Source organism: Schistocerca cancellata, chromosome 2 (assembly GCF_023864275.1).
Source record: "Schistocerca cancellata isolate TAMUIC-IGC-003103 chromosome 2, iqSchCanc2.1, whole genome shotgun sequence".
NCBI lineage: Eukaryota > Metazoa > Arthropoda > Insecta > Orthoptera > Acrididae > Schistocerca > Schistocerca cancellata.
This window is the reverse complement of record NC_064627.1, coordinates 330830620-331118977: the sequence shown is the minus strand read 5'-3', so window position 1 is coordinate 331118977 and position 288358 is coordinate 330830620. Positions and strand designations below refer to the sequence as shown.

General features: G+C 40.1%; 2 protein-coding genes across 6 annotated transcripts; both read right to left on the bottom strand.

Annotated features, from left to right (window-relative positions):
- Window positions 1-10894: 10894 nt before the first annotated feature.
- LOC126153778 (peptidyl-prolyl cis-trans isomerase 1-like) lies at window positions 10895-11743 on the bottom strand. The gene is made up of 3 exons (XM_049916093.1): window positions 11635-11743; window positions 11327-11421; window positions 10895-11095 (listed from the first exon to the last, which is right to left on the bottom strand). Exons 1-3 carry the CDS (start codon window positions 11741-11743, stop codon window positions 10895-10897), a joined length of 405 nt encoding a protein of 134 aa, XP_049772050.1.
- Window positions 11744-72052: 60309 nt separating this feature from the next.
- Window positions 72053-208159, bottom strand: LOC126161707 (zinc finger protein 346-like). Of its 5 annotated transcripts, XM_049917732.1 has the most exons (10): window positions 208037-208141; window positions 200348-200390; window positions 189121-189231; window positions 184829-184914; window positions 152919-153084; window positions 115959-116048; window positions 101379-101517; window positions 99847-99975; window positions 89208-89341; window positions 72053-77868 (listed from the first exon to the last, which is right to left on the bottom strand). In XM_049917732.1, the coding sequence occupies exons 3-10, from the start codon at window positions 189190-189192 to the stop codon at window positions 77674-77676; spliced, it is 1011 nt and encodes a 336-aa protein (XP_049773689.1). In that variant the 5' UTR covers window positions 189193-189231; window positions 200348-200390; window positions 208037-208141; the 3' UTR covers window positions 72053-77673. The 5 variants fall into 5 exon arrangements, with proteins under 5 accessions (XP_049773689.1, XP_049773690.1, XP_049773692.1 ...); XM_049917733.1 differs by lacking the exon at window positions 184829-184914; XM_049917735.1 differs by lacking the exons at window positions 184829-184914; window positions 189121-189231 and having other exon boundaries at window positions 208037-208159.
- Between the last annotated feature and the right edge of the window lie 80199 nt (window positions 208160-288358).

The following is a 288358-nucleotide window of genomic DNA, read 5'->3' as shown; positions in this document are numbered from 1 at the left end:
TTTTCGATCTATCATTTCCTCCATCTGTTCCTCCAAACCACTTACATTTATGATGTTGGAGTTCGCTAATTTCTCTTTGAATTTCCTTTCCACATTGTCTACTCATGTATTAACACCTGTAATTTGTGATTGGGTTATTGGCATTAACTTGTGTTGCTTATCGACACCCTCTTTCAGAGTACTTAATCCTTGCTTTACGGCATTAAATTTAACATTACACACGTTCTCAAATGATCCTAACTTTTCATTGATCTCTGATTCTACACTATTACATTTATCCTCAATATTCAATTCTAATCTTTTTGTCAAATCATCCTGAAAATTATCATTCTGTTTCTGATTGAAGTCAGTAAACATTTGATTTACATGAATGGTCAGGGAATTAGTCAATTCATTCCTTAAATCTAATTTCAAATTCTCTACTTTACTATTTAAGGTGTCAAATTCAGAAATTCAGTCTTTAAAGCATTCATGCCTTCACATAGATTACTAAATTCTCTGCTCCGTGAGTCTACTTTAGCAACTACCCTAGATTTGTTGTCTGGCCATTTAATTGGGAATTTAATTGGGAATGTACTGAGTCTAGTTTTTCACTTTAAGTTGTATTTAGCTCCTTATTTAGAGCAGCATTTTGAGCATTTGAAGCTTCACTCTGGGCATCTAATTAAGAATTTACTGAGCCTATTTCTTTACTTAGAGTCACATTTAAAGCTGCATTCTGGGCATTTAATTGAGCACTTAATTCTTTCCTTAAAGCCTCATTCTGAGCATATGACTGCAGACTTTGAGCTTTGATTAGACCAGTCAGGTGCTTCTTTGGTAACTTTCATAGCCATGGCTGGTTCTGAAGTTTCCCCAACTTGCTGTACGTTATCCATACTTTTACAAACTTTAGACCTCGTGAGCATTTAAAGATTAACTTTAAATATAATAACTACACTATTAAAGTTCACTCAACAGTTTGTACTACTTTGTACTAAAACAATGAAGTTCTGTTATATGCTTACCCACTGTAGAATTTGTGATGCGTCAGTGAGCGGATGTGGAGGCAGGTCAGCACCGGTGATCAGCAACCGCTGCCGGCGACGTCGGATGTTGATTTCCGCATCTCCATCCCCATAATGTGTGCAATAACTATCCACTCCCTACACCAGATCTTCTTAATCAAAATGATCTAGGCATATTTCTTCTTAGAGAAACAGATTCTTCTCTATTTCTCAATTCAAAAATTTTTTTTTTGCATACTCTAGTATGTTCCGATGTCGCAGAGTAAATTCTTTGTCATGTTTCATTTAGTTGCTACGGGGCAACTTAATCTTCTTTTCTCATTTTTTGGTCTTAAAATTCCTGTTTTTCCAGTCCTGTTTCACTGATCACCACATTCTAATGGTTAAGATGACTTAAAGTGTTGAAATATATAAAGTGTAGTGAAGTATATAAAGTGTTGAAGTATATAAGCAGTATATAAGCAAAGTTCCACTTCTTTTCCGAGATGACTTACTTGAGATGCTCAGCCAACCTTCCTCGCTGGTTAGCCTGCTGCTGCAAACTCTCTTTCACTTCTTCTCCGAAGTATGCTGCTAGGTACAGGAATTTCTTAAAACTCTTTCTACTTATAAAAATAAGTAGACACATCAAGTTTCATTTGCTTCAATTAACAACATATATTTTAACTTCAGACATTTTACAATACTGTTTCATAAGCCTCTTGTGTCTCCAAGCATTAGACACAAAATAAGTTACATGTGGGAGAAAGTTGGCTTAAAAACCATGTCCATTCTCAGTACGAGATCAGAATATATGTCTTCCCTTCACCAAAGCTAAGACAAAAGTTTTTAATGGTTCTTTTACAACTGTTCACATTGCTATGACAATGGACAAAACACAAGTAGAACAGAGTACCATAAACACTCCATGGTCTTCTGTCCACTTTCACTAAACTTCCACGGATCGACTGACAAGTACTTATTGGTGCAGTTCGACTGCCGCGTCTACATTCTGCTCACGACTCATTTCCAACCTGCACACACAAACATGTGACATGCTGTAGGTAGGATTCCACTCTCTCGCACTCTTATCTAAAATATCATGTGTTCGAGTTGGTAGACGGCCGAGTGGTTCTAGAATTTACGCAGAAATTCTCGAATTATTACATATCCCTACCCCCCTCAGGTCAAACACACAATATTTTATACATAACCATTATGTACATAATATCACACATGACAACATTTTACAGTTTACATTTTAGCAGTATACATTTCTTACATAGGTTTATATATACATGTTACACTTCAATAATGACCCTGTGATTTCTCTAGAACAATCTTTAGCTGAGTGTTTCTTTATTTTATTCTCACTTTACTTTGATATCAAGACGTGAGTATTCATTCATGGTTTAGTAAGCTTGACTAGTATCCTCATTCCAATTGTAAACTTCAGGTGTTCATGACACTTGAATATTCTATTTTCTGTTCTCATTCTTTGTATTAGTTTGTAGCTTGTAGTTTTGAGGAACTCTGGGTGAAATGAAAGTGTTCTTTTGACATTTATTGATTTATATGGAACATAATAATGCTAGTTGTGCATAGAATTCAAACTTTCCAGAATATTCCCTATAAAATTTTGTAACTTTTGTCATGATACTGTCCCCTTTTCCTAGGATCAGTACCTATACCTTGCTTGTCGGTTGACCTTATGAAAGCACTTCTTCTTTCCATTTTGGTAGGTATGCCCCTTTATAAAACATTCCTATTTTTTAGGCCACAGGTCGTCCTATCTCCATGTAGGTATGCCTGTCCTTTATTTAGTAAATGCCGGGTGCGCCCCCCTTAGCCTTTCTGAGTAGGCCTCATGGTTCATTACCCCAGTATATGTTCCCATGAATACTATATTTAAGTATTCCCTGGTAAAGCTACAAATCTATTCTACACTTGCATTTACTTTTTAATACACCTTTTACTCCCTAGAGCCCACCTATACTTCTCAAATTCTATACTCTCCATAGATAATATGTCTATATACACTATTTAAGTCCCACTATCCTACAATCCATCAATTCCTCAGAGTATTAATTACACTGACTTTTCTTAAATGACTATCACTATTAATTCCACTCTAGCTTATGTTCTCTTTCTTTGCTCATGCCTCTTCCTTGTCTATCCCCTGCTGACTACTGCTTTATAGTTATTCCACTAACTCACATGCTTTTGTCTCTCTTTGTGCATGAGTTGATCGCCTCTATTCTCTCTTTATATAAACTCCTTCATATATATAGGGTAAGGTGGGGTAAATCCAACCTATTAATTTCTTGTGCTATAAAACGCTTATCCAAGGTCAGATCTTAACGTTATATACATTAAATTATAGGTAATATACAGGAGGGACTTTTCGCAATATATTTTTGTTATATCATCAATATTTTTTGAGACATCTGTATTTTAAGAAATGGACATTTTTGCCATTTGCAAAAATGGTGGGGTAAATCTGACCCCTATTTGTTTGGCTGATTTTGCACAGAAATATTTCTATATGAACGTTTTTTTGGGAAATAATTATAAGCAATTATGTTTCTTACATAAATGAACAAAATTTATTAAAAAAAAATAACAATGTTAGGGAACTAAATGTACTGAAAGGTAAATGAATGTAAATTTTATCTGAAAAAAGATGATTTCATTGAAAGAGAAGAATTAATTGATTAATCTGAGTCTGATTGGCTATCGAAATAACTTATTTGTAAACATTTGGTTCAATTTGAATGTCTGGTTGGCTGTGGCATTGATGGTTGTTCAGTATTTGTTTGATTATTGGACTTTTTTTCGGTAACCTTTTTTGCCTTATTGGCTTTATTGCTGGCCTTCTTTGTTTGCTTTGCTAACCAGTTTTGCTCAGCTTCTGCCAATTCAGAAATGGTTTCATCTGAGGTAAGGACGGATGTTCAGCCAGGCTTATGGCCACATTTTGTTCCTCAGTGAGGTGGTGTGCACAGAAACGGATGAACCGATTGCAACATTTCGTTTGAACTGGATGTTGATGTTGTTGGTGTTGAAGCAGCAAGTGGTGGCTTCAATGGAATGTCATCCTCTTGTTAATGATCATCACCATCATCAACATCCAGAGTGACTTTTACCAGCGGCCGATCAATTGTTTCACTCGGCACAACATCGATGTCCTGGAAAATTTGTGGGTCGATTGGCCAAATGCCACTTGCACAGAATCCAGCTTTAATGTTAGTTTCCATGGCAACAATTTCCAGTGCTCAAAGATTTGGATCGTCTGGCCAGGATGCATCTGAACAAAGTTGAGACATTGCTGGTTCATCGATGTTTTGAATGGTCCAAATACTGCAACACCAAGCTGTTGCAATCGATGCGAGCAATGAGGCAGAAACAACACCGCATGAATCGCATTTGTTTGGCAGTATTGCAACACTGCTAATGACCTGTGGCTTTCATGGTTATCCATGAATAGCAACACCAGCTCGTCTGGCGAGCAATGCATGAAGGCATTGAAATGCTTTAAAAAGTCCAGAAATAGTTCATTCGTGATCCATCCTGATGGATGTGTCCCGCCAACGCAACCTGTTGGGCCACCATTCAAAAAATGTGGTTGGAAGTGGGCTCATGGAAACACAAAATATGGTGGCATCCACATTCTGATATTCTGATGTCTGAGACAGGCAAAAGCGCTGTCACCACTTTCCCCTTCTCGGCTGAAGTGATTTGCCCACATGTCGGTTGTTGCCATGATGAGTAATCACTCGGACAGACCAATGCACCATTGTGATGCCAGTTTCATTGACATTCCAAATATTGTGTGGATCAAATGGCTGTGTGTTCATCACAGGTCGATAGTTTTTAAAAAAAATTGGCCACATTATGTTGATTGAACACATTTGCTCTTGCCAAACTGTTTGCTTCTGGCTTTCACAACAAAAGTGCCATTGCATAAATCTGCAGAACCAATCTTGTCCCACTTTTGATTCCATTTTCCATTAATCATAGACATTGGCTTTTAGATGTATGGTGAATTTGAATTTAATGATCTGGGCTGGTTGCTCATCAAACCAAGGAAAACATCAGAAGCATGCTTCAAATAGTCTTCTAAAGCATTTTCTTGTCCTGCAGTGAGCACCTATGAAAAAAGAAGTCGAAAAAGTAAAGAGAAATGTAATAAAATAGGTAAAAAATTTGCTTTGTATAATAAAACCAACAAGATGAAAGTCAAAAACATTTGCAATCTTACTGTGCTACGGCCTGCAGAAGCAACAACAATATCATTCAAATTGACTTCTTTACATTGCATATTCACTTCATTAGCATGGCGGTGCAACAGCAATGCCTATCGCGGAATGTTAAAATCATGAGCAACAGCTCAAAACGACATTCCCATCTGCACTACAGCAATTGCTTGGCGAATATCGTTTTGATTGCCTTTTGTTGTTTTTCGTTTGTAATTTCATACCATTTTCCTAAAAATAAACAAAAATTCACTTTGTTTACATAAATAAATAATTCCATACACATAAACAACAACAAAAAATGCGGTCGGATTTACCCACCATTTAGCGATCGGATTTACCTCACCATGCCATTTTTCATTTAACACACATAGAAACAATTTACATGAAATTTCCAACAAAACTGATGCATACACTGAATAGGTCACTAAATACACTACACAAATCACTTACAGTTTATTTTGTGATCATTTTATTTAATAAGGTAAATCTAATGATGCAATTTGCACTAAATTGAAACAATAGAAAACACATTTGTTGTCTTTTGATTGGATAAATGTCAAATGCGGCAAAGCTGTCAATGTGACAGTTTTGTTATTTTGAATGGTCTATATGGTAACACTAATGTGAAATTGATCTGCTTTGCCATTTCTCACAAATAGGGGGCAGTCGGGTTTACCCACCTGGTCAGATTTACTCCACCTTACCCTACCTACAAAAAATAAAAAAAGCAGTGTAGAACTGACATAGTGTGTGTGTCTATATATATATATAATAGAGGGAAACATTCCACATGGGAAAAATATATCTAAAAACAAAGATGATGTGACTTACCAAATGAAAGCGCTGGCAGGTCGATAGACACACAAACAAACACAAACATACACACAAAATTCAAGCTTTCGCAACCAATGGTTGCTTCATCAGGAAAGAGGGAAGGAGAGGGAAAGACGAAAGGATGTGGGTTTTAAGGGAGAGGGTAAAGAGTCATTCCAATCCCGGGAGCGGAAAGACTTACCTTAGGGGGAAAAAAAGGACAGGTATACACTCGCACACACACACATATCCATTTTACATTTTACAAATGTCTGCTTGTGTCTGTGTATGTGCGGTTGGATATGGGTGTGTGTGTGCAAGTGTATACCTGTCCTTTTTTCCCCCCTAAGGTAAGTCTTTCCGCTCCCAGGATTGGAATGACTCCTTACCCTCTCCCTTAAAACCCACATCCTTTCGTCTTTCCCTCTTCTTCTGTTGGTTGCGAAAGCTTGAATTTTGTGTGTATTTGTGTTTGTTTGTGTGTCTATTGACCTGCCAGTGCTTTCGTTTGGTAAGTCACATCATCTTTGTTTTTAGATATAAAACAAAGATGCTGTGACTTACCAAACGGGAAAGCGCTGGTAGATAGACACAATAAAAACACACAAAGATGAAAGGATGTGGGTTTTAAGGGAGAGGGTAAGGAGTCATTCCAAGCCCGGGAGCGGGAAGACTTACCTTAGGGGGAAAAAGGACAGGTATACACTTGCACACACACACATATACATCCGCAGACATACAGACACAGACAGACATATGTAAATGCAAAGAGGTTGGGCAGGGATGTCAGTTGAGGTGGAAGTACAGTGGCAAAGATGTTGTTGAATGACAGGTGAGGTACAAGCGGTGGAAACTTGAAATTAGTGAAGGTTGAGGCCTGGTGGGTAACAGGAAGAGAGAATATATTGAAGGGCAAGTTCCCAGGAATTTCTCACTTCCAGCCTTGCCTCTCAATCCTTCTTGAAAAACCTTAATCCTACTCCCAAAATCACCACAGCTGAAGACCGGGCTATCCATGATCTGAAGGCTGACCGATCCATCATCATTTTTCCGGCTGACAAGGGTTCCATGACCGTGGTACTTGATCGTTGGGAGTATGTGGCTGAGGGACTGCGTCAGCTTTCAGACAACACTACATACAAAGTTTGCCAAGGTAATCCCATTCCTGACGTCCAGGCGGAGCTTCAAGGAATCCTCAGAACCTTAGGCCCCCTACAAAACCTTTCACCTGACTCCATCAACCTCCTAATCCCACCGACACCCCGCACCCCTACCTTCTACCTACTTCCTAAAATTCACAAACCCAATCATCCCGGCTGCCCCATTGAAGCTGGCTACCAAGCCCCCACAGAATGTATCTCTGCCTACATGGATCAATACCTTCAACACATTGCATGCAGTCTCCCATCCATCACCAAAGACACCAACCACTTTCTCGAACGCCTGGAATCCTTACCCAATCTGTTACCCCCAGAAACCATCCTTGTAACCATTGATGCCACTTCCTTATGCACAAATATCCCACACATCCAGGGCCTTGCTGCGATGGAGCACTTCCTTTCACGCCAATCACCTGCCACTCTACCTAAAACCTCTTTCCTCATTACCTTAGCCAGCTTCATCCTAACCCACAACTTCTTCACCTTTGAAGGCCAGACATACCAACAATTAAATGGAACAGTCATGGGTACCAGGATGGCCCCCTCGTATGCCAACCTATTTATGGGTCACTTAGAGGAAGCCTTCTTGGTTACTCAAGCCTGCCAACCCAAAGTTTGGTACAGATTTATTGATGACATCTTCATGATCTGGACTCAAAGTGAAGAAGAACTCCAGAATTTCCTCTCCAACCTAAACTCCTTTGGTTCCATCAGATTCACCTGGTCCTACTCCAAATCCCATGCCACTTTCCTTGACATTGACCTCCATCTGTCCAATGGCCAGCTTCACACATCCGTCCACATCAAACCCACCAACAAGCAACAGTACCTCCATTTTGACAGCTGCCACCCTTTCCATATCAAACAGTCACTTCCCTACAGCTTAGGTCTTCGTGGCAAATGAATCTGCTCCAGTCCTGAATCCCTGAACCATTAGACCAATAACCTGAAAACAGCTTTCTCATCCCACAATTACCCTCCTGACCTGGTACAGAAGCAAATAGCTAGAGCCACCTCCTCATCTCCTCAAACCCAGAACCTCCCACAGAAGAACCCCAAAAGTGCCCCACTTGTGACAGGATACTTTCTGGGACTTGGTCAGACGCTGAATGTGGCTCTCCAGCAGGGATACGACTTCCTCAAATACTGCCCTGAAATGAGATCCATCCTTCATGAAATCCTCACCACTCCACCAAGAGTGTCTTTCCGCCATCCACCTAACCTTCGTAACCTCTTGGTTCATCCCTATGAAATCCCCAAACCACCTTCCTTACCCTCTGGCTCCTACCCTTGTAACCACCCCCGGTATAAGACCTGTCCCATGAACCCTCCCACCACCACATACTCCAGTCCTGTAACCCGGAAGGTGTACACGATCAAAGGCATAGCCACGTGTGAAAGCACCCACGTGATTTACCAACTGAAATGCCTACACTGTGAAGCGTTCTATGTGGGAATGACCAGCAACAAACTGTCCATTCACATGAACGGACACAGGCAGACAGTGTTTGTTGGTACTGAGGATCACCCTGTGGCTAAACATGCCTTGGTGCATAGCCAGCACATCTTGGCACAGTGTTACACTGTCCAGGTTATCTGGATACTTCCCACTGACACTAACCTATCTGAACTCTGGAGATGGGAACTTGCCCTTCAATATATTCTCTCTTCCCCTTACCCACCAGGCCTCAACCTCCGCTAATTTCAAGTTGCCACCGCTCGTACCTAAAACCACAAAAAAAAAAAAAAAAAAAAAAAAAAAAAAAAAAAAAAAAAAAAAAAAAAAAAATAAAAAAAAATAAAAAAAAAATAAAAAAAACTCTGCCCACCCTCTTTGCATTTACATATGTCTGCCTGTGTCTGCATATGTGCGGATGGATATGTGTATGTATGCGCGAGTGTATACCTGTCCTTTTTTCCCCTAAGGTAAGTCTTTCCGCTCCCAGGATTGGAATGACTCCTTACCCTCTCCCTTAAAACCCACATCCCTTCATCTTTCACTCTCCTTCCCTCTTTCCTGATGAAGCAACCTTGGGTTGCAAAAGCTTGAAATTTGTTGTCCCCCCCCCCTCCCCCCCCCCCATATACACACATTCTTTCCCCAACAACACCTGGTGGTTCTCACATCGCAACAGGTAATTTCAATGTTTGTGTATAAGGGTATTCTTGTGTGTATGTGGATGTGTGTTTGTGTAGTCTGATTCTTCAGCCTTCTTATCTAAAGATAAGATGTAGGTTATGAGAAACCACAGAAACCAGTAAGGACTTGAGCAACAGAATTTAGTGAATATGGAAAGAGGGAAAAAAATAGACAAGTCCTCAAATGAGAAGTAAGAAAGGAAAAAAATAGACGTGGTTGCTAAGATCGAAGAGACTGGGTGGGAGCTTACAAGTCACTTTACAGACTTTAGCTTCTTTCCAAGGACACTTGGGGCAGTATTTTGCAGTTAATAGCTGACTTTGTGCTGAGTTCGTACCAACACAGGTCCACAGTTATGCATCAGTCAGTAGTTTGTGTAATGTTTATTTAAACAAACTTTCAGTTTGGTCACAAATAGTGTGTCTCAGCTGTAGTGATTTTTAGTAGCTCACCACATCATCATCTTCACAGTTAGTTATTCTGCATGTAGGGAACTGGATGCTGACACTGAGGAATGCAACCACGCTCAAAACAATTGAGATCTAAGATCAGTAATTGTGATAGCATGTTTAATTCAAATAACAATGGTAGGGTCTTACTCCACATAAGTTTAAATTCTTTAACCATCGAACTATTCTTTTGATAATCCAGATGTGAGCATTTTGGAAATTTATAAAATTTGCTGCAGTAATTGTCAAATGCAACCTAAGAAAGTGCATGTTTTTTGCAGAAAATTATAAATATTTAGCTAATATCCCTTTTGGAAAGTCCTTACAACACATCAGGCTGCCACAGAAAAACTACCAAAATTCAAAAATTAGAAAGAAGTCCTATGAGAGACAAAGTATATTATTATTCAAAATTCATAGTCCATGTCACAGATACTAGTTATCTAGTTAATGGCCTGTAAAAACAGGCATTATTATAATAGGATAAGGGGTTATGAAGGGATTATATCCAGGTAACTCGGTAAACAGTAAAATTATCAATAAATATGAGTTGTGACTCAAGGGAAATGGTTCACTGGGAAACTGAGATTCTCTGTTTGGCAAGCTGCACACCCACCCCACCCCCGCACCCCCTTTACTGAGCCATCTTTACAGAAATAGGGATGCTACAGCTTGTGGCAGTACCTGTTGTTATTCAAGGTAGCAACATGTCCCACATCCTTTCTACCGGGCCAATGAAAGATGGTCATGTAGAAACCTTAATTTATGGTAGTAATGACAGAGGACAGACCACATAATGTGCATAAATAAATTTTTTTATTTATGTGCAGATACAAAACACAAATGTAAGCACAGTAGAACCACAAGGTGCAACAAAAACACATTTGCTTAAAATGTGACATGACCGCATGCCTCAACAGAGAAGTCAGTGTATGTATGTGGACATCACAATACAACACATAATGCCATGCATCCTTGAATCTTGTTGATTTTTTAAGTGTCTTATAACACCCAATGCCTAGACATTAAATAATTTATATCTCTATTATGAGTAGGAAGCTATTGCAAAATAACTTTTTCAGTTACATTATTCAGTTATTAGACAAAAATCAATACACAACAACACTATGTACAGCTTACCACCTCCTTGAAGCCAACCCATCTTGACAACTCTGTGAATGAGTGTATTCTTATAGTGTAAAAGTATACCTTCGTCATTTCCACCCTTCTCACCAGTGCACAAGCACTTGAAATTCTCACAAGTCACTGGTAGCAGATCAGAATACAACTGAAATTAATATTTGAATTACGAATTTTTAACAATAAAAAGTCATAATTTAATTCTAGTTACACAGTAAATTACATAACACACAGCGTAATTACCTAATCGAGATTGCTAATAACAATTGCATTAAATGTTGTAATGGTTAGTATAGTGTGATGGAAAGAATCATCACCACCAGGTTCCAGATGGCAAGAAAAGGAAAGGTGGTGTCTTTCATTCCAGTCAACAGATTACGAAACAGTTTGCTGCATTAATATCCTGATCTCCCCGTGGAATGGGGTCGTAAAATGATACTGATTCTTGTCTTAAATAGGGTGTGATGTTATAAGCTTAAGGAGAAAATTTCTCAAACTAATGTAATGCTGCATTATGTAGGACCTAAATTCAGTTCTTTTTCATTATTAGACAGGCAAAATGTATTCTTTCTTTTAGTTTAACAAAAATGGGTCAGCAGCACTTAATACTTTCTATAGTTGCAAACATGATGGTAGACATTTTGTGAAATTCTGTCAGTCATGAATCCCATCATTGACCCATTCTACCAGAACGATTTTTCCAGTCAGTGCAAACACTCAACTTTTGTGAATACATTGGTACAATATAATTGTTATCAAAATGGAGCATGGCAAAACTCAACTCCTGTGAATACATTCTCAAAATTGAACTGATATCAAACCAATGTGCTGGAATTTAAAATTCTTATTCATTATATTGTAAGGTTTTAATATCAAAAATATGGCTGATCATGGTATCAACTGCTCAACAATTTTATTTGATGGAGTTGATGATAGTCATCTGTTGTGAATAGTAAATATTATTTACAGTTTTGAATATGTATTTCCATTTGTAAATGGTGTTACTGTTTAATAGTTACTGAAGTAGGATAACTACCCATAATTGGACCTGACTCAGTTGTTGACTCAAAAATATTCTGGACGAATTACAGTAGGTGAGCAAAAAGTTTGCCGGTCACATCAAGGACAACACTGGATGCATGGGCAGATAGATTTGTCACTGTGGAGTGTGGGGAATTGATAGGGGGAATTTTTTCTTGTCTGGCTTCTGGTACTAATAACTGTGAAATGCGTTTTATTCACCCCATAACATAAAGAATTTCAGATCATAAGTCTTATGTACAGGAGACATGCCAAGGTTATAATTTACTTATTTAAAATTTTGTCAAGCTTACAATGTTACGTGCTGAATATTTTATACAAAGTTCTTTCAATCACAATTTCAGAATTTTGCATCCATTATAACTAGCATTAGTTTTTATTTCTTTTTCAGGATCCAGCTCAAAGTATCACTTCATCCTTCATGAAATCTTCCACAGAATAGTAGCACCTTTAAACTACAAAATTGCATAAGTTGCTTTTTACAATATTTAGAGCTATGTTATTGTGCTACACCCTTTTATTTTGTTGTGAATATTCATGGCAATATATTGAGGAGTCTGAGTATACAATTTTAAGTGATGTGAAATGAGCATAAAGTTTTTTTTATGTTGTGTGAGTCTCATACCATTAAGCCACTGTGGTATAAATTTCAAACAGAAGTAACAAGGATTCATGAACATGCATTATAGAGACACTCATCCTCAAATGCAGTACGCATTTGTAGCAAGGAACATGACATTAAACTAATGCTGTTGTAGTACAATGCAGTGAGTACAAGAAAAATGACATTCACAACATTTAGTAACCATTTATGATTGTGTCTCATATTGCATAATGCATTTAAATATATGTACAATTACTGTTATTAATCAATTAATCATCCACTTGCAGAGACAACACAACAGCACTTCATCAAGCAATAACAGTATCATAACTATGGGGGCTGCGGGAGGCAGCAATTTGAAGCAGAATGGTGCTAACTTTCAATGGTCAGTACTTAAGAGGCCAGTGGCCAAGTTGTCACGATCTCACTATAGCTAGTCTACTGACTGCTCCTCATAAGATACTGATTTAAAAAGGTTACCAGTTGATGATAAAATCAGTATATTTTTCTGACTGAGGTGTCGTCCTACAGTCTCATTATTCGGTCCCGAGCAAAAAAGTTTGCGGCCTCTGTCAAATAATGCATTTTTACACAAAGTAATTATAACATAACATTTTCCTCAGTCACCTGAAAATCATACACTTTTAGATTACATGTACATACTGCCTACTGATAATTTAAGTGACAGAAAGAAAGAAAACATAATACTTCTGTTGGGAAGAATAGCTGAGCAAGGTCAGTTATTCCACCTTGTGATGTTTCATGGTGTATGCATATTAGGATTGATTATAACAACAGTGTCAATAGTTTGAGAGATTGGTTCAATTTGTTTTATATTCAATGGAACACCATTCCTCTATATTAGGATGCATGAACTTTGTTTCACCAAAAAGATTTTATACTGTGACAGTGTTTGGCAGGTACTAACCCAGATATTGTACTACAGGTAAAAAGAAATCATATACACAGATGATAGTACTCTCTAACTGTCATCACTATACAACCATTTGCAGACGAATTTGATTGAATAACTTAATTTAACAGTCATAACTACATCTGTCCAGTCAGTTTTAAATATGCTAATATACAATTCATAATTGTCAGTGGGTGGATGTAATTATTTTCATGAAGGCCTTGCAATGCATCCATTGTTACTGTTTCCAAATGTCATCAGTTAATCTAAAAAAGAAAATTTAGTGACTTGTACATAAGAAATAAACTGCACTCTCGTGAAACACAAATGGAAAAAGGCGGAAGTAAATGGATAGTATAAAAGTTATTAAAAAACTTACCTGGAATATTATGGTTCCAGCAGGATGTTTGCCAATTGTAAAGTTCATGTAAACATGTGTCCTCTGGAACAAAAAATACAGAAACTGATGGAATGTATAACATGTCTGCAGATAATAACTTATTCCAAACATAGCAAATTTGTCAAAAATATTGGAACAATGACTGCATCATGATTTCAGATGCCACATGAAATTTTATTAACAGAGGATACAACAGTATGAGTTAAACAAAACCACAAAAACAGGAAATTCTGCATGAAACTTGCCTTTGTTTTAGTCAAAGTGTCCACATAGTCAAGCAACATGGGCCTGTAGTAATCTGCAGTTTCAACCAAGAGTTGGATACCACAAAATGTGGCTATTTCATTTAAGAACTTGTCACATCCCCGGATGTAGCCACTGTCAGTCGTAATTATCACCGGTTCCTTTATTGCCCATAGTTCATGACCATACTCCTGAAATAAAGTATCCATTCTGAAATATTTTGAACTCTTTTCCGAAAATAACAATATTTTAATATATCTAAAAAGAAAGATGATGAGACTTACCAAACAAAAGCGCTGGCAGGTCGATAGACACACAAACAAACACAAACATACACACAAAATTCAAGCTTTCGCAACCAACGGTTGCCTCATCAGGAAAGAGGGAAGGAGAGGGAAAGATGAAAGGATTTGGGTTTTAAGGGAGAGGGTAAGGAGTCATTCCAATCCTGGGAGTGGAAAGACTTACCTTAGGGGGAAAAAAGAACAGGTATACACTCGCACACACACACATATCCATCTGCATATACACAGACACAAGCAGTCATTTGTAAAGGCAAAGAGTTTGGGCAGAGATGTTAGTCGACTTCCTCAAATCCTGCCCTGAAATGAGATCCATCCTTCATGAAATCCTCCCCACTCCACCTAGAGTGTCTTTCCGCCATCCACCTAACCTTCGTAACCTCTTAGTTCATCCCTATGAAATCCCCAAACCACCTTCCCTACCCTCTGGCTCCTACCCTTGTAACCACCCCCGGTGTAAAACCTGTCCCATGCACCCTCCCACCACCACTTGTTCCAGTCCTGTAACCCAGAAGGTGTACACGATCAAAGGCAGAGCCATGTGTGAAAGCACCCACGTGATTTACCAACTGACCTGCCTACACTGTGAAGCATTCTATGTGGGAATGACCAGCAACAAACTGTCCATTCGCATGAATGGACACAGGCAGACAGTGTTTGTTGGTAATGAGGATCACCCTGTGGCTAAACATGCCTTGGTGCATGGCCAGCACATCTTGGCACAGTGTTACACCGTCCGGGTTATCTGGATACTTCCCACTAACACCAACCTGTCAGAACTCCGGAGATGGGAACTTGCCCTTCAGCATATCCTCTCTTCTCGCTATCCGCCAGGCCTCAATCTCCGCTAATTTCTAATTTCAATTTGCCGCCGCTCATACCTCACCCGTCTTTCAACAACATCTTTGCCTCTGTACTTCCGCCTCGACTGACATCTCTGCCCAAACTCTTTGCCTTTACAAATGTCTGCTTGTGTCTGTGTATATGCGGATGGATATGTGTGTGTGTGCGAGTGTATACCTGTCCTTTTTTCTCCCTAAGGTAAGTCTTTCCGCTCCCGGGATTGGAATGACTCCTTACCCTCTCCCTTAAAACCCAAATCCTTTCGTCTTTCCCTCTCCTTCCCTCTTTCCTGATGAGGCAACTGTTGGTTGCGAAAGCTTGAATTTTGTGTGTATGTTTGTGTTTGTTTGTGTGTCTATCGACCTGCCAGCGCTTTTGTTTGGTAAGTCTCATCATCTTTCTTTTTAGATATATTTTTCCCACGCGGAATGTTTCCCTCTATTATATTCATAACAATATTTTAAAGTTAACAATAAGACATCTATCAAACAATGGAATATTCAGGACAGGATGTAACAATATTATGAGAAATAAAGTTGCCACTCACCATATAGTGGAGATGCTGAGTCACAGATAGGCACAACAAAAAGACTGTCACAAATTAGCTTTTGGCCAGTATGGCCTTCGTCAAAAATAGACAACAGACTCACACACACACACACATACACACACACTCACACAACCGCAATTCACACACACACACACACACGACGGGCAGTCATGTATGTGCGAGTTGAATTTACGTGAGTGTGTGTGAGAGAGAGCGAGTATGTCATCTATTTTTTATGAAGGCCAAACTAGCCGAAAGCTAGTTTGTGACAGTCTTTTTTTTATTGTGCCTATCTGTGACTCAGCATCTCTGCAATATGGCGAGTGGCATTTTCCTTTTCATAAGAATGAAGCATCTATGAGAAAATTGCTAACATTGTTCCACTGGCCCCAATGAAACTTAACTAGAAGCAAGACTTCCTGTTCTGATGTGGCTATGGATTTCTTAATTTGATGTTTGTTTCTTTTTAAAGAATAATGAGTATCGCGTGCCTGATGGATGCTCATACTTTCTGTATGGAACTAAGGTACCAAATTCTAACTTCTCAGCGGTACTTTTGAAGTAAACATGAATTCAGCACATGTCTCCTTACTCTTTGCTGTGGTGTTATCTGGCAAAGCAATGTTAAGCCCCTGTGACACCTACCTTGGTCATTGGCTCCCAGTACTGGACAAATAGAGTCCAACATCTCTTCTGCATCCAAATTTACAGACAGGAAAGCACCATGTAGTGTACCACCTCAACGCGAAAGAAACACAACTGCTCACATTATTAAGGAACTATTTTATATGATGTGTTACTGAATTAGTGCATGACAAGTTTTTTTTTTCCATCAACCTTGAAGTGCGTCACTACACTGTAACAAGATTCGTCAAAACCATTCAATGCTGAGACAGTGGAACAGCAGTTTACCATATACATGTTCATGCCCAGCACCATAAAATGTTGTACTTACAAAATATGTTCAGTTATTGATGGTTGACATCAGAGTAGGATTCATTTGAATCCACAAATATCTGCAATTATGCATTACACTGCTCAAAACATATCTGTAAATGTATTCTGTGATGTGTCAAAACAATGAAAAAAAGCACTCTAATATACTACCATTGATAATTCTTTTACAACACAAGCAGCCTTGTTTCTTTGGCATCAAATGGTACATTTTAGTGAATTAAAATATGAGATGTTCCTCGGTTTCATTTTTAAATGAAACTTCAGCAAGCATAGTTAATTGACCTCAACAAATTTTATGTAAACACTATGACAGTAAAATATTTTCAAATTCTCTCTGGTACCTTGTTATGAGAACTGCGTAAGCGTCTATTCTCAACAATGACAACCCCTGCCTTCTTTGCAGTTTCTGTTGACATAAAACTGATTTTTGTAACTATGCTGAAATATGGTTCTACATGGCTGGTTTTAATTAAATGGAAACTTAGGCTCCATACAAAAATAAATACTCTCCCTTATTAATATTCCACTTCTCTTCCCAACCATTCAAATGTAAAAATGGGTAGACTGATGATGATATAATACTCTACATCTACATCTACATACATACTTCACAAGCCATTGTACAGTTTGTGGCTGATGGTACCTTGTACCTTCTAGTGATTTCCTTTCCTGTTCCACTCACAGACAGAGTGAGGGTAAAATGACTCTCTATATGCCTCCATATGAGCCATAATTTCTCTTACCTTATCTTCATGGAACTTACAAAAAATTTATGTTGGTGGCAGTAGGATTGTTCTGCAGTCAGTTCAAATACCGATTCTCTAAATTTTCTCAACAATGTTCCTCAAAAAGTATGTCACCTTCCCTCCAGGGATTCCAATTTGATTTTCCAAAGCATTTCCATAACACATATTGCTCGAAACTACTAATAACAAATCTAGCAGCCTGGCTCTGAATTGGTTCAATGTCTTGCCTTAATTCAACCAGGCCACACTAGTGTCCTGCTCATATACATGGTCTCCTTTACAGGTGAACCACACTTCCAATAAACCAAAGTTGACCATTCACCTTTTTTGCCACAATCCTCACATGCTCATTCCATCTCATATCACTTTGCAACATTACACTCAGATATTTAAATGACATGAGTCCAAAAGGAAAGCCAAAAGAAAAAGAGGTTAAAATACATTTTTTGAATGTTTTAAATTTTAAGTATTAGTATGAAGCACATGGTGATGCTGCACTGTGTAGGGTGAAGTTATTGATGATGTGACAGTTCTCAATGGGTGATGGGTGTGGTGTTGTAATAGTCATACCATTCTATATTTGAGGAAAGTGTGATAAAGCATTTGAACTAGGACCAGGATGAAGTAAGACAACAAACACAGGGACAAGGGACATAGTATGTTGATTTAGGATGTGAGATTGCAGAATGTAAGGCATTAAGCTACAGATGGGAGGGAACTGTATGAGTGTGGTTGCATGGTGAGGAAACAAGGAATCAAGAATTTGTTACAAAATGGAGCTGGAAGAAGTTTCTAGAAAACAAAAATGTTATTCAGCACTCATCTGAGGAAGGGGAAGAGTGACTGTTTACAAGTGGCAATACATATAAACTAGAACAAGAGCTTAGAGACAGGAAAATCACTGCATAAAGGCAAAATGAAGCAAACTGCCAAGAACAAGTAAATGTCTTTTTCATCTTATCAGACATTGCCAGAAAAACCATTGCATAATACGTCAGTGTGTCTACAGTGTGTACAATAGGAATGACATATAATTACCAAACTATATCAAATTAAATAACCATTTGTAAAGCTGATGTTTTTTACTCTCTAAAGCAGACTGTTGCTGCTCGAGTGCCCACACAGGGTGCAGCCAAGTGACTGTAAGCAGATGTGAGAAGGGGTAGGCAAACAGCTCTTGCAGAGGCAGTTAAGTATCCAAGCTGTACGCTACTCAGTCACATGCCTCAGCCAGACGACTGCAGGCAGGGGTTGACAATAGGCTTGAACATGTAACAAGACAAGCTGTAGATGTGGTGCAGTAGGTCCACCTGGGAGGTAGAATGTACTACTTCGGTCCGCCCAGTGGTCTACTTGTGGATGCCCATGCGCCATGAGGCATTAGAACAACCGGCTCTAAACTGTTTGTTGCAATCAGTTGTAAGCTTGCTCCACTACTCTCTTGTTCATATCTTCTACAAATGTATTTTTTCCCTTTATCAGTACTGGTATACTTTTTACATCTACAAACATCACAATTTTTTTGGCTAGATCTAGACTGTGTTTTATATACCATTTATAAAAGTAAAGAACAAGAGTTGTCCAAGTACTGAACATTGCAAGACACTACATTTAATGTTTCTCTGTGCTGGGTTTAATTTTATTCTTGTGATATTATTTGTTAATGTGACCCTCTGTTTTCTACTCTTAAGCTATGGGAAGGTGAAAAATGGTATACGCTAAACTAGATATATCAACAAGACACACAACTGGTAATCTGATGCAAGTATTTGGTTTTATATAATTAAAGACTGTAAAAAACTTAGCAACATGATTTAATAGAATCTTAGCATGTGTTTTCTGTGTTTTCTTTGTTACAAAGATACATGAGACCTGGTGACATTGTATAATGACTGCCAACGTACTCTCTCTCAATCTCAGTAGTCTGGCACACAGTGATTAAAATCACTTCATACATATCACGACATCCTTTTCACATTTCAGATAGATGCTACAGAAGATTATCAGAAGAAAAGCCACAAGTATTCAGTCAATTAGATCATATGAAGGAACAGTGCTGACAGAAGAATAAGAGCCAAGGATTTCCACCAAGATGATTTCACATGTCCGTACCACATAGTACATGACCAGGCATAACAAGTAATTGGACTATGTTATTATACCTTACATATGACTGACATATAGTCTACATAATGCCATCACTGAGTAAGTAAAGTAAATTTTATCTCTTTTTGAGAAACACCATCAACCAGAACATGAGCCCACCTACAACCACTAACATTGCTTGGGGGACTTATATTGAAAAAACATACCATCCATTCTGTCCACTGCAGAAGCTCAAAGTGTCTAACTTCTATTTTTTTTAAATAAGATGTGTTTGCACAGTTATTCATTGAGTCCTGCAAAAAAAGTCTTGATTGAATAGCTCCCCCCATGGAAGTGCATCACAGAACGTAGGAGGGTGGTTGTGATTGCTAAAGATTGAAGATGGGTCTTATGCTCCTCATCATTGCAAAAAAAAATACTGCCAAGCCAACAGATGCAACACCTCAGTGCACCACCACAATAATGTATCATCACTGGATTCCATGAAGTATAACAAATGTTTGTTAGTGAAGAAGAACTCTGTTTAAACACTGTGATACATTTTTTGCTTTTTACCATAGTAATGAACCTGAAATTGAATGAAACAAGTTTACTGAGTGTGTTCAGTTTAGACCAAGCAAATTTCTTTATAAATATGTAACTCTTTCAACCCTTGTGATTATTATTCATCAAGCAATATTGATCTCTAACTTAAATAATTCAAATATCAGCCATTGGCATCCATAAAAAAAAGTTGTGTTTCACTTTGAACAACAAATTATTTTGCATGTCTTTCTTCAATTTGGTAACTTTCCTCCTTATTAAACAAAGTAAAGTAATTTACACAGTCATCTGCAACAACAGTCTGAAATAGCATTTTTTAATGTTAAATGAATTCACATTTTCCAAACCTAAGACTGAATTTTTGTTTATGCACAGGATTTTTTAATCTTGTGAATTTGAACTTGTTGCTACCACTTACCAATCAAAGTTTGTTGAAATACAGTGCAATTTTTGTTGTGTTTTCCTGTTTACTGTAAACTGTATTTTTATCCAAGTCTGAAGTTCTTGTTTTGTGCTTTTAATGTATTAAACATTTTAATGTTTTTGCCCCCCCCCCCTCCCTCCTCCATTAACCACAGACCACGCCATTGGTGAGGACTGTGCGCCTCAGTGATACAGATAGCCGTACCATAGGTGCAACAACAACGGAGGGGTATTTGTTGAGAGGCCAGACAAATGTGTGGTTCCTGAAGAGAGGCAGCAGCTTTTTCAGTAGTTGCAGGGGCAACAGTCTGGATGATTGACTGATCTGGCCTTGTAACATTAACCTGTGCTGGTACTGCAAATAGCTGAAAGCAAGGGGAAACTACAGCTGTAATTTTCCCCGAGGGCATGCAGCTTTACTATATGGTTAAATGATGATGGCGTCCACTTGGGTGAAATATTCCAGAGGTAAAACAGTCCCCCATTCAGATCTCCAGGTGGGCACTTCTCAGGAGGATGTCATTATCAGGAGAAAGAAAACTGGCATTCTACTTATCGGAGCATGGAGTGTCAGATCCTTTAATCGGGCAGGTAGGTTGGAAAATTTAAAAAGGGAAATGGATAGGCTCAAGTTAGATTTAGTGAAAATTAGTGAAGTTCAGTGGCAGGAGAAACAAGACTTCTAGTCAGGTGAATACAGGATTATAAATAAAAAATCAAATAGGGGTACTGCAGGAGTAGGTATAATAATGAATAAAAAATAGGAGAGCAGGTAAGCTACTAAAAACAGTATAGTGGATGCATTATTGTAGAAACGGTAGACACTAAGCCGATGCCTACCACAGTAGTACAAGTTTATATGCCAACCAGCTCTGCAGATGACGAAGAGATTGATGAAATGTATGATGAGATAAAAGAAATTATTCAGATAGAGAAGGGAGATGAAAATTTATTAGTCATGGGTAACTGGAATTTGATAGTAGGAAAAAGAAGAGAAGGAAACACAGTAGGTGAATGTGAAATGGGGGTAAGGAATGAAATAGGATGTCACCTGGTAGAATTTTGCACAGAGCATAATTTAATCATAGCTAACACTTGGTTCAAGAATAATGAAAGAAGGTTGTATACATGGAAGAGGCCTGGAGATATTAGAAGGTTTAGAAGGTTTCAGATAGATTATATAATGGCAAGACAGGTTTTAAATTGTAAGACATTTCCAGGGGCAGATGTGAACTATGACCATGATCTATTGGTTATGAACTGTAGATTAAAACTGAAGAAACTGCAAAAAGGTGGGAATTTCAGGTGATGGGAGCTGGATAAAGTGAAAGAACCAGAGGTTGTAGAGAGTTTGAGAGAGAGCATTAGGGAACAATTGAAAGAATGGGGGAAAGAAATACAGTAGAAGAAGAATGGGTAGCTTTGAGAGATGAAATAGTCAAGGCAGCAGAGAATCAAGTAGGTAAAAAGATGAGGGCTAGTAGAAATCCTTGGGTAACAGAAGAAATATTGAATTTAATTGATGAAAGGAGAAAATACAAAAACACAGTAAATGAAACAGGCAAAAAGGAATACAAACATTTCAAAAATGAAATTGACAGGAAGTGCAAAGTGGCTAAGCTGGGATGGCTAGAGGACAAATGTAAGGATGTAGAGGCATATATCACTAAGAGTAAGATAGATACTGCCTACAGGAAAATTAAAGAAACCTTTGGAGAAAAGAGAACCACTTGTATGAATATCAAGAGCTCAGATGGAAACACAGTTCTAAGCAAAGAAGGGAAAGCAGAAAGGTGGAAGGTGGAAGGATCACAAGGGTGATGTACTTGAGAACAATATTATGGGAATGGGAGAGGACATAGATGAAGATGAAATGGGAGATATGAAGAGATAGATAATGATGCTTCACAACTGTAAGTGGAACAATGAACTAAATGATAAACAATTAAGAATAAAGATATTTATATAAGAATGAGATCATAAAATAAAACCAGAGAAAATCGCAGTGGGCCCAGAGAGCATCCCAGAGTGCCCCGGAGAGCCTCCCAGAGTGCCCCTGAGAGCTAAAACACCAAGAAGAATCGCTTCTCGGCTTTTGACAAGATCAATGTGTAGTATTTTGTTGTAAATCATAAAAGAAGGCAACAAGAGTTTGACAGAGTACTAAAAGACCTAAGTTGAAACAAGGCCCCGGGAGTAGACAACATTCCATTAGCCTTGGGAATGCCAGCCCTGACAAAACTGTACCATCTGGTGAGCAAGATGTACCAGACAGGCAAAATACCCTGAGACTTCAAGAAGAATATAACAATTCCATTTCTAAAGAAAGCAGGTGTTGATAGATGTGAAAATTACCGAACAACCAGTTTAATAAGTCACGGCTGCAAAATACTAACACGAATTCTTTACAGACGAATGGAAATTCTGGTAGAAGCTGACCTCGGAGAAGAACACATGAGGCAATACTGACCCTACAACTTATCTTTTGACAATGTTGACTGAAATACACTCTTTCAAATTCTGAAGGAGGCAGGGGTCAAATACAGGGAGTGAAAGGCTATTTACAGTTTGTACAGAAACCAGATGGCAGTCATAAGATTCAAGGGGCATGAAAGGGAAGCAGTGGTTGGGAAGGGAGTGAGACAGGGTTGTAGTCTATCCCCAATGTTATTCAATCTGCATATTGAGCAAGCAGTAAAGGAAACAAAAGAAAAATTTGGAGTAGGAATTAAAATCCATGGAGAAGAAATAAAAACTTTGAGGATTGCCCATGGTACTGTAACTCTGTCAGAGACAGAAAAGGACCTGGATTAACAGCTGAATGGAATGAACATTGTCTTGAAAGGAGGATATAAGATGAACATCAACAAAAGCAAAACGAGGATAATGGGATGTAGTCAAATTAAATCGGGTGATGCTGAGGGAATTAGATTAGGAAATGAGAAACTTACAGTAGTAGATGAGTTTTGCTATTTGGATAGCAAAATAACTGATGATGGTCAGAGTAGATAGGATATGAAATGTAGACTGGCAATGACAAGGAAAGTATTTCTGAAGAAAAGAAATGAGTTAACATCGAGTATAGATTTAAGTGTCAGGAAGTCATTTCTGAAAGTATTTGTATGGAGTGTAGCCATGTATGGAAGGGAAACATGGACATTAAATAGTTTGGACAAGAAGAGAATAGAAGCTTTCAAAATGTGGTGCTACAGAAGAATGCTGATGATCAGATGGGTAGATCACATAAGTAATGAGGAGGTACTGAATAGAATTGGGGAGAGGAGAAATTTGTGGCACAACTTGACTAGTAGAAGGGATCGGTTCGTAGGACATATTCTGAGGCATCAAGGGATCACCAATTTAGTACTGGAGGGCAGCGTGGAAAGTAAAAATGATAGAGGGAGACCAAGCGATGAATACACTAAGCAGGTTCAGAAGGATGTAGGTTGCAGTAGGTACTGGGAGATGAAGAAGCTTGCACAGGTAGCATGGAGAGCTGCATCAAACCAGTCTCTGGACTGAAGACCACAACAATAACAACAACAATGTCTTTTGCATTCTGCTCTGAGTCTCAACTGTTTCATCTTTCAGGTCAGAATACTCACTCTACCTGTCATGCCTGCAATCACACACTGTTTGTGTATTATCACCCAAATCCTTCATAGGTACATCCACTATGTCCTCCAAGGACTTTCGAGTACAAACAGAAAAGCTTATTAACACATCAAACATAAAAAAATTAGTTATTCCCAGACACTACAGATGAAATGGAAGAAACTACTTACAGTGTGAAGTGTTTCAATATTTCTGTTTGAGGAGGCACATTTTACACCATTTATGATTTCACTGGAAAAGAATATCATGTTGATTTTTTTGGTCCTTACTTAAGTGTACGTGGCTCTATTTATAAGACCATCATTTTTTGTTCAAGTGTACACTGACACAATTAAGCAGGAAGGAAGCAAATTGGTGTCCAGTAATCAATCACTGATTATGTCCAACCCCAAGTTCACAGCAAATTTGTGTTGATGCTTCTCCACAGTAGTGGCTTGAATATTCTCAACAGTCCATACTTGATTGATTTGCTGAAGCAACTATTAGTTCAAGATATGAGAAGTGAAGTGAGTTCTGTAAAGGGGTGCAGTTGCTATAATCATATTATTTTTCCACAGTACTGTGCATAACACCCATTTTATGTGGCACTGCTTGAAGTTGATTCTACAGAGTGAGTAACGTAAGATGTAACAGCCCTTTCAATCCGTGAATGGTTACACATATTGAAATGCACTTTTTGGCAAATGTTAGAGTTTCAAGGGGCATGTATGTTTTTGTTTGGTTTAAGTTTTTAGTGCTGGTATCAATGGAGACATTGAAGCAAGAACATTTTTTTAAAGGGAACGATTTACTTTTTATAGCTGCATTTTATAGTTCTTGAGGAGACATTACAGTGATATAGTGTTTGTCAATGTTGACACTGAAATCTGTCGTAAAAAGTTTCAAGAAACGTTCATGAATGTGACAGCATCATGGCTGGTAATGGCATTTGCAATGCAAACACTACCAAGCAGGCATCTCAGACCAGGCTGCATAGTTTTATACCATAAGGTAGGCCTGCACTATGAGAATAAAACTTTATTACCGCTTTAACAATCTTACAATCTAGATGCAGGTACACCTGGAAATATGACATAGGCCAGAATCCAATGTATCACAGTGGGGTTCAGAAAACTATTTCACATTTCTCTTTCCACCCAAATTTATGTGAGCTGAAAACAAAAACCTAACTGTTTGTTCTTCAAAAATAAAGAGATCTTATACACCTCAAAAAGCAGCTACAGTATTACATATCTAAATTTTAGAAGGAAGCTTTGACCTATCTTTTACTGTAATAATAATAATAATAATAATAATAATTTTATTGTCATTCGGCTGATTACAGCAACAGACAAAGTCAAGAGCATATATTTCTACATTAACTACTATATTGATGTAAATTGGTTTACATAAAATAGGTACATGTGAGAATACAGTATTTTCATCTTAAAAAATTCATCATTGGTGTAAAACGGATTGTTCACTAGTAGCTTGTATAATTTAGCTTTAAAAATATCTACAGGCAGTTCTTTAAAGTCAGCACTTAGTCTATTAAACATCCATAGTCCAAAAACTAGGTAGGAGTTCTGCAATTTTGATAATCTAAGATATGGCACGTCTACAGATGTTCTGTTTCTAGTCTTGTGGCTATGAATATCACTTCTCAACACAAAATTAGAGACATTGTTTCTACCGTACAATAAAACATTGTAGATGAATAAGTTTACTACTGTAAGACACTGTAATTTAATAAACAGAGTTTTACAATGTTCTGTTATTATTCCGTTATTATTCTTATTACTTTCTTCTGTAAAAGTAAAATGTCATTTACTTGACAGCTACTACCCCCACAGTAAGATAAGAGATGATGCTTTGGAAGAAGGCAAAATATGCTGATCTCACATACTCATTGGGAACATGTCTTTTTAAATTTCTAATTAGATAAATAACTCTTGAAAGCCTAGCCAATATATTTTTAATGTGTGGTTCCCATGTCAATTTATTGTCAATAGTAACACCTTAGAAATTTACAGTTTCTAATTCTTGGTAGTTAGGAATCTCTTTGAGGCTAAAGTAAAGTGTCTGGGTTTTTGTTTTCAGTGCATGGCTGTGTGCTTCTCAGAGGTAAAATACTTGCTGTCAGACAACTGTCTCTACCTATACTGATCTAAATTATATCATACGTGGTACATTTGTTGAACTAAACAATTTATTAGAAACAATTTGGTGACCACTTGGACATCACAAAATAAATATTCTTCTTAACAAAATGTCATCTCATGCTGAATGTTAGCACTAAATGACAGTGTTACCAACTATGCACAATACACGCTGTCAACTTATTTGACATTGCAACGCAAGTTCATACTGATGTAAATGAAATAAACAATTTACTAACAATGATTTGGTAACCACCCAAACCATGTAACATAAATTTTGTCTTCCAAAACAATAACTTTATCCTTTATTTAATCATGTGTTCAAACTGTTGACCATGGACTGAAAGGCGCAATTGCAAGTGCCATTCAAAAGAACAATGAGCAGATGTAATTACAGTGGATGACATGGTAGAGCACACACTGGAAATATATCGTCTCATGTAGTTGGGGCTTCATCATAGACTGCATCTTTGAGTGTTCCCCAAATAAAGAAATCAAGAGGAATCAAATCATGGGAACTTCCAGGCCATTTAACAACAGAATTTCATCCTATCAAACACCCAGGAAAATTCTCATGCAGTTTTTGCATTGCTACATGGGACAAGTGAGCTGGACAACCATTCTGTCGCAGCCACATACATGGTCAAATATCCCAGAGGACGTTTCTAGAAGAAGCAGCAGAATATTCATCAGAAAGTGTGTGTATGATTTAGAAAGCCTGAGATGAAGTAAGGTCCCACAATGACAGCACACCATACATTTACACTCCATGGCCATTGACGTTGCACCTGACAAAGCCAGTGAGGATTTTTAGCTGCTCACTAGTGCATGTCATGAAAATTTACATTAGCATGGTTAATAAATGTTACTCGATCAGTAAAGAGCAAACACTGGAAAAACATAGGGCCATCTCTCAGTTGCTGAAGGGAAAACCAACAAAGTTTTGTACAACATTCAAAGTGATGGTTGTTTAGTGTCTGATGTGTTGACAAATGACAGGGATGGAAATACTGCCGATGCAGGATACATATGACACTCATCTGGCTGATTCCACATTCCTTGGCAATATGTCTTGGACCACAATGCTGATTCCTTAGCATTGTAGCCAGAACAGCTTCTTCTTGTTCTCTGTCAGTTGCAGTCTTCTTTGTTGTCCTATTTCTGATGTTCAAGCAGCCTGTCTGCACTAGCACCTTAATAATTTGTGCAGCTGCCTAGCGTGTCAGACACTGGTGATCTGGACAGATAGCTCTATGTCACAGTACTGTTTTTATGGCATTTCTTTTACATTCACCATATAAAATTAGTATATCCAACTTCTCCTCATTGTTGTACATGTCTGCGAGCAACAAATGTTGAGGCAAAAATGACTAGCCTGCAGTGTAGACAAGTAAACAGGCAAATGAGTTGACAATCTGACACAGGGTAGTACAAGAGCTCTGCTTGGCTAATTGTGACTCCAACCACCATGCTCTCAAATTTCAGGACATTTCTTGAATCTTTTTACGACATGTTTCAATGTCAACACCAACAAATGCTATATCACTGTAATTGTTTTCTCAAGAGCTTATAAATCTAGTTATAAAAAGTATATGGTTTAATTTAAAAAAACTTACTTACTTCAATATCTCCATTGACACCAGGACTAAAAATGTTAACCAGACAAAAAAATATGTGCTCCTCGATGCCCTAATATTTGCCAAAAACTGTGTTTCAATATGTGTAACCGTTCATGGAATAAAAGGGGTGTTATGCATTATGTGCGTTACCCCATATGTTCCTGCAAGCAAGAATGTATTTTCCAGGTCAGAAGTGTGTGCAGTTTATTATTCTCCTCGATCATTGCACTGTGGAAACATTTGTAATGTTTCCCCTTGAACATTCAAACAATGCTACACTAAAAACTTTCCATTTACTTTTATAAATACAAAAGACATGTCAGATTATTCAGTAATCAGGTACAATTTAACAGGCACAAACAGGCTGCTGTCTTACAGTTCTTTACCCCACAAGTGACCAATTCAGTGCACACTTTACGTCATCAACAATCCGTTGATCTACATCTACATCTACATCCATACTCCGCAAGCCACCTGACGGTGTGTGGCGGAGGGTACTTTGAGTACCTCTATTGGTTTTCCCTTCTATTCCAGTCTTGTATTGTTCGCGGAAAGAAAGATTGTCGGTATCTCTCTGTGTGGGCTCTAATCTCTCTGATTTTATCCTCATGGTCTTTTCACGAGACATATGTAGGAGGGAACAATATACTGCTTGACTTCTCAGTGAAGGTATGTTCTTGAAACTTCAACAAAAGCCCATACCGAGCTACTGAGCGTCTCTCTTGCAGAGTCTTCCACTGGAGTTTATCTATCATCTTCGTAAGGCTTTCGCATTTACTAAAATGATCCTGTAATGAAGCACGCTGCTCTCCATTGGATCTTCTCTTCTCTTCTATCAACCCTGTCTGGTATGGATCCCACACCGGTGAGCAGTATTCAAGCAGTGGGCAAACAAGTGTACTGTAACCTACTTTGTTTGTTTTCAGATTGCATTTGATGGGGTTTCATGACCCCATTCCTTATGAGCTATGGCTATATATTGGTTTACTTTGACTTACCTACAATATTAGTAAGCATGAACCAATAAGTAACAAATAAGTTTGGTATATCATGCAAACAACTATTTGAAAGTTCTGTTATTCTATTGTTTTTGTTTTTGTTGTTGTTGTTGTTGTTGTTGTGGTCTTCAGTCCAGAGACTGGTTTGATGCAACTCTCCATTCTACTCTATCCTGTGCAAGGTTCTTCATCTCCCAGTACCTACTGCAACCTACATCTTTCTGAATCTGTTTAGTGTAGTCATCTCTTGGTCTCCCTCTATGATTTTTACCCTCCAAGCTGCCCTCCAATACTAAACTGGTGATCCCTTGATGCCTCAGAATATGCCCTACCAACCAATCCCTTCTTCTAGTCAAGTCGTGCCACAAATTCCTCTTCTCTCCAATTCTATTTAATACCTCCTCATTAATTATGTGATCTACCCATCTGATCTTCAGCATCTTCTGTAGCACCACATTTTGAAAGCTTCTATTCTATTCTCATCTTAACTATTTATCATCCACGTTTCACCTCCATACATGGCCACACTCCATACAAATACTTTCAAAAATTTCTCCTCTTCGGAAATGCTTTCCTTGCCATTGCCAGTCTGTATTTTATATCCTCTCTACTTCGACCATCATCAGTAATTTTGCTCCCCAAATAGCAAACCTCATTTACTACTTTAAGCGTCTCATTTCCTAATCTAATTCCTGCAGCATCACCCGATTTAATTCGACTACATTCCATTATCCTCATTTTGTTTTTGTTGATGTTCATCTTATATCCTCCTTTCAAGACACTGTCTATTCCATTCAGCTGCTCTTCCAGGTCCTTTGCTGTCTCTGACAGAATTACAATGTCATCGGTGAATCTCAAAGTTTTAATATCTTCTCCATGGATTTTAATTCCTACTCCAAATTTTTCTTTTGTTTCCTTTACTGCTTGCTCAATATACAGATTGAATAACATTGGGGATAGGCTACAACCCTGTCTCACTCCCTTCCCAACCACTGCTTCCCTTTCATGTCCCTCAACTCTTATAACTGCCATCTGGTTTCTGTACAAATTGTAAATAGCCTTTTGCTCCCTTCCACCTTCAGAATTTGAAAGAGAGTATTCCAGTCAACATTGTCAAAAGCTTTCTCTACGTCTACAAACACTAGATACGTAGCTTTGCCTTTCCTTAATGTATTTTCTAAGATAAGTCATAGGGTCAGTATTGCCTCACGTGTTCCAACATTTCTACGGAATCCAAACTGATCTTCCCTGAGGTCAGCTTCTAGCAATTTTTCCATTTGTCTGTAAAGAATTCGTGTTAGTATTTTGCAGCCGTGGCTTATTAAACTGATAGTTTGGTAATTTTCATATGTGTCAACACCTGCTTTCTTTGGGATTGGAATGTATCTTCTTGAAATCTGAGGGTATTTCACCTTCCTCTTGCTCACTGGATGGTAGAGTTTTGTTAGGCCTGGCTCTCCCATGGCTGTCAGTTGTTCTAATGGAATGATGTCAACTCCCACAGCCTTGTTTTGACTTAGGTCTTTCATTGCTCTGTCAAACTCTTCATGCAGTATCATATCTCCTATTTCATCTTCATCTACATTCTCTTCCATTTCTATAATATTGTCCTCAAGAATATCGCCCTTGTATAGACCATCTATAAACTCCTTCCACCTTTCTGCTTTCCCTTCTTTGCTTAGAAAAGGGTTTCCATCTGAGCTCTTGATATTCATGCAAGTGGTTCTCTTTTCTCCAAAGGTCTCTTTAATTTTCCTGTAGGCAATATCTATCTTACCCCTAGCAATATGCACCTCTACATTCTTACATCTTTCGTCTAGCCATCCCTGCTTAGCCATTTTGCACTTCCTGCCGATCTCATTTTTGAGACGTTTGTATTCCTTTTTGTCTGCTTCATTTACTGCATTTTTATTTTTCCTCCTCTCATCAATTAAATTCAATATCTCTTCTGTTACCCAAGGATTTCTATTAGCCCTCGTCTTATTACCTACTTGATCCTTTGCTACCTTCACTATTTCATTCCACAAAGCTACCATTCTTGTTAATCGTTCCCTAATACTCTCCCTGAATCTCGCTACAACCTCTGGTTCTTTCAGTTTATCCAGGTCCCATCTCCTCAAATTCCCACCTTTTTGCAGTTTCTTCAGTTTTGATCTACAGTTTATAACCAATAGATTGTGGTCAGAGTTCACATCTGATCCTTGAAATGTCTTATAGTTTCAAATCTGGTTCCTAAATCTCTGTCTTACCATTACATAATCTATCTGAAACTTTTTAGTATCTATAGGCCTCTTCCATGTATACAACCTTCTTTCATGATTCTTGAACCAAGTGTTAGCTATGATTAAGTTATGCTCTGTGCAAAATTCTACCAGGCGGCTTCCTCTTTCATTCCTTACTCCCATTCCATATCCACCTACTACGTTTCCTTCCCTCCCTTTTCTTACTATTGAGTTGCAGTCACCCATGACTATTAAATTTTTGTCTCCCTTCACTATCTGAATAATTTCTTTTATCTCGTCATACATTTCATCAATCTCTTCGTCATCTGCAAAGATAGTTGGCATACAAACTTGTACTAATGTGGTAGGCATGAGCTTCGTATCTATCTTGGCCACAATAATATGTTCACTATGCTGTTTGTAGTAACTATTTTCCTATTCATTACTAAACCTACTCCTTCATTACCCCTATTTGATTTTGTATTTATAACCCTGTATTCACCTGACCAGAAGTCTTGTTCCTCCTGCCACCGAACTTCACTAATTCCCACTATATCTAATTTTAACCTATCCATTTTCCTTTTTAAATTTTCTAACCTACCTGCCCGGTTAAGGGATCTGACATTCCACGCTCTGAGCCATAGAACGCCAGTTTTCTTTCTCCTGATAACAACGTCCTCCCGAGTGATACAGATCCAAATGGGGGACTATTTTACCTCAGGAATATTTTACCCAAGAGAACGCCATCATCATTTAACCATACCATAAAAGCTCCATGCCCTCAGGAAAAATTACGGCTGTAGTTTCCCCTTGCTTTCAACCGTTCGCAGTATCAGCACAGCAAGGCCGTTTTGGTTAGTGTTACAAGGCCAGATCAGTCAATTATCCAGACTGTTGCCCCTGCAACTACTGAAAAGGCTGCTGCTCCTCTTCAGGAACCACACATTTGTCTGGCCTCTCAACAGATACCCCTTCATTGTGGTTGCACCTATGGTACAGCTATCTGTATCACTGAGGCAAGCAAGCCCCCCACCAACAGCAAGGTCCATGGTTCATTGGGGTGTTATTCTAATGGTAGAGTTATACCCAACATATCTGGCTTCATAACTTTAATTGCAGTTGATTCTGGATCAGGGATCCTTATCTTCAACTGATACATTTGCCCTTCATTTTTATCCTCTACAACAAAGTATTCCAGCTCTACTACCCACCTACAGGCAGCCGAGTGCCAGTGGGGAGCAACGAGCAGGGTGGGCAGTCAGTCAGTTGGGTGAGCTGATAGGCATCACAGGCAAGCTGATAGATGCCCATGCCCCCTGGAAAAGTGTTGGAACATCATGCTCTAAGGCCTGTATCATAACCATATAAACACTCTGCAGACCAGATTGACACAACAATAGTCGTGTATGGCAGTGTGATCAGCATTGCTGGTGCTGGAGTTGGGTAATTTCATGACAATTCAATGAACCACTCAACCTGACCAACTCAGATTTCTTTCAAGCATGTCGCATTCAATGACCTAGATAACAGATGAAAAACTACTAATTTGCAGAGTTGTATTGCACTCACGAGGAAAGTTTAGAAATTGTGTGAGACTTAAATGAGTCTGTCTCAACATAAATGACTATAATTATGTCTTTAATCCAGATACAGCAATGAAACATATATTATTGTAAAATTAATGAGTAGAGCTTTATGTTAATATGCAACATCGTGGGTTTCTAAGAATTTTCACATGAAAGGTTATTGACCTTGATCTTGAATATCTCAAAACACCCCACCTTCATTTCCTTGAAAAATGTGTGTTGTATTGCTCCAGTATGTTACTATAAAGATGGTAAACATGAAGATGGCACACCAATGGTCTCATCCTCAAAATTTTATTTTGTCAGCGTCACTACATTATCAGAGTGCAGTAAGCAGCTATGTATCCAGTTTCTTCCAGAACAGCAGACAATAGCAGTCAATTTTGTTCGGACTAATTGTTGAAGTGAACAGCCAGTCAGAGAGACTTTTGTTTCAATTAATCATCATTATCTCGATTCATGGGTGTGGCTTGTTTACTCAGACAGTAGTGGTAAATGGATTTCAAGTAAAAATTGTACTGCTGCAATCCATTTAAGGAAGGAGGTCTTGAAAGAATACAGAGAACTCAAGGAATGTTTAGGAGCAGATGTTAAACAAGTGTCCTAATGTATTATTAGGTGAAAAAATTTGCAGCAAATGCTGAAAGCAAATATCACAAAACCCATCAAGCTCTGCAGGTGTTGCCTCAGCTGAGCTAGGTACTTCAAGAGATAATATAAGTGAACATGAAATAGCATAAGATCTTGCATTGGATTCTTTAAATATTAGCCATCAGTATTTTGGCAAATCTCCTGTGAAGAAAAAAATGGCTTCACACTGAGAAAGAGTACCCAAAGCAAAAATTGAAAAAAAATTGTCTCAATGTTGGAGCATGCTTATGTAGCATAAATGAAAAAAGAAGATTGTGAAAAAAGGCTGGAGGAAGAAAAATCATAGCCCAGCAATAAGACAATTTTCACAATTCAGATGGTATGTGTGACAAAATAGAAATTTTGACTGTAGTTTGAAAAAGCTGCAGTATAAGGAAGACCATGAAAGAATTTTCTGCTTCAGAATCATCTTATGGAGAGAGAAACAGTTAGCAGTGGAACATTGTATAATAATGACACCAAATTCAAAGGTAAGTAAGACATTGTGTGAGAAAACCATTCAACATGTACATGACTTTTACTATGATCACAATGTGAACCAAGTGTTGCTGGGAAGAAAATGGAATTAGAGTACATAAGTAGAAGCAACTAGTGTTGACAGTCTTAAGGACATGTAAGCATATAAGATACACACCCAGATGTAAATACTGGATTCTCAAAATTTTGTGAGTTAGGCTGAAGCTACTGTGTTCTTGCCAATGCCAGTGGGACCAATGTTTGCATGTGTGTCTCACAGCAGCATTTTAAGTTAAATACTGGTTGAAGGGTGTAAAATGAAAGAACTAACAAAGCATGAGGAACACACATTACTGTCATGCAAGCACTTTGCAGAATTTGTTACATGCAAACCTACACTACCAGTGTGTTTCTTAAGTGCATGTCCCTATTGTCAAAGTGTGACAAGATCAACTGATTATTTGTTTGAACTGTCTGTTATGAACTGCATTGTTGAAACTACATATAAGTGTTGATTAACTACAGGCAGGGTAGCTCTTGAGACTATAACAAAATCAACAAAAGATTTCAAGGAGGTATTTGTATCGAGTTTACAACAGTTACTGTCACACTCATTTATGCAGCACCAGTCTATAGTTTTTCAAAATCACTAAACAAGAACTCAGTATAAATGAATATTTTGTTGTTGGTGGTTGTGCAGAGAATTGTCCCTTCACCATTCAAAATGAAGTATAAGGATTCTACTAGAATAATTCACAGGTTACAGCTAAACCATTTGTAGCTTGCTACATATATGCAAACATTAAAGAAATACATCATGTGTTGTAAGTGGAATTATCTGGATGCCTTCAGAATGATATGGAGTGTGTGTGTATTCTTACCAGGGCAATTTCTTCAGTTTCTTTAAAATGTTATTTACCAACTGCAAAGCACATTTATTACTTGCTGCCCAATACAAAAAACAGAAAGAATGTCATGAAGCTGTTCTACCATCAAGAAAAATTTAATGTTACAAGAGAATGGCATAGGGTTGCAGGGATTGGTGAAGAGATTAGCCATACTTCACAGCTTTAAGGGAACTCATGAAAACCAGATTTTGACCCCATGAAAATTAGTTCAATTATTCAATGAAAATATTCATGCCTGTTTTTTCCACTATACATATGCATCCAATCATGACGAAGATATTGCCAAGCTGAAGCAATGTTTGAAGAATACACGCATGATTCTAGGTACCCATAAGTTTCATTGCGTAAAGATATAAATAAAGACATATTCCACTTCTTTGGTGAGCAGAGAAGAGTCAGTGACTTCTATGGCAAATGAAATGCTGTTAACTGATATGTATGGATTTGTTGTCTGTGTGTATGAAAGTCATTGGTGGATTGCACATGGCTTACAAACTTATGAAGAAATGGATGAAGCTAGAGTTCTTGCTACCACATGGACTATCCCCATCATTCATGTTTCCTACCAAAGCAGAAACTTGTGTTCTCAGAACATGTGACATTCCCAAAAACTGGATACAATGACACCAACTGAAGGATATAGACTCTCCCTGCATCAGATCTGGTGAACATTAACAATTTAACTGGAGAATTGTGAGACAAGTTGTAACTAGACTTTTTTACATGTTCACTGAATCTGCACTGTAAATGGTTCATAATACCACTACAATGATGTGAACTATATTTTCATGCTACATTAGTTACAGACTGTACTTTTTAATAATTTGTGTTTCATATTTATGTGTTACTGTACCTTCTGCATTTCGATAATGTTCTTAAGCGACATATTTTTGTGTATGATGCCTTTGTTGTGCCATCTTGATATTTACCATGTTTCTAATAACAGACATTGGCAATACAGTAATTTTTTTTTTAAATTGATGGTTGGGTGTTCTGAGATAGTTAAGGTCAGTGACCTTCATTGTGAAAATTCTTAGACACCTGCCATGTTGCAATGGTGCACACAAATGTAAAGTTCTAGTCGCCAGCTTTCCAATGATTTATGTTTCATTGCTGTATCTGGATTAGAATCAGAAATACAGTCATTTATGTTGAGACAAACACATTTAAATTTCACACAATTTCCAAAATTTGCACACCTGTAACTTTCTTCACAGTTGTCATACACCTTTGCAAACTGGTAGTTTTCCATCTCTTACTTGGATCACTAGATGCACCAAATTTGAAAGAAATCTGAGATAATCTTGTTGAAAAAAATGTTACTTTCCTGGATCGAATGGATAAGCCATTACACAGTTAGCAAAGAACATCGTGTAGACGAAAGACTTACAGGTTAAATTTCACATGTACACTCATGATGATCCGAGCTTTCCTTATTAACAACTTGCCTTAGTGTCACTGACTACCTAGACACAGTGATTTAGCAATATGTTCATACACTGAAAATGTGACTGCATTGCAATTCATTCACTTAATACCTACCAATCTAAAAGAAAAGTAATTAAGAAAGGTGTTCCACAAAATTCTATTTTCTTCCCAGTGTTGTTCCTGACTTTTATCAATGACCTAGAGTCATCCAGCCAACTCCCAAAAAATATATAACATTTGCAGATGACACAAATGTATTGATAAAAGGCTAAACTGCTGCAGAAGTACAAGATGAAATACAAAATTGTACCTCACAGATTGCAGAATGGTTCACCACTAACAACGTTGTCAACACAGAAAATTATTGTAGTGAACCTTCATACCACACAAAAACAAAAATCCATTAAACTCCACTAGAAATCTCTTCAATAAACAATCAAAAATTGGAAACTCAACAAGTGTGAAGTGGGACACACACATCAATTACTTTGAGTCATCAGTCTTCTGACTGATTTGATGTGGCCCACCACCAATTACACCAGCAAGAAGCAAAGATTAGTATGGTATGGTGTGAAACCCTTGCTAGGTGTAAAACAAAATAAATATTTTTAAACAATTTGTATTATGCCCAAGCAGAATCACTACTGGGATGCAGGAATACTTTTTTGGGGCAACTCGCCAATTAGCAAAAGCTGTTTCATAACACAAACAACGATCAATCGTAGAAGCAACTGAAAATATTGCACGAAGAAACTCTTGCAAGCCACTTTCTAAATCACTCCAGACACTACCACTGCTATGCCTGTACATTTTGGAGTTAATTACTTACACAAAGAAAATTTGAGGGGCTAAAAAAATTTAGTTCTTACAGTTCAAGCTGTCTGCACATATAACACCAGGCAAAAATTCAGTGGCAGCTGGTTATCATATACTAATTTACTACAGCACACTGTACATACTACACTAAACTTAAGCCATTCACTTCAAGTGTGAGCCAGAAATTGCAGTAAAATTACAACATTTCTCTTCGAAAGTGAGCCAAAAATCACACTAAAATAAAGCCATTTCTCTTCAAATGCATGATGGTATGCAAATAAAAAAAAACAGACAAAAACATGTTTTGTAGCACTCTCTACATTGTAACTAGAAATCAGTGTTGAGTGCTGAAATGACTGTCAGCAACACTATGATCAGCTGAGAGAAGCATTGTAGCTATCTGTTTCTACTGTGCATGCTCTGATGCGAAGTCATTCCTTCCGGCACTATGAATGCTGAGTTGCTCACAGCACCAGATTAATATATTTTTTTGAAACTGCATGTAGCACATTGTGCAAGCGTAGAGCTGAGACATTTTTAAAGCTTCACTGTCAAAATTCCACCGTGCCAAGTGTTGCCATCATGGTAGCTCAGCATGTTTGGTCAGAGGGCTGGCTGTGATCTGTAATAAAAAAATCTGAGTGAAGTATTCAAAGATGAACTTCAAGGAGTGATGTCCGCCCACTCCAAATGCCAAGAACAATTACGAAAACAAAAACTGAAAAAAAGTAGCCCAGTAATAGACTGGTAATCCTTGGACCTGTAGCACATCTTGGGATAGCAGTTTTTTATATTTTTTCCTGCTTGCGATGTCAAACTATTAAATATGAAGTTTAAACATATTTAAGAAGTTCAATTTATACACATAAAATTAATATATTCAATTTAGATCTGATTTCTAGTATTGTAAGACGAAGTGTTATAGTCTATCACATTGTAGCACGATGGTATAACTTTGTATGAGCCATCACTACGAAAATTGGACCTTCACAGTAAGTATGCAAACACAGCTCTCACAAGGAACCCCACTGAGTGAAGGCCCCTAAAGGCCAATGACATATACAGCCTTTGATGTCCCACATATTGTCTACCATGTAACTGCAATATTGGCTCACATTCAAAGAGACATGGCAACACATTATACACCCATGGTCTAGGGGTAGCGTCTTTTATTAGTAATCAAAATGTCCTCAGTCCCAAGTTCAAACTATGCCACCACTTAAAGTTTTAATAAAAATCATCAGTAATGGAGGTCAAAGACTTTCAGCATAAGAAGTCACCCTCATTCAGCCAATAACATTGTCAATGAGAGTAGAGGAGCAGTCAGAGGTTCAGGCCACTCTCTTGCCCTCAGGGTGGGAAACAGCCTATAAGGGCAGAAGAATCAGCAGGAAACAGCCCATAAAGGTAGAAGGATCAGCAATGATCAACAGGATGAGGATGCAGAAGGTAATGGAAACCACTGCACTAAAGATACATAATGTGTATCCACAGGAAATGTGCCCTGTAATTGAAAAGGTGTCATGATGATCTCTCCATTGGCAAAAGATTCTAGACTAGTGCCCCGTTCAGATCTCCAGGAGTGGGCTGCCAAGGAGGTGGTGATCATGACAAAAAGACTGAATGAATGAAGGGAAGTCAGGACCAGTTCAATCATCAGTGAATCACCTGCTTATATTAAAGGCAAGGCATGTGGAAGGTTATACTCAGTATGAAGGACCAAAAGAAGGGGACATTCTGCCAATAAATGGGATACTGTCAGTCTTGTTCCACAACCACATTGTGGTGGTGGCTCATTACACAAGAGAAAACAATAGGTGCGCTTCATACGACTGATCTGTAGACAACATAAGACAGTGGACTCCTTCCAACAGAAGCAGAAGGAAGAGTGCCAAACTGTGGTAGTCTCCTTGATTGTGCAGAGTTTATTACTGATAGCAGTAGTACATTGGATGTCATTCCACTTTTGGGCAAAAATAAATTTTATGTGAATCTGCATTTGTGCACCTGGGATCATGAAAGGGACTGGTGGTATGTATCTGCCTCTCTAGCCAAATGGCCAGCCAGTTCATTCACTGGGATGCCCGCATGTTTTGGGACCCAGAGAAAGATAACAGCATGCGGCACAGCCAAGGGCAGAGAGGAGGTCGTGGACAGCAGAGACCAAAGGGATATGAGAGTAACATTGATCTATTGCCTGCAAGCAGCTCATTAGTCAGTACATATTAAAACACTGTAGAGGGAGGCCTGAGTAAGAAACTGGAGAGCCTCTTAATAGCTAGCAGTTCTACTGTGAACATGCTACATAATTCCGGAAGTAAATGATGCTCCATCCCAGAAGGAAATTAAAAGCGTATTCTGCCTTATCTATAAATTTTAGAACCATCAGTGTAGAAGATGGCAGCCCCTGAAACTCTTCCAAGGATGGAACATACAAGATGCCAGAATGCCATAGGTTGAAAGAGACCTTAGGATTTAGGAATAGATCAGTCCTAATCTGTAGTTGAGGCACCATATGGGGGCTTGGGGGGGGGGGGGGGGGTAGGAGGGAAGAAATACATGGGGCACTTTCCAGTGAGTGGAGGTGCAGATCCAGACAGAGGGAAGTGAGACACACTCCAACAGGTAATCCTGCCCTCTAGTGAGAGACATCCCTCATTTCCAAAGAGGGTGGGGTACACGGGATGGTCAGGGAATCATCTAATGGTGATTGTGTAAGAAACCAGGAGCTGGATCCATCATACTTGTAGAGGGAGAAATCCCTGCTTCTGTGAGGAAACTGTTGACAGGACCAGTGCAAAAGGCACTGATAGCCAGATGTGCCCCTTAATGACAAACAGAGTCACGTAGTTTCAAAGTGGGAGGAGCCACTGAGCCAAAAACTTGACAATCATAGTCTAGTCTGGACAAAACCAGAGCACGGTAAAGATGGTGAAGAGTAGTATGGTCTGCACCTCAAGATGTGTGAGCCAGGAGACAGAGAACATTGAGCTTCTGCATGCATGTAGTCCTTAGGTGGCACATCTGGAACATCAATGTCAACTTTTTATCAAAAAGAATGTCCACGAAACAGGATTATGCCACAACATCTAGGCGCTTGTCACCTAAATAAAGTTCTGGATAAGGTGTACTATGGACTGATGGTAAAAATGCATAACCCATCTTTTGGAGGGAGAAAACTGAAAGCCGTGGAAAAGTGGCCATGCAGATGTCCGTCGGATCGCACCATGAAGCTGGCGTTCAGCAGATGCTAATGAGTTGGGAGCTGCACCTGATGTGAAAATCGTCAACATACTATGCTGGGGTAACCAGAGGATCAACAGAGGTTATTGATGATGATGAGAAAGAGTGTGACACTTAACACAGACCACTGTGGGATACCATTCTCCTGGATTTGAGGGCTGCTGAGTGAAGTGCCAACTCGAAGGCGGTAGAGCTGGTGGGATAAAAACTCATGGATAAAAATTGGAAGAGGGCCATGAAACCCCAGTCATGGAGGATAACTAAAATATGGCGGTGCCAAGATGTGTCATATACCTTATGTAGGTCAAAGAAGGTCGTGGCATGGTGTCTTTGGTTAGTAAAACCGTGTCGGATTGCTGTCTCCAATCTGAGTAAATGGTCAGTTGTAGATCGTCCTTCCTGGAAGCCACACTGATATTGGGACAAAAGGCCCAACATTATCAGAAGCTAAATATCATCTCAAGCAGTTTAGAAAATATGTTTGTTAGGCTAATCAATTGGTAGCTGTTGAGAGATGTTGAGTTCTCCACAGGCTTAATGAAGGGAATAACTATGCTGCCTTGCCATTGTGAGGGGAAGGCACCTGTGAGCTAAATGCTGTTGAAGAATATAAGTAGATGTTGCCTCAGGGTAACATCCAAATGTTGGCTCATCTGGTTGTGGATGGAGTTCGAGCCTGAGGTCATGTCTTGTGAAGAGGTAAGAGCCTGAAAGAATTCCCATTCAGTGAAGGGTTCATTATAGGATTCAGCTTGGTGGGGGTTGAAACAGAGGTAGGTTTCTTCAACTCATTGTTTCTGCAGGAGAAAGGTAGCAGTATAGGAAGAGGATGCCGATGCTGTCACAAAGTGTGTCCAAGGTGTTCTGCAAGGACTGATGAATCAGTACACAGAGCACCCTGTAGGATAACACCCTGGACAATTAATTGTCACTGGCGGCCCAGAAGGTTATGGAACTTGGAACAAACCTGCAATGGAGAGGCATACATCCCCAGGGAGGAAACACAGCACTCCCAGCATTCCTCTTTGCCCCACTTAATAAGGTAACAAGCCTTAGCATGGAGATGCTTAAAAGCGATAAGGGTTGTCTGCGAAGGGTGTCTTTTAAATCATTGCAGTGCCTGTCAATGGTCCTGGATAGTGACTCCTATATCCTTGGTTCAGCACAGTACTGGTCAATGATGAGGGGGCCTGTTGATAGGAGGATAGCAGTGCCAGCGGCATGAAGAATAGGGGCAGAGGCGCCTTCCACAACCGCATTAGTGCAGTCCGAGAGAGAGGAGTTGAAGTTCACAACAGACTATATAAAGCCCAATTGGCCCTGCAGAATGTCCAACGTGAAGGCATGTCTGCCTGGCAGTGGCAGAGCAACAATAGAATCGCCAGGAAGTCATCACTATCACAAAAATAATCATGGAGTGACCAATGTAGGGAAGCCAAAAGATCTGGGGATGAGAACATGAGATTGACAGCAGAAAATGTGCCATGAATGGCACTGAAGTGATGGGGAAATCATCACTGAGGAGACACAAATTGAAGTCTGTAATAAGTTGGTCAATTAGAAGACGCCTAGCCGTCAAAGTGGTGTTCACCCTCAGGGAATGGTGTGCATTGAAGACCCCGAGGAGGGGATATGAGGATGGGAGTTGCTGTATTAAGGGGCAGTTCAACATAAGGAAGTGGCATACCTGGAGGGAGGTAGACATTGCAAAAGATGATTGGTGGGGTCAATTAGACTCATACTGCTAGTGCTTCCAGTTTGGTAGGAAGGAGGACCCAGTCACCAAAGACATCGGTGCGAAACACAAAGTGCAGATCCCTCCAGCGGCTATCCCAGGGTCAGCACATTTTCGACAGAATTCCCAATAACCATGAAATATTGGATATTAGTCATCATGGAAGTGCATTTCTTGAAGAGCAAGACAGGATGCAGAATAAGAGGAAACAAGTTGTTGTATTTCCAGCAGGTGACACTAATATCCATCGCAATTCTACTGCTTTATCATGTGGTGAGAATCCAGGTTAGACATAAAGAAGCTGAGGGAAGATCTTGTGACCAGGATGAGGATGGGCTGACATCCATAAATAAGATGTCAGACTCAGGTTGCGAGGGGGGAGAAGGCACCTATGGGGACACGGGGGGGGGGGGGGGGGGGGGGGGGGGGAGGCTTGTCTGGGACTTATGTTTCTTCTTCTTCTTCTTCTCCTCCTCCTCCTCTTTTGGAGGAGGCACCCAGACAGTGCATCCCATGGCTGAGTTGCGATAGCAGGCTTCCAGCCTGAGAGACGCTGGAGGAGGGGGGCGGGGGTCCCAGGGGGAGGAGCACCATCACTGCAGTGCACCAAAGAAGGGGGGCCACTACTTCAGCCTAGGAAGGGTAGTGGCACACACAAGGGAGGACATGGGAACCGCTGGTAGGGGGGGAGGGGAGGATGACGGAGGGGGGCTGGGGTAAGGAAGAGATAGGAGAGCGAAAGGATGTAACAGGAGCAAAAGTAGAAGAAATCAATAAGGGTGAGGTCGTCCATATTTCTGGTGAGCCTTAGCATAAGATAGACGATCCAGGGGCTTGTACTCTTGGATCTTATTTTCTCTCTTGTAAGCTGGGCAATCTGGTGTGCATGCAGTGTGGCAGTCATGACTATTTACACACAGGTGGCGAAATGCAAGGGCTTACCTCACGGAGCGGGTGACCACAGCCACCACACAGAGGGTCCTCTGTACAGCAGGAAGACGTATGCCCAAAACGCAAGCACTGAAAGCGCCTCATGGGTGGTGGGGCGTCACATTCAGGTCACATCAGTAACACATAACCTTTATCGTCTCTGGGAGGGTATCTCCCTCAAAAGCCAGAATAAATGTGGAGGTATCAGTGCAGTTGTCTTTATGACCCTTCTGCACATGTGCAACAAAATGAACCCCGCATCACTCCAGATTAGCCTGGAGTTTCTCATCAAATTGTAGGATGGGGCCCCTATTGAAAATCACTCCCTAGACCACATTCAGAGACTGGTGAGGGGTAATAGACACCAGGACATTACCATGATGATCACAAGTGCAAAGAGCTGCAGATTGGGTGGCAGAAGAAGCTCTCAGCAACAGGGAGCCCAACTGAATCTTACTGAGAGACCCCACTTTGCCAAACTTGTCCTCGATATTCTCCACAAAAAACAATGACTTTGTAGGAGTGAGTGTGTCCCCATCCATCCTAGTACAGACCAGGCAGGGTAGTGGGTAAAGTGTTCCATCCCAAGACAGTGAACCTGGCCCTCCTGCCAGAGTGCAGCCAGGGAAGGGAAGTCTATAGGGCCATATGAAGTAGCATTCAATGAACCTTCACCACTCAAAGGGGCGGCCCTTTGAGAACACTTCATGCACCAAGCATCTGACCTGAGACCACCTATTCTGATCAGGCTCTCTCCATGGGTGCCACCCAGCCACAGAAAGGGCTGTCCGGCACGGCAGCAGTTGCTGGGAGTTCTGATGCTCCAGGATGACAAGCAACCACTCCTCAGTGTACATGAGGAAGCAACAGCTCAGGTATCAGAAGTGTGATCCCTGTGTTGTCAGGAGGCTCAGCCAGATGGGTACATAACAGCCCCACCACATGGACTGGCTATACATGCTAGTGGCCTAGCGAGGCAGAGGGAGGCTGTGGTGGGAAAGGAAGAGGGGAAGGCAGAGTGGAGTGGAATCCACACTGTAGACACTGGGGAGGGAGTTTTTCCCCAAATGGCTCACACTAAAGACAGAGAATTTAGAAGTGGAGGTCAAACCCCAAGGGGGTACCAAAATGCCAGAGAGGATGAAAGAGAACAGGCAAGAGGAACATAACTGCAAGGAATACAGCAAACGAGACAGATAGCCAGGTTGACATAAATTACAACACCGAGAGGGGGGAAGGATGGGGAAGCATGGAAAGAGCAAGGATGGGGGGAGGGACACGGACAAGGAAATGCAGCCTGGGAATGAAGAATAGGCTGCAATAGCTAGGGCCCCTGTATGCCACGCATGACCTCACATAAAAACCGTGTGGCCCCTGAGGGGTCGATGAAAGAAGGAAGCACAAAAATATTCAGGGATTCAGAAATGTAAGTCACCTAGGAATGAAATAAATAGGAAGTGCAGAGAAGCTAAGGTGAAATGGCTGCATGAAAAATGTGAAGAAATTAAGAAGAAATTACTTTCGAAAGGGCTCACTCAGCATGTACAGAAGTCAAAAGAACCTTTGGTGAAATTAAAAGCAAGGGTAGAACATTAAGAGTATGATTGGAGTTTCAATGTTAAATACAGAGGAGAGAGTGGATAGATGGAAAGAGTACAATGAAGCTCTACAAGGGCGAAGACTTGTCTGATAATGTGAGAGAAGAAGAAACAGGAAACAATATGGAAGAGATAGGGGGATGCAGTAATAGATATGAGTTTCAAAGAGCTTTGAAAGACTTAAGATCAAATAAGGCAGAAGGGATAGACAACATTCCATCAGAATTTTTAAAATCATTAGTGGAAGTGGCAACAAAATGACTATTCCAGTTGGTGTGTAGAGTGCATGAATCTAGTCATATACCATAAGACTTTCAGAAAACTATCATTCACACAATTTTGAAGTCTGCAAGAGCCAAAAAGTGCAAGAATTATCACACAGCCAGCTTAACGGCAAAAGAAAATTAAGGATGGTTCAAATGGCTCTGAGCACTATGGGACTCAACTGCTGTGGTCATAAGTCCCCTAGAACTTAGAACTACTTAAACCTAACTAACCTAAGGACAGCACACAACACCCAGCCATCACGAGGCAGAGAAAATCCCTGACCCCGCTGGGAATCGAACCCGGGGACCCGGGCGTGGGAAGCGAGAACGCTACCGCACGACCACGAGATGCGGGCAAATTAAGGATGAATTAGATGGCAATCAGTTTGGCTTTAGGAATGGTAAAGGCATCAGAGAGGCAGTTCTGATGTTGTGGTTGATAAAGGAAGTGAGACTAAAGAAAAATCAAGACACGTTCACAGGATCTGTCAGCCTGGAAAAAGCGTTCAATGATGTCAAATGGTGCAAGATGATCAAAATCCTGAGAAAAATAGGAGTCAGCTATAGTGAAAGATGGGTAACATACAATGTGTACAAGAGCCAAGAGGGAATAGTAAGAAATGAAGACTGTGGATGAAGTGCTCAGATTAAAAAGGGTGTAAAACAGACATTGCCCTATTGTCAATGAAAGAGATAAAGAATTACAGGATCTGCTGACTGGAATGAACAGTCTAATGAGAACATAATATGGACTGAGAATAAACTGAAGAAAGGCAAATGTAATGAGAAGTAGCAGAAATGAGAATAGTGAGACACTTAACATCAGGGTTGGTGATCACAAAGTAGATGAAGTTAAGGAATCCTGCTACCTAGACAGCAAAATTACCCACAATGGATGGAGCAAGGAGGACATAAAAAGTAGGCTACCACTAACAAAAAGGGAATTCCTGGACAATAGCAGCCTATAGACCCTAATTTGAGGAAGAAGTTTCTGAGAATGTATGCTCTGAGCACAGCATTGTACGGCAGTGAGACATGGACTGTGGAAAAATCAGAAAAAAGAGAATTGAGGCATTTGAAATGTGGTGCTATAGAAGAAAGTTGAAAATTAGGTGGATTGATAAAATAAGGATCATGGAGGTTCCCCAGAGAATGGCAAGAGAGGAATATATGGGGAAAAAAATGACACAAAGAAGGGACAGGACTATAGGACATTATGGAATAACTTCCATGGTACTAGAGGGAGCTGCAGAGTGTAAAAATTATAGAGGAAGACTGAAATTGGAATACAACCAGCAACTAATTGAGAATGTAGGCTGCAAGTACTACTCTGAGATGAAGAGATTGGCAAAGGAGAGAAATTCGTGATGGGATGCGTCAATAGTCCTACAGGGGTGGTATTGATACAAAGCAGAGCAATGGCATCATCAATAAACACAGCAAACATTGCATTACATCTACAACAACAGTTACTGGAAGTGATGTTTTGTCAGAAAGGAACCCAAAGAATTTCACAGAGTGAGACAGAATTGGCAGATGAAATATTAGCATTTCTGCAAGATGAGTCAGTGAAATGTTTCGTGTCATATGCACTTGACTGTGTAGGCAATGCAGATGAGGAGTGCGGACTTAACAAGTGAAAGTGATACTGAAACAGGTGCCAAGTCTTGTAGTTCATCATCCACACTGGACAAGGAGCCACAAATTCCATCTCCAGTGAAATGTAGTAAAGAACAACCATTGTCCAAGGGGCAACTACTTAACATAACTATGTACATAGCAGATCATTTGCAGCACTGTAAAAAAAACAATTATGGACAGATTTCAAAGAATTCAGCAGCAATATGACCATGTAGTGCATATGAAAAACTACTGATATTCAAGGGAGGAAAAGGCGCACTTGTTACAAAATTGGTGTTTGCAATTTTCAAGTATTCTTGACACAATTTACAGGATGTGCTTGATAGTGTCCCACTATGTTATGCACATCCAATTGCATGCAACATAGATTAGAGTGATTTCAAGGGAAGCAGTGGATGGTTGCAAAACTTCAGACAATGTTACAAAATTGGAAGATGTACGATAATGCAACTTCAGTCTACTTGATGCACAGCAAACTGTGGTATCGGCCTGAAAAACTTCACATGAGATAAACAAACTTATCTCATCATTCTGTATGGAATTTGTTTTCATCTCTGACCAGTTGGGATTTGATGAGAAAATGCATATGAAAGGAACTCTGGAAATTAAAGGTACTAAGAGAGAGCTATATCAAGATCAACCAACATCGATCACTTAAGAAACTTTACAATAAATAATACTGTAAAAGAAATACAATAATTCACAGTGGTTCTAGAAAGACATTTGTAAGACAGGTGTTATTACACTGTAAGTGAATATCTGTTGACATACATTTAAACCGAGCGAGGTGTGCAGTGGTTAGCACACTGGACTCGCATTCGGGAGGCCGATGTTTCAGACCCAGGCCTTCCATCCCAATTTAGATTTTCTGTGGTTTCCCTAAATTCTTTCAGGTAAATGTCGTGATGGTTCCTGTGAAAGGGCATGGCCAACTTCCTTCTCCATCCTTCCCTAATCTGATGAGACCGATGACCTCACCGTTTGGTTGCCTCTCCTGAATCAACCAACCAACGTAAATTTAAATTGTTTCCTTATTTTAATTATATAACTAAAATTGCTTTTGTTATCTATTGTACTTTATACTAGATTTTACTATTATTTTATTGTATTGTATTTCAGTGCTTTACTGGACAGTATGATGTACTTAAAATTACTTATGTTGTTTAATCAATTGTATTGTTATTTGCCATGTATTTAAAATTGTGTATTAATGTACAATACATGCTACATCATATACCAAAGATTTGATGAATGAGTGCTTAATAAATAAGTAAAAAAGTCCATGCTGTCTAATATGGGCCCCATGTGCAATGAACTTGTGATGTCAAACTTGCCTTGCCAAATATACATCATGAATGCTCAGCTATGTCTGGTACTAGGTGGGAAATCAGTATGTGAATGAAAAGGTACCCACTGAAGTCCATAACTTTGTTTTTTGTGTTCTCAAGAGCTTGACTGAGTTTAAATATGCAGCTACGAAGTATTAAATAGGTGTGAAATACTAATACGCTTCCCGCCACAAACGGTTGCCGGGACTGGTTAAGACCGATAGAGTCATGTGCTGTGATGCACAGCACAGGAACCTGCAGATCTCATTGGCCCCAGTTGTCTACAGTTGGAGCCACAAACAATGGTGGTCAAGTTTAGGCTTGTTCTGTGCACCTTCTTCACGCATTTTCCAATAGCCAACGAATGTTCAGTAGTGTTCTGCGCACTCAGCTGTGAATGTAGTAGCCAATGTCAGCATTAAACACGATCATAATGACTAACTTAGTAAATTTTTACTCCAATTACTGTGAGTTGTCGTCACTGATAGTGGAGGTAACAGACAAATTCTACATAAGAAAGCGAGAGACATAATTTACTGGATACATGCGTTCTTCAAGCGCAAAGCACCTGTATGTGTGTACCGCAATAGTCGCTTGGAACCAGCAACAACACAATCCACGTCCAAGTCTCGACATGTGTGAACCGCCATCGTACATGAATCTGACTTCAGTATTCAATGACACACGCTATGTGCTAGTGATAAATGGATTCTGCAGAGACATTGTTGCATTTTACTTTTTTACTTAAAATACAGATGGCAATCGTAAAGAGTCACTTAGTTAATTTTTACTCCATTTGTTATGAGTTGTCATCACTGATAGTGGAGGTAAGAGAAAAATTCTATGTCAGCAAGCGAGAGACTTAATTTACTGGATACGTCCATTCCTCAAGTACAAAGCACGCATAAGCGCTTACCACAACTGTCACTTGGAACCGGCAACAATGCACGCCCTGTTCATGCCTCAAAATGCACGAACCGCCATCGTTCGTGTTGGGGCTATAGCAACTTGACAAATACACGGACATACGCTACAAGAAGCCGTTATGACACGAAACATGAGTTAAATTGGCCGCTCTTTGTTAGGTCTTAAGGAGCCATTCCTTTGAAATAAGCAATGTTTAAAATGTTTTCTAATAAGTTATAAAGAAAATAAAACATTAGGGATTTCTTTTTTCCAATAGACTTTTACTTTTGAAGGCAGGGGCGGCTCCTGTATAGGTCTGCAGGTTTGCGCTACCCCCAAGGAATAATTTTGTTCAACTGTGTTTGCCCTCTGAGCGTTCTACACTGGTGGAGAAGTAGTGCGCCGTTTACCTCTTTTGAATGGCCTGGGCTCCAAACGCTGAAAGCAGTGGAGTTGGACAGAATGTGCCGACGGTGACCGCGGGTTGCACTGTGGCTGCAAACGCTTGGACTTGGGTGTCTCAGAGGGGGTGCGGGGGCAACGCATGACAACACGGTACTCGTATGCGGGCCTTGTGTGTATAAACACCACCCTGCCAGCCGCAGGAAGAGCGCCCAAACTCTTCCGAAGGGAAACGGAATTATCGGACCTTCGAACAAAGTGGGATTCTCGCGCCACCTTGCCTTTTCCGGTGTAGCTGCGAGCGAACTATGTCCTGTGCATTGTGTTAGTTATTTTAGCGTGGGCTACAGTGAATTTTTAGGCTCAAGTGACAAGTGAATACGTGAAATAATGAATCAGGTAATTTCATTGCTCTCAACCCTTCAGTTCATGGAAGTTTAAAGAAAAATTAGAAATGAAGAGGTTAGCCAGGCCGACTCCTGCTTTAACAATTTCGCAGACCGTTAAAAAGAAAAGTCGTCAATTCAATAGGAAATTTAACTCTGAATTGTACAACAAGCATGAATGGCTTTGTGGTTGTGACATGAAAAATGCCTTATTTTGTTTTCCTTGTTTATTATTTGGAGGAGATCTTTCATGGTCTAAACACAGAGTCTGTGACATTCAACACTTCCATGACAAAATTAGAAAATACGAACTTTCTTCAGTCCGTACAAATAACGTTTTGAATATGGCAAGTCTAGGCAATGTTAATATAACTACCCAATTAGACAGTGGGTACAGAGGGTCCGTGGCATTACACAATCAAAAATTTACCGATAATAGATACATAATTAATCTAATTGTTAACTGTATTCGTTTCTGTGGTGTGTTGGAACTTGCCCTTAGAGGACATAACGAGACTGAATCATCTTCCAGTCCTGGTGTTTTTCGTTCCTTGATTAATTTTAGTGCAGAATTAGACTCTGTATTAAAATCGCATTTAAAGAAAGCTACAGTTTTCAAAGGAACCTCAAAAACCACCCTGAATGAACTCCTCCAGGGCATGCTTCAAGTCTGCCAAGAGGAAACTAGAAAGGAAATTATGGGTGCTGAGTTTTTGGCCGTAATAGCTGACGAAAGCAGTGACGTAGCCTGTATTTTCCAGATGGTTATAGTATATAGGTACATCATTAACGGAAAACCAGTTGAAAGATTTTGGGACTTCGTAACACCAGAAAAGCATGATGCCCAGTCTTTGGTAACGTCCATCATCGAATAGATAAATAATCATTTGGGGAATTGTCCACAATAGCGCAAACATATGATGGTGCAGCAGTCATGAGTGATAGGTCACGTGGGGTGCAGGCTCTTGTTAAGGAAAAGTTTCCCAACGCTTCATAGATTAATTGTTATGCCCACCAGTTGAACCTCGTTACGCTTAAAGCCGCTTCCATTAATAAAAATGTGCGAATATTCTTCACTAAACTTCAGCGACTTTGCAGCTTCTTTTCAGCATCTCCTCAAAGAATAGCAGTTCTCGGCGAAATAGTACGAAAACGACTGACACATTCTGTGCCTACTCGGTGACATTTTCAGTCAAGGAGCGTCAATACCGTTTTCGAATATAGGGAAGATGTTGTAACGTGCATGAATAATATGAACCAGGGAGAAAAACTGTGTAATGAGAACACGATCCTGCAAGCCTGTGGCTTAGTAACAGTTTGAAGGTTGAAAAGTTCAGTTTTTGGCTTTCATTTTTTCGTAAAATCATGAGCCATGTGGATATTTTGTATAACCAGCTACAAAAAGGGATATTGACCCAACTTGCGCACAAAATCAGCTGGCAGTTTTTGAGTGTGAAATTGCGAACTTTAGGAAAGGAGTGAGTGAAAATTCAACAGGTTTACACAAGGAGAACTGAAGATGGCGCAGCGATGTGTAATCTACTGCAGGAGGCAAAAGAAGTAGGTGATGTCATAAGTTACGAGGCAAAAGAAAGATTCAAGTTCACTGGACACCTAGTTGCAGCCCCTCTCTTTCTACCAGAGAAATTCGCTACTTACTCTTCCAGTTTTCCAGAAACTTCTTTCAGAGCTGCTATTGAATGCTACTCTTTTTTGGAAGCAAAGAAACTTTTAACAGAACTCTCTGTTATTTATGGAAGAGAGGAGTTCAAAAGCATGTGTGGAGCTTTGAGCTTTCTGGATTACACAACAGACAATAATCTTTGTGATACACTGACGCGAATCTGTGAAGCTCCTCAAAGCGATAATTACAATTCCAATGACCACATCAGAAGCAGAACGTTGCTTTTCTTCGCAGAAACGCTTCAAAACCTTGTTGCGGAATAGTATGGAGCAAGAAAGACTATCAGCGCTCTCTATTGAATGAGACTTCATTGTACGAATTGGAGACTTCAATCAAAGACCGATTGAAAGATTTGCAAATATGAAGGAAAGGAGGATAGAGTTCCTGTACAAGTGATCACCACCACATCCAAATTCAGCGATAAAATCGAACGGCGTTAACATCAGTCCCCCCCCCCCAAGGAACCATGGACCTTGTCGTTGGTGGGGAGGCTTGCGTGCCTCAGCGATACAGATAGCCGTACCGTAGGTGCAGCCACAACAGAGGGGTATCGGTTGAGAGGCCGGACAAACGTGTGGTTCAGGAAGAGGGGCAGCTTGCTCTAGTTTGGAAAGTGGGAGACGAGGTACTGGCGGAAGTAAAGCTGTGAGGCCGGGGCGTGAGTCGTGCTTGGGTAGCTCAGTTGGTAGAGCACTTGCCCGCGAAAGGCAAAGGTCCCGAGTTCGAGTCTCGGTCCAGCACACAGTTTTAATCTGCCAGGAAGTTTCTACTACAGTAGAACAAGTTAATATGCCAACTAGCTCTGCAGATGATGAAGAAATTGATGAAATGTATGATGAGATAAAAGAAATTATTCAGGTAGTGAAGAGAGACGAAAATTTAATAGTCATGGGTGACTGGAATTCGATAGTAGGAAAAGGAAGAGAAGGAAACGTAGTAGGTGAATATAGATTGGGGCTAAGGAATGAAAGAGGAAGCCACCTGGTAGAATTTTGCACAGAGCATAACTTAACCATAGCTAACACTTGGTTCAAGAATCATGAAAGAAGATTGTATACATGGAAGCACCCTCGAGATACTAAAAGGTTTCAGATAGATTATATAATGGTAAGACAGAGATTTAGGAACCAGATTTTAAATTGTAAGACATTTCCAGGGGCAGATGTGGACTCTGACCACAATCTATTGGTTATGAATTGTAGATTAAAACTGAAGAAACTGCAAAAAGGTGGGAATTTAAGGAGATGGGACCTAGATAAACTGAAAGAACCAGAGGTTGTGCAGAGTTTCACGGAGAGCATAAGGGAACTATTGACTGGAATGGGGGAAAGAAATACAGTAGAAGAAGAATGGGTAGCTTTGAGGAATGAAATAGTGAAGGCAGCAGAGGGTCAAGTAGGTAAAAAGACGAGGGCTAGTAGAAATCCATGGGTAACAGAAGATATACTGAATTTAATTGATGGAAAGAGAAAATACAAAAATGCAGTAAGTGAAGCAGGCAAAAAGGAATACAAACGTCTCAAAAATGAAATCGACAGGAAGTGCAAAATGGCTAAGCAGGCATGGCTAGAGGACAAATGTAAGGATGAAGAGGCATATATCATTAGGGGTAAGATAGATACTGCCTACAGGAAAATTAAAGAGACCTTTGGAGAAAAGAGAACCACTTGCATGAATATCAAGAGCTCAGATGGAAACCCAGTTCTAAGCAAAGAAGGGAAAACAGAAAGGTGGAAGTAGTATATAGAGGGTCTATACAGGGGCGATGTTCCTGAGGACAATATTATGGAACTGGAAGAGGAGGTAGATGAAGATGAAATGGGAGATATGATACAGCGTGAAGAGTTTGACGGAGCACTGAAAGACCTGAGTCGAAACAAGGCTCCAGGAGTAGACAACATTCCATTAGACCTACTGACAGCCTTAGGAGAGCCAGTCCTGACAAAACTCTACCATCTGATGAGCAAGATGTATGAGACAGGCGAAATTCCCTCAGTCTTCAAGAAGAATATAATAATTCCAGTCCCAAAGAAAGCAGGTGTTGAGAGCCTCTCCCCGATGCTATTCAACCTGTATATTGAGCAAGCAGTATAGGAAACAAAAGAAAAGTTCGGAGTAGATATTAAAATCCATGGAGAAGAAAAAAAACTTTGAGGTTCGCCGATGACATCGTAATTCTGTCAGAGACAGCAAAGGACTTGGAAGAGCAGTTGAACGGAATGTACAGTGTCTTGAAAGGAGGGTATAAGATGAACATCAACAAAAGCAAAACAAGGATAGTGGAATGTAGTCGAATTAAGTCAGGTGATGCTGAGGGAATTAGATAAGGAAATGAGACACTTAAAGTAGTACAGGAGTTTTGCTATTTGGGGAGCAAAATAACTGATGATGGTCGAAGTAGGGAGGATATAAAAAGTAGACTGGCAATGGCAAGGAAAGCGTTTCTGAAGAAGAGAAATTTGTTAACATCGAGTATTGATTTAAGTGTCAGGAAGTCGTTTCTGAAAGTATTTGTGTGGAGTGTAGCCATATATGGAAGTGAAACTTGGACGATAAATAGTTTAGACAAGAAGAGAATAGAAGCTTTTGAAATGTGGTGCCACAGAAGAATGCTGAAGATTAGATGGGTAGATCACATAACTAATGAGGAGGTATTGAGTAGAATTGGAGAGGAGTTTGTGGCACAACTTGACTAGAAGAAGGAATCGGTTGGTAGGACATGTTCTGAGGCATCAAGGGATCACCAATTTAGTACTGGAAGTCAGCGTGGAGGGTAAAAATCGTAGAGGGAGACCAAGAGATGAATACACTAAGCAGATTCAGAAGGATGTAGGCTGCAGTAGATACTGGGATATGAAGAAGCTTGCACAGGATAGAGTAGCACGGAGAGCTGCATCAAACCAGTCTCAGGACTGAAGACCACAACAACAACAACAACTACAACAACATACACTCCTGGAAATTGAAATAAGAACACCGTGAATTCATTGTCCCAGGAAGGGGAAACTTTATTGACACATTCCTGGGGTCAGATACATCACATGATCACACTGACAGAACCACAGGCACATAGACACAGGCAACAGAGCATGCACAATGTCGGCACTAGTACAGTGTATATCCACCTTTCGCAGCAATGCAGGCTGCTATTCTCCCATGGAGACGATCGTAGAGATGCTGGATGTAGTCCTGTGGAACGGCTTGCCATGCCATTTCCACCTGGCGCCTCAGTTGGACCAGCGTTCGTGCTGGACGTGCAGACCGCGTGAGACGACGCTTCATCCAGTCCAAAACATGCTCAATGGCAGACAGATCCGGAGATCTTGCTGGCCAGGGTAGTTGACTTACACCTTCTAGAGCACGTTGGGTGGCACGGGATACATGCGGACGTGCATTGTCCTGTTGGAACAGCAAGTTCCCTTGCCGGTCTAGGAATGGTAGAACGATGGGTTCGATGACGGTTTGGATGTACCGTGCACTATTCAGTGTCCCCTCAACGATCACCAGTGGTGTACGGCCAGTGTAGGAGATCGCTCCCCACACCATGATGCCGGGTGTTGGCCCTGTGTGCCTCGGTCATATGCAGTCCTGATTGTGGCGCTCACCTGCACGGCGCCAAACACGCATACGACCATCATTGGCACCAAGGCAGAAGCGACTCTCATCGCTGAAGACGACACGTCTCCATTCGTCCCTCCATTCACGCCTGTCGCGACACCACTGGAGGCGGGCTGCACGATGTTGGGGCGTGAGCGGAAGACGGCCTAACGGTGTGCGGGACCGTAGCCCAGCTTCATGGAGATGGTTGCGAATGGTCCTCGCCGATACCCCAGGAGCAACAGTGTCCCTAATTTGCTGGGAAGTGGCGGTGCGGTCCCCTACGGCACTGCGTAGGATCCTACGGTCTTGGCGTGCATCCGTGCGTCACTGCGGTCCGGTCCCAGGTCGACGGGCACGTGCACCTTCCGCTGACCACTGGCGACAACATCGATGTACTGTGGAGACCTCACGCCCCACGTGTTGAGCAATTCGGCGGTACATCCACCCGGCCTCCCGCATACCCACTATACACCCTCGCTCAAAGTCCGTCAACTGCACATACGGTTCACGTCCACGCTGTCGCGGCATGCTACCAGTGTTAAAGACTGCGATGGAGCTCCGTATGCCACGGCAAACTGGCTGACACTGACGGCGGCGGTGCACAAATGCTGCGCAGCTAGCGCCATTCGATGGCCAACACCGCGGTTCCTGGTGTGTCCGCTGTGCCGTGCGTGTGATCATTGCTTGTACAGCCCTCTCGCAGTGTCCGGAGCAAGTATGGTGGGTCTGACACACCGGTGTCAATGTGTTCTTTTTTCCATTTCCAGAAGTGTATTTAATTGTATGTCAATCAAAACAGTCCTGCTGAAAAAGGTTAGTATGGCATGCCTACCACTTCTTGAGTACATAGAGCTGCAGTTAATTCCTTTTATTCTGCAAAAGTAATACTTTTTTCTGTGTACACCTTTTGTTTTTATTGTGAGTAGATGCAGGAGTGACATGTGCGAGCGGTCTGTTTTTATCAGACATTACAAAAACATGGGCAGTGTACTGATTTTCTCTCTTTTATTGATGTTTTCTTCGTGAGCAAAGTGCACCACCATCTTCTTTGTTCACGAGCCGCCTCTGTTGGAAGGTGTGAACGAAGTTTTTGCATCTCTTTTATCATGTATTACTCTTTGTAGCTTATTTTTACAGTTTTTTCTCGGAAACCCAAAACACGTAAGTATGGTACATTAAATGGAAAGATCGAACTACATCGACATAGAATCGGATGTTTCGAATGAATGGGGGTCCATTCTAGCGCACGATTCCACTCCTCGATTTTGCGCAATGACGTCATATCTAAGGCAGAAAGCCTACATAGAGGCGATTTTTGAAAGCAACTGATAATTTTCGTAAACAAACGAATGTACCTTACGATAAAATTACAATCACAGTTCATGTGATTAATTACTTAGCCACAAAGTATATCGACAAGAATTAAAGGTAAAGAAAATAAATAAGAACAGATGTTATATGCCCGAAATAAATTATTACCCTAATTTATGCGAGTAAGAAAAGCCGAGAACCTTTAAATACATTACAGTATAGCGCATGATGAATTCATAATACTGTGAAATAAAATTAACTTTTAATAATAATTATTAAATCTAACGAGACTAGTATATAAGAAACGAAAATTCCCAAATGTTGGGTTAGCAAACATTGGAATCGGTAGCTAGAATTGACCTATATAGGTTAATTCTAGATACCGATTCCAACCACCCCCAGTTCGTTATTTAGACCGTTTTAACGTCAAGTGTTTGCACGAAAGTGTTACAGTATTTCTACAAATGTAGGGGAGACTGGGAGAAATACACGCACCTAAGGAAAAATCGATGTGAACCATTCCTTACGTCATTAAAAGCTACGAAAATAAGTACATACCATACTATGAACATTTCTCCACATATTCCAATCGCCTGTAAATAGTTATAAACAGTACCTTAATTTTGAACATTAAAAAAAGTGCAAATGCGTGGTATTCCCCACCCCTGGGGGTAATGACAAGCAAAGTACTGGGTAATAACACGTAAAACACACAAACCATAAAAATGTACAATACTTACTATTTTTATTTTCTTATTAGTTACTACAAATAGTAAACAGTATATTTAAGGACTAAATAATATGATTCTACAAACATCTCTTATAATTTTCGTTTTTTACATTTTTATTGGTGTGAAAAGAGTTCATTTTCTCACACAGCAAATATCGCACTTGTAACCGTTTGGAGTGTTCCATCCACTACATTCTTCATGACTCCATCTGCTACAAGAAATACATCGGTACCATAGTTTTCCATCTTTCCCAAACTCTCCACAAACTAAACAGACATCTTCTGAAATCGCCAATGGATCAATATCATCCATTTCATCGTCATCACAAATCTTCTGCAAGTCCAGATTTAGGTCATCCTCGCTGCTACTTTCACTTTCTTGGTGGTGTTTCTTCTTATATAATGTCTGTTCCTTCTCCGACACATTTTTAAGTTGCAGATTTCTGCACTTATCTGCTTTGTCCTTAAGATTTCTTGTTTCCTTCGGCTTTTTGTTTCTCTATTGATAACTCCATTAGCAGTTTATTCTTGTCTGGAGTTGCTGTAAGTATCACTGACTTTCCCTTAGGCTTTCCCTTGGCTTGTTTCGTCTTAGGAAGAACTTGTTTTTTGTTTTGTAACAGGAGATATGTCAAATACACTAACGTGCTTGACACATGCACTTTTAGTTGATATTGTTGTGACCTCTTCTGGGCCTACTAGAAAAGGGCAAATCCCACATGCCTTAAACTCTGACAGCCCTTTGTCCATGGTAGCGACCTTAATATATGCCTTATTAAAAAATTCTGCTAACTCATATGGTGTAATTTTTTGATTCATCTGTGACTTCATATACATGTCACATTCACGATTGAAGGCTGATTTAATGTCACCATGACAATAGAATGTTTTTTACAAAATTCAAAAATATCAAGTGAAATGTGGCTGCTGTGACTATCTAAAATCAGCATGACAGGGTCATCAATAGTTGATTTTACATTGTTCTGAAAATGTTGGATCCATTCGTAAAATAATGACTCATTGGACCACCCATTGACGGAACAACCATATATTGCTCCAACTGGTCCACCTTTAGTCTTCCTGGGGAAGATAAACATAGGGAGGATGTAGGTACCAGCAGCACTGAAACAAAATATCACAGTCACGTTTTTCCCCCTTTCCCAAGACGTGGCCCCACCTATTTGTTTAACACCTTTAGGAGCCAAAATTCTCTCGGGCTTTTGTACAGTATTTATGTCCGTTTCATCGGCGTTGAACACTCGCCCCTCTTTAAATTTATATTTTTCAAAGATTTGTTCTAAGTTTTTAAAATATGCATTAACCGCTTCTTCATTAAATGTCTGTATTCTGTTAATGCTAGTTGCTTCAGGTTTTCTCATGCTGATACTTGGGTTTCTTTTTAAAAATAGAACTATCCAAATCCTTTCCAGCTGACCTAGATGACTTATCAAAATTGTTTGCAATGTTGTTAGACTCTGCATACTCAAATGCAATCTTTTGCAGCTGGATGCATTTAATGCTATAGAACAGCTTGGCCATTGTAATAACATGATCCCTAATCTCATTTTCCTGTTCTGTCGAAAATGTTGGGTTTCGTCCAAGTTTTGGACCTTCGGTATTTTTAACGTTCATTCTCGTTCACAGAGTAACTTCATACATCCCGAAAGCCCTTGATACTTCTCTTAAATTTTCTTCCAGATTTGATGGCATCAACAGCCTTACAAAGTTCCTCTTGTATCCAATTTGCTTTCTGGGTTTTTCTTTTACAATATCTACCCATCTGAAATTATATAAAAAAAACCTCGTTAGTATTGAAAATATAACCTGCAAGGGGGAATACCACGCACTTCAACAGCTGTGTGGCATTACCCCACTGTAAGTTCGATGACTAACCTAAGCATAACTCAGCACCTAATTCAAATAGTGGGACAAATCTACAATTAAATAAAGGTTTCATCTAGGGTTAGTAGTTGATATGCAACAATTACATTAAAGCAACTTATAGTAGCACTTACCTTGCAAAATACAGCTGTCCAAAATTACATGAGAAACGCAAAAAATAAACAATACTTCACTGTTCCAACAACGCCACTGGAAAATGGCTGGCATAAGCCGCGTAGTAGTTGTTACTCCTGCCGGCAGGGTGTATCACCAACTGGGAACAGTTTGCGCCATTCAAACAGCGTAAATCAGCCTGCGTGGGATTACCCACATGCGTGTAATTCCCCCACCTTCCCCTACTAATCTCTTCATTACTTTGGAAAGGAGAAAAATTTGGAAGCTGTACCTACAATATTAATTATCTTTTCGTAGTAGCTCTAATATCAATAAGAAATCTACATATCCTATAAAAACATAGTCCATAGATCTACTGCAAAAACGTCCAAAATTGTGAATCACCGAATAGTTGGATTCGATATCTAGAACTGACCTCCTATACAGGTCAATTCTATTTACTGATTCCAGCCATTCAGTGATGCATTAATTAGTTTTTTCAGTAGGTGTGTGCACTAAAATGTATGCTAACGGAATTTCTGCACTTGTAATTGCTCTCTGAACCACTTCAAAAAAAGTTACTATATTGGAATCGGTAACTGGAATCGACCTGTATAGAAGCTCAGTTCTAGTTACCGATTCCAGTTTTTGCTATACACCGCAGTAGTTTTAGAGAGTAATTAGAAATGCTATTACGTTTCAGTGCACACAACTCCTGTAAAAGTAATTTACATACGAATCATGGAGCGGTTGAAATCGGTAATTGGAATTTACTTACGTAGGTTCATTTTAGCTATCGATTACAATATTCGTTAGCTTTTGTAGATATTCGTTAATTGTGTATTGACTTTTCTTTTAGAATTGTGTCTCGGTTTCCCCATATTTCATCCTACTGTTTCGTATTTGATGCCATTTCATTTTCCCTGTTTTTCTGTTACATTTCAGTTTCTCCCCGCCCAAAATCCCGACTTTCCTGCCTTCTTACATTAGATTCAATAATTAATAGCAAACTTAACGCTATTTTATAACGGTATGACTTTACCATGCTCTTTGCTGTTATGCAATTTAAAGGTTCTCTCTTGTTTTCTACTAGCATAAATTACGAGAAAACTTCTTATCACACATGAAAATTTGCTTTTAATTCTTGCTCTCAATTATTTCTGTTACCTTCAATTCGTTTCGATATAATTCATGACTAAGTAAATAACTGCGTGAACTGTGATTGCTTATCGTATGCTTCATTCATTTACATGTACGATCCATTGCTTTTATAAACTGCTATTCGTTGCGTCTTTGCCTTAGGTGTGACGCCATCGCTCATAGCCGACGAGTAGAATAGGACACTAGACTTTATCCGAAATAGCGGTATGGTACTACCAAATTTATTAAGCACAACCTTGTAATTCCGTCTCTAAACATTATGTAGTAATTTTATGTTACCAAATAATTCAAAAAATATAGCTCTTATGTTCGTTTTTACTTACGCGCCTCTGCTTCATGATGAATTCCTCCCAGTCAAACTCGAGCATACCACGAATAACAGGTTTTGAGAAGAGGTAAGGAAGATGGCGATGTAGACGCTAAAGAAACAGAAGTTATTAAATAAAACAATTTTGAATTGCGCAATAATGTTACTGTATGCTACCAACTATTTTCCATGTTCTAAGCACTATAGTATACAGTCTTTTGAACAGATGAGCTACAAACATTTGCATGGAAGCATGTAGCTCTGTCTCTTTCACTGTGTTAGCTTATAAAAAGTAATAGGAGTCCATGATTAGCCACCATCTGACCAAAAATCACGAGGACTGGTAGGGTTATTCTCCTCGACAGATATCGGTATGTGCTGGGACGGCTTACTTCTTGGGACAAAAAAGTGTCCTCGTGCCAGTGGAGTATTGATCGAACTATTTTGTCACGAACTTCAACTACACAATGTCTCACTGATAGCACAGATCCCAAAATAAAGTTAACCAAAACGTAAGTGCACGTTATTAACCCCGATAAACCTATAAATGCATCTTTAAAGAGTGATGGCAGAAGCGTGACAGGCTTAATTTAATCGAAATCAAATATTCGTCAGACAGTAATATTGCCCATAGTCTCACGCGCTTTTCGAAGTTATGTGCCACTGGCATACACCACTATATATAATGTATAGTAACTCGCATTCCTGGTGAACTTTGCCCTTTCTTACGCCGTTTGGATTGGAACAGGGTGCTACACGGTCTGCTCAGGGATTAAATTACCGCGACTGATATCACTAATTCAAAAACTAAGCACACTTTTTTTTACTTATTTGTTTGGAAATGTGGTCGTTAATATTAAATGTTGCTTGTAAACTAAACATATAAGCGACTATATTGAAGAACATGACAACAAAGGATCAAGAGCCTGACAGACAGCTTTTAACATTTTCAGATTTCGCAAACTTTATATACTTACCTCGACACATAATTTGGCTTTCTGATATTCCACCGAAGTGATTAGACCAATAACATTTATCTGTACGGCAGAATTGTCTTCTGACTCCATGGCAAGCACTGTACACTACTTCTGTTCTTCCTCTTCTCGTACCAGGTTAAACAAACAAAAACAAATGATTTCGGAGAAGACAAAAAAACCAATGGAAATTTATTGTTAGACCCCCCCCCCCCCCAGAAAAATCAAATATTTGTGCGTTCTGGGTTGATTTATTCAGGTTTATCTCAGGTGCATTCTGATTATTTTATTTATTTTTTTTGTTTTTCTGTCTCGGTCGGTTGAACCCAGAGAACAAAGAACCTCGTTCTTCCCTCTTTCCTCAAATCGAATTAGAAATATAAATTTTATAATAGTAGGGAATTTAGGGTTGTCACCTATCCCGATTTCGCAGGGCACTTTGCTACTTTACTACAAATGCACACTGTCCCTGCATGAATATGACGGGATTCCCTCGAGTCCCGATGTTTTTGGTTTACTTTTACAGTTTTACTTTTTATGTAATATTGTTATTCTTGTTAGCCAAAGCCAATATGTGTAAAATACACGAAAGAGCAACAAAACAGTAGATTTAAATGCCAGTTCTTCCGCAGCCACGTATTCATAACAAGAAGTGGTTTTATTTACTGTTGTTCAGTGTCTGCAGTTTAGTTTTGGTGTGAGGATAAAAACTGACGAACATTAGTAAGAATGGCCTGCTTAATACATTAAGTGCTACCTTTTGTTTGAATTTTCCTACTTTTGACTAGCAATCCTAGTTGGAATATTTGCTCCATCGATGCCGCCACAGTCGAGTGGTTATTTACCAAGAAACTTCGAACACGTCATGAACTTCTGCTATGGAAAAATAACTGCTAATCTTTTCTTGAAACCAACAGCTGTGTTCATGCACTCAATTCTAGAAATAAGAATAACTTTCACAAAGATTTATCACTTACTTTGGTTCAGAAAGATGTCTAGTATTCAGCAATACATATTTTCAATAACATACCAGCAGCCATAAAAAGTTTACGTAATAATAAAGTTTAGTTTGAGAAGAATTTAAAGGATTTATTGGTGGCCAACACTTGTCTTCCACTGATGAATTTCTTAGCAGAACAAATTGATGCGTGTATGTTAATAACATCACAGAACGTGGATATTGCGTACAATCTGACTTCTGTACAAATTTTGCGCAGTAATGTGTTCATTGTAAATACGTACTGAAAAAAGTTCTTTTTGTACGTGGCTACAAATAGCCTGAGAATTATCAAAAATGAACCTAAGTGTATTGAATATTATTTTAAATGTAAATACGCTTAAGTTGGAAAGATTCCACATCCACAATGAGAATTTCATTAGGGATCTGTGAAAGACATTAGCATACCTGTTCTAATTTTGTTGGTTGGTTGACTGATTTGGGGGAGGGGACCAAACAGCGATGTCATCAGTCTCATCGGATTAGGGATTGTTTTCTAACTTGTTCCACATCCTAGAGGATCTTCTTACCATATATCAGTTGGAAGTAAAAGTACATCTAATAAAATCTACCACAGTAGCAGCTGATCAGCGTATGTCGCCAAAAATCGTAAAAAAAAATTAAAAGTTACGGGTGTCAAATTTATTAAATTTGTTCTGCGACACTTTTCTTTGGGGATTGTAAGCTACCATTAATTAACAGAACACACTACATTTCTCTTCAGGACCAAGTATACTGCGTACATCACATCTTAAATTCCATGATTTAATTTTCAAAAGTTTTTCAGGTCCGGTAACGTCAAATATTTAAACTGTGGCTTTGTAATCTCGGATGTGTTTCAAATTGTTATCAATAACAAAAGTGCAACTCCAACAACTTCTGTTGTAAATTTACTACGTTACATGACACGGCGAGGGACTTTTTGGACAAGTTGTTCTGGAAACGACACATTCCAAACAATAAGATTTAAACTACCACTTTGTAGTATTAAAAAGTACTTCATTCTGTTAAAAAGCTCAATAAAGCGTCAAGTTGTTTCACGGAAATGAAATGAGGGTACGGCATTTTTGGCATTTCAGTCGACGCCACATGGGGCGACTTGCGTGCCGATGATGAGGATGAAATGATGATGAGGACAACAAAACATCATTCCGCGAACTAAGAAAATCTCCAATCCGGCCGGAAATCGAATCCGGGCCCGCTTGCATGGGAGACGAGCCCGTTACAACCCAGCTAAGCAGGCGGACGCCTTTTCACGCTTACAGTTCCATTCAACTTGACACACCGGAAAGGGCGGAATGGAACGTTAAAACATTCAACAATACATTTCAGTTGGTGGCATTCACAAGTATCAATGGAACGGAACGGGATATAAAATTCAAAACTTTCTCGGAATCAAAGTTTTTTCGTGACACATAACAAATGTCCCACGACAACTTGGGTATTTTTCACACTGAGTATTCTTCCAGTAAAAGAGGTGAGATAATATGATTTAGGTTTTAGAATAATTTAAAAGAGCTGATAACCATACTATGTATACGGAAGAACATAAGTTGGCGAACCGATTGTCATTAAATAACTTTTTTTTTTTTTAAGTGAAAAGTAATCTCTATTGGAGGAGAAAAACACGGCTGATTCTGACATTGTTTGCTACGTAGGGGGCAAAAAAACCACAAGTGATAATCAGGCTGTATTTATTCCCTTATAAATATTGTCTGATGTGTTAGTATGTGGGTCTTTTACTGAGGTGACAAACGTCATGGGATACTTCTTTAATAATATCATGCCGGGCCTCCTTCAGACCAGCATAGTGCAGGAAATCGATTTGGCATGGACTCAACAAGCTGTTGGAAGTCCCCTACATAAATGTTAAGCCATGCTGCCTCTGTAGCTCTCCATGACTGCGAAAGTGTTGCCAGCGCAGGTTTTTTTGCTGAAACTAACCCCCTGATTATATCCCACAAATGTTCGATGGTATTCATGCCACGTGACCTGGATGGCCAAATGATTCGCTAAAATAGTTCAGAATGTTCTTCAAATCAATTGCGAACAATTGTGGCCTGGTGACATGGTGCATTGTCATACATAAAAATTCCATCGTCGTTTGGGAACATGACGTCCATAAATGGCTGCAAATGGTCTCCAAATAGCCAAACATAACTATTTCCAGATAATGACCGGTTCAGCTGGACCAGAGGAACCAGTCTGTTCCATGTAAACACTGCCCACACCATTAAGGAGCCACCATCAGCTAGCAAGTTGCCTTGTTGACAACTTGGGTCCATGGTATCATAGGGTCAGCGACGCACTCGAACTCTACCATCAGCTCTTACCAACTGAAATCAGGACTCATCTGATCAGGCCACAGTTTTCCAGTTGTCTAGGGTCCAACCAATATGGTCGTCAGCTCAGGAGAGGTGCTGCACATCATGTCGTGCTGTTAGGAAAAACACTCGTGTCAGTCATCTTTTGCCACAGCCCATTAACGCCAAATTTCGCAGCATTGTCCTAATAGATATATTTTTTGTACATCTCACATTAATTTCAATGGATATTTTACTCAGTGTTGCTTGTTTGTTAGCACTGACAACTCTACAAAAATGCTGTTGCTATCAGTCATTAACAGAAGGCCTTTGGCCACTGTATTGTCCATGATGAGAAGTAATGGCTGAAATTTGGTATTCTCGGCACACTCTTAACACTATGGATCTTGGAATACTGAATTCCCTAACAATTTCCGAAATGGAATGTTGTTCGCGTCCAGCTTCATTTACCATTCCACATTCAAAGTCTGTTAATTCCCATCGTGCGGCCATAATCATGTTGGACGTCTTTTCACATGGAGCACTTGAGTAAAAATGACAGCTCTGCCAATGCACTGTTCTTTTACATCTTGTGTACGAAATACTACCGCCATCTGCATGTCGATATCCTATGACTTCTTTTAGCCCCTTGTATAGAGGGTGTCCATAGTTAAAGGTTCCCGTTTTAAAATGCTGTAGAAAGAGAACAACTGCTCAGAATGACGCCAAATTTGAACAGCATATTATTGATGGAGGGAGAAACGTCATGGAAGAAAAGAAAATTAACGAAAATTTGACCAATAGATGGTGCTGTAAGCATGAGCATATACATTCCAACAGACACGGGACACACAGCAGTCCCTAAGTTTGTGTTTTGAGACACCCAACATGACTGTATCCATGAAGCACCACGTGCTGCTGGTAAAGCTCTTTTACAATAACGGTGAATGTGTGCCTGCGTAACTTCCAGACACAGAAGGGTATGAAAAAATGCATTCCACGTCTACATCTACAAAGATACTTCGCAAGCCAATGTATGACAGTGGGTCGCTCATACCACTATGAGTCATTTCCTTTCCTGTTGCACATGGAATAGATTTGAGGCAAAAACGACTGTCTATGTGCCTCCATATGAGCCCTAATTTCTCATATCTTCATGGTCCTTATGCACAATGTACAGTATGTTGCCAGGAGTAGAATCAGTCGGGAGTCACCTTCTCAATAGTGCTCCTCGAAAAGAGCATCATCTTCCCTCCGTGGATTCCCATTTGAATTCCTGAAGCATCTCCAAAATAATGACAGGTTGTTCGAAACTACTGGTAACAAATCTAGCAGCCCACCTCTGAATTGTTTCGATGTCTTCCTTTAATCCAACCTCATATGGATCCCAAACACTCTAGCAGTACTCAAGAATAGGTCACATTAGAGTCCTGCATGTGGCCTCCTTTACAGATGAAACACACTTTCCTCAAATTTTGCCAGTAACCTTAAATCAACCATCTACCTTTCCTACCACAGTCTTCACTGGCTCAGTCCATTTCATACCACATTGCAACATTACGCCCAAATATTTAAATGACACAAGTCTGTCAGACAGGACACTACTAATGCTGTATCCTAACATTACAGGTTTGTTTTTCCTACTCAATCACATTATCTTACAATTTTGCATATATACAACTAGCTGCCATTCACACCAACTACAAATTTTGTCTGTGTCATCTCGTATCCTCCTACAGTTATTCAGCTTCGATACCTTACTGTACACTACAGCATCATCAGCAAACAACCACTGATTACCGCTCACCCTGTCTGCCAAATCATTCATGTGTGTAGAGAACAGCAGCAGTCCTATCATACTTCCTTGGGGCATTTCTAATGATACCCTTGTCTCCGTTTAATCCCTTTGATCTACAAACAAACCAATGAATCTTGTCTCTGATGAACACTCCCTGTTGATGACAACATACTAGGTTCTATAACTTAAAAACTCTTTGAGCCACTCACACACCAGTGAACCTTTTCCATATGGTTGTACCTTCATTAACAGCCTGCAATGGGACACCATGTCAAATGCTTACAGGAAATCTAGAAATATGGAATCTGCCTGTTGCCCTTCATCCACAGGGCAAAATGAGTTTTACACAAGTGATGCTTTCTAAAACCATACTGATTCTTGGACTTAGCTTCTCAGTCTCAGGAAAATTTATTATATTCAATCCTAGAAGAATTTTCTAGGATTCTGCAGCAGACTGAAGTTAGGAACATTGGTCTGTAATTTTGCAAGTCCGTTCACCCTTCCTATATACAGAAGCCACCTGCACTTTTTTCCAGTTGCTTGGGACTTTGCGTTGGGCAAGAGACTCATGATAAATACAAGCTAAGTAAGGAGCCAATGCTGTAAAGTACTCTATGTAAAACCAAACTGATGATGTATTTGCTTTCAGATCTTTCACTTGTTTCTTCGCGCCATGATTGCTTATTACTATGTCGTCCATATGGTGTCCAATGGTCAAATTACAGTATGTTTGCATGATTCTCCAACGTGAATGATTTCTTGAACACAAATTTTAAAACTTCAGCTTTCATTTTGCTATCTTGTTATGGAGTGTTGTGGATGGGGTAAATCTGAAACAGTAAAGGTAAAAGGCATACAACCTCTTACTGAGAAGATAGTAAAGTTGTAGTTTTGGAGAACAGTAGCCTACCTCTGTTATTGTTCATGAAAAGTGCAGAAAATCTTATTACAAGGATAATTATGCTAGAACAGCAACAGTGGAAAATGAGACCCGCATTTACCTTTACAGAAACTATTTTGTGGAGAAAATGTATCAGAGGATTACATGAAAAAATAGGTGTAAGAACTACTTTAAAAAAATTAAGTTCATTACTTTGTAAAAAGTTCTTCAAAATCAGTAATGGAGAAGGTGACAAAACGAAGTTGTTAATGAAGGTACATACCGGTACCATGATATGTGCAGAAAGGTTTTTCAAATATTATGGTGCAATTTGCAGAAGCGTTGGACAATCAAAAGACGATTAGGTATCTGCCTGGGTGAAAATAATTGAGAGCACTGGGAAGCAAATGAAAATGAATTACAAAAACAGCTGTTGTAAGAGTTCTATGAAGATCTGTTATTCACTGGAAAAATAAATCAGCTAAAAAAACAAATACACTTTCAAAACACAGTCTATTCCAGCTTATCTAATACATGGTATGAGACCAGTAGCAAACACCAACAAGAGGAATGCATCTGAATTGTTGAAGCTACTGCCATAATCTGGAGGACATTAGATGACAAGTTTATGAAATAGACACATATCTCCTGCCAGACACATTCTTGGCTAGAATTGAAAGCGACATCCAGTCACTGAAATTACTTATCAGAATGTTAATTTGTCCAAAAATAAAAAAGAAAGAAGACCGTTCAGAGCTAAAGATGATAATCAACTGACTTCCACATTCTGTTATTTCAGCTGCAGGATCGAGATCCTCCTTTTCTACTACACATCTAGGGCTCGAGAAAGTGGTATAAAAATCTTGTAGATGTGCTATCAGCTTTTGAATTATGATGATATGAGGCAATTTGAAGTAACCAGTACACAAAAAGCAGTATAAATCTGTCAAACACAATTTTTTCATCAAGTTTGCATTCAATGGTGTGGAAGTCCATAATGACACAATAATAAAAGTAACTAATATCCATGTAAGCAAACTTTTTGTCCTTTAGTTCATATTATTTGTAAATTTTAGTGTCTCCTAATATCTTAATGCATGCGATTTTTATTAAAATGATAAATGACATTATCTCCTTACCAGCCCCTAGGTTTTCATCAATTTCTTAGACTATTTGAAAACCCATTTGGTGTGCTACAACTTACCTCTTATACAGATTTGCATCAAACTGCTCAATCCTCAGATATTGCATGTATCATATAAATGTAGAAAAATAAAATAAAAAACAGATTACCATGTTGCGCACACTGGGCATTCCTCTCCCTTGCTTAACATTATTTGTAAGAAACATTAAGAAAAATACTTACTAGGATAACAATAACGATTTATGTAGTTTCCAGGAAGCATGATGATGATAGTTCTAGCCTGCTGCCGTGTGAACAAATGTCTTCTCGCTGCACCTGGCCTCAGCAACTGGGACAATTAATGCAGCTCTCACACAAGACCATGCTGCCTGGACTTTTCCAGGGCTACAGACAAACCACATTCCTTTGAGGCTCGGACCACACACTGGACACAATATTGTCACCTACGTTGGGTCATCACTGCCATATTCACTTTGAGCACTATGCCAAACTGACAATAGTCTCGGTTTGAGAATGTGATCATTTTTAAATAAAGATAACTTTGCAGTCGATTCTAATACAACTTTTCGCTTTTTATTTTAGCTTTGTCAACATTCGGGGGGGGGGGGGGGGTGTAGGGGTGTTCAATCCCAAAAACCTCCCACTGGCTACACCCATGGAATGTATAATAATCACATAGAGATTTGTTAATGAACAGCTAGCAATTAACCAACACTGTTTTGTCAGGACCAAGTCTTGTGACTTCATCCCTGCATCCATTCCAACTAGCAATTCTAGAAAATTTTGGGCTTTTCCAATGGATCCACTGAAGGTTAGGTATAGATGAATTACAGTGTCAGTTGATGAGTGTTTCACAGAGAACTAAGATCTTACTTAGTGACAAAACTGTAGCATTTCTTCTCTCAAATGAAGTTATAAAACTCCCAGTATTTTCTGCTAAAGTTATCCATTAATTCTTCTTACACTTATCCTAATGCTATCAATTTGCCTTTCACATTCACTTATCCCTTGTCATTTTTCCCCCTTTTCCTGTCACACTCCCCAGGTACTTCAAAAATTCCACCATTTTCAGCATCCAGTCAACTTTCCTATGATGTGCCCATTTTTCTTGTTGGGAACACCAGCTCATTCCTATCTGCATAAAATTTTATGTCTTGTTATCGTGCACAATTTCTACCCTCACATCTAATTGCTTCTGTGTTATCTACTGTTTCAGCACAACAATCAATAAACAGTATCACTGTCATCCTGTTTCTTATCTTTCTTATTACACATGTCATTATACCACTCATTATCATATGAAGAATTATGGAGACAGTGCACATTCTTGTTTTAAGACCATTTCACTGCTACAGCCATTTTGTTTTCTCCTTTCTCGCTCACACACAACTTACACTTTCCCAGTACAATTATTCTATCCTCAATATAGTCTGCTTCTCTATTCCTCTCCTCCTTACTACCTCCAAACCTTTCTTCCGTGTACAGTTGTATACATTATCTAACTCAGGAAGACCACCCATGGGTGTCTTTCTTACTCCCAGTGGTGTTCCTTAGCTGTCTCACTGTAAATATGAGATCTACTGTAGATCGTAACTGGCCATAAGTCATGGTGTTCCTTCTTTCAACAGCTTTTCTACCATTCTTGGAATTCGTTGTCTCCAGTATCTTCTCGAAAAGTTTAGCACTGTGCCATGTATGGGTAACATCCCTATAGTTTTTAAAAATCCTGTCAGCTTCCCTTCTTGGAGACAGGTACCATTATTCCTGTCTTTCAGCCATCTGCTGTTTTCACTACTACTGCTTGTCCAGTGATTTTCACATTTAGTTTGTTCAAAGCCAGTGCCTTTCATGTCCTTCAGTGTGTTCTCCACGCCTATTCACATTAGATCTTCTTCCATTTACAGTTATTTCCTCCTTTCATGTTGTCCAGAGCCTTTCCATGTGTATTCACATAGATCTTTTTCCATTTCCAGTTAACCCTCTCAGAATATGATTAAAACATTTTCTCCACAGCTCGAGATCTTCTCCTCTACCTCAATCCTATCTTTAATATTACAAAAGGCTTGATTGCTACTAAATGTGTTATCTATCTTGACAGTGAGTAGCAATCTATCCTTTTCATAACATTGTTGATATTCCAGCCTAGACTTTCAATTGTTCCATTCCTCCATTCCTATCTTTCCATTACTTGATGGAGAAATAAATCAGTGGTAGAGACAGGTGACCATTCAGATTTGGCACAACTTTGGAATGTCCAAAGATCTTGATCACACAATTCTTTATTAAGTGTTGATAAGTTACAAAATTTCATCATCAAACAGAAGCTGTGGACAAAGCATACAAAGGAACTAGCTATAACAAATATACACATATTAGTCATCCATATGCAGAATTTTTAATTAGTATCATACTTACATTTAAATCGAACTTTTGTAAAACACTCACAAAAGTGAGGACATAGATGGAGCATAATTCAGTCTATGTGCTCAATTTCATGAGCTTTTACTAAAGTTTGATTTAAATGTAAATATAATATTAACTGAAAAATCTGTATATGAATCACTAACATGAATATTTATGTTAGTACATAAATATTTGCTATCATTAATTCCTTTATCTTACAGCTTCTGTCTGATGGAATTTTGAAACACGTAATGGTTAATAAAGAATATTTGCTATCATTAATTCCTTTATCTTACAGCTTCTGTCTGATGGAATTCTGAAACACGTAATGGTTAATAAAGAATTGTATGATCTAGACCTTTTCATATTTCAAAGCTGTGACAGTTCTATCTTTATCACCATTTTTACATATGCTGTCATTCCATACAATATTTTCTGAGTTCCTTTCCTAACCAATAACATCATGATAGTCCATTTTTCCATCCACTTTTTGGGCCTTATTTTTCCTCATTTCATATTATTCCCTTGATTTTAGTTTGTTTTGTTGGGAAAAAAGTACTTACTCTTCTTCAAAACTTAGTTATTATTCTTCAAAACTGCTTTTTAACTTCTCATGTGGACACCAGATGGCCTCATGTACTGGATGCTGCTTGAAAGCACTTCCATGGCAGGCAAGTAGTCAGATGGAATGCTGCTGACTTAAAATCAGAAAAGAACAGGTATGTGTCTCAAGAGAAACTGCTGCTGGGTGGTTAGTAGCAGTTCAACTGAGTGCTGGATATATTATGGCACAAGTCGTTATTCTTCTAATACAGGTTTCCAATCAGCCTGGAAGCCTATCACTGTAATGCACCTGGAACTTACAGTAATACAAGACTGGCAGCACTAACAAATACACACCTCAGAGGCTCTGGGTTTGCCATAGCTCAACACAGTAAATTTTAGCCGGACTTGCCGAGTGTTCAGCACCAACCAAACAGCATGCACTGCTTAGGAATGCTACTTACATTATCTCAACTGTCTATCTTTGAGACAGGCTTTGACAAATGGCAGAAAGGAAGGTAGATTAGGTTTTAATATCCTTATTCTGGCAGTTTCTTGAAATGATTTGGAAACCACTGAAAACCTAAAGAAGGCTGGTCAGATGAGAACTTGAAACCCCCTCTTTTGAACTCATGTGCGGAATGCTACCTTCTGTGAGAACTAACTTGGTAGATAACAGAATGAGACGAAATTCTGTTTCATCATATAAAATGAAAGACATTACATCCCAAATTTAGATATTGTTTTATTTTCACTACTTACGAGTTCACAACAAAATACACAATTTTAGATCTTTAATTTTCTGAAAATTTTCTCACAATTATTGTAAAGCTATATCTGACGACCATGAAGCCTCAGTGCACAACCAATCATCAGATTCAGTAACACGTGGTGTCTTCATAAGCTGCTGTTTCTCAGTTTTTAGGCTGAATGGGAATTGAAATTACAATTTCAGAAGATTGTGATGAAATGAAGATGACACAGTACAAGGGGACAATAGACTAGAGAAGAGAGTTCATACAAATTATAAATACTTGATATGTTCTTTACATTACTAACAGTACAGTATCATTAATGAGCAACATTAGACAGCAAGATTAATTTCATCATGGAAATATATTTTGTACATTCAATAATTCCTCAGAATAAAGATAATTTTCAAAGACACAACATACATAAAACATTAGTTAATACCTTTCAATTTCAAGGGTTTTTATTGACTGCACAACTAGTGTCAGCAAACACTATGAATTGTGCTTATTAAACACATACACAGTTAATAGAGATGCTGTGCTTCTTGGAAAAATACTGATATACAATGTCTGGTTTATCTTATAATTAAAAAGTAATATTAGAATCATTTAAAATTATGTACATTTAAATATTATGTACAGTTGTTTAAATTTTACAGTAATTATGATACAAAACTGTGTGTTAAAATGATGTGTAAAAAGACGTTGGCTTTTTCCCCATCATGATGTCCTCTATGAGCCGAGTTACCTGGCATTCTTCAGGTGTTCCTTTCCCCTCAAAGAAAAATTAGTTTATTTTTGCAGATGAGGAAATGGATTCTTATTAATACAGAAGAAGGAGGAAATGGATTCTTATTAATATAGAAGAAGATATAAGAATAAAACAAGATCATTATATTAGCAATTTGCACAGAAGACTAGGAAAATAAATAAAGTAATTGATTCTACAGGAAGAGAGGTGGCTAACAGTTGTACACAAGTAAGGGACAATAACATGTAACTACTTTAACACACCTGTCATTGCTGAATCATAATTAATGGAAAAAGAGAGAATTTCTGTTAAATTTCCACAATAATGTTAAATGTCATAAGAAGAACAACATAATAGCCACAAATGCTTACATGTTTAATTAAGTTGCATTCTGTTAGTCAGGTATAATGAAGATAATTTATTATGTTTTACTCAACCACAGCTCTCAAAGCAACACCTCATAACCACTCCCACTACACCAGCAATTGCTACAAATGCATTGCCTATTACAGCTGTAACAACTAACACGATCATCAGCACAAGCTAAGTCGTGTACTCATAGAATATCTAGTGTTGTACCACAAAGATTTAGTTCTTAAAAGTTTTCCAGTTTATGTATAATGTATGTCACTAAGAGTGTTTGTTGACAATACAAAGAGTCACTAGCATCTCACACACAAATTATAATGCTATAAAATGCCCTGAAAATATTTATTGTCATGTAAAAGAACCATAAATTAATACTGTAGCAGTTACTTCACTGTGATGACAACTGTGGACTATTTTCACATCCTATTTTTCTTTGGTGCTGTTAATCAAAACAGAAAAAAAGGTTCTGAAATGAAGACTACGAAATACACTGAAAGTTATAAGAGTGAAACTACTTATCTAAAAGCTGATGTAAGCAGAGTTATAAAAGGATTTACATTACACTATCAGTTAGGTCACATTACAAAAATGGCAGAAAGAATATTTAGAAGCCTATAACCGATCTGTCTGTAATGCAACAATATAGTTCAGGGAGAAATGCATAGGACATTTAATCACAATACAAAGAAAGAAAGCACTGTTATTATTCAGATCTGTCATTTACTTTCTTTGTATCTTTAGCATACCCCAGACAATGTGTTTGAATTTAAAACTGAATAATGACCCCAGATATAAATAATCTGCAAAATAAGTTCCTTAAATTTAATCACTGCATCAGCTAGACAGTTTGAAATTGTTGCTGGTTTAACAAAAAAATACACACACGCAATGAAAAAGACATTTCCTTACAACATTTAAACTCTCCAGTTTTGTTCTTACAATGAAAAGTACAAATACACTGCAGAAATAAACGTATCACTATTCCAGATTCCAACTATTACTCCAAGATTCCAACTATTACTCCAAGTGTCCAGCTTGTTGTTCATTTTTCTAATTACTCCACAGACACTGTACTGGCTGTAAACAGCACTGCACACAAACTATCATGCCTCGTTCACTGCTTCAGTGCTCTTCAGCGTATAAATTTTTTTTAATGAAACAGGAAAAGTTAATACAGCAAACAATTTGAACAGTTTTTTTTTCTTTTTTTTTTCAACTATAAGGTGTAATACCACTACCATTTATCTGAGAACTTTGTTACACCTGAAAAAAAATATTTTGAATTATTATTTATGTGTGATCATAATTAATCACAGATCTTCAGTAACATTCAACAACTCTTCTCATTTTTTGCTAATGCTTCTAACAATCCAAAAGTCTGAAAACAGCAATAAAGAGATAACCAAGAAATGTGTCAACCAGAATGCTTCGTTCAAGATAACAACACACTGTTACAAGAAAAGTCAACCTTAGAACTTACACTAGTCTATACATTCACAGCAGAACAGATGAAAAAGTTGCAAACATACAAATGAATTTTCCCTATATAAGTTACTAGGTTTTGAACAGTTTCTTGTATTTATCACTTACATAATAAATTTGTTAAAAAGGGTTTAAGGTGGTTTCCAAATCTTATATGATATTACAAATATATTAGCTGACTTATCTTGTGTTACCTTGCAAATTTTCATGTGGTCAGTGACACATACGATTAGAATGAACACTGTATTCCTAGTTATCAATGAAGACCATTCACATTTAAGGAAAACTATAATAAACCAAATCTTAAACAATCCACAATATTTGAAGATTAAATGGTAATTAATTATCTTCTAGTCATTATGCCCTACAAATCTGAACAAATGCAAGTTGGAAATTGATTGAAATGTCTGCAAATATTAGTTTACCCATAAAATAACAGAATGTCATCTCGTACAATACTCCCTCTTCTTCAATTATTCTATATTTAATGGTGCTAAAGGAAACTGGCATTATCCACACACAAATTATTTGTTGCTATGTGTGAACTGTGTACAGTTTAACATCTAAAATTTAATTTTTTCCAGAAAACTCTCTAAAAACATTTTCACACCAGTACAACTGTGTATTAAAAATAACTAATACTGTGTAGTTCCATTAGTTTCTCCTGACTTTTCCACACTATGCTTAACACTTTATGAAGCTTACCGTAACAAACTTCATGGTCTACAAATACCTAACTACTAGTGTTATTCAGCTTTTAAATTTATTTATTCAACAGTGATAAATTTCCTTTATTAAGCTAATTTAGCTTCATAACTTGTACCCCTGAATGACTGCTTCTACGATCCTTACCAGAACAAAATAGTTCAGAGCACAAGAAACAAAGTAATAAATATAAAAAAGTTACAGTAACTGAAATACATATTTACTGCTATCAACAAAAGGAATTCCAGTTTCTCTGTCCATTAAGATGGCAAAGTTCACTACATTTTTTGGCTGGTGCACGACATCACGAATAACACACGAGGAAAAAATTAGTTTTAATAGATATCAAAACAATTTTTTTAAAATTGTGTATCAGATTATTGCTTGGAACTTGAATATACTCCACCAGAAAACAATAAGAGAGAAGTAAAACCAACACACGTAAAAGAACTGAGAAATCAAATTTCAGTTTCACTATAATATAGGAGCTTTAACCAACTAACAAATTTAGGTGGCCTAAAAACAGAAATAATAATTGCTATCCGCATAACTTCTCAAGTGTAGATGCCCCAGGGAGTTCATCAGGTTATCTTCCTTACACACACTTAATACAAGTTAAATAACAGTTTCATGAGCAGTTAGATTGGTTTATTATAGTGTTATTAGTTATCAAAGTTGACAAGCTTTTCTTTGTTTCCATTCTCTTCTCAACACCATAAAAGTTAAATAATGTGATACTGATACATCAACAATGTGTTGTTTTGAACGAAATTTGTTATAACAGTAGTTTTAATGTTCATTTTGTTGTGCTGCAACTTTTAGTTCTCATAATGTTTCACCACTTTGTAGATATATTAATATAAGCAGAAATGCATTGTACAAATGCATACTGGTTTGTACAAAAAAAAAATCATCTCATGTTTTTTCAGATACATAAATTTTAAACTTTACAATATTTCCAATTGCACACACAAGAGTAGCTTCAGAGGAAATTAGTTAGATTAACTCAAATCACAAAACACTAACAGTATCACATATTGACGAATTTGTGAGATTTTAACCATTAAAAATAGGTTATCCTCAGTACACTAACTAATCAAGTAACATCAATCATGTTAACAACAAAACTCAAATGCATGAACATTTATTGAGAGTTCCAACAGAAATGATTGTTTTTGATACAAAGTTCGAAGCATTTACATGACAAACAAGGGGAAACAACAAAATAAATAACAAAGGGAAGTGATACTTTTATAATAATTATGCAAGTAATGAAATCACTTTCAAAAAGTTTGTGTGACAACACAGACACTTCACAAGTTAGAAAAAAGCATCTCTTGCAAGCATACAAGGGAGTGATGATAAAAATAACAACAGCGTTAACACAGAGACAGACAAATGTACATGGGCAAATGACAGCTTATTTGTGTTCATGAACATGAATACCTAAGTCTAAAGGAACAAATGCACATACAGCTTGTCTTGAACATGAGTAACAAAAATTCACAAAGTATTCAAAATATAAACAATTATTTCTTAGTATAGGAGTATACCTCAGGGATGAAACACATTCATTGCTTCTAGCAATAAAAACATTCAGAATGAATTATTGGTTCTTTTAAAAAATGATGAGCAACTTACATATACTTACAGAAATTAACAGTGGCATAAAATGTGTTATTTTCAGTGAAAAATGTTGTCATACTTGTCAGCACAATAAAAACATTCTTGTTCCAGAACGGATGACTCCTACTTGCACACTAAAAACTTGAATCAATACGGAAAAATGTAAGCTTTACATGAAGAGATAGTTAGTGCTGTTTGAGGGTCATTATACATTTTATGTTGAGCAGAAGTATGACTGCAAATAGAAGACCTGGGAAACAAATAATCGAAACAGACAGTGTAGAAATAACTAAGGGAAAAAATAAAGATACATCAAAGGAAAACTCAGAACAGAAAACTGATTTATGCTTATACTACTCTCTTGAGATTTGTACAAAAAGCTGCTTGCTTATTTCAACATTAAAATTCCAAACAGTCTGAATATATTTTTTCACAGAAACAAAAGTTAAAAATCAGTCAATTCAGATTAAATACAATTTACATATCATTATGAAAAATAAAAACTATTACCTTAAAATATACATCTGCAGAATAATTATTTTTCAAATATGAAAATGACTACCTGTACATTCCAAATGATACCAGTCACACATCTTTCTTAAAGACACTATACTGACATTTTTTGAACAAGATGAGGATAAAACATGTTAAAACAGCCCTGTGGCTCTTCAGATCATTGTGGATGTTCCACTCACAATGTTACTATTAAGTGGCTGTGAATACTGCATGGGTAATTGCATTCTGTTAACTTTTGGTTTCCCTGATGGATTGAAATTCGGCCGTCCTCGTTTCCAGTATGGAGCTGATCTTGGCTTACCTTTGCCATTCACTAGTCTATCCTTGTGCTTCCTAGAGCTTAGGTGCTGTGGAAGAAAAGTGTCATATAAATTGATGAAAGAGAGACTTTAATTTTACAACTAATGTATTTAGAAGTGAGCATATAAAGGTAGAAAGAATGTAATTAGTACCTGCAACAATGAGCATTATTTTTATGACATACAATCTTAGAAGACTGATTGTCATCCCAAATCATAATACCTATTGGTGCAAATCAGCACAGCTCTCTAGACACGATTGTAATGATGATGGTATTTTGACAGTTTTCTTGGGTCTTTCAATAGGATGTTTAATGTGTGTTTGTATTGCCCAAAAACTGGTTGTACAAAGTTTCTTGTGTTCTTGTGGATATGGAAGGGTGTGGAATGAGAAAGAGGGAGGGTGACACTGGGTCCTGGAATATATCCTTTTCTTTTTTGATTCGCAATAAATATAATGTGCCCATTTGACAGATGGTTCACCATCAACAGCGTCAGTGTGATACTGTCAAAAACACTGTAGTTTAATCCAGAACATCAGTCCACAGTCTGGTGGTCAGAAAATGTATGCCATCACTTTGTTTATAAGCCAAACCTTTGCGATGAAAATCTATTCCAACATCATGATGTAAAAAGGGCAACCTTTAGATATGCGTTAGAACCATCAGCTATACGGTGTAGTGATCTACACCTCCAACAATGTGGGTGGTGCACATCTCACATAAAATCTTACCACTGAATAATTGTTAATTAAAAAAGTCAGTCCATGTTTCTTAAAGGAGCTGCTTTATGGACACCATTACAGATGACCGAATTTTGGTGCACCTCGAGGTAGATTAATGTCTGATGAGACTGAAAGACGTAAGTCATCCTTAGAAGTCCTTGGGAGAAAAATGATATAGACTTTTTCCTCTTATCTTCCCAGAGCTAATTCATTTGTGGGCTGATGGCCTGCCTCTATTAATTAGACATCACTTTCCTAGTGTGACATTTTTGTTGCAGGGTAAGAAATTTTACAGTATTGATCAGTAGCCTAAAATTTTCTGTCTTATAAGGTGTCTTCTGTGATGTCAAGTCCTCTCAAATCTCTCCTTAACTCTTCCAGCCATCCAATGGAGGTTTTTAAAATTTCGAAATGGAATTTAAAATTTTCTTGGTTAGTCTATTGTCAGTCTTTCTGTGAATATGATCATAAAACTTTACTCCTCCTTATTGTGTCTGTGCATGTTTCCATATTTCTGTACAAATATTCATATTTATCCTCTTTGTCTAGTTGAAATCTTTGTTGTTTTGCAGTCCTAATTTTTTTCTGGGTATTTTCCTTTATTTTTACCAGTTCTTCTCGTTAATCTCCTTTTTTCACAGAAAGGCACTCAGATTTGCTTCCCATTCAGTTACTGTTGGTAGTGTGTAACTTTTGCCTAGAACAATACTGATCTTTTATTATATCATTTTTGGGTGTAAAAGTGGGGTTTCACTGTAGTTCAATGCATTCATCATCTATACATACTGTCTTTCCATTCTAGCATTAATAGTCTTATTCAGGTCTTCCACGGTAAACTGATTTAAAACATGGTAGACTGTTCTTCTTTCTCCTTTTTGTTGCGTGTAATCTGATCACATAACTACACAAGTCCCTCTGAGAAAACTATTGAGATGTTTAACCAATCAAATCTCCCTGGCAGAAAAATTTGCATATCCTGTGGGAACATGATAGGAATGAAAGTATCAAAATGTCCATTAAAGAAGACTGAGAATTCAGTGCACACCAAAATCTTAATTACAAAGATAAAAACCCAACAAGCAAATTTTGCCTGGCAGACAGAACTTGATAAAATGGATGAAGTACAGGCTTTCATTACTTAAAAAAGATCCTTGATAATTGTCATAACTGATAAAACATTGTAAGAAAGACTGCTGCACTCATGTCAACTGTGCATTTTCTTTAAACCGTGGCCAAAAGATGGAATACAGCTCTAATCATGCTACTTAATATGTATATCACAGTTCTCACATTGTATGAATGAGTGAAATGAAAAAAATCTTTTTCCTTTAATTCAGTAAAAGCAAACGGCAACCAATTCTGTTCCGTAACGAGGTTTCCTTTTAAAATAAAGTCCTTGATATCTGAATATACTGCACTACTACTTTTTCAGAAGCATTTAACATCCCAAACATCATGTCACTGTAGAGGTGTATAATTTGGTTAATTCCCTTCTTACACTGAGTAAAATAGCTTTAAAATTAGATTATGCATGCACTTTTTTAATGAAAACTAAGGAAAACAAGTCCAAATGGTATGTTTGGATCTGAACCATGCTCTTCCCAAATCCAAGACAAGTGTCTTAACAACTGCACTTCTTCATTCAGTCAAAGATTTGTGACTGACTCCTTTGATCATATTTTTCCAACCTATAAAAACACAACTATTTGAAGTAACTCATATTATGTCATTAAGAAGCAGAATGAAAACACTGTAATCTATGACTAAGTTCACATAACATTGTGGCCATTTCAGCACAAGATATCTTTTGCATTTAATTTATTCATACAAGATCTTAAAAGGAGACCATCCAGCAATTGGATTTTTGTAATTTTTAAGGTTCCATATCAGTAAAATAAGAAAACTTACAGGATTACTTTATTGTCCGTCTTTTATCTGTCCATCTGACTTTTAAGAACCCTTTTTCTCAGGTATGGATGGAGTTATTAAGTTGAAATTGATGTTGTGTACTAAGGTATACAGCCCCTGATGATGTGAAAAATTTAAGCTCCTGAGTCAAAAAGATATGGCTACTACGTCACATACTTCTATACTCGCAAACTCACTTATTGAAACCTAGAGGGGTACCTACCGTTGACTAGAATCATAAAATTTGGCAAGAAGCCAGGTTTCAAAGTACAAGCAAAGGAGAAACTTGTTAATTTTTAATTAATCACAAAATAAATTTACACTTTGTTGTCTGTCTCATAAGAGCCCTTCTACTCGGAGAAGGGTACAGGTAGCAAGTTGAAATTTATGTCAATTACTAAGGTCTATGGTCCCTTGGTGGTGTAAAACATGTAAGCTTCTAAGTCAATGCAATTGAAAGATACAGCCATATAAATTGATGGGAAAAATCTTAACACTAAGAAAGAGTTGTGTGAAAAGTTGGTAGGTGTGTTTCTACATCTGAAAGACGATGTCTATTCAAATTTTCCACCAGTTGCATAAGAGTAGCGGTACTAGCACCATTATGAGCATGCCAATGAGGTTTGCTTTAAATTCATGCTGTAACAGCCTTGAGCATAAGTCACTTCTGAGATTGGACTGGTGAGTTATGTTGGCCATGAATGCCTTTCAGGTGACACAGACACCATTATCAACACCTCACCGTTTGAATGGGATCTTGTAATACGGCTACAATGAGCTGGACATTCCCTCTGTGATATTTGAGAAAGACTTGGCAGGAATGTAGCCACTTAGATGATTGCTGGCAGCGATGGTTACGAGAATATACAGTTGCAAGAAGACTGGGCTCCAGATAGTTACATGGCTCTACTGAGACGGAAGGTCATTGTGTTAAGCGTATGGCTCTGGCACATCATACTGCATCTACAGCAGTAATTTGAGCAGCGGGTGGCAACACAGTGACACAATGAACTATTACAAATCAGTTCAGAAAGCCTATGTAAATGTGAAATCTATCAAATACTTTCTAATTATTGTCAATTAAGTAGTATATCTAATCATAGTTTTTATAAATCTGCATGTCTCCTTCTTTGTTCTTAATTATCTATATTTTATAAAACATTACATACTAAATACATTTTACTATTAGTTGATGGCAGTTGCCTTTGATTATTGCCTTTATGAAGAGTTAAAGATCGTTGACCGATTTAGAAGCTGCATCTTGTGAAATCATCTCGACAGGTGCTAACAGCTTTTTCACCACAGTCAATCACAGTTAGCAGACAACAGTGTGTTCAGCGTGTCCACATATTTGTAAACAAAAGTGCTCCAATTAGTACAGCCTTGTGACACGTATTTTTACCTTAAGTAAAAAACTTCATTAAGTATCTATACAACTGATTGAAGCATCTGATAGAACAAGGATGCGAAATCAACGCTAGAGAAGACTTCATAAAAATCCATTTAACTACTCATCCCCTGCTGTCCTCTCCAGGCTTTGGTGAAACGATCAGGTATGTGTGATTTGCTTCAAAACTTGGTGCTGAAAGAGATATCTTCATGAACATGAATAAGTCTGCTTTTCAATTGATGGATTGGAGGGCCAGTGGAGGGGGGATAAGGGTGTGGTTTCAGCAGCATTAAGTGTGAGCATAAAAATGCAACATTTGTACGGTGTGCTCGATGCCATGAAAACTATTGTTTTCACAATGTTTATCACTCTGACACATGTTAGACCACAACTGTGGTATAAAATAAAGGCAAAGCTAAATATCGAGTATTTTATTTTTCATTTTTGCTTTCAGAATTTAATTTTTGATGTTTCCTTACTTTAAAAAACTTTATTAACAATGTTTTATTAAATGCCAATAATTAAGAATTTGTATTTACAATAAAAACTGGAATTTTGCAAGCTATAAATAATTTGAAACAAAAAGATGTGCATTTTCCATAAAAAATTATGAACAGATGTGTTAATTGGCATATATTTGATAAATTTTATATTTTAATGATTTAAATTATGCAGATATTTGAACTGAAAGGGAGGAGGATGACAATTAGTGAGATTCAAACCAGTAAACTGTCAATTACCTGATTACCATTCTCTAAAGCTACAAAATGAGTCATGAGACTCATGGATAAAACATTTAGTGAATTAATGTTTTTCGGAAAACTTCAAAATTCATTTTCTCAAGTCTTTTTGAGAGTTGCATCAAATTACTTGGCTAATTGCTATTTGAGTTCTGAAGTTCAAGTACTATAAATACAGGGACATTCAATAAGTACCGCAACATATTTTTTCTTTTTCTGAAAGGGGGTTGGTTTTATTCAGTATTGCAATAAATCATATTATTCCCCAATCTTTTGGCTAAACAACCCCATTTTTCAACAAAATCTCTGTTCATTGTGACAGCCTTATGCCACCTTATTGGATGGACTTGTATCCCCGTCCCCGCATGGTACCACTATACTGGTTGATATCGGAGCTAAGATCTTGCTGCATCAATAACTTCCTCACTATCCACATATTGTTTCCCGTGGAATGCAACCTTCATCAGACCAAACAGATGGAAGTCTAAAGATGTGAGATCTGGGCTGTACAGTAGACGAGGAAGGGCAGTCCACTGAAGTTCTGTGAGCTGCTTTTGGGTGCGCAGGCTTTTAATAGGCCTTGCATTGTCATGGAGAAGGAGAAGTTCATTTTATTGTGATCCATCAATTACCTCAAATGAGAGTGTTCGCATGTTACAACATTGCAAGAGTCACAGGTAAGTGGGGCTGGCCAGCGCACAGGAGTTCGGTTAGGTTTGCGTGACCTTGTTGAGATGATTACAGATGCCTCAATGAACAACTCACCACACTGCTGTTCACTGCCAGGTCTCCACAGACATTCTGCAAGTGCCTTTGAGTATCTGTGATGCTCTGGTTTTGTGCCAAAAGAAACTCAATGATACCTCTCTGCTTAGAGAGCACCTCTGCTGCAGACACCAAGCACTGCCATCTGTTTGAACTTCTTGAAGCTAAAGAAGCTAAAGCAAAATATTTGATGACGTCCCACAACAAATTCCACATTTTTTTAACTGAGAAGGTGTTGCATTACTTACTGGTAAGAAGAAGAAGAAGAAGAAGATTAGTGGTTATTCTTTAGCAAAATTCTGATGATCTACATATTGCTTGTGACTGTTAGAATGTCTAATCAAAAAGTGTGTGAGATAATCAAGTCACCATCTCTGGTTTCATCATCGACAAAACAATGTTATCAAAGCCACAGAAGTAAAGTTTACAGTATTATTTTCTATTAGCCCTATTCCAAATCTCTTTGGCCTATCATACTCCACTCCTGCTCAAAGTGTTTGTATTCTTCACAGGCTTGTCCAACTTTCATTTAACTATTTCTCTGGAAATTTTTTGTAGACAACATTTCAAATTATTTTTAATGTTATTTTCTTTGGTTTCACTTCTTATCACTACATCCAAGTGAAAAGTTGCTTAAATATAAATATGAAAAATTTATCTGCAAGTTTAAACATAATGGAAATTCCTGGATGGAACAATATGTACAATAAATCACTCACCTATAGCGGATCAGTCGAGTACAGAAACACACAAACCAAACAGCTTCAGAGTAGCTTTTGAGCACTAGCTCTTTTTCTAGTTAAAGAACACACATTCACACAGATAACTACACAGACATCTGAACTTGCACTCCCATGGCCATTGCAACAATGATTATTGAAAGCAGGTACCTAAGCTCTTGCAGGTGGAGATGGAGTAGGGAAGAATACGAGAAAAAAAAAAAAAAAAAAAAAAAAAAAAAAAAAATACAGGGTCATTTTATATTCGCAGATTAAACTATTGCCTCTGAGTTCAACATTTTTACATTGTTTAATGGATGATTATAGGGGCCATCTTACATTATTTACAGATGAAGCTTTGTCCACTGAGGTCTGGTACAAAGTTTATTTTGAAGAATTCTGAAGGGTAGAGCTTAGCAAACAATACTTGTGTTTGAATAGGCTTGACATTTCCCAATACACTGAAGCGCTCAGTACAGTACTGATCTTCCTTGAACAATCACATGACCTATGATTTGTGGCACTAGTGCATGAGATAGTCACAAAACTGTGAACTAGACACTAAAACAAGCCAATGATCTGCTTAAAAATTGACAATTTCGTGAAACACATGATGAAATAGCACTAAATTCTATCATCTTACAAACTCTTGTTGTATGTGAACAACTTTGTAATAAAAGTTCTCGTACATATATGGATACTGTGTACAAACATTAATGCTGCTTTTTAAGTAAAAGTAACATTCAAAAGCAGAGATGTTGTCCTTCAAAAAACATTACTTGATTACAAACCCAGATCAACATTTTACTTGATTATGTGAGACTGTAATGATTTACTAAGTGGTTTGCAAATGAGAAATTTGGTCACTGTTCATGTATTGGAACAGAAGGTAAAAATGATACCAGCTTTTAACCAGCTTTTGAACATAATGGTGACATTAAGATGAAACATGAGAGAAAATTAATACAGAATGAAATGTCTTAACAAACAAAATAAATCATATTAAACTGACTCTAACTGCTGTCACGAGAATAAATTACAGCATCAAGACCCGTTGTGATGTTAGTACCAACAGATGTCACCAGATCATGAGATGAGCGAATGTTTGAGAATTGGACTGAATTGTGATTGCTACCTTATAATTACATAATGGTTGCTCTTGTTACATATGACCTGCACACTAGAAGATATTGCCATCTGTGTTTCACTGTTGCTCAAGCACGGTGCTATGGAATAGTTACAGGGGAAACTAGCACCAACTAGGCTGAGAAGTGAGAACTACGACAAGTGTGGGGAGGAAGGGAGGGAGGGTGTTGTGCAGGTAGCAAATTTCTCCATGCTATCAACCATGGGAATCTACATTGTACACTTTGGCTTTTTGTGAACATCTATCACATTTAAACTGCAGTTTGCCTGAATTCAATCATACTCAGAATTGAACTGGCATTAAAATTTGATACATACGCAAAAATATCACACATTTCTACAGGAAATGGTAAAACTCTAGAGTGAAGCTAGCTGCGTAGTTAGTGTTTCATGCAGCAATGTTATCGGCACTCATTGTGAGGTATGATGGGAACTATAAGGTGTGTGTCAGCTGTTAGTTCTACAAAACCATTAAGAGAGCAGCAGGGAGACAATGTAGTTGGAACCAAGAGACATTGTGACATTCTCACATCAGTACAGAAGCGAAATCTGCTGTTTATTACAAAAAAAGGAAGAAAGAGGCAGTGTTTTCAGGTCCCATCATAACCCCAAATTTAGAAATTACAACATATTCGGAAGAAACAGCCAAACATTAGTGGCAATGAAGAAATAAGTTTCACAGCTGTCCTGTTAGGATGATGATGACTTAAAATAGTGATACCACAGACGACGAGCTAACTAGAAATGAACGAGTTTAAATAATTTATATTTGTTTATTTCTTCTTGCATTATCAAAATATAGACACTCAATAAATGGCAAAGTTTAGAATACGTGTAACGTAAACTTTTTAGGCAGATAACTAAAGTTCATAAAATTTTGTAATTTTGATTAGTCAGAATATGTTAAAAAATATATTTTTCCCGAGGAGCCTCTTAAAATAGGGGCAGTCATCTTATATTCAGGATCGTCTTATACTCAGGTAAATATGGTAGAAAACTGAACAGTAATTGCAGGATAGCTAATATATGACATGGCTACTTTCACACATGGCTCTGGCCTCTTATTGGGTAGCAAAAGCCTTGGATGGGCAGCAGAAAACTTAGTTTGGAGGATATGGGTAGGATTTTGTGTAGGATATCCCTCATTCAGGGCACAACAAAAGGTAGTCAAAGCTCTGGTGAAGAATATGGTTGGGATTTTCTAGGCCAGGATGATAATGAGTGATCAGAGGAGTGCTGGTCAGTAGATGGTTAACAGGTTTACCGGTGTCAGAAGAGAAGATGGCATGGGAGATTTATTTATTGATGGATAGGATATTGTGTGTCAGTAAAGGGTCTGGTAAGGTTATTGGTATACTTCAACAGCTTCTGCTTTCAACTAGATGCACCATCCACAGATAGTGAGGCTGTAAAGAAGAGACTTTTTGACATGGAGTGAGTGACAGCTGTTAAAGTGGAGGTACTGCTGGTGGCTGGTGCATTTGTTATGGAAAGACATATTTATGGAGCCATCAGAGAGGAAGACTGACATTTAGAAGGTGGTTCAATGAGTTGAAAAGGACCAAATGAAGCTAATGAAGCTGATTTCGGAATACATGCTGAGGTTATGGAGGAAAGAGCAAAGGTTGTCCCTGCTGTGGGACTAAACCACGAAAATGTCAATGTATCAGAACTAGATGAGAGGTTTTAGGTGTTGACTGGATAGGAAGGATTCCTGTTGATGGCCCATAAATAAGTTGGCATAGGATGGTACCATGTGAGTATGCATGCCAGTACCACAAATTTGTCTGTAGATTTGGCATTGCAAAGTGAAATAAATGTGGGTCTCACAATGTGGCTAGCTAGGACGATCAGGAAAAAGGGTGCGGGTTTAGTTTGAGGCGGAAACTGGGAAAGGTAGTGTCCCATGGTCACAAGATGTGGGGGATGTTGGTGTAGTATGGGAGATGTTGGTGTACACTGATGTCGCATCCACAGTGACCAACAAGTGTCTGGTAATAACGTGACAGGAACTGTGGAGAGGTGGTGACGAAAGATTCCAATGTCTCGAATGTAGTATGGAAGGTTATGGACAACAGTTTGGGTTGCTCAACAAAGGACCATTATATGTAGCACCAATGGAATGACCAGCAGGGAGGTGTGACGGGTTGGGCTGCTGGAGTTTGGGGAACAGGTAAGAGGTAGGTGGGGAATGGGGTGGGGGGGGGGGGGGGTTGTAGGTGTGTGGGAGCAGATGGATTCATGCTGTGCCAACATATTTACAGGCCATCTGGAGAAATCCATTCAACATCTAAAATCTCTTGCCTGGTTCAAGTTCACTGATGACACTTTCACGATCTGGACTCATGGAAAGGGCAACCTTTGCTCTTTCCTCCATAACTTAATACCTATCACCAAATCTACTTTACCTGGTTCTTCTGGACTTGTCGATACACCTTCCTAGATGTTGATCATCAACTCGTAGATGTCTCCATAAGCACATCTGTCATGTCAATTGCACCAACCACCAACATTACCTACACTTTGACAGCTGTTACCCTTTCTATGTCAAAACATCTCTTCCTTACAGCCTCACCATATGTGGACGCTGCACCTATGGTGGGAAGCAGAGCCGTCAAAATATACTGATAATGTTACCAGAGCCCTTACTGACAGACAATATCCCACCTAGCTCATCCCTAACAAATCTCCCATGTCATCTTCTCCTCTGACACTAGTAAACATGTTAACCAGCCACTGAAACAGCACTCCTCTGATCATTTGGTATCACCCTGGCCTTGAAAAACTTAACCACATCCTCCACCAGTGTTTCAACCACTTCTTGTTGTACCCTGAGATGAGGGACATTCTACATAAAGTCTTACCCAAATCCAGAAAGTAGTATTCCATAACTCTCCCAACTTACGTAATATCCTACACCGCATGGGTCATTCCCTTGCTGTCAGCCAAATTGCAACACACAACCCATACATTCACCCACCACCTCCTACAACAGTCCAGTCACAAGCATTTCCTACCCAATAAAAGGCAGGGTCACATGTGAAAGTAGTCATGCTCAGTTACTGTACAGCATTCTATGTAGGCATGACAAGTAACCAACTGTATATTCACATTAATGGCCCCCACCACACTGTCACAAACTGCAAACTTGACATCTAGTTGCTAGGCACGCTGCACACCATATAAAAAATGTCTTCAACAACTGCTTCACTAGGGGGGCCATTTTGTTACTCACTTCAAGCCCATGTCTCTCTGAACTATGCAGATGAGAATTGTCTATTCAACATATACTGCATGCTCACAATCCCCCTGACCCAAAACTCTGCTAACCTGTTCCCATTGCTTCACTCACTTTTAACCTTCTTTCTCTGCGCCTCTCGAACCCCTACACCTCAGCAACTGCTTTCAATAATCCAGTATCAATAACCAGTCTTGCTTTGGCCATGAGAGTGTACTTTTGAGTGTATGGGTGGTTGTGTATGTGAATGTGTGCATTTTAGCAAGAAAAAGTGCTACAGCTCAAAAGCTGATGTGAATGTTGTTTTCTGTTACAAGCATATTTCTGTACTTCGACACTGATCTGCTATAGAGCACTCCTTAACTGCAACTGTTATCTTAAGAGAAACATATTTCTATAGGTTACAAATGCCACTGAATTAGTCTTACATATGTTAATTATACAAAAAAGAAAATTCCCTTGAGAAAAACTATAAAATTACAAGGAGATAGAATGGTAGGCCAGTACTGACAACAGACACACATGCAGCACAAAAAATTGTCCTACCTTTTTGAACTATTAGTTCCTTCCTCATCGCAGGATAGAATTGTTTTGTACTTTACCACATATCAATCAGCAGTACAGTAATTTTGCTCCCTGAAGGTTAGTAATGTCTTGTAATTTTATAGTTCTCACTTCTGTTTGGAATTCTACCTCCCCCCCCCCCCCCCCCCCCCCCACACACACACACTTTTTTCCTTACTAATACGATACACACCTGCTCCAGCTGTATCTCGGAGTTCAAGGAGACACTACAAGTATCGCAGTAATATTTGTTCACCTTCGACCGTGTTCCATCTGGAAGTTTATGCACGCCGGGAGGAATCTTGAACTCCACATTTCGTACTGCACCTGTCAGCACCAATGATATCAATACTATCTATCTATCACATCAGGAGGTGGCTGCATAGAACAGCACTGATGGGATAATAAATCAGATTGATAGGCATAGGTACTGAATGAGTTAAAGAAAAGAAGAGAAAAAAATTGGAAGCTAAATTACTAAACCATTTACACTGAAACTACAGACAGAACAGCATTTTCCAAGAAAGACACACAACATATAAACATGGCATGACTAATATCTGCAAGAAATTTACCCAACTATTAGTTGCTTCTAGCTGTAAATTGCAGTTATGAAATTGACACAGATTTTAAATAGCAAACCATAACAAAAAGAATAAAAAATGTTATTTCTTCAAAACTGAAAATCTGTTGTGATTAAATATCCAAAAAAGTTAATTGAGAAAGAATTTGGTTTACTCTAAAAATTTATTTTTACATATGACGATATGCAAATGATGCTCTGCAAAGTGAAAATTCTGCTGCAAGTAACTCTGCTGAAATGGGCTGGTTGCTGGTATTCTTCTTCTTCCAGAATAAAAGGTGAACTGACACCAATCTGCCACCAGTTTAGGTGGATATAAGAAAAATTACTACAACTCTTACAAACATCTTTCGCATGAAAGTCAAATACACACTGGTTTTTAAATTATCTATAAAGGTCAAAAGCTGCTGGAGCTAAACAACTATCCCTTATTTCATAAAATGTTGGAACCATTGTCACTGTGTAGCTTTTGTGACTTTACAGAGTACATTTTTTAATTTACTGTTTAGAAGCATAAGGAAGAAGCAATTTTTTGATATTTTTTGAAAAGTTAGTGGGCATTTTGTATTTTACTATATAGCTGTGATTACCAAGAGGGATATTGTTGAAGAACCTAAAAACCTGCCTTTTTCAAGGCATACAGAAAGCAGGGCTTATGTATTACAGAAAATACAAGTGAAATAAATGTTTGCAAGCATTAACGTGGTACCTGAATAAAACTTCTGAAAAATACTATTATTTGGGTCACACAATCTAGTTAAATGGTATACTATCTTCTTTTATATATTTCAGTTTATTTTTATCTACATTATATATATTTTGAATACTCTAACACATATAATAATCAGAGTAGATGTTCCATTCTGAACCACCCTTCACTCAGGAAGATGGCCAATTTTTAGAGCACTATTTGTGAGGACGTGACCAAGTAAAGTGACATCGTCAGTTCTTTCTACCTCTTTTCATCTTCTCTTGAGTTACTTTAACAGTCTGTCCTATCACAAACATTGAATATCATCTCTTGTCTCTTTCCTTTCAGGAATCCAAAACTGATCCCCCCTCCCAAACATATTTCACCTTTTGCTGATTACAATCAGTGTAAAGAGGGGGTGTACCCTTTGAAAAATGTGGTGTTCAAATACTATGCCTGTTCAAAAAGTATCCAACCTTAATTCTTATTGTTGAACCAAACAATGGTATTGGGGCATTCATTCTCTCTGTGTCTGTAGGCATATTTAGTGTTCATGACTGATTACTTTTTCATGACTGTGGAAGCAACAAGTCTGTCTAACCGTTGGCAAGCAAATGCGTGAAGTGGTAGTTGTTGGATTTTGCATTGTGGGTACAATGACAGAGAAACTGGAATAACATTACTGCATCCAATTTTGTTTTAAGTTAGCAATTCTCAAGTTGAAAAAATCCACAAGTTTCAACAAGTGTTTGGGGACGAAGCAATGGGTACCACACAGGTAAAGACGTGGTACAACTGCTTCAAAGACGGAAACTCGTCAGTGAAGAGTTGAAGCATGTTCAGGTAAGGCATTCAACATTAGCAAATGCAGGTATTATTGATCATGTAAGGGCCCTTGTGATGCAAGAAGACAAATCATGATCAGAGAACTTGCAAATAAGGTTAAAATTAGTACTGGATCCATTTATTCCATTTTAATAGGATACCTGGAGCTCAGGAGGATCTCAGCAAAATTTGTGCCAAAGTTGCTAAATTTTAGCAGAGGCAACTTCATTTAGAGATCACATAGAAAATGCTGGAAACTGAACAGTAATCCCAACCTTCTTAACACAGTGATCACTGGTTACGAGTCTTGGGTTTACGAATGTCCAAATTTTCAGATAATATGAAATGTACAGCACTTTTTGAAATGCCTACTATCCCTCGCGCACTTTGTAATGCCGGAAATGCATATCCTCCTATTTCCATCTATTGTACTATAAATTTGTTTTCCTTATTTTTGTTACCTGAATATATAACATTTCTATGTCTTCGTATATTGTAATTGTTTTACTATTTGTATATATATATATATATATATATATATATATATATATATATATATATATATTTATGCATTTATGTCGATGTATAATTGGTTTGTTTCGTAAATATTATTTGTATTTTTACGCTGGGTCTTGCCTAGGGAAAACTGCTATCGAACGATTACATCGATAGGTCGTGTGAAGGATCAAAGTGTGTAGGATCTTTGGTAGTGTTAACTTGTCGCGTGGAGCGCGGGCTGAGCAGAGAGAGAGTCTGGCGGGAGTAGTGAGTGGAGCAGGTGTGTTGTGTGAGGCTCCCGCGAGTTGCCGCGCTTTCGGGGTTTGGCAGCATGTAATTGCGCTCGACTTGCGATGATAGTTTCTGACATGGTGTCGCGGACGGGAAGCATTAGCTGGCGCACATCAAGAGCCCGTTTCGTCTGGTGACCGTATCGAGAAGAAGGCGCGCCAACATCCAGCTTCTGCAACAGCAACGGCCGACAATGAGTGACTGTCGCCACCTCCTCGATCGACGGCTTCAAACCTTCAATCAACCAACAAGGAAGACTGGAAGCACGTAAAGTTATAGAACTGTATGGCAGACCTCAGCTTTTCAAACTGTTCAAATCACAGCAACGTAGCATGAACCTTTGTTGCTCATTGTCCCAATTGCATTACCAAGCAGGGTCCCTTCCTTTTCCAGAATGAACCCGAGTGTCGTTGAAATTCAAACACCAGCATTAAAATAATAATATAGCATTTCACTGCTTTAATTTCAAAGTTCAGTTAAAGTATTCATAGCTGGCTACAATATTTAGATTACACAAGCACGAATTAAGAGTACGAGTTTTGTTACCGTATTTTAGCTTACCTGTGACTGCAGCTCAGCTTGGTACGTACTAAATTTTACTATTGTTAATTGTTCAGAATCATTTAATTCAAGTTCAAAGTTAAATCTCTTCTTTCTAAATTGCGTAGATTCAAGTAGCTTTTGAAATGATTGTTGAGGTAGTCCAAGACTAACCGTGTTTTACTGAATTTCGATGTGCTTCAGAAAGAAAGCTCACTATTAACTTCAGTCACTAAATTAACTTTCGATTTTCCGGTTTTATTAATTCTTTTGCTAAATTAAGTCAGAGTGTAGCGAAATTTATTACTTCTGACAAACTTTCAGTTTTCACACTACACTTGTCAACCTTCAGTTGCCACGCTTCTAGTGGTGAATATATGTGTAATAATCTTTCTTTTTCAGTTACTGTAGTAATTGTCCTTAGGACTGGCGACCGTAATTTCCCCCTAATCTCAAATATCTAATTACCGCTAGTTGATTGTTAACGTAACGGCCGCACATTTACTTTCTTTATTAACTTTACCCCTATTTCAAAATTAATTTCCACCTGTTTCATTAGCATTTTTCCTTTCATTTAGATGTAACCCTTTCCTCCCTCTTTACCGAGAGATTAACTTCGGTGACGATTGCTTTTCCTAAATTTCCATTAGGTACACGCGGTTTAATTTTTCACTGTCATTAAGGTTGATAAGTGAGGGGGAGGTTACAACTTTCAGTCGACGATCATCCAGTACCGCTTTGTGGATTTTCTTCACCATTTCTGGAGTCGTCACCTCATTTGGTCGACCACTGCGATGCTCATCTTGGCAGCTCGTACAGCCTCGTTTAAAATCTATTACCCAATATTTCACTGTTGTCAACGAAGGAGCAGACTCTCGCAAAGTAGAATCGAGCTCAGCTTTAATATTGGTTGTGCTGAGGTCTCTCCAAAACAAAAAAATTGTAGCACATAGCGATGATCAATTTTTTATATTTTCACAAGTTCACTTATAAAGTTCACTGCTGATGGCTGCCAAACAAATACTAAACAATGTGGTGTCTTCAAACTTGAAACATATGCTTCATAGATTGTATACTTTCTAATCCAGAGATATTTTTCAACAACAACTGCCATATCTCGGTCAGGCCGGGTACTTATGGGACCACCCTCATATACCGTGCATAGCAAAATAGCACTTTCCAAAACAGTGCTGAGGTAGCTGTGGTGCACCATGGGCCACAGATGACAGGGGTGAATGATGGCTGCACAGATGTGTATGGGTGAACAGATGTGCAACTGCTGATCAACTGACCGCCTACATGAACCAAGGGGCTACCAACAGTGTCTCCTCAACGACCATTCAGCAAATATTGCTGTGTACATGTCTCTCCAGCATATGCCTGGTTTAAGTACCCATGCTGATTGTTGTTCGTCAGCAACAAAGTGTGGAGTTTTCATGCCAATACTGCAACTGGATGTCCAATGAGTGGCGACAGCTGGCATTTTCTGATTTATCATCTTTTATGCATTTTGGTAGTAGCAAGTGTCCAACCACACTGCTAACCACTGTTCACTAGGGCATAGACATCATCTAAGTATTTCCTCAGAGGAAATTATTTCGTTCAAGGATAACACAAAAAAATAATTCTGTAACAGTAGATTACATCAGTTTTTGTACAGTTCAGAATGGTAATCGTAACTATCAGTTCAGCTGTCAACACAAATTTCAAAAAAATCACAGAAACTAAGTAGATTTGAATTATTAAAAAAGAGAATACACAGTATTAATGCTCTACAATAATATTTATTTGAACCAGCTTTTGACCTATTAGGTCATCATCGAATAACTTAATTAAGTTATCTGATGATGGCCTAAGAAGCTGAAAGTCGGTTCAAATAAATATTACTGTAGAACATTAATACTGTGTATTCAAATTTTTAATGTGTCTATGTTCCTCCAAGAACAGATGGAATATTTCATAAATATCTGAATTAATTTAATTTTGATAAATGACAGGAAAAAACTGGGGTCACTGGGGAAATTGCTTATAGGAGTAGTAGTTCCTTTAGCCAAGCTGCTACATAAAATTCATAAATGAACAGGAAGCTTTTGAAAAGAAATTTAAACTCTAAAACTGCCTGCATTAACTGAAAATCTGAAATATTTTTCAAATGTTGATGGGTTCTCTCAGGTGCCCAGCTGGATATGATCGTCCGATGCCCATGATAGTTCGGTGAATAACCATTCTGCCATCATCAGGTGGTGCTAATGCAATTGTCTGTCCGCTCTCTGCTGTTAGTATTTATCCCTCGTGGATCAGGTGCAATTCTGTGTACCGACTGCGCACGGTGTATCCAGTGGTGGGGAAAGCGGAGGATACGGTATGTGGTGATGGGGGGCTGTAGTATCTCTTTGATGGACATGGTAGAAAGATCTCGTATCTGCTTGCACCGTGGCTCACTGGTAGAGCTTAGTACTGATTTCCAGGCCTTACTGAATTGGTAACCAGTGTCCCTGTTGATGAGGTTGTCTGTTACGCAAATTTCCATGGCCTCTTTGAAGATGCAGTCCTAGTAATTGTTTGTGGAGGCCAATACTTTTTTATCATCATAATTCGCTATGTGTCCAATGTTTATGCAATGTTCTGCTATGGCAGATTGGTTTGGTTGGCCAAGGCAGTGTATCATTGGTGTTCTTTGCATTGATCTTCCACTCTATGAACTGTTTGACCGATATAGGATTTACCACAGCCACATGGAATATCGTATATGCCCGCTTTCTTGAGGCCGACATCATGTTTCACCATTCCTAGTAAGGCTTGCGTCTTAGCTGGTGGTCACAAGACTGTGTTGATCTTATGTTGCCTCAACAGTCTCCCTGTTTTGGGCTACACACTGTCAGGGCTTTTTTCTCTTCTTCCGTACGTTCTTCATCTTGGTCCCTACTTGGCTTCTGTTGCCGGAAGGGCCTTTGGATTTGCTGGTTGCCAAATCCATTTTTGCGGAACACCATCTCCAGTTGTTTGAGTTTTGTCGACAGGTTCTGTTTGTCCGAGATTGTATGTGCTCTATGTACCAAGGTGTTAAGCACTCTGTTAATCAGAGCTGGATGGTGGCAGCTGGAAGAACATACATACAGGCCAGTGTGTGTGGCCTTGAGGTACACACTGATACCTAGCGAGTCATCTGACCTGCACTACATGAGGACACCAAGAAACGGTAGTTGTCCATCTATTCTCAGTTTCCCTAGTGAACTGTATGTTATTATAGATGGAACTTAGATGATGTAGAAATATTTGTAGTTGATCCTTTCCATGTGGCCAGATTACAAATGCATCGTCCACACATAGGAAGAAACATACAGGCTTCAGTATGGCGGTTTCCAGGGCTACTTCTTCAAAACTCTTCATGAATAGAGTTGGCTACCCCCTGAGAGAGAGAGCACTCCCCATGGCCATTCTGCCACTGAAGACAAAGTAGGTCGATGTTAGCACATACCTGAAAAGTTGTATCAGTACTGCCCTGAATTTCTCACTGGTTAAGTTGATAGAATCTACCAGGGGAACTTCCGTAAATAGTTACGTGACATCAAAGCTGACCATGGTGTCAGATTCTTGTAAAGTCAGCTCCTTTAGGCAGCCAATGAAGTTGGTCGTATTCTGGATTTGCCCAGGAAGGGTCGTAGCAGACCTGCCAGATGCTGCGCCAGGGGGGTAGGTCGGTGGCCCTGTGTTCCTTACAAACAGTCACACCCCACCTTTGTGCATCTTTGGAAGGCCATATATCGTCAGTGCTACCGCTGAGCATTGACAAAGTCTCTTGATGTCCTCACCTTGAAGCATGCCACTTTTCAGCAAGTCAGAGGTGCTTTGTTGTATCTTATTAGTCGTATCTGTTTTAATTTTCTGATATTCCAGATCGTCTAGTAATTGCAGCATCTTCTGTTCATAGTCATGTCTGTCAAGAATGATATTAACATTCCTCTTGGCAGCTAGGAGAACAACTATAACTGTATTTTCTCTGGGTTATGTAGTACTGTCCTTTTCACTCTGGAGATATTGCTCATGACCATTCTTGCTCTTGAAAGAATCCGGCACATTTCCCTCCTGAGTTCTTCAGCCTTGTCGTCTGGTAGCCCTCAGATGGCCTGTTCTACTGAAGATATTATTTCTATGAAGGGAGAGTTGGAGGTGTTGGCGCAAAATTGATCCTGTTTTAAAGTACGGCTATAGTTGTGTTGTCAAAAGGTTTCCCTGTGAGAGTGATCATGGTGCGTCATTTGGTCTCTGTTTCTTCTTGTGGTTTGTCAGGTAGCCATGCAAACTTAGGTGTTCTGCTTCTTCAGGGATTTTGAACACATCCAGTCTGCTTGGGCTCAAGTGACACCACCCACCCATTCCCAGGTGTATTCTTGGAGCACAAACGATAATTTTAGGTGAAGGTGCAGCAGCTCCTTGATGTTCTTGTCAAGCTGTTGTCTGGTGTAGCAGATCCTTTCCCTGACCAGAGCCACGCTGGCTCTCTGCTCGACACGATTCACTGCAGGTTTGCGTATGTGATGTACAACTTTTGTGAAAGTAGGTATGGTGTGTTTGTCCCTGCACCTTAACAAGAAGGCAAGAAAACTTAGCAAACTTCCTTTCTAGTTTCGAAGCTTATCCAGCATCTCCAACAGATGGTACATGTCTTCCCCTTAGAGGTTGGTGATCTGAGGCTTTTCTAGCTACTGTAATTATTGAGAGACAGATGAACAGAAGATGCTGCAATTACTAGAAGATCCAGCATATTGCAAAATTAAAACAGACCTGACTAAGAAGATACAACAAAGCACATCCAACGTGCTGAAAAATAGTGTGCTGGAGAATAAGAACATTAAGAGGTTTCGCCAACACTCGAAGGTAGTACTATGACATATGGCCTTCCAAAAACGCACAAAGATGGGATACAACCTACAGTCAGCAGCAGAGGGCACCAATGTACCCCCTGGCACAGCATCTGGCAGGCCAGTTACGACCCTTCCTAGACAAATGTGGGCTCCACATCAGGAATTCGACCGACTTCATTGTCCGCCTACAGGAGCTAACTTTACAAGAATTTGACGTCAGGTGTCAGCTTTGATGTCGTGTCCTGGAAGATTCTATTAACTTAATCAGTGAGAAATTGATAGTAGTACTGACAACTTTTCAGGCATGTTTTAACATTGACCTACTTTGTCTTCAACAGCCAATACTATGGGCAGACTGACAGAGTGGCCATGGGGAGCTATCTCTCTCTGGATGTAGCCACTCTATTCATGGAGAGTTTTGCAGAAGTAGCCCTTGAAATCAATGAACTGAAGCCTGTTAGTTTCTTCCAATATGTGGACGACACATCTGTAATTTGGCCTCATGGAAAGGATCAGCTGCAATCTAAATTCCATCCATAATAAAATACAGTTCACTATGGAAAACAAGAAAGATGGGCAACTATCCTTCCTTGATGCCCTGATGCGGCGCAGGTCAGATGGCTCGCTAGGAACTGTGTGCACCACAATGCCACACACACTGACCTGCACCTATATGCTTCCAGCAGTCACCATCCAGCTCAGCCAAACGGAGTGGTACACAGAGCACATATGATCTCAGACGAACAGAACCTATAAATGGAACTCGAACACCTGAAGACTGTGTTCCTCAATTATGGATATGGCAACCAGAAAATCCATAGGGCCTTCTGACAACAGAAGCCCAGTACGGTCCACGATGAAGAACAAACGGAAGAAGAGAAAAAAAGGCCTGGCATTTCTACCTTTTGCAGGCAACGTGTTGTCCAAAATAGGGAGGCTATTGAGGCAAGATAAGATCAATATATCTTCTGACCATCGGCTAAGATGCGAGCCTTACCAGGAACAGTTAAATACAATGTTGGCCTCAAGAAAGCGGGCGTATACAAAATTCTACGCGGCTGTGGGAAATCCTATATTGGCCAAACAGTTCATGCAGTGGAAGATTGATGCAAGGCAGCCAAGCCCTTCTGCAATAGCAGAACATTGCTTGAACACTGGACACACAGTAAATTATGACGAGACAAAAGTACTGGCCTCCACAAATAACTACTGGGACTGCATCTTCAAAGAGCCAATAGAAATTTGCGTGACAGACAACCTCATCAACAGGGACACTGGTTACCAAACCAGTAAGGCCTGGAAACCAATAGCAATCTCTATCAAGGAACACTGGGCAAGCAGACATGATCATTCTGCCATGGACCTCCCCCCCCCCCTTTCACCAACCGCAGCCTCAGCTTCCCCCACCACCAGATATTCCGCACGCTGTCGGCACACACAATCACACCTGGACCTGCAAGGGATAAATACTATCAGCAGATAGCGAACAGACCACTGCATGCACACCATCTGATGATGGCAGAACCGTTATTCTGCTGTAATACCATGGGCATTCGAAAATCTTATCCTGCTGGACATCCGAGAAACCTTCAAATAAAATAGTTGCCAGGAAAGCCTCAGATCACATTCTTTTCAACTGCTTGAATGATATTTTTGTTACTTTTGAAGATTCATGAAAGTAAGGGAATGATGAAAACATGATATGATTCAGAAGTTTTTTAGAAATCTATGCTGAAGAAAAGAGAGCTAGATGAAACATCAGGAAGTGAGATTTTCTCTGTCAAGGCCCACAACCAAAATACATTTTGTATTCTCTAACAGTAAAGTAAATGACCCGTTAACAAAGGAGCCATGTGATATATAGTGGGGAATTCTACAATTGTTTCATTAACCAAGTGAATAGCTTTTTCTCCACAAAATGATATGCACTGACATTGATTACTGGACTTTGTTTCTGGCAAATGTGGATGTATGTTACAATAAGTTTTTTCAATACAGTTAGTCTCCCTGATGCGTAACTTTTCTCCCACTTTTCCAAATTGCATGCCATGCTGCTAAGAGCACATCTCCAGAATTTCTCTTTGTAGTCTCATTATTAGCCCCCTTCTTTATATTATCTTTTTCATCACTGTACTTCCAGGGTTCACTGTCTATGGACTTGTTACTTCACACCTCCTGAAATCTCTCTTTTTTTAATAATTTGCATTCATTTGCTAGTAATACAGTCAGCTTTTACAAAATACTTACTTTTCTGAATGTCATATACAACGTCATATACTGCATTCTGTTCCAGCCAAGTACATTTTCAGGTAATGTGCAAGTGATGGGACCTCCTTGCACACCTTCAATTCCTTTGCTTTGTGTAACTTTAACACTCTTCTTACATTTTACAGGTACAACATTATTTTTCACCTGTAACTCATTACTCTGTAGCTTTTATTTTCTTGATTAATATTCCTCTAATTTTACACCTCAATGGAAGAGTTACGAGAAATAAAGTTCTGTACTGGTTAATATTCAAGATGCTAAACATACTAACCTTTGTTTTCTTCAGAACTAACACCACCTCCATTATTAGCTGCTGAAGATATACTAGTGTTACTTAATGTGGATGAATTTCCAGCATTTGTTATCCCTTTTTTAAGAACCTTCTGTTTATGTTTATTGCCTGAAAAATGAAAATTTGTACAACTTGGGCAACAAAAGTAATATCTCAACTGAAAGACAGTAGAATAGAAGCATGCAAAATGTGACATGCACTTATGGTCAATATGGACAACATAATTACTCAAGTACTTCCTACAATATTCTACTGTTCACTTTAACTTGCCCATGTACTAGTAAGTGCACAATGTCCCATTTGTAAACAAACCAAACAGAACTCCTATTGTAGCTACATCAAACATTAGCAATGTAAAGGCCTGTAATCATGCAATGCACCAAGTTGCATTTTACAGTTTGCACAAACAGATCTTGAGGGTCCAAATCTATAGTGTGTTGTAGGGAACGTGCTGATCAATCACAGCTGTAGCTGCCAGTACTTCCATAGTATAAACTGAGCTCTCACAGCAGTGCTGGCCTGATAAGTGCAATGGGAAATCGCAGGAGCTATATTAGTCGACGGTCACAGTGCACCAATGTCGATGGTGCACAGTCTGCCCATCAGATGGATGGCTCTGAGTTAACGAGGGTTTACCTTCTGGCTTTTCTCTACCACTGCAGAATCCCATCAACCGTGTAGAAACAACTAAGGCAAGAGATAAGTACCCACAGTTTGTTTTAATTTTGTCATAATGCTTCAGCTGACTCACCAGCTCAAGCCAGTCAAAATGAAGATAGAAATTTCAAAGTTTTGACCTGAAAATTGCAGTGAAGACACTGTAATTTTACAAGCTTAACTGATTTTAAATCAATTAAGTTTCTTAAGTACATAAAAATGATGAGTAATAATGATATGGCAACAGAGATAAATATAGTGATGTGCAGACATATAGAATATAGTCCTGACAATTATGTCTGTTCACTAAATTTCTACTGCCAGATATCAACTTACTAGTATTCCAAGGTAATGAAATAGGTACCACATTTAAAAATCATATGGGGTCAGGTTGACAAAGAGGAAATTTGAGAAAATAATGAAATATACCATCACAGAGCTGAACACTGCTGAACTTTTCAGCTTTTTAAAATTCTGTCATTGTTTTCCAGAGCTGGGAAAACTTACGCAATCTGAAATTCAAGCAACCCGCAAGTAAGTTCCATGCATTATACTCCTTGCTATTCAATTACACTTTATGGAAAATAATAAATTACATGGTATTATATGAAAAGGTTAAAGAACTTTCTTATCTTGTTTAATTTACCACTTTTTATAGATCACAGCATTCATTAATGATATGTGAACATCAAGAAATACAAGTTGTGATGGTACTAAGCAACTTAAAATATGCCCAGTTCTCAGTGGCACACAACACAATGTAGCAGTAGATGCAGTTGTCAACATACATTCACAAGTTCTGAAGTTAAAATATGAAATTTACATAGGTCATGTGCTATCTAAATTATAAATACCAGCCAAATGTGTCTGCAGCTGCTGTGAGGAATTCACAACGACATCACAGACTTCACACCTCAAAATCCTGGTCTTTTCATCACGAGTGAATGTCTGCCCACTGCTTTGCAACTGCTTCAGAATTTCTTGTGATTTTACCTAATTAACACAGAAACAGTCTATTACTGGTTTTATGCAATGAGTCTCAATGATACTATATCAACTACAGAACCATCTTCATGTACTTCTTAAAAATAAAAGCCTTCATACTCTAATGCCTAACCTACTCAATTGTCCTGCAAAGATACCCTAAAATCACCCATTCAAAATGCTACAAAGTATGCAAAACGTATATTACATAAGCGGTATTAATAATCTGAAATGGTCATCACAAATGGGGAGAGACAGTAACTTAATCTCAAATTCTACACTGAGTCTTAAAAAGGAGGTTGAGAAGTTAAAATTTCATTTTGGCTGCTTCCAGTCCTACCTCTCTCACACATGTACCCTCTAAATATGAATAACCAGTATTCAATAACGGCTCTTCTTTCTTCAGTCTTCTCCTTTTCACAACATTTATTTCTCACTCCCCCCCCCAGAATTTCCTTGAGGAAACCAGCAGCTCCAAGGTCTCAAATGCTGTGTCTCTGTTACTGTGGATCCAACTATAATTATGCCCACCAAGTGCAAGAACATTACTTATCTTCAATCTAGAGGGGGCTCTGTGACTGGGGGGGAGGGGGAGGGGGGGGGGGGAGTGATGGTGAAGGCATGAGGGTGAGAACAGAAAGGGGGAAAGGCAGGCCTGAAGTTTCTACTGAGTTCCACAGCTCCATTTCCTGTCTACATCTCATACCTAAAAGTAAAAGGTGTCAGGAGTAAAAAGCACAAATAGAGCCTTGCTGCATGTTACAATGATGAAGAAAGACTTATCCTTGAATTTCTGAGGATATAACAGTTCCCCATTTACATCTTTTCTGGATAGAATTATTAATGGCAAAGATGAAATCAAACAAAGGAAAATTCAGGATTGAAAAATGACAATATTATGAAAACGGTAGACTGTTGCTCACCATATAGAGGAGATGCTGAGTTGGACACAGGCATAGCAAGACTGCTAAACATTTGAGCTTTCAGCCAAAAGGTCTTCTAAGATACAAAACACACACACAATCACATAAGCACAACCCACATAGATATGACCACTGATTCTGGCCACTGTGGCCAGACTGAATTGTAACAGCATCTGATGGGACCAGGAGTTTAGTATGGGTGGTGGGGGTCAGAAGGAGGCTGGGCCGTGGAGGGAGAGGGATAGCAGAGTAGGGGTGAGAGAGGGTGTAGTGCTGTTTGTGGGAGCATGTAGGAACATGGTGGGCACAGTTTAGGGCTGCTAGATGCAGTAGGAAGAGTATTTTTGGATTTCAGGGGGGGGGGGTGAAAAAGGAGTGAAGTGGAGGAGGGGGAAAACACTAGTGGGTGCATTGATGGAATTGAAGGCTGTGAAATGCTGGAGTGGGAGCAGGGAAGGAGATAGGTGTGTGAAGGACAGAGACTGGCATAGGTAGTTGTGAGGGGGGAGGGAGACTGCCTGATGTCACGGCAAATAGGATATATTGCAGGGAGGCTTCCCACTTGCACAATTTAGAAACTGGTAACTGGTGTTGGTGGGAACGATTCACATGGCACAGGCTGTGAAGCAATCATTGAAGTGAAGCATGTTGGGTAGGGCAGCATTTTCAGCAACTGGGTAGACCAGCTGTCTGTCTGCCACAGTTTGTCAGGAGCCATTCAGGCAGACAGACAGCTTTCCGGCTGTCATGACCACGTAGAAAATGGCACAGTGGCTACAGTTTAATTTGTAGATCACATGATTGCTTTCGCAGGTAGCCCTGGCTTTGATGGGTTTGTGATGCCTATGACAGGACTGGAATAGGTGACAGAGGGAGGATGAATGATATAGGGCTATTGCATCTAGGTCTATTGCAGCTACATGAGATATGAGGGTTGGGAGCAGGGATGGAGTCGAGATGGACAAAGCCACTGATAGGTTTGGTAGATGGCAGAATACAGTTTGATATGGGTGGGGGTACTGATATAGCTGTCCTTGAGGTGGAGGTCAACATTGCAGAATGTGGTTTGTTAGCTTGAGGAAGAGCAGGTGAAGTGAATGGGGGCGAAAGCTCTGAGATTCTGGAGGAACGTGAACAGTGCATCCTCACCCTTTTCATCCAGATCACGAATATGTCATCAATGAATCTGAAACAGGTGAGGGTTTTGGGATCCTGGGTGGTTAGGAAGGAGTCCTCTAGGTGGCCCACGAATAGGTTAGCATAGGATGGTGCCATGTGAGTGTCCATTGCTGTACCACAGATTTGCTTGTAGATGATGCCTATAAAAGAGAAGTAACTGTGGGTGAGGATACAGTTGGTTGCAGTTGTGGCTTTCATCTTCTTTGATGTTGACCTCTACCTCAACTACTGTTATATCAATACCTCCTTCCGCATCATATCTACTAACAACCATCAAAATATCTCCACATCCATAGCTGCCACACATTCCATACCAAGATGTCCTTACCATACAGCATAACCACCTGTAGCCATCGAATATATAGTGAGAAGCAGCCCCTCTCAAAATATACAAAGGATCTCATTGAGACCTTCCCAGAGCAAAATTATTCTCTCAAATTTGTATAGAAACAGATCTTCCATCCCTTATCTCTCCAGTCACCTATCACCTCTCACATTCCCACCACCTGGTCACAAAGGAGCACTTCCCTTGTGACTCAGTACAACCCAGGATGATACCAACTGGATCACATTCTCCATCAGGGTTTCAAATACCTCTGTTATGCTCTGAAATGAAGAATATGAACTATCCTTTCCACCCCTCCCATAGTGCTAGTCCACCACCAACCGAACCTAAGCAATATCCTTGTACATCCCTACTCCACCCTTGTCCTCAACCCTCACTGCTCACATCCTTGATCTAAAGGCAAGACTTGTACCATATATCCTCCCATTGCCACCTGTTTCAGTCTGGTCGCAGACATCATCCATCCAATCAAAAGGCAGAGCTACCTGTGAAATCAATCATGTGATCTACAAACTAAACTGAAACCAATGTGCTGCTTTCTACATGAGCATGACAACCAACCAACCAACAAGCTGTCTGTCCACAGGAATGGCCACTGACAAACATGCCCAGGAGGCAGCTGGACCACCCAGATGCATAACACACTGCCCAAAAGAACCTGCTTCACTTCAATGACTGCTTCACAGATGGCACCATCTTGATCCTTCCTACCAACACTAGCTTTCTGAATTGCCCAGGAGGGAGCTCTCCCTGCAGTACATCCTGTGTTCTCCCTGGCATAAACCTTTGCTAATCTCTGTCCTTCCCCCACATATCCTTTTCCCTACACCCATTCCAGTACTACACAGCCTTCTATTCCACCAATGCTCCTACTAGTCTTTCCTTTCCTCTACCTCTGTCCTTTCCCGGGCAGCCCTCCCCCCCCCCCCCCACCTCAAACCTGCAGCTAGCAGTCCTACTCTGTCTCCATGACATCCCTTCATGCTGCCACAAGCAACGCTACACTCTCCTCCTCTCCCTGCCCAAGCCTCCTCCTTACCCCCACCACCAACAGATTCCTTCTCCCATCAGGCACAGTTGTTTCCATTCCGGCCTCAGTGATCATCTGTGTGAGAGTTGTGATTGCATGAGTTTCCTACTTGACAAGAAGACCTTTTGGCCAAAAGCCCAACTGTATACAAGTCCTTTTGTTATGTGGTGAGTAGCCATATATCCTTTTCATAATGCTGTCATTAATGGCCAAGATGACTGGATGAAATAAGAATAGATATCTTAACACCCACTTAAGGAAAAAAAAAAGTGAAAAACTAGGAAAAGAGGTAGAGGAGGAGGGGATCAACATCATAATAAAACTTACTAGGTAAAATACTGTCTGTTGTAATATTTAATACTGTAATCCGAGATCATCACTCAGTATAGACTCAACCATTATAAGCAACAAAAGGTTCTGCACAATAATCTTCCACACGCAAGGCACTTTTTCATCAATGTAAGGAAAAAACCTAAACTGAATTATCAGTAAAATCAAACAAAACAACTTACCAATCAGAAAAGAGGCAGCAGACAAAACATGGTGAAAATATTTTGACTTTCGATCTTTAACAGAGAATTCTGTGCTGCCTTTCTAATGGTAAGAAGATATGCTTCTATCTTTACATTGTTGTAACTTTCTATTTTGCTTTAAAAGTTTACAAGGTACTGGAATTGAAAACTGGTATTTTGGTCTCAGTTGCCAGAGATGGTGGTCAAGTGTGCTTGCTTGTGTGAATGAATGTGTATGTATCGCTTTCTTTCTCTGACAAAGGCTGTGGCTGAAAGCTAATGTGTAAGAGTCTTTTAATTGTGCCTCTCTGCAAAGTCACATGCCATTTTTACGTTAAGTAGCAACCTGTCTTTTCCTTACACTGTTGATATTCCAACCTGGAGCTTCCATTATTTCATTATTTGAACTGAAAATTCATAGGCAATGGAAAAATGGAAGAGAGGTATGGGTGGTGGTGGTGGTGGTGGTGGTGGTGGTGGTGGGGGGGGGGGGGGGGGGGGGGGGGAGGAAAAGAAAGAAAACAAAGAATGAACATTTGTTTTTATGTCCCTCACAACTTTTTTTCTAGTATTTATTCTGGCACCTTCAGGTGCAAAACTCAACACTATCAATTTGACTGTGGAATGTAAATGTGCACATTTGTAACAAGCAGGCATATATGCTCAGTTCAGCACTAGAAAGTAGTAGTTTTTAACAGCAGTCATATAGCTTGGCTGTTCCACTTGCATAACACAATGCAGACTTTTATGACCAGTGTTTGCATTCTTAGTGATTTTTGTTTTATGGGCATTGGGCTGTGGTCCAAGGCATCCATTTGTAACTTTTATTCCCAAAGATACCCTATGCTCAACTCTCAGCCATTGGCAACAATTATTGTCCACCAACATTTAGCTTACCAAAGAAGGTAAGGAGACAAACTCAAATTAAATATGAATGTAAAAATCAACAATGTTTAAACTACCTGCTAAGAATATATTGTAAAATGTTCCCAAAACACATCAATGTCTACTAATGTCCATGTATTAAGGTATCCCTAAGGTCAGCAAATGAATATTGAGTCACTGGCAACACTTTACGCACTATTCTATGGCATGACAATATGGAAGTAGTATGGTTTTGAATGAGTATTGTGTGTGTTTAACACATGGTATATAGTTTTAAGAAAGGCAGAATGGCATAGCACATAGTTTTTGATGACATGATGTATGGCTGATCCACTATAAAATTAGAGTACAAGCCCAATCAGCAATAGTCGAATGTCACCCATATCTTTATTGTATGGCTATGCAGAAGATTTCACAATAGAGAAACACATTCAACATCTATGTGGACAATGTAAATCATGAGCTATGGCTTGGTGCTTGGATTATTGTCTTATTTTAAATGGCCAAAGGATGTCCAACCAACACAGAAACTGCCCTGGTTAAAGACCAGATTGTAGTCTCTTTGTCTTACATCTTTCACCAGAATGTGTAACGTCAACTTCAAAATGCTGGTTTCCCATACACCAGGGTGCATTCCTATCACAAAGACATCACACGGCTCATATTGTGTGCTTTCTACCTACTGTTAGTGAACACAGAAGCAGTGTAATTCTTTTCTATTCACAGATGAGTTATAGTTAGTCCCGAAGAGTGAATCTCACAATCTGACACGTAACTTAGCCCTGCGTCACTGATCCAATGATCATTTTCAAGGGCATAAAAATCAAAATTTTCTGAAATACTGCCAGGACATGTTGTTGACGTACATGACACGGGTTGGATGGATGAGGCTGGTATGAAACTATGGATTAACAGACTGTGGGAGAGAAGTAAAGATGCTTTATTGAAGAAGAGTTCTCTTCTTGTACTAGATCAGTTTAGTAGTCATCTGAAAAATTCTGTGAAAGTGAAACTGAGACAGGGAAATTTGACCTACTTGTTATTCCAGGAGAACTTACTTCACAATTGCAACTCCCTGATGTCTTAATAAAGAAACCTTTTAAAGTGTGTACAAGAGAGGAATAGAACAAATGGGTGATGGATGAAACCCAACAATTTCACAACAAAGGGAGCTTTAAAACAACCTGCAATCAAACAAGTGTGTCAGTGGATAAAACAGTCATGGTCAAGAATGAGAGAAGGCATTATTGCTAAATCTTTCATGAAGTGCAGCATAAGTAACGCTCTTGATGGCAGTGAATATCATTTTATATATGAACAGGAAATCGATGACAATAAAGAGGAATATGAAGAAGAAGAAGAAGTTCAGATTATGATTTTTAGGGATTTTGAAGATCAGTTCTGTTTTATAACTAAGAATTTTTTAGTCTGGTTTTTGTAAAAATTTTAATTAAAAAAAAAAAAAACTGCTTGAAAATTAAGGTGCATCTTGTAGTTCGTAAAATACAGTAGGTAGAAAGAACTTAACATTGTCATGCAGTTCACTTTACTATGCACAAACTACACGCTCATCATCTACACACATTGGTGCATGACCCCATACCTCAAAAGTGTGGTCAATGCATGTAGAGCATCAATAAATTGTAGAGCTGTGCAGGCCTCTTTGGCTGGGTGCATCAGCCCCAACATCCTATATGGTGTGATACCAAGAGAATAATATCACCTTTCCTGCCATTTTTAGGCAGAGGAAAGCATCATGATTGGCCTGTACCACTCACTGCATAGCTTCAAGAACACTCATGGAGTTGAAGCTGTTGAGGAATTTATAACTCTAAAACATTTTGTGTGGTCCAGTGCCCACTAAAATACATGAACCTCTGCATCACAAGAAAATGAATTCTTTAGGTAAGCAAATGATGAAAATTCTAAGAGCAAAACATTTACCAGCTGAGACTGTCCACTTACTTAGTTCCATTAGTGTAGATATGCATATGCCGAGTGCTCATTTAAAATGATATACTATCTCAATTTGTAAATCTAACCCAGAGAGTGATACATATATCTGCAAAAGAAACTGTGCCATCAAAGACAAATGTAATAAATAGACTTGGACCAGCATTCACACACCTACGTGAAAACTGCCAGAGCCTGTAAAATAAAGCAAGTTGTTTGCTGATGACAGTAAAAGCAGCAGAGAGAAGAGAAACTAATAGTGCCTGATGAGGGCAAAAACTAGACATTCTAGCTGAAGAAGCCAAATATATGCCTTATAACTAGAGTGACTATAGGTGCATAAAAATTGTAAGGAAAATTATGGCAAAATGTAAATAATTTAGGAGTGAAGGAGACAACTCTCTGAGTAGCAGAAGCATTAAGTCATCTATTATAGCCACACACAAGAGAGAAAGAAAAATTGCTAACTTTTGGAATCTTTCTCTTTTTCACCCCCCCCCCCCCCCCACACACACACAGATGGATACCTGCATCCCTAACCCCCTACCCCTTCACTGTGCCAACTGGACACACAACATCCAGCCGGGGGGTGGGGGGCTCTGGCTCTGGCTTAACAAAGAATATATTCTGAAATCTAGCAAGTTTTCTTTTACCGTTGTGTGTGGCTGTCGACGACTCAACACTTTTCTCTTTTGTGAATGCCTGTTGATGACTCCTAAATCAAGTATTTAAAACTATTAGATAACATTAATACCGTAAAAACAATGCCTACGCTAAGCACAGAAGTAAGAAAAAGGAAAAAGACTGCAAAACCAAAAGCAACATACTGTTAACTTCTCAACAAAACAATCCTGAAAAAATGATCCATAGTTTTCTGTTGTCCATCAGAATGTCCATAGTTAATACAATTGGATCAGTTTCAGTAAGCAATTTCATCCCCATATTGGCAGGCTACAATTTCAGTACGCAATTTCAGTGTGAAACCCCAATTTGGTTAAAAAAGGAATAAGGTCAAAGTCTATAACAGTGGTTCCCAACCCTTCTTAGACCATTACCCTTGAGTGCAATGAAATGCTAGCTAGTAACCCAACTCCCCTCCTCCCCACGCCGTCCTCAACATTAGTGCTAACTAAACTTTAAAATGAAAAATAATTTTCTGTTAATACTTTTATTTTTTAAATGTTGGAAGATAATTATATTTAGTTTTCGTAAGTGTTTTAGTTTGCCCCAATCTAATGAGACATTTGGTCACCCTCACCATGCACCCCATCCAAAATCAATCAAGCTAAAAACTCTGCACTATTCTTATTATCTGTAATTCACTTGATTGTTGGGCTCTTTAGTCCTGAAATCGCAAAAATTGGAAGCTAATAATAATAATAATAATAATAATAATAATAATAATAATAATAATACTGTGTAAGCCCCACATCAGCGTAACAACCATTTCAAAGTTGCTGTTGTGCTGTGCTGTCAGTTGGTTCATTTATTGCTGCAAACTTATTAATGAACCAATTTCTGGTCTATTGCGTCAAGAGCCCACAACTTGCACAAGGCATTTTCATGAGATATTTTAAATACTGTCATAGTTACATGGTACAAAGTAGAAAGTATGTGTTGTGTGGACACATCTGTAACGTCCACCACACCATTTCATGTGCTAATGCTAATTTTGAAATAAAAAAATGTAAGTATTGGTAACTTACGCAATCTGCATTACACTCTTATGGAATACTAAAAAACTCATAATGATCCTTTTACAAACAATGTACTTTCATGACCGAAACACAACGGAGCCTTTTGTTTTTACCCCTCAGTAAGTTACATTTTACCCCCAGGTTAGGAACCACTGGTCTATAAAATAAGTTATTAAATAGAGGAAAAAATTTAGAAATATCAGCTATAACAATATCAGCATTCAGAATAACACTGTAGTATTCTTATATGGCTCTACTGACGGCAGACAAAAAACTTTCTTCAAGGCTTAAAAGACATAAAAGCAAACTGTAAAAAATAGGCAAACTTTGCTCATTTGTAACTATTTTGATATGGACCATAGCAAATCAAGCAACACAAGAACTGAGATAACGCATCTGTTAGCATCTTATAACTGATACATTCCCCAGTGTTCGATCATTAGGTGACACACTACTGTGAATGTCTAAGAAATAAAATGACTTCTGAGCGACTAATGAATGTCTCTTACAAAATCCAGCAAATTACACATTTACTCAGCGTACTGAAACTGCTTTTCTTTAGCAATTTCCAACAGCTAATATGTCAAATAACTGACTTATTTGCTGTATCTGTCTCCCCAACCATACAGACACGTACTGCTGGTTGCCGCAGCTCTGGTCAACTAGCAAACACTACCTCGAAAGATTGTATGAAAACAGTACGACAAAAAACGAACACGCTGGGTTGTTGTCTAATAAATCACCAGAGCTGCCATGGTAGCATGTGGCACCAGCCGTGCACCAGCAACACGAACATCATCGCAAACAGCACTACCATCCCAGGCAATCACTCACTCTGCGAGCCTCGTGCTTACTGAATGTTGCAACCAGTATTTTTTCACTGGGCATGTATTAAGGATGCCACTCGGCCACTCTGGACCAGTTCACATCACTAGGCAGAACAATGATCATCTCACTGCAGTGACCGAGCAGCCAAGCCATCACAGAGCACCCTCTGCTCATTGGACTTCCATCTTTAACCCACACTCAAGCTCACTCCCACACTGGAGTTTGTCTTCAACCCATCCCAAGCCAATGGCGTTGCTGGATTTCATGCTGAACCATCCTCGAGCTCATCGACTTGCTGGACTCTATCCTTGAGCAGCCAAATGCATAGCAGCAACCATTGACTCACAGATTTAGTCAATTTAAGAAAATTCCAGAACAAAATCAATGATTGACTTTCAGGCAAGAATATGCCTTGCAAAACTACTGACTAACTTTCAGTCAATAACATTCCAGTATAATGTCAGGGATTGACTTTCCAGCCTGAAACAATCACAGCATGTTTGCTTCTCAAGAAACTGTGCTACTGTGTTCTGTTCATTGGACTTAACATACAATTGTTCTTTGCTGCCTGGGCACATCTATTGTAGTGTAACATTTGCCTTGGTCATGAACACTAAAATTTTGAGAATGATATTTGGCTTAGGGATTACGTGCCAACAATGACTAAAGACCAGACTTCCAGACTTTTTGTGCTTTCTTGGTTGTCCTGAGCAGCCTTTCCATACCTATGCACTACTTAGAAATGCTCATTTTTTTGCAGCATACATCTGCTCTCAACACACACAGTTTCTTTTCAGTATGGCATTGCAACCCTCAGATGTCTTGCACAGCTCCTGCTTCCCTTACAGTGTCTATAACACAACTTTTCAGTTTCTCTTACAGAAGTTAACCTGGCTGGATGCTGATTTAACCCACGTATCGACGATGCAGCCACTGCTACTTCTGGAATTCAATGAAGAGTTGGAGCCATGGCCCATCTTCGTCAGATGGCTGGAACAGTGCTTCATAGCCCCCGCAATTCAAGATGGCACTGGTCAACAAGTTTTTCTCCTTGTTTATTCTGGTGCTTTACCCATCTCAATCATTAGTTTCTTAACTCTAGTGTAGACCTTGGTACCAAGTCCTATGTTCACTTTTACAGGATCAACTCAATGATTACAACAATCATCATGCTTCTATGCACTTCCAGTTTACTGTAAAGTATTCACCTGTTTTGATGATCTCCTGACAAATGATCAAGGTAGTATTACATTCAATCATTTTGTTTTTTTTATGCTACAGTTCCTGACATGTTCCACATCCACGAGAATCATCTCATTTTTGGGTATATGGAACGAAAACTGAATCTAATCTAAATCATTCTCCATGCCACTCTTCACGCCTCCCAGTACTGATTCCTTACGAAAACACTCACAGCCTTTGGCGCTTCTGACACCTTCCGGCTCCTTCCCACCCTCCGGGTGCAACATCCTTCCTAGTCCCCATTCATCCATGCTCTCATACTACTTCCTTAACTTTTTCATTCCTCCTTTGGTGCCATACACTGGCACTACTGCCACCAGCGCCTTTGACACCAGCCCCATTCACACTGGCCGCAGTGCCACTTGTCCTGTTGCTGATGCTCCACCCAAATCTCCGGTGACCTCGCCACTCTTCTGGGAGCCTTCCCTTCAGGTGGTGCATCACACACCATCTGGGAGTAACATGTTTGATGCTCCTCACCCCCCCCCCCCCCCCTCTGTTGCACCTTCTTTGACAGTCCTCTTCAGCCCTCCAGTCACATTCATGGCGCAAGATATGTACCTTCCCTCACTCCTTCAGTTGTCTCCAGCATTTCACAGCATAATGTCATCCTGTTCTCATATGCTATCCCCTTCCAGTTATTCCTACCTGTGACTAATTACTGTCAGTACCTTATGCACCATACTGCAGGATATCACATGCTTCTTCTATCATCTCATTATCTTTCCTCTGGGTGGGCCAACATTTTGCCAATGTAGTTTCGACTGCCGCAGAAATTTCACCTGTAAGGTCTTACATGTTCTCCACACACAGTCCTGAGCTCTCCAATGTGAGTTCCATATTTTTGGAGCTCTGAAAAAATACACCTGTGAGTGTTGATTTGCTTTGAATGAAGAGGTGCATGCTTGGGTACAATCATGGCTGCATAGGCAACTGTACACATTTTTCCGTGAAAGCAATGACTGTCTTGTCTCACAATAGGATAAATGTAGTTTCAGTTATGGTAATTACTTTTGAGACAACAAACAGTTTACTTACTTTTTTCCATCTATCTCATCTTCATTTGACTGCTCCCTATAGTAGAAGAAAAACGCAAGCAAGCAGAGAAAAGTACCATTTCTGCTGAACGTTAATTCCATCCAAATAATTATACAAACATCAAAGTCATCTTAAATGTGTAAAACAAGCAGGATAGATACATATTTATAACAGTAAATGTGATTGGGCAATAATACAGTAGACTCTACTGAAAATACTTTTAATGCACACAAGAGTTTCAATAGTCACTTCATTCCCTTTAAAACAGTTGCAGTAATGTAGAGTTCTCACTAACAACATTGTGCAAAAAGTATAAATACGAGGGCCGTTCAGAAAGTAACCTCCGGTTGATTTAAAAAAATACACCAAGTTAAATAAAAATATTTTAATATATACATCTTACAACTACATCTTTGCACTATTTTTCTACATAGTCTCCATAGCGATTGAGGCACTTATCGTATCTCTTCACAAGCTTTGAAATTCCTTCTGCATAAAAATCACCCGCTTGTGCCTGGAGCCAGCCTGTGACCGCATCTTTGAGCTCTTTGTCGTCATCAAACCGCTGTGACCCGAGCCATTTCTTCAAATGCATGAAGTGGTGATAATCACTTGGCGCCAGGTCTGGGCTGTAAGGTGGATGGTTGATAACGTCCCACTTGAAGAACTCAAGAAGGGCCGTTGTTCTGCGAGCAGAGTGAGGACGGGCGTTATCGTGCAAAAAAACGATACCAGAAGTCAGCATACCACGGCGTTTGTTCTGTATAGCCCGTCGTAACTTTTTTATTGTTTCACAGTACACGTCTTGATTAATGGTCGTACCACGTTCCATGAATTCAACCAACAACACCCCTTTGGCATCCCTAAACACCGTTGCCATCAGTTTTCTGGCAGAAAAATCTTGCGAGGCTTTTCTTGGTTTGGTAGGCGAATTTGAATGTGCCCACATCTTTGATTGTTCTTTTGTCTCAGGGTTCACGTACTTAATCCAGGTTTCGTCACCGGTCACGATTCTGTTTAACAATGGTTCTCCTTCATCCTCATAACGTGACAGAAAGTCTAATGCAGAGGCCATTCTTTGAGTTTTGTGGTGGTCGGTAAGAATTTTGGGCACCCATCGTGCACAGAACTTACGGTAACCCAATCTTGCTGTCACTATCTCGTACAAGAGAGTCTTAGAAATCTGTGGAAAACCAGTAGACAACTCCGACATTGAGAAACGTCGATTTTCACGAACTTTTGCATCAACTGTCTGAACGAGTTCGTCAGTCACCAATGATGGTCTACCACTCCTCTCTTCATCATGAACGTTTTCTCGTCCACTTTTAAATAAACGTACCCATTCACGGACAACTCCTTCACTCATAACTCTTGGTCCGTACACGGCACAAAGCTCACGATGAATAGCTGCTGCAGAATATCCTTTGGCTGTAAAAAACCTTATGACAGCACGCACTTCACATTTGGCGGGGTTTTCTATTGCAGCACACATTTCAAACTGCCACAAAAACTAAACTAGCGCAGGTACGACGTTCACTCGACCACGGCTTGATGCCGACTGACCTGTTGAGTGCGTGAACGCACAGATGGCGTCGCTACTCCCCCCACAACCCGCACTGTGACCGATCGGAGGTTACTTTCTGAACCGCCCTCGTAGAAACATACACACACACACCTATGCCAGTACCTGGAAAAGGCACGGAGAAGTGTGAGTGTGTGTGTGCTCTAGCTTGTTAAAAGGATCTGCTATCCAGTGAGTTGTCTCCTTTACTGTTAAATTATTTACAGTCTGCCAGAACTTTGCATCAGCAATGGACTACGTTATTCTTATATACCTTCAACTTACACTGTATCTGTGTATAATTTCTGCAAAATACCAAGAACACTTGATTTCATTATATGACTTATTCACTGTATTTTAGCTTACAGAGATCCTAATGGATATAGAGAAAGGGCTAATTCTCATTTGTTGGGCAACATTCATGCAATGACTGCACATCAATAGTCTGCATGCACATACAAGAAATAGTACTGGAATTGTTTGGGGTAGGTGTGAGACGTGGAGCACAAGCATAAAAGAAATGGGGACGGAGATACTGAGAAGTGAGGTATTGGTTGAAGGAGCAAAGGATGGGAAGAGGGAGAAGGAAAATAGAGAAATTGGAGGAAGGATGGAATGGCCGGTAAACAGGTAGTGAAAGTCATGAGAAAGTGTGTAAATAGGAGGTGAGATGGAGGGAAATATGTAGGATGGATAGTTGTTAACTTCCCATTATGGGACAGTATCAAAAATAAGAATGTTGCTGAAGTGTCATTGCAGGCTACTGAAATGACTTAAGGATGAGAATTTAAACAATACTCCAAGTATAACAACCCCTTGTCATAACCCTAGTTCTAGATCACTTACTTGGTGATGGTGGACAAGAGAGGAAGGGATGTAGGTGCCAGCAAGAAAGAGGGGAGGCAGTGGAATATGTGTGTATGGTGGGGGAAATACAGACAATGGAAGGGGGTTATGGGGAGCAGGGCTAATGACAGCAGAGAGGTGAGAAGGCGGGGCTAGTGGACCATTACAGATTCTGTGAATTTAGAAGCAGTAACCTACAAGCAAAAAAGGGGAGGGCACACAATGTGTCAAAGCACTCCCCCCCCCCTCCCCCCCCCGACACACAAAATGAAAATTGTTGATGTGTTAGCCATTTTTTGTAAACAAAAAAAAAAAAAAAAAAAAAAAAATTAAAAAAAAAGTTTGTTTTCTCTTTACGTGGACACAAAACAAAGTGCATACATTTGTGAAAGTCTGTTTGACAGTAGTACCTTTTTTGCATGCTTGGCTCCCGCAAGGTGCGTCTCAAGGACTACCATTCCAGAAAACTCTAAGCCACAGATCTCACATTTCAGACCAGCCTAAAAAGAAAAACAGAAGTGAAAGATATTATATAACAAAACGGTAAAAATCTACCCACCCATTTCCTGACTGACATTAGAACTTCTAAAAATTTATTAGAACGGGGATTTTCTCTAACGATACAAACTAGACTCTGGAAGCAAATGCTAGTAATACATGCAGCCTTGCAAAAATATTAACCAAATAGATTAAGATATGAAAAAAACACAAAGTATTTGTTTGCTGTAGTAGTAAGTCAAAAGCTATAAGTGTTATTTCGTGAAAGATAAATGTTATAATTCACTAAAACATGTCAACAAGTACTAGTTTCATTTTCTTCCCCCTGTGTGTAACTTGGCAGCTCTACAATAAGAATTTTCACTACAAAGCAGAATATCTGGAGGTATGACTACAGCAATACAATATTAAAACAGTTCAAAAATGTAATGTGCAGATCTCATGCATAATTGCAGCAATGCTCATAAGGGATATGAAAATTTCACCACATGATAAAGTTAAAATGGCTTTCTTTTCCTCTTATTTACTCCTCGCTTAACTTTTTCAGTACACATATTTTGGCATCTATCATCAGTTATGCTTAGAATGGTGATGAAATACAGTTCAAACACGTTTCTGTTAAAATAAGTTTGTAAAACAGAAAATGCGTTGAAGGAAAATGTGTAATAGTAAAATTTTGAATTAACAAAGTTTTGAAGTGATACGTACTGAACACTCAAGAAGAGAAGAAAATATATGTTTATTTGTAAAGGAAGTGCATGAAAATATTTTGAAGATCATAGAAATGGGGTGTCTACGGCTGTTAAAGTGAAACATTTAAGTTGAAAACATATATTCAGCAACAAGTGAGGTGCAAAGGCATACAGAATAATAATAATAATAATAATAATAATAGAAGTACTCATTTTTTTCAAAGAATAACTGGATCATTCTCTGAATGAGGCAATAGCTGTTGTCCAATAACTATGGACTATTCTGAAAGTAAGTCTACTAAGTGTCATGTCCTGTGGCAATCTGTGTCATAAAAATGGTCCAGTGTTGCTGTATTAACATATAAATTATTAGTTACTCAGTTCATTTACCACTTTCAGTGACAACAAATTTCAACTTGCTACCTGAGATACAATAATTTTCACATGGCCACTCTTCTTCATGACAACAGTCACTGATGACATCAAAAATACTGAAAGCATGGGTGACATGCATGCAGTGATCTTTATTAAACCTATTTCTCAAATATTGTTTTCAATTAAAAATAAATTGTACCATGACGGCGGATTCAGGACTGAACTTTTTTTACTTTGGAAAAATATTTAAAAACTGCCATTTTTTACTCTCTCAAATTAGCAATGAAAAATCTTGTTTTGCTACCTATAATACTGTATTGAACTTAACAGAAAAGGGATAATAACACAGGTTTCATTCAACATACATAAGCAGCATACAAGCTCATCTACGCCCCGCATCGCTTATGGTTTGGCTGCACCTGATGACTAATCCATAGACCCAAGCACATCATGCACTAAAACAAACAAAAATGTTGCTAGCATTTGGACTTTATACATTATAGGTACAAAAACATAAAATTGAGTGCACTTCAAAATAAAAATAATAAGAGATATCAGAAAGGTCAAAATGATGAAAAGTGAGAGGAACAGGTTACAAGGGGCAACAGGTCAATTTGAACTGAAAGTATTGGAATGTCATGAAACAGATGATAAAAGACAAATAAAACCAATAAAAACAATAAATCAAATAGGAAGAGTAGGAGTCTCTGATCAACGTTTAACTTTAATGTGAACTTCCAGTAACTAACCACACTGCAAAAACTAGCAGTGCCTCAAGCACGTCCTAGCCTCATAGACTATCCATGTAGAGTGATATGACATTGCTGTTAAGATTGTGCACTTTTATCTGGAAAGAATGAATTTACCGCCTCCAGTCACATCATTTTATATTTTTTTAAGTTGCATGTTGTCCACTAAAATCATTTTGGTTTACAAGCCACATCATTTTGAATAAAACACTCAAACATTTGATAGCTGTCTCGGCATTGTCATCAGCAGATGAAATCACTGACTGCCAGCAGATGAAATCACTGACTGCCAGAGCTAGCATGGAGTTCTGTTTACGTAGATGTTAACAGCAGCATCTGGAACCTTCCACAGGGGGCCAGAGTGGTGCATGTGTGGAAGGCAAGTTGGGCAGCCCCTGGCAGCTCTGTCCCGCTGTGGCACCGAGTGATGTCACTTGTTACAAGCGGCCAGCACCATGTTTGAAACTGCTGCTCTCGTGTCCCTACAAGCATCAAGGCTAAGTCTTTGCTTTTGGCCAATGTCCAGAGCCCCCCATGCTCTACTAAGTGTGCACCCTTGATCTCTGTTAAAATTGTTGCTGTTATTCCAATTTTGCCCACTTCTTTTACAATAAAATTCCAGTATGATGATGTTTTCTAGGCAATGTTCATACACGGCCGACTTTTCACATTCCCTTTGCTAGATATCTCATGTATATGATTATGAAATGTATGCAAAAGAACTCGTCCTTTCCAGAAAATATCATGATCACTATCTTTTCATCATCAGTATCCCATGAAATCAAAAAAAGTCAAGCTGTCATCTGAAAAAAATCTCCATTAATAAAAGAAACCACATAAGCATACTTCTTATATGTTTTTCAAAACCCTAGATAATAGCCCATTAAATAGAATTAACTTGCACATGCAACAATTTGCTCCAAATGAGGTGCCCTGTTGTCATCATTTGCTTGCACGCAAAAATCCATAACATGCAACTGAGCTACAGTCACATACCTATTCAAATTTGGTAGTTACCCACTATTTTTGGTTACCGCATGGACTTGTGTCCAATTTACTGGAATCCTACCAAATATTTACTTTTATTTAAAGATTTTAAGAAAGGCGTGATATGTAATGCCCCCTAATAAAACATTAGATTAGTGTCTCTGGGCAGTTTCAGTTAAGAAATCACTATCACTTCCTTTCTTGTTGCGAAAGACATGACTCAGTTTATTGGATTAGTTTACAAACCCGCCAAATCATTTACTGGATAGTCATTTAAAAGAACTGTTTTAAGTAGACTGTATTTTACTGGTCCTGTTGTCAACAAAACAGTTTATATATAAAACAATGGACAAGTCAATTTGTAGGTATAAAGGTGAAAGCAATTTCTATGCATACTTATTTAAGGTTACACTAATGCACTTCATACAGTAAGTATTTAAATAGAACACTACATAAATTCAAACACTCTTAAATTGAGTTAAAAGCAGTGATGGTGTAAATATGTTAAAAAGTTTTTCAAGCATTTTGACCTCAGTAATTGCTTTTATGGTTTCAGGAAGTTTGTTATAAAGTTTAACTCCCATTTGGAAAGTACAATTGTGGTATAAGGATGAGTTGATTTGGATTACATGTAAGTTTTTGATTGTATGGTAAAGTGATCATGAATATCAAAGTTTCTTTGCCAACCTGAAGTCCTTATCTGTTACATTTACTTTAAAGGATATAAGCGTTTTTATAACAGATTCATCAGGAAAACGTGATCTTAAGCAGAGGTTTACATGAGGCTCTAGGTTTGCAGACAAACATGATTCCAATTGCCCAGTTCGAAAGTGTTGATAGCTGCTTTAGAGTTTCCTAAGAATGTGGCCCCATGTTTAAAGTGAGAATGAAAGTAGACATGATTGTGTTCATTACTGTTTTTTCACTACAGCAGGATTTCAGTGAGCAAAGGAGGTGCCATATCTTGCTCAATTTTGCATTATGGTATTCAATGTATTTATTCTATTTTGCGTTGTTTAGCAGCCATAGCCCTACGAATTTGGTTTCGTACTGTTACCACATGATTCATCGTTGATGGAGACAAATGGGATAAATGTGTCCTTGTTTGAATCATTATGCAATTTTGGTGCGATTTTTTTGTGCTCTTTATTACAAGCTGATTATTCATTGCTCAGCTGCTAAGTTGTTCTGTGACAGTGTTTACTGACTGCTGGAATTCTCCCTTACTTTTCCCTTCTAGTAGAACTGTTGTGTCATCTGCAAATACTATATTTTATCCACATCCACATTTAAGCTTCGATCATTTATATACAGAAGGAACAAAAGGGGGTCCCATTACTGATTGTTGGGGTACACCATACCATATTTGTGCGACTATAGGCCACCTGCAAATATATGCCACACCTAAACTTTTGACATGAGATTACAGTAAAAAGTAAATCTTGAATAAGGGTAGCACTACAAATTTACAATTTACAAATTTTGCAACTGAACAGAAACTTCTAAATACTTTGAAAAGCCGGTTTGCATTTCAAGGGCAAAAATGTAAATATCCAGATGTAGAAAAAGATTTGCCTCACTTTATAATTCAAAATAGGAAATGTGATATGGCATTACAATGGTAATGATTCAAACTGGAGGTTGCAAAATAGTACACAGGAGAAACATTTCACCAGTAGAATTTAGTTTTGTATGGGCAGGCTCAGCAATTTATGCAACGAAACAATCTGTCTCTTTGTCATAGAACTACAATGGTGCAAAAACTGCCACAAACTTACAAAAACAGTTTACTATCTTTCCAGCAATATGTAATCCAGATTTGACGCAGAAATTATTTACTTCCCCGGATAGGGACTGCAGATCAAATGTCGATCTATTTTAATATAAATAACGTAGGCAAACATAGTGTGTAAATACATACATGTGGTGCAGAAAAGCATTGGTGTATAGTGACATTATGCATTACAGCTCATGGACAAAAATGGCCACCGTATGTGTTTTTTAATCAGAGAACCCTCCTCAAAGATGGAAACAGCCCACTGGTATCACTGTAAGAGCTCATGACGGTAGGTGGATGATGGGAAAACTCGTCCTAGACTGGATTTCAGCAGTTTGGAATAAGCGGCCAGGAGCTCTTCTTCACTAAAAATCAGTGCATGTGTTGGATAGTTTTTTGCAGGCACACTGGTGACTGAGTGAAACAAAATGTGAAAGAAGGAAACTGTGACAGTTATTATTTCTGGCAACATTACAAGTGCATTTCAGTATGTGGATGTTTTCTATAAATCATATTCAAAGCTAGTAGGAGACAATTCTATAGAGACTACATAATGTACAGTGCAACTTTGACGCCAGGAGGTCATATGCAACGTGTATCTGTGTCACAAATGTGCCATTGTATAATCAATATCTGAAAGACTTATCAAAAAATGGAATTTGCAGTCAGCTTGACGGAACTGAAGATGATCGTCTTTATGATAGTGACTGAGCAGTGTTTTGGATCATCTAGAGATGGTGAAGATTCAGACAGTGATGACGCTGAGAAGTGATTGTGCATGATTTCAGTGAAACTGATAGTCCGGAACAAATCGGAGCAATTGTGGAACGTTTCGCTCTGTTCAGATTTAATGTAATTTTAGTTATATACTTTTGGCAAAAGCAATAAAAATTTATTGTTACCGGTGATCTACTCAATGCTGTGTGAACTTTACCTCTATCTGACTAAACCAGACTTGATAACAATTTTTTGCTTGTGTGGCAACAGTGTTCTTAAATGCTTTATGCTTGTTGAAGGTATTTGAAATCCGTATTTGCAACTAAAAATGTGGATGCAGATGACATTTCCAGATGTGATAGAAATCAGACAAAAATGCTACAACTGATAACATTTTCAATCGATAAAATGAAATGCATAAAGTAAAACTTATGCTTCTTTAGAAATAGCAAAATGGCTTTCAAATACTTTTAATTATAAATCTAACAATACCAGAGAAGGAAAGTTGCTACTCACCATATGGTGGAGATGCTGAGTTGTGATAGGCACCGCTATATGGTGAGTAGCAACTTTCCTTCTCTGGTAATGTTACATTCCATCCTGGATTTCCATTGTTTAATTATAAATCTGATTTACACAATAACTGTTACACATTTTGTAGGCAAGTGTAGTTTCACTGAAAACATCATTAAACACACATAATATTTCTGTTATTTGTATTTCCGTGTGTTACATAGGTCTCCACCCCATGAACCATGGACCTTGCCATTGGTGAGGAGGCTTGCGTGCCTCAGCAATACAGACAGCTGTACCGTAGGTGCAACCACAACAGAGGGGTATCTGTTGAGAGGCCAGACAAACGTGTGGTTCCTGAACAGGGGCAGCAGCCTTTTCAGTAGCTGCAGGGGCAACAGTCTGGATGATTTACTGATCTGGCCTCGTAACACTAACCCGGCCTAGCTGTGCTGCTACTGCGAACGGCTGAAAGAAAGGGGAAACTACGGCCGTAATTTTTCCCGAGGGCATGCAGCTTTACTATATGGTTAAATGATGATGACGTCTCTTGGGTAAAACACTCCAGAGATAAAATAGTCCCTCATTCGGATCTCCGGGCAGGGACTACTCAGGGGGACATTGTTATCAAGAGAAAGAAAACTGGCATTCTACATACCGGAGCGTGGAATGTCAGATCCCCTAATCCGGCAGGTAGGTTACAAAATTTAAAAAGGGAAATGGATGGGTTAAAGTTAGATATAGTGGGAATTAATGATGCTCGGTGGCAGGAGGAACAAGACTTCTGGCCAGGTGAATACAGGGTTATAAATACAAAATCAGATAGAGGTAATGCAGGAGTAGGTTTAACAATGAATAAAAAAATAGGAGTGCAGGTAATCTACTACAAACAGCATATCTGCAGATGACGAAGAAATTGATGTAATGTATGATGAGATAAAAGAAATTATTCAGATAGTGAAGGGAGAAGAAAATTTAATAGTCATCGGTTACTGGAATTCCATAGTAGGAAAAGGGAGAGACGGAAACGTAGCAGGTGAAAATGGATTGGGGGTAAGAAATGAAAGAGGAAGCCGCCTGGTAGAATTTTGCACAGAGCATAATTTAATCATAGATAACACTTGGTTTAAGAATCATGAAAAAAGGTCGTATACATGGAAGAGGACTGGAGATACTAGAAGGTTTCAGATAGATTATATAATGGTAAGACAGAGATTTAGGAACCAGGTTTTAAATTGTAAGAGATATCCAGGGGCAGATGTGGACTCTGACCACCATCTATTGTTTATGAACTACAGATTAAAACTGAAGAAACTGCAAAAAGGTGGGAATTTAAGGAGATGGGACCTGGACAAGGTTGTGAAGAGTTTCAGGGAGAATGCAAGGGAACAATCGACAGGTATGGTGGAAAGAAATACAGTAGAAGAAGAATGAGTAGCTTTGAGGGATGAAGTAGTGAAGGCAGCAGAGGCTCAAGTACGTAAAAAGACTAGGGCTAGTAGAAATCCTTGGGTAACAGAAGATATATCGAATTTAATTGATGAAAAGAGAAAATACAAAAATGCAGTAAATGAAGGAGGCAAAAAGGAATACAAATGTCTCAAAAACGGGATTGACAGGAAGTGCAAAATGGCTAAGCAGGGATGGCTAGAGGAGAAATGTAAGGATGCGGAGGCTTATCTCACTAGGGGAAAGATAGATACTGCCTACAGGAAAATTAAAGAGACCTTTGGAGAAATAAGAACCACTTGCATGAATATCAAGAGCTCAGACAGAAACCCAGTTCTAAGCAAAGAAGGGAAAGCAGAAAGGTGGAAGGAGTATGTAGAGGGTCTATACAAGGGCGATGTACTTGAGGGCAATGTTATGGAAATGGAAGAGGATGTAGATGAAATGGGAGATATGATACTGCGTGAAGAGTTTGACAGAGCACTGAAGGTCCTGAGTCAAAACAAGGCCCCGGGAGTAGACAACACTCCATTAGAACTACTGATAGCCTTGGGAGAGCCAGTCCTGACAAAACTCCACCATCTGGTGAGCAAGATGTATGAGACAGGTGAAATACCCCCAGACTTCAAGAAAAATATAATAATTCCAATCCCAAAGAAAGCAGGTGTGGCACATGTGAAAATTAGCGAACTATCAGTTTAATAAGTCACAGTTGCAAAATATTAACGCGAATTCTTTACCGACGAATGAAAAAACTGGAAGAAGCCGACATGGGGGAAGATCAGTTTGGATTCCCCATAAATATTGGAACATGTGAGGCAATACTGACCCTACAAGGTACCTTAGAAGACAGATTAAGAAAAGGCAAACCTACATTTCTAGTATTTGTAGACTTACAGAAAGCTTTTAACAGTGTTGACTGGAATATTGTCTTTCAAATTCTGAAGGTGGCAGGGGTAAAATACAGGGAGCGAAAGGCTATTTACAATTTGTACAGAAACCAGATGGCAGTTATAAGAGTAGAGGGTAATGAAAGGGAAGCAGTGGTTAGGAAGGGAGTGAGACAGGGTTGTAGCTCTCCCTGATGTTATTCAATCTGTATATTAAGCAAGCAGTAAAGAAAACAAAAGAAAAATTCAGAGAAGGTATTAAAATCCGTGGAGAAGAAATAAAAACTTTGAGGTTCACCGATGACATTGTAATTATGTCAGAGACATCAAAGGACTTGGAAGAGCAGTTGAACAGAATGGACAGTGTCTTGAAAGGAGGATATAAGATGAACAACAACAACAGCAAAATGAGGATAATGGAATGTAGTCAAATTAAATCAGGTGATGCTGAGGGAATTAGATTAGGAAATGAGACACTTAAAGTAGTAAAGGAGTTTTGCTATTTGGGGAGCAAAATAACTGATGATGGTCGAAGTAGAGAGGGTATAAAATGTAGACTGGCAATGGCAAGGAAAGCGTTCCTGAAGACGAGAAATTTGTTAACATCGAGTATAGATTTAAGTGTCAGGAAGTTGTTTCTGAAAGTGTATGGAGTGTAGCCATGTATGGAAGTGAAACATGGACGATAAATAGTTTGGACAAGAAGAGAATAAAAGCTTTCGAAATGTGGTGCTACAGAAGAATGCTGAAGATTAAATGGGCAGATCACATAACTAATGAGGAGGTATTGAATAAAATTGGGAAGAAAACGAGTTTTTGGCACAAATTGACTAGAAGAAGGGATCGGTTGGTAGGACATGTTCTGAGGCATCAAGGGATCACCAATTTAGTACTGGTGCGCAGCGTGGAGGGTAAAAATCATAGAGAGAGACCAAGAGATGAATATACTAAGCAGATTCAGAAGGATGCAGTAGGTACTCGGAGATGAAGAAGCGTGCACAGGATAGAGTAGCATGGAGAGGTGCATCAAACCAGCCTCAGGGTTGAAGACCACAACAAGAACAACAACACCAACATACGTCTGCTTCCATTTATAAGCACACCTTGAATACAATGCTTTTTGTGAAGTCTGGTTGGTTATGTTGGCTGTACTGAAACAGGTGTCAGTACCAACTGAGGCCACTCAATTTACATCGGAACACTGACTCACATCAGTTGCCGCCCTGTGGCTCTTAGATGGTGAACAAGCTGTAAAAAGTAGCCGACACAGTTTTGAGAAATGAAATAGTAATCTACCCCCCCCCCCCCCTCTCCCCTCCCTTCCCTCTTTTTTTTCTCTTACAGCTATTGTATTAAGTTTTCCAACCCACAAGATACATATACATGTCATTTTGAAGTTGACAGTTTATGACAGAAGGGTGGAAAATCTTGATTATAGGTTGTACCATGATTTTTTAAAAGTGGTTTATACGCTAACAAGTGTTTAGAGAGAGTTTTTAGTTTGACATTAGTGCACTCAACGCATACTACTTGCTTACAACTGTTAAGGAAGAAAATGATACAAAATAAAATTGTCGAACACAGAATTACAAGAGAATTTCAAGTAACTTCTAGTCACAGACCATTAACATTGCTCATTAATGATGAGAACTTCACTTTATGAGACTACTTTGTCAATTACAGAAACATCTGTCATCGTCCTTCAAGGCAATGCTTCATGGTCCGCATTTTATGTAGAAATTGTTATCCCTACAAAGCTTAACTCTTATACTTTCTCTCTAGTTGGAATGCTCTTCTAAATTCTCATTTGTGCTTTAAGTGGTACATTATTCTAATTCTGTTGCTACTATGGCTATTGCTGTTGCATTTCTGTTCACACACAAATTCTGAAACATCACTGGAAATACTATGTGGGTGGTTTGAAAAGTTCTCAGAATCACCATGTGAGGTCAGTGCTAGCGCAATAAATTGTTCACATGATAATTCATTGGACTGTTGCCTGTAAACATGTGCCACGTCAGTACTCTTTAAACTGAGCTGTGGCGGTGACGTGGCTCTGCTGTTGTTCCCATGTAGTAATTTGGAGGGGGGGGGGGGGGGGGAGGTATAGATTTGAGCAGCGATTAAGTACTTCGCAAAGAAAGGTATGAAAGCAAAGGACATTCATGCCCACTTCCAGAATACACTGGGGGACGCCGCTCCTTCACTGCAAAAGTGCACAAAGTGGTCATGGAGGATTGCCGATTGAAAGTGCACAAAATTGCTCACACTTGCCAGATGTCATTTGAAAGGGTATATCACATTTAAACTGAAGAATTAGAAATGAAAAAACTATCTGCAAGATGGGTGCCACGACTCTTGATGTGCGCCCAACACGTGCCATCACCATGGCAAAAACACACAAACTAAGGTATAAATTGTTGCCACACCCGCCTTATTCACCTGATATAGCTCTCTTCACAAAAATGAAAATTTTTCTTGGTGGATGAAGATTCACTTCAGACGAAGAATTGATGGCCAGAGTTGACAACTATTTTGCAGGCCTGGAGGAAACTCATTTTCGAGATGGGATCAAGGCACTGGAACACTGTTAGACCAAGTGCATTAATCTACATGGAGTCTACATTGAAAAATAAAAAGAGTTTCATTGATATAAGAACTTTTTTTTTATTTTCCTTTCCGAGAACTTTTCAAACCACCCTTGTAAAAGAGAAGATTCTTTACAAATACTCCCCCAGTCAGCTACAATATTATGAAGTCATTAAAACATTCCATATACTCCCAAAATCAATTATTAATCATTGTTATTTATACCAAATTGTTATTTCAATCATAACAGGTACTCACCTCCCATCTGTTCATCTTTGTACATACTATTTTACATAAAAAAATGTGCGACATTCAAATGCTCACATTTTACTTGCACAGCTACTTCTAAGACTATATGGTGAGTCGGAACTTTGTAATGATACAGAAATTTATTGAGATATCTTAGAGGTTCAGTACGGGTGTCATTCTGTAGCAAACCACCTTAAGTTCCATGTGTAATTTTGTAGCAAACAAACTCAAGTTTCACATAAAAGTGTCAAGTGTCACCCTTATTGCAGCAAATCATGTGTAACTTGTGGAACAGCAGCGTAGATTTGATTTTTTATGTCAGCTATATTGCTTGGTAGGGGAGGAAATTTAGACCAACCAGTTGTTGGAGAGTTCACTTCATGAAACTGAAACACACAGAGTGATGTTCTGCACTAATGAAAGTAACTATTTTAACTGTACACTGCACTGGTGCTACTGGTGACTGAATGAGGTATTGATGCACTATGTGAATCAAACTTGAGGTTGTTTGCTACAAAATGACTCCTCTACTGATTCTGTAAGTTATCTCAATAAATTTCTATATCACTGCAAAGCTGTATTGTCATTTTTTACTCATCTTGTGTTATACAAAGCAACTTATATAAAACAGGAATTCCAGGCTGGAAACATCTAACAAAAATTATGATAGGCAACACACGCTATAAGGCTGGTTGATGTGTGGGGCATAGGCACTAAACATATCAACATGGAGATTTCACTAACGTTCTAGCGACTGCCTATAGCTCAGGCTGTTAGAAGTGGAAAGAGAGGAATGGTAACAAAATAAGAACTGCAAAGATGATGATTGCAGAACAGCAGGGCAGAGAGGGAGGGAGAGGGAGAAGGAGGGGGGAGGGGGGGGGAGAGAGGGGGAGGGAGAGAGAGAGAGAGAGAGAGAGAGAGAGAGAGAGAGAGAATTAGAGATAGATATTCTAGTAATGATGTAGAATGTGTGTGTGTGTGTGAGAGAGAGAGAGAGAGAGAGAGAGAGAGAGAGATATTCTAGCAATGATGTAGAATGTGAGAAGAAATAGAAAGTCGGGGTACAGATAGGGAAGTACGATGAGGGATAAAAGTATTTCCAAGGGCTGTTTTGTGGGCATGGGGCAGGATACCTAGAGCCCAGGTACTGAATCAGCTATTGAAATCATTGGTATGGGAAATCTGTTTCTGGACTAGCTGGGTAGGGTAAGGATTGTACCAAGGATGTGGCAATGTTATGGGAATACCTGGCTAGCTAACCCCTGCTTCTCACTGCAGATGCAGAGCACGCAGGTGCCCTACTGTAGGAGTAGGGACTTTTTAATGAGTAATGATAGCTGTCAATATGATGAAAAGAGAGAAAAGGGATCAGGCCATGAAGAAGTTCACCAGACCAGGGGTACATCAACACTTTCCATGCTGCATACAGCAGGAAACAGGAGGGGGAGAGGTAGGGGGGGGGGGGGGGCTGCCATACTGCAAACCACTGTACTAGTAGCCACAACACTTATTTCAACATTGGAACCCATTTGTTTTATTGGTTTTCTTTTTATGTTCTACCGCTGATAGATGCTGTATAACAAAACTGTGCAAGCCCCAGTTTCTCAAATCATGCATATTTGTTTGCAATTGCATACATAGCTTTTGCAAACAAATATGCATGTTTTGAGAAACTGGGGCTTGCACAGTTATGTTATACAGCATGTATTAATGGTAGGACATATGAAAGTGCATACATAGCTTTTACCTCCACTCCCCATGAGCCATGGACCTTGCCATTGTTGAGGGAGGTTCGCGTACCTCAGCGATACAGATAGCTGTACTGTAGGTGCAACCACAATGGAGGGGTACCTGTTGAGAGACCAGAGAAACCTGTGGTTCCTGAAGGGGGGTAACAGTCGGGATGATTGATCTGGTCTTGTAACATCAACTAAAACAGCTTTGCTGTGCTGGTACTGCTAACAGCTGAAATCAAGGGGAAACTACATCAGCAATTTTCCCACAGAGGTATGCAGCTCTACTGTATAATTAAATGATGATGGCGTCCTCTTGGGTAAAATATTCCGGAGGTAAAATTGTACCCCATTAGGATCTCCGGGCAGGGACTACTCAGGAGGATGCCATTATCAAGAGGAATAAAACCGGTAAAGTTAGATATAGTGGGAGTTAGTGAGGTTTGGTGGCAGGGGGAACAGGAATTCTGGTCAGGTGAATACAAGGTTATAAATACAAAATCAAATAGGGGTAATTCAAGAGTAAGTTTAATACTGAATAAAAGAAACAGGAACATGGATAAACTGTTATGAACAGCACAGTGAATGCATTATTATAGCCAAGATAGACACGAAAGCAGCATCCATCACAATAGTACACATTTATGTGCCAACTATGTCTACAAATGATGAACAGATTGAAGAAATATATTATGAGATACAAGAAGTTATTCAAGTACTTAAAGCAGATAAAATTTAATTGTGATAGATGACTGGAATTTGATATCAGGAAAAGGAAGAGAAGGAAGAGAAGGAAAAATAGTAGGTACGTATGGACTGGGGGAAAGGAATGAAAGAAGAAACCACCTGGTAGAGTTCTGCACAGAGCATAATTTAACCATCACTAGCTCATGGTTTAAGAATCATAAAAGAAGGTTGTATACTGTTTACCCGTAAGTGCTGCCTGAAGCAGAGAAAATCAGCAAGCACTACTTGAGGGATATTCATTTTCCTCCGAGTGCTGCCAACGTCAAGCTGCCCTCAGATGCAAAGTATTGCAAAAGGCTTGCATCCACTAGCAAATAACTTCTGTATGCTTTTGCTGAGGTGTTTACATTAGAACAAAAGCTAACTTAAATTTACTTCTTCAAGTCACTGCTGCAAGTTAACTTCAGGAACTCGTCACAAGTACTTGTTACAGAAGTGCAGTTATTCTCAAAAACTAGAGCAGTCGCTGCCGTTGTTGCATTATTATTAATGAATAAAAATCATGACAAAAGACAAAAATAAAAAAGGAAGATAAAATATTAGAGGATTACATATCAATGTTATGAGGAAACACTATTCAATTAATTGAAATCAGAAAACTTCACTTACATTAAAAACTCTGAGCATGTAGTATGCAAATTTTGAATATCTCTTGTCTATTGTACAATCAAGCATTCAATAACAGGAAACAAATGCAGCATGGTATCTCACCAAGAGATTGACTTTTAATTAGTCTTCGATTTTTGCAAGCAGTATATATCACTTTTATCCGAAATGTAGTAATTTACGTTTACAGTAACATTAAAAAAACAGTTAAAGTTTAACAACTTCTGTACTACCAATTTACTTTGCCTTCTGGCGAAACAAATTGATTGGTAAACTCATTTCCCAGTTTCTTGACTGATGGTGCCAATTATTTATGTTTAGGGATTCCAACGGTATACTTGTTTCGGCCCATCTGCCTTTGTGCCACTCTTGTTTTTGACAATGATACTTTCACACTGGTACTGAACACACACAACTTCTGTATGTTTGAGAAGAACTTCCACAAAAAGATGCAAGAAAGTACAACAAATTTTCTCCCTACAGTGGAGTGTGTGCTGATTTGGAACTTCCTCACAACTTAAAACTGTGTTTCAGGCTGAGACTCTAAGCTGAGAATCCATCAGGTAAACAATTTCAATTTATTAGGAAGTTTCAGCGAAGAAACTGTTTCCACTAACTTGCAAACTTCTTGAATCTGACAAAACTGGCAGACATTATGGGAAAGGGGGGGGGGCAGATATGGTTGTTTGTAATATTCCACCCACACCCACATCTGTTGTTGTACAGATAACGCACCACACCACAGCAGGAAGTTTGGCAGAATGCCTAATAAATATGATTTCGGGATTACGACTTTAAGAGTGGTTGCAAGAGGGGCAAAGAAACTGCAGTGACTCAAGAGTAAAGCTAAACTGTTACCTACAATAAAGGAAAACAAACCAGCCATGAAAGTGTACATTGTGGATAAAACCGCTGAGAGCAGGGGTCATAAAGTAGAGTGTTTACCAACCTACAACTGAGATCTAAATCCGACAGAATTTGCATAGACCAAATTAAAACACAATTTCAGGGAGAACAATGTCGTTGGCGACATGTCAAAGAAAAGATTGCAGAATCTTGTTAATGTCACTTTCCTTTCAGTTACTGCACAGAAATGGCAAGGTTACTGCAGGAATTTGCAGCAGCTGGAGTAAGAGTACTAGACATGGGATGGGAAAGGCCATTGGTGAAGTTATCATCAATACCGTGCCCTCAGTGATGATGAATATGAATATGATGATAAACACAATGTGCACACAGATTTCAAAAACCAGTTTTTTAATTTCTGTTCATAGTATCAAAAGTTGAACATTCAGTTTTCATTGTTTTTGATACATAAATAACACATGAGTTATAGATAAAAGTCTTGAGCATGAATATGTCAAGAAATTAATTGATTTCTGATCTGACAGAAGTGTCACTTAAGTGGGCAAAACTTCTGCGAGTGCCACCAGCGATTTCATCTTAAGCACAGCCATGGTTAGTGGTGCAAGCACTGTTACATGCAGCCGGTACTGCATTCCTCTCACTGCTCCTCTCCCCTCGGCAGCCATAATGCGGGGGTACAGCCATTACCGACAGCCATCATGCTAGTTGTCAACTCATCATACACTAACAGTACATCAAAGAGACCTGGAGACACAGGAAGGTTTCAGATTGATTATACAATGGTTAGACAGCTATTAAGGAATCAGATTTTAAATTGTAAGACATTTCCAGTGGCAGATGTGGATTCTGACCACAATTTATTGGTTATGAAATGTAGGTTTCAAGGTAGGAAATTAAGGAGATGGAACTTGGATAAGTTGAAAGAACCAAAGGTTGTTGTGAGTTTCAGAGGGAGCATTAGCCACAGTTGACTAGAACAGGGGAATGGAATACAGCAGATGACAAATAGGTAGCTTTGAGACACAAAATAGTGAAAGCAGCAGAGGATCAAACAGGTAAAAAATAAGGCCCAGCAGAAATCCTTAAGATATTCCAGGAGATATAGGAGATGAAAGGAGAAAATATAACAATGCAGTAAATGAAGCAGGCGAAAGGGAGTACAAACGTCTATAAAATGAGAATGACAGGAGATGCAAAATGGTTAAACAGAAATAGCTAGAGGACAAATGCACAGGTTTAGAAGCATGTTTCAATAGTGAAGAGACTGATATGGCCTACAGGAAAATTAAAGAGGCCTTTAGAGAAAAGAGAACCAGCCATATGAATACCAAGAGCTCAGATGGAAAGCCAATACTAAGCAAACAAGGGAAAACTGAAAGGTGGAAGGAGTATATAGTGGGTATGTACAATGGAGATGTACCTGAGGGCAATATTATTGAAATAGAAGAGGATGTAGATGAAAATGAGATGGGAGATATTGACACTGTGTGAAGAATTTGACTGAGCATTGAAAGAACTAAGTCTAAACAGGGCCCCGATATTAGACAAAATTCCATTAGAACTACTGATAGCCTTGGGAGCACCAGCCACGACAAAAATCTTCCATCTGGTGAGCAAGATGTATGAGACAGGTGAAATACCCTCACAATTCAAAAAGAATATAGTAATTCCAATTCCAAAGAAAGCAGGTGCTGACAGGTGTGAAAATTACTGAACTATCAGTGTAATAAGTCACAGTTTCAGAATGCTAACAGAGATTCTTAACAGAAGAATGAAAAATCTGGTAGAAGCCAATCTCGAATATAATAAGTTTGGATTCTGAGAAATGTAGGTACATGCAAGGCAATACTGATCCTACGACTTCTCACAGAAGACAGATTAAGGAAAGGAAAACCTACATTTATAGCACTTATAGACTTGAGAAAGCTTTTGACAATGTTGACTGGAAAATTCTATCTCAAATTCTAAAGGTGCCAGGGATAAAATACATGAAGCGAAAGGCTATTTACAATTTGTACAGAAACCAGATATCAGTTATAAGAGCCAAGGGGCGTGAAAGGAAAGCAGTGGTTGAGAAGCGATTGAGATGGGTTTGTGGCCTGTCCCCGATGTCATTCAGTCTGTATATTGAGCAAACTGTAAAGGAAACAAAAGAAAAGTTTGGAGTAGGAATTAAAATCCAGTGAGGAGAAACAAAAACTTTGAGGTTTGCCAATGACATTGTAATTCTGTCAGAGACAGTAAACATGGAAGAGCAGTTGAACAGAATGGACAATGTTTTGAAAGGACGGTGTATGATGAACATCAACAAAAGCAAAGTGACAATAATGGAATTTAGTTGAATTAAAGCAAGTGATGCTAAGAAAATTAGATTAGGAAATGACACACTTAAAGGAATAGATGAGTTTTGTTATTTGGGCAAAAAAATAACTGATGATGATTGAAGTTGTTGTTTTTTGTTGTGGTCTTCAGTCCAGAGACTGGTCTGATACAGATCTCCATGCTACTCTATCCTGTGCAAGCTTCTTCATTTTCCAGTACCTCCTTCTGAATCTGCTTAGTGTATTCATCTACCAATCTCCATCTACAATTTTTACCCTCCACGCTGCCCTCCAATACTAAATTGGTGATCCCTTGATGCCTAAGAACATGTCCTAGCAAACAATCCCTTCTTCCAGTCAAGTTGTGCCACAAATTTCTCTTCTTCCCAATTCTATTCAATACTTCCTCATTAGTTATGAGGTCTACCCATATAATTTTTAGCATTCTTCTGTAGCACCATGTTTCTAAAGCTTCTATTCACTCCTTTTCTAAACTATTTACTGTCCATGTTTCACTTCCATAAGTGGCTACACTCCACGCAAATACTTTCAGAAACGACTTCCTGACACTTAAATCTATACTCGATGTTAACAAATTTTTCTTCTTCAGGAACGCTTTCCTTGCCATTGCCAGTCTACATTTTATATCCTCTCTACTTCGACCATCATCAGTTATTTTGCTCCCCAAATAGCAAAACTCATCTACTACTATGTCTCATTTCCTAATCTAATTCCTTCAGCATCACCCGGTTTAATTTGACTACATTCCCTTATCCTCGTTTTGCTTTTGTTGATGTTCATCTCATATCCTCCTATCAAGACACTGTCCATTCTGTTCAACTGCTATTCCAGGTCCTTTGCTGTCTCTGACAGAATTACAATGTCATAGGCGAACCTCAAAGTTTTTATTTCTTCTCCATGGATTTTAATTCCTACTCCGAATTTTCTTTTGCTTCCTTTACTGCTTGCTAAATACACAGATTGAATTACATCAGGGATAGACTACAACCCTGTCTCACTCCCTTCCCAACCACTGCTTCCCTTTCATGCCCCTCGACTCTTGTAACTGCCATCCGGTTTCAGCACAAATTGTAAATAGCCTTTCGTTCCCTGTATTTTACCCCTGCCACCTTCAGAATTTGAAAGACAATATTCCAGTCAACACTGTTAAAAGCTTTCTCTAAGTCTACAAATACTAGAAATGTAGGTTTGCCTTACCTTAATCTATCTTCTAAGATAAGTCATAGGGTCAGTATTGCCTCATGTGTTCCAACATTTCTACGGAATCCAAACTGATCTTCCCCGAGATCTTGCAGCCATGACTTATTAAAGTGATAGTTCGGTAATTTTCACACGTATCAACGCCTACTTTCTTTGGGATTGGAATTATATTCTTCTTGAAGTCTGAGGGTATTTCACCTGTCTCATACATCTTGCTCACCAGATGGTAGAGTTTTGTCAGGACTGGCTCTCCCAAGGCTATCAGTACTTCTAATGGAATGTTGTGTACTCCCGGGGCCTTGTTTCGACTCGGGTCTTTCAGTGTTCTGTCAAACTCTTCATGCAGTATCATATCTCCCATTTCATCTACATCCTCTTCCATTTCCATAACATTGCCCTCAAGTACATCACCCTTGTATAGACCCTCTACATACTCCTTCCACCTTTCTGCTTTCCCTTCTTTGCTTAGAACTGGGTTTCCATCTGAGCTCTTGATATTCATACAAGTGGCTCTCTTTTCTCCAAAGGTCTCTTTAATTTTCCTGTAGGCAGTATCTATCTTACCCCTGGTGATATATGCATCTACATCCTTACATTTGTCCTCTAGCTATTCCTCCTTAGCCATTTTGCCGACTAGCAATGGCAAGAAAAGCATCTATGATGAAGAGAAATCTGTTAACGTCCAGTATAGATTTAAATGTCAGAAAGTCTTTGTATGAAGTGTAGCCATGTATGGATGTGAGACACGAATGATAAGTAGAGAATAGAAGCTTTTGAAATGTGGTGCCACAGAAGAATGCTGAAGATTAGATGGGTAGTTCACGTAACTAATGAAGAAGAGGTACTGAATAGAACTGGGTAGAAACGAAATTTTTGGCACAACCTGACCAGGAGAAGGGATCGGTTGGTAGGATACATTCTGAGACTCAAGGGATCACCAATTTAGTACTGGAGGGAAGTGTGTATATGTGTGTGTGTGGGGGGGGGGGGGGGGGGGGGGGTCTAAAAATCGTAGAGGGAGACGAAGACGAAGAGAAGAATACAGTAAGCAGATTTAGAAGGATGTACGATGCAGTCAATACTCAGAGATGAAGAGGCTTGCACATGATAAGATTAGCATGGAGAGGTGCATCAAGCCAGTCTTTGGACTGCAGATAACAACAACAACAACAACAACAACATAGCTTTCAATGGGCACTTCTTCAATCATGTTTACTGCTTCTAACTTTCAATCATTTATTTCTCACCATCTTTCTCTTACCAGCCCAGTAACCATAATTGTTCATTTTATCACTGCCAATTCGAAAATTTCCCTTCACCCTAGCAAGAATACCGTCAAGGGAGTCACCAGTGAAGGGCAGAGGGAGTAACTACAACACTGCTCCCTCCTACCCAGAAAAAAGTCTTTACATCCTGACTCATCACACAGTCAGAATATTAACAGAACTGGTTAGCAAAAGAATGCACTCGCAATCGAATGCACCAAATGTTAGCAACAATGAGTTCTGTACGATGCACATGTGAACTATATAAATTGCTTCTGAATTTGACTAAAAGCACATCATAAAATAATTCAAAATATGCTCTAGTGGGTTTGCACTTTCTTCCAACAGCTGCTTCAATTCTGTATAATTTTGAAGTAAGTCAGAATACATAATGGATACTGACCAGTAAGAAGGGTATCTAAGAGTCATTTGTCATCAAATCTCAAAACTATTCCATTATTCACCATGAAACTACCTTTAGTGTCACCTGCTGTTCAAGCCCTGGCTACACTCTTTAGTCTTGTTCTAAAGACTCTTCCTGAAGTACTGCCTGGCATTTTGCATCCCTCCTAAGGAACTTTGTCACCACTCTGGTCCGACATATACAGTGGGTGGCCCTTATTTTTCAACTTTCAGGAAGTTTAGCTCCCACCCCCTATTTTGTTCCAATAAATAAAAAAAATCATAATTTCATCTCAAGCAGCAATTAAAAGATAACCCTCATCGACCACGAAGTTCTGAATTTTGGCTGCGTGAGTTTTGTTATGCAGTTTCTCACTATCATTATTATCAAATAATGTCTTTTTATTATTTAATTGTAATAACCCTGCAAGATTTTTATCTAAATACTGAAACATATAATACATCTATACCATAATTTGATTACAGTACTTACAAACAGTTGTACATTGCACATCGTTCTTTATTAACACAATTATGACTCACCCGGATAAGGCATCATCTGGTTGTGTTAAAAATCAGAAATTTTCTGACAAAAAGCATCCATCAAGAAGACATAATACCAACTAAAATGTACTAAAAGACAAACTCATGGAGGCAACGACAGGCATAGCAACGCATAACATGACCTTGCGTGCAAACTATAAACACAGCTGTACACTACAACTCCAGAAACCCGTCCGTATTCACATAGTGCATATGTACGAATGATTGGAGTTATCAATACTAAAACATTAATAGTGTTAGTAGAGATGGCTCTAGTAGCCAGGCGGGAGCAAAAGTGGCATCTAGTGGTGAACACCTGAAACCAAACAGGCTACTATGGTTCTGTCAGCGAGTTTCATGGCGGTAGTTGCATGTGATCACCTGTTGTGTTTTTGTTTCTACATCTACATGGATACTCTGCAAATCACATTTAAATGTCTGGCAGAGGGTTCATCGAACCACCTTCACAATTCTCTATTATTCCAATCTCGTGTAGCGCACGGGAAGAATGAACACCTATATCTTTCCGTACGAGCTCTGATTTTCCTTATTTTATCGCGGTGATGTTCCTCCCTATCGGTGTCAACAAAATATTTTCGCATTCGGGGGAGAAAGTTGGTGATTGGAATTTCGTGAGAAGATCCTGTTGCAAAGAAAAATGCCTTTCTTTTAATGATGTCCAGCCCAAATCCTGTATCATTTCTGTGACACTATCTCCCATATTTCGCGATAACACAAAACGTGCTGCCTTTCTTTGACCTTTTTCGATGTACTCCGTCAGTCCTATCTGAAGCGTAGTGTAGGCAGTCTCCTTAGTAGGTCTGTTACATTTTCTAAGTGCCCTGCCAATAAAACACAGTCTTTAGTTAGCCTTCCCCGTAACATTTTCCTTCCAATTTAAGTTGTTCATAATTGTAACACTGAGGTATTTAGTTGAATTTATGGCTTTTAGATTAGACTGATTTATCATGTAACTGAAGTTTAAAGAGTTGCTTTTAGCACTCATGTGGATGACCTCACACTTTCGTTATTTAGGGTCAACTGTCACTTTTCACACCATTCAGATATCTTTTCTAAATCATTTTGCAGTCTGTCTTGATCTTCTGATGACTTTATTAGTCGATAAACTACAGCGTCATCTGCAAAAAACCGAAGATGGCTGCTCAGATTGTCTCCCAAATCGTTTATATAGATAAGGAATACCAAAGGGCCAATAACACTACCTTGGGGAATGCCAGAAATAACTTCTGTTTTGCTCGCTGACTTTCCATCAATTACTACGAACTGTGACCTCTCTGACAGGAAATCACAAATCCAGTCGCATAACTGAGACGATATTCCATAAGCACGCAATTTCACTACGAGCTGCTGGTGTGGTACAGTGTCAAAAGCCTTCCGGAAACCCATAAATACAGAATCGATCTGAAATCCTTTGTCAGTAGCACTCAGCACTTCACGTGAATAGAGGGCTAGTTGTGTTTCACAAGAACGATGTTTTCTAAACCCATGTTGACTGTGTGTCAATAGACCGTTTCCTTCGAGGTAATTGATAATGTTCGAACACAATATATGTTCTAAAATCCTGCTGCATATCGACGTTAACAATATGGGCCTGTAATTTAGTGGATTACTCCTACTACCTTTCTTGAATATTGGTGTGACGTGTGAAACTTTCCAGTCATTGGGTATGGATCTTTCGTCGAGCGAACAGTTGTATACGACTGTTAAGTATGGAGAAAATGCATCTGCATACTCCGAGAGGAACCTAATTGGTATACAGTCTGGACTAGAACACTTGCTTTTATTAAGTGATTTACATTGCTTCACCACTCCGAGGATATTTATTTCTACGTTACTCATGTTGGCAGCTGTTCTCAATTCGAATTCTAGAATATTTACTTCATCTTCTTTTGTGAAGGCAATGCCAAAGGCTGTGTTTAGTAACTCTGCTTTGGCAGCACTGCCTTCGATAGTATCTCCATTGCTATCATGCAGAGAAGGCATAGATTGTTTCTTGCCGCTAATATACTTCACATATGACCAGAATCTCTTTGGATTTTCTGCCAGGTTTTGTTGTGGAAACTGTTATAAACATCTCGCATTGAAATTCGCGTTAAATTTCGAGCTTCTGTAAAAGATTGCCAATCTTGGGAATTTTGTGTCTGTTTAAATTTGGCATGTTTGTTTTGTTGTTTCTGCAACAGTGTTCTAACCCGTTTTGTGTACCAAGGATGATCAACTCCATTGTTTGTTAATTTATTACGTATAAATCTCTCAATTGCTGCAGATACTATTTTTTGAATTTAAGCCACATCTGGTCTAAAATTATATTATTAATTTGGAATGAGTGGAGATTGTCTCTCAGGAATGCGTCAAGTTAATTTTTATCTGCTTTTTTGAATAGGTATATTTTCGCTTATTTTTCGAGCATTTGGGGATTACAATATTCAATCTTGCTACGACAACCCTGTGTTCACTAGTCCATGAATAGGTTTTGATGCTCGTTATTAACTCAAGATTATTTGTTGCTAAGAGGTCAAGTGTGTTTTCACAACCGTTTACTATTGCGTGAGCTCATGAACTAACTGCTTGAAATAATTTTCAGAGAACGTGTTTAGCACAATTTTGGATGATATTTTTAGCATACCTCCAGAATTGAACATATATTTTCGCCAACATATTGAGGGTAAATTAAAGTCACCACCAACTATTATTGTATGAGATGGGTAAGTGTTTGAAATCTAACTCAAGTTTTCTTTGAACCTTTCAGCAACTGTATCATCTGAATTGGGAGGTCGGTAAAGGATCCAATTATTATTTTATTCCAGTTGCTAATAATGACCTCTGCCCATACTAACTCACAGGAAGTAAATACTTCAATTTTGCGACAAGTTAAACTACTTCTGACAGCAACAAACATGTTGGCACCAACCGTGTTTAGCCTATCCTTTCGGAACACCGTTAGGTTCTTCGCAAAAATTTCGGCTGAGCTTATATCCGGCTTTAGCCAGCTTTCAGTGCCTGTAATGATTTGAGCATCAGTGCTTTCTATTAGCACTTGGAGCATTGTGTTGCACTGGGATGGAAAGTTGTTTCCAGCACTCAAAGGTGCTGAAAAGGTTGATAAATTGGCAGTATTAATAATCTTTCAAAGCAAGGAACAATTGTTGGGAGTTACTGAAATCCCAACAACTTCTGCAGACAATAAAGCCATGGCTGTCCACCACGCTTTGGGGAAGTGGGGTGTAGCTGACAAAATTAAGGCATTTTGCTGTGATGTGACAGTAAGCGATACAGGTTGAGTAAATGACAGCTCTAAATATCTAGAAAAATTGTTCAGTTGTGACCTGTTATATCTCCCTAACCATCACCACATATTTGAATTGGTGCTGAGGACCTGTTTCAACTCACTGATGGAAGCAACTTCTGGCCCAGACATAGAACTTTTCAAGAAATTTAAAGCTGCTTGGTCAAAAGTCAACAAGAATGTTTACATAACTGGTAGCAGTAAAGTACCTGATGGTCTATTATTCTCGGATTTCTAGAAAACCAAGTTTCTACACAAACGCAATCACAAGATCATCTTCCTTGGCCGCATTTTAAAGCGTGGGATATCATTTCGCATCCCATGAGCTGTAAGTTATTCTTGGTGGATGGCAAAAGCCATATATGCATTCAAGTTATGTATGTTTCAAGATCAGTTTCACTTGTCTGATTGGGAGAACAACTCATTAACAAGAATAGGAGGAGGAGGAGGAGGAGGAGGAGGAGGACACATGTCCTTTTGAGTCTGGTTTTAGTCAACAGAAGCAATTAAAGCACCTTACAACTACCAAAATATCCGGATATTGATCTAGTAATCAGTAAGGCAGCAGTCTGCCTTGATAGCTCCTCCTCCTCCCCCATCATCATCATCATCATCAATCTCATTCAATGGGGTGGTGACAGGAAGGGCATCCGGCCACCCCTTAACCATGCCAAATTCAACCGTAACCTTGCCAACCTTGCGAAAATGCTGGACCAAGGCACAAGAAAAAGAAGAAGAATCATTAAGGCAGCTGCCAAAAATGTTTCAAATCACCTTTGGTACTTAGCTGCAGAATCTGTGGCTTTAGCTTTATTTTGTGACAATGATCCAGCAGAGGTGAAGGAAAATATAGCTACAGTTTATCTTGGACTTAGAAAAATATGAAGAGGAAGAAGGGAGGGGGAAAAATCAAGTGGTAAGGTACATTATACACAAAAATTATCTTTCTTCTTTTACAAATACTGACTTTCATCTTTTGTGACACATGTTACAAAACCTTTCTTCACGAGTTTTCTATCAGTACCGATTTTCTCCACAAAGATTCTTCAGCATGGAAAGGTGACTCTCCCTACAAAAGTGCAATTCAAAAACTTGAGGAGATGGTGACTGTGAATGCTGCTGTAGAAAGAGGTGTCAATCCTAGTCAGAACTATAATATCTTTCTCACAAACTATGCTCACAAAAGACAAAACAGAGAAAAAAAAACTGTTTTGCATATTGTTGCTGGAGTGTGGGGTGCACTTGCTTGTGTGAGTGAATGATGTGTGTCTCCCTTTTACTGATGAAGGCTGTGGCCAAAAGCTATGTGTAAGTGTCTTTTAATTGTGCCTGTCAACAACTTGACATGTCTTTTTTATGTTAATTAGCGATCTGTCTTTTACTACATTATTGCATTATTGTAAGTAAGATAGTTTCTCAAATTGAAAATGTGTGCACCCGTATTGTATCTTGAATTCCTCAAGTGATCTTTCCAGTAATATGGGCTAAATGATTTTAAATTAGAGCTACGTTTATTTGAATGTGCCACATGCATTACTCTCACCAAAACCAAGTACCGTATTTACTCAAATCTAAGCCGCACTCGAATCTAAGCCGCACTTGAATCTAAGCCGCACGTGAAAAATGAGACTTGAAATCAAGGAAAAAAAAATTTCCCGAATCTACGCCGCACCTGAAATTTGAGACTTGAAATTCAAGGGGGACAGAAAAGTTTTAGGCCACACCTCGAAATCGAAACAAAGTTGGTCCATTGTAATATGAGACACAATTTAGGTCGAATGAATGACAATACACCTACAGTAGTTTGGTTCAAGTCGTAAGCTTAGCAGTTAAGCTTTACCAGGAAGGCACTGCTATGCATCTGGCGCTCCGTCCGTATTTATACGGGTACACTTCCTTTTTCACGTGCTTCGTCTGGTTTGAATTGATTGCTTATTTTTCTTTGATCTGATAAGTGTCGTTCTCTATGTTATAGGTGTTTACTTCACTCTAAGCTGAAAATGTATTATTTTACTGTGTCATGCATTGTTTGTCGCATTCTGTTAATGAGTGTTAATGGCCTGTCGCCGCTCGCGGCATGGCTTGCTGTTGTGCGCGCTACCATGGCTTAAAAGAGGAATCGTCTCATTAGCGAAACAATGGCAAGAGACTGCTATTTGTTGTTACTTACACTGCTGCTTTCTTTGATAATGATCAACAAGAACCAAATAATAGACTGCGTATGATAGAAGATGTTCTGAACTAGAGTTTAGCAAAAATGTTTCTCCGTTTGAAAATCTTTGCAGACGCCTCTTTAGGACATTACATTCTGCACAGAAATTAGAGTCATCGTAGATTTAAAAATCTAGTCAATTGCCGTGCTTCATTTCTGACTGTATCACTATAGGCATAAGAATAATACGAATATAAACATGACATGATATGTATATTCTTCCGTGTCTGCTGTTGTCTCACTCTAGTTTCGTAGTTTATTAAGCAGACACGATTTAAATGACATAGCAGCAAACACGAAAGAATACATGGCAAAATGTTTATATTCGTATTATTCTTATGGTGCAGAGAATACTGCATGTGATTCACAATTCATAAAATTCCTATTAACAACGATCTCTTCTCACAGGTTGGAAAAAATTCAGAACGTGGAGTTGGCCATATTGATAAACATCCCAGTCTTTCCAGTCGGATTTTCGTAGTACATTGAAATGCTGCTACATTCGAAGATGAACAATACGGAATTTGTATTTACTATGTTGGATAATGTATGAAAAATGCAGTGGTCGAAACTCGGGGCAGAGAAAACGCTCGTCTTCCACCTTTTTGTAAATTTATTTACTGATGCAGAGGTTTTGGTGCCAGTATTTATCTTTGTGCCTGCAAAGCATGCCTGTATAGCGCTACATATATTCGACGGCAGAAGTTTGTTGTGGTGGCACCTACCGACATTTTTCAGAACTTCCGCTTACTTTGCACTCGATTCTATGTCGCAGGCGGTTTTTTTGGATTACAAAAACCGGAAAAAAAAGTGAGGCTTAGATTCGAGTAGATACGGTACTCAGTGGAGATAAGAAAGAATACAATGTGTTTTAATGAAAACAGGTCTTGTGGATGCTATGTTCCAACTTTAAGTGTTTTAGGGTGGCCTAGAATTTCCTGGTTCAGACGAAGTTTTTCACAGTCTGTTTTTCTGTCAGCTAAAACAAAAGTGTGATAGCTAAGGGTCACACTAATGTACACATCACACACATTTACACTACAACTGACTGCCTCTGTCTTTTTGCAAAATTCTTTTACTCTGGGCCAATAGTTTCCTACATCTCATTTCTATGCTGTAAATTGTTGCTCTCCAACAGCAACTGATGAGGTTATTTCAAATACATATGTTTTGTTCTTGCCTCTATCCACAAACAAATCCATAACTTCTATAAGACACCTCTGTCAAGCTCTTATAGCCCCTTCTGACTACACATTGTTGACCGTCTTCTGTATCCCAAGAAACATTCTCCACCTCTCACAAAACACACTGCTTCTGAACACCCTCTTCAGGTTTCCAAATCTGTCATCAACTTCTCTTACAAAACTTTGACCTCTCCAGAAATCTGTGTCTTTTCAAAATGCTCACTGTCAGCCCCAAACATGGGTCTGATCCTGTTGAACTAATAAATTTCTTCACCATCCATTATACTAACCGTAGCATCCTAAAATTACATACTGAACCTGTTTCTAAATGCTCAGTCCCCTCAATCTGTATTCCACTGCCACATATGTACAGTCACCCCATGACAATCTTCCTGGAATTCTTCATTACCAGCATAACTTCATCTTTCTTCTCACAAAGAAGCCAACATAATATCTATGAACAAAAAGTCATTCATCAGTTTAAAACCAATCCAAACAATATTATCTTCCTGCAGACAAAGGTTCCACTGCCACTGTTATAATTAACAGTGATTAAGTTTCTGAGGATCTCCTCCAGCATCCATACAACTCAGCTTTTCTTACAAACCTTAGTATTTCTAACTTATCACAGGAGTCCAAGATGGCTCCTGGCAGCTCTTCAGAGTGCCAGGAACATCTCAAAACCAGTCATTTGAATTTACCTCCTTCTTCATCTCACCAATCCCACATGCACCTACTTCTACCTGCTCCTCAGGAGCCCTAGAATCAACTCCGTTAGTTTTTTTTTTTTTTTTTTTTTGGCTACTTACAATTCTCTCTCTGACAAATCCTCTACCTTCACAGCCCAACAACTTCAACCAATTACATGTAGTCTCAAATCCTACAACCAAAACATTAATTTTTCTCCATCATCTGTCCAGTGTTCCTCTCCCATTACCAACAGACAGCTTACTGATCATCATGGAAGCCACGTCACTGTGCACTCACATTGAACCTCCATAAGCACGGTCTGGTTGCCAAGGAATATAGGTTTTCCCAGGGCCCTCCTGATACACCAAACCCAAAACTTTCTTTCTAAATATTTTGATGAACCTGTTTCTGAGTTCTGGGGCTAAATCAAAGCACAACACTGTGGAAAAGCTATGAGTGTCCACATGGCATTACCCTGTGCTAATCTGTTTACTGGGCACTTAAACAAATCTTTCTCATCCACTTAACACTTAAAGCTCCCTTGTATGGCTTAGATTCATTCTCTACAAAATCATGATCTGGACGCTTTTCAGGGCAGCATCTGCTCTTTCTTTCAGTACTTCAATATCTGCTCCTGATTCTGCTTCATCTGGTCCACTCCACTGACTGAGCTAGCTTCCTAGAAGTTATTTGTACCTCTCAGATGTATTTAGAAAAATTTTAGATTATTTGGGTCCATTCAACATTAAAAATATTTGTACCCTACGGACTTTGCAACCAAGGATATTTGCCTGAGCCTTAATAGACAGAAAATATCCCAGCCAGTCAAGCAATAGATATCCCCAGTCATCTCTTCCTGCGGCACCCACGGAGGAGGAGGACAAGGAGAATAGTGTTTGACGTCCCATTGACAGTGAGGTCATTGGAGACAGAGAGCGAGCTCAGATTAGGGAAGGATGGAGAAGGAAAGCAGTCGTGTCCTTCTGATGGAACTATCCAGGCATTTGTCTTAATCGATTGAGGGAAATCATGGAAAATCGAAATCCAGATGGTCAGATGCAGGTTTAAACTGTCGTCGTCCTGAATGCACTTCCAGTGCACAAACCACTGCGCTACCCCTCTTGGCAACACCCACAAACCCACATCATTGTGACCATTTACATACAGTACGTCACAATCATCCAATACATCCTAGGCTTTCAAAAACTCATGCACATTCTTTGCCAGGGCTTCAACTACATCTCACTGTGCCTTGACAAGAGGGACATCTGTCTACAGTCCTCATCACCAAATCTAAGCAATATCCAAAGATAGTTCTATATCGATCTTGTTCCCAATTCTGCTCCACATAGATCATTTTCCTGTGGATGACCCAAGATGGAAGGCTCATCCTATATACCTGATGCAAGGCTCACCCTTTATACCCACAGACCATCTCCTACCACAGCCCAGTCATAGACATATTCTATCCTATAGAAGAAAGTGCCACATGTGAAAGAATCCACATCATATACCAGCTGTGCTGCACTAATGTGCAATGTTTTTTATGGGAATGAAACTAAAACCATAGTAACAGATAAGCAAATTCGGTGATTCCCTGGTCCCAGTCCACAGCCTGCTATTACTGATTTATCTGCGATGTCCAAGTGACAACTACTCTTGCCTTTCTTAAGAAGGGTGTTAAACGTTTCTTTTTTGTAGTTTACTATGTACACTCTATGTACATATTCCCTTCACATGTTTCCTTTTCATTACAAGGTTCAGATCTTTTAGGGTATAGTAGTACGTCTCTGTCAGCGTAGAAATTTCTTTCAAAGGAAGTTCTTAAATGATCGAACTTGTCCTCCAAGTACATAGATTCTTTTAGCCTGGTCCACAAATTTTTTGATCTCTTCCTTTTTCTATTTGGGATGGTGACTGGAATTATTCTATAGATACCTATCCACGTGAATGGGCTTTCTGCAGAGACTTTGTGCTCTAAAGTACTGTCAGTGTTGCTACATATCTGTACATCTAAAAATGAAATCTGAGCTTTCTCTTTCTTCATTGTGAACTATACAGGGTGTTTCAAAAAGGACTTTACAACTTTGAAAATTCATATAAATTAATTCTTAGTACCTACAGGGCTGCCTTCATCGAACCTGAGCATGCTAGCTGTGTTTTGGTTTGAAGAACAAAAGTCAGTGACAACAGTTTCAGTGTAATTTCCTTATCCAGTAGGCTAAAGATCCTCCTAGTAGGATCTACAGTTTATGAGTAGCATAAATTTTTTGTAGAAACAGGGTGCTCTGTAAGACGTGGGAAATCATCAGGTCATCCATCAACGGGATAGTGTACTTGGATATGTTACAAAACTTTTTGATACAGAGACCGATGAGGATGACCAAGAACAAAACGTTTACTTCATGTGAGATCATGCACCACCCTACTACCTGGCTGAGGTCCGGGATTTTCTCAGTGATCACATTCCAGGTCAATGGATTGGCCATGATGTGCCAATTGCATGGCCCCCATGTTCCCCAGACCTGACATCACTTGATTTTTTTTTATGGTGAGTCATCAAGGATATTGTGTTTGTACCTCCTGTGTGGCTTCTCTGCATGAACTTTAGAGCAAGAATTTATGCCACCACAGAGTAAGTTACACCTGCAACGCAACAGCAAGTTTGGGAAGAAATTGACTTCCGATGGGATGTGGGCAGCATAACCAACAACATACAACATCTTTAGTTTAAGGTAAAAAAACTTGATGTGTTTCCCTGCAAAATAACACTAAACCCAGCCTTGTATCTTCTTTCAATAAATTTATATGAATTTTTGAAGTTGTTAAGTCCTTTTTGAAACACCTGTATATTACATTTAATATCACATCTGATGGGCTGCTTCTTCAAACTTTTCCATATAAAAAATCAGTACATCTGCACTAAGTATGTCACCCATAGCCACACCATCTGTTGCTTCATATAATCTATCGTACCACTGAAATTAAGCTGATGAGAGACAGCGTTCAGAGAGCTCTGGGATATCCTTTGAAAAATTGCTTTCCAATTATGACATAATCTCATTAGGAGAAACCATAGCAAATAGTGATACAATACCAAAACTGGCCGTATCAACATTCAGATTCAGATTCCGCATAAAGGATTTTAATTTCTCCATAAAATGAGCAGAGTCTTTAATGTAAGTGTCAGTTCATCTTATAAACGACTGTAGAAGTGTTTGGCAATTACACATATTCGGCGGGCGATCAATAGTGCTAACAACAGGATTTAACGGAACACCAGCTTTGTGAATTTTTGGTAAACTATACAATCTTGGTGGTCACTCTTCTGATTTGATGACTCCCTCTTGACAAAGGGAGAAAATGAGGGGGATCTTATTAGCTTATTCATTACCCTAAGAATAGAAGTTGTGTGATCTCCATTAATTTCTGTACCTTCCTGATTCCAATGTGTTGTGAATTTTACTGCAGCAGTCTTCTTTTTTCATTACCACAGTACCACTGCCCATATCTGCTGGAAGAATTAGAATGTCTTTGTCAGAATTTAAATCTCAAGAAAGCTTTCATCTCACCTTTAGGTAAGTTAGTGTAATGTGGCTTGCTCCCAAGATACATCCTAGCTGTTTCCATGTATATTACATCTGCTGCTGGTTTAGGTAAAAAACTAATTCCAATTTTAATATTAGCAACAATGTCTTCCACTGGTATTTTCAAAGGTACAGCTGCATAGTTTCCTCCTTTGCACCTTCTAGAACTGGCTGTAAACAACACTAAATTGCCACTAATCACAAACTTGACAACCTAGTTGCTGAAATATTGTACATAACAAAACCATCGACTTCAATAGATGCTTCAGTGCACACAGCACTAACACACCCCCCCCCCCCCTTTCCCAAGTATTAGTGCCTCTGAAGTACATGTCCCGTTCCCACACCCTTATCTGCATCCACTCTTTACCTTTCCTGTCATTTTTCAACAATTTCCTTCATCTCCTGGACTCTCCCTTCTCCTTCCTCCTGCTCTCTCAGTTTTGAAATGATCAACTTTCAATTCCACATTTTATTATTTCTGTTGACACCCGTCTGCCCCACCCTCTAAAATGCCTTCCACTGTCTCGTCACCAACTCCTTGCCCCACAGATCTTGATACCTCTCTATTGCCTTTCCACTTAACTCACTCTAATCAACCTGAACAACCACTGATAAACACTGATTGCTGCTTGAGTGCAATGTGACTGTGTCTGGGTGGTTGTGTGTATATACAACAGAAAAAGACTAGTAGCTCAAGAACTAATTCAGTCCCTGTTCTCTTTTTTACAGAGAGGGACAGATCAGCAATAGGTGAATGGCTGCCTTTCCTCATTTTTCTTTACTATGACTACTACTCAATTAGACCTGCACCGGTGAAACATTGCACTTGACAGTTCACATTATGCGAAGTTATGCTGGCTACACTGCAATAGCGATGTTGCCACAGCAGCCTCTACACACATAGCAAACAATATTGTTTTCATTTTGATCTCATAAATGCAAGTTATTGAGCAATAACAGTATATATAAGAATTCATTTTCGGCTTGCTACCACAATAACAGCAAATAAAACAACCGCATAATAATGTATATATAATCATAACAAAGCACACACTTTTGATAATAGAGCAAAGAAATACAGAAAAGAAGTATTTGATGAAGACTGATATCTTGAAAACAATACGGTACACAGTTTACAAATAAGTAACAACCAAAATTGCAACTTTCCACTCTATGTCTCATAATGATGATGATGCAATAAATAACTAATATTCGTAGCTTTTCACACAATGGTGCAATTCCGCCCAGCTCCCCATTGTTATAGTCTGTCTGTAAACTCAAGAGCGAGCAGTGCTTTTGGTGGGGGAAGCGGCCTTTCCCAGAAGAACCCTGCCACTGGCCTACAGGGGCACCCAAAATCAGTTGCCCGTTACCTGCCTAGCGGTGTAGATCAGCGAGCAGTGATACACGTCGTTCTGTTCATGGGATCTTAATTGCCAGTGTCAGACAGTTAATTTTGTATGCTTACTGATATACTTCGGTATCCGGAAGTGATGGATAATCGCCCTGCATTGCAAGAAAATGTGCAGAATATGGAGAAGAGGAGGTATTTATGGAGTAACGAGCGTTCGATTGTCTCTAATGTTACAACATCATGTGTTAAAGAGGCGGCACAAAAGAACTGTGGGCTAATATTACCAGTCCCAATCAGAGGGCTGCAATTTATGCAAACGTCAGCCTCACCACAATAGGACGCATAAGGAAGAAACGCGAAAATAAACCGCGTGGTTTACTGGAACTGCCACGAAGGAAAACTGATAATTTTGGGAGGAAACTCTTCGTTATAGGCAGTTTCACAAAATCGGTCATTCGACAAACGATGGAGGACTTTCACATAAACCAAAAAATAATGACGACATTATGGACATTGTTTACTGCCGTCAAAAAAAGAAAAAAAAAAAAATCTGTTTTGTTTGACAGAAAGATGTTTTACATAAGACACAGCGTAAAATGGGATTTACCTGGAAATTTCTAGCTTTTAATAGAAACATAAAGTAAGAACAAGGCTTAAATTCTACAGATTGATTGCACCATACGGGGTTCGTTTTGCGAATAGCAGTAGAGGGTATATACATTCACATGAACAGGCATTCGGTTCTGTATTTGTAGCAGAATCCTGACTTCTGTTCCTACATTAATATTACTTACTCTATAATGTTGTGTTTCGGAAGAAGCTATCGTCTTTTGGATTCATTATGGTCTTAACGCATTTGTCTAAAAATAAACGTATCTGTACATGGCGTCGACAAAGATTTAAAACGCGCGCCGCGGCAGTACCGGTACTAAGTTGTGAAACAGCCTGTAGAAGCGCCTCGTGACGTAGCTGGGTAGGCAGAGTGGGGACTCGCTCGCTCGCTCTTCAGTTTACCGACAGACTATACTGTAGTCGGAATCAGCACCAAACTCAGCTTCACAATCATCATCACAAACACAAATCATGAGCCACAACAAATGTACATTTTCTAGCAGGACTTTGCATTCATCTAGCACTTTGTAATGGAAGTCTGTAATTTTCAGCACAATTTTTAGTAACTTTTTCCCGTCCCTGAAAAGTTCACTTTCTTTTAACAGCACTAGTAACTTTTCTGTTGTAGGATACTGCTGTAGTAAGCATAAATATGCCTGTGAATTGGACCAGTCTTTAAAGAGTCCAATTCGGTGATAGGGTGAGGCTGCTTTTTCTTCTTTCACTAAAAATACATTATCTGATCCAGACGGCTTCGAATTGTTAGGGCTCACACTACATTTTTTAACTTTTGCAGTAACACTCCCTCGCTTACTATGGTTCTTGCACTAACTCCAATAACTTTTGATGTCCATACCACAACTTTATTGGCAGGAACTGATGGCTGTTCATTAGTACTTGGGTATTCTTTCTCCTGCTCATAACACTCACGAGTTCTCTATAGTAACTTCAGTGCCTCGCTACAGCTTGCTGCAAAGGATAAAGGATTCACTAGGCAAATGAAGTCCCCCCCCCCCCCCCCCGAACATCAGAATTCTTTAAACAACAGCATAAAAAAGCGCAGCACAATGTAAGCACACGGTAGAAGCAATTCGCAACACACGCTGTTTATATTCGTACCAAAGAAAGCTGGTAATGTGGGAGCTTTGATGTCACAACTGGCAGCGATTATCATGCTGGGATTGGTTCACACCCCACGACTAGCGCCTTTCGTGTCTTGTTCTTCTCTTGGCAACCTGTTTTGCTGCCAACTTGAAACACATAAATCAAGTGCAAAGTTTCAGTTGCCTGGGTATAGTTCTGGCTGTTTCATCCTCCTGACTCGTACCCAATTCTAATACCTTACATGACAGTCTTCAAGTAATTTGGTGGATACTATTTCATTTAATCCAGGAACAAAATGCTCTCAGTTACAAGCTCTGTCAAAGAATTATTGGCAGAGTTTATATCATTGACTCATCATCAACATAAAGAAGTGCAACTTCAGACAACTCATACAGATATACTAATTTTATCCTCTACTAACACCCACATGCATGGACTCCTCCGATTTTGCTCATGCGAAGAAAAAAAAAAGGGAATTCTGTTTTAAGTGAAGACAGATGTAGCACAAATTAAAAACTTTGTGAGTTGAAACTTCCTGGCGACTAAAACTGTGTGTTGGTAAAATTTGCCACAGAATGAGAATCTCACTCTGGATACATCCCTCATACTGTGGTGAAGCCATGCCTCCGCAATATCCTTTCTTCCGGGAATGCTAAATTGAAAATTTTGCAGGAGAGCTTCTGTGAAGTTAGGAAGGTAGGAGACGAGGTGCCGGCGCTAGTAAAGCTGTGAGGACAGGTTATGAGTCCTGCTTGGGTAGCTCAGTCGGTAGAGCACTTGTCCGCAATAAGCAAATGTCCTGAATGGGAGTTTCAGTCCGACACACTGTTTTAATCAGCCAGGAAGTTTGGTATCAGCGCACACTCAGCTGCAGAGTGAAAATCTCACTTTGTGAGTTGTCTGAAACTACTCCTCAAGATTTAAGAGTAGTATTGTAATGTGCTCCTAAATGGCTGCATCAGCTATTTTTATTTGTTCACTCTTCAGTCAATCACACATATTCCCATCTATTACATACTTTGCCTTAATTATAATATACAGAAAACAGCCACCAAAAAGAAAAAAATATTAAAAACAAATAAATAATGATATAGTTCATACAAGGTTGTATGATTTTCGCAATCAGCAGTATTGGTACTGAAAACCCTGTTACAAGTCTTTTGGACTATATTCTCACATCTTTTTTCTTTCTCAATGACCGGCATTCCGTCAAAAACAAGTTTGTTACAGCAAGAGAGTCTGGCCATATTACAATTAAGTTTGCATAAATTCTTGGCCTTTCACTTAAACAAATGTAGTAACGAGATAATACTCTACAAAATTAGTGACTCTCCACTAACCACAATTTATGGGATGCAAAATAATCATTAAATAATATTTGTCAACATGAGGTATGTTCATTTCATTACAGAAACTTTAATAAGGGCTGAATATCTCCTAATAGAAATATTTTCAAATGCAAAAAATATAAATGTGTATCATTTGCATTTCAAAAATACAAATAAAACTTACATTTTTTTCTAAGCCCTACTAATCTATGAGACAAAAACTTTTATTATTATTATTATTATTATTATTATTATTACTGATATGTGCTTTGCAAGACGAACTGCATGACACAAAAGAACATATTGTATTATTTTGTATGCAGACAACTATGAAACAGAAAGCATTCATTACATGAACTATTTCACTGATATAAGATAACAATAAAAATTAACATATTATACATATAATTTAGAATTTATATTCTTGTTGCATTTTGTGGCAACTGTGTAAGACACACATACATAAGTTGGCATCACATGAATCCCACTCTTACAGAATATGACTGCAGCCAACACTGAGTAATTTAGAAACTGCAAACTGATTTTTGTGGCTCATGATGACAAAAAACTGAAATTATGGAAATGTATTAAAGATACTCATTTTCTGCACACAGTAACAGATCCAAGCAAGTACACTCAGACAAAAACTGTTGAACAAACAGCCAATAGTTGTTACAACTGGAAAATGCTCACCAGTAAATACAAAGTAGAGATTAATCTGAACGGTGAAAAAAGACAATTTCTTACAATGAATATCCTACTTGTCCTATCTTCTTACACACTAGTCTCTGCTTACTTGTTTTTTTGTTGGCAATTTGCCCATAATATTATCCATAACAGCTTTAGTGACAGGATCAGTGGCAGGGAAACTAGGAGCTGCAGCTTCAATAGGCTTTCTGTCCATGACAGCTGGAATAGGCATTGTCGTAACTACTGGCTGGCTTAGTGGGACAGCTGGTGCACTGCAAGGAAAAAACCCACACTCAACATATATTAGAAATGCCATTGCAAGACACAGATAAAAGGGCAAATGAGTAACAGTCAGCTGCTGCTGAAGAATACTTTTCCTTTTACAGGAATGTATGAAGCCAGCAGTTTGAAGTACTTATGACATTACTAGCAGTAACATGAATGTTATTCACAAAATATGGTCATATGTAAACAACTGCATTACTTTATCTTTTGGTAACTAAAATTCCTTCTCTCATTCCCTGTGTCCCATAATGCAAACTGACAAATACGAATTTACATTGCAGTTTCCTGTTTTAAATTTCAGCTGAACCCATTAAAGAAGTGCTAGGCTATAAACCAGATGTAAGATGATGTACACCTTAAATGTACTAAGTATTTATCCTCCATTGCTTTAAAATATTATAAAGTTTTGTTTGAGAATCCTTTATCTAAGCAACTCAGATAAAATAATTATGTTAATATGCTAACTGGCTCTCTAAATCAGCACTAGCATCGCAGGCTCGTAAGCACAATTATTACTTCTTCAAGAATTAAATAATAATAAATACCATATGTGCCCTAATGACAATCTAAGACCAAATATGTAGATTTTGGAGAAAAAATAAAAAAGGTCTTGCAATTTGTAAACTCTGTTTTCCAAATAATCTCACTTTTCACTCATAAGGGAAACTCCCCATCATACCCCCCTCAGATTTAGTGGTAAATAGCCCCGTCAAAAACTGAACACAGATCAGGCATGAATGAAAGAAACAGATGTACTGAACTGTGAGAAAAGAAGAAAAATAGAAACAGTGATCACAGGGCTGGAATGCAAAGTGGGAGATCCGTGTTCACAACTCCCTCGTACCCACCCCCCTCCCCACACAAAATTATGAACTGCCCATCCAGTCATTGACAATGTGTCTGTTCTCCTCCTGTAGTCTTGGCAATTGTCATACTAATAACTGGTTACAGAATATGAGTCATATGGTAAGAATATATTACTGTCGCAAGTAAATGTGCTGAACTGTGAGAGCAGGCAAGATGCCGCATACACCTCTCTCAGAAATGAAAGCAACAAATGAACAGATATGAATTATGTTACAACAAAGGAATTCAAGACTCAAAACCTCCAAAACAGAATGCAAGAGTCATAGTATGTGAACAAATAGGAGGTACATACGTCTGGAGGTCCCTTCCTTACACCCCACTTTGCAAATGGACATCACACCACAACAGACACAAAACTGAATACAGTAAACAGACACGTCAATGACCAGATGGACAGTTCATCATTTTATGGAAAAAAGGAAAAGAGAAAGAAAGAGGACACAAGGGAGATTTGAACAGGGGTCTCCCTCTTTGCAGTCCAAAACTGACCACATAAACACAACGCCATGGCTATTCAAATTTGCTTAATGTTGCACATCTTGAGCGTGAACTGTTCACCGTTTCTATTTAGCTTCTTTTTTCACAGTTTTTCCTGTTTTCATGCTTGATCTATATTCAGTTTTTGATGGGTTTTCCAATGGACCATCTTACCACTAAATCTGACGGGGGTGCATTTGGGAGTTTCCCTTGTCAGTAATAATAAGACCAACATTCCGTAATTATTTATGACTCTTCAAACATTCATAACAAATAAAAACATTACAGATGCTGAACTGAAGCTATACAAAAACTGAGATAAGCAGCTTGAATTAACTATTTCCAGATGCTGACAGAGAAATTAAATAATATCAATGAAAATGCCATAATTAACAAAAGCTTCTAAGGAGAAGTGTACAATGATGACAATGCAGGGTACTAATTCATCATATTTGTTATTAGTCTATGCACTACTTTGATAACAGCACTCTGAAATCCTCAGGGAAACCTCAGATCACTTAAAGCATCAACATTAACATAATATATTTTGAAAAGTTGGAAAATGTAACAATTTACACATCTTATTTGACACTAGGAGCTCATATAGTAAAATCAAATTAATATGGGGCATCATTAACAGTTAAAGAGGGAAATAAGTCATAGGAGATATCATTATTTCTATAAAACAAAATGAAAGCAATATATAAGACTTTAGACAGATTTTTAACAATTATCATTTAAATAAGTGAGAAAACTTGCTGCAAACATTTCAGAAGACAAAGCCAAGGTGTACACAGAAACAGTAATATGCAGAAAATTCTGTGCAATTAATATGGGGCTGATAATAATATTTCCCATAAGACACTAAAAAGTTATGACCTAATTATAGCTCATCTTCTATGGGACACACATTAATTCAGTATAATTTCCTGTACCGGAAAAAGAAGCCATTATTAGACCTCTTTCATATAATGGTGAGTATAAAAATTACTGAGCAGTTTCCTTCCACCATTTTCCTGAAATTTTAACCCTTTGACTGCTTTGGACATCTTAAGACACAGCTGTACTTCTATCCCATTCACCCAAAGATCTTCAAAGTTTGAGTTATTTAGTTGAAATATTTGCCGATGTTTGCTGTTTGGAGGGAAAGTATCCTGTTGATATTTTTAACTTCTCTTTACGTTTTTGGATTTTAGTCATACTGGCTTGTGGGTATTATTCTATCCGTTATGCTTATCTACAAAGGCAAAGCTAATTTCATTTTATCAAGAAAACAATACAGTTATCTATTCATTCTAGAGATAGTAGATTTGACAGTATGTCAAATTTTTCGATACTGAAAATGGTTTTGACTCTTTCCCGGAAACTCAATGCAGAAGTTCTGAACTGTATACTTCAGAAGGTGTAGCAAACCACTTATTCATCCTACAACAGATGTCACTGATTAATCATGAAAATACAAAGAATCTGAAAGAGATGGTGAAACGCTGGAGAAAGGAGCATGTTTTAGCAACACATTTCATTAAGAAAAAGTCATTTTTCTTCATTTAAGCAAGCATTTTTATGATCTCACCACCACATATAGTAGGCAGATAATAGTCATATTTTATGATATTCCTAATACTAGACCAGATGAAATCTGTAGAGGAAGAAACCAATCTATTTATCCACCTACCATGGCCAACAAGCAAGAATCACTGAATTCTTGGTTATTAAAGCTCAAAAATACAGGTTAAGTGTATCAAAGGAAAGTATACCGAGAAAATTAATAAATATGACACAGAATTACTGGCTAGTACTTAGTTAAAGGAGGTGAAATATTTAATGCTTCTAATACACACACACACAAAGATGGTATGGAGGAGGTAAAGTTTAAAGTGAAAGGCAGGATAATAGCAACCTACTTCTACAAAGGTGAAACGATCGGGGGGGGGGGGGGGGGGGGGGGCTTTTGTGCCATCACCTTTTGTTCTTTCTGTGTGTTATCTGCAATACTTGCCTGTCACATTTTTCATTTGATGCCTACCTCCTCATTTTTAGCTACTTTTGTCAGGTGTCCCCCTCTCATCCTGTAGTAACCCACATTTACTTTTTAACCCTCCTCACTCTATCCCTCCTACATCCCCTAAGAAGGAATTAATAGTTCTAAAAATTAGGACAATGTCATCACTTTTACTTTTATGTGAGTCTGTAGGCATTACTAAACATTTCACTTTCTGAAGCTGAGTACTGTAACGATACAGTATTTAAAAACAACTTATTGTTTCTTTTGTATTTTCCTTCTCATGGCTAGGGCAAAAAGTAACCATCACTGGTCAGAGTTGTATTTTTAAACCCTCCACCAGTCATGCTGTTGTATTTTGCACAAAACCAGGCAGTTTTTAATTGCCTATCACTTCTCAGAAAATTTGTGCCAACTCTTCATCATGACAGTACTCTTACATGCCGCCTGCCGCTCATCGCCACTTTATTGTGGCTCCTTTTATGCCCATAAACGATTTATTTAATATACGCCTGGCTGTTGTACAGAATACAATGTGCAATCGCTCTTTTTCTGATTGTTTTCAGTCATGTTTATTTTCCATAAAGTGGTTTTTTACAGAACATAAATACAATTCTTTTTATGTTTCTCTTATTGTTAATATTATTGAGTAGAATAGTACAAATTTTGAATGTTTTTATTATGTGGAGTCCAGTAAAACTTGGAGATATTCCTAGAATTTTGTAAAAATTAGAAGTAGAGAATGAAAAAACAGCTCAATAATAATCAACTTAAAATACTGAAGAAAGCGATTCCATCTTGATTGAGGAACAAATACCAAATGCTGGCCACGATTCTGAAACTGAAGTAGAGGGTAACAATGGAGAGGATGCAGATAAAACAAAAACTGAAGATTTTTATGTTGGGAAAAAAGTAGCTACAAAATGGAGCAAATCATGTTTACTGAAATTTTCAAAAATTATGGAAAAAATATAGGAAAAATTTTACAGTATTACCAATTGACGCATTTTTGAAAATTTTTGATGTAAACAGGACTGATGGAATTCTAAGAAACACTAATTCAAAAATTGAAAAATTATGTGCAATGTGTGAGTGGCCCTGAGATTCCTCTGATTGAACTAGAGAAGAACTATTCTTATTCATGTCAACTTGAAAAAGGGATGAATTGTTAATGTCAAAGAGTTGTGGGCGAAGAATTTGACGGGACTGACACTTTTGAGAGTGGATTTGAGTTCTCGCAGGTATCAATTAAGTTGGAGGAGTCTTCAATTTTATGTCAGCACATCCCGGCAGGAAAGAAGGAAGCTTCAGAATGAAATTTTCATTCTGCAGCAAACTGTGTGCTGATATAAAACTTCCAGGCAGATTAAAAAGGTAGAGCACTTGCCCGCCAAAGGCAAGGTCCCGAGTTCAAGCCTCGGTCAAACAAACAGTTTTAATCTTCCAGGAAGTTTCAAGAAGGAAGCTTGATAAACTTGCTGCCGTAAGACATAAAAGTATTTTTGACAGCTTTGTTCAAAAGCAAGAAAATCTTGCAGCATGAGTGTATATGTTACAGTTGATGAAATGCACCCAATTCATGGACACTGTTCACGGATTCAATATATGCCATCAAAATCTGTCAAATATGCATCAAAATGTATGCAATGGCAGATGTAAAGAAATTTTAATGTGGAAATTTGGAGGCAGGATTCCACTGCACTTATATTAATAATATCATTATTAATTATATTATCTTGGTAAACAAATACTAGGCTCATGCTATGTTTCAAATTCACCAGAATAAGTTGTAAAGCATCTTGTTGAGGAGTAGTTAATACAAACAGAAATATATCAACTGATAATTGGTGATCATGTACATTATAAAAGAAGAATTACACTTTTAGGAAATATAAGAAAAAACAAAGGCATCACTGCTCTAGAAGACAAGAGGTTAGATTCTTCAATATTTGGTTACTGAACAGACCAAACTCCTGTGTTTTATGTAACCAAGATAAGTATAGTAATTATTCTAATGTCTACAATGCATGATGGTGGAGAAATAGACCTAGAAAGTGTAAACTAGTAGCATTATTCTGGAGTGTAATAGGACCAATAATGGAGTGGACATGCTGGAAAAATTATGTGCCACATACAACAAGAGGGTGACCCTCATTAATTTGTTTTGCCTTATAAATTAGCTGGAGTGAATAGCCAGGTGACGTATGTAATGCTGAAAGAGAATGAATGACAAGTTTTACATAAATTTTTTTTTTAATATGTTGTCCCTTGAATTAATGATGGAACAATTGTCTGCCTCCCAACAGACCTCAAAGCATTTCTTCAACTCCAATATCCACAAGCCTCAAATTCGGCTTCATCGAGCCCTCCAACGACAAAAATGTGTGGGACATGCACCCTTTGTGGGAGGTCAAAAAACAGCTTTGCAACAATGACTTGTAGTATGTGTGGTCACATTGTATGTAAAACTCGCTCTTCAAATAAACTGTCTGCAATAATTGTCAATAACAACAATTTATAACTGTAAATAATTAAATTCTGTTGTAATACAAAGAGCAACAAAAGTTTCTTGATTAACAGCAAATAAACAATTTTTTCCAGCCTTCAGTTGCAAGGTAATTTTACTCATTTACCTAGGTTTCGATTCCAATAATGGAATCTTCTTCAGAACAAAAATTAAATTATTTTGTGAGCCAAACACTGGCCATGTCACAGATTAAAAATTAAAACAATAAAGACGCATAATCATAAGATTATGTCAGCCAAAATTAAAACCAACACCTAGTTTTCGAGCCGCTTACGTGTGGTCCTGATTTCTGGCCAGCGTAGCTCCGTCTACGTTCGCCTTAATGGTTTTAATTTTGACTGACATAATCTTATGATTATGCGTCTTTATTGTTTTAATTTTTAATCTGTGACATGGCCAGTGTTTGGCTCACAAAATAATTTAATTTTTTGTATAGTTTATTTGCTGTACATTTCACAGTTGCTGACATGCTGCAATATGTTAAAGATTTTCTTGATTAAAATTCTTTTTATAGCATAACAAAATTAATACAAATAGATACCAAAAAACCATTCTGCTTTTAACACAAAATGATTAACATATGTTAATTAATACATTTAATTTAAAATGAAAGCAGTACTTGAAGCTCAACAACATACTGTACTTTGTGTGGTGCGTGACCTCTCATGTGATAGATACTGGCACAACCAGTGGAAGGTTAAACAGTCCTATTTTATATGAAATTAAGTTTCATCTACATTTAGAGTTACTGTTGAGATAGCCTCACATAAGTGACAACTTTGCCAATACATGAACAGAAAGTTCATTCAAAATAAGGATCACTGTCAATAAGGATCATAAGGTGCCATGCAGTGAATCTTACCAACGTTAAAAGCTTTTCACTGACAAAAGTCTACTTTAGTTGCTATAGTGTAAACAATTTATTCGATACAAATGACATTCATCTTTCCACGACTTCACAGCCATGAAATCACTCCATGTGGTTCTATTCGCAGGACCAGATGCAACATATCAAAAACTAAACAAGAAACTGAGTTGAGGATGAGGCCAATTTATGTCCATAGATACACTGCTTGACAATCTCACAGCGGAAGAGAAAGTGCACGTCCACAACCTGCAGAGTCATACACAAACTGAGATGGAAAAGACCAGCCCCACTGTTTGCTGATTAAAACTTTATTGTAGGGCAATTTATTATACTGATAAGCTATTAAACAAAGCTGGTACATAGGACTGTGAAATGGTACAGAAAGTTCATTTTTCACATTCTGAATATGCATGTTTCAATTCCTCACACTCTCCACTGGAAGTTAAAGAGCCAAAATAACAGAGTTTCTTCTATCTCTGGTAAGAGAATTGTAGGAACTTTTGCAAACAAACAGAGATCAGATGGTGGAGAAAAATTCTCTAATCAGAAAATCTTCCACCATCTACTGGAATGCAAATTCCAAATGATTTTCTTAGGAAACATGGCAAGAAGAGTGTTGACGCATATGTGTGCAGCTTTTCAAAATCACCATCAAAACACATAACCTACCATAACATGCTTCACGCTGTTTCTTGACTTACAATGCAAAGAAAAAGTACTAATTTGTTCAACTATGCAGGAGAGACAACATAGAGGCATTTCTCAAACCATTATTTATGAAACATAAGCTAAATACAAAATCATGAGACATGATTACTCTGGCCAGCGCTTACTTTCCAAGACGTAAAATTTCCTCTTCTGAAGACAGGTTTTGGCCAATAATTCTATCTCACAATTTTAGTTCTCTTGAGTGATGCTTTCTTTTGATAAAATTAAATACAAACAGAATACAAGGTCTACCTGTCAGGAGTCAAAGCAGGAATAGCACAATGGGGTGTAGGGCTTTACATCAGGAAAGAAATGGAACCCAGCGTAGTTGCAATAAGGTATGCAAACGAACGACTGATGTGGATAGATTTGACAGTGTCTAGCAAGAAAATTAGGATTGTGTCAGTATATTCACATTGTGAAGGGACAGATCAAGATAAGATGGATAGTTTTTATGAGGCACTCAGTGATTTAGTTGTTAGAGTAAAGGACAAGGACAGTGTTCTGCTCATGGGTGATTTTAACGCCAGGATTGGAAATCGAACAGAAGGGTATGAAAAGGTTATGGGTAAATTTGGAGAGGATATGGAGGCCAACAGGAACGGGAAACAACTCTTGGATTTCTGTGCCAGTATGGGCTTAGTAATCACAAACTCCTTTTTTAAACATAAGAAGATTCACCGGTATACTTGGGAAGGCAGGGGAACCAGATCTGTCATTGACTATATAATAACAGATCAGGAATTCAGGAAGGCTGTGAGGGACACACGTGTATTCAGGGGATTCTTTGATGACACTAATCATTATTTAATCTGCAGTGAAATTGGGATTGTGAGGTGAAAGTGCAGGAGGTCAGGTCCATATGTAGGAGGATAAGAGTGGAGAAACTTCAGGATAAGGAAATCAGGCACAAGTACATAACAGCGATCTCAGAAAGGTACCAGTTAGATGAATGTAGTCATTTACAGTCATTGGAAAAGGAATGGACAAGGTACAGGGCCACAGTACTAGAAGTGGCTAAAGAATGTCTTGGAACAGTAGTGTGTAAAAGTAGGATGAAGCAAACAGCTTGGTGGAATGATACAGTCAAAGCAGCCTGTAAAAGGAAAAAGAAGGTGTATCAAAAATGGCTACATACCAGAACCCAGGTAGACAGAGAAAGTATGTTGAAGAAAGAAACAAAGCCAAACAGATAATTGCAGCATCCAAGAAGAAATCGTGGGAAGACTTTGGAAACAGGTTGGAGACTATGGGTCAAGCTGCTGGAAAACCATTCTGGAGTGTAATTAGCAGTCTTCGAAATGGAGGTAAGAAGGAAATGACAAGTATTTTGGACAGGTCAGGAAAACTGCTGGTGAATCCTGTGGATGCCTTGGGCAGATGGAGGGAATATTTTGAAGAGTTGCTCAATGTAGGTGAAAATGCGATCAGTAATGGTTCAGATTTCAAGGTAGAATGGGATAGGAATGATGATGGAAATAGGATCACATTTGAGGAAGTGGAAAAAATGGTCAATAGATTGCAGTACAATAAAGCGGCTGGGGTGGATGAAATTAAGTCGGAACTCATCAAATACAGTGGAATGTCAGGTCTTAAATGGCTGCACAGGATAATTGAAATGGCCTGGGAGTTGAATCAGCGTTGTGGGTAAAATCTTCTCAGTTATTGTTGAAAGGAAAGTGCGAGTATTAGTTGAGGACCAATTGGATGAAAATCAGTGTGGGTTTAGGCCTCTTAGAGGTTGTCAGGACCAGATCTTTAGCTTACGGCAAATAATGGAGAAGTGTTATGAGTGGAACAGGGAATTGTATCTATGCTTTATAGATCTAGAAAAAAAAGCATATGACCGGGTTCCTAGGAGGAAGTTATTGTCTGTTCTACGAGATTATGGAATAGGAGGCAAACTTTTGCAAGCAATTAAAGGTCTTTACATGGATAGTCAGGCAGCAGTTAGAGTTGATGGTAAATTGGAGTTCATGGTTCAGAGTAGTTTCAGGGGTAAGACAAGGCTGCAACCTGTCTCCACTGATGGGAACAATGGCAGGAGGGTGTACACAATGAGGAAATCAAAGAAAAACTGGGAATGAACTCTATAGATGTAGCAGTCAGGGCGAACAGGCTTAGATGGTGGGGTCATGTTACACGCATGGGAGAAGCAAGGTTACCCAAGAGACTCATGGATTCAGCAGTAGAGGGTAGGAGGAGTCAGGGCAGACCGAGGAGAAGGTACCTGGATTCGGTTAAGAATGATTTTGAAGTAATAGGTTTAACATCAGAAGAGGCACCAATGTTAGCACTGAATAGGGGATCATGGAGGAACTGTATAAGGGGGGCTATGCTCCAGACTGAATGTTGAAAGGCATAATCAGTCTTAAATGATGATGATGATGATGATGATGATGATAGTGGCTTCTAATCTTTGCAAATGCTGGTCTGAAGCCCTTATCAACTTCAAAGATGGATAATATATGAAGTGTGCATAAACAGTATTTTGACATTTAGAGTTTCTGATTTTGTACCTTCTTGGCATATAAATTACTGTGCTAATAACTTCACAGATGGGCAGTTTCAGTTGTTGTATATTTTGTACATAAAATATAAAGGAAAACAGCAAATGCAGCATACATTACACCACTTAAACAAAATGTACAAGGTGCCATCATTTCCAGTAATTGCATATCAACAAAAATTATTCACATACCTTAACTTTTTGGGTTTGGCATATTTTCTTGGATTGCCAATAACCGATCTGATGACAGATATAATAAGCACTCATTCTGCTACAGTCTAAGGAACAAATCATGCATGAAACAACCACAACTCTCGCATCAACACTGATGAAGTGAAAAAGTTATTTCAGTAGATCACAATCAATCCCAATGTGCTAGAGCATACATCACAAGCATTCTGTATATCTCATTCACTGTAAAGCTTAGAGGGTGTATTGCATACAAAAACACTAAACTACGCTGTGAAAAGGATGATACATGCTCCTCACGTGAAACACAGTAAACAGTATAATTAGAATTCCATCAAAGAGTAGCCTATGACAAGTGGTTCATAAACTATCTTTGTAACTATTAACATATTTATTCATTTCTTGAGTTAGTAGAACATGCAGAACAAATACTACAATCAGGTAGTGTGGGCGGAGCAATGGAAAGAGAAATGACTAAGAAGCAGCAAAACACTTTCATCATAGCCCAGTAGTCAAATCATGTAAGAAACTGCTGAAAAATGTGTAATATTAATAAAAATTCTTCAATGCCTCTGCAGTTTTACCATAAAAGTACAAAACTTTTAGAGAAGCTTCTAAGTCAAACATTAATGCTCTAAATAATGTTTATAGTCACTATATTTTGTTCATATAAGCAGCGGCTTAAGTCAAGAAATAATGCCAATTACTGCTAGCACTCGAGAAATACTCGACACTAGATGAGGGTTGCCACTTGGTAACTCAGCACCAGACAGTGGCTCCAATGCACATAACTTGGCACTTATAGATAGATTAGGTACATACAACTCAGCAGGGAAGACAGCATCTAACCAGCAGTCAAAGAGATAAGAAGGTAATGTTCTCAAAAATTTGTCACTAGCCGTGCAATAATGAGATATCCAGCCAATCATAGTTTGGCAATCAAAAGGGTCATTCTACTGAGATGCTATTAACAAATTCACTGAATAAGTAATAAAATGTGTAAGAAGTTAAGCTCTATGACTTATCTTAAACCTTTGATTGTGTGAATCACAAAAGTTTACTAAAGACGCTAAGTTTCTACGAAACACCTGGATAAGGAAGTGCCTGAATGGTTTCTTGTTTAATAAGTACAGAGTGATTAATCCTTAATGCAACTGTCTGGTGGGGATTTTGTTGCTGCGTTGGCTGCCAGCCTGCTGTGGCACTGATAGGTAGTACATTTCTTCTCGGCTGAAAGGCCTTTGTTTCCAAAGATAGCAGATTTTTGTTAGGTGATGCAGTACAGTATATTAAGTGAAAGTGTTTCAAGTGAAATGTCAAAATACAACTATTCTATTCACCAAAGAGTATTCATGTATCATTCATACAAGTGTGCAGAATCACAGAGTGCAGTAAGGAGATTGTTTCAAGAAAAAATTCCTGTAATTCAAGCACCTAATCAGAGTATGATTCATCAACTGATAAATAAGTTTCACAAAAAGGGAAGCGTTACTTATCTGAAACATAGACAACTACGTACAGTACTCACAGAACAAATTCTGGATAAGCATGGGCATGCTCCGGAAAGGGCTAGAAAATCAGTTTGACATCTTTCTCAGCAAATGTGAATTTCCTATGGCTTTGTTCAAACAGCTACAAAGATCAGATGTTACAGCCCTATAAAATTACTGCAGTGTGAGAACTTTAAACAGGGTAGCACTGCAAAAAGGTTGCAGTTCTGTGAATGTATTTTGAATAGCATGCATGATGGAGAGACTGACCCTCACCTAAATCTACTTTTCAGATGTATCATGGTTCCAACTAAGTGGATACGTTAATTCACAAAATAGCCATTATCAGAGTTCTGAAAAGCTTAATGTAATAAACAAGGCACCTCTGCATGATCAAAAAAATAGGAATGTGGTGCGCTATTAGCAGTGAGAGAATAATGGGACCCTTTTTTCCAGAAACAATTACGTGATAGATAGGGGAAAACAATTTGCAACCTTTTTGGGGAATTAACGGAAAGAGAATGTGCTTTCATGACCTTCCAAGCAGGATAGCACATACAGCCAATTCTCATTATGTGAAATTCATGACTGATGTTTAATATGGCGATAACTCTAATATGTGGCCTCCTCGTTTCCCTCATTTAAGCCCCAGCAATTCTTATCTCTGAGCAGGGAGAAGGGTGAGGGGGGGGGGGCCTTAAAAGAGAAAGTGTACAAATCAGATCCACACAATTTACATGAACTTAAAACTAGCATTTGTCAAGAAATTGCTGCCACTCACAGAGGGAATTGTAGAATGCAATGAACAATTTCCTAATCAGGTGTCAAAAATGCTTGAATTATGAAGGGAGGCAGTTCCAGCCTCCCCTTGCTTAATATAGGTGAGTAATTTACTTTTATTTTTAAGTGTTTATGTTATGTATGTTATAAATAATTGACACGACAAATTGTAATATATTTACTGGGAACCTCCTGTCACCCACACTTAGGGCACAGAAACTGGCCTCACTGGCCTGCTGCAAGCCACAAAAGTAATTGCATTAATGACTGATCACCCTGTATGATGCAGAAATTTGTACTACACTGTTCAAGCAATGCAAGGCAGGATGCAGAAATATATATACTACATTCTTCAAGTAATTCACAGGATATTTTATTATCTACATGGGAAGAAGTGAGATTGGCTATTCCCCAGTGTATGATTATTGGCCCATTAATACTCTTGTCTCAATCTACTATTTTAGTTTAATTTTGTTATTTGCACGTTCCTTGGATCGTAAATAAGACCTGTTCCTACGACTTTGAATGCTTTAATTTTCAAACTATAGTACACTTTTTGTGAATATGAGGTGTGTTCAAAAAGTAAGGTGACTTTATATTTTTATGAAAAAATATTTATTTATTCATCAATGTTCATGTTGTCCCCTTCAAAGTAATCTCCTTCAGATATAATACACTTATGCCAACGCTTCTTCCAATCTTCAAAGCACTTCTCATAAGCACTTTTTCCTACAGCTTTGAGTAATTCCAGTGATGCAGTTTTTATTCCCTCAATCGTTGAAAATCTTTGTCTCTTCATAGGTCTCTTCAGTTTTGGGAATAGGAAAAAGTCACAGGGAGCCATATCCGGTGAATATGGTGGCTGAGGATCATCATTGATGTCATTCAAGAGTTCCTGAGCGATGACGAATCAGCAGGTGCATTGCTGCGATGCAAAAGCCATGAATTGTTTTCCCACAATTTTGGACGTTTTTTGCATATTGCGTTTCGCAAACAGCGCATAATGTCAAGGTAATGCTCCTTATTGACCATACGACCTTGAGGCAAAAATACATGATGCACTACACCACGGTAATTAAAAAAAAACACTGAGGAAAACTTTTGTCATATGATCAAACTTAGCATGCTTTTTTTGGTCTTAACTCTTTGGGATGCTTCCATTGGGATGACTGGGCTTTGGTTTCAACATCATAACCGTAAACCCATGTTTCATCACCAGTTATGGCCCTTCTGAGCAAACCAGGATCATCATTGATGTCATTCAAGAGTTCCTGAGCGATGCTCATACAATGGTTCTTCTGATCATAATTGAGAAGTTTCCGAACAAACTTCGTTGACACAAGTCTCATGCTCAAAACATCAGTAAAAAACTGCATGACTTGAATCAACCGATATGCCAATGTCCTCAGCAACTTCTCTTACAGTAATCAAACGATTTTCCAAAACAATTTTCTTCACACCTTCAATGTTATCAATTGTTGAGGCACTGGGGTGCCCAGAGCAAGGTTCGCCATTGGCATCTTCTCAGGCTGTTGGAAGAGCTTGTACAGTCGTGGACAAAACGAGCGAGACCTCTCAACTTTTCGTTATGCTGATCTGCACAGCTTTAAAATTTGCTACACAGCATAACAGGCAAGTCAACAAAGTAAGTTTATAAGTTGATATTGCAGACGACTTCAAACAAAATTTGAATGTAGCTTCGTAAAAGTTCCGTTATCAAACGATCTGAGTTGCTGGCAAATAAAGTTTATCCTCAGTAGACAGTATATATTATCATTATACATGAGGTGAAAAGGGGTTCGCCGGGTGCAGTGGCTGAGCAGTTCTAGGCGCTTCAGTCACGAACAGCGTGGCTGCTTCATTCACAGGTTGGAATCCTACCTCAGGCATGGAGCATGGATGTGTATGATGTCCTTCAGTTAGGTAGGTTTAAGTAGTTCTATGTCTAGGGGACTGATGACCTAAGCAGTTTGGTCGCATAGTTCTTAGAGCCTTTTTTTGACCTTTCATGTTAATTTTCTTTACATAAACGGTGGTATCTTTAGATTGCGTTGACCACCAGCATCCGCAACAAACGCCGCAGAACGTTTCAGGGAAAGTCTTGAGTACATAGGAGATAAACATCCAAATTATCCATTAGTTATAGGTGGAGACGTTAATCTGGCATCCATTGACTGGGAAAATTACACGTTTATCACAGGGGGCAGAAGCAAAGACTCGTGTGAAGATATTCTAGAAGTGCTCTCAACATACAACCTTGAGCAATTGGTTGAGAAAACAACTAAAGATGGGAACATATTAGATATCTTGGTGACAAACAGAACTGATCTTTTTGAAGAAGTTAATCTAGAAGAAGGTATTAGTAAGCATAAGGTCATTGTGGCTTCTACGTCAGTGGAAGTTGCTTTGGCAAAGCAAATAAAAACTATTATATAATGATATCTTCATAGTCAGCTCCAAGCATTCACCGGGCGACACAAAGATACTGTGCACCTTTGGTCAGAATTTAAAGGTAATGTCCACCATGTGCTAGAGAAGTCTGTGCCTAGCAAAAATATAGGGGAGGGAAAGGATTCACCTTGGTACAACAAACATATTAGGAAGTTGCTGAGAAAGCAGAGAATTCTGCACAGTCGTTTTAAACGTAGTCACTGCCCCACTGACAAACAGAAATTATGCGAAATGAAAGCAGCTGTCAAAAGGTCAATGAGAGATTCTTTTAACAAATTTTAAAGTAATATTTTATCTGCAGATTCTAAAAGTAACCCCAAAAAATTTTGGCCGTACATAAAATCTATGAATGCTACAAATAATTCAATACTTTCTCATGCTGACAGTACGGGTAATGTAATGGGTGATAATAAACAGAAGGCCGAAATTCTAAACCTAGCTTTCAAAAACTCATTTACGGTAGAGGACTGTATCACCATTCCCCCGTTCATTTATTGAACAAACGCAAGGATGACTGACATAGTGTTTAGTGTATCTGGGATTGTAAAACAGTTACTATCCTTAGGGGCCAGGAAGGCATCTGGTGCAGATAGTAACCCCGCAAGATTGTGTGTTGACTATGCTACAAATATAGCACCATTCTTATACATCATCTATCAGAGATCATTGGAATAGTGGAAAGTTCCACGGGACTGGAAGAAGGCCCAGGTCATAGCAATCTATAAAAAAGGAAAGAAAATCGGATGCACATAATTACTGGCCAATTTCACTGACACTGATTTCTTGTAGAATCATGGAACATATTTTGTGTTCAGACACAGTGACCTTTCTAGACTCTGAGAAGTTCATCTGCAGAAACCAGCACAGTTTGAGGAAACAGCGGTCATGCGAGACACAGCTGGCCCTCTTTATGCATGATATACAACAGGCTCTAGATACTGGCTCCCAGGTTGATGCCATATTTCTCGACTTTCGAAAGGCGTTCGGCTCAGTTCAGCACGGTCGCTTGCTCCAAAAAGTGCGAGCTTATGGTCTATCCGATAACATATGTGGTTGGATAGAAAGTTTTCTAACAGACAAAGAGCAATATGTCGTCCTGAATGGGGTGACTTCAATAGAAATAAGCTTAACTTCAGGTGTGCCCCAGGGCAGCGTAATAGGTCCCCTGATTTTTACGATTTATGTAAACGATCTGGTTGATGATACTGACAGCTGCATTAATCTGTTTGCTGATGATGCTGTAGTCTACAGGAAAGTAGTTCACATGAAAGTTGTGAACAAATCAATGAGGATTTGCAGAAAATAATGCATGGTGTAATGACTGGCAGTTATCTCTCAATAATAGAAAGTGTAACCTACTGTGTATAACAAGGCGAAAATCCCCATTAAGAATACAAAATAAATGCCCAGTCTTTGGAAGCGGTAACATCCATTGAGTATCTGGGTGTGACTATTCAAAATGATCTCAAATGGAATGATCAGATTACACAAGTAACGGGCAAGTCGAACTCTAGATTGTTGTTTATTGGTAGAATCCTGAAGCGATGCAGTCCTTCAACAAAGGAAATTGGTTACAGTACTTTAGTTTGACCAGTCTTAGAGTACTGTTCGTCTGTATGGGACACTTACCAGTTGCGTCTGATTCAAGAAATTGAGAGGGTCCAAAGAAGAGTGGCAAGATTCGTGACTGGTACAACCATTCAAAGATAAGGGAAATTAAAGCTCATACTGAGGCGTTCAGACAGTCGTTTTTCCCTTGCGCGATCCGCAAGTGGAACAGAGGGGGGGGGGGAGTATGACTTTGGTGCGAATTGTACCCTCTGCCACACATCGCTTGATGGCTAGCGGAGTATATATGTAGATGTAGTTAGAAGCTCACCAAGGGACTGTATAACCCAGGAAGTGCGATACATTTCCACCTATTATGCCTACCCGTACTTGAGGTAAACGGGTTTTAAGGATTGGGTAGACAGATAGATGGTCAAGAAAGTGAGACTAGTAGACAAGGAGGGTTCCATTTTTACCGATTTAGGTGACGAAATCTTAACAACGAAAATAGCTACAACAGTTACTGAAGATGACGGCCACATAAATAATTCCCCCTACTCTTTATTCGAAACATTCTAGTTGCAGTCGATACATCAGCACATTACTCGTAGCTATGCTTTCAATCCAAATACCATTTACAGGAATGCAAACAAAATCCATTTGCCTATACACATGGTAATTCAGATCCCAGTATTAATGCCACCGCATTTTAGAAGTGTGAGCATTCCCATTGCTAGCTAGCTTACGAAACACTTTGACTAATGAACGTTTTCTGGCTGTGGAGAGTCTAATGGAGAATTCGAAACATTGTAGAATACATTTGGCAGCTATGTAGCCATTTATTTCCTGGGGTGGTGCAGAATTATCCTACTAAATTTACTCACTAATGACAGTATTTTGTCATTGCGATAAACATTCCTAATGATTGTCATACAAGTGGTAATATAAAGGTAGAAAATTCATGTTTTTGAGTCCAGAAAGCTCTATGCAACAGAAACTGCAGATCATTTTGCCAATTTCATTGCAAAATTGCTGGGTTATTCATGTCTGGGGTAATAATAGAGGGCTGTTGGCCTGGGTTGTCTGGTCTGCTAGCATAGTGAAAGGTATTTGCTACTGCAAGGGAGGTCTGGTTTGTTTTCAGTTCTAATTTCGATGGAGGCAGATAGACTATCAGTAAAGCAATTTTAAGAAATTCTCGCACCCGCAATACATTTTTAATGCTACCTTTATTCTATACTGGTGCCCTGTGGATGTAAATATGAAAATCTTGTAGAATTTCATACTTGTTACTGCCTACTTTTTCCGCTTCTGTCAATAATTGGATTGACTTAAGTGTGGCACTGAATGATTTTTAACTGAATTTCGTTATGAATTTTCATGCATTGCTAAATTTTCACACTTTCATGGTAGGTCAGCAACAGTAATCCAGTATGACTGGTCTGAATGTTGACACTAATCAGCATTAATATAGTCTTACAAATGACTGAAAAGAGTTTGGCAAAGTTCGGATAGTAGTTAAATTTCATGCCTGTGCATATTATGTTGGCAGCACTTCGTCACCTTGACTGTTATGCTGTGTAGCAGACTTTAAAGCTATGCAGATCAGCATAACGAAAAGGCTCGTTTTGTCCAAGACTGTACCACTTGTAAACATTTTTTTACTTAGACAAGACTCACCACATGCCACGGTCAACATTTCAAGTGCTTTAGAGCACTTGACTCCATTTTTCACACAATATTTGAAGCAATTTCTTTGCTCTATTTTTTATAATCGAAAATTGCTGAGTACACTAAAACAAAAAATGGCTCTAAGCACTATGGGACTTAACATATGAGGTCATCAGTCCCCTAGACTTAGAACGACTAAAACCTAACTAACCTAAGGACATCACACACATACATGCCCGAGACAGGATTCGAATCTGCGACCGTAGCAGCAGTGCGGTTCCGGACACTAAAACACGTCTAACTTTTCTAACTGTCAAAAACAAACAAAGTATGCTGCACACTTGAAACTGTGAACATATGTTTGAGACATGTGTACCAACATAACAAAAAAAGATCGATAATCGAACATATGTTGCTGTGCAATCTGAAAAGTCACCTTACTTTTTTAACAGCCCTCATAGAACATATTTCACCATGCAAGAACAACTACTGCCTGATATGTGTCAGTCAGGAAACATGATTCCAAGAAATACATGAAGGTAGCCAACACCAAAGCCCCAAAATAACAATATAGAAACTGACTGCAAAAACAACATGTATACAATATGTAATAGTAATTTCATGAAGCCATACAGCCAAGTGCGTTCAGTCGTGCACCCAGAACAAGACAGTACTGAAATCATACTGTACGGAGAGTTCTCATTGAGAATAATGAATTATTTAAGAATAAAGGAGATGGCCCACACAAAGGCAGCAGCACATAACTAGCTGACACTTATTGGGCAGGGGTAATGGGAAAGAGGTGGTGTGGACAGGCGCGCGCGCGCGCACACACACACACACACACACACACACACACAGAGAGAGAGAGAGAGAGAGAGAAATACAATTTGTGATTTTTTTTTTTTTTTTTGAGGGGGGGGGGGGGGGGGACAGCGAGATATCATAGGTTTAGGCCAGGGAGGTTACAGAGGTGACGGATGTGCTGAAGGGTAGTTCCCATCTGCGCAGCTCAGAAAAGCTGGTGGTTGTGAGGAGGATCCAGATGGCACAGGTTGTGAAGCAGCTACTGCAATCTCCCATGTTGTGCTCTGCTGCATGGTGTGAAACTGGGTGGTCCATCTTGTTTTTGGCAACAGTCTGACTGTGGCTGTTCATTCTGGTGGACAGCTGGTTGGTTGTCATAAAAATGTAATATGCTGTGCAGTGGTTGCAGCAGAGCTGGCAGATAACATGGCTGCTTTCACAGATGGCCCAGTCTCTGATGGCGTAGGATAAGCCTGTGATGGGACTGGAGTAGGAGGTGATGGGTGGATGGATATGGCAGGTCTTGCGCATCTGAGTCTTCCACAAAGGTATGATCCCTCTGAAAGGAGATTGGGGGTGGGAGTGACATAGAGATGGCCTAGGATGTTGGGGAGGGCGGGCGGGTGGCAGAACATCCCTTTGGGAGGGGATGGAAGTATCTTGGGTAGAATGTCCGTCATTTCACGGCATCATGATAGATAAAGCTCTGATAAAGGACATGGTTCAGTCGTTCCAGTCCTGGGTGGTATTGGGTGACCAGGGGGGCACTTCTTTGTGGTTGGTCCTTGGGATGGATGTGAGGATCAGGTGTGTGTGGAGACATGGCGCGCGAGATCTGTTTGCGTATTAGATCTAGGGGGTATTGCCTGTCAGCGATGGCTTTTGTGAGGCCTTCAGCATACCGGGCATACTGCAGATGTGTCTGCCATGGGTGGCCAGGCTGTAAGGAAGGGACCTTTTGGTGTGGGGGTGGCAGCTGTCAAAGTGCAGGCCTGTTGGTGATTGGTGAGTGTGATGTGGACTGAGGTGTGGATGGAGCCATCTGAAAGGAGGAGATTGACATCTAGGAAGGTGGTACGATGAGTGGAGGAGGAGCAGGTGAAATGGATGGGAGAAAAGGTGTTGAGATTGTGGAGGAATGAGGATAATGTGTCCTGGTCTTGGACCCAGATTATAAAACTGTCATCAGTAAATCTGAACCACACCTGGGGTATGAAGTTTTTGGAAGCTAGGAATTTTTCCTCTTGATAGTCCATGAAGAGGTTGGGGTAGGAGGGTGCCATGCAGGTGCCCATGGCTGTGCTATGAATTTGTTTCTATACCTTCTCTTCAACTGTGAAGTAGTTATGGATTCATATGTAGTTGGTTAGGTGTACGAGGAATGAAGTGGTGGGTTTGGAATCTGCAGGGCATTGGGAGCGATAGTGCTCAATCGGGGCAAGGCCAAGGGCATGAGGGATTCTGGTATATAAGGAGGTTGCATCTATAGTGAACAAGTAGGGACCCGGGAGGTAATGGTGTGTGGATGATGGAGAGCCAGTGCAGGAAATGGTTGGTATCTTTAATGTGGGAGACTAGGTCTTGGACAGTTGGTTGCAGGTGCTGGTCAACAAGGTCCATGATTCTTTTGGTTGGGGCACTGTAACCAGCCAAAATGGGGCACCCAGGATTGTTAGGTTTGTGGATTTTGGGCAGCATGTAGACGATGGGTGTGCGGGCTGTTCTTGGGGTGAGCAGGGAGATGGATTCAGGGGAGAGATTATGGGAAGGGCCTAAGGATTTCAGCAGGGATTGGAGGTTATGTTGGACTAGAGGGATGGGGTCACCTTGGCAGAGCTTGTAGATGGAAGTGTCGGAGAGCTGGCTGAGGCCCTCTGCCAGGTGGTCACTCCAGTTCATCACAACAGTGGTGGAACCTTTGTCTGCCGGGAGGATGATCAGGTCAGGATCTATTTTTACGTTGTGTAGGGCAGTCCTTGTCCAGCTTGAGAAAGGAATTTCATTCCCGAAAGCTAGCAAAGTAAAGCTCTGTACCTTTTGTGTGTGTATCTGTTGAAGACGCAGTGCTCCTGCCTTTCAGTGAGTTGTCTCCTTTATTCCTAAATGATACAGTATTGAAATCATCACATTAGAGCAAAAGTACCTGCATAGTAATGTCTTTGTACAAGCTTCCAAACTAATATTTTGAATTCAGCACAGCAGAAAACTTCAAAAATCAAAAAGCAACTTCAGCAGCCATAGTGACTTGCAGGGATATCAACAAGATACAAATGGAAATGCTCTGTTAGTCTGGACTGAAGCATATCCATGGTTGCCATAAGTTTCCCCAACTTAAATTCCCTGATTTCCAGACAAGTTTCAGCATTTTTCCCTGACAAATTTTGTCACACAAACAGACCCAGCCTGTGGGCAGATCAGTGAGATTAGATCCAACAGGTAGGTCCTTAGTAGGAAATGATGGGCTTCAGATTAGTGGGCCCAATCCATTAGAGATACCCACAGAAATGGCCTGCAGTTTTTGCCCATCGTGGAAGTCTACTCGTGTGGCCAGCTATTAACGCGTCACAGACACAATGATGATGAAATGAAACTGCAGTGATCAATCTAAGCAACAGGCAACTTGCGCAAATACTCTTAGAATCAATACCAATGAGGATAGATAGCACTCACTGTGAAGATGATCACTGAGCCACAGACAGGCATGCAGAAAATACAATCACACTCTCAGAGTTAAACTTTCAGTCATAGCCTTTGGCAGAAAACGAGAGCACATACAATTTCACATAATCACTCAGACACAACTCATGCACACATGACTGCTGTCTCCAGTCACTTTAAATTTCCCTGATATGTTTGAAATTCCCTGATTTCCTGAACTTGTGGCAATCCTGATAGCACATGTTCCTCTTCCACAATTGGGAACTTCCCCCATCCTTTTACTGTGGGAAATACGCACGCAAATACCAAATACATAGCATAACCCATTATGGCCTAAATTTTTGAAGCCATTCACCACCAAAGGTTGAATATGGCATAGATTTCTAAAAAGCAAACTAGCCAAATTTCATTAAAATGCGGATGTCGAGGTAATGTCTGAGAAGCATTAGGAGCCTGTGGAAGCCAGTAAAATCTGTTCATTTGCTGCCACTCCCTGAGGATGCAGGACAAACTGCATATGAGGGCCTACTCTCAAAATAGCTACTTATTAACAGGAATACTAGATCTCTATATACAAGATCACTTCAGCCAAGAAATCATCACAAAAGCTCAAAATATTACCTCTGGCATATCAGAGTAAGAATGTATGGACTTAAGTTCAAAGTTTCTATTTCTCTTCCCCATAATTTTAATTCCCTTCCCAAATTTCTCTCATTTCCTTGACATCTTGTTCAAAATACGGATTTAATAACATCAGGGACAGGCTACAAACCTGCCTCATTCCCTTCTTAAATCACTGTCTCACTTTCACGTACTTTGACGTACTATAACTGCAGTCTGGTTACTATGCAAGTTATAAATCACCTTTCGCCTTCTGTATTTTATGCCTTCTATCTTCAGTACTTCAAAGAGTATACTCCAGTCAACAATATCAAAAACTTTCTCTAAATCTACAAATGCTATAAAAGTAGGTTTGCCTTTCTTTAACGTATCTAAGATGAGTCATAAGGTCAGTACTTGGCTATAATGACTTATTAAACTGAGGGTTCGGTAGTATTAATATCTCACTCTTTGGAATTGGAATGATTATTGCACTGTTCTGGCTGTCTTACATATCTTTCAAGCTAGCTGGAATAGTTCTGTCGGGTTGTAAGGTAGGATCTCAATAATTCTGTGGGAATGTCATCTACTGCAGGGGCCTTGTTCCCATTTAAGTCTTTGAGTACTCTGTCAAATTATTCTCACAGTATCATATCTCTTATCTCATATCCACCTACTTTTTCTTCTGTTTCTATAATACTATCCTTAAATTTGTTCACCTTATATAGCCACACACCCCCCTCCCGTAAACCATGGACCTTGCCATTGGTGAAGAGGCTTGCGTGCCTCTCAGCGATACAGATAGCTGTACCGTAGGCGCAACCACAACGGAGGGGTATCTGTTGAGAGGACAGACAAACATATGGTTCCTGAAGAGGGGCAGCAGCCTATTCAGTAGCTGCAGGGACAACAGTGTGGGTCACTGACTGATCTGGCCTTGTAACACTAATCAAAACGGTCTTGCTGTGCTGGTACTGTGAACGGCTGAAAGCAAGGGGAAACTACAGCCATAATTTTTCCCGAGGACATGCAGCTTTACTGTATGGTTAAATGATGATGGCATCCACTTGGGTAAAACATTCCGGAGGTAAAACAGTCCCCCATTCGGATCTCCGTGTGGGGACTACACAGGACGTCGTCATCAGGAAAAAGAAAACTGGCATTCTACATATCGGAGCGTGGAATATCAGATCCATTAATCGGGCAGGTAGGTTAGAAAATTTAAAAAGGGAAATGGATAGTTTGAAGATAGATATAGTGGGAATTAGTGAAGTTCGGTGCCAGGAGGAACAAGACTTCTGGTTAGGTGACTACAGCAGGAGACTACAGGGTTACAAATACAAAATCAAATAGGGGTAATGCAGGAGTAGGTTAAATAATGAATAGAAAAATAAGAATACGGGTAAGCTACTACAAACAGCATAGTGAATGCATTATTGTGGCCAAGATAGATACGAAGCAGACGCCTACCACAGCAGTACAAGTTTATATGCCAGCTGGCTCTGCAGATGATGAAGAGATTGATGAATTGTATGATGAGATAAAAGAAATTATTCAGATAGTGAAGGGAGACAAAAATTTAATAGTCATAGGTGACTGGAATTCGATAGTAGGAAAAGGACGAGATGGAAACATAGTAGGTGAATATGGAATCGGGGTAAGGAATGAAAGAGGAAGCTACCTGGTAGATTTTTGCACAGAGCATAATTTAATCACAGCTAACACTTGGTTCAAGAATCATGAAAGAAGGCTGTATACATGGAAGAGACCTGGAGATACTAGATGGTTTCAGATAGATTATATAATGGTAAGACGAAGATTTAGGAACCAGGTTTTAAATTGTAACAGATATCCAGGGGCAGATGTGGACTCTGACCCCAATCTATTGGTTATGAACTGTAGATTAAAACTGAAGAAACTGCAAAAAGGTAGGAATTTAAGAAGATGGGACCTGGATAAACCTACAGAACCAGAGGTTGTAGAGAATTTGAGAGAGAGTGTTAGGGAATGATTGACAAGAATGGGGGAAAGAAACACAGTAGACGAAGAATGGGTAGCTTTGAGAGATGAAATAATGAAGGCAGCAGAGGATCAAGTAGGTAAAAATACGAGGCTAGTAGAAATCCTTGGGTAACAGAACAAATATTTAATTTAATTGATGAAAGAAGAAAATATAAAAATGCAGTAAATGAAGCAGGCAAAAAGTAATACAAACATTTTTAAAATGAGATTGACAAGAAGTGAAAAGTGGATACGCTAGAGGACAAAGGTAAGGATGTAGAGGCATATATCACTATGAAAAAAAAAACTCAGATGGAAACCCAGTTCTAAGCAAAGAAGGGAAAGCAGAAAGATGGAAGGAGTATATAGAGGATCTATACAAGGGCGATGTACTCGGGGACAATATTATGGAAATGGAAGAACATGTAGATGAAGATGAAATGGGAGATACTATGTGAAGAGTTTGACAGAGCACTGAAAGAACTAAGTCGAAACAAGGCCCTGGGAGTAGACAACATTCCATTAGAACTACTGAGAACCTTGGGAGAGCCACCCCTGACAAAACCCTATCATCTGCTGAGCAAGATGTATGAGATTGATTAAGGAAACCTACATTTCTAGCATTTGTAGACTTAGAGAGAGCTTTTGACAATGTTGACTGGAATACTCTCTTTCAAATTCCAAAGGTAGCATGAGTAAAATACAGGGAACGAAAGACCATTTACAATTTGTACAGAAACCAGATGGCAGTTACAAGAGTTGAAGGGCATGAAAGGGAAACAGTGGTTGGGAAGGGAGTGAGACAGGGTTGTAGCCTATCCCCAATGTTATTCAATCTGTATATTGAGCAAGCAGTAAAGGAAACAAAAGAAAAATTCGGAGTAGGAATTAAAATCCATGGAGAAGAAATAAAAACTTTGAGGTTCGCCGATGACATTGTAATTCTGTCAGAGACAGCAAAGGACCTGGAATAGCAGTTGAACAGAATGGACAGTGTCTTGATAGGAGGATATGAGATGAACATCAACAAAAGCAAAATGAGAATAAGGGAATGTAGTCGAATTAAATCAGGTGATGCTGAGGGAATTAGATTAGGAAATGAGACACAGTAATAGATGAGTTTTGCTATTTGGGGAGCAAAATAACCGATGATGGTCGAAGTAGAGAGGATATAAAATGTAGACCGGCAATGCCAAGGAAAGCGTTTCTGAAGAAGAGAAATTTGTTAACATCAAGTATAGATTTAAGTGTCAGGAAGTCGTTTCTGAAAGTATTTGTGTGGAGTGTAGCCATGTATGGAAGTGAAACATGGACGATGAACAGTTTAGACAAGAAGCGAATAGAAGCTTTCGAAATGTGGTGCTACAGAAGAATTCTGAAGATTAGATGGGTAGATCACATAACTAATGAGGAGGTATTGAATAGAATTGGGGAGAAGAGAAATTTGTGGTACAACTTGACTAGAAGAAGGGAACAGTTGGTAGGACATGTTCTTAGGCATCAAGAGATCACCAATTTAGTATGGGAAGGCAGTGTGGAGGGTAAAAATTGTAGAGGGAGACCAAAAGTGAATACATCATGCAGATTCAGAAGGATGTAGGCTGCAGTAGGTACTGGGAGATGAAGAATCTTGCACAGGATAGTGTAGCATGGAGAGCTGCATCAAACCAGTCTCTGTACTGAAGACCACAACAACAACAACAACAACAACATATACAGACCCCTTCCCATTTCAACTTTCCCTTCTTTGCTTACTACTGGCTTGCCATCTGAGCCCTTTCTATTCATACAGGCACACTTATACAACCCTGCATTTGTCCCCTAGCCATTCCTGCATAGCCATTTTGCACTTTCTGTCAATATCATTTTAGATGTCTGTATTGCATTTCATTAACTGCAAGGAATGTCAGAGTTTTGAAGGATAATTACATTGCACTAGAAGGTGTGGCACTGAAGTTATGACTGGAGCTGAATATAGGCAAAACAAAGTACAGTAGAAGCTTGATACACCATGGTCCGATATATCGTGTATTCAGATATAATGCGGCATAATGTATGTCCCCAAAATAAAATATCATTTATGAATTATTTCTACACTCTCAGAATATTTCATAAACTGGAAAAAAATCTAATTAAAGCCTTACTGTTGCAGCTTCCAAGCACTCAAAATCATAACCAAAACAGATGGACATACTTAAACTCAACCGTTGGTTTGTCTTATCAATATATCAGGACTGTTGCTGGACACAATCTTTGAATATGCATCTCACAGTTAACATTGTAATGCAGACAAGAAAGCAAATATGCAGAAGTGCTTGGCAATAATGGAAGTGAGCACAATCATCACGTGGATCATAAACTATCCGTTCATTGTTCTGTGTGCTTGTTACGATGTCACAGAAACAGGAAATGTATTCTGTGAGTGATAAATGAAAAATTATTGATTGTGTGAAGAATAGTGAAAATAAAGCAAGTTTATCACACGAGTGTGGTGTACCTGAAGGAACAACCAGGGCATGAGTGAAAGTAGAGACTAAACTTGAAGTTTTATAAAAACAGCTGAAAGTTATTTGGGAATGGACAGAAAAAGGACTACCCTACGAAAAGACAGTGAACTTCACAAATGCCTTTACAGGTAATTTTTAACAAAGAGAAGTCAAGGGTCACCTTTAAAGGCAATTATTAAAGCCCAAATTGAAATATTTCATTTTGATTTACATGGCAACAAAGATTTTATAGCTTCTGATGGATGGTATTCGAGATGGGAATGTCACCATGGAATTCACCAAACAACCATTAAAGAAGTAGTAAGGGCTAGCTAGCGACAGTGAATCTGCTTCACAGTTTCCTGAAATTCTACACAAGGTAATGGTAGATGAAAATTTAAATGATCATCAAGTGTATAATTGCGATGAAATGGCACTTTATTAACAATTGCTTCCAACCAAAGCTCTTGATACAAAAAGCTTCAGTAAATAAGACAGAATAATCCTTCTCTTTGCCGTACATAAATCAAGCAATCATAAGCTGAAACCTCTTTTTACAGGTAACAGTAAAAGCCAAGAGATGTTTCATGCAACTAAATATGTCATCATTACAATTCACTTTCTGGCATTTAAAGAATGCTTCGGTAATGTGTGAAATTTTTACGAACTGGTTTCAAGAAGAGTTTGATCCATTCATAAGAAAGTTCCTATGGTCGCTTAAGTGAGACAAGAAGCTCTACTAATCTTTGATCACTGTCCAGCTCATCCACTTGCTGATGTGTTGCAATCAGAAGATGGAGAAATAAAAACCTTTGTTTTTGCCAAAAAAGCACAATGGCATTAATTCAGCCACTGGATCAGGACATCATACAAGTATTTAAGGCTCATTATTGCCTTGAGCTGCTCACTTCAATGGTAAATGAGTAAATAAAAGTGTTCTTGAAACCCATAAATCTTAAAAGAGTATTGCATATTCAGTAGGCCTGGTGTAGCAAAAGCGTCTTTCTGACCACTATTAGGATTTGTTGGTATAAGTGTTACATTTAAGAAAATGCAACATTTTAGAGACATGTTTCAACAACAGTGAAATCCCACCCGCACTTGATATTTTACAGTGCAATACTGATATTGAAGAATTGAACCGTTGGATGGTCACTGACAATGAAGAACCAATTTTGGAGGCCATAAATGACAAGAACATTATTGATGCTGTTCGAAATGGAAAGTAGTGAAGCAGTGAGGATGAGAAAGCTGAAAAAGAAACTGTAGGCAATGTCCCCAGTACACACAAAATATGGGATAATATAAATAAAGTGATTGTGTGGTTGGAGTGGCAAAGTGACTTGTTAAAGAAAGCTAACTCATTTCTTTAAAACAGCAGAATAATGGTGTACTGTACCTTGCAGGCAGTGTTGTAAATCACCATACTGTATTTGATAGTGTACTATCGTTTGGTTGACGTTAGAGTGAAGTTTGTCTAATTGCTGTATCCTATTAGGCAAGTTTTGAAATGTTTTACTTCTAATGTTCTTTAAATTTAAATACAGTATAGAACAGTATGTATAATATTACATAATGAGTTCTTCCTAATTTTCCATGAGTGGTTTGTCATTATACAGCTCACTCTCAATATATTGTGAGTACGCTGTAACACCAGAGCACATTACCTGACAACCATGTTATATCAGTACGGATAGAAAAGAGACTTCAATAAAAATCAACGGGAAAGAATATCAAAGAGTGGAAGCATTTAAATATCTATGTTTAATAACAACAGAAGATAACAGGATAGCAGTAGAAACTCAAGAAAGGATAGCAAATGGAAACTAATGCAACTATTCCTTGCAGAATATATACTAGTCCATAAATGCTGTTAGGATACAAAAGCCAAAATGTATTTGACTACATGACGACCTATAGTAATGTATGGATTGAAAGGCTAGGTAGTGGTAACAAAGGAAGAAGCATAGTTATTGAGAAGGGAAATAAAGATTTTGAGAAAGATGTTTGGGGTAAGGAGAGAAGAAGAAAGCTGGAGAATAAGGACAAACGTAGAACTACAAAAATGTTTTGGACAGATGAATATTTTAGTGAAAAATCATGCATGGAAGAATAAGATACGTTGGTCCCGTACAGAGACTGCCAGAAACTCTGATTGTTAAAGTGGTTATAGGGAAGCTCAAGGGGAAAAAGAGAAAAGGAAGAAACAGTAAAACATGGCTTGAAACTATGGAAGAGAACCTCAAAGCAGTGGGAGTCAGAAACTGAAGAAGGAAAGCAATGGACAGAGAAGAGCAGAGGCAGTTGACAAAGAGGTCCAAGGTCTTACAAGGACTGTAGTGCCAACTGGTACAGTAGTATTTCATCTGCTTTATTTGCTGTATTTTTATAACTTCTGTTTTCATAAATTACAATCAATATCACCCCTGTTACCCATGATTTCTGTTTATCTATTTGATCCTCTGCTGTGTTCAATGTTTCACCTCTCAAAGTAACACATCTGTCTTCTACTATATTTCACTCTCCACTTTCTGATGATTGTTGCCTAGTGCTCCCTCTGAGACTCACAACGATCACTGGTTGCTTTAAAGTACAGTCATAGGCAATGAATAATGGTCACAGTCCATATCTGCCCTGAATATGTCATACATTTTAAAATCTGATTTCACAATCTCTGTCTTATCATCATATAAAAAATATAACTTTATAAGGGAATAAATATGCTGTGACACTAGGGTCATTATGTCCAACTGGTTTAAGAACTGACTACATTACGTTTCAGAGTGAATAACACATTTTATCCTTATCAGATGATCATGTGCAACAAACACAGAAGATTAAATACAGTAAGACAAAAATAATGTAGAGTCAGAAGGGACATAATACTGGAAACGCTGACAAACAACTAATTTTACATAAAAGTACACAGATTTTTTAGTAGAATTGATGTTTCATATAATGAAATCGAAGGAAAAAGACAAACTCCTTAATGAGCAAACTGAGTTTATAACAGGTGCATTTATTTTAATGTTTACGACAATCTATTCTGGTGAGGAAGTCGCTGCAGCCTGCATGTGTGCTTCAAGTGATACTCTCTGTGACAGAGGCACTATGCTGTTTGGATTGCATCTTCATTTTTGAGCATCTGCACAGTTAATGCAAACACTTTGCAGCCACAATAGGATTGCTAGCTTCCTGCAATGGTATTACACTCTGTGCCATGTTATCTCTTCTGAGTTCATGTGCAGTGATGTAAACATCTCATGACCACTCCGTGCCCTGTTGTCTCTTAAATTTATGGGCAGTGGGGTAAACAATAAGACTTTACTCTGTTTTAAATACAGTTTTACTGTCTTAGTAACTTGCATTAATAGGATTCCAGCAAATAAATTTACATTTTGAAGATAGAAATGGAACATGGTTTTAAACAAAAAAGAGAACTACGAACTTTTAGCTGAATACTTTGAAAATCCATTAAATTATGAAGAGCCTATTGATAGACTACAATTTCAAAAATCACAACATGAAAATCCACCATCGTAGCCACCTACAGTAGAAGAAATAGAAAAGATTATCAAGTTTATGAAGAATAACAAGGCACCAGGAGAGGAGAAATGTGGAAACTAGAGGGCTTATCCATATGGCAGAAAATTCACAAGGTAATTAAAGATATTTGGACAAAAGCAATCAAATCCAGGGACTGGAAACAAGCACTGATCCACCCTCACCACAAAAAAGAAGAGGAAACAGACACCAACTACAGGGGTATCTCCGTGTTACAGTAACATACAAAATATTATCTAAAGCATCTCTAAATACAAAATGGAACAAGTAGGATCTAATATAGGAGAGTACCAAGCAAGTTAGATCATGTGCGGAACAGATTCTTAATTTAAAAACCGTTTTGAGAGTGAGAGCTATACAAAATAAAAAACAGTAGTTACTTTCATAGACTTCAAGAAGGCTTACGATTCAGTTGACAGACAAACACTATTTCAGATACTTTACCAATCAGGCTTCAATGAAAATACCAGAAGACTTGTTGAACAAACGCTCACGGGTACAACATCAAGTATTAAGTTTGAAGGCGAAATTTCTGAACCGTTCAAAATCAAAACAGGAGCTTGACATGGAGATGGACAGTCCCAATTCTCTTTAACTTGGTTTTAGATAAAATAGTAAAAACATGGGAAAACACATTAGAAAATGGAGGCATAAAAGATATTAACATGGGACAAAGAAAGACCAAATATGAAGTAAAATGTTTAGCCTTTGCAGATGATATAGCATTGATAAGTGAAAACCTAACAGACGCAAATGATATGCTTGATCTATTACATGACACTGTTGAAAAGACTAGGCTAAAAATATCTTATGAAAAAACCGAGTACATGGAACACAAACACAATATAAAAAAATTATGAAAACACAATATGGAAAAATTAAAACAGTTAATAAATTTAAACACCTCGGAGAATGCATCCAAACCAACAGAATGCATAACACAACAAATAAAGAAAGAGCAAAGAAGTTAGAATTTGCATACAAGTTAACACATAACTACTACTATAAGAAACCAATATCCAATCAAGCAAAGATCGCACATTAAAATTCAGTTAGTATGACACAAGCAACATATGAATCAGAGTGCCTTAACATTGAATTAGGAAGGCAAGGGTGGGGGGAGGGGGGCAAAAAAAAAAAGGGGGAGAGAGAGGGGGGGAGGGAGGGAGGGGATGGTTGGTTGGGGGAAGGAGACCAGACAGCAAGGTCATCGGTCTCATCAGATTAGAGAAGGACGGGGAAGGAAGACGGCCATGCCCTTTGATAGGAACCATCCCGGCATTTGCCTGGAGCGATTTAGGGAAATCACGGAAAACCTAAATCAGGATGGCCGGACGCGGGATTGAACTGCCGGGAGGGAGAGGAGGGGGAGGGGGAGGGGGGGGGGGGGGGGGAGAGAGAGAGAGAGAGAGAGAGAGAGAGAGAGAGAGAGAGAGAGAAGAAATCTGTAGAATGGATAGAAGCAGTGAAGAAAGATGCAAACAAAACAGGTGTTACAGAAGAACTAATACATGACAGAAAATGCAACCTATGAAGAAGATAAAGCAAAACCTCAACCACAGAAAGTGTTGACAGATGATCAGAGATGAGCCATTGGAGAGAATATGAAGTAGTCTAGGAAGAAAGGAAGAAAAAGAAACATCATAAGTCTTAGGTTGTATGTGGTCCATAGCTGGTTTTTAAAAAAAAAAAAAAAGATATGAATAAAAATTATAACTTCCTATGCAACTCTAATATAATACATGGTTTTTTTCATTTGAAGATTTGCCATAGGGCTATAGAGGACACGCATATCCGGCGCAATGGGTACGTAAAGCAATGCACACTTGGTTTTACCTACGTAATTCCTTGAATTTTTGTAAGTAGTCTGGTTTGACAAAGTATGTAATGAACATTGTGTCACCAAATGCCACCCATGACAACACATATGAACCACAAATTTCAATTTTGCTTTACTTAACTCTGAAATACAACCGTCCATCCCCCCCCCCCCCCCCCCCCCCACCCACCCTCCCAACAAGTTCGAGACGAGACATTAATACAAGCTTTTCTCTTTTTTCCTGTTGTAGCATATGAGGATGGCCAATGTAGGCTGAAACACGTAATGGGTGATTCATAGAATGTGATTGTATCTAAAATAAAAGGGATTTCTCATTTTTAATTACTGTATTTGCCAGCTTTTAAGATGCACTAGCATAAAAGACGCACCCCACTTTTTAAGACTTTTTTTGGGAAAAAATGTCTCACTTAATAAATCTACTGAAAAACAGTTAGAATAAATATGTGCACATACATAAAATATCTAGGCAGTAAGAGTTAGGTAAAAGTGCTTACATTTTAATTTTCATTCTCAAATCTGCAAAATTCATCCTCATAAATGAAGGTAGAAATATTTGAAGCCACTGTCAGAATCTGAATCCTCATATAATAAATTATTCTATGTACTATTCAGAGAATTACTATTTCTACACTTCTTAAACACTTTAATCACTAGTCCCGTGAAGCTTTGACTTGCTCACAAACTTGAAAACTCTTCCTCCTTCCTGACGGTGTACCTTCAAAATCTGTAGATAGCAACCAGCTCTTTCACTGCTCCTTCATAAGTACCTTGACTGGCCTTAGTAACCTGCAGTCAATGTTTATACATTTAGAACTTTCAATGTAACTTTGATGGTTAAAGTAAACTAGTTAGCTCTCCTGGAATTATAGCTAATTTCAGTTCACTCACTCAATTTTTAATGTCTTCTGTTCTGTGAGAAAGAAACTGGTCCCATACTAACTGGGTATGTATCCTCAGTAGGCCTCCAGGTCAAGTACACCAAATTTTATCTATCCACGACCTTATTCCTCCTCTATCCATCCACCTTTTATTTGGTACATGGAAAAATACTCACTTCAGCAATTATTCGTTAGGAAGTGTCTTTCTTTTAAAAATCAAAAGTGGCGGTAATTTTTTCCCATAAGCACAACAGGACAGAACGACCGAGTAATGAGTCTTTTCGTGTCCTGAAGTTTTAACAATAATGATTTTTGTAGCCACAGCTGTGTTAGAAGGCACATCATAGGTTAGCACAATCTTAACCAGCTCTCCAATTTTTGAAAGTTCAAACTTTTCTCTTTTTCTTGCCTTAATGACAATTCAATGAAATTCAACAATTTGTTCTTCGTACTCGGCTGGCACCTTCTGTGATATTTTGTCTTGGTCCACACGCAAAGCCGATACCTCTTCGCAAATGTTGAACTCCACAATATTGATCCAGTCAAGTCAGCAATCCCTCTGGTATTGGCTGTTGCTTTCACTTGATGAATGATCATTTTCCTAGAAACTGGAGCATTTCTGCAGCCCTGTTTCCATCCTCTTTATCACATGCAATCATTTGCATATTATATGCAATAGTACAGCAGTTCCATTTTTCAGTCATAGTTTGCAAATAAAATCACAATATAGGTACAAGAAATGTGGATCTCCACACTAAACACATCAATAACCAAAGACTGAATGAACAATATAAAAACTGTTAACAATGGTGCATGTGCAACTACTGAACTCTATACAATTGGAATGCTCAAAGTTTTCAAGGAAGCTAACAATGAATTCCTTCAAGCCAAAAGCATAGAAATTTTGAAGAAGTAGATTTAGTGCTTCTCAGCAAATTTCACTAGCATGCCTTCTCTATCATTTCTGGCATCTAATTCAAAGTTGTCTCTTTAAGAATTTTTTTTTTAACTTTGTCCTTATCTTTGCACTGATGTTGTCCTACAATGTCAATTACTTTTGTTTAACTGTTCTAATAGCTCCTCATAAAGATTTTCAACTTTCTTCATCAGGGGGTAAGATGGCTGGGGCATAAACTTGTATTATTTGCAGTAAGTATTTTTTAAATTTTTAATTCTATTCTATTGCGATTCCTTCATTGTCAACAATTTATAATTTGATCTTCAATTTTCTTGTAGTGATGGAACTTATTCACGAGTATCCGCCTTTGTCTGTGCCTCTACAGTAAAAGACATTTCCAGACTGCAACTGCACGAGATTCTCTTTCTTTCTTCATAATTCTAATGCTCTCACTGTAGTCCCCTTGACATTACTTATGTCCACTTCCAGTACAAGTAGTCTATCTTCAGTCCTAAGTCACCTTTCACTTTTTAGTCCTTATATGAAGCTCATAGAAGCCGTCACGTCTTTATGAGTAATGATATTTTATTTTAGCCAGAGTTCATGTAGCAAGGTGTTGTCAGAGAAGTAGCTGGGCGTGCCCTATGTTACAAAAAAAAAATGGTTCAAATGGCTCTGAGCACTATGGGACTCAACTGCTGAGGTCATTAGTCCCCTAGAACTTAGAACTAGTTAAACCTAACTAACCTAAGGACATCACAAACATCCATGCCCGAGGCAGGATTCGAACCTGCGACCGTAGCGGTCTTGCGGTTCCAGACTGCAGCGCCCTATGTTACAAACACATTTGCCCTCAGCCCATTATTTTCAACATGCTATAACCTAGTTTGAGATACCAACATCTGGGACCTCACACTTAGCAATGAGGCTTCCAGTAACCATATCCATGGTACAGTAGCCTTTCAGGCCCAAAGAGTTTGGTGAAACACATGGCCAATGCTAAATCTCAGTGAAGCACAGTTCAGAGCAGTTTCAGACCAACTGCTTCTTAATGTTGAGGATGAAAATATTCCTTCAAAGGGACAATCAGTTACGGTCAGTCAATGTTTGTCTGTCAGTCAGACAGCTTTCTATTGCAGAAAATAATGTGGTCCATCTTGAATTTGAAGATACCCACTTTCCATGCTGTCTGATGCAGATTGGAGAGCTGCCCTTCTGAGTCTTTTCACCCAACTGATTTCTGAGGGGGGTTTTGTCATATAGGGCTTTGGTGTGGAGGCTTAAGGTGCACTGGATGGCACATGACAGTAGCGGGGCACGTACTGTATGGTTCATCTGTAATGGTTCTTCCACTTGGACAGTCCTACCAATGACTATGCAATTGCTAGTATAGCTCTCAGCTTCATGTAACTAGCAAACCTCTCTATCCACATAGTCATCTGCTAAAATAAGGTGATGTCATCGGAAAGGCTGCCCTACACATTGGCATAAAATGTTACATTCAGTAATACCTTTTCTTTAATGCTGCATTATAAATATTGGTGTCATGTGTTAAATTAATACTGTCTGTCTCAGTTTGCCATTGTTCAACAGCCACATGTTACAGACTACTAAATAACTCAATTATTTTTTTGAGCACCAAAGTCAGTTACAAATGTGCTCATGTCAAAGGGCAGTGAACTGTAATGTTTCTCAACAGTCTATACCACACTCTGAAACTCTGCTTTTACAATTAGTTACAAGCAATTGTGCATAAGCAACAACCATACAGTGAGGCATAGCAAGGCATCAAATAATCAAAGCAGTGTCCAGCGCATGTAATATAATAGTTATAACTCTGAATTGTATGGCAGTTAAAAAACGACTTCTTATGAAAGAATAAAATACAACAGAAGAGAACAGATACAAAACCACAAAATGTAATTCTGTATCATATGCCAAATGATCTACACAAGTTACAGTTCTGTACTTTTAAGTTCAAACTATAAAACACAGAGGAACTTTCCACATGAGGATTTTAAAATATTTGAAGACCACCCATATCACAAGATGTTGCAAAATATCCCAGATATATAAAAATGATCCTGAGAAAAGTGTATGTTCACAAGATGACAAGTTAAAAAAATAATGAAAGAGTAACAGAAGATAAAATCTTTTGAAGCTCTTCTAAGGGACATAATAGTAGGCTCGTAATTACCACTAACCTGTAATTCACCACTGTAGCCACTGCTGGGAATAAAGGGGCTCGGTAGAAACTCATAGCAGATTTTGAACATATAAAGGTTCAGCGAGGAGGCTAAGATGATTCACACTGCCTAAAACAAATAATGCCCAGTTGACTGTTGGTTCAGTCACATATGTAATTATTGTATTAAAATCAGTGGTAGGTGAAGGTGCTGCAGAAGCTTAGTACACTAATTTAAGAAATCAATGTCAGAGATGACAATAAAGACTATATGGAACAGACTCAGACTGTTATTCCACAAGACATACTGATTATTCTTAAAAGCAAATTAGAATATGCACAGATGAGATGAGGACAAACTACTTTGCCTCCAGTTCTCATATTTTCCATCAGCAAAAGAAGATCTACCTTCAGTATAGCTTTAGAAATCTCTCAAGATATACATGATAATGAAAGAAGAGAGTCCTTATGTAATGTACAGAACAAGTCTCAATATAAATTTTTCATCCAATTCTAACGTGTACTCAATAAAAATATGACTAACACAATAGATCTGAACTACAGTCTAATGGCAGCTTGCAACAAACAAGGATTTCAATGACAGATTTGATACTCTAAATGCTGGTAGGTTCGGCTACCATTACATACAGTAAAATTTCTTATAGCTTAAGCTAGAAACACCACTGAATGTCCACAGTATCTGACTGGAAGATGAAAGGATTACTATACAAAAAATCCAATATCTAAGCTTAAGGCAAGTAGTTGCCATAATTTGCAAAAGTTACAGAGACAAAACTTGTGGAATGGCAACCTTCTAATATTAATAGGGACATTAAACAATGCAATACTTTTATTACTGTAAAAGACCATTATTTACTTTCCAGAAACAGAGCAATTCACTTTTCATATCTAGTCAACAACATAACAGACTGCCTATGGGGTCACTCCATGTCAATTCAACCAATTTGAGAAAATGTTCCACCTGACAGTCTCAGATTTGGCTGAAATTTAGCACACCAATGCTACCAAGTGTGGAACACTCATGTACACAATTTTAAGTTCCCCTGCCAATTAGTTCCAGAATTATGGCTTGTGAAAGAAGGTGGCATGACCTGGAAATTGCAACCTGCATCTGGCAATCTATCTTCAGACCCAACTTCAGGTCTTAATAACTTTGGAACTATTCCGCACAGTCCTGTGAAATTTTTACAATCCAGGAACATCCACTTAGAGAACACACTCTATGAATCAAAACACCAACAACATATTTCTGAGGGAAAATAAAAAATTCCAAAATGTAATTTAAAAAATGTTATATGTTAAAAGGTACATATTGCAGGTGCCCTCTATGCCAAATATAATTCACTCAAAAAGGTTATAAAATTTTTCTGGTAAGCTTAATGTGGCCTAAACACACACAGAACTCATCTTGCCCATATCAGTCACACAAACAGAGTTACATGCACATGAAAATACAAAAATTTGAAAAATTACCTGAAAAACATGGATTTTGTAAGTGTGGTAGCACAAAAGGGACAAGTGATATCCAAGCTAACTTTCAAACACTGCATAAGTAGACCATAAAATACTATGTGGCAAAATTTCAACTTGTTATTGCAAGGCATTTGTGTACAATAAAAGTTGATAGAGATGTATTTGGTTACTTTTCCTTTAACACGATTTAGCAAGTAATAGTGATGATGCAGACAGCTTGCTTCAGATAAAGCTGCAGCAATTGTTGGGAACCATTAGGCAACAGAAAGTTAAACAATGGTAGTTTATAGGGGAAGAATGAGTCATTGTTAGGCAGGAACAACAAAGGAAACAAGCAACAATTACAGGTTACTTATGTTTTTAAGATTCTAGTTCAGACTGGTCAGTACTGTTGTGGAAGTCAGTATGGAGGCAGAAGAGTATACTAGTGGTGCTTTTGTTCAAACAAGTTGCGGTATTGGTAGAGCACAAGCATCTGAATGTCATAAAACAACATATGGAACAAAATGTGGCATTCGCTTTGTACTGTATGATTTAGATTATTTGGACCAAGATTTGTTGCCATGGAGATCCGGGATACACCCTGTGGGCACAAGAAGTACAGTTCCAAGAAACTTTAGTGTTTGTTATCATCATATGAAAGTATTTCAGGATAAGTATTCTTTCCTACAAAGAAGTTGTTCTGATCCATTTTGGATTCGTAAGAAAACAGTGAAGTGTAGCCTCAGAGAAATTGATATGAAATCAGTATTGAAAGTGAATCAGTGCATGGGACTTAACATGAAACCAGGACAAAAGTTATGTTCCAGGTGTGTTACACTGCTAAAAAATGAATAATATTCTGATAATTTACATGACAGTGATGAAGAGTATCAGCCACCTACAACCACAGCGGATGAGAAATTAAATACTTCAGTGACTGCTCTTGGTTTCTCGCATGCAGACACACAAAGTTGGGAAAAGAGAGAGGCCCAGCTATGGTAGAAGAAAACTACAAGAAGCTCAAATTGAATTAAAACACAAAATAGCTGACACACTAATGGTGGATGTGTGGTTTGAGGTTTTCGGGCACTGAACAGCGTGGTCATCAGTGCCGAAACACATAGAAACAGGAACACATGCAGTGAAGGGACGAAGACGGGCAGCGAACAAGGAGAACGGCTAAAATACACAGACCTGACGCAGTTCCAAAACCTCACATACAGAGGCAAAACAAGAGGAGAAGAAACGCACTAAAAAGGAAAGGAAACACAAGGAAAAGAGAACAGAAATCAAAGTGAAACAAGTAGGTAATCGTGACTGGCGGACCTCTTAACTAATGGTGGAAGAGGAAGAACTATCTGCTCCAAAGGAACAGAAATCATGCCAGGAATGCTCTGATTTGGACAAAATTGTGCATGATTTGAAAGAAAAATGTTCCATATCCACACGCCAGAAAAAAAAGTAGCTATTCTTACCCTTGCACCTTCCAGCTGGTCTATTGACTACACTGCAAAGGTATTCAATGTTTCTACATATATGATAAAGCAAGCTAGGAAAATAAAAGCAAACCCAAGGAGTGCTTCCACAACTTCAGCAGGCTCAGGGTAAGCAATTGAGTTCAGAAATAAAGGTGCTAGTGTTGGAGTTTTATGAAAATAATGACTACAGCCGAATAATGCCTCGAAAAAAAGACTATGTAATGGTGAAATGGGAAATGTATGTGTACAGATGCAAAAAAGACTGTTGCTATGCAACATATCAGAACTATATGTAGAATTCAAGGAAAAGTATCCAATACCAAAGTAGGTTTATCACCTTCTTCCAATCTTCAGCCAAAATGGGTTGTGCCTGTAAGTGCAAGGAGCACACACAATGTTCGCGTATCTGAGACCCATCAAAATGCTAAGCTGATGTTTGCTGCTATAAAGGATTCTGGTCTGGATTACAAATGTGCAATGAAGCTGCTAGTGTGTGACATCAGTTCTACCAGTGCATGATACACAGGTGTGAAAAGTGTCCTGGTAACGCAAATCTTGCAGAACACATGAATAACAAACTGTATGGTGAACTCATCCTTATGGATGATGATGGGTTGGGTTGTTTGGGGGAAGAGCCCAAACTGCGAGGTCATCGGTCTCATCGGCTTAGGGTAGGACGGGGAAGGAAGGCGGCTGTGCCCTATCAAAGGAGCCATCCCGGCATTGGCCTGGAGCGATTTAGGGAAATCACGGAAAACCTAAATCAGGATGGCCAGACGAGGGATTGAACCATCGTCCTCCCGAATGCGAGTCCAGTGTGGATGATGATGAACTTGTTTCTTATAAACAATGGACACACATGGATCACACAAGTCTTGAAACAAAACAAAGTACAGTGGAAGATTTTGTTGAAATGTGTTGTCAAAAAATGGACAAACTGACCACACACAGCTTCACAGCAACAGCACAATTGGCTGATCTCCAGTTTTGTAAGGATAATTTGAAACAAGATGAAATTATAGTAATACTAGACTTTTCTGAAAATTATGCATTTATAGTTCAAGATGCCATTCAAGGATATCACTGGGACAACAGTCAAGTAACTCTCCAGCCATTTGCGATTTACTATAGACGTGAACCAGGTGATGTGTCTGTCATGAACCTGTGCATTTTTAGTGACTGTTTAATTCATGATGCCATTGCAGTTCATGCCCACATTCACACTGTCATGGCATATGTGAAAAACAAGCTGCCTCACATACATTTTGCGAAATACTTCAGTGATAGGGCAGCTAGTCAGTACAAAAACTGTAAAAATCTCAAAAATTTATGCATGCATTACCATGATTTTCAGATTCACGCAGAATGGAATTGTTTCGCAACAAGTCATGGTAAAAATGTATGTGATGGTATTGGTGCTACCATTAAGCGGATGGCATCACGAGCTAGTCTGCAGAACCCTACAGAAGGTCACATTCTAACACCTCTTCAATTATTTACCTGGGTACAGAAAAATATCTCTGGCAAACAATCATTCTATGTTTCGAAAGATGAGGTGAAATCAGTCGAAGAGTTGGTAAAAAACAGACTAGAACAAGTTAAAACTGTTGCAGGCACAAGAAGCCATCATCACTTCTCTGCAGCGGACTCTGACAATGTGCAGATGAGCAGACTGTCCGGTCATAACTATAGGTTCATGCACAACATCTGTCTTCACAGTGTGTCTGACTCAGGATTCAGAAGCAAAAACAGCAACATACAACCAGTTTGCTATGTTATTGCTGTTTATGACGACAAATGGTACTTAGGATGTGTTGCAGAGTGCTGTGAAACAGAAGGTGATGTATTTGTGAACTTCATGGCACCAGCAGGACCAGCAAAATCATTTCATTGGCCACATTTGGCAGACAGGTGTTGGATTCCTTTTGAACAAATTCTTATGACAGTTCCAGTTCCTACCACAGTGTCAGGAAGACAGTACAATTTGCCACTCAATGTACAGAGTACAGTAGCTAAAGTGTGGGAGAACTTCTGTTCGAAGCACAATCGACTAGTTTTTAGCAGTTAAGGTGCAGTAAACATTAATAATAGGTTGTGTTAATCTGTCTATACGTTGTTGCTTAGTGATTAAACAGTTGTGGGAAAGGATAAGAAGAAGCAGAACAGTTTACGATATATTTTTAGAAAACTGTGTTGTGGAACAATGGCCACATCACCAAATACATCTGTCAACTTCCATTGTACACAAATGTCTTGCAATAACATGCTGAAATTTTGAGATATATACCATTATGGTCTACTTATGCAGTGTGTGAAATTTGGCTTGGATACCACTTGTATCTTTTGTGCTACCACACTTACAAAATCCATGTTTTTCAGGTAATTTTTCAAATTTTTGTATTTTCGTGTGCATGTAACTCAGTTTTTGTGACTGATATGGGCATGATGAGTTCTGTGTGTGTTTAGGCCACATTAAGCTTACCACAAAAAATTTTATACCCTTTTTGAGTGAATTATATTTGGCATAGAGGGCACCTACAATACGTACCTTTTAACGTATTACATGTTTTTTAATCGCATTTTGGAATTTTTTATTTTTCCTCAGAAATATGTTTTGATTCATGGAGAGTGTTCTCTAAATGGATGTTACTGGGTTGCAAAAATTTCACTGCATTGTGTGGAATAGCTCCAAAGTTATTAAGACCTGAAGTTGGGTCTGAAGATACATTGCCAGATGCGGGTTGCAATTTCTGGGTCACGCCACCTTCTTTCACAAGTCATAATTCTGGAACCAATTGGCAGGGGAAACTAATACTTTGAACATGAGTGTTCCACACATGGTAGAAATAGTGTACTGAATTTCAGTCAAATCTGAGACTATGAGCTGGAGCCCCTGGATGACCTGACATGGAATGACCCCATGACATGTATTTTTAATAACCAGTTTCAGCCATCAAAGATACAACCTTACATGAAAATAGGTTGCAGCCACCTTACATGAAAATAGGTTGCAGCACCTCTAATACACTAACAAGACAGTGAACACTCAAAAATTTAATGCAGGGGAATGGGATGAAGTGGATCATGTCTCTTTTTTTGTCTATTCAATTTTAATTTTTTTAATGCCCTTAAAGAAGAACACGATTCACACATCCCAATGAGGCGAATGTCTACTGTAGACATCATGTTCACTTACTGAAACTATGTAGTTTATTTTAATCCATAAGAACCCAAATAATTTATTTTGTAATTATTCCATGCTATCTTACCAAGAACTTTCTGGTTATGCTTCTATGGTGGCTTGCTTGTTACGTGTAACTGTTTTAGGGAAGGGGAATGTGATGGGTGTATATAGAATGTAGTGTCACAGTCGGGCCACTGATAGCAGTGAAAGAGAAGAGAAAGTATGAAACCTGATGCCTGGACATAATTTACTTTCTCAAAAAGCACCAAATGGTCTGCTGCACTTAATATTTTTATCAGACCAAAACTTTAATCTGCCCTCACTACAGGTATACAGCAAACAGGATTGGGAACTAACCCAGGACAATGATGCATTTCATTTCTCCCTTTTACAGGCAAATACTGGCAACAACAATTTCTTCTGCCAACTGAATTCGAAGCAGCTACCATTTAATAAGTCTGCAGGGATGGGTTGTCAGAGAAGTTATCTGATTTGGATTTTAACTGTGAGAGTAATTTTACATTTATAAGCTGTAGTGCAAAGAACAGCCAGGTCATTCCATGTTAAGTCATGCAATAATTCTAGGATTTGTATTCCACCATCTCAGATTTTCACAAAGCTTTGCACATCTGCTCTAAGTTAATAATTAGGAGAATTTTTGTATAATTTTTTTGTCTCAAGATAAACTTTCTTTTATACTGAATTTTCAACATAGTGATGTTATGATAATTTGGCTTTGCAAGAATGTCCACAGAAAGTGGTACTTACCTATAGAAATACTCATAACTCAGATCTTTATGAAGCTTTTTTGCAGAAGTTAAGAGAGGCATACAGTTAAAAGAAACATAATTATTTAAGCAGTAAAGTTAGAAAGAAAATTACAAAAAATTTTAATGTATGTTGCTTTACCATTTCTGGAAAAATTACAGGGACGTCAAAAAATGCTTATACCACATTTGTCCATCCTGTTGAGAGCCTAGTTTTGGTCTTAAATAATCCAAAAACTTGTAAATATTCTAATAACCTACAAATATTAATTGGTTTTCTATGAATGTAGCTACACAAATAAATACGAAAGCAAAATACTTTTCGCTGTGATGAAACAGGGCCATTCCAAGTAAGTCCATTCAGGCTTGAAATCCACTGCTTCAGATACAGTGTTATAAAATTTACATGCTTGAACATCAGTTATTCTAGGCAGACAAATTAACCTTATATGTGAAAAATTTATTTCATTTCATTAACTCCTGAAAGACTATAATATATTGTATTTATCTGTGCAGCTACCCACCTGCTCACAGTAATAAGAAAGTGTTTTGTGAGCCTGCAGTAGCTTGCTTGGAACCTTCACAGGTATGAAAAAAAGCAACAATCATTGACATGTAATGTTCAACATCAATTACATGCGACAGTCAGTCCATTTGGCTCAGTTGCTCTTTGTCTTTCCGTGAGACAGGTAATATTTATTTGCGGTGCAGCCACTTATCGTTCCATTTGCAATGAAATACATTTTCAAATGACGTAGTACTCAGCAATGAGTGCTGTTCATTTTCAGTGGAGCAAGGCATGATCACTCTTCAGAATCAACGCGGAAAAGCAGCCCACCTATGGGGAAATGCGTGTCACTTTGAGACACACAAGGAGGAGGAAGAGGAGGAGGAGGTGGTGGTGGTTGTCGTGGTGGTGGTGGTGGTGTGAGTTCACAAGAGATCATGAAGACTTGTATGACAATGAGCATTCAGGGAAGCTGCATTCGTCACTGACTGGTGACAACATTTCCTGTATGGATGCAATGGTGAAATAGGATCTGTGTGTGCACCTCACGATCATTTTCCAGGAGCCTGATATTTTGTATGGGAGTGTTTACAATGACATTCAAGAGTCCTTACAGTACCAGAAGGCTTCATGATGGTGGATGCCTAAGCAATTGGATACAATGAATCATCTGCAACAGGGCAGAAGATGATTTTCATGTTTCTGATCTGCTTCCTGGGAGTACAGTTATTCACATACAATTTTGAAGCCAAGATAGGAGTCCGATGGTAGTTCCACAATAAATCAATTGAATTCTACCACAGGGGCATCTCAAATTTAGTGCCCATGACGGGACAAGTATCTGAGCTGATGTGCGGACTATGTGGAAAAATAGTGTAAAGCACACAGAACAGCGAACATGTTTGTAATTACCTGTGTGCACCTTATATTGGCTAATAAAAAAAATATGAATTTGTGTAGTGTCGAAAATTACTTAGAACACCACATCATTTAATGACCTACGCATCTGTAAAAGAAACACCTCAAAAATTTTTCAGAGCTGAGTGAAGACAGCAAGATTTGATATCGCTAAGGTCCAATATAAACGTTTCAGAAGAAAACGTTACGTGCTACGAGAATCAATGTAAAACAAGGTATACAACTGTGTACATGTTATAAGATTTGTGAACAAAAAACTGAAATCAGTGGACATGAAAGTGGTGCATGTGACCTGGAGGTGAAATTTCATGAGTCAGTACTAAAAGGTCAAAGTATCGAGGATGTAAATAAGATTTTAGGTGATCTGACTTGCTCTCCCTTAAAACTTCATTCCATTCAAAATCACAGTATGGCCTTATAGGGCAAATGGAAGCTAGAAAAAGTGAGGCATGTTCTGGAAAAAAAAGTGTACTTGTCATTACATTACAGTGCTGAAGTTTCCGACGGTAGGGATGATAAAATGGATGATGAAACTGTTGAACAGAATTGGTAAAACAGTCTGCAACTGATGATGAGTGCACTGACATGTTGGTAATAAAATTACAAGCATTTAAACTGCATTAATTTATGTCTAAGTGTCACAAAAGAGCCCTAAAAAAATTGGAAAAAATCTAACGCACGAAAAAGCAATTCTGTTCGCTGAAAATCCCAGTTCTGTAACTCAGAATGAACTCAAAGTTACCACTGAACAAGAAGCAGCTATGTAACCCATCCTGTTCATGTTTATAACAACATTATGAAAAGGTTAGATTGCTATACACCACACAGAGGAGCTATTGAGTTGTAGACAGGCATGATGAAAAGGCTGCTAAATATTCAAGTTTTCAGACAAAAACGTCTTTTTCAGAAATATAAAAAAAAACACACACACACACAAAAAACCACATGTGCATGTCGTGTGCATGCAATCTGGGGTGGATGATGCGGTAAGGAGCAGGCGTGGGGTGTAGAGTGGAAAGGATAATTGGGTAGGGGTGGAGTAGACGATGTGATGCCTTTGAAAGCATGCAGGTAGGTTGTGTGGACAGGCTAAAGCTGCTATGTGCAGAGTCGGGAAGCTGTCATTGAGATGAAGTAAATCATGTTAGGCAGCATATTTAGCAACTGGTGGTCCAGCTGTCTCTTGGTTACAGTTCGGTGGTCGCCATTCATGTGGAAAAATAGCCTTTTAGTTGTCATGTCCAAGTACAAAGCAGCACAATGATTCCACCTTAGTTTGTACATCACATGGGTGCTATCACTGTAACAGGGTATTCTGCCACTCTGTGAACCTACGCAATTCGTTTGTCCGTCCCTACTCCACCCCTGCTCCCAACCCCTCATCTCACAGCTTGTATCCCTACAACAGACCTAGATGCACGAACTGCCTCATACATCCTCCCAGTTCCACCTACTCCAGGCTGGTCACAGGCATCACCTATCCCATCGAAGGCAGGGCTACCTGTGAAAGCAGCCAACTAAGCTACAACCACTGAGCTGCCTTCTATGAGGGAATGACAGCCAACATGCTGTTTCTCCATATGAAAGGAGAAACTGTGGCCAAGAGTTAGCTGGACCACCCAGTTCTGAACATGCTGCCCAACACTACATGCTTCACTTCAACGACTGCTTCATAGCCTGCACCATCTGGATCCCTCCTATCAACACCAGCTTTTCTGAATTACAATAGTGGGAAATCTCCTGACAACATTTCCTTCGTACCCATAAACACTTGTTGGTTGGCTGATTTGAGGGAGGGGACCAAACAGTGAGGCCGTCAGTCCCATCAGATTATGGAAGGATGGGGAAGGAAGTCAGCCGTGCCTTTTCAAAGGAATCATCCCGGCATTTGCATGAAGCAATTTAGGGGGCATTTGTATGGAGCAATTTAGGGAAATCACAGAAAATCTAAATCAGGATGGCTGGATGAAGGTTTGAATCGTCGTCCTTCCGAATCCGAGTCCAGTGTGCTAACCACTGTGCCACCTCACTCGGTGTCCCATAAAAGTGTTGGCCTCAACCTTCGCTACTCCCTCTCCTTCACTTACCTATCACCTTCCCCACCCACATTCCAGCACTTCACATGTCTTCTATTCCATCAATGCACCTACAGCCTTTCCTCCTCCTCACCCCCCCCCCCCCCCCCCCCACACACACAACTTAGTACAGCTGCCCAACCATACATAACAGCCCTATACTGTGTCCACCACCTCCCTGCATGCTCTCACAGGCAGCACATCATCTTCCCCAATCCCTATCCTAATATTCCTCCCTCTCCCTGCTCCATTCCCACTCCTTACCCAACCACTCACCCCAGATTGCTGCACACTGTTAAGTCCCCGTGTGTGTGTGTGTGTGTGTGTTTTCTATTTCTGAAGGAGGACTTTTTTTGTCCAAAAGCTTAAATGCTTTGCAGTCTTCTTCATTGTGCCTGTCCATGAACGTGTGGATAACCTCTTAAGAATAAAGTGATGTTTTATTCCACTATGTCACTCTGTAATTTACTTATTTTGATATTTACTCACAATATAAAACAACAAAACATATGTTTCAAATCGCTACAGGGAATTTCTCATAAGATGAACCTTATTAAATTTTTTAAAAACATAGCACTGGTTGTGAATTTGAAAAAAAAGCACGAAGCTCCACATACACAACTAGTAGTTGGAAGACTACCACCTGCCACTGGTAAAGATTACGGATTTTGAAACTAAAACAGAAAGAGGTTTAAAAAGGTACTCTGCAGGAACATGAATGCCACAGCTAACTCAGTCAATCACATCAAGCAAAATAATACTGCACTGTATAACTTCTATATTTAAAATGTAGCTACCCTTTAAATGTAATGTATGGAAAAGAAAAGAGCTAAAGCTTACCTCATTGTGTTTTCCATTTTCCCAAATTATCTGCCTTCAATTTCTGTTTAATGGAACATAAACATAACGAACTATTAGTCTATTCAAACAGTACAGAAGTTCTTCTAAAGTGATATTCATTTTTATAAGGCTACTTTAGCAGTAAAACAAAACATTGCCTACAAATATTAATTATATCATTAGTGAGGACCACACCATCAATGGGAATTCAAGTCGGATCACATAGAATTTTTAAGAGGATTCAACCAAAAGATTTATGGATCATTATAACAGAAAACTATAGTGTATGGCACACACATTCTTTGCTCTCTTTCTTCTTAAAACATTGATAAAACTTGCTTACATTTTCACTTCATTATTTATCACCTTTGCTTCATACATACACCAGTTAAAAAAAAAAAAGAAAAAAAAAAGATTAAGCATCAGCAATACAAATCAGTATTAAATGATCTTTCTTTTGTTTTCCTTTTACTGTCTACAACACTGGAAATAAATTGAAGACTATACGAAATTTCTGTATTACACTGACACATTATCAAAACTTTAGACTAAATTTATTATGCAACATTAGTGAATTTACAAATCGGCAAACATAATAATCCAACAGTACCTCCCAATGAGTTCTCCAGTAATGATAATTAAATTTAGTTAGACAATGTTTGTTAACTAATCGGACTTGTCATTACATTTTGGCCACTTCTGCTCAGATTTAATAAACACTCTCAACACAAAACTTCTAGTGGTCTTTCATAAAAGACAAATTTCTTAGGACATGTATGTTTAGAAAGTGATTGAAACGTGTATTACAATGAAAATGTTTAGGGTGCGACACTTGTAATATCAGTGAAAAATGAGACTTGTAGGCAACCAACTGGTGAAACTGACTTTTAAAGAATTATTCAAATGTATATTTCTTCTTCCAAGTATCATTCTTATATAATTTTGAGAGCTCATTAAGCATGATTATTTTTATCAAACAATGTTCACTTGAAGATATTTCTATTCTACAGTTTTTTACATATTACTCAAAAGTTCAATTAATGTGTATTTCCTGTACATATGCCATGTAAAATGACACTAAAATTGAAACTCTTAAGGAGAAATACCACTACCACATCAGGAAACCAAAATCTGTCTCGCAGTCAGATTCAGAACACAATCTTCCTCTTCAAAATATATGGTTCAACCTAAATCAATTACAGCAAATGCTGGGACAGGTCGATATCTTTCATTATTCGATACAATCTAAGCTTGTGATGTCAGGTTTTAGAGATGTTTCTCAGCCGATTATATCAGATTTTGCTGTATTCCCTGAACGTCTACAACTATCAAATGAAGTTTCAAAAGAAACTTACTATTTTGGGCACCATGTTCTAAAATAACACTATCAACAGGAGAGCAGTCGGAAATGCATGTACAAATTTGGTATACCTTTGGGGTTTCTCCAATTTTTAAAAATATATTTGTGAGCTTTTCTGACAAAGGGGGTTGAACAGATTATAGACTAGGTGGGATAACTGCATCAAAATAGTCTTTGGGCTGAAGATTTCAACAGCAATAGACAAGGAAATGAATCTGGCTTCTCCTGAATGCCATCCAGTGCAAGATCACTAAGTCACCTCAAACAGTAATTTGGAACAAGGATAGGATAACGTCAGACCACCTTGAAGAAAAGTCACATAAGTTTATGTTGTATCACTGGTTCATGGTGTGGGTTCCTGTAGTCATGTCCTAGTTCATAAACCACGGGCAACGTATGACTGGCCAAGTACGTGGTCCCGACAGTCGGGATACCAGTTACTTTGGAATAAGGCAGGGCATCTTGGACATATTCTGAGTCGTGGTCACCTTTGTGCTCATACGACAAAGACTACCAAATCCACCGGTTAGTCCCTCAACTGTTAGGGGTAATACCCAATGGGACTCGGGGCAAGTAAGGCTAGCAACCTACTTCCCTGGTACTTTAAATATGATGCTGGCAACAATCAGAGCAAAATGCCTCGGACCTTTGGAGGTGACAGAGTCCCACCTCTAACTGACAAACCAGGGACTCCTAAGATACGACTTGGCAAACAAATGGTAATGAGATGGAGAGCTATTAATATCAATGGGGGCTACTCTGGGAAAAAGGTAGAGCTGGCAGAGGCTGCAAGTAAGATGGGGCTGGACGTTTTAGCTGTTAGTGACATTCGGGTAAGGGGTAAGAAAGAAGAGGAAGTGGGAGAATACAAGGTCTACCTGTCAGGAGTCAAAGCAGGAATAGCACAATGGGGTGTAGGGCTTTACATCAGGAAAGAAATGGAACCCAGCGTAGTTGCAATAAGGTATGCAAACGAACGACTGATGTGGATAGATTTGACAGTGTCTAGCAAGAAAATTAGGATTGTGTCAGTATATTCACATTGTGAAGGGACAGATCAAGATAAGATGGATAGTTTTTATGAGGCACTCAGTGATGTAGTTGTTAGAGTAAAGGACAAGGACAGTGTTCTGCTCATGGGTGATTTTAACGCCAGGATTGGAAATCGAACAGAAGGGTATGAAAAGGTTATGGGTAAATTTGGAGAGGATATGGAGGCCAACAGGAATGGGAAACAACTCTTGGATTTCTGTGCCAGTATGGACTTAGTAATCACAAACTCCTTTTTTAAACATAAGAACATTCAGCGGTATACTTGGGAAGGCAGGGGAACCAGATCTGTCATTGACTATATAATAACAGATCAGGAATTCAGGAAGGCTGTGAGGGACACACGTGTATTCAGGGGATTCTTTGATGACACTAATCATTATTTAATCTGCAGTGAAATTGGGATTGTGAGGCGAAAGTGCAGGAGGTCAGGTCCATATGTAGGAGGATAAGAGTGGAGAAACTTCAGGATAAGGAAATCAGGCACAAGTACATAACAGTGATCTCGGAAAGGTACCAGTTAGTTGAATGTAGTCAATTACAGTCATTGGAAAAGGAATGGACTAGGTACAGGGACACAGTACTAGAAGTGGCTAAAGAATGTCTTGGAACAGTAGTGTGTAAAAGTAGGATGAAGCAAACAGCTTGGTGGAATGACACAGTCAAGGCAGCCTGTAATAGGAAAAAGAAGGCGTATCAAAAATGGCTACATACTAGAACTCAGGTAGACAGAGAAAGTTATCCTGAAGAAAGAAACAAAGCCAAACAGATAATTGCAGCATCCAAGAAGAAATCGTGGGAAGACTTTGGAAACAGGTTGGAGACTATGGGTCAAGCTGCTGGAAAACCATTCTGGAGTGTAATTAGCAGTCTTCGAAAGGGAGGCAAGAAGGAAATGACAAGTATTTTGGACAGGTCAGGAAAACTGCTGGTGAATCCTGTGGATGCCTTGGGCAGATGGAGGGAATATTTCGAAGAGTTGCTCAATGTAGGTGAAAATACGATCAGTAATGTTTCAGATTTCAAGGTAGAATGGGATAGGAATGATGATGGAAATAGGATCACATTTGAGGAAGTGGAGAAAATGGTCAATAGATTGCAGTGCAATAAAGCAGCTGGGGTGGATGAAATTAAGTCAGAACTCATCAAATACAGTGGAATGTCAGGTCTTAAATGGCTACACAGGATAATTGAAATGGCCTGGGAGTTGAATCAGCGTTGTGGGTAAAATCTTCTCAGTTATTGTTGAAAGGAAAGTGCGAGTATTAGTTGAGGACCAATTGGATGAAAATCAGTGTGGGTTTAGGCCTCTTAGAGGTTGTCAGGACCAGATCTTTAGCTTACGGCAAATAATGGAGAAGTGTTATGAGCGGAACAGGGAATTGTATCTATGCTTTATAGATCTAGAAAAAAAAGCATATGACCGGGTTCCTAGGAGGAAGTTATTGTCTGTTCTACGAGATTATGGAATAGGAGGCAAACTTTTGCAAGCAATTAAAGGTCTTTACATGGATAGTCAGGCAGCAGTTAGAGTTGATGGTAAATTGGAGTTCATGGTTCAGAATAGTTTCAGGGGTAAGACAAGGCTGCAACCTGTCTCCACTGTTGTTCATATTATTTATGGATCATATGTTGAAAACAATAGACTGGCTGAGTGAGATTAAGATATGTGAACACAAAATAAGCAGTCTTGCATATGCGGATGACTTAGTTGTGATGGCAGATTTGATTGAAAGTTTGCAAAGTAATATTTCAGAGCTAGATCAGAAATGTAAGTACTTAGGATGCATATTCTCACAGGATGGCAACATAGTGAAAGAACTGGAAGCGAGGTGTAGCAAAGCTAATGCAGTGAGCGCTCAGCTACGATCTACTCTCTTCTGCAAGAAGGAAGTCAGTACCAAGACTAAGTTATCTGTGCACCGTTCAATCTTTTGACCAACTTTGTTGAATGGGAGCGAAAGCTGGGAGGATTCAGGTTACCTTATCAACAAGGTTGAGGTTACGGATATGAAAGTAGCTAGGATGATTGCAGGTACTAGTAGATGGGAACAATGGCAGGAGGGTGTCCACAATGAGGAAATCAAAGAAAACCTGGGAATGAACTCAATAGATGTAGCAGTCAGGGCGAACAGGTTTAGATGGTGGGGTCATGTTACACGCATGGGAGAAGCAAGGTTACCCAAGATACTCATGGGTTCAGCAGTAGAGGGTAGGAGGAGTCGGGGCAGACCAAGGAGAAGGTACCTTGATTCGGTTAAGAATGATTTTGAAGTAATAGGTTTAACATCAGAAGAGGCACCAATGTTAGACTGAATAGGGGATCGTGGAGGAATTTTATAAGGGGGCTATGCTCCAGACTGAACGCTGAAAGGCATAATCAGTCTTAAATGATGATGATGATTATGATGATGATGATGACTGAGATAAATTTTGGCAGCATTTTTAAGTATTCAACTGACAGCTGCTAGCCCCACTACAGTACTGACCTCATTCATAGGTGGCAAATACAGATTTATGGATTACCTACAATTGTCCAGGTCACTGGAGGTGGAGTATTAGTTTGTGTTGGGCACGGTTGGAGACGAAAATCAGCCCTGACTTACTTGAGGTAATCAGTACCATTTACTTCAAGCATTTTGGTGACTTCATATTAAAACTACATTAATCTGTATGGAAATAGACTCGAATTCCTTTCTTACTGAATATGACTCCAGTGTCTTAACCACTTCACCTCCTCATTAGGTACCATTCATGGAAGCTGTTCATGGCTCTGTTTGTCATTGGGGACAAACTACTGGCAATTACCTATGATATTGTTTCCTTTCAATTGTTCAACAAATCCGTTCAAAAAATGGAATATTAATGTCATATGGCACACCAGCTTGGAAAAGGAGAGACGAGAAATCTGGCACTGCCAGATCACATATGCTGGTGAATTAGTAAATCTCATTTACCAGATGGATGGGGAAAATCAACAGAAAAAAAACTACTTCATTGAGAGCTTTCAAAATTATGAAAAACTATTCTTTCCCTTGTTTGCACAGATTTTTATTGTTCAAATAAATGTGGTTATGATCACTTTCAATATGATTGTTATTTGTGTCACATTCTGCTCAATGGCTTGTTCTCCCCAACTGTATGGTATTACTATGGCACACATGTGTAAATTTTTGAATATTATGCTACACACTAAAATTGGTCTAAATGTATGAAATTGGACATTTAGCACACTGCTACACAACATTTTCACTTCATTGTCTTCTAAATGACACTTTCTTAAATACGGTGAAATTTAAAATTTTTCCTCAATATCTATAAAAATTTTCCCAATAACATTAAAATGAGCTGAGCACACCTCTTACACATAATGTTAACAATATTCTACCAGTATGATGTTTATAGGAAAAGCTTGCAACTCACCTAGGGCTGAGGGAGGGATGCTGACTCAGTTTTCAACCAAACACATGTGAAGACATTTAGATGCAACAGAGTTGTGACAGCAATAGCATGTCTGTGGTGCAAGATGGCAACTCACCTTGGATTAGGTGAGGGAGGTGGCAGGTGGGATGCTGATTCAGTTTTTAGGCAGACACAAGTGAAGATATTTAGATGTAATAGAGGTGTGATTGCAATAGCATGTTTGTGGTCCTGAAGTCATGGGTAAATGTGAATGGTGTGTGAGGTGATACATGTAGAGAGAGAGAGAGAGAGAGAGAGAGAGAGAGAGAGAGAGAGAGAGAGAGAGGGGCAATGAGCAGTGTGTAGCAATTTTACATGTGGAATTCCATTATGCTGACTTTAAATATTTCTCGGAATATTCTTGGAATTGCCAAGAAAAAGTCATTTCAAACTGATCCATAAATTTGTGTGATATTTGAGAAGTTGCTGACAAACACAATCAATAAGTTTTAATAGGCAATATGTTTACATCCTTGACAGGTGTTTCTTCAGAACTACAAAAATCCATTCCACTGTTACACTTATTTATTTCAAAAATTTTACTTCTGCACCTGATCTTTCTGTCGGGAGAAAGATCACCTGCAGCACCTCATGAAAACATTCACAAAAATGAGTGGCGTCAACAGTCCAAATTACATAATGACAAGAGATGTAGCTCTAATGGGTTAATCATAAGCAGGATGCTCCTACAACACTTGTTAGGAGGGCAGGTTCGTTTTGAGACTTGAAATATTAGAAGTGTCTTTCATGATGGTGATGAACATCTAATGCATAATCCCCAAAATGTCCACAACCTTCTTCTTTCTTCAATGAAGAAGTGTATCATTTCATCTAGTACTTAGAATAGGAAGGATCTCACATCATTTATTTACTACACATTTGCAATACATTTCCCTCAAATGATAAAGAAACACACCCTAACAGCAGAGGCAGGAACTTTCTGAAAACTATTGTAGAGTGTTAATGAAACTGAAGGCCTGTCCCAGATTTGTAATGGAGGAATAAAAGATAGATTATGTTTTCATGAAATTGCAACTCCTAACGTTAGGATGATTGGACACAAATGAAACATTTGATGTTTACATAGATGTATTCCATGATATAACTTGTTCTTTACTATCTTGCAGTACTTGTCTTACATGAGATTAATAGTTTTCTTGCAGAAGAAAAAAGTAACGATATTAAGTATGATCACAACCTGTCAAAGACGACTAAATTGTTTGTTTACAGGACAACACAAGATACACAAATATTTCTTCTTGTGGGAGAAATTGTTTCCTTAACATTCAACATACAGAAATTGTAGAAGTGCGTAGTACAGTCTGATGTGACTTACGCTGGGTGTTTCGATCTCTCTTGTCTTCTGCACGCCTCAATCACTGGTACGAACATTCAAATTCCCACAAAAAAAAAACACGGTTTCCCAGCAAAATAAAACCCACGGGCAATCTCCTGTTACTTAATTCTGGTTAAGATGGCCTTCTTATGGGCTTAAGACTTTAATCAACAAATTATTTGCCTTTAACATTTCAAATCAGAAATACATTTCACTCACATCGAAAGAACTTCCTTTCAACGACGCACCATTATTAGCCGAAGTGTGGAATGCTACAATATTACTCAGTATTATTCGATGGTAAAATAACTACATAATCAAGAATGTTTAAAAACAGCTACAAGTTCTGAAATTTATTTTCTGAATCAAAATCGTACATAACGAAAGACACCGGCAAAACCAAACAAATGTCAGAAATTGCTTTGTGGAACTTCCAATGCATTCCTTATCATTAAGAACTAATGATGCACTTAATACACACCAAGTTCAGTACACCACTTGCCACCTGCTGAAGCACTGCTGACTATTTACTTATTTATTTATTTATTTCGATTCAAATCAAATCCTGCAACAAACGAAACACACTATCTTTGACAATATGACAGACGATACTCTTTTCGACCAATAGTGCAACAAAGATATTCTGAGGCCGTAACCTCGCAGATTGACAGGCCTGCCATTGTACGTTTACAAAACTACAACTACTTGCGGCTTATTTGTCAGTTTTCTATATTGTTAGTGACTCGATAGGTCTTGACGTACGTAGCAAAACAATTAATAACATAGAAACAAGTGTAAATGACAGACACCGAAGGGACGCATGATGTGACTTTAGTATAAAAAAACATACAAAGACATCGTCTAATGATATTACGTTTTCAGATTTCAGTTTAATAATATGCTACTTACTTTTGTTTCACGTCCATGCATACTAGTGATACAAAAATCCAGTTATACTTACAAGTTTAAGGAACATTAGTATCGACAGTTGCAGATTTAGACCAGTATGTACATTAGTTGGCAACAGTCCAAAATATGACCCTATCAATGTGCTGACCTGAAAGGCCCCGCGATTTCAAATCTACAACTTCTGTTAGGACAATATCTGGATTTTAAACTGTAGCCGTTTGCAATTAAAAATACACGACAAAATCTGTATTATTGCGTACTAATGATATTAGCGGTAATTCTCAGGGCATTCTGATAAATGAGAAAATAATTCAGCAATATCACGAGCGCTACAATTAGATTGTGGCAACAATAATTAGATTAGATTACATGAGATTTACTTTCATTCCAATTGATCCGTAGTGAGCAGGCCCTCCACGATGTAGAACATGTCAGAAAAACAATAATACATGACAAATATTTACAACTAAAACAAATAAGCCATGTACCTTCCACAGGTCCCCAGTGGAATGATCGTCCTTTTTTTATGAACGCTATATGAAAGGATCATTTTACAATATTCATTTACTAAGATCGCATTAATGCACTGAATTTAAAATTTTAAAAATGTTTTTTATTTATAAGTTAATAAACATACAATGGAACCACCACTAAATTACTTATATACAATGAACTCATTACTTCACTGAAATGCTGCAGGATTAGATTGTACTTCAGTGCAGTAATAAGTTATATATATATATATATATATATATATATATATATATATATATATACTTACAAGTTTAAGGAACATTAGTATCGACAGTGGCAGATTTAGACCAGTATGTACATTAGTTGGCAACAGTCCAAAATATGACCCTATCGATGTGCTGACCTGAAAGGCCCCGCGATTTCAAATCTACAATGTATATATATCAGTTAGTTCTACTGAGAAATTTATCAATGGAGTATAAGAAGTTGGCCACCAATAAACCCTTTAGGTTTACCTTAAACTGAATTTCATTGGTTGTTAAGCATTTTATGGCTGTTGGCAAGTTATTGAAAAGTGTGTTCCTGAATAATGCACACCTTTTTGTACAAGAGTAAGTGACTTTAAATCCTTGTGAAGACTATTATGAATGAATTTATTCATTCATGACGCAAAATAAGGGACACTTGGACTACCTCCACTAACCTAAGTCGTCTGTCCGCCACCTCTTCCTAGGGATTGGTGAGAGAAGGACTCAGCCTGCATTGGGCTAGTGGAGAGAGGAAAGTGTGTACTATATTTATTTTGGAACAATTTATTAAGAGAAGGAGTATATTTATTACACTGAAACAAAACACACACTCTGACATGCTTGGGATCACATCACACGGCCTACAGACATGCGAACCAGTAAAAAGACTCTGTAAACATGCTTGCTAATCGTCAATGTCCGACGCATGCTACTGACATCACAGCATATAGCCCACATACGTATACAGACGTAACATTTGTGCAATAGAAGTCTGTGCACGATTCAAGCGGAACACATGGGTGCCACTGACCCCGCCCCAGGTCCTGCCCGACTGCAGCCAGGCACTCCCCACAAAGTCCCGCACGCATGCGGTGGCAGCATCCCCATCATACTTGACACACCTAAGAAATTCCTCTCCAGATACGTGATCACCAAGGCGCCTTCGATGACATGATTGCATGGGAGCGAAGACCTATTTTCAACGTGCAGATGCTCCAGGGTGGCCCATGTGCACGTGCATGCTTGCGAAAACACCCTTAATCATAAGAGCATTCTTCCTGTTTGGAAGCAGATCACTGTTTAAGAACAGACGGGGCTGATCATAACATGCACATCTAACAATGTTCTTAACCTTATACTGATTTCACATGACTATGTAAAAATAATGGCTCAAATGGCTCTGAGCACTATGGGACTTAACTTCTAAGGTCATCAGTCCCCTAGAACTTAGAACTACTTAAACCTAACTAACCTAAGGACATCACACACATCCATGCCCGAGGCAGGATTCGAACCTGCGATCATAGCAGTTGCGGGGTTACAGACTGTAGCGGCTAGAACCGTTCGGCCACCAAGGCCGGCATGTAAAAATAAGAACCAAGCAGACCACCCAGAAGTTGCATAGTGTGCCAAAAATTGTTAACGCTCACTTTCTGGATGTCTCAGCTTGTACGCATGGAAATTCTTGCCCTAACACAATCTGTTGACGAAAATAGCGCAGAATAACGTCGAATGCAGTCTTCCTTGTTGACCTAGCGAAGTACCCCTCCATCACGTGTTATCCATCCTCCTTTCATCACACACAAACGTTCCCTCCGCTATGTAGAGGCTCCTATATCCCAGCACTAAGTATGAGAATAAATCGACCATTATGACTGGCTCTTATCGAATTTACCCTCCAAATTACTGATGCCCCCAGTATCGAAGCACCATCGACCTTTTCTTTCTGGGACTTTCAGTGGTAAAATTATTTTGCACAGACCGCTAAATTGCATTAACATTTAAATCCGCAAAGTTGTCTATAGATCAACCAGGAAGCTATTTACTAGAGTAAATACAATTAAGTATTACGATTGCTGCTACAGTCTGACACCGATTGATGTACACATAATGGCTCCTCTTGACAACCGTGCTTCAGTATCTATAACACATATAATTTTCCATGTAAAAAGTCTCTCTCATACCCTCACACATATCGATGTGCTGAATCTATACATCCCTCACGATAGGACACACAGTCATCCTCTCTAGTCATGTCATAACATAAACCTTAGTAACTTCATAATGTAATATATAGACATTTTACACAACGTGAGCCACAGTAACTTTACAATAGAATATATACACATTTTACACAAACAGTGCAGTTTCTTTTATATCTGTACAGCCCCAAAAAAATGTGGTACGCCTACACTCACACTGGCTATATGTCACGATGCTCCCCAGTCCTAGGAAAACACTGGCAGCCTTTTCTTTCTTTCTACAGACGAGAATTTTAGCGGCAATAAACTATTTAACACTGATTACCATATTGCAATAACAACTGAACCTCGCAAAGTGCCATAACATCAAATACGGGAAGACTCTTACTCGTTTACACTGCTCTCCCACCGAGGACAGGAGCTTGAATATTAGGCCACGAAACCGATCTCCAACCTGGCAATATATCATCGCCTACCGTGTCGATGTAGTAAACACACAATTCATAGCCTCCGCCATACAAAATCATCCCCTTTACATCATTCATACATATAGCTCAAAGATGGACAGTACCATATATATACTTCTCTCAGCACTAGAGCATCTACGCCTGACTGATGTCCACAGCACCTCAGAACTGTTCTACTAATTAGGGATCATTTCCCCTCAGCACAAATGCGTTACTGTTTCTGCTTCCTTGCTTCCTCGCTTTACTACGCACATCTCCAGACTCTGGGATTACAGGAACACACGTATTTTCGCCATAATGTTATACCATTATCGCGGTACTTCTCGATATCAAGCACTAGGCAGCATCCAACTGATCGCTAGCGCAACATAATTCTCAAGATACAGACTGGAAATTATTTCTCTACAAATCCCAAACTTTAGCAAGGTGCAGCATGCTTTAAGCCACTGAGTAACAAGAAACAAATAGAAGAAAGTGATATTTCCACTCTCAAATACCAAAGTAGGTGATGTAACAGATTCCAAATTATCTCTGTAATTTACAACCCAACTAAGGTCTTTCCGATGTCTGGAGAACAGGCAAACGTGGGTTCCACATGCTAGATGCACAGACCACAATCGATCTTCTCTCAACTAAATAAAGGCCCAACATGTGCAGAAGCAGTCAACCGAACATTTTACGTGGGGGAGCGAATAACGGTTCAGAGCAAATGCACCTCCATACACAATCTTCTCAAATTTCCACTTGATCACGAAAGCACCCCAGCATATACTAAGTATTAGTTCGCTATTCGGTCGCCTAGATGAGGGCAAATTTAACTCAGATACATTCCTACACTGCAACAGGCCTCTGCATTCAGACGGCTGCTGCCATTAAAGGAAACGTTAATCATTACCATCACTGGCCATGCATACATGGAATCATTCTAGAAAACCGGTGACATATATGTTTTATCATTATACTTACAATTAAATGTTTTGATTGCGGGCTCAAGTGAACGGTATTCGTCAATGAGTGAAGTATCGGAAATACACCCTGTTTAAGTCTGTGGCTCTGAAATGTAAGTATGTGTACCTTCCTTATGACTGGACATACTGTCCCCTTTGCTGTCACAGTACTCCAAGTCAAATCCATACCCTCCTTACGACTGGACATAGTCATTTCCTTTCCACAAACACATACTTTATGAACCTGATGCTCAAATTCGAACATATCACGCACCCACCACTACTACTAAGTGTAATACTTCGTCAATAAATGATTGGCTATTATACGAAATAATACTGACCGAAACTTGTGTCCTAGAAGGAGACATAATCGATCAATGTTAAAAAAACTATCGCAACAACTACTGCATGTTACTGTCACAAGTGGTCTCGGTTCTATAAGTGCACACAAGTATCCATGTTAAAAGCTATACCTGCTTTACGAATCGAGTTACGGCATTACCTCTGAATGAGGTGGGTTTTTTTTTTTTTGGACAAATACCGTGACAGTGATCGTAGGAATGTGCATTATCAGCCCACGATGCAACTTTGCTATAAAATCATTGAACTTTGAAAGTGATTTGGCTAAGGAACGTAGTATGTAAACGGTATTTGCGACTCCCTCACACCACCTCAGCTAGGTAATTCTATAGTATTTGTAGTGCATTCTGTCTCGAGATCATATCAGAGGTACCACGATATATCCACTGAGTTATAGGCGGTGACTGATTAAGAAGGAGCTCAAACAGTAGTAGTAGATGATGTGTCAATTGAGGTCATAAGAAAATGTACACTAGCTTCTCAGATCTCTAGTGTTATGCTATCTGCTAGAAATGTTGTCCATGATTTGGAATCGGATCTTTCCATTCAAGAACATAGATGCATGATTACAACCACTACTTAATCATATTTCTGGCACTCCCATATCTCGAAAGGAGTCACCTTTCCCGAACCTACCTGCTACAGTAGAATTGCATCCTGCAACTGCTTCCATTTCTACAGCTTTCCGCATGTGATCGTTCTAATTTAAGTCGGAACTGAGCAGAAGTCGGAGAAAGAAATATCCATCACCTTCTGCAACCTGTGCAGAAACAGAACGACCTGAGTTAGTGCAACAGGACTGTGTTTTGACCATTCAGCGGAAATGCGCGCAATGTGGTACGTCCCCAAACCAGATACAAGTACTACAGATCCGCGTCCATCCAAATCAATCAGCCCAACATGCTATCATCGTTATTCTCTACCCTCCAACATAGAAAAATTACGAACTATAAAAATCTCATCCGATTTAGAAGTCACCTAGGCACCGATGTGGGAGCAATGACGCATAGGTGCCCCAGAATAGCGCAGCGTACAGCCATCCAAGCATTCCTAACGGTATACCCAGTCCTTCACCGAATTTACACATCAAACTGCTGCTGATACTGCTGCCACCTGTATGACACGATCCTATTAAATATACAGGTACCGCAGAGGCCACTTTAAAGTTTGGTCACCTATACTCTAGGCGAATGATCATATCCCATATACTATACTAAATCGCATGAAACGTTCCCCCTGGTCCTGATTAGTTGTTTCAAACACTGTTTTCTAACATGCTTTTGTACAATGTCAAACATTTCCTTTTTTCTGCCATGACTTCGAGACCTTTCTAGGTTCTAAACTGACATTAAGAAGTTCTGACCCACGGCGTTTTGCAGGAAACTAGACATTGCACGGTGTAAATCATATTCTTACGGCAGATAGAATAACATACTAAACATTGGTTGATTTTAAATCGTAAATTAAGCACTATGCTCGATGTGTTAGATATATGTGAGATACTGTGAGATGAAGAAGCTTGCATAGGATAGACTAGCATGGAGAGCTGCATCAAACCAGTCTCAGGACTGAAGACCACAACAACGACATCACGCAGAGCCAGTGTTTTACGGAAGTAGTTTGTTTTTCGTTTTACGGTTCGATAACATAGTTTATCATAGAGAAACCGGGAAGAAGGATGTATGTCAGCACTTGAAATATTTTTCTCACAATTGAATATTTACAAAGCTACATTCCATACGTCTGATAGATTGGAAACGCATGCGGTCTAACATTATAGGCCCGTTTTAAGTGCAGAACGTTGTAGCGTTAGGAGTGCATGTTTTTATGTTCTCTCTCTTACCAATACCTTCTAGGTACCGATCCTAGACTCTAGAACAATACTTTAGAATTAATAGCTTGGTTGACTTACGTAAAAATGCGTCAAACTCCATCCATCTGGAGTTCCACCGCGTACAAAAATCAATCGTTCCTTGTTCTTCTTAACTATCTGCTATTACATCACGGCACTTTGAAATCTGTTATTATACATCGATAAGGAGTGCTAAGCTCCTCGACATGGTCGCATCTCGAGAAATCTCGTGTACTTGGACGGGTTAGGACTCGGAAAGCTCCATTCATTCACAAGACGTGGAGTGTAGCAGTCTTCTTCTGATCAGATGCAGATTAATTCGGCAACAGTGCTACAGGGCGGGTTGGTCAATGACAGTGTGAGGAGGGTCTTTCACACTCTAATTTTACCCTAAGACAGCGAGAATGCTCAGTGCCTCCCATACACAGAGAGATGGATCGTAAATTAAGCACTATGCTCGATGTGTTAGATATATGTAGATTTATGTATTCGAGAATTAACACTGAATGGACGTACTGAGCAGTCTTCTATCCATGTTCGCAATGATACACGCGAAGCAGAGAAGGGGTGGTTTAGCTGTGATACTCAAATTGGGAAAATATGCTGTCACATCATTGACCGGTGTTGGAGTTACTGTAAAAATACTAAAATTCTTCATGCTGTCAACTGTGTTTCTCATTATTATAGTACACTGGCGATGTCTTTTCCATCTCATCCATGCATTGGTGCGCTGTTGGTTACCACATAATGATTGACTTTCAACGCTTGTTTGAGTTGGGGAATGAGTTTTGTTTATGAGTGACAACTTCTGGGGATTGCTAGCAGCAAAACAGTGATCACGTACATGAGTGCAAAATGAGGAATCAGTCGAAAGGGAACTCAGAGCCATCAGCTATTCCGTCAGCGTGAGAGATGAGTCTAAATATAGAGCTCGTGAATCACCTTCGGACTGTAGTTTGGAAACCTATGCCAACGCCGTAAAACTCTTCCAGTTTGCTTATGTTGTAACTGTCTTTTATTTAAAATCAAGCGATGTGTAGCGTGTAATGCTATCTGTCATAAGAATATGATTTACACCGTGCAACGTCTAGTTTCCAGCGAAAGGCCGTGGATCAGAACTTCTTAATGTCAGTTTAGAATCTAGCATAGGTCTCAAAGTTGTGGCAGAAAAAAGGAAATGTTTGACACTGTACAAAAACGTGTTAGAAAACAGTGCTTAAAACAACTAAACAGAACCAGAGGGAGCACCTCATGCGATATAGTATAGTATATGGGATATGATCAATCGCCTAGAGTGTAGGTGATCAAACTTTGAAGTGACCTCCAGTCGTAAGGAAGGTACAGATATTTCCATTTGCAGAGCCACAAACTTCAGCAGGGTGTGTTTCCGATACTTCGCTCACTGTCGAATACTTTTCAATTGAGCCCGCGATCATAACATTTGATTGTAAGTATAATGATAAAACATATATGTGAGCAGTTTTCCAGAATGATGTGTGTATGCATGGCCAGTGATGGTAATGATTAACGTTTCCTTTAATGGCAGCAGCCGTCTGAATGCAGAGGCCTGTTGCAGTGTAGGAATGTATCTGAGATAACTTTGCCCTCGTCTAGGCGACCGAATAGCAAACTGATACTTAGTATGTGCTGGGGGGCTTTCAGGGTCAAGTGGAAATTTGAGAAGATTGTGTATGGAGGTGCATTTGCTCTGAACCGTTATTCGCTCCCCCACGTAAATTGTTCGGTTGACTGCTTCTGCACATGTTGGGCCTTTATTTAGTTGAGAGAAGATCGATTGTGGTCTGTGCATCTAGCATGTGGAACCCACGTTTGCCTGTTCTCTAGACATGGGAAAGACCTTAGTTGGGTTGTAAATTACAGAGATAATTTGGAATCTGTTACATCACCTACTTTGGTATTTGAGAGTGGAAATATCACTTTCTTCTATTTGTTTCTTGTTACTCAGTGGCTTAAAGCATGCTGCACCTTGCTAAAGTTTCGGGTTTGTAGAGAAATAATTTCCAGTCTGTATCTTGGGAATTATGTTGCGCTAGCGACCAGTAGGCTGCTGCCTAGCGCTTGATATCGGGAAGTACCGCAAAAATGGTATAATATTATGGCGAAAATATGTGTGTTCCTGTAATCCCAGAGTCTGGAGATGTGCGTAGAAAAGCGAGGAAGCAAGGAAGCAGAAACAGTAACGCATTTGTGCTGAGGGGAAACGATCCCTAATTAATAGAACAGTTCTGAGGTGCTGTGGGCATCAGTCGGGCATAGATGCTCTAGTGCTGAGAGAAGTATATTTATGTGGTACCGTCCATCTTCGAGGTATATGTAAGAATGATGTAAAGGGGATGATTTTGTATGGCAGAGGCTATGAGTTGTATGTTTACTACATCGACATGGTAGGCGATGATATATTGCCAGGTTGGAGATCGGTTTCGTGGACTAATATTCAAGCTCCTGTCCTCCGTGGGAGAACAGTGTAAATGAGCAAAGTCTTCCCGTATTTGATGCTATGGCACTTTGCGAGGTTTAGTTGTCATTACAATATGGTGATAAGTAGACCACGGATTTTTAGGTCGAAAAAAGTGTGTTTTAGACACCTATAATAGGCTCCTTCAGTAGTTCTTTTAGGCTATATAGAACCTAAAATAGGCTCTAACAAAAATGATGCAGAGAAAATAAAAATAAATTAAAATACACAGTGTTGACATTTTGAACATCTTATTAGTCATTCAAACAAGGAGAATGAATATTTACGCAGTTACAGAGCACAGCAATGTACAACATTAATGTTGAACATAACTCTAAATACTTTGAGTTCCTGCAAGATAAAGATCTCCATAAAAAAGATGTGCCAATGGTTTAATTAATACATTCGTAGTTTCACTTATTCTGACCATAGTTGGCTTCACAATAAATAACCAAAATCTTTTCTAGGTTTTCTAGTGAAACCTGTGGCGCTTGTCAGTGAGAATCAATTTATACGCTGAAAAAGAACGTTCTACATCAACAGAAGTGACAGGGGCGTACTTCATTTTTGGCACATGTTGGACAGGAATGCTGCAGTCAGGAGTGCTGGATTTTCCACTAAGTATGTCGGCAGCTGCACACAACTCCTTCAGGCCAGTGTTCCTCTGCAAAGCTGTTTGCATTTTTGCCCGTACTTTTTCCCCTACTTCACCTGGCGCTTCATTAATTTTCATTTTGACTTCTTCAAGCAAAGAAATATTGTCGTAGATAGGTCTCCTTGAGCCTTCTAATTGTGAAATTATTCTTGCCATAAATGTGTAGTGGGCCCTAATGTAAGATAAGTCCCGTTTTAAAGAAGAATCTTTGAGTAACTCCATTGCTGCAGTTACGGATGCAGCATCCTTCGGCATATTTTCAACCACCTTCTGGACAGCTGAGAGATGGGTACTATAGTATTCTGCTGCTATCAGCAACGTGCCCCAGTGGGTGACAACAGTCTCTGGCGGCAGTGAGACATATGGAAGCTGTTCTTTGAATGCATGTATTCTTGATGGTGCCTTAACAAAAATTTTCTTCACCATAGATATTACTTTATTTACTTTAGGAAACTGTAGCCTTACTTGCTCTGCTATGCGGTTGATCCCATGCACTACACATTGCAACATCAATAGGTAGAATACTTTTAACAGTTGATACGCTGCTATCATATATGCAGCAGCATCAGTGACGGCCAGAAGCACCTTATTCTCATCCACTCCGTTTGGGTATAGCACCTTAAGCCCATTGTTCACAAACTGTGCTGTTGTTTGTTGGTTAGTTTTTGCAAGCTGTTTTGAGTAAATCAAATGAGCCCTGGATGGAGCATCTGGATCTAGCTTGCCGATAATCAGGTTTGAAATGTAACGGCCAAGACTGTCAGTAGTTTCATCCACAGAAATCTAGATACAAGATTCTCCAACATCTTCTCGGATTCTGTGCAATGCAGCATTGTAAGCTGAATCCACATAATTCTTACGTAAAGTTGACTCTGCAGGAACAGACTGATGGCAGTACCTCTCAAGAAAACCTCTGAAAATAGGGTTTTCTAGTTTCCGAAAGGGGATGTTTGCTGGCCACAAGAGCATGACACAAATCACTTCGGAACTTGGTTTTTTCGGAGGATTCACCAGCTAAAAGAGTTTGCTTCAGTTTTGACTTTCATTCAACATTAGCTTTATGTGCGAATCCATCTGCATGCTGAGTTAAGTGAGATTTCTTAACACTCGAAACCTAATACGAGAGAAAAGGGAAATGCAGTTTAGAATCGCATATAAAGAGTATTTCGTATTACTAAAGGTTAGCGATAAAAAAGAATCTTAAGTGACAGAAAAATAAGAAGTCTAAGAAAAACATCAACTAACCTCCTTGTTGCATGCTTGGCAGAAAATAATTTTCCCAACTGCTGTATAATGCGGAAAATCTTGCAGCCACTGCCTTATATGAGTAGACTTTGAACTAGCTGTTTTCGGCATGGCGTAGCATTCTCACACAGAAACTAGAATTTATTGTGCACTTAGAACGTCAGTAACACTTAACACGTCGGTCGCTACACAATGTACTGATTCGTTTTCGCTGGGAAAAGGTGAACGATGAGCTGGTTTTTTTTTTTCGAACCGGAAAGTTCACGTAAAATACCTTTCACGAAACAGAGTAGTTTGATAGGACTGCATGTAGACAGCAGCGAGAAAATGCGCAAAGGGCAGTAATTTAGCTTTAGAGGGCGTCTACGATTAACACTGTGATTTTTTAATGCGTGCTCAACTTAAGGCCTATGAAACCGTTTCCTAGCGAAAATACACAGCTGGCCAGAATCCTACGAACGAAATATTTTCAAATATAACATTTAGCACTCCCACGTTCGATTCTAATGTGTAACTCAAATCTTTGACGGGTTCCCATTCGTTCACCGAAGTTAAGCACTGTCGCGCTCGGCGCGTACTTGGATGGATGACCATTCAACCGTGCCGATTGCTGTTGGTAGTAAGGCAAGCAAAGGAATTGTAAAGAGTCTCTAACGACCTTCGCCTTCGACGAGACGTAAAGCCCAAAGTTTATTTCCTTTCTCTAATCTTTGAAAACACAAGAACTCTATGTCAGATTAACGTAATAGGTACTTTTTAGGATTTTGATGCCAAAGAGGCAAAATTAGGCGTCAACGTCAAAATACGCAATTTTAGGTCCTATAGAACTAACGGTATTCAGTTTAGTTAGTCATGAAACGCATAAGTACCAACTTATATGCAAATTTGAGCTCAGGAAAAAAAATAGGTTTTAACCTAAACATCCTTGACCTACTTTTTACATATGAATAATATAACACCTATAAAGAGTATTTGGTATTAACAGGGATAGCGATATAAAAAAATAAAAAAAGACCGAAGTGTTAGGCAAATACGAAGCATGAGCGCATATCAACTAGCCACCTTGCTGCACGCTGAGCAGAAAATATTTTTTTCCATCTGTCGTATAATGTGAAAAAACTTGGAGCCACTGTCTTACATGATGAAATAGGCACTTTTTAGGATATTAAAGCCGAAATAGGCAAAAATAGGCACTAACGTCGAAATAGGCTTTTTTATGTCCTATAGAATTAACGCTATTAAGTGTAAATAGCCATGAAACGCATAAGTACAAATTTTTATGCAAATAGGAACTCAGGAACAAAATAGGTTTTTACCTAAAATCCGCTGTCTAGTGATAAGTGTTAAATAGGTTATTGCCGCTGAAATTCTCGTCTGTAGAAAGAAAGAAAAGGCTGAAGTGCTTCCCTAGGACTGAGGAGCATCGTGACATGTAGCCAGTGTGAGTGTAGGCATACCATAATTTTTGGGGCTGTACAGATAAAAAATAAACTGCACAGTTTGTGTAAAATGTGTATATATTCTATTGTAAAGTTACTGTGGCTTACGTTGTGTAAAATGTCTATATATTACATTGTGAAGTTACTATGGTGTATGTTATGGCATGACTAGAGAGGATGACTGTGTGTCCTATCGCGAGGGACATATAGATTCAGCACATTGATATGCGTGAGAGTATGAGAGAGATTCTGTATATGGAAAATTATATGCGCTATAGGTACTGAAGCACGGTTGTCAAGAGGAGACATTATGTGTACATCAATCAGTGTCAGAGTGTAACAGCAATCGTAATATTTAATTGTAGTTACTCTGGTAAATATCTTCCTGGCTTCCAATATTCTTGTGAGTCCCGTATGTATTTCATGATCTGTAGACAACTTTGCAGGTTTAACTGTTAATGCAATTTAGCGGTCTGTGCAAAATAATTTTACCGCTGAAAGTCCCAGAAAGAAAAGGTGGATGGTGCTTCGATACTGGGGGCATCAGTAATTTGGAGGGTAAATTCGATAAGAGCCAATCATAATGGTCGATTCATTCACATCCTTTGTGCTGGGATATAGGAGCCTCTACATAGCAGAGGGAACGTTTGTGTGTGTTGAAAGGAGGATGGGTAACACGTGATGGAGGGGGTACTTCGCTAGGTCAACGAGGAAGACTGCATTCGACGTTATTCTGCGCTATTTTCGTCAACAGATTGTGTTAGGGCAAGAATTTCCATGCTTACCAGCTGAGACATCCAGAAAGCGAGCGTTAACAATTTCTGGCACACTATACAATTTCTGGGAGGTCGACTCGGTTCTTTTTTTTTTTTTTACATAGTTATGTGAAATCAGTATAAGATTGAGACCGTTGTTAGATGAAGCATGCGGCGATAGGCCCCGTCTGTGCTTAGACATTGATCTATTTCCAGACAGGGAGAATGCTCTTATGATCAAGGGTTATTTTGTAAGCGTGCACGCGCACATGCGCCACCCTGGAGCATCTGCGCTTTGAAAATATGTCTTTGCTCCCGTATGATCATGTCATCGAAGGCATCTAGGTGATCACATATTTGGAGAGGAATTTCTCAGGTGTGCCAAGTATGATGGGGTTGTTGCTGCCTCATGCGTGCGGGACTTCACGGGGAGTGCCCGGCCGCAGTCGCGGCGGGGTCTGGGGCGGGGGCAGTGGCGCCCATGTGTTCTGTTTGAATCTCAGGCAGATTTCTATTGCATGATCTTTGACATCTGTATATGTATGCGGGCTATACGCTATGATGTCAGTAGCGATCATCTGATGTGTCCCGTTAGAATGGCAATAGAGAGAAAGCGGTCGAACACATGACGTCAGGGATGACAGCGCCGTCTGGTGCCGGTACTGTGTACTAGCTCAGTTTTACTATAAGAAGGGGCACATCAACATTTCATTAACACTGTCCAATTTGTATCGCAGTATTCCTACCTACAGTTGTATGAGAGCTATACGTTGCTTAAAAAGCGTGGAAATGTTGTACTTAATTCTATTGTGCAAAAAGCTTAAGGTGAAACAATGACATGCATTTGTAATTGATGGGAACAGTCAGTGCACTGGGCTCCTAGATTGACCACTGAGAGCGACTGGTGGGGTATGGTGGCTGCATCTCCCACGGTTCCCCAGAGCTATCCCAGTGGCTGTAGGGGGAGCACGAGGAGTCCTCCTCAGCATTAGCGGTGGTGGCCAGCTTCGCCTCTTGGTTGCGTGGGCTATCTGAAGATGGTCCAGCAGCTGACAGGGGCGACTTGTCTCAAGGATCCGTTTACAGATGGACTGCATGTGCAAATGAATCATTTTGTCCATCTCCAGTCCACCGGATGGCGTCGAATCATGCACCAGCCATTATCGATTGTTTTCTATTGTTGGAATGCTGCTTACTGTGACTAATGTGAAATCGCGATCTTTTTTCATCATGTATATTTGCGATGCTTTCAAGGGTTACTATTCGATAAATAATCATGTTTCATCTTAGTTATGTTTGATATGTGGTGGGGTGCATGTAAAATGAATGAGTTCATGGCAGTCCTAAACTCCATAACAAATGCGACACTGCTCCGAGCAACAGCTGCATAGCCTACAGAAAGAATGCCCTCTCTCCTTCCTAGAAATCGTAACCACCCTCTGTAACATAATCCTTCAAATGGGCTTCTATCCTGAGCTGTGGAAAACCTCTTGATTCCTCCTCTCCCCATACCTAGTAAACTTGCCACTGACACCTCCTTTACCATTCCATCAGCCTCACCTCCGTATTTAGCAAGGTTTATGAGTCCACCATATCCTGACATATCCATAAACACCTGCAACAAGACCTATCAATTTCTGCCCACTAATGGCTTCTCTTTCTGCTCCAGTGACCTACTTTTATACTTTACTCACCTCCTATCCCATCAAATCAACAACCACAGGTCCCCCATTTTGGTCTCTCTTGATCTCGGAAAAAGCATATGATTATGTATGGCATTCTGGCCTCCTCTTTAAGCTCAAGTCTATACAGTTCCCATAAATTATGTCCACCTCACCACATGATTGCTCTCTAACTGCCTGTCTTCTGTTACCTTCAACAACACCAAATCACATTTCTTTGCCGCATGGCGTGGCCGTGTGGTTTGAGATGCCATGCACAGACTGCACAGCCCTTCCCGCCAGAGGTTCAAGTCCTCCCTCGGTCGTGGGTGTGTGTGTTTGTATTTGCATAAGTTTGTTTAAGTTACTTTAAGTAGTGTGTAAGTCTATGGACTGACGACCTCAGCAACTTGGTCCCTTAAGAATTCACACACATTTGAACATTTTCACATTTCTTCTATCCCACTGCAAATGTGCTCCAAGGTCGTGTCCTCTCTCCTCTCCTGTATGTCCACTACACCACCAATATGCCAAAACCCCCTCCTCTAGTTCATCTCCTTCAGTACTCCAAAGACAATGCCTTCCTCACCCCCTATCCTACCCTCCAGAAATGTCAACTCTGTATCTCAATCAATGCGCTTCCTGCTGAAACCAGTTTCTCCTCAGAATCAGCTCTCCCAAAGCACAGGAAAAAATTATAGGCTGAGCCACCTGCAGCTTCCACTCCCACACCTTACCATTTATGACCATACTATACAGTTAAATAACACATTAAAACACCTCAGACTAACACGTCATTGCTGACTAACATGGAAGCCCCATCTACCTACCATTCAACAGAAGGCCCACAGTATACTAGAATTACAGTACCCTTCCACAATCCTCCACGCCTATTAAGACCTGATCTGAACCATATGCAAATGTGGCATGGACTTCGGCTCCTTCCTCCTTTCATCATATCCTGCAGATCCTCGAATGCCATGCACTCCACCGAGCCTTTTCGATCCGCTTTCCCATCTTGAACACGTCTGAACATCCTACAATACCCATAAACTCGACTATCCTTTTCCTCCACACTCAATGATCCAGGTTATCTGCTGTGCCTCTACCACCACATTCCACTAACACTATACCTCCACACCCTTCATGTCCTCTCCCAGTGAAACTTTAATTGCGTTTCCTCACCTAACCATGAAATCTGTGCTGATATACACCTGTCCTACAAGATATAAAAGAACCCACCCTACCTCCCTCGGTCAGGGCTCCCTTCTTTTCCACTCCTCTGCACCCACACCCTATAAGGTGCTAGTATTTTTCACCTTACAATGATTTAATTTCCATCCCTTACAATGCGATTTGAAATGGAAGTGCCGTGTGGCTAGGGCCTCCAGTCGGGTAGACCATTCGCCTGGTGCAAGTCTTTCAAGTTGACGCCACGTCGGCGACTTGCGTGTCGATGGGGATGAAATGATGATGGTAAGGACAACACAACATCCAGTCCCTGAGCGGAGAAAATCTCCTACCCAGCCGGGAATCGAACCAGGGCCGTTAGGTGTGACATTCTGTCACGCTGATCATTCAGCTACCAGGGGTGGACACTGTACGATTCATCTGAACTAGGTAACATTTGATAAGTTCTGTATCGCTTATGATGACATTTGAATCTAACTGACATCATCATTTCCACTAATTCTTAATTCTAATGGGTGTCTGGTTTTATTATCACAGGCTGTGAACTAAACTGAAACTAAATTACGAACCGAATAGGTATCAGAAGACCCAACGGTACCGATCGCCGCCGTCTCATCCTCAGCCCACAGGTGTCACTGGATGGGGATATGGAGGGGCATGTAGTCAGCACACGGTTCTCCTGGCCATATGTCAGTTAACCAGATTGGATCCGCTACTTTTCAATGAAGTAGCTCCTCAGTTTGCCTCACAAGGGCTGAGTGCACCCCGCTTGTCAACAGAGCTCGGTAGACCAGATGATCACCCGTCCTAGTGCCAGCCCAGACTGACAGTGCTTAACTTCGGTGACCTGACCGTTGGCTCAAAGACTGTGAGCTCAGTGGAATAAGGAACAGACGTGGAACACAGCCCTCACCGGCCCGGAAGTGGCGAGTAGTGTGGGAATGCGGCGGCACAGCTTTCAAAGGCATCTTCCCAGACCAGCTTATCGCGGGTAGAGATGGGGGATGCACTCTTGAACTAATTCATAGAGTTGAATCTTTCAAAGGAGTGAACAATCAGTGATTCAGAAAAAAAAAGAACGGTAGCTCCAAACGTTTCCCACGGCAGAGAGAGAGAGAGAGAGAGAGAGAGAGAGAGAGAGAGAGAGAGAGAGAGACGGAGCATATCAGCGGCATATCAGCTGCTCGTCACAGCACAGTGCACGCCACACAACACAGCCAGCGCCGGCCTCTGCCCTGCTTCTACCTTGGCTGCCTGCATTGTGCAGTGCCCCATTGGATTTTGTGTTTCACATATGCCGTGCTGTCTCTGTGCGTCATCTGCCGCGCGCAGTGTCTGGCGCAGCTTGACTTCGCATCGCACTCTGTCGGCGATCGTTTCAGTCGCACGTCCTGCCCTCTGGGCAGTTAATGCGAGCAACAGGACAGAGAGCCACCTAGCGGATAACATAGGAACTACTTGCAACAACCTGCTCGCAAGAGAACGGACGATTTGTCTCGGAGCGGGTGAGTTCACCGCTTCCCCCCACCCTCGGAACTCGCCCGCTCAATGCTCACCCCACCACCTCGACTCTAGCCAGAGCGTTGAGCAAAGCGACTCAGGTGTCACTCTGGTCTCTGCGGTCTCGGCTCACGCAGTAATACAGCTCGCGGCTCGACCTGCTCGACTCAGCGCCTCTGCATCGGAGTTCGTCTCTACTGCCTCTACTGGATATTATTCTTCGTAGTAATACCGCTACGTATATTACATTATTATGTTATGTATACATCATTTGTTTTTATTTTATTTTAATTTGTTTAAACTGATGAGATTAGGTTCCTGACGACTCCTCTTACTATAGGATTTGTATTATGGACACTCGAATTTACGCTTTAATTACGAGCGAACCGATAAACGTATCGCAAAATGTGATACACCAATATTTTCCTTGTTTTATTCTGCGTAAGGCTATATGCAGCACTTTCGTTTTACAGTCAAATTTATATTTTTTTTCTTATTCTGGTACGGATTTTGCGATTTTAGGCGTCTTCGGAAGGAAACGTTCACTTTAAAAATATATGGCTTGCGATGTATTTGTATGAGGTTAATGAAATTTTAATACATTGTAGCCAAATATATTGTTAATTTAAATCTCAAGTTACAACATTTTCCGATCACCCAAAAAACCACGATAGTGCAAAATAAATCAATAATCAAAAACTTTGTCATATCGTGGAAATTTCAATAAACAATACAAAATTCTTACTCATTATCTGTGTTACTTCAAAATAGGATCAAATAAGATCAAAATACAGTTATAGTACTGGAATAAACCAAGTTTAAAGGGCAATGTGCCTTCCATTTATTTTCTATTGTAAATGAGTGGTGAGTCATGAAAAAGAGCTAATTCATTTCAGGGAGCGAACAGTTCTGATCCAATCTCTGAAAAGAACAGTTTTGCCCATCTCTAATCGCGGGAGGTCCCACTGGGACATGCAGAGCGGCTCATGGTCTTCCCATGTTCGAGCGATCGCCGACCTCGCACACTGGATTGCGAGAGTGAGGAGACAATCTGCACCTGAGCTCGGATGGCGCCTTGTAGTCGCGTCTGGAAATCTTGTTGAAGAATACAGAGGAACTTAGTTCGGCGGTCACGTATGCTAGCCTGCTCCTCGCGAGTTCTTCACTGTCTGATCTCTAATAGATGGAATTTTGTTTAGACAGCAAAATAAGGATGAATTCCAGAAGTTCCGAAGCAAAAATTAACTCAAGTCGGTGGTCGGTCGGCGGTCGGGATGTGGGCAGAGAGGGAGAATGTGCAGGGAATTCTGTGATTAAGATTCGACGCCCGCACTTAGGGGGCAGGAAATCAGAAGTTTGCAATCGAACTTGTATTGTAGCGAGCATTTAGACCACTGTACTTGTAAACTTAAACGATTCTGAACTTCGGCTTTCTGGCTGAGTGTTCTCGCTTTTTATGCAGCGTACGGTGACCTTGAGAGCCCTTCTCTTATTATACTCTCACGCTGAGACGTTTCACGTTTCTAAACTTCGCCGTTCTGGCTGGGAGTACACATCTCTCGTCTGTTGTGTGCAGAGAAGCTACAAGACAGTATTCAGATTTAGTAGTTTGTGGACCACAGTCTGCTGTCCAAGCTCTTGTATTTTGACATTCAGAAGAGCTGCAGTTTTGTCGACGGTACAGATTTCTTCGAGAATCGTCATTATGTTTCGCCTCCACGCTGTAGTCACGGTGATATTGCGATTCGCTCTGTCACTGTAGAACTGTAAAAGTAAATCGGTAATATCATTATTAACATTTTTTTTATCTCCACTGGGGTTTCACACCAATTGTTTGCGAGCAGTTTCTTCTAGAATTTCGTACAGAGGTGTTCTCACTCATTTCGCGTTTCATTTCACAGATCAGGAATCGAAAACAATGCAGAATTTGGCAGTTGATTTTTAGTATTAATCTAGAGTGACTACTATTTTTTTATATGTCCGCTGGACGATTATGTCATTGTTTCATCTCCATTTAAATGGTTTCTAACTTAAAATAAAAATGTATATTGTAGAATTGCATTTGTTGTTTCAATGGAGTTGTTTCCCCCTGATCATTAGTTTTATTGTTTTGTGTTGTTTTCTTATTAATAATGTTCAGATCCGGTAGTTAATTTGGAGGAGCTTGAAGACGAGAGTACAGTCTGGATATTCAAGATAATTACAGTCCTTGGGATATGATTTAGATGCAGGCTAGCCATTGTGATATAACTTTTTCGCTGTCGGTTAGCTACTCATTCTCATCACTTCCTCCACGGGCTATTTATAAGTGAAAGGCCACATTTCATATCGCTTTAATTAAGCCCCTTGGTGCAACTTGGGGTTTGATTAAACACACACACACAAACACAAACCACGATGGGTGTTATAAAGGAATGGCAAATATCTCAGATCATCAAAAATGTACAAAAACGCAACTCTTAGCAATGGAGAAACAGTAACTGATGAAATCATGGATGAGGAGGAAGAAGAAGCTGAAACACAATTGGACTTGCCATACGGGTCTAAGAGGTCAAGGCATTAATTTTTTTCGTGGTTCTCTACTCTGTTACATGCTTTTTCATTCTCAGTAATTTTCATTTTTAAAATACACATTTAGCTTCGAAGAAACGACGCTATAGTAGTTGTAATGAGAAATTTTTGTGCAGTATACGTGTTATACGTCATAAACTGATTTTCCTATGTAGTTAACAACCTGTACTGAAGGGCGCCCATACCCGGCAGCAAGGGGCAGGTGACTGCGGTCCACCCCTCTTAGCTCTCAGGGAAAACGAAAAAATGTAATGTTGTCGTGTGTTTTCATTTCAAGAAAATTATTGGAAAGTCGCTATTACATAGTCTTTTAGCAGGGTCGGACCTGAAACTTTTTTTACGTCTACTTAGAAGTCGACGCTCGTCTTCCAGAATATTAAAAATACTCCATACACCCAGATCTCAGATCTTGTCCCCCTCCCCAACCCCTCCACAAACTAATGTATGGGCTCTCTTGCTTGTGCCGAATTAAGTATCTATTGAAGACGGGGAGGGGTGTTTTTATTTTTGTTAAACGTTGGCAATTAGAAGTGCCTAAAATCAAAAACCTTCGCTTTTTGCCACTTTTACGCAGCCCTAACAGACATGACCATCCCACGGAGGGTAGGGAGATGGGAGGGGTTCTTAATGCTAAGCATTGGTCATACAGGCTATAATGCTGAAGTCTGTATTTTTTGCCATTATTTGGATAATTTTACGATTCTCTCCATCATTTTAAGCTCTTTATCTCTCTATGTATGTGATGTAAAAATACCGTTAATCAATGGAAACTGTAGATAATCTTACGCTTTCAAAGGAAGATCAGCGTCCTTTACGTCGCAGGATAAAAACGAAAAATTAGAAAAAACAGAAAGAATGCCAAAATATCTCGGTTTTTCCTCTGCCAGAAATTTAGCTCACAGTTCTCGAGGACGAAAATTTGGATTCTATACTACATACAATCTACATGTAGCACACCATATGTTCATAAAATTAGAACCTTTCGGAAGGTCCAATGACCTGCCGACTTGAGTGTCTTGTCCATTTTGCAGTCTAATGTTACGCTGACCGCCTCTGGAAAGTCTTGACGAGACCCACGTCACATAACATACAGAACTATTCCACTCGCCTTGCATGTACGATTGGTCTCTTCCCAATTGAGAAGCAGTTTCTAATTGAAGAGCTCATGAACGGAAATAGGCTCTAAGAGGCGATGTCAAATGACCGCACACGCAAATAAACGATACTACTACAGCTTTAAATATGAAGGCGTGAAGGAAAAAAAGAGCTGCTGTATAAGCTAAACCTATGTGCAAACATAGTCTCCTGTTTGAGGTGACTGTCCGGCTTGGTAAGTATCGACAACAGATATAACCAGAGTCCGTCGTGTATCCGGCGAACAGTTACAATCTGCCATCAACGTGCACAGTTGGTCGCGAGATGAGTTCGTGGCGGCGGCGACGGCGCCGGAGACACGAATCGTTTTGCGGGCCGAGACGGGGGATTACGGTACTGAGGCCTCCGCTCTCGCGTTCAATTAACCGTGACGCGCTCACCCGTCGCGAGCTCCGGGATTTCGCACTGACAACTATAATAAACTCTCTACATCTACATCTACATCTACATCTACATCTATATCGCGCGAGCTACCTTGCGGTGTGTGGCGGGGATTGCAGGGTGTTTCAAAAAGAATGATCCGACTTCAAAACTCAATATTTTCTGATAAAACGTACTGCAAACACAGAATGGATTACAAATACTCAAAAAATCTGAAAGTTCTAGCTATGCTAGTACAAATGCTCTATGTATACACCAGCAGCAGCAGCACGAACAATATCTGTACGATAACTACATTCGTCATAAACTTTACGCAATGTGTCTGTTTTTACGGAAGTTTTTGCAGCTGTTTTTCTGTTCTTCTCTCCTTCTGTGTCACGAGGTAAACGGGAGATGAACACACTTTTCTTCATACCCTGAATGGCCAAAAAAAGGTACACCTGCCTAATATCGTGTAGGGCCCCAGCGAGCAAAAGAGTGTTTCTGGAGCCACTGTGTAGCAATTCTGGACGTGTGGGATGTGGTATTATGCTACTGGAATTGCCCATGTCCGTCGGAACGCACAGTGGACATGAATGGATGCAGGTTATCAGAGAGGATGCTTACGCACGTTTCACCTATCAGAGTCCTACCCAGACGTATCAGGGGTCCCATATCAATCCAACTGCACACGCCTCACACCATTATAGAGCCTCCACCAGCTCGAACAGTGCCCTGCTGACACGCAGGGTCCATCGATTCATGAGGTTATCTCCATACTCGTTCACGTCCATTCGCTCGATACAATTTGAAACCAGACTCGTCCGACCAGGCAACATGTTTCCAGTCATCAACACTCCAATGTCGGTATTGTCGGACCCAGGCGGGGCGTAAAGCTTTAGGACGTCCGGTCATCAAGGTTACACGAGTAGCTCCGAAAGCCCTATCGATGATATTTCGTTGAATGGTTCGCTCGCTGACACTTGTTGATGACGGCCCAGCACTGAAATCTGCAGCAATTTGCAGAAGGGTTGCACTCCTGTCACGTCGAACGATTCTCTTCAGTCGTCGTTGGTCCTGTTCTTGCAGGATCTCTTTCGGGCCATAGCGATGTCGGAGATTTGACATATTACCGGATTCCTGATAGTAACGGTACACTCGTGAAATGGTCGTATGGGAAAATCCCCACTTCATCGCTACCTCGGAGATGCTGTGTCCCGTCGCTCGTGCGCCGACTATAACACCACTTTCAAACTCACTTAAATCTTGATAGCCTGCCATTGTAGCAGTAGTAACCGATCTAACAAGTGCGCCAGACACTTGTCTTACATAGGCGTTGTCGTCCTCAGCTCTGTATTATGCCTGTTTACATACCTTTTTATTTGAATACGCATGCCTACACCAGTTTCTTTGACACTTCAGTGTTTATCCCCACAAGCGATAATAGCATGGATTCATGTTGGCGATTTAGGAGGGCAAGAATGCAGGGCAGTATCTCGGGTCCCTTGCGCCCTGTCAAGCGTTGCGAAAGAGTGTCATTGAGATACTGACGTACGTTGTTGTGCCAGTGTGACGGAGCTCCATCATGTTGTAAGACGAAGTTATTAGAGTCCCCCTGAAGTTGTGGGAAAATCCAATTCTGCAGCATCTGATGACAGCTCATTCGAGTCACTGCATTTTCCTCAAAAAAGAAGGGACGGTACAAAAATGGCTCTAAGCAATATGGGACTTAACATCTGAGGTCATCAGTCCCCTAGTCTTAGAACTACTTAAACCTAACTAACCTAAGGACATCACACACATCCATGCCCGAGGCAGGATTCGAACCTGCGACCGTAGCAGCAGCGCGGATCCGGACTGAAGCGCCTAGAACCGCTCGGCCACAGTGGCCGGCGGGACCGTATACGTTTTCACTTTAGGTGAGTCTCTTTCGTGTTCAATAATGTCAACGTGAAATGTTGCTTAATCACAGAAAATTCACTGTAGGAAAAAAGTAAAAAGATATTGTTCGTGCTGCTGGTGCTTGATACACGAAGCATTTGTTACAGTATACCTAAAACTTTAAGAGTTTGTGAGTATTTTGCAATTTGTCCTACGTTTGTAGTATGTTTTATCAATAATCATGGTATTTTGAGATCAGGTTATTCCTTTTGAAACACTCTGTACTTCAGCTACAACTAGAATTGCGTTCTACCAAAACTACACTTCGGTAGTTTTGGTACACTACATAAATGACGCAGTAAATGGCAGGATTACCAGTAGTATTGATAGCATTAGTAGGGACGAAACATAAATGATCGTGTAAGAGAGAAACTGGGAATCGACAACTTCTGTTCCATTTTTGTTTCTTTGTTTTGGACATAATTAGAACCACACATCATTCAGTGTTAGTCCTTTCGGTAATTCATATCTCTATAGAATACAAATTGCATTTTACAAGTAATAAAAATTAGCTGATCGCTTAACATCTGCAGTTTTATGTAACCAAAGCAATTACTTTTAATTCAAGTGCAGTTCACATACACAAGCATAGAAAAATATATATAATTATTGTTGCTTTTTGTACTCAGTAGAACTTTCTTCATCACGAACAAAGCCAAGAGTTTCCTGTTATTAATAATGAGTAATAATAATAAAGAGTAACCGAAACGGGTTTATATAAAACTTCCTGACAGATTAAAACTGTGTGCCGAACTAGACTCGAACTCGGAACCTTTGCTTCTTCACCGGCAAGTGCTCTACCGACTGAGCTCCCCACCCACGACTCGCGACCTGTCCTCACAGCTTCAGTTCTTTCGGTCGGCAATGTCTAAGTCATGTCTCCACAATATCTTGTCTTCCAGAAGTGCTAGTCTTGAAAAGTTCGCAGGAGAGTTTCTGTGAAGTTTAGAAGGTAGGAGGTGAGGCACTGGTGGAACTGAAGCTGTGAGGAGCAGCCACGAGTCGTGCCTGGGTAGCTCAGTTGACAGAGCGCTGGCACACGGAAGGCAATGGACCCGATTTCGACTGTTGGTCTGGCATACAGTTTTAACCTGCCAGAAAGTTTCATATCAGCGCAAATTCCGCTACAGACTGAAAATTTCATTCTGGATGTTGTCTGTAAATTCGACGAAGTATTAAGGCGATGTTTTGGGTATAACCTCCTGGCAGGTTAAAACTGTGTGCCAGACCGAGACTCGAATTCGGGAACTTTGTCTTTCGTGGGCCAGTGCTCTACCATCTGAACAACCCAAGCACGACTCACGACCCGTCCTCACAGTTTTAATTCCACCAGTACCTCGTCTCCTACCTTTCAAACTTCACAGAAGCTCTCCTGCATACCTGTGGAGAAAAAGAAAAAACAGAACCACTGACATATTTGGACTGAAAATAATATATGATCACTCTCAAAGCTTATGGAAGCACATGATACGTATTTCATCGTGAAAACAAAGAAGTGTCCCGAGATAAAAGATAAAATACTGTAAGATGTGTGAAACTGTTCCGCCTGTGTAACGAAAAAGGTCGTCACTGACGAATTTGCGTCCTCTTGGACCCTGTAGGAACGTCCAGTGAGAAAGTTGTTAAAAAACATAATTAGAGATTTTGTAAGGAAAACCCTGACATGATAAGCAAATCCAATAGTATGTCACATAGTTCCGAATAAATCGTGACATTAAATTAACCAAAGTAATACGAGTAACGAGTGAGCAAATGGAATACCACAGACTAACACAAGAATGCCTAAATGCATGTCATACCTTCCCACCGTGAGACAGACGCAGTTACGAGGGGAGAAACGAGAACAGAAGCCGAGAGCAGAACCGTGTTAAGCTAGAAGGCCCTACAATAAGGGACGGACACCCACGTCGCCAGCTAACCACCAGGACCACACCCCAGCCCATGTTAAAAGCTAGAGCCCTCCAGAAGAACAGTATAGATCTTACGATAGCACTAAAAGGGCCACACCAGCTGCAAGTTTTAGAGTGAGACTTTTTCGCGTCTCTGTTACGTTGCAAACTTTAAAAAAATTGCCCCACCACGAAAAGTATAACGTTTCTCATTGGATAGATAGAATTTTTGTAGGCGGAGCTCAAGGTTAACATTGAGACCCTGATTGGTCAGATGAAAACACAGCCAGATAGTTTTTTGTAAACCAACTTCGGTAAATTGTAGTAAGGAGAAGTTAGAAAGGAGTTGCTTCCGAGACGGCGAGATGTATGGAGCTGCGCCGGCCGCCGCCCCCTACGAACACCGACAAGGTAATGAACGCACGCGACGCCGCATTTTTGAGCGCATAAGTCTTCACTCAGAACTGCAGAAGTCTCATCTGTTACATCCCCTTTTTACGTAATACTAGTGTCGATCGTCAATTGAAGCTCATGGTATTCACATTTGCTACGTAAGTTAAAATCTGAAATGCGATGATTTTTCTATTATATAATTATTGAGAAGACACATCAGCCACTGTAATTTACGACAAGTTATATAAGTAATTAAAGATAATTGAGGGTCACTGTAGACCATTTTGATAGTTTTCTCTTTTGTGAAACTTAATTTAAACCTATATTATAGAAGTGATATGGCATAGGTCATCCTTCGATCCATTCTAGAGCTTGGAAACCCATTCAGGGAATATTCGTTCACATTTTTGTTGAACGCGGTTGGTTTTTATCATCCTGTATTAAAACATTTCCTTTTATCAATAGTGCAATTTATAAATAATATTTTGTGAGTAGAATAAAGTTTCCAATGGTAAACTTAACTGCTTTTACGACGTTATTTTACCAGCTATCTAAAAATAGGAAAGCCTTGAACCCCTTCCACTAAATTTAGTTAGTATTAAGATTCTTTTTACAGGAAGTACAGTGGAGCTGACGTTGAAATCATTAAGTATTTGGTTATATCATCGCTAGTCTCACTGAACTCTTCTGAACTCTACATGTCATGTGTGGTCTGGCGTCTCCTTACCAGCAACAGGTCCTAGGTTCAAACTAGTCAATTCCCTAAAAAACACGCTCAGAGCGTCGTTGCGAGAAAGTGATAGGGAGACACGACTTAGAACAAACAGAAACCACGCAGAATGTTAGAATTTGAACATAACTTTTGCATCGTGTCACGTATGAACGCATTTTATTTACGAGAGACTCCGTGCTCGACAGCCTCCGCTAGCATTTTAGTTCCGACGGCTCGCGTTAATACTACCGGGAGTGCTCCCTAGCTGCTGAAACTTTTTTTATTTGCAGCTCTTCCCTTCGTCACTTCACGCTACGCCCCAACCGCTGGTATACGCTATACAAAAGTAATTGCAGTTACTTTCAGGCCAATATTTCCGTTTAAGTAGAGCAAAACATTTTTGCGTGTTATTTTGTGAAATCACAAGTCTACCGAAGTATACCACAAGACTATTGTCCTCAGCACGCAGTAAGTGCATTTTACACAAAACTTCGTTTTTATTGATGCAACCTCTCTGCATTCCATTACAAATTTCTGAACCAAAAATCAAGGAAGCAGAGAAGACAAAGAACGGTCTTTGAGCAGAATAATTAATTTTTTCACGGAGGTCACTCTGTATTGTTCTAGCCGTCGGATACTCTCCTCTGTAGTAGTATCGAACTACAGTTCCATACATTAACGTTTTGTCAAAATCGTCAAATTCCATTAATTTCTGCTTGCGTTTATGTTCCTTTCTTGGATAATCAAAACACATGTCCACATCTACAGATTCTGCGATGTTACTGCACTGTTAATGCGGAATACAATCGATTCGGAAATACCACAAGGTTTTGTTGTCATTTTATGAAACTGCGCGAATTTATATTTTTCCTGGATTCTTAAGTACATTCGATACCACAATTTTAGATTTATATCTAATGTCTTTTCCCCCTTTACGCACACCGACCAGAGTAGCACCAAACTCGGATACTGCACTTCGCTTACTACTAAACACACGTACGTTTCCACGGGCGCCGGCCGAAGTGACCGAGCGGTTCTAGGCGCTACAGTGTGGAACCGCGCGCCCGCTACGGTCGCAGGTTCGAATCCTGCCTCGGGCATGGATGTGTGTGATGTCCTTAGGTTAGATAGGTTTAAGTAGTTCTAAATTCTAGGGGACTGATGCCCTCAGAAGTTAAGTCCCATAGTGCTCAGAGCCATCTGAACCATTTGAACCTTTCCACGGAAGACTTAAACCAAACCGGAACACTCGATATCGCTCTGAAACACGGAACATTTAATTGGTGCTGATCAGCTGCATTGTTAAGTGCACATGCGGCAACAAAGCTACACTATGTGATCAAAAGCATCCGGACATCTGGCTGATAATGATAAGATCGTGGCGCCCTCCATCAGTAAGGCTGGAATTCAAAATGGTGTTGGCCCACCCTTAGCCCCGAAGACAGCTTCCACTCTTGTAGGCATACGTTGAATCAGTTGCTGTCGTAGTACTTACAGTGCATCCTGATGCAGTTTGGAATTCTTGTGTGATGGTCTGAATAGATGTCTACCTATGTCTACCTATGTATCTGTCAGTCAACAGACGAGGTCGGCCTGTACGCTTTTGTGCTCTACGTGACCCTTCACGTTTCCACTTCACTATCATCGGAAACAGTGGACATAGGGATGTTTAGGCCTGTGGAAATCTCGCGTACAGACGTATGACACAAGTGACACCCAATCACCTGACCACGTTCGAAGCCCGTGAGTTCCGCGGAGCGCCCCATTCTCTTCTCTCACGATGTATAATGACTACTGAGGTCGCTGATATGGAGTACCTGTCAGTAGGTGGCAGCATAATGCACCTAATATGAAAAACGTGTGATTTTGGGGGTGTCCGGATACTCTTGATCACATAGTGTATGAGGTGGGCAAATCACAGTGCTTAGCGCCGGCGGACTGCAGGAAGCGGGCGTGACTTCGAGATGTCTAAATTCTTGACGGTCGCTCGAAGAAAAGTACCGCAATCTACACTTCTGATAGTCTACGGTAACCTACTGTAGTTTTGCAACTCTCGCTACAGCTATCTCCTCTCCGCATTTCCTGTTCCTTCCGCAAATGGTGCTTGTTGAGAACGATTGTCGACAGGCCTCTAATTTCGCTGTTTCTCGTTGTGATAATTTCGAAAGACGAACATGGGAGTAAATAACAACTTGCCTGATGCTTTTTGAAATGAGTGCTCTCGATATTTTAACAGCAAAACTTTTTCGTGATGCACATACACTCTTGGAAATTGAAATAAGAACACCGTGAATTCATTGTCCCAGGAAGGGGAAACTTTATTGACACATTCCTGGGGTCAGATACATCACATGATCACACTGACAGAACCACAGGCACATAGACACAGGCAACAGAGCATGCACAATGTCGGCACTAGTACAGTGTATATCCACCTTTCGCAGCAATGCAGGCTGCTATTCTCCCATGGAGACGATCGTAGAGATGCTGGATGTAGTCCTGTGGAACGGCTTGCCATGCCATTTCCACCTGGCGCCTCAGTTGGACCAGCGTTCGTGCTGGACGTGCAGACCGCGTGAGACGACGCTTCATCCAGTCCCAAACATGCTCAATGGGGGACAGATCTGGAGATCTTGCTGGTCAGGGTAGTTGACTTACACCTTCTAGAGCACGTTGGGTGGCACGGGATACATGCGGACGTGCATTGTCCTGTTGGAACAGCAAGTTCCCTTGCCGGTCTAGGAATGGTAGAACGATGGGTTCGATGACGGTTTGGATGTACCGTGCACTATTCAGTGTCCCCTCGACGATCACCAGTGGTGTACGGCCAGTGTAGGAGATCGCTCCCCACACCATGATGCCGGGTGTTGGCCCTGTGTGCCTCAGTCGTATGCAGTCCTGATTGTGGCGCTCACCTGCACGGCGCCAAACACGCATACGACCATCATTGGCACCAAGGCAGAAGCGACTCTCATCGCTGAAGACGACACGTCTCTATTCGTCCCTCCATTCACGCCTGTCGCGACACCACTGGAGGCGGGCTGCACGATGTTGGGGCGTGAGCGGAAGACGGCCTAACGGTGTGCGGGACCGTAGCCCAGCTTCATGGAGACGGTTGCAAATGGTCCTCGCCGATACCCCAGGAGCAACAGTGTCCCTAATTTGCTGGGAAGTGGCGGTGCGGTCCCCTACGGCACTGCGTAGGATCCTACGGTCTTGGCGTGCATCCGTGCGTCGCTGCGGTCCGGTCCCAGGTCGACGGGCACGTGCACCTTCCGCCGACCACTGGCGACAACATCGATGTACTGTGGAGACCTCACGCCCCACGTGTTGAGCAATTCGGCGGTACGTCCAACCGGCCTCCCGCATGCCCACTATACGCCCTCGCTCAAAGTCCGTCAACTGCACATACGGTTCACGTCCACGCTGTCGCGGCATGCTACCAGTGTTAAAGACTGCGATGGAGCTCCGTATGCCACGGCAAACTGGCTGACAATGACGGCGGCGGTGCACAAATGCTGCGCAGCTAGCGCCATTCGACGGCCAACACCGCGGTTCCTGGTGTGTCCGCTGTGCCGTGCGTGTGATCATTGCTTGTACAGCCCTCTCGCAGTGTCCGGAGCAAGTATGGTGGGTCTGACACACCGGTGTCAATGTGTTCTTTTTTCCATTTCCAGGAGTGTATATCTGTATTAAATGCATATTGGAACCATCAGTTGTTTTTATTTTAAACCCACACACCTACCTGTTTCGGTCTTGGACCATCTTCAAGGATGAAGGATTAAAATGGTTTAAGCCTACAAAATAAACAGTAGCAATGCCAATATTGTATTAGGTACCGAAAGCTGGATGAAACCAGACATAAATAGCAGTGAAATTTTGAACTCGGATTGAACAATGTTTAGGAAGGATAGGACTGATGCTATGGGAGGTGGTGTGTTCATTGCAGTTAAAAGCTGTTTTGTAAGATGGCAAGAACTATGCCCCTTACATGAAGTCATTAAAGATCACCTAACTCACGTTGAGCGAAGAGTAGGGCTGAACAAAATTGACAAGGCACAATGCATCTTGTAGAGGGTATAGTATGGACGTATTGGAATAATTAATGTTGGGTGATGGTTTTGAAGTAATCCACACGACATGAAAACTTTGTGGAAACGAGTCGATTTACTGGACGCTAGTTTACCCCAGGGAAGTATTTAGAGTTGACCATGGCTGGCTGGGGAACGGCGAAGGGAAGCGACAATAGGCAGCTTAGGGTGGCTCAAGCTCTGAGAAAGCGGTAACGCGGCGCAGCCTCCAGCCGCCTTAAGATGAGTGACAGCATGGGTGGTTGACCCTGACCCCATGCTGTTGTACCGGGAAGCAGACAGAGAACTTGTACGCCTGTTGATAAATGTCCGTCGTCCCGTTTTCAGGGAAACATGCGAGAAAGCCACGCAAAGCTACGGTGGAGCAGTCAACAGAGGTCAAAATATGCGTGTTCGTGACTACAGCAACTACACGCTGAATTCACAGTCCGTAGAGTCTGAAGTAAATCAGGTGAAGAGTGACAGAATGAAATATGCTGGCCTCCGATGGGAACGTAGGACCAAGGAATTTGAAGCACTCTCCTGGGAGTCAGAATTCCCGAAAAATTGGTGTTTGTGCAGACGCTAACCTTCAAAAAATGGTTCAAATGGCTCTGAGCACTATGGGACTTAACATCTGTGGTCATCAGTCCCCTAGAACTTAGAACTACCTAAACCTAACTAGCCTAAGGACATCACACACATCCATGCCCGAGGCAGGATTCGAACCTGCTAACCTTGATGGGTGGCCTGGCAGGAGCTAAATAGCAGAAGTTGAGAGGAAGGGAAATTTTGTGGGAATTTGTTCACTTCCCAGAGCAGGCATTGGTCAGCGCTGGGAAGCGACGCATAATTAACGCGACTTGCGCTGCAATTGGCGTAAGTGATTTTGCTGGAGGGGAAACCGAGGCGAAGAGCGGACTGGGAGAAGTCCCCATAGAGGTCTTCCGTTCCCAGCTTGCCTAGAGTGCGGATGTGGCGTTCTTTACTCAGCTTGCCTGAGAAAGAGTGAGCATCTCTGCAGTTTAGGACTTAGCAAATGGAACGATTGAGCTTGGAGATAGGAAGTTTTGGTTCAGCTATGTACTGAACAAGATAGCTAGGAGTGAGTAGACGAGTGCAGCCTTGCAGCACCACGAGGTCGGCCGACGTCCGCACAATGACACCGCCCCGCCACGCTGAATTCGGTGATATTGCGCCCGCTCCGGCCACTGATTAATTTGCTGGATCACGTCGGCAAAGTTTCCATGAGGGTTTCATGGGGCCTGTATTGTAGAATTCTTCTCGCACTTCGCATTACGTCTGGGTCAGTCGATAGGAATTACTTTTGATTTATCGGACTTTACTCCACGCAAACGCAATTTATTACCACTGCCTGTTAGGAGAGTCATGTAATGTGATGATTGAAGATCGTCAGTTAAAATAAATCTGTGTTAATCGACTGCATCTGTTTTCAATCAAGTAGTGGAAATCCTCAGTCACTTTCTTAATTACTTTTATGTTCAACATTTGCATCTGGTGTTCAATGGCTGAATATAACATCAATGTGCACCCCTTTTTAATTAAAAGGGAACAATTCTGAACCAATTAATGTCAACACTGCCATCGCAGTTCAATTAGGAGTCACAGGGCCTTATTACCTTCTTTGCATTATCCGACATTGCGTCAGTTTTGCACTCTCTGTTGATCTGTTAGTCAATTACCTGGGGTGAACACACACCAAAACCAAATAAGTGACGGGTGGGGTGTTACAGTTTAAACGCAGTTGAGATCGATACTGGGTCGGACTGTGAAATAGTCTGGATAAAGCTGTAAATCAGACAAGGATTGACAATTGAATTAGAATGTTATTATAGACCACCAGCATCCGCAACAAATGTTGCAGAACGTTTCAGGGAAGTCTTGAGTACATAGGAAATAAATATCCGAATTATCCGTTAATTATAGGTGGAGACTTTAATCTGGCATCCATTGACTGGGAAAATTACACGTTTATCACAGGGGGCAGAAGCAAAGACTCGTGTGAAGTTATTCTAGGAGCGCTCTCGACATACAAACTTGAGCAATTGGTTAGAAAACCAACTCGCGATGGGAACATATTAGATATCTTGGCGACAAACAGACCTGATCTTTTTGAAGAAGTTAATCTAGAAGAAGGTATTAGCGACCATAATGTCGTTGTGGTTGAAAAAAAAAACGGGTAGGTTTTCTTGTTTGGGAAAGCAAATAAAAGTGTCATTAATGAATATCTTCATAGTCAGCTCCAGGCATTCACCGTGGGACACAAAGATATTGTGCATCTTTGGTTGTAGTTCAAAGTTATTGTCCACCACGTGCTAGAGAAGTATGTGCCTAGCAAAAATGTAGAGGAGGGAAAGGATCCACCTTGGTACAACAAACATATTAGGAAGTTGCTGAGAAAGCAGAGAATTTTGCACAGTCGTTTTAAACGTAGTCTCTGCTCCGCTGACAAACAGGAATTATGCGAAATGAAAGCAGCTGTCAAAAGGTCAATGAGAGATTCTATTAACGAATTTGAAAGCAATATTTTATCTGCAGATTCTAAAAATAACCCCAAAGAATTTTGGCCGTACGTAAAATGTATGACGCTGCTAATAATTCAATACCTTCGCTTGCTGACAGTACGGGTAATGTAACGGATGATGATAAACAGAAGGCCAAAATTCTAAACCTAGCTTTCAGAAATTCGTTTACGGTAGAGGACTACTGCACCATTCCCCCTTTCAATTATCGAACAAACGCAAGGATGGCTGACATAGTGTTTAGTGTATCTGGGACTGTAAAACTGTTAAGATCCTTAGACGCCAGAAAGGCTTCTGCCTCAGACGGTATCCCCGTAAGATTAAATGTTGTCTATGCTACAAATATAGCACCATTCTTATCCATCATCTATCAGAGATCATCGGAACAGCGGAAAGTTCCACGGGACTGGGCGAAGGCCCAAGTCATAACAATCTATAAAAAGGGTAGAAAATCGGATGCACATAATTACGATTTGTTGTGAATCATGGAACACATTTGGCTTCAGACATAATGACCTTTGTGGACCCTGAGAAGCTAATCAGCAGAAACCAGTACAGTTTTATGAAACAGCGGTCATGCGAGAAATAGATGGCCCTCGTTGTGCATGATATACAACAGGCTCTAGATACCATCTCCCAGGTTGATGCCATACTTCTCGACATTCGAAAGGCGTTCGACTCAGTTCCGCACTGTCACTTGCTCCAAAAAGTGCGCGCTTACGATCTATCCGATGACATATGGGGTTGGATAGAAAGTTTTCTAAAAGACAGAGAGCAGTATGTCGTCCTGAATGGGATGAATCCAACAGAAACACGCGTAACTTCAGGTGTGCCCCATGGCAGCCTAATAGATAAACGATCTTACTGATGGTATTGACAGCGGCATTAGACTGTTTGCCGATGATGCTGTAGCCTACAGGAAAGTAGTATCACACGAAAGTTGTGAACGAATCAATGAGGATTTGCAGAAAATAAATGCGTGGTGTAATGACTGGCAGTTTTCTCTCGATATTGGTAAGTGTAACCTACTGCATACAACAAGGCGAAAATATCCATTAATGTACGAGTACAGAATAAATGCCCAGTCTCTGGGAGCGATAACATTCGTCAAGTATCTGGATGTGACTATTCGAAATGATCTCAAATAGAATGATCAGATTACACAAGTAAAGGGCAAGGGGAACTCTAGATTGCGGTTTATTGGTAGAATCCTGAAGCGATGCAGTCCTTCAACAAAGGAAATTGCTTACAATACATTAGTTCGTCCAGTTTTAGAGTATTGTTCGTCTGTATGGCACCCTTTCCAGCTGGGTCTCATTCAAGAGATTGAGAAGGTCCAAAGAAGAGCAGCAAGACTCGCGACTGGTACATTTAGCCATCGCGAGAGCGTTACATATCTCATAGAAAGTTTGAAGTGGGATACATTTGTAGATAGACGACTCGCTAAACGGAAGGGGCTACTCACTACATTCCGAAATCCGATCTTCGCCGAGGATGTAGAGCATATGTTACCACTAACTTTCAAATCGCGCAATGATCGCCACTCAAAGATGAGGGAAAATAGAGTTCGTACTGAGGCGTTGATAAAGTGGTTTTTCCCTCATGCGTTCCGAGAGTGGAACAGAGGGGGGGGGGGGGGGGAGGGGGTGGCGGTGTATGGGGGAATATGAATTGGGCGCGAATTGTGCCCTCCGCCGCACTCCGCTTGGTGGCTAGCGGAGTATATATGTAGATGTAGTCGTTACTTACAATGTTTAGCGCATGTCATAAATGTAAATATATGACACAGGACTTTAAAAGCAAACATACGAGTACTAAATGTATACAGAGCATTATAATGTCCAGTGACATATATTTACATTCATGATATGCACTACACATTTTAAGTAATGATTAATGCAGTATGGTGGCTTAAACCATTTTAATCCTTCACCCTTGAAGATGGTCCAAGACCGAAACCGGTAGATGTCTGGGTTTAAAATAGAAACAGGTGATGGTTCAAATATGCATTTTATACATTACTTAACGACTGTCGACAGTAACCTTCCAAAAATGGTTACCACAACATCTCTCTTCTAGTGTCTGCATCTGGAGTTTGACGAGCATCTCCGTAACGCTCTCATACTTATTTGTCGTACCCGTTGCGAAATGCGCTGCACTCCATTGGGATTATCTCTTCTTTTAATCTCATTTGATAAGAGTGCCAGACTGATAAACAATACTCTAGCATGGATCGAACGAGTGTTTTACAAGCTACTTCTTTCCTTGATGAATTACGCCACATTAGGATTATTCCAATGAATCTCAGAATGGCATCTGATTTTCCTATAATTAGCTTTATGTAGTCATTCCAATTCAGGTAGCTATGGACGACTATCCAGAGCCATTTTTACGGTTATTTCTGCGTCCAGTGGTTTGTCACTAACAGCGTAATCGTACAGCAAGAGTAATCACTCCGCCACGAGAGTCAACTGTCCGCTACACGTTTTCCTACATTTCATTACAGACTTCTAGCACTGCAAATTTCTTGTGTATAACAGCATTGACCACAAACAGCCTCACACAGGTTCCGATGTTATTTGTTATATCCTCTATTTATATTGTTGAGAGTAGGGGAGCTGTACAACTTCCTTGGTGTATTCCCGAAATTACTTGTGCATCTGTCTTCTCCGTGGCGTTAAGAATGGCTTGTTGAGTTCTGTCTGCTAGGAAGTCCTGAATTTAGTCGCAGACCCGGCCAGAAACTCGGTATGTTCGTATTCTGTTCACTAAATGAAAGTGCGAAACTGTATGTAATCTGTTCCGATTTCAAGTAACAAGGCGTCATCCTTTCTTGTAAACCTGGCGAATCGCTCCGTGCACAAGTTTTGGAAATGTTCGAATCTTGTGAATCGCTCGATATGAGGCAATCAGTAATCACAGTTAGAGAAAAAGAAACTCAATGTTTTGATGTCCTGCCAAACTGGAGTACAATGACAGGTTTGTGGGTCGACTTTGATTCAAACACTGTTTATTGTCGTCAGATTAGTTTCGGCGAAAATTTCCTCATCATCAATGATTTTTAAATAAAAAACACCTAAAATCGCAAGTTTTTTTACAAAGTTAAAGGCGTGCCTTTTTAGTCACTCCTTCACTAAATTCTCCATATTTAAGGATTAGAGTTTATGTGAAACCCCAGTGTATCTGAAAGATTGGGAGTTGGAATTAACTTTGAGTCGGGTCCACCCGCAAGATCAGTGCACAATCAGTGCACAATGAGTTGAAATTCAGCAAGAGGTAAACGGCAACTACTTAATACAGCTTAGGAAGCAGCAGTGTTGTTCAGAGCAGTGACTCTCGTGCTAATTTACTGGGTCACATTTAGCTTGTACAAGCTCACAGCATTAAGTAAAATACCGATACTTTACTGTTAATATAGTCTGCTGATTAAATTGATGAGAGATGCCTCTCGCTTTTTAATATAGGGGGGAATGTTGCATCTTTATACAATTCACAGACTTTTCCCTCTAGGCAGCTCTGTAAGAGAAGTTTAAAATAGTTTGTTATTCCATTCTTAGTTATGACATTTACTTTTTGCATGATGCAGCATTTTTCTAAAATTACACAAATTACTCCAAAAAATTAGGTTTTTCCAAATGTGAGGTATTCCAAGGTACAATATAGTCGTCTCCCTAGGAACAAATATTCGACTGAAGGTTGGTTGGTTGGTTGGTTTCTGGGGAGGGGATCAAAAGCGAGGTCATCGGTCCCACCGGATTAGGGAAGGATGGGGAAGGAAATCGGCCGTGCCCTTTCAAAGGAACCATCCCGGAATTTGTCTGAAGCGATTTATGAAAATCACGGAAAACTTCAATCAGGATAGCCGGACGCGGGTTTGAACCGTCATCATCCCGTATGTGAGTGCAGTGTGCTAATCACTGCGCCACCTCGCTCGGGTCGACTGAAATTTAAAAGCGTTGCAATCTAGAAAATCTTGTCAGTACCGTATTTAATAGTCATTCTGTCACATTATTACTTCAGTAAAAACAAAATCAAGCAGAAGTATGATCAAAAATCAGTTACACGTTACGAACATTTTGAAATTTGAGTTACTGGAAACTAACACGAATTCCCATTTTCAAGGTAGGCAAAATTGTTAAGACTTGCAAGTTGCACATGTTCCATGTTACAAGACCTTCTTCTGTTTCTAGAGACAAGATGGTGCCTGAAAAACGAATAATAGCTTAAGTGTCCACATTTACACTACTGACCATTAAAATCGCTATACCAAGAAGAAATGCAGATGATACACGGGTGTTCATTGGAAAAATATATTATACTAGAACTGACATGTGATTACATTTTCACGCAATTTGGGTGCATAGATCCTGAGAAATCAGTACCCACAACCATAATCACGGCCTTGATACGCCTGGGCATTGAGTCAAACAGAGCTTGGATGGCGTGTACAGGTACAACTGCCCATGCAGCTTCAACACGATACCACAGTTCATCAAGAGTAGTGACTGGCGTATTGTGACGATCCAGTTGCTTTGCCACCATTGACCAGACGTTTTCAATTGGTGAGAGATCTGGAGAATGTGCTGGCCAGGGCAGCAGTCGAACATTTTTTTGTATCCAGAAAGACCCGTACAGGACCTGCAACATGCGGTCGTGCATTATCCTGCTCAAATGTAGGGTTTCGCAGGGATCGAATGAAGGGTAGAGCCACGGGTCGTAACACATCTGAAATGTAACGTCCACTGTTCAAAGTGCCGTCAATGCGAACAAGAGGTGACCGAGACGTGTAACCAATGGCACCCCATACCATCACGCCAGGTGATACGCGAGTATGGCGATGACGAATACACGCTTCCAATTTGCGTTCACCGCGATGTCGCCAAACACGGATGCTACCATCATGATGCTGTAAACAGAACCTGGATTCATCCGAAAAAATGACGTTTTGCCATTAGTGCACCCAGGTTCGTCGTTGAGTACACCATCGCAGGCGCTCCAGTCTGTGATGCAGCGTCATGAGTAACCGCAGCCATGGTTTCCGAGCTGATAGTCCATGCTGCTGCAAACGTCGTCGAACTGTTCGTGCAAATGGTTGTTGTCTTGTAAACATCCCCATCTGTTGACTCAGGGATCGAGACGTGGCTGCAAGATCCGTTACAGCCATGCGGATAAGATGCCTGTTATCTCTACTGCTAGTGATACGAGCCCGTTGGGATCCAGCACGGCGTTCCGTATTACCCTCCCGAACCCACAGATTCCGTATTCTGCTAACAGTCATTGGATCTCGACCAACGCGAGCAGCAATGTCGCGATACGATAAACCGCAATCGCGATAGGCTACAATCCGACCTTTATCAAAGTCGGAAACGTGATGGTACGCTATTTATCCTTCACACACGAGCCATCGCAACAACGTTTCACCAGGCAACGCCGGTCAACTGCTGTGTGTGTATGAGAAATCGGTTGGAATTTTTCCTCATGTCAGCACGTTGTAGGTGTCGCCACCGGCGCCAACCTTATCTGAATGCTCTGAAAAGCATATCACAGCATCTTCTTCTGTCGGTTAAATTTCGCGTCTGTGGCACGTCATCTTCGTGGTGTAGCATTTTTAATAGCCAGAAGTGTATACGTCCAGACACGTCTTAGCTGGTCATTGGGGCTCAGTTCGAAGCGGGACTCATCACCGAAGACAGTTCTACTCCGTTCAATGAGATATTTGTACAAGGCCGAAGACGTGCCTGGAGACGCCCTGGACAGTGGTGGTAGACCAATTTGGCTGTCGCCCACCATACTGCCTGACAACCAGGAGTGATAATCTGGGGTGCCATTTCCTTTCATAGCAGGACCCTTTGGTTTCATCCACGGTATCCTTGCAGCAAAGCGGTACGTCGACGACATTCTATGCCCCATTTTGTTGCCCGTCATGGCATACCATCCTGGGTTTACATTTCAGCAAGATAATGCCCGCCCGCACACGGCGAGAGTTTTTATTGGCTGTCTTTGCGCTTGCCAAATTCTGATCTCTCCCCAGTTTAGAACGGTCGGCGCATTATGGGCAAGGCTCTCCAACCAACTCGGGAGTTTGACCATCTAACGAACCAGTTGGACAGAGTTTGGCATGACATCACTCAGGAGGACATCAAGCAACCCTGTCGTTCAATGCCAAGCCGAATAACTTTTGCAAAAGGGCCAAAGACGGACCAACGCGTTATTGACTTGCTCAGTCTGTGATACTCTTTCTCTGGGGCCCGGGGTAGCCGCGCGGTGTGAGGCGTCTTGACGGTTCGCGCGGCTCCTCACGTCGGGGGTTCGAGTCCTCCCTCTGGCATGTGTGTGTGTGTGTGTTGTCCTTAGAGTAAATTAGTTTAAGTTAGATTAGGTAGTGTGTAAGCTTAGGGACCGTCGACCTCACAACTTGGTCCCATGAGAACTTACAACATGTTTCCATTTTTTTTCTTTCTGTCGAATAAATCATATAATTTTTCTGAAACTGTAATCATATCTATTGATTTTCGTTTCATTCGGATTATTTATTCGTGGTGCGTCGTCTTTTTTAATTGTCTTAGAGTGCATAAATCGTTCTAAAAATATATATCGTTTTACTCACTATAAAATTCTGTACCTGAAGAATTAACAACATATTCCAAACAGATTTAATATATTTCCAGAATGAGATTTTCACTCTGCAGCGGAGTGTGCGCTGATATGAAACTTCCTGGCAGATTAAAACTGTGTGCCGGACCGAGACTCGGACCTTTGCCTTTCACGGGCAAGTGCTCTACCATCCCCCCCCCCCCCTTTTTTTTAAATCTCATTTTGCTCGTCGATGAATCTGTTCGTGGCGGACGTACGATGACAGCCGTTCAGGTTCTTTGTTGATCCGGTCACTCATTTTTTTGTTACAGAGGGTAGCCCTTTTTTTTTTTTTTTTTTTTTTTTTTTTTACAGAGGGCGATCCATCTGAGCTACCCAACCACGACTCACGCCCCGTCCTCACAGCTTTACTGCTGCCAGTACCTCTCACTCCTGAAAGAAAGGATATAGCGATATCCTTTCTTTCAGGAGAGCTAGTTCTGCGATATTCGCAGGAGAGCTTCTGTAAAGTTTGGAAGGTAGGAGACGAGGTACTGGCAAAAGTGAAGCTGTAAAGCTGTGAGGACGGGGCCTGAGTCGTGCTTGAGTAGCTTAGATGATAGAGCACTTGCCCGCGAAAGGCAAAGGTCCCGAGTTCGAGTCTCGGTCCGGCACACAGTTTTAATCTCCCAGGAAGTTTCAGATTTAATATATTTCATAGCCCTCAAATGAGTAGAATGTGCAGTATTTACAAATGCTGCGCAAAACACAACCTCATGACAGGCAACAACAAAAACTTTAGAAAACAGCGGAAAATGGTTAAGACGGTCTCTAGTACGCATTACTTCGTGCTATTCTAAAATCGTCACTAGACTGACGTGCCGACCAAAGAACATTCTGTGCTTCTGGGTATACTGCCCTCTATGCACAGCATTCTTCGCCATACTTTAACTCGCTCCACATTCCTGCAGATTTTCATTTTGATGGGGTGTGCCGACAATCTGAGTGAATGAATGGCTGCATACACATTTCGTGTATGCTGTCTTGGGCGCTAGTGTTAACATGATACTTGTACTTATTGTGTCAGTTTGTTAAGGGAACTACAGTATACGAGAATAGCAACCAGGGCACTTTCCGCTTTATCAGCCACTCAGGCGCAATTAGGGACAGGTCTGATGATGTAGTGAGCCAAATGCGAGCTTACCGAGTATCGCCCAGACTGAATTCAGGACTTCCTAGCAGGCACAACTCAACATATTGTTCTTAATGGGACGAAGTCGTCAGATGCAAAACAAATTTCGCAAGTGCCTCAGGAGAGTGTTATAGGACGGTTATTGTTTACAAATCCACTGGATAATGTCTTGGGCTCCATGAAGCTGTTCATGGGCGATGCTGCTGTCTACAGGAAGGTACAGCAGCTACAAAACTGCAACGAAACGCAGGGAGAGCAGCAGCGGATCGACGAGTGGCGCGGGGACTGCCAGTCGTCCTTCAACTCAAACAGATACAACGTATTGCACATGAATAGGTGGCAAGGAAGGTTCATTACTGTTAGATTACGGTACTGGGGCTAAATCGCTAAAAAAACTGGGCAGGTGCCAGTAGTACGCGTGTACTCAGGGTTCCGTACAAACTTAGTGATGTATGCACAGTGTTCATACAGTGCGGGAAACGAGAATCTCGAAGATTTTTGCCTGTTATTGACATTGATACTGGCAAGCTATCGGTCCCAGGGATTCCAGGACTTTCGAGGACGTCTTAATTTCAAATCTGAATTCAGATAACAACATTTTTTACAAATTAACAATTTTCTGATTCTTTTCCTTTGCTTGTACTGTGAAGCTTTTCTTCATGCCAAATTTCACGATTCTTCCTCAAGGAAAAGTATACTATACGTTTTAAGGAGTGAGTTTTAGAGTATCAAAATACAGTATTTGACACAAATGGCCGTATCTTTTGATTGGATTGACTTCGAAGGTAACGTTTGTTCTACCGCCAAGTGACCACAGATGGCCGTTTCTTTTGAGTGCATTTACTTCGAAGCTTACGTTTATCGTACCGCCAAGGAACCGCAGACCTTAGTATGTGACATAAATTTCAACCTGGTACGTCCATCCTTTCCGTCTTAACAGAAGGACAGACAGATACACAGTCCGAATAGAAATAAATTTTTTTCGTGTGACAAAATTGGAATTTAACAATTTTCGGAATTTTTCCTTTGGTTGTAGAGTGAAACTTTGCTCCTTGCCAAATTTCATGATTCCTTAATAGGAGGTACCCTACAGGTTTTGACGAATCAGTTTGCGACTATCAAGACCTGTGACATAAAGGGCCGTACCTTTTGATTGCCCTGACTCACAAGCTTCACTTTTTTATTTCATCATGGTCCGCAGACCTTACTGTGTGACAACAGTTTCAGTCTGATACGTCTGCCTGCTCCTGAGAGAAATGGTTTTCAACAGTCGGGCAGACACACTGAGAGAGAGACAACAGAGTGAACATATGAGGGTACCGTTTCTAGCAACTGAGGTACAGAGCTCTAAAAATAACAACAGTAAGAAACAAGTCAAAAAAAAAAAAAAAGAAGAAATTAAACTGGAGGAACCGTTCAGAGTGACCTAAACTGTAATGACCACATAACTACTGGTTATAGGAAAAGCAGGCGCCAGGCCGAGATTCGTTGAAAGATTGCTGGGCATTTTATCATCCATCTACATCTACATTTATACTCCGCAAGCGACCCAACGGTGTGTGGCGGAGGGCACTTTACGTGCCACTTTAATTACCTCCCTTTTCTGTTCCAGTCGCGTATGGTTCGCGGGAAGAACGACTGCCGGAAAGCCTCCGTGCGCGCTGGAATCTCTCTAATTTTACATTCGTGATCTCCACGGGAGGTATAAGTGGGAAGCAATATATTCGATACCTCATCCAGAAAAACACCCTCTCGAAACCTAGCGAGCAAGCTACACCGCGACGCAGAGCGCCTCTCTTGCAGAGACTGCAACTTGAGTTTGCTAAACATCTCCGTAACGCTATGATGGGTACCAAATAACCCTGTCACGAAACGCGCCGCTCTTCTTTGGATCTTCTCTATCTCCTCCGTGAACCCGATCTGGTATGGATCCCATACTGATGAGCAATACTCAAGTATAGGTCGAACGAGTGTTTTGTAAGCCACCTCCTTTGTTGATGGACTACATTTTCTAAGGACTCTCCCAATGAATCTCAACCTGGTACCCGCCTTACCAACAATTAATTTTATATGATCATTCCACTGCAAATCGTTCCGCACGCATACTCCGAGATATTTTACAGAAGTAACTGCTACCAGTGTTTGTTCCGCTATCATATAATCATACAATAAAGGATCCTTCTTTCTATGTATTCGCAATACATTACATTTACCTATGTTAAGGGTCAGTTGCCACTCCCTGCACCAAGTGCCTATCCGCTGCATATCTTCCTGCATTTCGCTACAATTTTCTAATGCTGCAACTTCTCTGTATACTACAGCATCATCCGCGAAAAGCCGCATGGAACTTCCGACACTATCTACTAGGTCATTTATATATATTGTGAAAAGCAATGGTCCCATAACACTCCCCTGTGGCACGCCAGAGGTTACCTTAACGTCTGTAGACGTCTCTCCATTGATAACAACATGCTGTGTTCTATTTGCTAAAAACTCTTCAATCCAGCCACACAGCTGGTCTGACATTCCGTAGGCTCTTACTTTGTTTATCAGGCGACAGTGCGGAACTGTATCGAACGCCTTCCGGAAGTCAAGAAAAATAACATCTACCTGGGAGCCTGTATCTAATATTTTCTGGGTCTCATGAACAAATAAAGCGAGTTGGGTCTCACTAGATCGCTGTTTCCGGAATCCATGTTGATTCCTACAGAGTAGATTCTGGGTTTCCAAAAACGACATAGCCGGCCGGAGTGGCCGAGCGGTTAAAGGCGCTACAGTCTGGAACCGCACGACCGCTACGGTCGCAGGTTCGAATCCTGCATCGGGCATGGATGTGTGTGATGTCCTTAGGTTAGTTAGGTTTAAGTAGTTCTAAGTTCTAGGGGACTTATGACCACAGCAGTTGAGTCCCATAGTGCTCAGAGCCATTTGAACCATTTTGAAAAACGACATGATATGCGAGCAAAATAACATGTTCTAAAATTCTGCAACAGATCGACGTCAGAGATATAGGTCTATAGTTTTGCGCATCTGCTCGACGACCCTTCTTGAAGACTGGGACTGCCTGTGCGCTTTTCCATTCATTTGGAACCTACCGTTCCTCTAGAGACTTGCGGTACACGGCTGTTCGAAGGGGGGCAAGTTATTTCGCGTACTCTGTGTAGAATCAAATTGGTATCCCGTCAGGTCCAGTGGACTTTCCTCTGTTGAGTGATTCCAGTTGCATTTCTATTCCTTGAACACTTATTTCGATGTCAGACATTTCTTCGTTTGTGCAAGGATTTAGAGAAGGAACTGCAGTGCGGTCTTCCTCTGTGAAACAGCTTTGGAAAAAGGTGTTCAGTATTTCAGCTTTACGCGTGTCATCCTCTGTTTCAATGCCATCATCATCCCGGAGTGTCTGGATATGCTGTTTCGAGGCACTTACGGATTTAACGTAAGACCCGAACTTCCTAGGATTTTCTGTCAAGTCGGTACATAGAATTTTACTTTCGAATTCAGTGAACGCTTCACGCATAGCCCTCCTTACGCTAACTTTGACATCGTTTAGCCTCTGTTTGGCTGAGAGGTTTTTGCTGCGTTTAAACTTGGAGTGAAGCTCTCTTTGCTTTCGCAGTAGTTTCCTAACTTTGTTGTTGAACCACGGTGGGTTTTTCCCGTCCCTCACAGTTTTACTCGGCATGTACCTGTCTAAAACGCATTTTACGATTGCCTTGAACTTTTTCTATAAACACTCAACATTGTCAGTGCCGGAACATAAATTTTCGTTTTGATCTGTTAGGTAGTCTGAAATCTGCCTTCTATTACTCTTGCTAAACAGATAAACCTTCCTCCCTTTTTTTATATTCCTATTAACTTCCATATTCAGGGATGCTGCAACGGCCTTATGATCACTGATTCCCTGTTCTGCACATACAGAGTCGAAAAGTTCGGGTCTGTTTGTTATCAGTAGGTCCAAGATGTTATCTCCACGAGTCGGTTCTCTGTTTAATTGCTCGAGGTAATTTTCGGATAGTGCACTCAGTATAATGTCACTCGATGCTCTGTCCCTACCACCCGTCCTAAACATCTGAGTGTCCCAGTCTATATCTGGTAAATTGAAATCTCCACCTAAGACTATAATATGCTGAGAAAATTGATGTGAAATGTATTCCAAATTTTCTCTCAGTTGTTCTGCCACTAATGCTGCTGAGTCGGGAAGGTCGGTAAAAGGAGCCAATTATTAACCTAGCTCGGTTGTTGAGTGTAACCTCCACCCATAATATTTCACAGGAACTATCCACTTCTACTTCACTACAGGATAAACTACTACTAACAGCGACAAACACGCCACCACGGGTTGCATGCAATCTATCCTTTCTAAACACTGTCTGTGCCTTTGTAAAAATTTCGGCAGAATTTATCTCTGGCTTCAGCCAGCTTTCTGTACCTATAACATTTTCAGCTTCGGTGCTTTCTATCAGCGCTTGAAGTTCCGGTACTTTACCAATGCAGCTTCGACAGTTTACAATTACAATACCGATTGCTGCTTGGTCCCCGCATGTCCTGACTTTGCCCCGCACCCTTTGAGGCTGTTGCCCTTTCTGTACTTGCCCGAGGCCATCTAACCTAAAAAACCGCCCAGTCCACGCCACACAACCCCTGCTACCCGTGTAGCCACTTGCTGCGTGTAGTGGACTCCTGACCTATCCAGTGGAATCCGAAACCCCACCACTCTATGGCGCAAGTCGAGGAATCTGCAACCCACACGGTCGCAGAACCGTCTCAGCCTCTGATTCAGACCCTCCACTCGGCTCTGTACCAAAGGTCCGCAGTCAGTCCTGTCGACGATGCTGCAAATGGTGAGCTCTACTTTCATCCCGCTAGCGAGACTGGCAGTCTTCACCAAATCAGATAGCCGCCGGAAGCCAGAGGGGATTTCCTCCGGTCCATAGCGACACACATCATTGGTGCCAACATGAGCGACCACCTGCAGATGGATGCACCCTGTACCCTTCATGGCATCCGGAAAGACCCTTTCCACATCTGGAATGACTCCCCCCAGTATGCACACGGAGTGCACATTGGTTTTCTTCCCTTCTCTTGCTGCCATATCCCTAAGGGGCCCCATTACGCGCCTGACGTTGGAGCTTCCTACTACCAGTAAGCCCACCCTCTGTGACCGCCCAGATCTTGCAGACTGAGGGGCAACCTCTGGAACAGGACAAGCAGCCATGTCCGGCCGAAGATCAGTATCAGCCTGAGACAGAGCCTGAAACCGGTTCATCAGACAAACTGGAGAGGCCTTCCGTTCAGCCCTCCGGAATGTCTTTCACCCCCTGCCACACCTCGAGACGACCTCCCACTCTACCACAGGTGAGGGATCAGCCTCAATGTGGGCAGTATTCCAGGCAGCCACAGTCGTAGTCCGATCTGGGGATGCGTGGGACGAGCTGGCCGTCCCCGACAAACCCCCATCCGGACCCCCACAGTGATGCCCATTGGCAACAGCCTCAAGTTGTGTGACCGAAGCCAACACTGCCTGAAGCTGGGAGCGAAGGGATGCCAACTCAGCCTGCATCCGAACACAGCAGTTGCAGTCCCTATCCATGCTAAAAACTGTTGTGCAAAGAACGTCTGAATTAATCTACAGAGAGCACAAACAATTCGACACAAAATTTAAACGGTTATTAAAATACAAGATTGCCTAGTAAATGCAGTAATGCTGCTACTTGCGCACTGCTGACACACTGCTCGGCGGCGGAAGGAGACTACGCGATTTTACACTATTCAAGTAGTAAAACGCGATGCTACACTCTCAAATACTATAATACGCCCGAAATTTATGAATTAAACAATGCAAGTACCAAAAAACACGCAAAGAAATTAAGAATTAAACTATGTAACAAATAAGTGAGCTAAGAGTATACGACTTGCTGCTGCAGCTGCTTATCCAACGGCGGCAGGGAGCACACTGGCTGTGACCAACCGACACTGGCCGTTCAAAACAAAAACAGAAGAAGTGGCATAAAAAAATTCGTCCGAACCTTAGCAGGTAGTGTAAGTAGGCTGTTTAGGTTTTTATGTTGGTAACGCCACGTAGCGCTCTGCGCTGCGTGCACTCTGTGGCTGGTTGGACGCGTTGCTGGAAATTATTCGCCAGTGTAGTGTTGGGCAGTTGGATGTAAAGAGCCCGTAGGGTTGGACAGTTGGAGATGAGCCGCCAACTGTGATGGATGTGGGGAGAGAGACGCCAGAGTTCTGAGATGTTAATATGAGCGGACGATCTGGACGTGTGTCCGTCAGGAAAAGGAAATTTGGTAAACTGGATGTCATGAATTTATACGTATATATATTATGACTTTTGAACAGATTATTAAGGTAAATACATTGTTTGTTCTCTACCAAAATCTTTCATTTTCTAACTGTATGCTTATCAGTAGCTAGTGCCTTGAGTAATTAGAATCTTTTATTTAGCTGGCAGTATTGGCGCTCGCTGTATTGCAGTAGTTCGAGTAACGAAGATTTTTGTGAGGTAAGTGAATCATGACGGGTATAGATTATTGTTAGTCAGGGCTATTTTTTTTGTAGGGATTATTGAAAGTCAGATTGCGTTGCGCTAAAATATTGTGTGCCAGTTTAGTAATGATCAGAATAAGTAAAGAGAAAACAGTCTCAGTACGTTCAGTTTCTCTCTGGAGTTTGAAAATCAAGTAACTTAGAAGTTTTACCAGCACAGTCATTCTTTACATTCAAAGCGGAAGTTTCAGTAGGATTAACTGAAGAGACGGGGACGATCGAACGAAGAGTGGTGTCGATGAGTAAGAGTAAGACCGTTGCGGCGACGCTCGAAAAGCACCAGTGGAGGGCGATAGAAAAGAGGTGCTGGGCATCGCACGTCCCAAGATGAGTCTGAGAACATGTTACTTCCTCCCGCACGCGTCTCGCGAAACGAACACTACGAGGGATCCGTCATGTTAGAGCTCACGCGGAGACTCACCAATAGTCGTTCTTGGCATACACCATTTGCGAATGGAATAGGGAAGGGGAGAAATAAAAGAGGTGTCGCAAGCTGCCTACGGCATACAGAGAGGTCACAAATGTCATTGGATACCTCCTAACATCGTGTGGACCTCCTTTTGTCCTGCGTAGTGCATTAACTCGATGTGGCATCAGCTCGACAAGTCGCTGGATGTCCCCTGCAGAAATACTGAGCCATGCTTCCTCTATAGCCGTCCATAATTGCGAAAGTGTTGGCAGTGCAGGATTTTCTGCACGAACTGACCTCTCGATTAAGTCCCAAATATGTTCAATGGGATTCACGTTGGGCCATTAGCTCGAGCTGTCCAGAATGTTCTTCAAACAAATCGTGAACAAATGTAGTCCTGTTACATGGCGCATTGTCAACCATAAATATTGCATAGCTGTTTACTAACACGAATGGCTGCAAATGATCACAAAGTCGCCGAACACAAACATCAGTTGGACCATATGACCCACTCCATTCCAATAAAGACAGCCCACACCATAGTGGAGCCTTCACCAGATTGCACCGTGCCTTATTCTCGATCTGGGTCCATGGCTTCCTGGGATCTGCGCCACACTCGAACTTTACCACAAGCTCTTACCAAATGAAATCGGGTCTCATCTAACCAGGCCGCGGTCTTCCAATCGCCTAGGGTCCAACCGTTTTGGTTACGAGCCCAGGAGAGCAGCTGCAGGCGATGTCGTGCTTTACCAAAGGCACTCGCATCGGTCGTCTGCTGACAGAGCCCATTAACGCCAGATTTCGGAGCACTGTCCTAACGTAAACGTTCGTCGTACGTCCCACATTGATTTCTGCGGCGATTTCGCATAGTGTTGTTTGTTTGTCAGTCCTCACAACTCTAAGCAAAGGCCGTCGGCAACTGCTTTATCCGGCAGACTCTTGACATTGTGGATCTCGGAATAATGAATTCCCTAACGATCTCCGAAATGGTACGTCCCATGCGTCTACCTCCAATTAAAATTCCGTGTTCAAAGTCCGTTAATTCCCGTCATGCGGCCATAATCACATTGTACACCTTTTTACTTGAACCGCCTGTATACAAATGACAACTTCGCCAAAGTACTGCACTTTTATACCTTGTGTACGCGATACGACTGCCATCTGTATATGTGCATATCGCTACCCCATGACTTTGTCACTTCAGTGTACACTGTAAGAGCTTTCTTCTTTATTAGTGTTACAAGTATCAAACAAGAGACATATTGAAAATAAAGGATATAAAACACACATTAACAAATTAATCAGACACAATTTATAAACAAAGATATTAAAACAGAAGGCTATAATGCGCTACACAGTACATAAATGGACACAATAAAATATCTACAGTATATATACCGGTGCGCAAAACTTAAGGTCGAAAATAGCTTTCGCATGATGTGTCACCGCCAAGTAAAGTAGCTCGATGGAACCTTGACCATACACAGAAGTACAGTCGTCGAACACAACCATCAATTGGACCATAGGACCCAGTCCATTCCAAGTAAACACAGCCCACACCATTATGGAGCCACCATCAGCTTGCACTGTGCCATCTTGGTCCATGGCTTCGTGGGGTCTGCGCCACACTCGAACTCTACCAACACCCCTTACCAACTGACATCGGGTCCCATCTGACCAGGCCTATACATAATGAGACGAACAACAATGATATAAGTCAACGGAGACAGTTGAAAATGTGTGCCCCGACCGGGACTCGAACCCAGGATCTCCTGCTTATATTGCAGACGCTCTATCCATCTGAGCCACCGAGGACACAGAGGATAGTGCGACTGCAGGGACTTCTCTGGCTCGCCTCCCTTGAGACCAACATTCGCAACTTATTGTTCCGCACTATATTCATAGTGCTCTGCCCATCATACTCATGACTCGCGGCTTTACTGCCGATTCCCGTAAGAGTTCGGGCACTGTTTGTGCATCCGCACAGAAGAAGATGGTCAAATGGCCGGTGAGCCTTAACTACATGTCCGAAAGAACAGTTACCATCTTCATATATATAATGACACTTTTATTCAAAGACAATTATTAAGCTGAGGTGACCGGGATTTATAATGGTCCTCTGGACATACGAAAAGGCAGGACATGGTTATTAATAGGGTGTGCGATTGAGACCGCCATGGACGGTAATGCATGTTCTGCAACGTACTCCCTTGCTGACTACAAGGTCGGCAAGGAGTTCTTGTGGCAGAGCATTCCTTCCCTTGACCGGCACGGTCGTTGGTGCATGTGGACGTGGTGCAGTAGGTCTCCCCAACGCATCCCAGACATACTCGAAGGTATTTAAGTCTGCGAAACGAGCAGGTCTGTCCATTCGGCGAATATGCTCAAGTTTCAAGACTTCCTCCATCAGCACTGTTCGATGTCGTCGTGCACTGTCATTCATAAAAAAAGCAGTCAGGGGAGAACACCCCCCTGAAAAGACACTGATGGGAAAGGAGTACAGTGTCATAATAATGTTGACTGGTGACCGTGCCGTGTCCATGGATCTGGAGGTCAGTATGCCCTTGCAATATTATGTCTTCCCAAACCACAACATCCGGACCATCAAAACGATCATTTTCGACAGTGTTTTTGGATGCACTATGTGTTCCCACCTCTCGCCATTAGGGTACGTCCAGAATCACTAGTCAGACTGAATCTGCTCTCATCCGAGAAGAGCACGCGACCCCACTCCTCGATGGTTCAGTGTCTGTGCTCTCGGTACCATTGTAAAAGGTGCTACCGATGTGTGGGTGTCAACGTATTACAAAGTACTGGTCGTCAGGCACTTTGCACTCGACATGCCTCTGCTGAGCGTGACACTGTGTGCTTTGCAGTTCTGTTAAATGTGGTTGCAGTTGCACCCGCACTTTGAAGCAAAGTAACGACCACCTCCTGCTATAGTTGAGCGTGGTCAGACATCTCTTCTCCTTTGGGCAGCGGTGCATGTGGTTCTGAACGTTCCTCATGCTCGTGAAACAATGCTGTAAGCAGTACCTAACTTCTGGGCTACATTCATCACACTTCGTGCTTCTTACAGTTTTCCGAATAGTCTTCTTCGGATGGAGTTATTCAAATGCTATTTCTGGGCCATGTTGTAAGGAAGAACACCACCGCAGCGCACAGTGACTGCTCGCTCGCTGACTGACAGACACACTTACAGTCTTTTTCCGTAGCTTCAGCTTCCTAGTGTTGCGGGACCTGCCCCATCGGCACTACACTCACGCTGACCTCGCGCCACGTGACGTCCAGATTTCTGCACACGACTGCGAGACCTCTGGCAACATGCTTGTGCACTTTCATTCATTTCCACTGAGCAGTTAATGTGTTACAGTATTTTATATATCTCATCCTTCAGTTTTGGACACAGTGTACAGTATTTATACAAGGTGTCACCAGTATTTGGCTACATTAATGGCATTGATTTTAGCCAGTCCTGCACACAAAGCTGAATAATGGTGACACTTGATAAGATGGCTAGAAATTTGTTCATCCCCTCATTCGCACAGTGAGTCTCCATGCCCCTTTTGTCGAAGTTGTCCTTGGATCTTTCAACGCCTGTGCGCAGCAGCCTGCTTAAGGACCTCCACGTACACCATTCCACTTCATGTCCAGGTGGCAATACTTCTTCAGTTTTGATACGTTCCACATGACCACGGTATCTCTGTTCCTGTAGTTAAACCTTGGCTTTTCATGGGTCTGATTGAAATGGAGCAGAAGAGTGTAAGAAACTCTTCCTGAAATTCAGCGGAGGTGATGCTGGATGAAGCTCATAAATGGAGTGGGCTGAGGTGTTACAAACACATTGCCTCTCTATGTTAGTGGTCATGTCCTGCTTGATAGCAGCCATCCAGATAGCTGTGCGCGACAAAGTGCCCGCTTTTGGAATTGGGAGGCGCACCGCCCACTGTTCGAACCTACCTGTTGGGCTAAGGACGAAAGCCAGTGTACCAGCCAGACCGGAAGTGGTTTTTAGGCGGTTTCCCACATGCAACTTGGCGAATATAGGACTGGTACCCTCGTCCGGACCAGCTACACACTATGCGAACATTCAAAAAGATTTCTCACACTAGCACATGGAAAGTAGTCTAGACGCATATAAACGGAATTCACTGATTCGTCCTGGAGGATTAGTAGAAATCTGATGACCTTAGATGTTTAGCAATTAATAAAACAGCAAAGATTGCAATAATCATTTATTTATAAATGACGACAGGTTTCGTCCTTTATGTTGGCCATCTTCAGATTTAATGTACTGCAAAGATGTACGGAGTGCAAAATTAAATAGGGAAGTCACAACATCACAAGTGTGCTAAAAAAGGTAGAAAAGAAAGATGAACAAAAAAATAACGTAGCATTTCCTATCAGCCTGCAGCCGGCAGTGCGGGGAACAGTTACTGAAATAACAGTCTTTTATTGCTGCTGATGGCTAATCTTCACACAACAGTAAACGATTGATTTCACGCAACCGTTCCGCGCACCGCCGGCTGCTACCTAGTAGGTAAATGCTACGTATTTTAACTCTTGTCGGTCTTTCTTTTTTCGTACACTATGTGATTTAATTTGGCGCTCCGCAGTGGGTTAGATCTGACGATGGCCAGCATAACGACCGAAACCGGTCGCCTTTTTTAAATAATGATTATTGCGATCCTGAATGTTTTATTAAATGACAATTTATAATGGATCACTGTCAGATCACCAAACCATGTTATCTGAAATTAGATGTTTAGTCCCTTTCAACCCATAGTCAGCAGTACACGTGTGAAATCGGTCGGGGCTATGCATGCAATTGAATACAATTTCTACGTAGGTGTTGTTTCAAACAGCCTGTGGTTAGCTGTAAGTTTCATTCTGGATAATATAGCATGGGAAAATTTGTACTACACAAGACTAACATATTCAGCGGCGAGTAGCAGTGCCAGGGCTGTTGCCCCTACTATGTGAGTACGGGCACCAACTCCATATGCAGTTATATTAGGAAGCAGATAGCAAAGCTCTAAGAATAAGCAGTACTCCATCAGCGATTCAGTAGCGCTGCATGCCTGGCGGTAGCAGTCAGCGCGGGCCAAGGCAGTTGCGTCGCTGCTGATGTACCGGCTATTTTTGGAGTTTAACTGTCCCTGTTAATACACATCGATGAAACAGGTATCGACCGGCACGAAAAATTCCATTCTTAAAATCATTGTGTTTGTAATCGGAAACAAAGTGACGCTTTCTTCTTTATTAGTTTTACAAGTATCAAACAAGAGAGATATTGAAAATAAATAATACAAAACACACATTATCAAATTCAACAAAATCATTTTGTTTGTATTGGGAAACAAAGTGACGCTTTCTGTTGACGCTGTGCTTCGCATGAAAGACGTAATGAGCAGTATTTGTTAGGGCGGACTTCAGCTACACAATGCAAAAACGAAATTGTAAATATCTGCTGTAACACCAGAGAAATTGCGCCTGACGACTCTTACACATCCTTTATACGTTCCATAGTTGGGTAATGCGGGAACATGACCCTCGTGGTTGAACTCGCAACGTTGCATAATGTGAACGATGACAGAACGAGTGGGTTGACGTTCTGAATGTTTCCTGCACTGTTCAGTGCTCCCTCAAAAATTGCAAAGAAGATTACGTCACTGAAGGCTATTTCTTCCTTCATATCTAGATGTCTGCAGTTGGTCCTGTATGTCGCTCCCTCATACACTCCGCTGGGTGGTCGGAAGCAATAATAAAATTGAAGGTGAAAGGATAGCTCGGGAGTAAGACACAGTATTGACGTATACACGGTGTTTCAGAAGTGATGGTCAACATTCAGGGATATGACAGGAGTGATCATTCGAAACAAAAACGTCAAGTAAACATGGGGTCTAGAACGCATAACTTAAGAGCTAAGAGCAATTCTAGATCTTAGATACTGCGAAACAAATCTCTTCTAATGCAAGCTCTGTGCTTTCCATATTTTAGGAAGTGATAGTATCGACCAGAACAAGGAAAATGCCCAGTAAACATGTGCTCTAAAACGCATACCTTAAGAGCTATGAGCACCTTCGCTTCTTTGAAACACAACTCTTCTAATGAAAAAGTGCTCATAACATTTCAAGTACGTATTTTAGAGTACATGTTTCCTGCACCTTTTTTTCTTGTTTTGGTCCATACTATCACTTCCCAAAATATGGAAAGCAACGAGCTTGCAGCAGAAGAGATGTGTTTTACAATACCGAAGATCAAGAATTGCTCATAGCTCTTAAGGTATGCGTTTTAGAGCCCATTTTTACCTGACTTTTTTGTTCGGAAAGATCATTCATGTCATCGCTTGACGGACAATGCACGGACGATATAAGAAGCAGGCTAAGCACAGGCAAAGAAGACATTCACCGCTGAAACAAGTCTGGCGGTGTTCAAACATAAATCTTCACTCCTAAAAGAAATTTCTAATCATGTACGACTGGAGGACAGCACTATATCAAAGTTGCTTATTATTTCATTATATTTTACTGTATCGAAGTTAATAGTGTTCTATGGGAAATCTGAAAGAAAAACATAGCGTTTGAGATGGTTGCCGAATATTAAGCGGACTCAAGACAAGAAATGACTAGTTCCTCTGTGAAATCGGTAAGGAAAGGAATATGTGGGACAAACTGACTACAAGAACGGATGGGATGCTGGAGCATATCGCACAGCCGCAAGAGAAGTGACCCAAGTCAAAAAACGGCAATTTTTCATTTGTTGTTCTTGTGGTCTTCAGTCCTGAGACTGGTTTGATGCAGCTCTCCATGATACTCTATTCTGTGTAAGCTTCTTCATCTCCCAGTACCTACTGCAACCTACATCCTTCTGAATCTGCTTACAAGGGAACATCGCCATCGCACCCCCCTCAGATTTAGTTATAAGTTGGCACAATGGATAGGCCTTGAAAAACTGAACACAGATCAATCGAGAAAACAGGAAGAAGTTGTGTGGAACTATGAAAAAATAAGCAAAATATACAAACTGGGTCGTCCATGTGTAAGATAGGCAATATTAAGGGCAATGTGAGGTGAGGAGCGCCATGGTCCTGTGGTTAGCGTGAACAGCTGTGGAACGAGAGGTCCTTGGTTCAAATCTGCCCTCCACTGAAAATATTGCTTTCTTTATTTTCGCAAAGTTATGATATGTCCGTTCGTTCATTGACGTCTCTGTTCACTGTAATAAGTTTAGTGTCTGTGTTTTGCGACCGCACCGCAAAACCGTGTGATTAGTTGACGAAAGGACGTGCCTCTCCAATGGGAACCGAAAACATTTGATCGCAAGGTCATAGGTCAACCGATTCCTCCACAGGAAAACACATCTGATATTTTGTATATGACACTGGTGACAGCATGTGCGTCACATGACAAGAATATGTTGTCGACCCACCTAACTAGTACACTTGGCAAATGGGTGAAAAGTTTCTTCTACCTTGCCCGATTTAGGTTTTCTTGTGGATGTAACAATCACTCCAAAAAAGTGATGAAAACATAAGAGTTTTTCACATAAACTGAAAATAAAAAGTTAAAATTTTCAGTCGAGGGAATATTTGAACCAAGGACCTCTAGTTCCGCAGCTGTTCACGCTAACCACATGACCACAGAGCTCCTCGCCTCACATTGCCCTTTATATTGCCTATCTTACGCATGGACGACCCAGTTTGTATATTTTGCTTATTTTTTCATAGTTCCACACAACTTCTTCCTGTTTTCTCGATCGATCTGTGTTCAGTTTTTCAAGGCCTATCCACTGTGCCAACTTATAACTAAATCTGAGGGGGGTGCGATGGGGACGTTCCCTTGTTAGTATATTGGTTCAAATAGCACTGAGCACTGAGGGACTTGTAAGGTCATCAGTCCCCTAGAACTTAGAACTACTTAAACCTAACTAACCTAAGGACATCACACACATCCATGCCCGAGGCAGGATTCGAACCTGCGACCATAGCGGTCGCGCGGTTCCAGACTGTAACGCCTAGAACCGCTCGGCCACTCCGGCCGGCTGCTTAATATATTCATCTCATGGTCTCCCTCTACGATTTTTACCCTCCACACTGCCCTCCAATACTAAATTAGTGATCCCTTGATGCCTCGGAACATGTCCTACAACCGATCCTTTCTTCTAGTCAAGTTGTGCCACAAATTCCTCTTCTTCCCAATTCTATTCAATACCTCCTCATTAGTTATGTGATCTACCCATTTAATCTTCAGCATTCTTCTGTAGCACCACATTTCGAAAGCTTCTATTCTCTTCTTGTCCAAACTATTTATCGTCCATGTTTCACTTCCTACATTTTTTATTTATGTCGCTGAAAAATACTTGTGAAGCGCCCTAACGTGCGCGAAGAAAGTCACATCTCTTCCTCGCAATTCGTACATTTCAGGGCAGTTGTGACAGTTTTGTTGAAGGTCACTTCATGATTCACCACGGCAGGAACCTTGTCGTTTCAGCGTTCCTACTGTCATGTGTGTATGAGTCAGTCAAGAAGAGCGGCACATTCTGAGTTTGACACTTTTCATGTACAAGGTAAGTAGAGAGCAGTTTTTAATATGACTGATTATTACAAAGTCGGTGTTTATAAAGTGTCTTACATTACAATGTCCTTTAGATGTGTTTAAATGTGTATGCATGTCTGAAGGAGCAGACAGTGTTCTGACGATTACAACTGCTGTAAGTATTACGAAAAAGGAAATTTCTGCTGTAAAGAAAGTTCATACCTTTCCTCGAAGAATTGTATTCCTAAGTTACATAAGCCGATTTATGATTCTATGTTTTCGTAAATCGTGTGCCTTAAACTGTAACAAATTAATGTTCCTTACTAAATTGTATTTATGTTCATAAATTAAATTTTGCCCTTGGTATTTTTCTAATCTAACAATTTAAGCTCGTTTTTATTTTAACTTAAGTGCTAATTCTACCTGATGGAGATTCGAATGTCATATTATATTACAGTAAGTGAAAAATAAGTAAAACAAAAACAATATATTATTTGGGGTGGAAAAGCGGCAAAAGTATTAAATGAAGGGGCATAACAAAAACAAAACAGTTTATAGAAAATGAATAAAAGTGACACAACTCGAATAATTAACTAATAATTACCTAATAACGCCTCATATTCGACGAGAACAGGACTCCTTGTCCAAATTACTATTGCATAAACTCTGATGGAATTTGCTGGCAAAATTACTTACCTGAAATTTAAAAGACGCTTATAGAGTTTCTGGATAAGCTTTTTAGAATTCTCTAATTCGATTTTTCTCAAATATTGTATTTTTGGGTTCTGTCACTGTTATTGCCGGGTGCATATGTTAAGACATTAGGAAATAACTTCCACGTTGCGAGAAGTAGCCTCAGAGGGCAAATATTGTAGGGGAAGATGTACAAAAATAGACAAGAGCATTGGGTGTAAGTGCTACTCTGAGAGGAAGAAGTAGGCCCTGGAAAGGAAATCGCGGGGACCCTCGTCAGACCACGTCAAAAAAACACTAAAATTGTCGGCAATTGCTGGCCAACGTGCCATCTGCGAATGACCACCGTTGACACCACAACATAATCAGTACTCGTCAGTGAACACAAATTTGTGCGTCACTTCTCCAGTTGCGTCTTTCTCGACACATGAGGGGAAACATGGAGATCAGCACCCTCGCTCATAGGTCAACTTTAAATGTACAGTTCCTGGTGATCCTAACTGTGAGCAACAATAACTGCTCGTCTGATTCGGCGGTCGAAATGAAAATCTCTCTTCCATTGGCTTCCATAAAGTACGAGACACGCAAGTTCTCTCTAGGCGCTCCACCAAATCGAAAATAGTTTACTACAGCATTTTTAATTTTATATATCTCCATCGGAACGGACAAGAACGCCTAATCCAGAAAGTGGAGAAGAATTTCTAAATTTCTAAACTTTTCTGTCAACTTTTTGAAACTGCATGGAAACTAATAGTCATGCAAATGGTGAGGCGTGTTCAATAAGTAATGCAACACTTTTTTTTCTGGAAGCAGGTTGGTTTTATTCAGGATTCCAATACATCATATTATTCCTCACTCTTTCGGTTACAAAACCCTATTTGTTAACATAGTTCCGTAGAATGCGATGGCCTTAATCATCTTACGGGAAGGGTCAGTATGTCCGCACGGCACCACTCTACAGGTCGACGTCGGAACCAACGCCTTGCTATTTCAATAACCCCCCAATCATCCACGTTTTGCTTCCCGCGGAGTGCATGCTTCATTGGGTCAAACAGATGGAAATCGGAAGGCGCGAGTTCCAGGCTGTAGAGTGGATAAGGAAGAAACAATCCAGTGAAGTTCTGTGAGCTGCTATCGGGTGTGCAGAGTTTTGAGAGGCCTTGCGTTGTCGTGGAGAAGGAGAAGTTTGTTTGCATTTTTGTGACGACGAACATGCTGAAGTCATTTCTTCAATTTCCTGTGGGCATCACAGTACACTTCAGTGTTGAGCGTTGCATTGTGAGGAAGGACTTCAAACAGAAAAACCCCTTCAGTGTCCTAGAAGACCGTCGCCATGGCTTTACCGGCTGAAGTTGCAGGTCTGAACTTTTTCTTCACAGGAGAGGTGGTGTGGTCCATCCCATGGACTGCCGTTTTGTTCACGGTTCGAAGTGATGAACCCCTGTTTCATCGCCTGTGACGATGGTCGACAAAAAATTCCTTCGTTGTTCTTTATGGTCTTCCGTTAGACGGCGAGGAACCCACCGGCGCACACCTTTGAGTGCCCCAACTGGTGGACGAGTGTCAGCACTACTAAAAGAGACGCCCAGTGGAGCAGCGACAAGCGAGGTGTTTTGTTGTGGTCTGCCAGTCACCTCGAACGAGAGTGTCCACACGCTCCAACATTGCTTTGTGCGACCGAACGGCAAGTGGGAGATCGGACAGGTAAGCGCGACCTTGTTGCGATGATGGTATACGCATCGCCCAACCACTCACCATGCGCTGTTCACTGCTAGGTCACCTTAGACATTCTCCAAGTGCCTATGAATATATGCGGTGCTCTGGTTTTCCGCCAAAAGAATCTCAATGACGGCTCTTTGCTTGAAACGCACCTTCATTACAGGCTACATTTAGCCCCATCACCAATCAGATATTGTTGAAACTATGGGGGCTGAAGTGGAAATATTACAAGATGACCCACAAAAAGTTCCGCATTTTTTCCAACCGAAAATCGCCGAGAAAAAATGTGTTGCATTACTTATTGAACGACCCTCGTAGAAAGCTACAAGCTATGTTTAACACACAAAACTTTCACAGGTTTTGCTGAAAGATAGCACACGTGCATGGCAAGGGATTGCACCAGACTGGCAGCAGATATGATGATTTTTCTTTTTTCGATTTAAGGACTTTTCTGCCGCGTACATCTGTAATTGTGCGAGGAACGGCTCCTGTATGTAAGTGCCTGTTCCTTTTGTGGAACATAAATTCAGAATGTCCTCGGGTACTTGGAAGCTCCTTGTCTTAAAACTCCTGAATGTCTGCTTGAGATCATCGACAAGTACAGCAGTTGTATCGTTTCATTAACAGCGTTGAAAAAAAAATTTGCCACATTACCAGTTTGCATTGTAACAACTGAAGAGTGCACATTTTCAGCCCTTCATTGCCTCGAGATTTGTCTTGTAGCAACTAGAGGAGAAAAATGATGCTCTGATGTTGTTTTATTTAATATTCAACGGGACATTCAGATTGGTAGCGACGAAGTTAGTACAAGATTCGCAAAAAGTAATTACGCGTAACTTTTCTTCTGTGCATTGTACCTACTAATATTTCGAAAAAAATATGCATTTTATTGTCACTATTATTGCAAGATTAGTGTTAACTGCAACTTACATTGGAGGTCAAGAGTGCGGTGGGGGTGGGGAGGTGGGCGAGGGCTTGGTAAGTGTAGACATCGAGAATATACACTCCTGGAAACGGAAAAAAGAACACATTGACACCGGTGTGTCAGACCCACCATACTTGCTCCGGACACTGCGAGAGGGCTGTACAAGCAATGATCACACGCAAGGCACAGCGGACACACCAGGAACCGCGGTGTTGGCCGTCGAATGGCGCTAGCTGCGCAGCATTTGTGCACCGCCGCCGTCAGTGTCAGCCAGTTTGCCGTGGCATACGGAGCTCCATCGCAGTCTTTAACACTGGTAGCATGCCGCGACAGCGTGGACGTGAACCGTATGTGCAGTTGACGGACTTTGAGCGAGGGCGTATAGTGGGCATGCGGGAGGCCGGGTGGACGTACCGCCGAATTGCTCTACACGTGGGGCGTGAGGTCTCCACAGTACATCGATGTTGTCGCCAGTGGTCGGCGGAAGGTGCACGTGCCCGTCGACCTGGGACCGGACCGCAGCGACGCACGGATGCACGCCAAGACCGTAGGATTCTACGCAGTGCCGTAGGGGACCGCACCGCCACTTCCCAGCAAATTAGGGACACTGTTGCTCCTGGGGTATCGGCGAGGACCATTCGCAACCGTCTCCATGAAGCTGGGCTACGGTCCCGCACACCGTTAGGCCGTCTTCCGCTCACGCCCCAACATCGTGCAGCCCGCCTCCAGTGGTGTCGCGACAGGCGTGAATGGAGGGACGAATAGAGACGTGTCGTCTTCAGCGATGAGAGTCGCTTCTGCCTTGGTGCCAATGATGGTCGTATGCGTGTTTGGCGCCGTGCAGGTGAGCGCCACAATCAGGACTGCATACGACTGAGGCACACAGGGCCAACACCCGGCATCATGGTGTGGGGAGCGATCTCCTACACTGGCCGTACACCACTGGTGATCGTCGAGGGGACACTGAATAGTGCACGGTACATCCAAACCGTCATCGAACCCATCGTTCTACCATTCCTAGACCGGCAAGGGAACTTGCTGTTCCAACAGGACAATGCACGTCCGCATGTATCCCGTGCCACCCAACGTGCTCTAGAAGGTGTAAGTCAACTACCCTGGCCAGCAAGATCTCCGGATCTGTCCCCCATTGAGCATGTTTGGGACTGGATGAAGCGTCGTCTCACGCGGTCTGCACGTCCAGCACGAACGCTGGTCCAACTGAGGCGCCAGGTGGAAATGGCATGGCAAGCCGTTCCACAGGACTACATCCAGCATCTCTACGATCGTCTCCATGGGAGAATAGCAGCCTGCATTGCTGCGAAAGGTGGATATACACTGTACTAGTGCCGACATTGTGCATGCTCTGTTGCCTGTGTCTATGTGCCTGTGGTTCTGTCAGTGTGATCATGTGATGTATCTGACCCCAGGAATGTGTCAATAAAGTTTCCCCTTCCTGGGACAATGAATTCACGGTGTTCTTATTTCAATTTCCAGGAGTGTATAATGAAAATAGTTTGCAAATTGACCAAAAAAGAACTAATAAACAGAGACATTGATGATAAAATGTATGTTGAAAACTCGTGATTCACGATCAGTGACGAACCCCATCCCTCCGGAAATCGAATCCTGTGTCTGCATATGGACTCCGCTGCAGAGCGAAATTTCATTCTGGAAACTATCAACCAGGCTGTGTCTCAGCAATTTCCCCGCAACATTCTTCCTTCAGGGATCGCTTGTGCCGAAAATTATCCAGGAGAACTTCTGTGAAGGCTGGAATGTAGGAGACGAGGTACTGGCGGAAGTAAAGCTGTGACTGCTGGTTTTCGGTCGAGGGTGTGTAGTTCATTCGACAGAGCGCTTGCCCGCGAAAGGCAAAGGTCCCAGGCCAGAGAGCCGCTCTGGTACACAGTTTTAATCTGCCAGGAAGTTTCATATCAGCGCACACTCCGCCGCAGAGTGAAAAATCTCGTTCTGGAAACATCCCCCAGTCTATATGGCTAAGCCATGTCTCCGCAATATCCTTTCTTCTAGTAGTGCTAGTTCTGTATGGTTTGCAGAAGAGCTTCTGTAGAGTTTGGAAGGCAGGAGACGAGGTACTGGCAGAATCTGAAGCTGTGAGGACGGGTCGTGAGTCGTGCTTGGGTAGCTCGGTGGTACAGCACTTGCCCGCGAAAGGCAAAGGTCCCGAGTTCGAGTCTCGGTCCGGCACACAGTTTTAATCTGTCAGGAAGTTTCATATCAGCGCACATCCGCTACAGAGTGAAAAATCTCATTCTATGAGGCTACAATACCGACACTGTTAGAACTCAGCAACACAGTCGGTGGCGTCAACATGCTGCTCAGAAAAATAGATAGCTGAGATTTTCAGATAGTACGCTGAAGTGGACTGAAAGCAACTTGAGGAACAGATATTAACATGTCGATCGTGGGAATGAAAAGTTGTACTGGAAGCATGTTATCTCAGGATTTCCACAGGGGTCAATCTAGGGCCAACTATTGTTCTCCTTGCACAGGAATGACATCTCGTCAGTTCTATAATCCTGTAAAAATATCATTTCAGCCGACGACCTCCAGCTTCACCTAAGCGTCAGACGCGAAGACATCATTGCAGCAGTCATTGGTGAATTTAGTATTTCGGGCATTAGGCCGTGGTCCAAGGCATATTTCTGTGCCCAGGATTTCGTTTCCTAATACTAGAGACGTCCTCAGGGGCTATAAAGGCTCAGGTAGCAGTTTCAAACCGAAAAAAGATCAGCAAGCCGCACTGTTCATCTGTATCCACAGAAAGATCGAGCTAGACCGTTGCCTAAAGTCGTGGAGTCGCGCCGACGTATGTATGGAGTTTGTACTTGGGAAAGAATTGACGCTGATTGTTTTATTTAGCACTAAAGGCCACAGACTGATTTTAACTCTTCATCTTTTAAGTCATATTTGTGCTTTTGTGTAGCATAGTAGTGACTGGATCTTGATGAACCCATAGTATCTGAGAACGAATTTGATGGTTCCCTTGTCCGTGTGTGATCTGCTGTCAAATGGTAGGCAATGAATTGCAGTTAAACAGATGCATTCCGCAACCTAAAATTTTAGAAATTAAACACCGCAGCCCGTCGAAAAAGTTTCAAGATTGATTTTACACCTGGCGTATGAGAGCGACGTCGGCGCAGTACCTACGGTGGCAGCTTGAACCAACAACTGTAAACAACAGACGTCATTCGCTCAGTCAGTTGTGAACAGGCAGTGTTGAGTAGTGAATGACCGACCGTAGTTGTATCAATGTTGTTGTATCACAAATCGCGATGGAGCAAAATCTCTAAATCAAGTGTCCACGACATTCCCCAGACGAACTGAAGAAGATAAAAGTGTGTCCAAAGCTTGTCCCGTCCACCTTCATTCACGAACACAAACAAGGACGCGCGGAGTTGATTGAAATGCAAAACGCAGACAGTTCGTGTCTAGAAAGAATCTTCACAGGTGACGAGACTGGGTGTTACCGACACAAACCTATCACAAAACGTCAAAGTGCAGAAATTCATATGTGAATTCAATCCTTTGATGACATAATCGACATTAAAGCTAAAGTGACAAACGAATTGAAAAAGATCCCAAAGGACTTTTCTGACAGTATCATAGAGTAGCTTGGAAGTTCTGTGCGTTGTACTCAAGTAGAGGAGACTTTATAAAACACAGGAAGCATTAAAATCACCATCTTAACGTTTCTCTATTTTTTATCAATCGATTCGTGAAACTTGTGTGTCCAAATGGTCACAAAACCCGAGACTTAAATTAAATGCTATAATTACCAAGTTAGTTTAGTAACTCATCAGAAATTTATTCATTCTGAATTCCTGTGAAAGTTGTCCTCTATTGTTCTCGACGGCATTCCAGTACCATATCAAAAACAATGAATAACTTGGGTATAACTTTGGATAAACACTCGAACTGTGCAGAAAGTACCGTCATCACGTTCTGGGAGACTTACGCTTACCCTTATACTCCCCAGAAGTTTCGGAAGATATTTGCACGTACGAAACGTAAACTTGTGCAACCATTCGTTCTACCGAACCAGCTTATTGCGATGTAACCTAACACGGTACGAGTAGCACAAACTAAACGTGAATGCTTATCTATGCACTATCCGTACTTTGGCCGTGTTAGTACTTCGTACGCCCGGTGAGGGCAGTTGCTGTCGAACAAGTTACGCGATATATATATATATATATATATATATATATATATATATATATATATCAATTAATTACTTTTTTCTCTGTTAGTAGTACTAATGCATGACACTACGTGGAGGGAGTTACAGGTTCCACACATAGTACAGGCATACTTTGTGCTTTTTTACACACATGGACGAGGGGAAAAGTGAGGCATAGATGTAACAAACACGAAATATCTCATGAAAATCTCTTCTCCAAGCTGTAGGTAATTACGACAATAGATCAGATATTACTTAGTTACTCACTTCGTCACAGATAAATGAACCACACAATGACTGTTATAAAGCTGCACACAGTATTATTATTGTTACTATTACTACTACTACTACTATTATTATTATTATTGTTAGAGTAGTGAAACACAAAGCATTAACAGTCTTCCAATTTTTTCCAGATCGGAAGTGAGGAGTCCCGGAATCTAGAAATTTACAAACAGGTGTTGTGCACACATTTTAAATTGACTGATTTCAAGTGGGCGTGCAGGGTGCAGGTGGCAGGTATCGCTAAGGAGAAGCTTGTACACACTACTCTAGCACACCACATGGAAAAGAAATTTGGACTTCAAGGCTTATAGATGTGAAATTAGATTATCTGTACTGTGACAGCAATGAAAATATAAAGGTGCACCTTTGGATTTGGAGAATGATTTGTAACGTGCACTGACTGAGAACAGCTCGAATGAAAAAAAGATTGTTAGATATAACAGTATTAATTGCCTCAGTAACTCATTAGGGCATAGTTTAATAAAACACACTCAATAACTAAATATGATTCATCTTTCATCATTTTGAAAATAAATGTGTTTAAAGAAAATTATCTTTCATTCTAATTTCATTCTAAAGCTTTGTAAGGCGTTAAAGTTGGTGATGGTGGGTGGTGGGCCGAGCGTCAGTGGTGCTGGTGGATTGAACTAATATCTAATTGCATTAAGGGGTAACGGTCTAAGAAAAGATGGGAACCACAGCACTGCACACTCCTCACTGCTCATGCTGCTCACTCCCTCGCATCAGAGATTAAGTGCCTGTCGCCTCATTGTAATAGAAACACAAGCACTCACTTATCTAGAATCCTGGCTGTGTACGTTCATAAAACAGCAGCATTCGCAAACTTCTCTTGTTTGGTTTGTTGTTGTTGATGTCTTCAGTCCTGAGACTGGTTTGATGCAGCTCTCCATGCTACTCTATCCTGTGCAAGCTTCTTCATCTCCCAGTACTTACTGCAACCTACATCCTTCTGAATCTGCTTAGTGTATTCAACTCTTGGTCTCCCTCTACGATTTTTACCCTCCACGCTGCCCTCCAATGCTAAATTTGTGATCCTTTGATGCCTCAGAACATGTTCTACCAACCGGTCCCTTCTTCTTATCAAGTTGTGCCACAAACTCCTCTTCTCCCCAATTCTATTCAATACCTCCTCATTAGTTATGTGATCTACCCATCTAATCTTCAGCATTCTTCTGTAGCACCACATTTCGAAAGCTTCTATTCTATTCTTGTCCAAACTATTTATCGTCCACGTTTCACTTCCATACATGGCTACACTCCATACAAATGCCGGCCGCGGTGGCCGAGCGGTTCCAGGCGCTTCAATCCGGAACCGCGCGACTGCTACGGTCGCAGGTTCGAATCCAGCCTCGGGCATGGATGTGTGTGATGTCCTTAGGTTAGTTAGGTTTAAGTAGTTCTACGTTCTAGGGGACTGATGACCTCAGATGTTCAGTCCCATAGTGCTCAGAGCCATTTGAACCATTTTTTGCCATACAAATACTTTCAAAAACGATTTCCTGACACTTAAATCTATACTCGATGTTAACAAATTTCTCTTCTTCAGAAACGCTTTCCTTGCCATTGCCAGTCTACATTTTATATCCTCTCTACTTCGACCATCATCAGTTATTTTGCTCCCCAAATAGCAAAACTCATCTATTACTGTGTCTCATTTCCTAATCTAATTCCCTCAGCATCACCTGATTTAATTCGACTACATTCCCTTATCCTCATTTTGCTTTTGTTGATGTTCATCTCATATCCTCCTATCAAGACACTGTCCATTCTGTTCAACTGCTATTCCAGGTCCTTTGCTGTCTCTGACAGAATTACAACGTCATCGGCGAACCTCAAAGTTTTTATTTCGTCTCCATGGATTTTAATACCTTCTCCGAATTTTCTTTTGTTTCCTTTACTGCTTGCTCAACATACAGATTGAATAACATCGGGGACAGGCTACAACCCTGTCTCACTCCCTACCCACCCGCTGCTTCCCTTTCATGCCCCTCGACTCTTATAACTGCCATCTGGTTTCTGTACAAATTATAAATAGCCTTTAGCTCCCTGTATTTTACCCCTGCCACCTTCAGAATTTGAAAGACAATATTCCAGTCAACACTGTTAAAAGCTTTCTCATAGTCTACAAATGCTAGAAACGTAGGTTTGCCTTTCCTTAATCTATTTTCTAAGATAAGTCGTAGGGTCAGTATTGCCTCACGTGTTCCAACATTTCTGCGGAATCCAAACTGATCTTCCCCGCGGTCGGCTTCTACCAGTTTTTCCATTCGTCTGTAAATAATTCGCGTAAGTATTTTGCAGCCGTGACTTATTAAACTGATAGTTCGGTAATTTTCACATCTGTCAACATCTGCGTTATTTGGGATTGGAATTATTATATTCTTCTTGAAGTCTGAGGGCATTTCACCTGTCTCATACATCTTGCTCATCAGATGGTAGAGTTTTGTCAGGACTGGCTCTCCCAAGGCCGTCAGTAGTTCTAATGGAATGTTGTCTACTCCCGGGGCCTTGTTTCGACTCAGATCTTTCAGTGCTCTGTCAAACTCTTCATGCACTACCGTATGTCCCATTTCATCTTCATCTACATCCTCTTCCATTTCCATAATATTGTCCTCAAGTACATCACCCTTGTATAGAACCTCTATATACTCCTTCCACCTTTCTGCTTTCCCTTTTTTGCTTAGAACTGGGTTTCCATCTGAGCTCTTGATATTCATACAAGTGGCTGTCTTTTTTCCATAGGCCTCTTTAATTTTCCTGTAGGCAGTATCTATCTTACCCCTAGTGAGATAAGCCTCTACGTCCTTACATTTGTCCTCTAGCCATCCCTGCTTAGCCATTTAGCATTTCCTGTCGATCTCCTTTTTGAGACGTTTGTATTCCTTTTTGCCTGCTTCATTTACGGCATTTTTATATTTTCTCCTTTCATCAATTAAATTCAATATTTCTTCTGTTACCCAAGGATTTCTACTAGCCCTCGTCTTTTTACCTACCTGATCTTCTGCTGCCTTCACTACTTCATCCCTGAGAGCTACCCATTCTTCTTCTACTTTATTTCTTTCCCCTATTCCTGTCAACTGTTCCCTTACGCTCTCCCTGAAACTCTTCACAATCTCTGGTTTAGTCAGTTTGTCCAGGTCCCATCTCCTTAAATTCCCACCTTTTTGCAGTTTCTTTAGTTTTAATCTGCAGTTCAAAAACAATAGATTGTGGTCAGAGTCCACATCTGCCCCTGTATATCTCTTACAGTTTAAAACCTGGTCCCTAAATCTCTGTGGTACCGTTATATAATCTATCTGATACCTTCTAGTATCTCCAGGATTATCCCTATTTGATTTTGTATTTATAACCCTGTATTCATCCGACCAAAAGTCTTGTTCCTCCTGCCACCGAACTTCACTAATTCCCACTACATCTAACTTTAACCTATCCATTTCCCTTTTTAAATTTTCTAACCTACCTGCCCGATTAATGGATCTGACATTCCACGCTCCGATCCGTAGAACGCCAGTTTTCTTTCTCCTGATAACGACATCCTCTTGAGTAGTCCCCGCCCGGAGATCCGAATGGGGGACTATTTTACCTCCGGAATATTTTACCCAAGAGGACGCCATCGTCATTTAACCATACAGTAAAGCTGCATGCCCTCAGGAAAAATTACGGCTGTAGTTCCCCCTTGCTTTCAGCCGTTCGCAGTACCAGCACAGCAAGGCCGTTTTGGTTAGAGTTACAAGGCCAGATCAGTCAATCATCCAGACTCTTGCCCCTGCAACTACTGAAAAGGCTGCTGCCCCTCTTCAGGAAGCACACGTTTGTCTGGCCTCTCAACAGATACCCCTCCGTTGTGGTTGCACCTATGGTACGGCCATCTGTATCGCTGAGGCACGCAAGCCTCCCCACCAACGGCAAGGTCCATGGTTCATGGGGGTAGGTGTTTGGTTTAGAGTTCAGATTAGGAGATATACTCATTTTGCTTTAAAATAACAGATGAGACCACAAAAAGTCGTGTTACACTCAATGGACATATAGAGAGAACGAAGAAAGACAGATTAAAAAAGAAGATCCACACATTATCCCCAAACAGGAATCAGACAAATAAATGGGTGAGGAGGCAAGACAAAAGTTCGGATAATTGTGAGTAGGACTCGCGCACCGAGCGTTCCGTACAAACTTAATTATGTATACAGGTAGTTCATCCATTGCGGCATCCGAAAACATCGACGATTTTTGCCTGTTATCTATATCGATACTGGCAAGATATGTGATATAAATGGCTTTATTTTTTGACAGCACTGATCGAGAAGCTTCAATTTTTTACAACGCTAAGGGACTGTGGACTTTAGCGTGTAATGACAAATAGAGTTGTTAACAGTCGACCATCGGAAAATAAAAAATGATTAAAATATTTTTTGTGTGATATATCTATAAATAAACAGTTTCGGATTTTTTCCTTTACTTGTTCTGTAGAACCACGCTTTCTACCAAATTTACTTATTCTACGTCAATGGGAAGTGACCCACCAGGTTAGCCGAGAGCACTAATGTGTTGCTTCCTGGAATCGGGTAGGTGCGCTGGGCCCGGATCGAATCCGCCTGGCGCATTAACGACGAGGGCCGGTGATTTTTAGGCGGTTTTTCACATTCCACTTGGTGAATACCAGGCTGGTCCCTATGCCCCGCCTCAGTTACGCGACTCACAGGCATTTGAAAACGTTCAAACTATTTCGCGGCTTACACTAGATGCATACAGCTGGGGTACACAAATTCCATCCCTGTGGGTACAGGGTGGTGACAGGAAGGGTATCTGGCCACCCTTTGACACTAACATTGCCAAATCCATAGTCACAGGGCCGACTCCGTGTTGAATTGCAACAGAGGCCCAAGGAAATGATGATGATAGGTCAATGGGAAGCACGCTACAAGTTTTGATGAGTGAGTTTGCAGTATCAAAATTTGTTACAAAAATCGCCGTATCTTTATATTGCATTGACTTACAAGTTTAAGTTTTTTTTACACCACCAATGGACAGACCTTTATGTGACAAATTTCAACTTGAAAGTCCACCCGTACGTGAGAAAAAGGGTTCTTAACGGACAGATGGACAGACAGAATGACGGACAACAAAGTGATCCTTTAAGGTTTCCGTATCTACCGACTGATGCTCGGAACCTAAAAAGGGACTCAGAAATCCAAACTGAACGTGAAACTTTACTCAACACAGATAAATTCAGAGTAAACTTCAGGAAGATAAAACAAATATAGAAACAACTAGAGTCAAATATTCAGCTGAGAGGAAAAGAGCTCATTCTGATGCTCGGGCCACCACCCACCATCACCAACTTTAACGCCTTCGAAACTTTGGAATGAAGTTAGAATGAAAAATAATTTTATTTAAACACATTTATTTTCAAAATGGTGAAAGATGAATGATATTTAGCTATAGTTTGTGTTTCTTTAACCATGAACTAATGAGGCAATGAGGCAATTAATACTGCTTATGTCTAACAATCTTTTCTATGTCTGAGTTGTTCTCAGTCAATGCACATTAGATATCATGCTCCAAATCCAAAGTTGCACCTTTATATTTTCATTGCTGTCACAGTACAGAAAATCTACTTTCACATCTATAAATCTTGAATTCCACATTTCTTTCCACGTTGTGTGCTCAAGTAGTGTGTACATGCTTTCCCTGACCTACTCTTCTCCTTAACGGTACCTACTTCACCTGCATCCACATTAAAAGTCTATCAAGTTAAAATGTATGCACAACAAATGGTTCAAATGGCTCTGAGCACTATGGGACTTAACTTCTGTGGTCATCAGTCCCCTATAACTTAGAACTACTTAAACCTAACTAACCTAAGGACATCACACACATCCATGGCCGAGGCAGGATTCGAACCTGCGACCGTAGCAGTCCCGCGGTTCCGGACTGCGCGCCTAGAACCACTAGACCACCGCGGCCGGTTGTATGCACAACATCTTCTGTCTGTAGATCGTTAGATTCCTGGTCTCCTCACTTTCGAACAGGAATAAATTGGAAGATTGTTAATGATTTGTGCTTCACAGCTCTAATGATAATGATAGTAATATTAATAATAACAATAATACTGTGTACAGCATTATAATAGCCCTTGTGTCCTGCTAGCAATTGTTTCATTTATCTCTGTCGAAGTGAGTAACGAAGCAATATCTGATCTGGCGTAGGAATTATCTACAACTGGGAGAAGAGATTTTCATGAGATATTTAGTATTTGTTACGTCTACGCCTCACTTTTACCCTCATATATCTTTGGAACAATGTACAAAGTATGTGTGTTGTGTGAGTACTATGTGAGGAACCTGTAACTCCCTCCACACAGGCCATGCATTAATGCTAGTAATGGCGAAAAAAGTAAATAATTGATAATACATATAATCAAACTTGGCAGTAGCAATAGCAGTAACAATGATCTTCAAAAAATAATTTAGTTTCATGTCTGAGATACAGTTGAATCCTTTTGGTTTTTACTCCTCGGGAAATTTCATTTTACCCCTTAGCGGGTAATTACCCCCCCCCCCCCCCCCCCGTTAGGAATCACTGCTATAGTGTGCGGTAGTCACGTCACTTGTCCGACCGCAGCTGTGTCCTGACTGGGCGTCTGAACTACAAACATTGTCAAAAAGACAGATGGTACATAGGTATGCAACCACGTTTAGTTTTTGCTACTTGTGCCGTGTTAAGTTACTTCGCAGTAGTGCAGCTTCAGTAGAGAGAGTGATTGCACAAGTTTACGTTTCGTACATGGAAAAATCTTCTGGTGAGTGTAGGGGTAAGCGGTAGTCTTCCAGAATGTGGTGAAGGTATTTTCTGGACAATTCGAGTGTTGGTCCAATGCGTGTGAATTCCTAAGGGATCAAACTACTAAGGTCATGAGTCCCTAAACTTACACTAATTAAAGTAACTTATGCTAAGAACAAGACAGACACCCATGCCCGAGGGAGGACTCGAACCTCCAGCGGGAGGAGCCGCACAGTCCGTGACATGGCGCCTCAAACCGAGTGTTGGTCCAAAGTTATACCCAAGTTATTCACTGTTTTCCGATGTGGCATTGGACTACTGTCGCAAACATTAGAGAGCAACTGTCACAGGAATTCAGAATGTATAAATTTCTGATGGGATACTAAACTAACTTGGTAATTTTAGCATTTAATTTAAGTTTCAAGTTTTGTGCCCATCTGAACCTGAAGTTCCACGAATCGATTAATAAAAAACATTGTCTCGGAGAAGGCTGAAGGAACAGAGAAATTAACTTTTACCTTGTCGCATTCCTTTGCTGGCATGTAACGAAATAAAAATAAATAAATGGATTGCAACCCTAACATCATATGAAAGTAGATGTAAGTATGTGTGTGTGTGTGTGTGTGTGTGTGTGTGTGTGTGTATGTATGTATGTATGTATGTATGTATGTATGTTGCACATCTCCTACTAAACCACTAGAGCTATTTCAACCAGATTTGGTACACATGTCCCTTACTGCCAAACAACAATCGCTGGCGGGGTAAGAACCACCTATCAATCATAGTTCAGGAGACATGACGTCATAAACAATGAGATGCGTAGAAAACTGCAAAATCATACATGAAGTTTAAATTTGGACTCTGTTCGCACTCAGTATCGCAGACACTATCCACATGTACCGCTAAAATGCCCCTATAAAATTATATCATACTGTAGTACAACACACAGTTCAAGAGACATGTCGTCATAAACACTGAGATGCGTGAAAAACTGCCGCATTGTACATGAGGTTTAAATTTATTACTTCTTTGGTACTAATTCTATTCGCATCACATTTTGCAGACATATGTATATATATATAGGGTGGTCCATTGATAGTGACCAGGCCAAATATCTCACGAAATAAGCATCGAACGAAAAAACTACAAAGAACGAAACTCGTCTAGCTTGAAGGGGGAAACCAGATGGCGCTATGGTTGGCCCCCTAGATGGCGCTGCCATAGGTCAAACGGATTTCAACTGCGTTTTTTTAAATAGGAACCTCCATTTTTATTACATATTCGTGTAGTACGTAAAGAAATCTGAATGTTTTAGTTGGACCACTTTTTTCGCTTTGTGATAGATGGCGCTGTAATAATCACAAACGTATAAGTAGGTGGTATCACGTAACATTCCGCAAGCTGCTGCCAGCCCGCCCCCTTTAGGGGGAATCGAAACTCAATAAAGGAAAAAAAAATAACATTCCGCCAGTGCGGACAGTATTTGCTTCGTGATACATTACCCGTGTTAAAATGGACCGTTTACCAATTGCGGAAAAGGTCGATATCGTGTTGATGTATGCCTATTGTGATCAAAATGCCCAACGGGCGTGTGCTATGTATGCTGCTCGGTATCGTGGACATCATCCAAGTGTCCGGATAGTTACGTTATTTAAGGAAACAGGAAGTGTTCAGCCACATGTGAAACGTCAACTACGACCTGCAACAAATGATGATGCCCAAGTAGGTGTTTTAGCTGCCGTCGCGGCTAATCCGTACATCAGTAGCAGACAAATTGCTCGATAATCGGGAATCTCAAAAACGTCGGTGTTGAGAATGCTACATGAACATCGGTTGCACCCGTACCATATTTCTTTGCACCAGGAATTGCATGGCGACGACTTTTAACGTCGTGTACAGTTCTGCCACTGGGCAGCACAAGAGAAATTACGGGACGATGACAGATTTTTTGCACGCGTTCTATTTAGCGACGGAGCTTCATTCACCAACAGCGGTAACGTAAACCGGCATAATATGCACTATTGGGCAACGGAAAATCCACGATGGCTGCGACAAGTAGAACATCAGCGACCTTGGCGGGTTAATGTATGGTGCGGCATTATGGGAGGAAGGATAATTGGCCCCCATTTCATCGATGGCAATCTAAATGGTGCAATATATGCTGATTTCCTACGTAATGTTCTACCGATGTTACTACGAGATGTTTCACTGCATGACAGAATGGCATGTACTTCCAACATGATGGACGTCCGGCACATAGCTCGCGTGCGGTTGAAGCGGTATTGAATAGCATATTTCATGACAGGTGGATTGGTCGTCGAAGCACCATACCATGGCCCACACGTTCACCGGATCTGACGTCCCCGGCTTTCTGTGGGGAAAGTTGAAGGATATTTGCTATCGTGATCCACCGGCAACGCCTGACAACATGCGTCAGGGCATTGTCAATACATGTGCGAACATTACGGAAGGCGAACTACTCGCTTTTGAGAGGAATGTCGTTACACGTATTGCCAAATACCTTGAGGTTGACGGACATCATTTTGAGCATTAATTGCATTAATGTGGTATTTACAGTTAATCACGCTGTAACAGCATGAGTTCTCAGAAATGATAAGTTCACAAAGGTACATGTATCACACTGGAACAACCGAAATAAAATGTTCAAACGTACCTAAGTTCTGTATTTTAATTTAAAAAACCAATTGTTACCAACTGTTCGTCTAAAATTGTGAGCCATATGTTTGTGACTATTACAGCGCCATCTATCACAAAGCGAAAAAAGTGGTCCAATTAAAACATTCATATTTCTTTACGTACTACACGAATATCTAATAAAAATAGGGGTTCCTATTTAAAAAAAAACGCAGTTGATATCCGTTTGACCTATGGCGGCGCCATCTAGCGGGCCAACCATAGCGCCATCTGGTTTCCCCCTTCAAGCTAGACAAGTTTCGTTCTTTGTAGTTTTTTCGTTTGACGCTTATTTCGTGTGATATTCGGCCCGGTCACGATCAATGGACCACATGCCACTTCTTGTACCTACAAAATTATGTCACTGTATGACACATGGATCAGGAGAGTCATAAACACTGAGGTGGGTAAAAGGATGCCGCATCGTGCATGAAGTTTTAGTATAGTTAGTCTTTACAACAAGACAACCCTTCAGTCGAGTCAACTCTGGCAGCGCTTTTGACACCTTTCAACTGCGAAGCGCATACGGCTGTAGGCGAAACAATAGCCGTCTATAGAGCTACGAAGTGGCATTGCCATACAAATGTTTACAAAACCCCGTTGTTGACACGCGAAGCAGCTGTACTTACACATTCGTACATTATGCACTGCACATTTCTTTGTAAAACTGTTTCATAATGTCAAAGGTGTTTTCACGAATTTTTTTCGATATTAAACGACAAACACAGTTCATTTTTATGTTTCCGGCTGTAATAGAAAGCTGGCAAAAGGAATACCCGGGCAACGCCGGGTTTGTCAGCTAATCGATCAATAAAATTTGTGGAGTATGTATAATATGAAGACGGAGGTGAAGGAAAGCGTGGAGTCTCGAGTGGTAAAAAGAAGCTATCGTGGCGGACGAAAGTTGAGGAGTGTGCGGTGCGGTAGTCCCTGAGTTTTTTACTCGAGCCGTTCCGGTCCGTCGCCCCTGCCTTCTCGGGTGCGTCTACCGTTTTTTGTGGCAGCCAATTTACGTAGCCTGGCCACAAAGGGTTAAAAGCAGCTCGTGTGTGAGGAATACAACCTTCCGGGGATAAAGTGGCCAGGAATCTTTTAACTTTTTGCTGCCTCGGGAGCTACTATCTAGGTCTGATACATGTTGCGCCCTCTCCCAACAAAGAAACTGGGTCCTAAAAAAAGTGTGGATCTTTCCAGCCTTCTCATTTTACTTGCGCAGCAGGTACGGATGGGAGCTGCGGGCGCCTTCAAATAAAAAAGGGAAAGTGGAAGGCGCAAACGAAAGTGTGTAGGGCAGGGGCGCTACATGGAGAATGCTAACGGTGTTTTGTTTATACGTGCAGAGATATTCTAATTATCAATTAGTAATTGCAATCCGATACACAGACTACCTGCTAACAGAGAAGAACGTGAAGCTGTACACTTCGCGAAACGGAAAAAAGTAATGGCCTTCGACTACTGAAACGATGAACTGCAGTTTAAAGTCTTTAACTGTGCGCCGACATGAAATGGAGCGGTGTGGGTACAGCAAGTTTATTGGAAGGATATTGAGAAACTGCAGTTTGTCTACGAAAGAGGTTGCTTAAGAAGCAACTGCAAGCTGTGTGCTGAAACACTGTTCAAGTGTGAGGGACCATAACTCGGCTATGGGAGGATATAGAGGGATTACAAGAGAGGGCTGAATGGAGCGTGGGATATTGTAATGTAAGTGCAGAAAAATCTCGTCTGACAGATAGTCGAAGAAAAAGTCAAATATCTTGGATTGCTATCGTTTTGGAGATGTGCCTGACATGAAGTAGATAATACTAGGAGTCTTTTGCTTAGTTATCGTTTTTTTCTCGTCTATGAATGAATTGCGTATCTGAAAAATGCCAAGTTGCATCATGGTTCAGAGTCCACGTTAAACTGTGGGCTGGATAAGTTTGTTAAAGGAGGGAGGATGACAGAGGCAGATCATATCCAATAGGGCCATGTCTATTAAAGCACTGTCATGCTCAAACCAACCTTGTGGCAAACAAAACCACCATGTTAAAACGATGATGTGGCGATGTGTCACGTCTCATTTCCTATTATTTTTACCGCTTGAGTGTTTACATATTTTATGCCAAACCAAGTGGATCTAAGAGCTACATTTAGATGCTGTTATATAACAGATTTTTTAAAGTGACATATTAACGACCCCTGGGATTCTTTAAGGTGTAAATAACCAAATAGCATCACCACCTTTTATTTATCTACGAGGGTAAGTCAAAAGAAAACCTTAAATATTTCTTTAAATACTATTTATTGTGCAGAAGTGTACAAAACTATCACCTTTCATCAAAATCTCCCCCACGCTCAATGCAGGTCCTCCAGCGCTTACTAAGTGCATACATTCCTTTAGAAAAAAATTATTTTGGTAGTCCACGCAACCACTCATGCACCGCGTGGCGTACCTATTCATCAGAACGGAACTTCTTTCCTCTCATTGCGTCTTTGAGTGGTCCAAACATATGGAAATCACTTGGGGCAAGGTCTGGTGAGTATGGAGGAAGACACTCAGAATGCAGGTCTGTGATTGTTGCAACTGTTGTACGGACAGTGTGGGCCTTGCATTGTCATGTTGCAAAAGGACACCTGCTGACAGAAATCCACGTCGCTTTGAGTTGATTGCAGGCCGCAGATGATTTTTTAGGAGATCTGTGTATGATGCACTGGTGGTCCCTCTAGGCATGTAATGCTCCAAACTGACGCCTTTTTTGTGACAAAAGAGAGTCAGCATAACCTTCCCTGCTGATGGTTCTGTTTGAAACTTCTTTGGTTTTGAAAATGAGGAATGGCACCATTCCTTGCTCGCTCTATTCGTTTCCGGTTGGTGGAAGTGAACCCAGGTTTCGTCCCCAATAACGATTCTTGCAAAGAAGCCATCACCTTCTCGTTCAAAGCACCGAAGGAGTTCTTCACAAGCATCAACACGTCGTTCTCTCATTTCAGGACTCAGCTGCCGTGCACCCATCTTGCAGACACTTTGTGAAACTGGAGCACATCATGCACAATGTGGTGTGCTGACCCATGACTAATCTGTAAACATACTGCAATGTCATTCAGTGTCACTCGGCGGTTTTCCTTCACTATGGTTTCAACTGCAGCAATGTTCTGTGGAGCCACAACTCGTTGTGCCTGACCTGGACGAGAAGCATCTTCTACTAAAGTCACAACATTTGCGAACTTCCTACTCCATTTGTAGACTTGCTGCTGTGACAAACATGCATCACCGTTCTGAACCTTCATTCGTCGATGAATTTCATTGGGTTTCCCACCTTTACTACGCAAACAGCGAATAACAGAACGCTGTTCTTCCCTGGTGCAAGTCGCAAGTGGGGCGGCCATCTTTATACCAATACTGCCACGGTATGTGTGCATCTGCACTATGCTGCCACCTACAGGCCATTCTGCACGCTGTTTGTAGCAAGCTTACCAACTTACAGGATAACGGCGCGAAATTTTAATTTGTTATTACAAATTTAAGGTTTTCCTTTGACTCACCCTCGTAACTATTTTTGCATGCACAACCATCGCCTTAACTGAGAATCATGTTATTCATACTACTGCTTTACAACATGATATTCTAGTAAGAAAGAAAGGGAAAAATGAATACTCTGAGCAATGATTCCACATGAACGACATTTTATTCTCGTACTAGCCGAGTTCTCGGCATTGCCGAAGTATGTATTTATGCCAATCTTCTATTAGCACATCTCCTCCTTCCCTGTCTCTCTTTCGATCTTCACCATCCCCTCTCTCTGTCCACCTCCTCCAATCCCCACTCTCTGTCCATCTCCTTCTCCCCCTCTCTTTGTCGATCTCCTCCTTCTCTTCTCTCTGTCCATTTCCTCCTTCTTCCTCTCTCTGTCCACATCCTCCTATCCTCTCTCCCTCTTCCCTTTCCTTTTTGAGTTCATCTCCTCCAGTCCCCTCTCTCTGTCCAACTCCTCCTCTTCCCTTTGTCTGTCCATTTCCTCTGCCTCGCTATCTGTTCATGTCATCTTCCCCCATTTCTCTGCCTTTCTCTTCCTCCCACTCTGTCCATCTCCTCTTCTTTCCTTTCTCTGTCCATTTCTTCCTTTCTCCTATTTCCTCCTCCCTATCTCTCTCCAACCCGTCCTCCTCCTGTCTGTACCTATCTCCTTCTTCCCCCTTGCTGTCTGTCCATCTCCTCCTCCACGCTTCTCTCTTCACGTTATCACACTCACCCCTGTAGGAGGCTGGTGGTTTTTACCCTTGTAGTATTTTTTCCGGATTATAACTAGTATGTGTACCAAATGTGATTGAAATTGGTCCAGGGGTTCAGTATGAGCTACTTACCCATGAAATTGCCTGCATATGCACATGTCAAATTTATTTTACACATACCTGTTTTTAACAAATTTCACATATCTCACCTGTACTGGTATGTCTAGCGAAATTCGACCAGCAGTTTCTTCTTCACTCAGCTCAATGTTTATGACATCGTATCTCCTGAACTATGTGTGCTGTACAATAAATTTGAAGTTTTGCTATTTGGGGAGCAAAATAACTGATGACGGTCGAAGTAGAGAGGATATAAAATGTAGACTGGCAATGCCAAGGAAAGCGTTTCTGAAGAAGAGGAATTTGTTAACATCGAGTATAGATTTAAGTGTCAGGAAGCCGTTTCTGAAAGGATTTGTATGGAGTGTAGCCATCCATGTATGGAAGTGAAACGTGGACAATAAATAGTTTGGACAAGAAGAGAATAGAAGCTTTCGAAATGTGGTGCTACAGAACAATGCTCAAGATTAGATGGGTAGATCATATAACTAATGAGGAGGTATTGAATAGGACTGGGGAGAAGAGGAGTTTGTGGCACAACTTGACTAGAAGAAGGGATCGGTTGGTAGGACATGTTCTGAGGCATGAAGGATCACCAATTTAGTATTGGATGGCAGCGTGGAGGGTAAAAATCGTAGAGGGAGACCAAGAGATGAATACAATAAGCAGATTCAGAAGGATGTAGGATACAGTAGGTACTGGGAGATGAAGAAGCTTGCACAGGATAGTGTAGCATGGAGAGCTGCATCAAATCAGTCTCAGGACTGAAGACCACAACAACAATCTGTATGGATTATATAAACTTGTCAGGTGGCTACAATTTCGCATCTTAAAAGCACTCATCTACATACTTTGCTGTGATTCACAACCAGAATTAGGTATGATTTGATAGGTTGTACATCATATATATGAATATTTAAATAAGACTGACATTGTCACGTACACCTCGTAAATAGTTCTTAATCATAGAAGGAAGTGGCACATTTGTTGACACTTCTAGCAGTGTATGCTCTTGGAACGGGTAATATACAGCGCGCCTCTCTTCCAGCATCAGCCATTGGAGCTGGCTGAGTTTTCCCTGACGCTTCCGCACTTACTAATTGAACCTGCAAGGAGACGTGCTGCTCTTCTCTGTTTCCTATATCAATCCTTTCTAAAGGGTACCAGTCTGCGGAGCAGTATTCAAATATTGGTCGAACGAGGGTATTTTAAGCTTCGTCCTTTGTTGATATCTTTTTTTTTTTTACATTCCAGAGGATTTTTCCAATGAATTCTGTCTGGCATTTACCTTACCTGCTATTAATTTAAGTGGTCGTTCCACTTTGAATCGCTCCGTACACATACTCCTCGGTATTTTCTGGAAGTAACTGCTTCCACTGAGTGTTCTGCAATCGTGTAATCAAACAATAGTGGGTCTTTCTGTCTATGTATTCGCAGTATGTTACATTTGTTTACGTTGAGCGTCAGTTGCCACTCCCTGCACGAAGCGAGGATGCTTTGCAGGTCTTCCTGCATTTCGCTTCAATTTTCTAGCGTTACGACTTCTCTGTATATAACAGAAATGACTGCGAAAAGCCTCATGGAACGTATTGTGAAAAGTGAAATACATTCCTAGGGCACGCTCGAGTTCCGTACGCTCGCATTTTATTGATTAGTCGGTAGTGCGGAACTGTATCGACTGCCTTACGGAAACGAAGGAACACGGAATACATCAGGGCGCCGGTATCTACTGATTTCTGTGTTCCTTGAACGAACAGATCGAGCTGGGTTTCATAGGATCGGTGTTTTCGGTACCGATGTTGATTCCTACAGAGACAGAGCACGGATGATAGGGAAGACGGGTAATACGCAATATGTACAAGAACCAAGAAGGTAAAATGAGACTGGATGACCAAGAAAGAAGTGCTCCGATTAAAATGTGTATAAGACGAGCATGTAGTTTTTCGCCTTGCTGTTCAGCCTATACTTTGAAGAATTAATGACGAAAATAAAAGAAAGCTTCGTGAGGGGGATTAATTCAGGGTGAAAGGTTATCAATAACATTCGCTGATGATATTGTAATACTAAGTGAGAATGAGGAAGAACTGCAGAA

Coding starts and splice junctions, on each gene's coding strand:
- LOC126153778 (XM_049916093.1), bottom strand. CDS start 11,743: ATGTATTCACAGGAGTTGAGTTTTGCCATGCTCCATTTTGATAACAAT. Junction 11,422..11,634: donor TGACTGGAAAAATCGTTCTG/GTAGAATGGGTC, acceptor TTTCTCCTTAAG/CTTATAACATCACACCCTAT. Junction 11,096..11,326: donor TTAATGCAGCAAACTGTTTC/GTAATCTGTTGA, acceptor TATTAATTTCAG/TTGTATTCTGATCTGCTACC.
- LOC126161707 (XM_049917732.1), bottom strand. CDS start 189,192: ATGTTCAAAATCTGCTATGAGTTTCTACCGAGCCCCTTTATTCCCAGC. Junction 184,915..189,120: donor GCTACAGTGGTGAATTACAG/GTTAGTGGTAAT, acceptor CTTTCTTCCTAG/ACTACTTCATATTCTCTCCA. Junction 101,518..115,958: donor GAGCCAAGCATGCAAAAAAG/GTACTACTGTCA, acceptor TGTGTTAATTAG/GTAAAATCACAAGAAATTCT.